We start from the raw sequence: 288,358 nt of genomic DNA on the forward strand, positions 1-288,358 counted from the left end.
AAATGTGCCTAGATCACACAGTTAGTCAGTGCTGCAGCTGGGATTTGAGCACAAACAGACTGCTATCTGGTCCTGAGCTCGTAGCCACAAATGGAGCCTAAGTCTTATCTCCTGCACGTTGGGTGGGGGATCTTCCAGGTCAGGAATTATTATCTATTAATCTCTGAATCTGTAGTGGCTAATCCATGGCCAGTGTGTAGTAGCTGCTCAGTACATAGGAGTAGGCAACTTAGTTCTAAGAACAAATCTAAGACAACAAAGTGAAATGAACTAGTCTGGTGGGGCAGACAGGGAAGCAAACAGATAACATGTGATATAATAGGTAGGTGCCTACAAAGGACCCTCTGGGTTTTGTGCTGGGTTGGTATATACCAATCAGAGTCTCAACAGCCCACTGATAGCTCTTGTGATAAATTTAGAGGAGGGCTTATTTGCAAAGGGGGAGATGTGGAATAATTATAGGAGACAGTATAAGAACTTAAAAGATGAACTATTCCTACAAGGGTAGGGAGAATCCTACACAGCTGACAGCTTAGGAGAAGCAGTGAGGGACATAGATCTGTGACCTTACAAGGAGAGAGTCAAAGGAACACTTTCCCCTCTCTACCTCTGGTCCCTTTCTGAGACCCCCAATTAGCCAGGAACCTACTTGTGGCATCCATACAGATCAGCCTCCTGGGAATACAGCAGATGAAGAATGATGAAACATGAATCTAGAGAAACAAACAAAAGGTATTCTGTAGGTATTCTCTCCAACTTTCCATAGGAAGGATATGCAGGTGTTTTCTGGAAAGCAGAGCTGGGAAGGGCACCCCATCGAGGGAAAGGATGTGCAGTCATATTGCATATTGTGCAGAGTGGTTGGAATATTCTAAGTACCTTGGTGTGGCAAAGACTCTAGAAATGAGAGATGAGTAGTAGGAAATGAGGTTAGAAAAAGAGGCAGGGCCTAAGTTGTAGAGAGCTGAGTCAGGGACTCTATTCTGCAGGCACTGAGGAACCACTGAAGGCAGTAACCAGTGGGTTTGTGTTTTGGAGCACTTCTGTTGACTGCAGAGTGGTGAATGACTCAAACAAGCAAGAAGAGGTCTACAGGCAAAAGAACCCATTATTGAACTTACTGCGCCAGTTCTGTAGAGAGGAAACTGAGGGTCTGATCAGACAGGAGCACATCCTTCCTTGATTAAGATGAAGACAGACCAGAACCTTAGACATCATGAAGCCTGGACTTACCTCCACATGGCACCCTTGTCTGCCCTCAAGGGCATACATGGGACAGAGGTGGCCCAGTGCTGAAGACCAGAGTGAGGTCATGGTATCTTGGGGACAGTTCTGGATTTGGTTTCCTTTTGGGTGGAGAGAGACTGAGGAGAAGACTTTGGGAGAGATTGCAGATCTGTAGGGGGCTTGCATGGCAGCCTTTACCATGCAAGAGAGAAAGGGAAAAAGAGATGAGGTCCAGAGATTAAAAGGAACTGCCTTTGTTCTTAGAATGTGTGACAGGCCATGTCCAGGGGAAGAAATGGATCTTGAAGGGAGAATAGTGTGTGCCTCAGACACTAGGCAACAAATGGGAGGGAAACTGGTAGATCTCTGTGATGATGATGACGACAATGATGGTGATGACGATGATGACGGTGATGATGGTGATAATGGTGATGATGGTGATGATGGTGATGACGGTGATGACGGTGATGATGGTGATGATGGTGATGATGGTGATGGTTTGCCAGCATTGAATACTATGGGAAATAGGGAGAGGCAGAGGTTGATTGGGAGAGTTCGGGAGGATCAGAAGCAAACATTGCTGATGAAATTAACAACCTGAAATGTCAGGAGTCTGGGAGAACAAGTAAGAACCTCACCTGAGATTAGAAGAAGATGCCCATGTTTAGGGCACATCACGAAAGGGCTGATGTCTGGGAAGGGGCCATTTCTTAGCTTCCGGGGATAATTTTGGTGGGTGATAATTTTCTTCACCACTGAAGTCTAATTGTATCTGCATTTCATGCAATAAAGTAAGTGACAGAATAATTAGATGGGAGAAAACACTCCCTTATGTTAGTACAGCACCAGAATGACACCTGCCATTAGCACAGGTTAAAGCCAAAAGGAGAGACACTCATGTCTAAATTCTCCTTTTAAATAGCAAAACTGAGGTCCTGTGAAGGAGAAATGACTTCCCCAGTTACATACAGACACACCCACCTCCTTTCTTTCCTTTGATCTTTGTAATGATTTTTTAGGCCAACATGGAGAGGTATAACATGGCCATATCAGCAAACTTTTTCTATGAAGGGCTAGATAAGAAATATTTTATGCTTTGAGGGTCCATATATGATCTCTGCCACATGACTTCTTCTTTTTAAAAAAATGTTTAGGGACACCTGGGTAGTTCAGTTTGTTGAGTATCAGACTCTTGATTTCAGCTCAAGTCATGATCTCAGGATTGTGAGATTGAGCCCCACGTCAGGCTCTGCACTCAGCAGAGATTCTCTCACTCAGGAGATTCTCTCCTTCTGCCTCTTCCCCTGCTCACCCATTCTTTCTTTCTCCCTCTCTCTCTCTCTAAGCTAAATAAATAAATATGTATTTTTTTAAAAATGGGGCTCCTGGGTGGCTCAGTTGGTTAAGCCTTTGGCTCTTGCTTTCCGTTCAGGTCATGATCTCAGGGTCATGGGACTGAACCCTGCATTGGGCTCACGTGCTGGGTATGGAGTCTGCTTGAGATTCTCTCTCTCCCTCTCCCTCCAACCCCTAAATAAATAAATTAATAAATAAATAATAAAATGTTTAAACAGCCCTTTATAAAGGTAACAACTCATTATTAGGTTGCCAGCTATATAAAACCAGGCCACACAAAAATAGACCTTTCTAGTTTTTTTTTCCTTTTCTTTGCTTTCTAGTATATTTTAAAAAGCATGACCTGGATTTGAATTTTGGTCCTGCCACTAACAGACTGTGTGACTTTTGGCAAATTACTTAAACTTCTTTCCCTTCTTTGTCAAATGACCACACTGGCCTCACCAGGCTGTTGAGAGGATAGAAAGAGATACTGCCTGGGTTTGACTCCTAGCTCTGTTATCCACTTGCAGTGTGACTTTTGCTGACAAAACTCTCTGTGCCTCAGTTTTTATCTAAGAAATTAAGACAATAGTATTTCCCCCTTTATATGACCTTTGTATGGATGAAACAATATAAATATAAAACTCAGTGGATAGTGCTAACAGGTATACATTTTATGTATTATGATTAATATTATATAAACACTTAAGGTACCTGGTACAAGATAGATGCTTGGCAAATGCTAACTATAGCATCCATTCCCCAGTGAGAAAGTTGACTTAAAGAAATTAAGGTAGATTGGGCCATACTGGAAGAGCCTGGTCTTGCCAGAGTTCAGTGGCAGTTTACTCTTGATTTCTGTCCTATAGGATGAAGCAAGCATGACTGGCTGCACGAAAGTGAGCTCTGTCTCTCCAGCCCATATGTGGGGCTTCCTCCACCATCAGATGAGTCCGTGTATAACCTAAATCCATTTTGATCTCAGCAGATCTTTGTATCCATGCATGCACTTGGCAGTTCTGGACTGTAGACTTGTGCTCTTGCTTGTGATCTGAGCTGTGTTATCAATACTTGTACATGTAAACTTGGGAGATCAAAGCAATCCAGGTCAGAAAGACTAATATTTAAATTCCTGACTTGCAAGCACCGCTTTGAAATTCCATGGCTCAGAATCAAGTTCACGTACAAAATCAAGTCAAACGTTGGTTTGACAGAGTCGTAGGGCTCTGGATTGTGGGTGAGGCTTGCATTTAGGGGAAACTGTGGGCCTGCCCAGAATGGAATTCTTTAAGATTCTGGCTGAGAACAGTTTTTAGGTTCAAAGCTCCGTGTGCTCTTGGTTGGAGCAAACACATTTTCTTGGTCCAGCTTTGATATTACAAAGGAGATATTTGTAATCTCTAGAAAGAATACATTCTGCTGCTTTGAAAAGGTAAGACCCAGGGATACCATCACTTACCTTGCAAGGTATTATAACGACTAAAGACAATGGACATAAACTTCCTGAAACATAACAGGCTCTCCACATGTGGTAACTATGTTTTTATAATTATCCACATTCCCATTGTTCCATCTCCTACACTACTGAAAATATGTAAAGCGAAGACTATATCCTTTGGAGATATCAAATCATTTTTTGTCTGCCCACCTTGCTCAGTTCAATAAACTCTGGAGAATGACTTTTACATGCAAGGCAGAGTGTAAGGCTTATTTTAAGCGAAAAGGTGAACAAGATGGATCATTAAGGAAATTTGTATGGCCATGGATACCAGATACACTCACTACTAGTTATAATATAATGCAAATGGCTTATAAGCAGAGTGGACCCAGGACTATAGCATCATAGGTAACAGAGTTATTCTTCTTAGTACCGGTGGATTAGCTTTCATGGAGAAGTCATACTCCCAGCCTCTTCTCTAATGTAGGGTTACAAATGGCCTTAGATCCCAGAAACCTAGATTCAAATCCACATTTTGAACTGTATCATCTGTAGCCTATAACTTAGCTTCACTGAACCTCAGCTTTCTCGTCTGTAGAATGGGTCCAATTATTGTGTCCACCTCTTGGAAGTACTGGGAGAAATAATGAGATAATCCATGTAAGCAATTAGCATTGTTCATTGCAAAGCTACCACATAGTGAACTATTTTAGGTATCATCATTTTAAAAAGAAATTAACTTTTCACCTTAAAAACATGGTGTTCTTTCTTATTTTGTTGACCTATAATCAAATAATCATCTTACATTCATGTAATGTTTTTAATACTTCTATAATAAGTTGAAACATAAAATTGCCAATATTTGACCTATGAAAATGGCAACCTCATAATAGCATTGTAAGCACCCTTTCTTGCAATGTGTCATTTGAGCTCCACAATAGCTCTGTAAGTGCGTTGGTACCTATGGGATTTACTTCCACAGTTCTTTTTGAAAAGCTTCTCCCTGAATTCACATGGATGCGGAGACATCAGCATGTTCAGTGGCTACTATTATTTGCTAAGGGGTAGGTAAGCACATGGCCTAGGTGGACCAAAGAATCTTTTCTGTGAGATTTTGTGGGTTGGGTGGGTGGTATGTAGATCCTAGGGAACTTTGCTAGCTTTTCAATAACTGAAGTGCTTTGGTATTAAATTCTGGAGCAGTTGGTGACCGTGTTTTCTACCATTCACTTATCCAGTTGGTATTTATTGAGCACCTACTATGCTCTAGGTACTGTCTTGGAGGTTAGGGATATAGAAATTAACAAATGGACAAGATCTTCTCCCTCGATGAATGTTATTGTACTGGAAAAGACTGGAAACTAGCAGGCAAATAAGTCAGTGTGATCAATGCTGTACTGGGGCTATGTGGAAGGAGCTAGACTACACTGAGAGAGGAGGGTGTAGCCAGCACAATGATAGAAGCAGAGATGCAGCTGGAGGGAGTACTAGTGGGATTCAAACATCCAGTTCCAGCAACATCTGAAGCCCTGTTCTCTTGCTATCCTCTCAGCACCTTGCTTATTCAGATCTCCTTGGATCTCATGAATTGCCAAAACCTATCTCTCATGTTTATCCTTGAGTTGGGTTGGGATTCTGTCATTTGCAATCACAAGGGTCCATTCTAGTCGAACAAATCTAATAGGAGTATTTGCCCTTCTCCCTGTATAAATAAAGCAAATAAGGACATGGGTGGGAAAGTGGGTCTGAAACCTGAGCCACACAAACCCTTCTGGGATATGTAGCTTAAGCATAAATCAGAAATAACTAAGGTGGCCTAGGATATTGCATGAAATTAAGAAAATGATTCATCAACTTTAGTTGGGTCATTGCTGTCAACACCAACTTTGACAGCTTTATGCAACAATATGGAAAGATTGATAGGATCAGAATATCTGGAAGCTGGAAAGGACTTTATGGATCATGAAATCAGACTTCAGTTTACAAATGTGGAGACAGAGGTCCAGAGCAGATACATGACATATTCAAAGTCACATAGCTTGAGAGCAACCAGGATAGAGTTGAACACAAGACTCCTGACTCTCAGCCCACAGTTAGGCTATAATGGACTAATTCATTCACTTATTCAAGAAACATTTTGAATGTCTGTTATGTGTCAAGCCCTATTCTAGGTTTTGGGGTCACAGTGGCCCCTGCGCTTATGGAGTTTCATTCTAATAGGGGGAAGACAGAGAATAAACACTAGACAGTGTGGTGGTGCATGCTAGGAAGAACCTTAAACATATACTAGAGGGTATAACTGTGGTAGGGATGAGTCATGTTATTCTAAATTGAGTTGTCAGGGAAAGCTTCTCTGAAGAGGTGTCACTTAAGTCAGGATCTGAATAGCCGGAGGAATTGACCATGTGAAGATTTGAGGGAGGAGCATTCGAAGGAGGGGAGACAATTTGTACAAAAGCCCTGAAGTTGGAATGAACTGACCTGTTGAAAGAACAGAAAGAAGAATAATGTGGCTGAAACATACTGAAAATAGTGGGGAATTGAGGGGGTTGATGTGAACTGAAGTTGGAGAAGTCATCAGGATCTAGATTGTGGACTTGGGGGCTAAGGTAAAGAACTGTTTTTTTTGTTGTTGTTGTTATTATTGTTGTTGTTTTTGTTTTTTGTTTTAATTCTAGTGTAACAGGAAGCCATTTCAGCAGTTTTAAATAAAGAACATGATTTGGTTTCTGTTTTTTTAATTTAGTTTAATTTTTTCAGTGTTCCAAGATTCATTGTTTATGCACCACACCCAGTGCTCCATGAAATACGTGCCCTCCTTAGTACCCACCACCAGGCTCACCCAACCCCCCCATCACTCTCCTCTCCCAAACCCTCAGTTTGTTTCTGAGTCCACAGTCTCTCATGGTTCGTCTTCCCCTCTGATTTCCCCAACTCACTTCTCCTCTCCTCCCAATGTCCTCCATGTTATTGCTTATGCTCCACAAGTAAGTGAAACCATATGATACTTGACTCTCTCTGCTTGACTTATTTCACACAGTATAATTTCCTCCAGCCCCACCCATATTGATACAAAAGTTAGATATTCATCCTTTCTTTCTCTTTCTATGATAGAGGCATAATATGTCATTGTACAAATGAACCATATCTTCTTTATCCATTTATCTATTGAAGGGCATCTTGGTTCTTTCCACAGTTTGGCAACTATGGCCATTGCTGGTATGAACATTGGAGTACAGATTGCCCTTCTTTTCACTACATTTGTATCTTTGTGTTAATACCCAATAGTGCAATTATGGGGTCATAGGGTAGCTCCATTTTTAATTTTTTATGAAATCTCCACACTGTTTTCCAAAGTGGCTGTACTAACTTGCATTCCCACCAATAGCATAAGAGTGTTCCCCTTTCTCCACATCCTCTCCAACACTTGTTGTTTACTGTTTTATTAATTTTGGCCATTCTAACTGGTGTAAGGTAGTATCTCAATGTGGTTTTGATTTTACTCTCTCTGATGGCTAATGGTGATGAACAATTTTTTCATGTGTCTGTTAGCCATTTATGTGTCTTCTTTGAAGAAGTGTCTGTTCATGTCTTATGCCCACTTTTTGACCTGATTATGTTTTTTGAGTGTTGAGTTTGAGGAGTTCTTTATACATCTTGGATATCAGCTCTTTGTCTGTAGTGTCATCTGCAAGTATCTTCTCCCATTCTGTGGGTTGCCTCTTTGTTTTGTTGACTGGTATTTTTGCTGTGAAGAAGCTTTTGATCTTGGTGAAATCCTGAAAGTTCATTTTCACTTTTGTTTCCTTTGCCTTTGGAGACATATCTTGAAAGAAGTTGCTGTGGCCAATGTCAAAGAGGTTACTGCCTATGCTCTCCTCTAGGATTTTGATAGATTCCTTCCTCATGTCTATACTGCCTAGAGCAATCTATACTTTCAAGGCCATCCTGATCAAAATTCCACTGGCATTTTTCAAAGTTCTGGAACAAACAATCCTAAAATTTGTATAGAACCAGAAAAGACCCCGAATTGCTAAGAAAATGTTGAAAAAGAAAAACAAAACTGGGGGCATTATGTTGCCTGATTTCAAGCTTTACTACAAAGCTGTGATCACCAAGACAGCATGGTACTGGCACAAAAACATGATCTAATTTTTGTTTTAAAAACCTGATTCTAGGGGCAGTGGGTGGCTCAGTCAGTTAAGCATCCAACTCCTAATTTTAGCTCAAGTCATGATCTCAGGGTTGCAAGACTGAGATGCACTGTGGAGTCTGCTTAGATTCATTCTCTCTCTCTTTGTCTCTTTGACCCTCTGCTCCCCCACCTGTACTCTCTCTCTCTGGTCCTCTCTCCATCCCTCCAAACAAACAAACCTGATTCTGAGCACTTGTTGGAGAATAGAGAGTGAAAATAAAAAGAGCCAGATGTGCAGGCAAGAATGCTGGTGTCTGGAATAGGGTAGAACAATGGAGGGGGAAAGTAGAAGATGCATCTTAAGTGTGTTATGGAGTAGACTTTATAGGACTCGCCTATGGCTTAGGGATGGTGGATGGTCGACCCAGTCTCAATCAATGGCTAAGTCCCAGGTTCTTGCCTCAAGAAACTTAAGAAATAGATGGTGTTTCCATTCACTTTTGGTAACTGGGGAAGACAATGAATCGAGGAGAAAAAAATAAATCCTTGTATAAGAGGTTCATTCCCTAAGGTCAGCAAGTGACAAAGTTACCTAAAAAAAGAATCAATAAAAACCTGAGGACAGAGACCACTGGCTGCAGTTCAGTTGCTACCCAGTTGGTCATCTGGTCGCTTATCTCTCATTAATTAATCAATGTGGAGCAGCTTGACAAGTAATCACCATTATGAAAACCACAGGGAGGTATGCAGAGCTATCAAGAGGTCCATCCTGGCATCAAAAGTTACCAGGTGAAATCCCACCAGGATATGCAGAGTTGGACTGGGAGGGTCATTCCAGGCCAAGGAACGCCATGTGATCCAACAGTTCAGAGATGATAGGATCATGGTGAGCTAGAACAGAGACACAAGGGTATTCGTGATAGACAATAGGACAGCATTTTATTTTATAGGTGAGATGTCAAAATAAGAAAACACCCCCAGTTGAGCTGAACATGCTGGGAGGAAAAACAGACTTCATTTACTCATTCATTCATTCAGCAAATCCTTATTGAGTACAATTTTCAAGTAAAACTGTTCTAGGTTCAAAGACATAATAACAAATGGAAAAAACACCCTGACCTCAAGGAATTTACATTCTGACAAGAAAAGACAAACTATAAATAAGTAATATAACCATGTGTCAGGGACAAATGAGTGCTATGGAGAAAAATAAGCAGTTTGTATGTTTTGTGCAGTTGAAACATTTTGTTCTCTGTCCAGTGGGGCCAGATAATGGAGGAAGTGAGTGGGGAAACCCATCTTTGCTCTGCTCATTGATCTATGCCCAGGTGCTGGTTGCTTCTGCACCAAGGAAGCCTTCTTCTTCTTTCTTGACATAAATTACTGGGGCTGAATATACAAGAGGAGAGGCAAGAATGAGGTCACAGAGGTCAAAGAGCTTGGTCTTGTAGAGCCTTATAAGCCATTGTCAGAACCTTGGGTTTTACTCTGAGTGTGATGAATTTGTCAAAACAATAGGGATTGGGGAAGCAAGAAAGGTGCCTTGTGTTTTGTCCCCATCCCTACTTCATTCTCCAATCCCTGACCCTGCCCTGCTTTGACCAGTATGTTCTCTGTAGGGTGAGGAATTTGGAAACATTCATTCTTTCTCTATAAAATGACATCTACCAAACCTCTGATTCTCTATGGGTCCTTTATAGAAATCCCACCAGAATTTTTGGAGTATGATGGGGAGAGCAATAAACCTACTAAATCGTTCAAATCTAAGAACGTCCAGTTTAACCCACTCTATCCCCAAGGTGGTTTTCATGGGAAGTCTCCCCAGTAAAGGAGAGAGATGCCAAGGAACCTGGTCTTGGGTCTGAGCCTGTTTCCTTGTGTCCCCTTGGGAAAGGGAACCCCTCTCTGTGGGTCAGGGGAGAACAGTGCTGGGTTGAGGGCTCATACTTCATTCTCTCTAAACTTCTGGCCCTTTGTTCTACTATTGCTTGACCCTCATCAGTCTTTTTCCTTTTCAAAGTTTCCCCACCTTCAAGCTTTGAAATGTGTACACTGTTGACAAAAAGAAGTAAGAGGTTCAGGGCGGAGAGGAGGATCAGGGCTGGGCAAGTGGAAGTCATCCCGGCTGGCGTGGTCCAACCAAGGAGGCCTGCACAGCCAGAGCCTGGGGGTCCATCCTGGTGACTGCTGGGGAAAGTCCTGGCTCTCTTTGCAGAGGGGGCTCTGACAGGCTAAATCCAAACCAGATGTGCACCAGAGAGAACAGGGCCTATTACAAAGTGTTGTGAAACGGCCCAGGGGAGGTAAATAAGCAAAAACAGGCCAGTTGCCTAGCAGCGTGTACAACAAAACAAGGAGCAGCCCAATTGGCATTGGCCAGGGCAAAATTGCTCGCTGCAGTAGGGAAAGAAAGGACAGGGAGGGTTCGAGCCTGATGAAGACCCAAGGGGCCCTCTTCCAGCAGCCCTGCCCTACTCCCTGCTCTCTGGGGTGGCAAGGCCTACCACTGGCCCTGCCCAGCCTGGCTCCACAGCCTCAGGGATTTTATGCCCAGCCAGCCTCATGAGGTCTGGTTGGGGACTCTCCCCAGTGCTGGGGAATTGGGGGTATGGGAGGGACAACACCCCTCCTGAGAATGGCACTCGGACAGCATCCACCAGGAGAGGAAGAGAGGGGACACAGCTACAGAGACCTGTCAAAAGTCTACTACATGTTCAATATATGTGCTTTACCCACAGCCTTCATCATACCTTCCTACACCATGGATTTTTTTTTCAAGATTTTATTTATTTATTTGTCACAGAGAGAGCAAGAGTGAGAGAGTGAGTGAGCACAAGCAGGGGGAGCAACAGGCAGAGGGAGAAGCAGGCTCCCTGCTAAGGAGGGAGTCCAATGTGGGCCTTGATCCCAGGACCCTGGGATCATGACCTGAGCTGAAGGCAGATGCTTTAGTGACTGAGCCACCCAGGTCTCCCTCACCATGGATTTCCTTTTCTTTTTTTTTAAATTAAAAAATAAAGATTTTATTTATTCATTTGACAGAGATCACAAGTAGGCAGAGAGAGAGGGGGAAGAAGGCTCACTACTGAGCAGAGAGCAGGACTCGGGGCTTGATCCCAGGACCCTGAGATCATGACCTGAGCCGAAAGCAGAGGTTCAACCCACTGAGCCACGCAGGTGCCCCCACCATGGATTTCTTGAGCACCTGTTATGTCCCAGGTACTGTGACTGACCAGAGGGATAATCAGAAAGGAAAAGGAGAAACACTCTTTGGTCTCCACTTATGGAGGGGAGAGACATTAAATAAGGAATTATATAATCAGATGCATGATTATAAATCATGCTAAGAGCTACAAAGGAAGAGAACTAGCGACATGAAACAATGAAAGGGGGAGGGTTGGGTCTAAACAAAACATGCATGGAAGGCCTCTCTTAGGAACGTAAGCTGAGATTTCAAGCGTGAGTAGGCATTTGCCAGGCAAGAAGAGGGGGCAGGGGATACCCTGCCACTAGAAGGGCAGGCAGGAAGCCCTTGGGTCAGGAAAGAGCCCCTGCTTAGGAGCAAATGACAAAAGAGAGCAGGGTTGTGGAAGAGGCTGAGGAGCGGTGGAGGGCTGGACAGGCTGTATCACAGAGGCCCTTCCATGATGAGGATGTGGGGTTTTATCCCAAGTGCAGTGAGGAATCTTCCAGGTTTGTTTGTTGATGATAATATTGGGGGGAGTGGCAGGAACCCTGAGATGATCAGATTCACGTTTTTAAAAGATTATTCCTCAATATAACTTGGCAATTTTGAAAGGGAACAAGAGAGAGGACAAGTAGGACAGTCAGCAGGCTCTGAACAATAATCTCCGCAAGAATGTCAGTGGCTCGGACTGGGGGCGGGATAAGAGGAGGTAAACAGAGGAACTCAAGGTACATTCTCTATTGACTCCAACATTATAGCCAGGTATTATCAGCCCATTGAAAAAGTTTGAGCAACTTTTCTGGGTCACACAACTTCCTTGGAGGGGCAGTTCATAGAGGACAGACGGAGCATCAGAACCCAGACCTTTCTGACCCTTAGCAATACAATGCCTAAGATTGGTTTTTGCCAATGATCTGCTAAGCGTACGGAACTGGCCAGAGTTGAAGACGGCTGGGTCTGAGAAAGTGCGGCGGAGGAGTCATACCAGGAAGGAAGGGTAGTGTGTGTGATTGTGTGTGTGTGTGTGTGTGTGTGTGTGTGTGTGTGTGTATGAGCATGAGAGAGAGGAGTGAGCAAGTGAGCAGGAGGCCAGCGTGTTTCCACAGCTTCTCTGTGTGTTCCTCACCTCTTTGCAAGGCACTCCTGGCTGTACTATCATACAGTGCTTTGCCAGGCCAGTGCTTGCTTAGCCCCCAGCAAAGATGACACAACTCCCTCTTGGGGGAGGGCTGAGGTGACTCCCACAGCCCAGGAACAAGTCAAGAGCTTGGAAACAGCAGCTTGGTGGTTACCCCGAAGGTCCAGGCTTGGATCCCAGTACTACTTGTGATCTTGGGCTAGCTTATGAACTTCGTTTTCAGTTTGCTATTCTGCAAATGGGCATCGTAATACCTGCCTCATAGGGTTGTTTAAGGAGATATTGGGGCTTAACCTAGTGCCTGACACAGAAGTAGCCCTCAATAAAGAGTATCCATTTTTATCATGGCAGTTGAAGACCCTTATCAAAATGAAGCAAGGGGATCTGTACTCCACATCTGCAATGGACTTCTCCCACTTCTACCGTGTTCTACTATTTGGAAGAGCATTGGCCTTAGAGCTGGGAGACCAGACTCTTCTGGCTCTGCTGCTCACTTGCTGTAGGGTTTTAGGGAGGTCTCTCCCTCTCTGAGCTTCAGGTACTCTCACCTATAAAATGGAGTCACAACAGATGGAATTCTAATCCAGGGCATGGAAAGAAGTGTCAGCTATTTACTTGGGGCTACTCTGGCAACAGGAGGGAATAGAAGAACAGGACACAGAGGAATATAGAAACATCAGTGTTTTCCATTAAATGTGGATTTTTCCCCCCAAATACTTTTTAACCCCCCCCCCCCCAAATATTCTGCAGTTTGGGCAAATCTGTCCTACACAATAGCGTTGCCTATAGTCCCACAGATGGGTTCTGTGGTCTCTTGTTGTACTTCCTGTTTCTTCTACTCAGAGACAGTTCCACATCCGTATGGTTGTAGAATCTTTGCACAGCTTGCAAGATCATCCCTCTGAGGTTTCTCATGGTTGTAGGAAGAAATAACAAATGAGCAACAGTGATGTGCTAGGATGCAGTCCATGGTGCTGGGTTGGAGTTGGTGTTATCAGTAGAAATGCCATTCCAATCAATGAGATGCACGTGAGTAGAGACGTGGGTCTGTATAGGCTAATGGACATGCATTCTTTTCCTGGCTGTGTCCACTGAGAGGGCCCAAAAGCAGTGACACTCTGATAGCAATAAGTACATCTTATATGCCCAGGTTTCTAAAAACCATTCTCCAATAAAAGAGATCTTGAAGAAATACAAAATGAACCTGTAATATCTTAGAGTGGCATGAATGAATGAATGAATGAATGAATGAAGCAAGTGTTCAAAATGACAATAGAAAAGATGGGAACATGTTAAAAGGACATAGAAGCCAACCTGAGAAGACCTCCCAATGGCCAAGGGTATTACAATTTAAGCAACAAAATATTAACTGTAACAATTGTAATAATCAACAATAATCACCTTAGGTAAAATCTGCTGATGAATGCTTAAGTTAACGGATGAAACCTTCAGGAGGAACAAAATACTTGTGTAGTCTTAAATTATATCACCTCTCAAGTATGTATTAATTACTGTGGTGGTTTTAGCATATCTCCTAATTCCTTCTTATTCCTTTTTCCAGAGGTTAAACTTATTTCCTGCCCTTGATTATGAGTTAGACGACTGCCTCACTCTTAATAAATAAAGCCTAGGAAAGGAAAAAGAATAGCTTTACAGTAGCGAAACCTGGCAGACAATACCTAAGCCAAGTCCTCAAGGTTAACAATACCAGTGATAAGTTATGTTGATATGGTTCATTCACTGATGTGAAGCAATGAGACAGCAATATCTCCGTGTATTCTTCCCCAAAATCCAAAACAGCAGTCTAACCATAAGAGAAACATCAGACAAACAAAAATTGAAGGACATTCCACAAAATACCTGAGCAGTATCAAGGTCAAGGTCACGAAACACAAATAAATATAGAGAAACTGTCATAGATCAGAGGAGCTTCAGGAGCCATAAGTGACTGCATTGTGGTAATATAAATTAGATTCTGCAGTAGAAACAAGGACACAGGTGGAAAGATGGGAAATCCAAATCATGTCTGTGGGCTAGTTAATAGTAATGTACCATGTTAACTTCTTAGGATTGAGATACCTACCACAGTTACACAAGATGTTAACAGCAGGGGAAGCTTGGTGAAGGGTGTATGGGAATCTCTATACCGTCTTTGCAACTTCTCCGTAAATCTAAAATTGCCCCCCCCCAACTTCTGCCCAGCCCCCCAAAAACTTTAGGAGTATAAACTCTTCCAAGAAAAAGGCCATAATATATACATTTTCTCTATCTTCTTAGAATTCCCAGCAGGGCCAAATATTCTTGTAGGGAAAAGTTCTTCAGAAGCACAGAATGTATCCCAATGACATATCTACCCTCAGATTGACTAGTGGTGGCACCTGATAGGTGAGCATGGCTCTGGGAAGCAGGAGAATGGGGTTCCAGTTCAGGCTTCACCATGAATGACTATGTGCACTGTAGGAAGCTCACTTAATCTCTGAGTCATATATTTCTTCATCTGGAAAATGGGGACAAAATACTCCTCACTTTGTAGGGTTATCAGGATTAAATGAGACAATGAACTGTGGGAAAAGGCTTTATAAATTTCAAAGCCCTGTATAAATATTCATTGTTATGTTGACAGACAGATATTGATCAATCACGAGTTCTACCTGAATGGATCGGTGTTTCCCCAGCTCTCTGCCCATGACACACCTGTGCACAGAGTCAAGGGTGTAGTCTTCCCTCCCAGGATCACCTAAGTTAACCACCTGCTCAAACACACCCTGGATATGCATATTCTTTTTTCCTAACACAGACATCATCAGCTTTATCCTCTGCCTGCTTCTATTCATGTCCTGGCAAAGAGAAATGAGGAAGTCCTGGTTGTCCCATATCATCTAAGTCTTCTTTCCATAATGCCACAAGACTATATCATATTATAATATGGTGAGATATTATAATAATAATGTCTAAGGAATATGTGTGGATTAGCTCCATGTTTCTAAGATTTCAGTACTTTTTGATCCACCTTATTAATTTTGCCAAGTATGAGTGTCTTCATATTATATCTCCAATTTGCTTTAATATGATTCAGTGTAGATTCAGTGAGTTGTAAGTCTATGTTAGTGTACTTTGTTCTACACCCAGGGATGTCCAGTTGCCCTACATAGGAAAGCACACTCCACGGGAATTTAACCAGCATTCCATCAATGGCATTTAGTCAAGAGGCCAGACTCCAGAGACAACATTTCAGTTACTTTTATCTCCAATAGTTTTGTTAATTACCAAATAGATTTTAGAGACTGTTCTAATTGATAAAAACTAATGTTTTAAAAAATATGTAGGTTGGTAAAATATTGTGGAGACAGGGCTCACCTTTGCATGAATAATACACAAGAATCTAGTGGGCTTTTCACCATTCACTCTTTGGAACGTTGGATGAGGCTTGATTCTAAAACTCCTTGAGTCCAGATATGATTTAGAGCACTCTAGTTGTCTGCAGCTATAGTGCACATGGAAAATGAGCTACTCAGACCATTGACTGCATGGAGCATAGAGGCCCTCACTTCTGTAGCACCTGAGTCATGCTCCCAAGGGCACTCCTGGCCAAAAACTGAACACACCAGGAATAGGACAGGCTGGTTGCTAGGAGATAGGGATTCCTCTGATGAGCACCATGGGTTCACAACTGTCAATAATTTTGCCAAGCCTCCCGTGGGACTTCACTGTAGTCCAAGACACTTCCACATGACTTTCCTTCCTTAATGCCCTCTTTCTCAGGGCAGACCAGTAATGGAGTTTAACAGTCCCTCAGGCTTCCCTGGCTTCCTTTCTCCCATTTTCTCTTACAGTCTCTTTCATAATAATTTTCTCACACATTTACACACACCTGTGTCTGCTTCTCAGAGGATCCAGAATAACATAAATGGTGCTGAGAGTGATTTAAAAAACAATCAGTAAGATAGGGATTTGAGACTGGCTCATCCACCACACAGTAGATGAAGGGGGCATAGTCACAATAGCAAGGTGAGACAGATGGTCCCCAGAACATGGTGGTGGCTCAATTAAAAAGATTTCATCAGTGTGAGAGGGTTCCCTTTACTCCATATCCTCTCCAACATTTGTTGTTTCCTGTCTTGTTAATCTTTGCCATTCTAACTGGTGTAAGGTGATATCTCAATGTGGTTTTGATTTGAGTCTCCCTGATGGCTAATGATGATGAACATTTTTTCATGTGTCTGTTAGCCATTTGTATGCCTTCATTGGAGAAGTGTCTGTTCATGTCCTATGCCCATTTTCTGACATGATTATCTGTTTTTTGGGTGTTAAGTTTGAGGAGTTCTTTATAGATCTTGGGTATAAGCCCTTTGTCTGTAGTGTCATTAGCAAATAGCTTCTCCCATTCCATGGGTTGCCTCTTTGTTTTGTTGACTATTTTGTTTTGTTTTGTTTTTTGCTGTGCAGAAGTTTTGATCTTGATGAAGTCCCAAAAATTCATTTTTGCTTTTGTTTCCCCTGCCTTTGGAGATGTGTCTTGAAAGAAGTTGCCGTGGCCAATGTCAAAGAGGTTACTACCTATGTTCTCCTCTAGGATTTTGATGGATTCCTATCTCACATTAGGTCTTTCATCCATTTTGAGTTTATCTTTGTGTATTTTATAAGAGAATATTCCAGTTTCATTCTTCTTTACATGGCTGTCCAACTTTTCCAGCATCATTTATTGAAGAGACTGTCTTTTTTCCACCGTATATATTTTCCTGTGTTGTTGAAGATTATTTGACCATAGAGTTGAGGGTCCATATCTGGCCTCTCTACTCTGTTCCATTGGTCTATGTGTTTGTTTTTGTGTCAGTACCATGCTGTCTCAGTGATCACAGCTTTGTAATAAAGCTTGAAATCAGGCAACATGATCCTCCCCAGCTTTGGCTTTCTTTTTCAGCATTTCCTTAGTGATTCGGGGGCTTTTCTGGTTCCATACAAATTTTAGGATTGTTTGATCCAGTACTTTGAAAAATGCAAGTGATGTTTGGAACCCTCCTACACTAATGGTGGGAATCCAAGTTGGTGCAGCCACTTTGGAAAACAGTATGGAGATTCCTCAAAAATTAAAAATAGAGCTACCCTATGACCTGCAATTGCACTACTGAGTATTTACCCAAAGATACAGATGTAGTGCAAATAAGGGCCATATGTACCCTAATGTTCATAGCAGCAATGCCCACAATTGCCAAATTGTGGAAAGAACTAAGATGCCCTTCAACAGGTGGATAAAGAAGATGTGGTTCGAATATACAATGGAATATTATGCCTCCATCAGAAAGGATGGATACCCAACTTTTGCATCAATATGGATGGGACTGGAGGAGATTATGCTGAAAGAAATAAGTGAAGCAGAGAAATCAATTATTATATGTTTCATCTACTTGTGGACCATAAGGAATAACATGGAGGACATTAGGAGAAGGAAAGGAAAAGTAAATTGAAGGAAATTGGAGGGGGAGATGAACCATGAGAGACTGTGACTTTGAGAAACAAACTGAGTGTTTTAGAGGGGAGGTGAGCCTGGTGGTGGATATTAAGGAGGGCATGTATTGCATGGAGCACTGGGTGTGGCACATAAACACTGAGTCTTAGAACACTGAAAAAATTAAAAAATAAAATAAAGATTTTATCAGTGGTGACCTTGGAAAATATCCTGGTAGAAGGGGATACTGTAGCAAATTCAATGATATAAACATTTTAAAAATATATGGGAGAACAATGCCTAAAAGAGGGAGTTGGCTGGTTGCTACTAAATTGTATTAACACTCTGCAGAAGAATAGTGAGACAGTGAAGGCATTTAACAATCAGTTAATGGCTAAGTGTGAGCGTCATCAGGCCTGTGTGGCAGCTTCCATAGAGGCCCTCCCATCACCTGTGGCTGAAAGGCAACGACTGAAGAATATGCTGAATCCCTGAGAATTAAGAAGCTCCAGTCAAGGGGGGTCTGTTATTATGAAGGACAGGGTCCTGGTATGAAAATGTGGGACTGTGAACTGTGGGTGTCCCTGAGGGTACGGACTCTGCTGAATCCCAAGCTCATATACAGAGGTAAACCCACCCAGAGACTTGCTGATCTTAGTATGGGAGGAAAATGACTACACACTTGAAGACTTACAAGAATTAGCTGTTATATATCAACAGGAGCCGGGGACTACCCCAAGACTGGGTTTTGAAGATAGTGAATCAAGGAAACCATACTGACTGACTGAGCAAGAATTCATTGACTTGGAATACAGGATTTAACATTCCATAAGGGACCCCTAGGATGGGACAAACTCACTACTGAAAAAAACAATGACCAACTCTCAGGGGAGTGCCTGAATTGCCCTGGTAAATGGACTGGAAGGTGGGGGACTGCGGGCTGTCATTCACTGGCATTAATATAAGAAGACTGAGCAGAAGACACACCATTCTCCAAGGCCACCAAGGATGCATTGGTGAGAGAAACACAGCATCACTAAGAAGTTCAGTGGTGGCCTCTTCAGTAGGCCAGAGGTCATCATAGAGAAGGGCTCTTTAATAACTATGAGGGATGACGGTTCTCCCCACCACTCATCCACCCAAGTAATGGAGGTCAGGTGGTAGTACTAACAACCCAAAGCCAGGAAACCACAATTACTGGATAACCAGCAAGGTCAGAGAGGTGAACAAGGGAGTCTGACCCACAGGGAGGAGGATATGATTAATTGCTCATGATATTCCTAGCGGCAAAAATAGATTGTTGGTCAACAAAGGTGATGCTTAATATCTATTACCAAGAAAAACAAAAATGGAGGGCAGGAGTCTGAGGGCAGTTACCTTAATAAAAGTCATGGTTCCTTCTCAGTTTCCACACCTGAGCCAGTTTTCAGTTTTAGAACCCACTATTTGAAGAGATGGCTGGGTTCTTAGGAGGAAAAATCCTGCAACACTATGACAGGTATATATTGTGATGCTTTATCTAGTGCCTTCCTAAATAGACTTGTGACCACCGACTTGGATGACTGTCCTCTGAGAAAAGGGGGAATATACAGACATTTGGAGCACTATCAGACACAGGGAGATCTAAAGTCTTATCACAGTGTCTTACTAGAGTGGGAGCCTATAGGCAAGTTCAATTTCTTGGACTGGCCTTGTGACCAGGGCTGCCATACAAAGCCCCATACTTGGAAGGGCCTGCACAAGGGGTTTAATGTTCTGTGATTGCTCTCTTGAAACTTTGAATATATTTTCCTCTTTGATATTGTTTTATAAGTAAAGCCCCATTGGACAATGGACCTCAGCATGACCCCATTCTCACTGCTTCCAAAAGATGGGTTCTCTGTCACCTGTTTCCCTGCTTGTTGGTCCTCCAGGACCTACCCAGTTATCCTTCAGTCACTGCTGTTTTCAGGCCTGGGAGGGACCTGGGTGTGGGCAGAAGGTGGGCCAGGCTCAAACATCCCACAGCATCTTGGGGCAGGTCATAGAAGCTGCTGTCCCTGCCTTTGACTAACAGTGCTACAGTATACCTGGTGGGTGAAAGGCCAGAGGCTATGTCTTGATGAAGGCAAGATTCTTGTTCACCTTGATCCTGGTACCAACTATGTTCTGAGGCAGAGGTTTAAAGATCTTTGGAGGCTACCTATCTACCATGAGCTGGGATAGTGGGCCTTGGGAAGTTAAGATGCCTAGCTTAATGCCCTTATACCCTGCCTGTGGTCAGGACTGTTCAGTAGCCAGTGAGAGGGAACCTTGCAGCCACAGAACTAGAGTGAGAGAATGTGTACCCTCCTTTGGAAGGCTGAGTTTGCACTCACCCTACAAGTATCTCCACATTCAGGAGTGTTCCATCAGTTGGCTGTATCTAGGGGATCATTTTCTCTCTTTCCAACATTCCTGAATCTGTCTTAACTTTGCATCTTTTGGCCATCTTGAGACACCCTTAGGGACAAGCCATGAAATACAAATGTGTAATTGTGGTGATTGTGCATACAAGTTGGATATTCTGATTTTTGCATTTAAAGCTGGCATGATGAATAGTAAAATTCATGCTAATAATTTACAATTATCATTTTTACTTACATTAAATAGCAAATAAAAATACTATAACAAATTAAGAGAGAGCCCACAGAAGAAAGAAAAATCTTTATATGTACTTTTAATGGCACTTTTTTCCTACTCTGAATAAGAGACCCTGCATTTCCATTTTACTCTGGGCTCTGCAAATTGTTTAGTTAGTCCTGCCACAGGAGACAGGCAATAAATAAAATTCTGGCTTAAGTCTGGCTCAGAGTAAGCCCACTGGGCTCCTGGACCCACCCAATAGTGATTTTTTCAGTTCATAAGTATATAATTGGAATATATATTTGGCAATTGGAGTAATTCCACATTAGATCCTTAGATTGTGAGGTAAGGGTCATCGTGGCAGGGAGGCAAAGAGAAAAACTCTGAAACTGCCCTCCAGCCCAGCCAAGAAAGTAAATAAAAAATAATCAAATCCTGGGGGAGTGGGGGATTAGTCTCCCCATTAAACACTTAAAAATTGCAGGAGCAGTGGTCCCATGTAATTTATCAAAAAGCTGATAGATCCTTCAGATTGAAGACTATTGCATACTTAACAAAGTCAAAGGAGCCCTTCCTCCTGTGGCCGGGCCAGACATGGTATCCCTTCAAGAACTGATTAGTAAGACTTTAGGGATATGGTAGCTACCCCTGGTTTGGGGAAAGCATTCTTTTTCATTTCAATTTAAAAACAGGATCAGAAACAATTTGCATTCACATTGGATGGATAATACTCATTTTTTTTTAAGACTATGTCACCTTTGCTGGCCTCTGTTGTAATACAACCTTGTGAGAATTGGAGACCGGGACACAGGTACATTCTATCAATCACATCATGTTGATTGGATAAAATGGACAAACAGTGGCTGGTGTGCAGGAGGTCCTATTTAGACACTTGCACTCCAGAGGAAGGGAGATCTGCCATACAGAGAAGTTCAGGGACCTGTTACTTCAGTGAAGTTTTCAGGCATCCAGTGGCTCAGGACATGTGGGGATAGTCTTAACAAAGTAAAAGACAAATTGTTGCATTTTGCATCTACCACAAATACTTAGTAGTGGTGATGATCTCCAGTTGACCCTGTACCTAGTCATCATTCCCTCAAGATTTCATGTCTAGGGCTGAAGCATCTGAATGGGCCAGGGTAGGTCAGTTTATCATGGTCTAGTGCACAGCTTCCCAACCAGGAAGGTACCATCTTGGAGACAGTGGGCAGGGCCCAAGAGCTTCATTCATAAGCAGTGTCATCTGGGCTCTACCCTTCATGCTATTTAACCAAGGATTCTGTCCTTACATGTACTATGGTGTGGAAAATATGCTGGTAACCCCTGTTCTAGCTGTCTTGGATGACAGAAGGAAATGTCTTTCTTCCTGGGGACAAAGTCATGCTCCTATTCCAGTTTAAGAAGAATTTTCTGATACTTGCTAACTCAAAAAATGTCCACTCCACTAAGGCAGTTATTAACTCAATGTTATTTGAACACCTACTATGTGCTCAATGTTCTGTCTCTTAAGTAAACCAAATGCCTCGGGTTAATATGTACCAGGAGTAGTTAAACCATTTCCTGGATAATTTGGACTGTGGTAGGCATGCTGTTTCTTGTTTTTGTCATTTCTGGTAATTTCACTTTGTGGCTCCCATTTTTTTTTTTAATATTATTTATTTATTTGAAAGAGAGAGAGAGAATGAGAGCAGGCACAAGCAGGTAGAAGAGCAGAGGGAGAGGGAGAAACAGACTCCCTGCTGAGCAGAGAGCCCAACGTGGGGCTCGATCCCAGGACTCTGGGATCATGACCTGAGCTGATGGCAGATGCTTAACCGACTGAGCCACCCAGGCGTCCACCCCCCACACACACTTTTTTTAAACCAAATTTAGATTGATGACCTAGTTGTTCAATTCTCTGCTGCAGACGTGTGATACTGGAAGGAACAGAATCTCTGCATTGTGATTCTTGCACTGGAATATGCCATAAGATTCATAGTGAAGTTTTTCCTACCCTGTTTCCTCCAACATCCTATCATCTGACAGATAGGTGCTCTAAGGGCAGTGCTTGAGCACACCACACCCTGAATCTCCTGAGAAAGTCTGTCTGCCTTGAGCCCCATTTAAAACTGACAGCCTTCTATGTCATGCAGTATATGAGCTGGAGCAGTTGCTGTGTGTGTGAAATGTTTTGCTTCGAGAACCTAAGGAAGCCTACCGATGCAGTGATTTGGAAAGTCTCCAGGGAAATAGTGAGTTTCCAGGTGGGACTGTCAGCATGGCTGTGAATGTCCACTGATGACCGAGTCAGTAGCAATATCCTAATTAGACCGTTTTTTAAAATCAGCATTGGGTTCTCTTCTTATTTCCAAGTCTCATCCTTTTTGCCTTCCCATCAATTCTCTGAGCTAGGCACAGCGTCACTAGCCTTTGCATGAATTTGAAAGGCATACTTCTCTCAGTAGAGTATTAGAAAGAAGAAAACCTTCTGCTACACTGAACACATCCTTCCCTCTCCCTCATCCAGTTGCCTTTCTGCAGGACACAACTAGTAAACTCTACTTGGTAGCATTAACTGTGCAAATACCATTCCAGTCTATTTCTTTTCTACTGAATTCAACGAGAGTTGGTCTCATTAATAGCAGGCATTTCTTCCTTTTCCTCCTGGGCACATAGCTGACTACATTTCCCAGCATTCCTTGCAGTTCCATGGTTCCATATGACTAACTTCTAGTTTAACAGAGTATGGGAAAAAATGAGGTGCTTCCAGGGCTAGACATAAAAACTTCTCACATCATCACATCTCTTTCCCAGCTGATCACTGCAGTCACCTAGAAGAGGGCAGACCCAGAAGACAGGAGGAGCCTGAGCTCTAGTTCTTGAATGAGTATGTAGAGTGAGTCCCTCCCTGCTCCACATGCCCAGAAATGAGCTTTTATAATGTTAAAGCACTGATTGTCCCTGCCTGTCTGTTAAGCAAGTTAATTTACTCTGACAAGTACACCATTTGCACATAAGAATCCTACTTAGTCCTGGGTTACTAAACTTTATCCAGGTTTTATCAACTCAACTCATAAGTGTCTTAATAAAAATGAGATCTAGAATTTGAAACCTATTTTCTATTCCTCTAATCCCTAGTCTAGGGTATCCCTGCCGGAAATTAGAGCTAGAAAGTATTTTTTAGAAAATGTAGTTCAGTTCTTTTTGTCCCGGTTCCCTCTCTGCCAGCACACTTTTCACAAAGGGAAGGAAACTAAGATTTAGAAGAAACAAAGTAATAGGAACTAAATGAATATTCAATTGAATGCAATGTATAACTGCTGATTCTTAGTCCAGTTTTCCATATTCACTGATTCAGGAAATAAAGTTGGAAAAATGTTTCCTTTTGTCCTTCTATAGCTTCTCAATCAAAGGAACTTTATTAGTCATTGATTGCAGTATAACAAGTTACCTCAAAACTTAGTAGCACCAAACTACACATTTATGATTGCAATTCTATATTCAGAAATCTGGGTATGGGTTAGCTAGATTCCTCTGGCTAAAGGACTCTCATGTTCCAAAGGAAGAGGTTAGAATATTAAAATGTAGAAACTTGGGGGCCCCAGGACGGAACCCCAGGTGGAGTTGCTCAGCTGGTGCTGAGGTCTCTGAGCTTGGAGGAGGAGCTCTGTAGGGCTGCAACCCAGGCCTCTGACATCAGCAGCTAGTGCTGATGTCTCTGAGGGGAGGTAATGAGGTTCTCCAAGTACTGGAAACTGCCCCCTGGATCCAACTGGAGGGAACTGCTGCTGCCTGGGTGCAGAAACAAGGCAAGGTTGACATGGACAGGAACAGGAAGCAAACAGGATGGAGGAAGTCTCTTGCTCTACCAGTCTACAGTCTCTCTAGCATCCCCTATCTGCAGAGCCTAAAAAGAACCTGCTGGCAAAGGAGGCATTTGGTTTGTAGAGTCCCAGCCCAAGGTCTCAAAGCAGGGTACTGAAGTTGGGGGGAGGGGGTGGGAGTAGAATCCAAGAGACAAAATCTTTATAGCTTGTACATGGAGCCATGCTCAACACTGGTGGCAGTCACTTGGTATGTTTAATTTCCTTAAATGCTCCTATAAGAAGTGCTGACATTGGATCTCTCACTACAGTTTTTTTTTTCAAGCCTGTTATCTCATTTAATCTTAAGAAAATGATAGGAATCGTTATTTGCCTATTCAAGATAATGGCACCCAGAAAAGTCAAGCACTTTCCAAATGACATATAATATGTAAATGGTAGACCTGGGTCTCTCAACCTCAAGTCCAGTGTCTTTCACTATATCACACTGTCCTCTCAAAATTTATATACAAAATAAATGAATCAAAGACCCTATCATTATTATTAAATCCTTAATTAATCAGAAATTAACTAATGCAAGAATATTTAGTAATTATCACTTTAATTCTCCTTGAGTGACTTAAGTTTCCTCCACTCATTCAACAAATATTTAGCGAGTACACTTTATGCTGCGGAAGGAGAGAAAACTGTAAATAGGGTATCTATCCTCAAATACCTCTGGTCTAATGTCAGAAACAAAAAATTTCATTATACTATGTAAGAAATATTATTATAGAAGTGGTATAAGATGCCAGTAGCTCTTTCCCCTACTCTACTTGGGGAAGGAAAAGAGGGAAGGAAGTTCAGTGAGGACTGTGAGGAGGAGATGAAAGGACCAGGGATATGTTCCAGGAAGGAGGAACAGCCTATAAAAGGTAGTGGGGAAAATGCTCCTGAAAGTGCATTAAGACTCCCTCCTGAAGAATGTGGAGAGGAGGAGACTGTATAAGAAAGAGAGAGATACCAAGCCAAGAACACCCATCTTGTATAGGTTGAATGGAGCCCTGAGGGCAGTCAGCAAATCTTGTCTCTTGAGTTGCTCTTGAAAGGGTAGTAAAGCCAGAGTTTGCATCTGGCCTTCTCATTTGTGTGCTTAAGGGGGCAGAAGATAAACACTTTCCCTCTTCTGGGTCTCCTGGATCAAGAGGAACCTGCTCCAATTACCAGGACCTATTGGCCCTAAGTGCATTGCTGAAGAAATTCATACCTTTTGGGGTTCCAGTAGATCACTCTTGGATGTCACAGGGCATTTTCTAGGGAAAATATAGGCCAAACTTTCCCCCTAATATCTGGGTAGAGCCCCCACAGAAAATTAAGGAGGAAAAAGCCCCTATTTGGAAAGCCCCAGGTGATCAAATTTCTGACACTCTGTGTTTTCCTTCTCCCTCCCTTAGCTCTGTGATGATCCCTTTCCAAAGTCATCATAAACTCTAAATCCCCATCGGCAAATACAACAGAAAGAATCCCACTCCTCCACTTTGTAAGTACAAACTCACTACCTTGCCGCCCACTGCACTGAGGTGTTGCAATGACTTGAAGCTGGAGAAGAAACTCCTTTCACAAAAGGTCCTGGAAGCTCAGGGAGCAGGAGCAGCTGAGTGTCTCTTTTGGTGGGTGGTCATGTTGCTTAAATAAACCACTAACAGGGCGCCTGGGTGGCTCAGTGGGTTAAGCAGCCGCCTTCGGCTCAGGTCATGATCTCAGGGTCCTGGGATCGAGTCTCGCATTGGGCTCTCTGCTCAGCAGGGTGCCTGCTTCCTCCTCTCTCTCTCTGCCTGCCTCTCTGCCTACTTGTGATCTCTGTCTGTCAAATAAATAAAATCTTAAAAAAAAAAAAAAAACACCACTAACAGTGGTTCTCTCGCGGGAGCAGAATTACTAGGGCACTTCCCACATTCTGTGTTTTTACATTTCTGTATTGTTCTAAATTTTTAGCCACCTCTATTATGTGTGCAGTTTAACAAACATGTATAAAGACATACTTAAAACCATTGGAGACATTATTCCTGTCACTAAAAACTGTGAGGTATACAGGTTGCAGGAGGGAACTTTATGAACTCCACCTATGGTCCTTGACCCAGCATAATGAGCTTCACCTGAGAACTTGTTAGAAATGCAGACTCTCAGAGAAGCCCTGGCTGGCATAAATAAATATCTGCATTTTTTAAAATTTATTTTTTAAATTATTTTATAAACATATATTTTTATCCCCAGGGGTACAGGTCTGTGAATCGTCAGGTTTACACACTTCACAGCACTCACCATCTTCATTTTAAGAGATTCCCAGGTCATTTGTATACATATTAACATTTGAAAAGCCCTGCTCTAGTCCAGCTAACTTCTGGATTTTTACTGCTAAAGAAACAGAGGGGTAGGGCAGAACATTTGCCAAAAGTTCACATAGCTTGTCAGCAACAGAACTAGGACTTCGACTCCTGTCTTTAGACTCCCAGACCAGGACTCTTTTCCTGCCTTCTGCTTGCCTTTCCCTCTATGGTCTTCCTAGAACCTCTACTTGTTTTTCTAGATTTTACATGTGATACATTCTAGGTCTCAGGACAACATGGAAAGTGAAAATTAGGCTCTCAATACAGCTCATAGTGCTAAGTAAGAGTACTGCAGGCTGGGGATGGGGTCCACTAGCCTTGGATTGAGCCCCACATCACATTCTAATAGTGTGTGAGAAGAGACCCAAGGTTATTTGAGGAACAAGGGCAGGTGGGAAAACCAATAGGGCTGGTGATATTAGGGTATCTCTGGAAATTCAGGGACAGGGGCAATGTTCAGGAATTCCTTTAGTTATTGGCTCCCATTTGTAAGGGCCTTGAAATGAGTCAAATGCTGGCTACGGTGTTATGAAGAAGGGAATCACCTGTGATCACTCATACAAGTGTTAGTCAGCCCAGCTATGTAGAGTTCGAACCCAGCTCTCTCTGTTTACTTCTTCAGATCAGATCATCTCAGCCTGTTCTTACATCTGGGGGAAGAAAGGCTGAGTCCTCAGTGTTGGCTGCAACTATTGATCTAAAGACATCCTCAGACTGGGGTATATCTGACTCAAGAAAAATCTGAGTCCAGTTCTAACCAACAGAGGGGCCAGATATTTGGAGTCAAGGAATCTTTGCCTGAGACTTTGGGGGATACCTGGGGAAGCAAAAATTACAGGCTGGGCCAAAAATCCACAAGAAACTCACGTCCTATGCATCAGAAGTACTATCTGGAAATTAGCTGCAGTGTGGGGAATAAGCACCAGGGAGAACCCGGGAGGCAAGAAGAATGATATGGTTGGTAGCTAAGAGCTAAGCTATGAAGAGAGTGCCCATGCTGATTCTACCAGTTTCTAGTAGGGCGAGTGTCTTCTTTTCTCAAAGGCATCATACATCAAATTTATGGATATTACTTCAAGATAGTATCATATTTTTTTTTGTTGTTCAAAATAAAGCACTAATTTTAAAAGGAGTTGAATTTAAAGCTACCCCCTTCTATGATCTGAATGTGTCCCCTGAAAATGTGATTTTAAAATTCTAATGCCCAGTGTGATGGTACTAAGAGGTAGGCACTCTGGGAGACGCTTAGGTCATGAAGGTGGAATCCTTGTGGCTGAGATTAGTGCTGTTGTTGCAGGAGACTCCACAGAACTCCCCACCCACTTCTGTCATATGAGGACACAAAAAGAAGTTTGCCACCCAGAAGAGGGAAGAAGACTCTCACCCAACATGCTAGTGCTTTGATCTCAGACTTCCAGCCTCCAGAACTGTGAGAATAAGTGTCTGTTGTTTATAAACTACCTAATCTATGGTATTTTAGAAGGCTAAGCAGACCAAGACATTTCCTCTTTTCTGTGTGAGAGATTTTTGGTGGGGGTTGGGGGGGGAGGAGGGAACAAAAAATGCCTTATATTCAAGCCTGCAGGAGATCTTACTCAAGGTTTTAGCTAATGTGTGGCAGAGGGGGATTCAACGTGGTCTCAGCCCAGAGCCCAAGTTCTCTGTTATAAAGTTGTAAAACATGTTTCCTTAAGGACTATCTTTAGGCATCACCTGCCAAAGTCCTTCCTCAGCAGTGCTCCCCTTTCCCCCATATGCACAGGAGACCTGCTTAAGCAGCCTTGCTCTGCCTTCCCTTGGGACCATAGACTTCCCTCCTAGAACTTAGCATGCTGAGTTGTAAACTGTACTGGAGAACTCTTTGAGGGTGAAGACTGTGTCTTACTCAGCTGTGACCACAGTATTCAATGCAGTACCTGACATGTAATAAATGCTCAGTAGAAAATACCTATTGAATGACTATATACTCTCAGGATGGGATAAATCTATTTGCCAGATAGAGTGAATTAGCATTCAAAATCCATTTCCTTCTGGTGTATATGCCTATGATGTGGGGACTAGGAGAGTAAAAGGAACATGTCCTAGACTCCCATGTGGATCCCACTCAGAAGTGGGATTTAAGCTTGACCAATCAGATGCAAGGATGTGAGTTTTGGAAGACGGAAGTGCAGGGACAAGCTTCTGTAGCCTCTGCTGCTTCTGTGACCAGCTTAGTTGTGAGGGTATTTGGTTTTTCTGCAGCCCCATTGGTGGAGAGCCCAATGCTGGCCACTTGTTTTATGAGGATCAAGAGGCATGGCACTGGGCATTCATTCTGTAGACACAGACTATAGCTGGCACCACATGTCCCTCCATGGTCATAGCAGTTTGGAACCAAAGCTTCTATTTCATAGAAGGTCCGAGAAGAAACAGAAGATCTCTGGATTGCCCAGGACTTCAGGGCCATTTCTTTTTTTCTTTTTTAATTTTTTTAAATAAACATATAATGTATTTTTATCCCCAGGGGTACAGGTCTGTGAATCTCCAGGTTTACACACTTCACAGCACTCACCATAGCACATACCCTCCCAATGCCCATATCCCCACCACCCTCTCCCAACCCCCCTCCCCCCAACAACCCTCAATTGGTTTTGTGAGATTAAGAGTCTCTTATGGTTTGTCTCCCCACTGATCCCATCTTGTTTCATTTATTCTTTTCTTACCCCCCAGACCCCCAACATTGCTTCTCGACTTCCTCATATCAGGGAGATCATATGATAGTTGTCTTTCTCCAATTGACTTATTTCACTAAGCATAATTACCCTCTAGTTCCATCCATATCATTACAAATGTCAAGATTTCATTTCTTTTGATGGCAGCATAGTATTCCATTGCATATACATACCACATCTTCTTTATCCATCCATCTGTTGATGGACATCTAGTTTCTTTCCATAGTTTGGCTATTGTGGACATTGCTGCTATAAACATCCAGGTGCTCATGCCCCTTCGGATCACTTTGTTTGTATTTTTAGGGTAAATACCCAGTAGTGCAATTGCTGAGTCATAGGGTAGCTCTATTTTCAACTTTTTGAGGAGCCTCCATGTTGTTTTCCAGAGTGGCTGCACCAGCTTGCATTCCCACCAACAGTGTAGGAGGGTTCCCCTTTCTCCGCATCCTCGCCAGCATCTGTCATTTCCTGACTTGTTAATTTTAGCCATTCTGACTGGTGTGAGGTGGTATCTCATTGTGGTTTTGATTTGTATTTCTTCAGGTTCATTTCTAAAAACTCTGTCTACATTGCTTCTTCCATCCTCTCAATAACTCCACTAGCCATTTAATACTAAATGTTTCTGGTTAGGATATTGTTTCAGTTGCTTTACCAGGACAAATATAGTCACTTAAGGTAAAACGTTTGTTTCTCTCTTGTGTAAAACTATGAGCTGGTTGGCAGTCCAGGGGAGAATGGTGACTGTCTTTCCTGGTCATTCAAGGACTCGGTCTTTTTTTTTTTTTTTAGTGTTCAGTCTACTGCTAGACTGCCCTCATCCCTTGGTTGAAGTTGCTCACTACTTCCATGCCCACATTCTAGTATGTGGGAGATGGGTAAGAAAAAAATGGAAGGGAAAAAGTTTCCTTTTAAGGAAATGACTTAAAACTTCATGTATTACTTCCAAATACATGTCATTGACCATAACTTAACCACAGGACCACACCTCACAGCAAGGGGAATAGAAAATATAGTTGTTATGTAGGCAGCCAAATAAATGCCCAGCTAAAACTTGGAAGGGGATGGAGTTCTAGCATTAAAGGAAAGGAAAAATGATAGTAGTGAATTATAGTCTATTCTTTAATCAAACAAGCAAACAAACAAGTGAGAAAAACTTAACCTGTCTGTCCTTCTTAAACTTGCTAGAAGAACTACATGCTCTACAACTGAAAGCTAACTGTCATAGCTACTTACACTGACATTAAGTGGGGGCTTCTACTTTGTGCTGGGAAAACAGCAACAGCTATTAAGCCTGGTTTGTCCCAAGGTCTCATCAGCAAAACAAAACATACAAACAAACAAAATTGCAGAGGACAGAGATGTAGCTTTTGAGAAATATCCAATGCAGTTGAAAAATCCAAATTAACATGTAAGAATTGTCATGCAAAAGAACTGAGTGTTGTACTTGGGAGTGAAGTGAATAAAGAGGGCAGGTTAGGCTGCATTATGGTAGTGTTGATAGACTATAAAGATTTCGTATCAGGGTGAGCTTTATAATAAATTCTGTTCTGGAAGAGATTGACAGCGGATATGGGTGGTGCCTCATTACGGGTAAAATTTATGAAAGGTAAGTGCTAATATTTGTTGTATGGTTATATTTATAAGCAGAGCACTTGACATCTGTCTTGGGGTTTTTCCATTAGCGTCAGTGTTTACAATAGCACTTTATATGAATACCTCAATATACATTCTTTAAGGAAGGCATTATTATTATCATTTAGAGTTGAAGGAACTGAAATACAGTGAAAACTTTCTCAAGGGCATGTGTGTAGTGTAAGTGGTAGGACCAGGTTTCAAACCCAAGTAATCAATAGCCTGTGCTCTGCAGCACTTCTCTAAATGGTTGGCATGCCTAGGTATGGTTAGAGCTTCCCTATTTTGTCCTTCAAGATGACCACCAGTAGCTGCAGATCAAAAACTTGAAAATGCAACCCAAAGATCCAAGCAGCTAGAAATGAGCTGTACATGACTAATGTCTATGAATGAAAAAGCAGCAAGATTTCATAAGGGCTTATACTTGGCCCACTATTGTCCTAGGCATACATGATGTTGTCTTTGCCCTCAGGGAAACTTAAATGTGTCTAAGTATAATACAAGGTACATAGCCATCAATGTAGAGCTGGTTTATAAATGGATAAAAGAATTAAATAGACACTTCTTTAAAAAAGAGATTCAAATGGCCAATTGGCATATGAAAGGTGTTCGACCCCATGAATCGTCAGGGAAATACAAATTAAAACTTCAATGAGGTATCACTTCACATTTACTAGGATGGCTATTATCAAAAAGACAAGAGATAATAAGTATTGGAAAGGATGGGAAAGGGGAACCCTTGTGCACTGTGGGTAAAAATTTAAGTTGGTACAGCCATTATATAAAATATTACTGGAGATTCCTCAAAAAATTTAAAAGAGGTTAAAAATTTTAAAATATCCAGCAATCTTACTTCTGGGTATATATCCAAAGGAATGGAAAATGAGCTAACAAAGAGATATTTGTATATCCATGTTCACTGAAGCATTATTGATACTTGTCAAGATATAGAAACAACCTAAATGCTCTTCAGTGGATGAATGGATCAAGAAAATGTGGTGTAAATGTATATACAATGGAATATTATTCAGCCTTAAAAAAGGAAAATTCTACTGTTTGTGACAACATGGATAAGAGCTGAAGGACATTATGCTACAAGAAATATGCAAGATATGGGAAGAAAAATACTGCATGATCTTATATACAGAGTCTAAAATGGTCAAATTTATAGAAAGAGAGAGTAGGATGGTGGTTGCCAGGAGCTAAGGGGAAGAGCAAATAGGGTGATGTTGGTCAAAGGGTACAAAGTACCAGTTATCCAAGATAATTAAGTTCTGGAAATACCATATGCACCATGGAGGTGATAGTTAACAATACTGTAGCATATACTTAAAATAAGAGCTTAAACATAAATTAAATCTCTCTCTCTCTCACACACACACACACACAGACACACACAAAAATGATAACTATGTAGAGGTGATAAATATGATAATGAACTGTACTGTGATCATTTCACAATGTATACATATAGCAGAACATCAGTTACACACCTTTAATATATACAACTTTTTACATGCCAATTATATCTGAATAAAGTTGTCTTTAAAAAGCATAAGTTTCACAATCAGGAAAATAGCAGAGCTGCTTGCTAGTAGTGTGACCATGGGTATGACCTTTCGCCTCTGTGAATCTTTGTTTTTACATCTGTAAATAGGTATAGTAAACCTCTACTTACAGTGGTCATTGTGGGAGACTGGTACCTGGAAGGTGTTATTATCACAATATCTTACATAGACAGTGTTTGATTTTAGATAATTTGTTTGGCAGGTATTTTAAGACTTTGCTCTGTAAATGTTAGTTTCCTTCCTGTTCCCTCTTGCCAGGCTGCAGATGCTTCTGATTCATGATTCTCGACTTATCTCTTGCTTGTTCCTTAGAGTCACATGAAAAAAAAATATATATATATATATATACAACATATATATTTTATATAAATTTTTATATAAACATATATAATTTATTTTATATAAATCTATTTTATATATAATATATTTTATATGAAATTTATTTATTTATATAAAACTTATTTTATATAAATATATTTATATAAAATTTATATAAATTCATATATACACATATTTTATATAAATATATACATTTATATAAAATTATATAAATATATATAAATTTATATGCATATTTTATATAAATAAATAAATATATGTGCGCATATATATATAAATAAATATTCACTTTCCCATGCTTCCAGTTTCTTCCTCCAAAACCACAGCCTTCACAGGGTCAGGAAGAATGCACTCAACACAGTACTTGGCATTCAAGAATCATTTCTAACTGTCTATAATCTCCTGCTTACTAACTGCTTACTTACTCTTGGGTTTACCTGGCTCCTTACAACCTTCAGATATCTTTGCTCCCTTTACAATACCTCATGACTGGGCCAAATCATCGGGATACAAAGGCAGAACAGGAAAATGGAAAGAGCACGCTTTCCACCCCAGCCCATGACCTCCTTCTATTTTCAAGGCCAGTGACACTTTGACAACCAGCTTCCCTTTAACCTTGGCCAGCTGGAGCCCTATCAGCCACCCAGGGCTGGCAGCTAATGACCAGGAGCAGTTGATTAAGGGTAATTAGCAAGCCCAGTCAGGGTCATTAGCATTTCTAAGTTCCCATTTGTAAATCATAACCAACTTGAAGGAGGTGCAGAAACAGCTGGCCTGGGGAGTCAGTCTAGAAATTCCCTATAGCTCCCACCGAAGTACCAATTGGGAATCCTTGGGAACCCCAGTAGGCAACATAGTTCCTGTCTCCCTGACTGCCTGCCCCTTATCTGTCTACACACACTTTCCGTAGGGGAAAACAGTCACCAAGCACCAAGCCCTCTGGACCTCTCCAATAGCAAGTCCAACAGAAGTGCAACAGAAGTGCAAGCCCCAGTAGAAAGGACTTGGTCATATTAAAATGAACAAAAATTTTGGAATTACACTAGGTTGAAAACCTAGCTCCTATATTTATTAGCTTGGTGACCCTAGGCAAGTGATTTAACCTCTGTATCAGTTTGATGATTGGAAAAATATTCTCAACTATATGGAAGATTTTTTATTTTCTAGCAAATCAAAAGTGTATTTGAAAATAAAAGGATCAGTGTTTGCCAGGGATTTGGGGGGCGGCAGGGAGAGATGAACAGGCAAAGCAAAGGGGATTTTAGGGCAGTTAAACTATTCTGTATGATGTGTAATGGCAAAAAAAAAAAATGACATTATGCTATGTCAAGACCCACAGAGAGTGAACCCTTGCATGAACTATGGGCTTGAGTTTATAATAATGTACTCTCGGTTCCTCAGTTTTAACAAATGGACCATACCAATGTAAAATGCGAGTGTTAAAAAGTAAACTGAGGCACAGGAAAATGTTTACATTTTCTTGAGCAAACATCAGTTCCAATAGGACAGCACCAAACCAGAAATGGTTAGCTCCAACAACAAGAGCTCGGGGCAGAAACAAAGCAAGGGAGTTAATTTCATTGGTGATAGTTATAGAGGTTGCTCTATTTGGAAAAGGTTATGTGGCTCTTTGTGACTGGTTGTCTTTAGGTTCTGATTTCTTAGCCTGAGACATCTGCAAGCTTAGGTTTTGGCTTGCTTTTGTAGGCTGCTAAAGCATTAGAACCACCTCAGTCTAATGACCTCTTGGCTTAATCAGTTTAACAGTAATAACAGAGGAAACTGTAGAGGGAAGAGGAGATATATAGGAACTCTACTTCTTATTATTTTTTCTGAAAAACCTAAAACTGTTCTGAAAACATAAAATTCATACATTTTTTAAAGACTTTTTGACTAGTTATTCCTTACCCAGAGTTGTCTAACCCAGTACTTTTTTGTTGTTGTTATTTAACATAAGTGTACATATGAATCACCTACAGGTGACTGTAGGTTCAGAGGGGGCCTGAGAATCTGCATTTTTAACAAGACATGCTGCTGGTCCATGACCATACTTGGAGTTGCAAAGCTCAAGATGGGAAGCAATAATTGTCTAAGTAAAGGGATTAGGAAATGGTAAGTGCTCAACCAAGTGGGACAATGGTTAATGTGGTTCCTTTCTCTGTCACACTTGAGGTCTGGATGAGAACACGACAGCTACTTCCACTATTAGCTAAATGAATACCTATAACTTCAGGGACTTAGCATTTAAATCACTGGATCCATTTAGGAGTGGATTGCCAAATAAAATATAGAACATCCAGTTAAACTTAAATTTCAGGCAAGCAACAAATAGTTTTTGTGTAACTATATTCCATGTAAGTATATTCTCCAGGAAACAGCTTATTAAATTGGGGAAGTGCCTCTCCTCCATTACTTTGTTGTCCACACTTTCCTCCTGAGCAAGTGGCCAGCAAGGGCTGCAAGAATAGAAATACTGTGTGTGTACGAACACACCTGATACTCATCTCTGATGATCACTGCTAGCACAGCACACCGATTTACAGTTTACCAAACACTCTCACATCCTTTAGCTCAACGTTTCTCACATCCTTTAGCTCAAGGTTTCTCAACCTGCCGTGTACATACGAATCACCAGGGGTCTTGTCAAATATGCAGGTTCTGATTCAGTGGATCTGAAATTCAGCCTTTCTTTCTTTTTTTTTTTTTTAGTATTTTATTTATTTATTTGAGAGGTAGAGAGAGACAATGAAAGAGAGCATGAGATGAGAGAGGTCAGTGGGAGAGGCAGACTTCCTGCTGAGCAGGGAGCCGATGCGGGACTCGATCCTAGGACTCCAGGATCATGACCAGAGCCGAAGGCAATCGCTTAACAAACTGAGCCACCCAGGCGCCCCTGAAACTCAGCCTTTCTAACAAGCTCCAGGTGATGCCAAGTCTGCTGGTCCATGGACCACACTCTGAGTAGCAAGGTTGTAGGCTACCTATTCTGGGAATTTGGTGATATGGGAATGAGGGAAGAGAATAACCCCAGGGGACAGTAGGTTGTATCATCCCCATTTTATGGCTGAGGAAATAAAAGGTTAGATGAAGCAGACTTTCTCAGGGCTGGGAGAAGATGGAGAGACAGAAAGAAACTCACCAGGGTGTTAAGCCTTCCTCTACCATGCTCTGCTTTGTTGCCTTTGCAAGACGAAGAAGTCCTGGGTCTATACCCATTTTCAGTCTTTCACAGGGCATATGATCTTGGAAAAAAATCACTGGCCTCCCCAATTCTCTATCTCAACCCTAAGAAAAGAGGGTGCCATGACAGACAAAGGACAGGATCTCTGAAAGGGTCTTACACTCTGTAATAGGATATAAGTGCTAGTTATATTTTTATTAAGTTCTGAAAATAGTCCTTTCAAAGGTTGTCCTAAGTGCTTTACATATATTAATTATTCAATCCTCACAATAGCTCTAGTAGGTAGTAATATAATTTTTCAACTCTTTTACAGTAAAGGAAACTGAGGCACAATGAAATCAATTTAAGTATGCCAGCCAAGGTCTCAAAGCTGGTAGAAGAAAGATTTGGACTCTGGCAGTCAGGGTCCATGCTCTTAATCTCTAAGTATATTTCTTTTCTGCAGGTATTATTCTTCTCTCTTCCCTTGTTGCTTTTATAGATAAGGAAATTGAGGTTCATAGATATTAAGTGATTTCCCAAGGGTCACATAGCAAGACTGTAAAAACATGACCCACACAGTATCTTCTTATTCATCCCGAAACAATTGCCTGGCTCCAAGTGGACCCCACCTTTGCCTTATGGGAATCCATAAAAGCTTCTCAAAGGAAGAGAGATGGTGCCAGGGAAGGGAGGGGAAGAAAAGGAGGTTTTCAACTCTCTTCCAGCAAGACCAGGCAGGTGAGACCCCATCAGCAGCCTAGCTTACTCCTTCCAACCTCTAGGCCATCCTCCTCCAGTGCAGACCCTAGAATTCACAAATACTAGACAGACACACATTATGAGAGATGACTTCTTAATCTGGAGGTGAACAACATCTGTCTGTGTAGCAAATTCAGCCCAGAATCAGCTCAGAGCAACTACTCAAAAACAGTGTAGCGGGAAGGGCAGCATGGGTCTTAGAATTTGGAAACCAATTTCTAGCTCTATCATTTTCTGAGTCACAATATGCAAATTTCTTCAGATGGAGTGTCTCAGTGTGCTCCTTTGCAAGACAATGGCAAAGACAAGTATTGCTGAGATCAAATATAATCTTGGATGTGGAAACACATTGCCAACTCAAGGCGCTATACCCTTATTAATTATGGCTGTTATGATTGAGTTCAACCACTCCTGTCTCAGTAGAGAAAGACCAAGACATCACCAGTCCCCATGACAAATGACCACACCACTCTTTCCCCTAATACACTAGAGAACTTGCTGCTCACTCTCTGTATGGGGTTCCCTTCCCTGCTTCCTCACTGGGGGAAATTCTCCTCATCCCCCAAGTCTCTGCTCAAATGCTGCTTCCTTTGTGAAGCCTCCTCTTCTTAATCAGAATTCACCACTCCTTCTTCTGGACTTACACAGTACATTCTTTAATTATATCCTGAGTGAGTGATATATTTGGGATGGATATCTCAGTTTAAGTGCTATTTTTTTCTACAAATTTGGAGACCTTGGAAATCTGATTTGGTGTCTGAGCTTCAGTCTTATTTTCTATCAAACGGAAATAAAAACAAACTGTTGAAAAACACTGGCAAGCTGAGGGTTAAACACGTGCATGTTTACCTGCCATGTGACTCTGGACCCAGCAGGGACTTGGTGCAATTTCCTCAGACCTCATGGAGAATTGTGCCCAGGATTTGTGACCCACACCATTGAAACGACAAGGTATAGGAGTGTATAACCCAATAATCCAGTTCATGAACCATCCAGAGACTTGCACTCAGCGTCCTGCCTCGTGGGTGAATTTACTTCTTTTTGCCATATCACACAGCCCTTTCCATTTTTGCTCTGGGAGACCAGTTAAACTCACGTTTTGAGTACATAACTTTCCTCTACCTGGCAAGCAGTAAACTCAGCTTTGTTTTTTGTTTGTTTTTGGTTTTTGTATTTTCAGTTCTGGTGGGGTTCTTATTTATATTTGAGAATATTTATCTCATGGGGTATGGTAAAGCTTAAATGAGTTTGGACAGTATTCGGTAGGTATATGGTAACTTAACAGTAAATAGTGGCCATCAGAGTTTGTAGTATAGCCATTGTATTAATACAGTTGCACACTTCTGTTTCCCCTAGAGTTTTGGAATGTTTTGAGAATAAGGCCATGTCTATTCAACCTCAACAGCCCTGGCACCTGGTTCCTGGCATTAGAATGAAAACGAACATGAAGATTATTTTTAAATGGTGAAGCACCAAACAAATGTCGCTTATGATTATTTAATAGATATTGGTAGAATTGAATTGATATACATCCTTCCCTGGTCAGGAGGATACAGGGCAAAGGAAGCTCGTTGATGCCTATTCATGGAAGCTGGTCTGAAACTCAAAGAGAACCAAGACCTGCAGAGAAAAGAATTTAATCAACTGATCGCTCCCTGTGGGGGATGGAGCCATATGAGGGGAGATGAGGGGCAAGAAGCTGTCTGCTGGAATTTGGAGCTACCTTGGTTTGGGTTGGGACTCACGGCTGCAGTGGTAGAGCAGGAATGTGCAGATGAATCTTGGTATACCTTCCAGGTGAAATGGGCCCCCATTCTGTGCAACCTCTAGAACAACTCCAGTAGAGAACGGTGGCTGTGTTTGCTCATGTATAAACACGCTGCCAACCTTGGATTTCTCTCCCCTTCCTATGGCTGGAGAAAGAACTTATCAGAAGCCTGATGGCGCCTCAGCAGATCTCAACAAGTTGGTCAGGCTACTAAAGTAGTGGTGGGATCTTGGCAGTGTATGTAGTTCATCTTTGCGCTTCAGGGCAAAAGAGACGTGTCTGTCTTTAAAAAGAAGATAACAATGCCTGCCCTAGTCACCTGGAAGATCATTGAGATTATTTTTGAAAACCATAATGTATTCAAGATCAATTTACTGGCATCTCTCATCTGTGGTAGATACAGGATACACAAGGATGAAGCAGACACAGATTATTCTACCCTCAAGGAACTCACGATTTGATGAGGGTAGAAAGAAAGAGAAAGAATTACCTTACTATGTGATAGAAAACAGAATTATCAGATGTGGAGTAACAGTCATTAACAATAATTGCATGCCAGTCATATTTCAAGCCTGTTACATTAATATCATTGTATAATAATGATATAATATTATTTTAATATTATTATTTTCACAAAACTCTAAGAGCTAGTTATTATCCATTTATACAGATAAGGAATCAAAGGTTTAGATTAACAGCTGGTCATGGGGCACAAAGCTGCTGTGAGGCAGAGTGAGAGGTCAGGTGCAGGTGGGCTGACCAGAGTTCTAGAACTTAGCTACTGCCCCTCAGTTAGGGAGGCATCCCTGTTACAGAAGAGGCTCCTAGGAACCACGCCTCTCTTCTTACTCATCATACAATCTATTAATGTTTATTGATTCTGTTCTGTGTCAGGTAGTGTTAAGTTTTGGAAAATCGACAGCAAAAAGGGCAAAAACATGGTCCTTTTCCTGTGTCATAAATATTCTAGAGATAACAAGTTAAAAACACATAGCCACCTTGAATGCATTCCCTGTGGCAGACACTGTGCTAAGCATGTTACAAATATTACTTAATCTTGAAGATATTCCTACCAGGTCCTGTGTAATTAGGCTCACTTAATAGATGAGGAAACAGAGGCTTAGAGAAATGAGGCAATGTGTCCAAGGTCCCATAGCTATCAAATGACTAAGCAAAGACCCGATCTTCAGCATTTGACAGAAGAGCCAGATTCTAACCCTAGGGTCTATCTGAAAGTTGACGATCTTCCTAGGTACTGTGATGATGGAGCATGAGGTGTGTGTGGAGCCCTCATTAAGATGTGAAGATTGGAGATAGCATCTCCAAGAGATGGTGTGACATTTAATCCAAAGCTAGAATCATAAGTGCTAGTGTTTGGGCACTGTGCTAGGTATTAATTGAGTTCCCCCATCATTTCTAAGGGCTCACAGTCTCATGGAAAATAGACAATGCGGTATGGTAAGTGCCAGGACTGAACTCCTCTCCACATTTAGGGGAGAGTGCTTAATTAGCCAGTAGGGATGGGTGTTGGACAGATGAGAATTTAAAAAGTCTTCACTGAAATGGCATTTGAGTTTTAAGGAGTGAGATTCTAGATGGAGAAGCCTGGGGAGAATCTTCCAGACAGAGGGCACCACGTAAGCAAAGGCAGGGAAAGCTCTATAGCAGAGTTATCTGAGAATACTTGAATTCACAAAGAGCCTCAACTGCTATACTGAGGAGTTTGACCCTGACCCTGACCTGGCAAGAGCCCAGACCGTAGACCCTGGAGGCCCAGAGCAAGGACCTACTGTGTCCCAGTAGTGTCCCTACTGTGGGGGAAGAAATGGTCAACAAGGTAAGATAGCAGAAACAGGCTGAGTGAAGGAAGATGAGCTATCACTCAGCATGGCAAGGTCAGTGCAGTCTTGCTCATCAGGGAACCCTACCAAGCCTTTGAGAAAGGTAACCAGTGATTTCTGAATGAAGCTCTGAACCTGCTTCTGAAAGGTGAGCATGGTAGGACATCACACTTCACAAAGGAGTGACTGAACTCCTGAACAGACCAGCTGCTCTGCCTGGTCAGCTGGATGCTTGTAGAATATTCTAAGGAAGGGTTCTGGCCCCCAGTCATGCTAAAAGCACATTGGAATCAGACCGACCTGTGTGAGAGATCTAATTCTCCCTCCTATTACTGATATTCTCCACGACCCTAGGCTTACTTCTTCACTTCTCTGCACTTTGTTTTCCACACTGTAAACTGGGGATGTCCACTGAAGTTACTCCACTGGGTTGGTGGGGAGACAATGAAGTAACTCGTTTACTATTGTGAAATGAGATAAGTCTGAAAGGCACTTAGCACAGTATAGATGCTCAATAAACGGAGACTATGGTGAGAAAAAAAGGAGAAATTTCTGTAGTAGTGGGGCAGGGAGAAGAAGGAAAGGACCAACCGGATGAAACCATTTAAACCCACACCATCAGTAAGAGCCATCTGCTTACTCCAGTCCACAAGTTTTAGAGTAGGGAAACTCACTTCCCTAAACAGGAGATGCAATTAAGTTTCTCTGTCTGCATTTCTCTTTCCTTCCCATTCTCATTCTCCTTCCCCGAAAGGAACTGCTTTAGGGGAAGAAACCTCAACTTTGCTGATAGCTACTGTGTGCAGGGCTTTTTCTCAAGATCTTTTTTTTTTTCTTTTTTATATCCACCCAACACCTCTCATGGAATATAAATTCTATTAGCTCTATTTTACCGAGAAGGAACCAAGACTCAAAGAGGTTGAAAGCTGCACCCAATATCTCACGTTTATTAGTGATGGATCTTGGACTCCAACCCATGTCTGTTGAGCCAACGTCAAGGCTCTGATGGGCTCTTCCAGTGCCCTTGAGGCTCTCCCCGAGCCCAGCCAGTACTCACCCATCTTAGTTTCTGCGATGACACCACTCTAACCCAGATGGTCTTGAAAGCACTCCATCGATAAGCACCGAATCCTTTCCCCACAGCTAGGTAGTTAAGTTTTATTAGCCCCACTTCACCCCTGAGAGGAGGCAATTGAGTTAATTATTTGAGTGAGAGCCCCTTGGTGGTAGCGGCTGAGGTAATGATCACAGCTAGCTACTGCCGGCCCCAAGCAGAGCTTTTGTGTTCACTCTCTTCCCTCAGAGAAACTCCAGCACTCAATTGCTCATTAACAAGATTTGGATAATTTTCTCAACAGCCCTCCAGCGGAGCAGCTGAAGAAGAAAACCTTAAAAGCCCTTCAGTTCTGACGCACCCTCCTCCCCTTTACTTTACTCTTTCTTTCCCCACTCCTGGAGAAAGATGGACCTGCTTTGGAATTCTGTCTGGGAGTGTGACTTGCTGGGTGATTCTAGTTTACTACATCCTTTCTTTCTTTCTTTCTTTCTTTCTTTTTGTTTTTTTTTTAAGATTTATTTATTTATTTATTTGACAGACAGAGATCACAAGTAGGCCTAGAGGCAGGCAGACAGAGAGAGAGAGAGAGCACGGAGGAAGCAGGCTCCCCGCTGAGCAGAGAGCCGATAGGATATGGGGCCTCCATCCCAGGACCCTGGGATCATGACCGGAGCTGAAGGCAGAGGCTTTAACCCACTAAGCCACGCAGGCGCCCCAACTACATCCTTTCTTTAGGCTTCATTATAAAATAAGAATATAATACCACATAATTCATGAGTTGTTTCCAGGGTTCAACAGATAAAGTTTATAGTGATGCCCTGGACTGTACTTGGGGTTTAGGTGGTGCCTGAAGACAGAGGGAGGGAAGAAAGAAGGAAGTACGTAGGTTTATTGAGTGTATTTTAGGTGGCAGGAAATACATGGACAATACTTATTTGATCTTCACCCAAATCCAAGGAGATAAGTAGCATCACCCTCATTTTACAGATGAGGAAACTGAGTCAGAGAGCTTTACTCAGAATTGTACTGCTGGTTAAAGTAATGGTTCCAACCTACTCCAGGGGACTTCAAAGCCTGATCTCTTCCTCTTTTCCTTTCTTTTTCTCTCTCATTCATTCTTTTACTTATTTGTTTGTTTGTTTATTTATTCGAGAGAGAGCAGGTCCCTGTGAGAGGGGTGGGGTGGGGGGTGGCAGAGGCAGAGGGAGAGGGAAAATCCCAACACAGGGCTTGATCTCACGACCCTGAGTTCATGACCTGAGCCAAAATCGAGAGTCAGATGCTGCACAGATTGAGCCACTGAAATTTGTCCCTTCTTTTACTCATTCTTATTTGCTCTTCTCTCTTCCACTCCTGTTCTGTCCCAGATCATGCTACTTCTCTAAATAGGAAAAAGGAAAGGGGGAAGATTGAACAAAGATATGGCAGCCAGAGCAGTAGATGAAAGGTCTAAGCCCTGGCATCTGATGTGGACTCTGAGCCTCAGAGAGCAAAAAAATCAGAGAGCAAGTGGGGAGGGTTAGGAAGGCAGAGTCTTTCCTCCATCAATTTACATACTGAGGGTCAAGGTCAGACCCAAGGCAAAATCCAAACTCTAAAATGTCTCCAGTAAATGAGAAGAAAATGCTCGAGGTTTGTTTTATGTTTTTGTTTTTTTGTTTTCATTCCCCATTTTATGGGTGAGGCTCAAACCGAACCCAGAGACTCGGTGCAAATCTCCCGGCCTGCCACTGTATCATTGACACTTCCAATCCTCTGGCCCCCATTTCCTCATCTGTAAGATGGGCACCATAGAAACACCTGAGCTCCCAGAATTCGGTGAGGATTAAACTGGATGGGGCAGGTGCCATGATCCCCATTGTGCCTAGGACCTAGCAAGCCCCCAGCCAGGGCACTGCTGCTCTCAACCCAGTCATCAAGCTCTGTCCCTGGTTGCCTCAAAACTCTTTGCTCTGACATTCAGGTCTTTTGTAAATGTGAACTTTTCCCTTTCTGTAGACTTCCCATGGTGATCTGGCCCCTTTGACTATAGCGGTGTCAAGGAATCTTTGTGAATCAGCCATCAAGAGTAGGCTGCTTGACATGACGGTGGGGTTAACTTACAAGTGACTCATTTTTGGAGGCGCGATTTTGTACCTTCCCACTGGTGGCACCATGGCTGGGTGTAATTATTGCTGATGAGTTTACTGAGGGGTTCATTAAAGTGTCGGTATTAATATCCATATGAATACTTTCAACAAAACCTTTTGTTCTTGGAGGAGGGGGTGTGGGAGGTAGTTACAGGAACTGTCTTGCTCTTCCAAATTTAATTGTCTAAATACACTGCTGTCTCAGCAGCTCGGGACTTTTTTTTCACTCTCTCTCTCCCTCTTTCTTCACAGGGCTCTGCCAAAAGCCTACTTTGGCAACAGGAATGATTAGTTTGTATTTCAATAAACTTGCTTCTTCAGAGTCATTTTATCCCAGCAGGCGCAAGGGGAGTTGAAATGCATTCTCTTTAACCAGTTTGAGCTAGTATTATTAGAGGTTAGTCTGGGGCAAGCATTGTGGGAGTTTGGGATGAAGGGGAGCTTAATAGGTCATAAGCAAGTCATTTTCTTTTAGCTGATACTTTGGGCGACAAGTGAATGTCAGGGTCACAGTGTCTCTAAAGATAGACCTACCCACCCCTCTTTTCAGAGTTTGCTGAATTAATAATCACTTACATTGCTTTGAGGGTTCAGCACTGTGCAAAGCTTTGCTAAGTTCGTCCTCATAATGATACACAGAGGGAAGAACTGTTAACAGCAGTCTCATTTTGCAGATGGGGAAACTGAGTCCCAGAGAAATTAATTTGCCCTAGCGTACACAGAAATCAAGCAGCGGCATCAGTATTAGAAACCAGGCTTTTCTGATTTACAAAGTCTAATCTCCTAATCACTACAGTGTGTAGTAGTTTTGAGGTTCCTAGCACCCACCTTTCTTAGGCTTGCCCAAGTTAATAGAATTTTAAAATGGGAAGGGACCTAGAGGTGGTGGTTGGCATGAGAATGAGGGAGTTCTCATGATACAGGACATTCAGTATTAAAACTGGGACAGTCCCAGTCTACCTGGAATGAGTCGGTTACCCTATAGGCTGTAAGGTTGGCAAAACTAACGGAGATAAAAAGTGCAAGAGCTTCCAGACTAATATGAGCTAATCTCATTACTTCTTCCTCAATAAATCTGAGGATGATGAAACTGAGGGAGAGGGGATGTGACTTAGCCAAGGATCCATGGCTACTGAGTAGACAGAGTGGGAACTGGAAAATAGATCTTGGGACTCTCATATGCCATTTCTCTTTTCCAATAAGTGAAACTACAGGATTCAAGTCAAGGAGCATTAACTGAACAGCTGGGCTGTTCAGTTAATGCCCAGGAGAAACAGGAAGAATCTAAGCCCCATTATCCAACAGAACTTTTCATGATGGTGAAAATGTTCTAAATTTATGCTGTCCAATATGGTAACCATTAATCATAGGTGTCTAGTATGACTGAGAAACGGAATTTTAAATTTTGTTTATTTTTAAGTCATTTTAATAGAGCCACACATGGTGCGTGGCTACCATATTGGAAAGCACAGGTCTAATGGATATGATTAATATTTCAGAGGTGTTTTCTTTCTCTTAGAGCACAGATTCCATAGTATGCTCATTCTTTTCTTTTCTTTCCTTTTCTTTTCTTTTTTTTTTTTTTAGGTAGTCTCCACACCCAGTGTGGAGCCCAGTGTAGGCCTTGAACTCAGTCCCCTGAGACTGAGACCTGAGCTGAGATCGAGAGTCAGACACTTGGGTGGCTCAGTCAGTTAAGCTTCTGACTTCAGCTCAGATTGTGATCTCAGGGTCCTGGAGTCCCAGTCTGGCTCCCTGCTGAGCAGGGAGTCTCCTTCTCCCTCTCTCTCTCGGCTCCTTCCCCTGGCATGCTCAATCTCTCTCTCTCTCTCTAACTCAAATAAATAAATAAAATATTTTAAAAAATACACTTAGCCAACCGAACCACCCAGGTGCCCCTATAGTGTACTCACTCTTGAAGAAAATTTTTTTTTAAAGGGAAGGAACATGGGACTAGAAAGGAAGTACCATTTATGGATAGCTTATTGGATACCAGGACTGAAGTAAACATTGGTTCTTTTTTTCTAGAGGACTATGGCTGAAGTCTCTGCATTTCTAACAAACATCCAACAGGCCAAACGATGCAGAGGCTGCTGGTTCAGGGACCACACTTTGGGTAGCAAAGCCCAGTCACTCTTAAAAAACAAAACTTCCTCCTTTCCAATGTCAAGGAACACTTACTAGATACCTATGGAGAGAAGGAGAAATTACAAGTGGTAAAATAATTAAAGTTCTGAAAGAAAAAAGGCATTTTCTTGTTGGCTTGAAAGAGGCCACTTTTACTGTTGGAGATTTGAGAGGTTTCTCCTCAGGTTCATCCAACATCCAAGATCCAGTTATGTCTCTGTTACATCAGATGGTACACAACCAACCAGGAAAGGATTTTGTGTCAAAGAGCATGTATTTTGGAAGGAGAGTGATTTGCAGCAGAATCCCAGTTGGGCTCCTTACCAGCCATGTGCCCTTGAGTGAATTGCTGTCATCTATCCCTCTGAGCCGCCATTTTTGCCCTGGTGAAAATGAGTAGTTCACAGGGTTGGAATAAGAACTAAGAAATTGTGTGTGAAGTGTCTGACAGAATTCATACTCAACAAATGAGTGTTTTCCCCCTCCCTCTCTTCTTCTTTCTGACCCTGCCTTTTTTCTCACCTCTTCTGAGAAGTTTCATCCAAAGCCCATCCTGAGTGGCAGAGAGATGACAGTGCCCAGGGTCAATCTAGAATTGAGTCCATCTAGAATTGTTCCGGTCTGCTACTTTTAACTCTGACCTACAGCCAGACTGAGAGCCACACAGAGAAGGCCAGGAACCTTGTCACAGCCCCTTCTTTCCCAGGCCCCACCACAGAGGATTTCTTCAGGCTCTCTAACCCATCTTAAATATGCATTCTGATGCTCTTGCTTGCAAACACAGAAAAGAGAGCAAGCAAGAGTGCAAGCCCAATCACTAAAACATGTCTGTGCTAAAATCTGAATACTTTTAATTTTAAAAAAATAGATGATTTCTTTGACAGGAAGCAGAGTTCACATCAAGTGCCTATGTTCTAATCGACGATGTTGATTTTTTTTAGTTTGTTTGTTTTGCTCCTTGGAAGAGTCTTAGAGATAAGACTAGATTGTTAATCTAAAATGAATGGCACTTTCTTTAGCAACCATCCCTCTTGAGGAAGGCAACTGTAAACCCACTTTCAGCTGTTCACCTTCCCCATGTGCTTCTCCGGGGCTAGGGGGTCTCTTCAAAAGGGGCTTTCAGACCCCCAGCCAGCTGACTCTCACTGTGTAAGTAATTCTAACATTTCTGCTTGTCTATTACCATTTGAGTCACCTAAATCACCACTTAACTGTAAGCTTCTGGGTTAGCGATGTACAACTCATCCCTAGCAATGTTTGGTATATGTTCAGGGTTCAATAAACATTTGCTAAAATGTATTGATTTTGATAATACTTACTATGGTAGATTGCAGTATTGATTACAATTCTTCAACCCAAACCACCTACCTCCGTTCATCTCTGCCATGGCTAAGCCTCTGCCATGCCCCTACCCAACACCACCCCCTCCCCCATATACACACAGAGTTTCTGATGTTGTAAGTCTGGGGTGAGCCCAGAAAAATCTGCAAAAAGAGCTTAAAAAAAAAAAAAAAAAAGAGCTTCATAGCATACATTCCTCTTTTTAACACCAAAGGAAAAAAGGAAAGAAGGCCTCATTCTGAACTGACCCTTTTTATTCTCCTCTTCTAAATGTGCGAAGACTAGATTAAGATAAAAATTGGAGAGAGGCCACCCAGAAATTACAGCTCAGCCTTTAATGGCTGCTTAGGTTACATCTGATTCAAGGTTGCCCTGCAGCTGAAAACTGATTCTCCCCAGTTGGGCTGGGATGCTCCTAGGCTAGGCTGGTCCTAGGCCTCACAGTTCTGGGTCTTTTGGGGGGCCGGGAGATTCTGAGCCCCTGTCATTCCCCCCTCCCTCCTCGCCTTCCTTCTTTCCTGGCAGAGACTGTATCCTGTTGCTCTGAGCAAGGCCCAAGAGAAAGGCCAGCAGCAAGTTATTGTGCTGGGAATGAAGACAAACGAGTCCCTTTTCTGTGGGGCTCCTGGCATCCTGTTGGAGGAAGGAAAGGACAATGCTTTGAGGGAGCAAGCTCTGCTGACCCCTCCTGAAGGGCCCTCCCCTCCCCTTTCCGGTGTAGCGTTTGTCAGCCCCAAAGCCTCCACTTCCTGAGTAATCATTAGATGCACCCGTGAGGTATGCGGTTTCCCCATGCCCAGGGCAGATTCCTGGCCCAGCCTCAGGAAGTACAGCTCAAAGAGCCCTGGGCTGGGCCCTGAAACAGAGGAGAGTCTTGGCGGCTTCTCTCTCCTCGCCACGGTGACCACTGCCAGATCACTTCACATCCCTGGGCCTCCGTTTGGCATTTTTATAAATGCCTCCTCTTATGTGCCTGAAAGTGCCATCAGCATCAGTGTCTCCCAGACCTCACTGTGACCCCAGATCACCTGGGTGGGGGTGGGGGGGATTCAGAGCCCTCCATGCTAAATATGCTAAGCCTGAGGGCTAGGCACACAGAGCTGACATTTCATCCCTGGAAATGGTCTGAGATGATTCCAGGTGTCGTGGAATAGAGAACTATTTCTCCCTGTCCTCTTACCTAGCACTTTTCAATCATCCTTTTAAAATTTGTGGATGAAGGCACCTGGGTGGCTCAGTGGGTTAGGCCACTGCCTTCGGCTCAGGTCATGATCCCAGGGTCCTGGGATCGAGCCCCGAGTCGGGCTCTCTGCTCAGTGGGGAGCCTGCTTCCTCCTCTCTCTCTCTGCCTGCCTCTCTGCCTACTTGTGATCTCTGTCAAGTAAATAAAAGATTAAAAATAAAATAAAATTTGTGGATGAGACATTGATACATACAGGGATATAAGAAACATTATAGAGCAGTAGTTAGGAGCAGATCTACAGGCACATCCACCACTGGACATGTGATCTTGGGCAGAACTTACAGCCGTTAGTTGCTTCCCTTAATTCATCTATAAAATAGGATTAACAATACCAACATCAACCCCACAATTATAAGCTCCTAGGATTGTTCTGAGAGCAATTGAGTTGAACCTTTGGAGCCCTTAAAATAGTGTTTGGCAAATTTTAAACATTATGTAAGCTCTGGAACCAGGATGACCCTTTAAAGATGTCCGAAGTTAGGCCAAGATGGCCAAGACTTCATAGCCCCGTGTGCATCAGTCGCTGGCTGTGGGTTGCCCTGGAAGGGGTGTGACCTTGGGTGAGGTGACTCTGCAGTGGCAGCATCAGGGAAGGCACCTGCCTGGGAACAGCACTCCCAGGGGCTGGAATGGTAACAAGCACTTCATCGAAATGGGATCTGGATGGTGCAAACTGGTCCACCCTGAGTAAGTAAAAGCTAATCTGATGCAGATTAAAAGAGGACAGATGGGTGCCTATAGGATGAGTCATTAGTAATGCATTTTAACTCCCAGATAGTTCCATGACATTTTCCATTCTTCAAAGCATTCTCCCATACAAATCTGATTCATGACTTTATTCTAGGTTCTTTAGACAGGTTGGGAAGCCATACATTGTGAAAGGAAAAGCACTGGATTTGGAGCAGGAGGACACTGTGAATCACCACTCCGCCACTGCTTAGCTGAAAGTCCTTGAGCACATTTCTCATGTTGTCTGAGTCTACTCTGCAAAAGGAAATGATCACACGTAATTTCCAGATTTGCCATAAGGACTTAATGATAGATGCCAAATAGAGTGGCACACAGTCAGAACTCAGAAAATACTAACAATGACAAAAACAACTACAAAGAAAGGAAAAACAATAAACATGGTCTTCCCCATTTTACAAGCAAACATAACAAGACTCCTCAAGATAAGCTTTCATTCCTGAGACCTCCCAGTAGACTATGGGTAGACCCAAGACTGTCACTGTCCTGCTGAGTTCAGTCCTAGGCATCCCCATCGCGGTAGAACCCATAGGAGTTGAACAATATTTGAGGGGTCAATTCAGGTATTCTGTTTGTGACTGACATTAGAAGGAATCTTAGAGATCACATGTTGTAAATTTTATAAATCCAGGGCTCCATGTGGCATAGAACTACATCAAGTAGGCTATGAATAAGCATAGCCCAGCAGTAATTATGAACAAATTCCCATTTTTTTTCTTATGTCCTTGGGAACTTTAAGGAAGAACAATTCTCAGCAACAGTTATCAAGAAACCATTCCTCCCTTACTAACTCATTGAATTACACTGTTGTTCCAGAACTGTACATTCAGCAAATATAGTCACCATCTTTCAGACTTCAGCCTTTAAGATTCTATTTCCTTTCTTATTGCTCCTCATCAACTCTTTATTACATAGATCAACTTTGTTTCTCTTTCTGTTTTTCTAGGTCTGTTTCTCCCCGCCCATTTTCCAGATTTAGCGTCATGTATCTCAAGGACCCCTATTAACAAAGGAAAGACTCTCGTAGACAAACTGGGTCTGTGAAGGAGGTAAAGTAGGAGGATAGGGTAGAGACAATACCCAAAATTATTAACAACTGATACATATCATGAATCAGAACAGATGGGCCAAAGAATTAGATTAAGGTTACTAGGGGTACCCTAATGTGTACTGACTTAAATATTTGGTTACTGACTTAAGGAGAGGTCAGAGAAATCTTGGAAGAGGGTCTGGAATGGCTGAAGTAAGCAGAGAGGACCATTGAGGGTCTCAAAGCAGCAGCAGTTTATGAGTTGATATGAAAATATCTCAGTTTTTCTACTTTAACAGCTAGTACAGTCTTAAAAGTAAGTGACAAACTGTGTATCTCTCAAGCCTGAGCTCTTATTACCCCCACATGTATCTCAAAAGGCATGCAAGGCATTTGGCCATGGAAAATGGCAGCAAGTGTCTCCTGTCTCTCTCTCCCCAGCATTGTAGTAGACTGCAGAGAACCTAAAACTTGGAATCAGAAGGGGCTCCTGAGTGGTGCAGTCAGTTAAGCATCTGACTCTTGGTTTCGATTCAAGTCTGATCTCAAGGTTGCACTCAGCAGGGAATCTACTTTGGTTTCTCTCTCCCTCCCCCTCCGGGCACTCCCCCCGCCCCCCCACCCCGCCAAATCTCTCAAATAAATAAATAAATATTTTTTTTAAAAAAACTTGGAGTCAGAAGACCAAGAATTATTTCTGCCCTTCATTAGCTTTGAGAATTTGGGTTAGACCTCTTACCCTCCATGAACTTCAGTTTCTTCCTTTCTTTAATGGAAATAATAATATCGATCTCTTGGAATGTAGTGAAGATTAAACATCACTATATAGTTGAAAGCAATTGGCCGCATATCTGGAATATACCAGGGGCTCTAAAAATGTTTTTTTTTCCATAGTTTCCATCACTTGCAGTCTTTTCTCCCTAGTTTCCTTTTCCTTATGCTTAATCCCTTGGGTCCATGCCCCCAAACTGGGGACACCTCAGGTCAAAAAGAATTAGAAGATCCTTTGAAAACATGGCAGATTACCAAGACCTGCAAATTCCTGCATGGAGCAGGTCATTCTAACAAAGAAAGTCAAGTCCCATGTCAATCCTCTTCTGTTTAAGAACAGCAGACATCTCTTCTCTAGCTGTAGTGGAAAGCAGGATTTCTCAGCTTTGGGTCAAGATTAACTGCTTCAGGAGGGTGAGTAGGATAACCAGAAACAGCTTAGGACCCATTCTATATGTTCCATGCCTGCACATGCACCACACATTCACACATCCTTGTTGCTCTGTAAGAGATGCAGGGATCTTTTTTTGGGGGGTGGGGTGGGCAGGCAGAGGGCAAGAGAGAATCTTAAGCAGGCTCAAGACTCAGCACAGAGCCAGACGTGGGTCTTGATCTCATGAGTCAGACGCTCAACTAACTGAACCACATAAGCACCCCCAGTCCAATCTTTGAAACCAGAATTAATAACATTTGGAATTTTTGCCTAATTGCTGATTTTTCTTGGTGGTCATCAATACTTTACATCAAGCTGTTTTGTTTCTCCTTTTCCCCAAAATGATTGCTACTTTATCAAGAGCAGATATCACTTTGTCTTGTTATTAACACATCTTTCCACATATTTCCACACATGTGTGGAAACAAGCATGTTTCCACACCAATACAACTTTTTCTATTGGTTTATTTAATTGATAATATTCAAGTGAATCCTAGTTTTAAAAAATGCTATTATACATAAAACTATGGGGAAAGTTTTGATCATTTGAGCAAATCTTGGAGAAGGCCACTCTAAAGTGTATCTTGTTTTTAAAAAGTTATAAATTTGTGACACCCAAATGTGCAGAATTAACAGTAGGTGTCCTAGTGGAGGTCAGAAAGAAACCTGCTTTACTAAGAACAAAGAAAAATGGCTGGTGATTAATAATAGACAATTGCTGTTTACTGAGTACTTATTACGCACCAAGCGGCCTATATTAGTAGTGAGGAGAGTGGAAATGGAATGAGATCAAGAAAATTTTGCCAGAACACCTTTCAGAGAGGACTCCATGTTTGGAAGGAGCCTTGGTAGGCTGCTTAGCGGGTAGGGGGTAAGGCCAAGACCCCTGAAGAGTTCATCTACATTTAAGGAGGATCAACTGAATGGCGGTAGCCCTTTGGGTTTATTGAGTAAGGTGTGGAAGTTTAGATGCAAAGTTTGGTCAAGAACTAAGAAGACAGAGAGGCTCCTGGGAGGATTTAAAGTGGGAGACCAGAGCTTCAGGTGGTAAGCCCACAAGTGAGTTTAGGGGCAACACAGAAAATGGAAGCAGAAGAAAGATGTCAAAGGAAGATCTCAGGTACTGGCTGGGATGTGTAAGGTAAACCCCTTCTTCCATCTCCCTGATAAAATCTCTCTGAAAATCCACGTTTGGTGTGAATGATTATCTTCTGGAGAGTAAAGAGGTACTGACCCCGCGTTAAGGTTGGTCTGAGGCAAGGGTGGGGCTGCAGACGTGGACGGCTTACATTTGAGAAATAATAATAAAATGATAAGCATCTCCCTTCCTGAGCACTCCTTAGTTAGGCTCATTATAGATCTTATCTTAGTTAATCCTCATCACTACTTCTTAGCTAAGTAGATATAACTAAGGAAACTATAGCTCAGAGAAGTTAGGCAATTTGCCCAAGGGTATTCAGCAGTTGGTGGAAAAGTTGGGCTGAGAACAGGTAGTGTCTGACTCTAAGGTGGTCTGCCTCAGGTTGGAATTTGATCAGGCAGTAGATTTACCAAGATATATCTTCTGTATGGGAAAGTCAGTGTGTTTGACCACTTCTATCCCTGGCTCCCTAGTCTCTAATGTCCCAGAAGAGTCTAGTGATTTCTAGGTACCTTCTTCATAGGGTTCTTGGAAGGATTAAATATGTTAATACATGTTTTTAAAGATGTTTAAAGCAGGGGCACCTGGGTGGCTCAGTTGGCTAAGCCGACTCTTGATTTTGTCTCAGGTCATGATCTCTGGGTCCTGGGATCAAGCCCAGTGTCAGGTTCATGACCAACGGGGAGTCTGCTAGAGGATTCTCTTACTCTCCCTCTGCTTTCCCCCACCGCTCACTCTCTCTCTCTCACATACACACTCTCTCTCAAATAAATAAGTAAGTCTTTAAAAAATTGCTTAAAGCATGATGGGCAATGGAAGAGCCCAACAAATGTATATATTATTAGTAAGATCATTACAGGCATTTTTTATTTAATTCTCACAAACTTATAAGGTGGGAACTATTATCCCAATTTTACAGATAATAAAACTGAGGCTCACAGAGGTTGACCAGTTTGTCCAGGTTCACACTGAGAATAAGTCATAGAGTATGAATTCAAACCCCAAACTGAAGGGCTGTACATTTATTGTCACTACATCTACTGTCTGCAGCTCCTTCTCTCTGACTTTACCTCCCCAAATTTCTGGATTGAGGAAACAACAGTCCTTAGACTGGCTCTATCTCTGAAGCCCACTTAAGCCTTAAGCCTTCATGCTGAATCAATGCACACACTGTGGACTTCTTAGACTCTGCTTTACGCCATATTCGAAGGGGCCAGAGACCGAAGCTGGCAAGCCTCATTCCTATAACATCCCATCTTCTGGCATGGATGTGAGCATGCAATGTTTAGTCTATTGTTTTGTTTCCAGCAAGTCTGGATTTTAAGCCCTTTTACTAGAGGATTATGACTTAGGAATCCAGAACGAATGGCTTTTCCAAAGCACTCCTGATCACGTCTCCTGCTTTTGTCCATGTGAAGAGGTTTTATCACGTTACCTATTCCAGCTGATGTGACCAAAACAGTCAAATGTCATGGTGGTTGGGATTAAGTGGCAGGCAACCAGAGGCGCTGTTGTGCATAGGCACATGAGGCACATTCTCACCCCTCCAAAAATGTGTTTTGAAGCTGGGACTGTTGGCAATGACTGCACTAAATAATCACGGCTATTCATTATAGTTACAGTTATTGTAAATATTGACAAGAACATTTGGAGGTATGTTTTAGTGGAGTCTGGAGTCTAGCCATTGACTCCAGGAAGGTGAATCCCAACACTCCATCACTAGATGTGTGACCTGAGGCGAAATAACTTTATTTGTGGAGGCCTCAGTATCATCATCTATAAAAAGAAATAATAATAGTATTATGGTGTTTTATAAGGCTGTTGTGAGGCTTCATGAGCGAGTACTATAAAATGCTCACACATATGGTAATAACTCCTTACCAGTTGGCTTTTATTCTTTGGAGCCAATGTCCCTCAATTCTTCTGGGGATTAAAGAATTTGGTTAAAAGCAATTAGTATAATGCTTGGCAAGAATAAGTGCTCGATAAGTATTTATCATCACTAGCTTTGCTATTGTTGATGTTACCGTTAATAAACCTAGAATGTTTTATCGTTCATTCAGTCAGTCAGTCACTCACAAACCTGAAGTCAGACCTTGTTCTCAAAACCAGAATGAGTCAAACACCATTCCTGCTATCTGGAGGGTCACAAGATCATGGCAAAAGCAGACCAATCATGAGAGATGGGCTTTGAGAGCCTTAATAGAATGAGAGGATGTACTGGGGTCGGTGATTTGGGGAGACTGATGGGAGCAGTAACTTCTGGGTCAGGAAGGCTGGCAGCCTTGCGACGTGAAGCAGCAAGTATGGATGCTGGGACACTGCAGAGGGTTTAGAAGGGCTTGTGCCTGGGGACAAAAACTTGGAAAAGAGCTGAGTGAAAGAAGAGCTGGATGGAGCACAAGGGTACAGGGCCCTCTCTGCATGGGAAGGACTTGAGTTCCAACCATTGTGTCTGGAGAGACATTGACTAGATTGAAGCACGAAAGTGAGGTGATGGCCTCTATGTTTTAGGGCCCTGGAAGCTGCATGGAGGAGAAGCGGGAGGTATCCATGTGGGGAGATTAATCCAGAGATGGTGATCCATGGTGGGGATGATGAGTACTGGGATGAGGGGGGGTGAGAGCAAGCATGGAGAGAAGGTAGCTGCTTGGATGGAGAGGGTGAGACTCAGGAAGTGGAGTGGATCTCCACATGCCTCAACATTGCAGGGAGCACAGGACGGCAACAGAGCACATCTCAGGAGATAGTGATGAGTTCAGATTAAGGCATGTTGGAATGGCAATACCTGGGGGACAAGAGATGTCACTTTGATCAGTTTGGGCTGCTATAACAAATACTACAGACTGAGCGGCTTAAAAACAAACATTTATTTCTCAAAGTTCTAGAAGCTGAGAAGTCCACAATCAAGACACCAGCAGATTCTGTGTCTGCTGAGAGCCCACTTTCTGGCTCCTAGATGGTCATATTTTTACTTTGTCCTCACAAGGCAGAAAGAGCCAGAGATGTCTTTGGGTCTCTTTTATCAGGGCACTAATCCAGTTCACAAGGGTTCCACCCTCATGACCTAATCATGTCCTAAAGGTTCTACCTTCCTAATTTCACAACCTTGTACAGGAGGGTTTCAACATATGAATTTGGGGTCAGGGAGGATACAAACATTCATAACAGATGCCCAATAACATCCTGGAGCTGTTCTGTATCCTTAGACATAAGGATTTGAGAGTCATCAGCATGTAGGTAGTTAGAACTTGATGGTAGCTGAGATTTTGCAAGAGAGGTACTGGGAGCAAAGAGGCCTGAGGATATTATTGAGCTGGTGAGCTCTCCCTGTTGCTGGGAAGTGGTAGAGACTGATCAGGAAGGATCGGAGGGTGAAGGGTAGAGGGGAAAGATGGTAAGGAGTCCAGCTATGGCCACAGACTTGGGCACTGTACACATGTGGATCTGAGCCCAGGTTCTGTCGTTGATGAGCTCTGTGAGCTTGGACAACATAACCCCTTAGCCTCTGTTTCCTCTTCAGCAAAATGGGGAGACAAATATCATCGAACTCAGAGGACTGTAGTGAAGATCAAGTGAACACAGAAGGAAGAACCCTGAACTTATTTAGAACTTAGCAAATGTTGAAGCATCAGGAGAATGTGTTACAAAAACCCAAAGGAGATGGAGTTTCATGAAAAAGGAACTGTCAATCCTGCAGATGTCACAGGGAAACCAAGAGAGATGAGGCCTTAAAAGTGACCAGTGGGTCAGGCAGGTAGGCCAGCCAGCAGTATTGGAGAGCAGACTTACAGCAGGCTGTAGGCACAGGTTCCTGATACATTTCCAAGGGTAAGAAGGGACTTTCAGTGAGACCCAGTCTCTCATTGTAGCTTTATTAACAGGCAAGAAGTAAGCAGAATAGAAACCCTACCTTGGTGGGAATCACTCCATCCCTGGAAGACTGCAAACCACCCACCAGCTTCTGGACTATGTGCCTTCCCTGAACCCCATTGCTCATCTCCAGGTCATAAAAACCATCATATTCCTGACCGTTTATCCAGTGCCTCTGTCCCCTGCCTGAGCATAAGCTCCACTGGAGCCCAGCCCACTCTAAGACCAGCAGTCAGGCACCAGTGTACATGTTGGAACACAGACGTGTACCCAACAGACAAGTCTCAGTCTTGTAGAGCTCACCTATCAGTGTGGGAGCGTCCAGGCAGTGACAGAGGCTGCAAAGGAAGCTTGGGTGAGTCTAGAGCAGGCACGGGTGGCAGGAAAAAGTAGACCGAGTGGTCAGGAAGGGTCTCAGTGAGGAGGTGGCAGTACAGCTGAGAGGTACACAGGTGACAGCAAGAATAAATGACAAGACAGAGGTACCCATGCAAGGCTCAGGAGGAAAAGCATTTCAGACCCTGAGACCAATAAGCACAGATGTCCTGAGGGGGCAACAGAGAGCCTGTGTAAGGAGGTTGAGGAAGGTCTGTGGAATTAGGGAGTCGGTGGGGGGGGAGTGGGGAGGTGTGTGAAGGGAATGGCCTGAGACGGAAGATTGGAGAGAGCAGCAGGGCCTCCTTACTGATGAGATGCACCCCGACTTCCCCACTCCCATTCCCTCTTGTAATGCTTCTCTGCCCACCTTGGCAGCATCTAAAGGTCACTGTCACACACACCAAACCCACTCAAGGGACCTCAAGTGTCCCTCGCAGGAGAAAGCATCCACGGCTCACAGCTGACAGGGCAGGATTCACCCCACTGCGACCCCCAGCTTCTCCAGCATGCGGGGCTCAGGGCACGCGACAAGAGGCAGGCATCCCTTTCAAGGTCTTATACTTCACTCTAAGGATGAGAAAAGGGAACAAGAAGGCCACACATAGCTTATTATTTGGAAAATGTCAAAGGTACAGAAAAGTTGAAGAATAATATAATGAATATATGCCCTTCAAGCAGCCCCACGAGTGTTTCCTGTCACCCTTGTTCTTCCTCTCCCTCTCCTGCTCTCCTCCTCCTCCTTCTCTCTCTCTCTCACCTGCATGTTTACCCATTTCAATTTTTTTTTGCTAAAGCATTTGAATATTGCTTGTAAGCATCATGAGAGTTTGCTCCAAAATACTTCATATGGATCTCTTAAGAACAAGGAAACAGTAATATTCTCCTATATGACCAGAGTCCTCACACATGGGATACTTACACTGATAGAATACTATCATATGATATATCGTCACTATAAATATTATAATATATAATCTAACCTAATATAACCCAATATACTATACTATACTATAATATAATATAACAGTCATATACAGGATCCAATCCAGGATCATACATTTTAATTGTCACATTTTAAAAATTCTTTTTTATTTTCAGGGCGCCTGGGTGGCTCAGTGGATTAAAGCCTCTGCCTTCCGCTCAGGTCATGATCTCAGGATCCTGGAATCAAGCCCCGCATCGGGCTCTCTGCTCAGCAGGGAGCCTGCCTCCTTTCCTCTCTCTCTGCCCGCCTCTCTGCCTACTTGTGATCTCTGTCAAATGAGTAAATAAAATCTTTAAAAAAAAAAAAAAAAACGATAGGCTGTGCCACTTTAAATTTTTTTTTTTTAAAGACTTTGCTTATTTATTTGACAGCCAGAGATACAAATAGGCAGAGAAGCAGTCAGAGAGAGAGAGGGAAGCAGGCTCCCTGCTGAACAGAGAGCCCAATGTGGGGCTCGATCCCAGGACCCCGAGATCATGACCTAAGATAAAGGCAGAGGCTTAACCCACTGAGCCACCCAGGTGTCCCTTGTTACCTTTTTTTAGTGTGTCTTTTCTTCTAGATAATTTGTTTTTGTTTTTTGGTTTTTGGTTTTATAGTCTTTGTCACCAATGAAATATTTAAAGGTTGTAGGCCAGTTGTTGTACAGAATATTCCTCACATTAGATTTTTCTGACTATTTCTACTTAATGAGATCCAGGTTAGTCTGTTTCGTTCTGAATACTCCATAGGTGATGTTGAATGCCCCTCAGGGCTTCATGTCAGGGGCCACAACATGCGCTGCTCTTGGTGATGCTCTCTTTGATCATCTAGCTCGGGTGTTCTCCAGATTCCTCCATTGTGAAACCTGTGTAGTTGATAAGCAACCATTGATGCTTCTGGCTTGAACCCAGTTTTATGGTGACTTTTTCTATTTAGCTTTTCTACTATACTTCTTAACTGATATTCTTCAGTAAAGAAGAGCTTTCCTTGCCACCCACCTCTAGGACATATCTACTTCTTTTACTCTTGGGTTACACTGTCCAAGAAAATTCCATTCAAATTCCAAGTCCAGCTGGCCCGGCTCAGGGAAAGATGATGCAGCTTAATTCACAGTTCCACTAAGGCTACGGGATGGGGATCAGATCATTCCTAAGAAAACTTGATGTAATCACAAACGTAGCAAAAGTAGAAGCCAGGAAGAAAAAAGCAATGGCTACCAATTAGAGTAAAGAGCTCCTATTGTGGGACACCTGGATGGCTCAGTCAGTTAAGCATCTGACTTTGCCTCAGGTCCGGATCTTGGAGTCCTGAGATTGAGCTCCGCATAGGGTCCCTGCTCAGTGGAGAGTCTGCATTTCCCCTCTCCCTCTGCCCCTCCCCCTGCTCATGCTTATTCGTGCTTTCTCTCTCTCTTTAAATAAATAAATAAATAAATAAATAAATAAATAAATAAATAAAACAGCGTTCATATTGGATTTTCCATCATGCCTCTCCATCACTACATGAGCTATCTTAGTCCCTAGGCTAGCAGTGATTTAAAAACAGCAGAAAAAAATCCTACATCAGAACATCGGCAAGCTACCTAGGAAAGGTGAAGTCTGTAGTGGCCCAGACTCCTTCTCTCTGTGCTTCATTGAACATGGCCTTCATTCCCAAGGCTGCCTTTTGGTGCCTCGTACTTCCTCCAGCTCAAGTTTCTACCACTAAATTCCTACCAAGGGCAGGTAAAAAGTGGAAGTCATATTTCTGGCCTTTAAGGATGTTTCCTGGAGGTTGGATTTAACATTTCTCCTGGCATCCCACTAGGGAGAGTTTAGTCATATGACCACACCCAGCTACAATGAAAACCGAGGAAAAATAGTCTGCCTTTCACACAGTCATTGGTTCAGCTAAGAACTGGGGCTTCTATCACCATAGAGGAAGGGGAAAACCAAACTGAGAAATGAGTAGTCTCTTCCACAGAGCTCAACAGCCAGGTAAAGGTCACACAGGCAGTAAGTTATTGTATCTGTTTGATTTCAAACAGTGCTATGGTATTAGCTAGAGTGATTCTAATTTTGTTTCATTTGAGCCACATTCCCATTCTATGTATTGGTATAGTTTTGTTTACTTTCCTTCTTTGTGGGTTGAGCTGCTACCTCCTGATGTAGTGACTCCAGTGTTATCAGGTCTTTCCTAGAAATGTGCTGTTCATTTCTGGCCAATGTTCCCTGGACGACCCACATGGGTAGCTGAAACCCTGATAACGTATGTGGCAGTGACAAGAGATGTAGATGGCAAGTAGAATGACTGTGGGTGCATGTTGGAAAGTATCCCAGCCTGGGAGCCTGGATACCCGTTTCCAGTCCCGGCTCAGTCACTCATTAATTGTGTGAACCTGGTCAGATCATGACCCACTGTCCCTCTTCCCTCCTCCACGCACTCCTTTTAGCTCTGATACTCCCTTGTTTTAGATAATCCCTGCTTGCACAATGATCCAAACTGGGATGTGGATTCTAGAAGTATTTAAAGACTCCACGTCCCTATGCTATGCAATTTTAGAATCTATTGATTGGTAGGGCCTGGCTTGCTAATTGGGCTTACAGTTTTATAAAATCTCGTAGGATTAATGGGAAATGTTCGTGAACCAGAAGCTCTATGAGAGCAGGAATCATGTTTGATGTTCTTACCACTATATCTCCAGCAACTTTTGCTGTCCCTTGTACATGGTGAGCTCCACAATATTGATTGACTTATTGACCGAGATAGATGATGCCCTTACTAGAGATATGTGACAGATTATGTCCCTCAGGCCCCTCCTCAAGAACAACCATAAGCTTCAGTGAAGGAGTAAGGAACTGGGATCAACACAGCACTTACTTTACAATTCACCTCATTTACTTTTCACACTCTTCAAGAAAGATCATATAATCCCACTTTTCTCTGGACGAGAAACAGGAGATTCAGAAGAAGGAAGTAACTGGTTTAAGATTACTCAATTTCTTGAACAAGAAATGTTCAGAAATTATGTGAAGAAAACTCTAAGACACACTTGAAAGACATACAAGTAGACTTGAACAAATGGAAAAACAGCTCTTCTTCTTGGTTTAGATATCTTATCATCACCAGAGAGTCAGTCCACTCTTGGTTAATCTATTAACCTATGGTAATTCCAATAAAAAAATATCAACAAATTGTTTTGGGGGGCAGCTAAATAAGCAGATACTAAAATTCTTCTTGAACAAGAAGCATGCAAAAATAGCTAGGAAAGGGGTACCTGAGTGGCCCAGTGGGTTAAGCCTCTGACTTTGGCTTGGGTGATGATCTCAGGGTCCCAGGATCGAGCCCCGCTCTCTGCTGAGCAGAGAGCCTGCCTGCTTCCGCTCATCTCTGCCTGCCTCTCTGCCTGCTTATGATCTCTTTCTATGTCAAGAAAACAAATAAAATCTTTTAAAAAATAGCTAGGAAAACAGTGAAAGGTAAGAGCTAAGAGTCCTACCAAATATAAAACATCTGCCAAGCCACTGTAACTAAAATAGTCTAGTACTATGATATGAATAGACAAACCAATAGAATAGATTAGGAAGTCTAGAAATAGGCCAAATCATCTACGGAGTTCAGAATTAACTTGAATTCTGAGGACAAAAATGGACTTTTTAATAGATGATGTTGGAACAACTAGTAAGACAGATGGAAAAAAAATAAAATTAGATCTATTCCTCACATTATATACAACAGCAAATTCCAAATGTATCAAAGATCTAAATGCAAAATAATGAAACTATACAAGAACAAGGAGAAAATATGGATAAATTCCCTATAGGTTAGGTATACAGGAAGATTTTCTATGACTTAAAATCAAGATGTGATAAAAGGATAAACTGTTAAGTTTGACTACTTGAATTTTTTAAGTATCTTTTTTTCAGCTTTACTGAGGTACATTTGACATAGTAACAATGTGCCACCCAGTTACCCTCTTCCCGTGCCCCACAGCAACCCTCAGTGTGTTTCCTATGATTAAGAGTCTCCTATGGGGGGGGGTGCCTGGGTGGCTCAGTGGGTTAAAGCCTCTGCCTTTGGCTTGGGTCATGGTCCAAGTGTGCCTTTGGCTTGGGTCATGGTCCAAGTGTCCTGGGATTGAGCCCCACGTTGGGCTCTCTGCTCAGCAGGGATCCTGCTCCACCACCACCACCACCACCACCCCACCCTTTCTGCCTGCTTGTGATCTCTCTCTCTGTGTCAAATAAATAAATAAAATCTTTAAAAAAAAAAAATTCTCCTATGGTTTGTCTCCTAAGGTCACGGAGATTGCTGCCTGTGTTCTTCTCTGGGATTTTGATGGATTCCTATCTCACATTTAGGTCTTTCATCAATTTTGAGTCTATTTTTGTGTGTGGCATAAGAAAATGGTCCAGCTTCATTCTTCTGCATATGGCTGTCCAATTTTCCTGACACCATCTGTTGAAGAGATTATCTTTTTTCCATTGGACATTCTTTCCTGCTTTGTCAGAGATTAGTTGACCATAGAGTTGAGGGTCCATTTCTGAGTTCTCTATTCTGTTCCATTGATCTATGTGTCTATTTTTGTGCCAGTACCATGCTGTCTTGATGATTATAACTTTGTAATACAGATTGAAGTCTAGAATTGTGTTGCTTCCAGCTTTAGTTTTTGTTTTCAACATTCCTTTGGCTATTCAGGGTCTTTTCTGATTCTATACAAATTTTAGGATTATTTGTTCCAGCTCTGAAAAAAGCTGTTGTTATCTTGATAGGAATTGCTTTGAATGTGTAGATTGCTCTCAGTAGCACAGACATTTTAACAATATCTGTTCTTCCAGTCCATGAGCATGGAATGCTTTTCCATTTCTTTGTGTCTTCCTCAATTTTTTCCGTGAGTGTTCCATAGTTTTCTGAGCACAGATCCCTTACCTCTTTGGTTAGGTTTCTTCCTAGATATCTAATAGTTTTGGCACAGTTGTAGATGGGATCGCCTCCTTAATCTCCTTTGTTCTGTCTTATTGTTACCCTATAGAAATGCAACTGACTTCTGTGCATTGATTTTATATCCTGCCACTTTGCTGAATTCTTGTATGAGTTCAAGCATTTTTGGGGTAGAGTCTTTTTGGTGTTCCACACAGGCTATCATGCCATCTGCAAAGAGTGAGAGTTTCACTTCTTTGCTGATTTGGATACCTTTTATTTATTTTTGTTTTCTGATTGCTGAGGCTAGGACTTCTAATACTATGTTGAACAACAATGGTGATGTGATAGTGGACATCCCTGCTGCATTCCTGGACATAAGGGAAAAGCTGTCAGGTTTTTCCCATCAAGAATGATATTCACTGTGGGCTTTTTTATATGACTTTTCTGATATTGAGATATACTCCATCCATCCCTATGCTGTGAAGAGTTTTTATCAAGAAAGGATGCTGTAAACTTCTTTCAAGATATGTCTCCAAAGGCAAAGAAAACAAAAGTGAAAATGAACTTTTGGGACTTCATCAAACTCAAAAGCTTCTGCATAGCAAAGGAAACAGTCAACTAAACAAAGAGGCAACCCACAGAATGTGAGAAGATATTCACAAATGACAGTACAGACAAAAGGTTGATATCCAGGATCTACAAAGAACTTCTTAAACTCAACACACACAGAAAAGATAATCATGTCAAAAAATGGGCAGAAGACATGAGCAGACATTTCTCCAATGAAAACATACAAATGGCTATCAGACACATGAAAAAAATGTTTGTCATCACTAGCCATCAGGGAAATTCAAATTAAAACCACATTGAGATACCACCTTACACCAGTTAGAATGGCCAAAATTAGCAAGACAGGAAACAACATGTGTTGGAGAGGATGTGGAGAAAGGGGAATCCTCTTACACTGTTGGTGGGAATGCAAGTTAGTGCAACCACTTTGGAAAACAGTGTGGAGATTCCTTAAGAAATTAAAAATAGAGCTTCTCTATGACCCTGCAATTGCACTACTGGGTATTTACCCCAAAGATACTGATGTAGTGAAAAGAAGGGCCATCTGTACCCCAATGTTTATAGCAGCAATGGCCACGGTTGCCAAACTGTGGAAAGAACCAAGATGCCCTTCAACGGATGAATGGATAAGGAAGATGTGGTCCATATACACAATGGAGTATTATGCCTCCATCAGAAAGGATGAATACCCAACTTTTGTTATCAACATGGACGGGACTTGAAGAGATTATGCTGAGTGAAATAAGTCAAGCAGAGAGAGTCAATTATCGTATGGTTTCACTTACTTGTGGAACATAGGGAATAACATGGAGGACATAGGGAGATGGAGAGGAGAAGGGAGTTGAAGGAAATTGGAAGGGGAGATGAACCATGAGAGACTATGGATTCTGAAAAACAACCTGAGGGTTTTGAAGGGGTTGGGGGTGGGAGGTTTGGGGAGCAGGTTGGTGGGTATTACAGAGGGCATGTATTGCATGGAGCACTGGGTGGGGTGCATAAACAATGAATTCTGTTACACTGAAAAGAAATAAATAAAATTAATTAATTAATTAATTAAAAAAAAGAAAGGATGCTGTATTTTGTCAAATGCTTTGTCTGCATCTATTGAGAGGATCATACATTTTATTAATGTAGTATATCATATGGATTGATTTGTGGATATTGAACCACCCTTGCAGCCCAGGAATAAATTCCAGTTGGTCATGGTGAATAATCCTTATAATGTACCACTGGACCTTATTGGCTAGTATCTTGATGAGAAGTTTTGCATCCTTGTTCATCAGGGATATTGGTCTGTAATTTTCCTTTTCGGTGGAGTCTTTGTCCGGTTTTTGGATCAAGATAATGCTGCCTAGTAAGAGTTTAGAAGTTTTCCTTCCATTTTTATTTTTTGAAACAGCTTCAGAAGAGTAGGTATTAATTCTTCTTTAACTGTTTGGTAGAATTCCCCTGGGAAGTCATCCGGCCCTGGACTCTTGTTTGTTGGGAGATTTTTGATTATTGGTTCAATTTCCTTGCTTGTTTTGGGTATGTTCAGGTTGCCAATTTCTTCATGTTTCAGTTATGGTAGTTTATATATCTCTAGGAATGCATCCAATTTCTTCTAGATTGCCTAATTTGTTGGCATATAGTTGTTCATAATATGTTCTTATAATTGTATTTCTTTGGTGTTGGTTGTGATCACTCTTCTTTGATTCATGATTTTATTTATTTGGGTCCTTTCTCTTTGCTTTCTGATAAGTCTGGCTAGGGGTTTACAAATCTTAGTAATTATTTCAAGGAACCAGCTCCTAGTTTTGTTGATCTGTTCTACTCTTGTTTTGGTTTCTATTTCATTGACTTCTGCTCTAATCTTTATTAATTCTCTTTTTCTGCTGGGTTTAGGCTTTATTTGCTATTCTTTCTCCAGCTCCCTTAGGTGTAAGGTTAGGTTGTGTATTGGAGACATTTCTTGTTTCTTGAGGAACCTTATGACCATCTTTACTGCATTCCAAAGGTTTTGAACAGTATTGTTTTCATTTTCCTTTGTTTCAATAATTTTTTTTTAAATCATTCTTTAATTTCCTGGTTGACCCATTCATTCATAGTAGGATGATCTTTAGCCTCCATGCATTTAAGTTCTTTCCCCCAAATTTCCTCCTGGGGTTGAATTCAAATTTCAAAGCATTGTGGTCTGAAAATATGCAGGGAATTTTCCCAATCTATTGGTACCAGTTGAGAACTGTTTGTGACCCAGTATATGGAAATGGATCATGCCTTAGTTGAGCCCTGAGGTATTGACAACGGTTAACAGCCTGGTCACAGATTTGTGAGAGACCCTGAGCTAAAGGCACCAGCCAAACCACAGCTCAAACTCTGACTCACCAATAACTGTGAGATAATATTTTTTTATTGTTTTAAGTCTCTAAATTTTGGGATAAATTGTTATTGACAATAGATAACATACATAATAATATAAATGCACATTTATAACACTACACAAAACACTACACAAAGACATCATTTCTCACACATCAGATGGACAAAAATTCAAAAGCTCAGGAAATAATCACAAGCATACATTGCAGGTAAAGTGCAGAATGATATACTCCTTAGAGAAATTTGTGATCTCTAACAAAATAATGATATTTTTCTGTAATCCAGCAATCCCAATTCCAGAATTTTACCCTAAAGACAGGCCTCCAATAATACAAAATACATATGCATGAGGTTATTTACTGATGAATTATTTGTAGTTGCAAAGACTACCTAAATGCCCCAACACAGAAGACTGGGCACACCCATGATAGAGTACTATTGTTTTTTTTTTTTAAGATTTTATTTATTTATTTGACAGAGAAAGATCACAAGTAGGCAGAGAGGCAGGCAGAGAGAGAGAGAGGGAAGCAGACTCCCCACCCAGCAGAGAGCCCGACGCGGGACTCGATTCCAGGACACCGAGATTATGACCCAAGCCGAAGACAGCGGCTTAACCCACTGAGCCACCCAGGTGCCCCCTAGAATACTATTGTTTCAATAACCAACCAACTCAAAACCTAGCAACTTAAAAATACAATTTATTATTTCTGATTCTGCGAGTAAGACTGGGCTCAGTTGGGTGGTTTTTCCTGTCCCTGTGCTATAGTGTGAGTCCACTCAACTGACCATATTCGGCTGGGAGCTCAGCTAGTGCTGAAACAGCAAGATAGTCTCCTGTTCTCCAGACCCACTCGCCACCTTAATGAATTACCATCCCTTTGCTGTCCATCCTAAGCTTCTTTACTTCTAAGTGTGAGAAAACAGAAGCCCATAGTTCTTTGAAAGTCTGTATTTAGAGGTTCTAGGACATCAATTATGCCACATGGTATTGCTCAAAACAATTCACAAAGCCATCCCAAATTCAAGCGGAAAGGAAATAGACTCTAGCTTTTGCAGGAGGAGCAGCAAATAATTTGTGGCCATGATAATCTACCACAAATACTCACTTGTAAAAAAAAGTTAGGCACATCTCCATGAATGCCCATGCAGTGACTTCTAGGAAAAAAAGGGAAGTGCAAAAATGAATAGATAGGGTGATGACCCTTGGTGCAAAAAAGGAGAAATAAGAAAACATACATGTATCTGCCTGCTTATTTTTGAAAAAAAAAAAAATAAAGAATGATAAACCAGAAAGCAATAAAACTAGTTATGCATAAGAGGTTGAGGAAATAATGCAGGAAGGATGAGGGAGGAAGATCACTTCTCTGAGTACAACTTTTTGTGTAGTTTTGACTTTAGAAACATGTTCATATTCTATACAGTGAAAAAATTAATAAACAGTAAAATATAAAATATAAATATAAAATTTATAAATATAAATATATAATATAAATATAATATATTTATATTATTAATATAATTATAACATATTTATATTATTAATATAATTATATTAATATATGATATTTAAATATTATATATGACATATTATAATATTATAATTGTATTAATTTATATTAACATAATTATATTATTAACATATAAACATATGATAAATATAAATAATATATAAAATATAAATATAAAATTTATTTCTCTTTGTATAAAATACAAAAATTTTGTATAAAATGCAAAGAGAAATAAATACACCCAGTAATTACATACTGGAAGGGAAGAAAAAGCCATTATTGGTATAATTGAAGAAATTGGAATACAGACTGTATATATAAATATTCTACTAATGTTCAAGTTTCTGAAATCATACCTGAGATTATATTAGAAAATGTCCTTGTTCTTAGTTAATCCACCCTAAAGTTACTAAGAGATGTGATATATGTGATATGATATATAATCTACTCCACAATGGCTCTAAAACATAACTTATACATTATTATATAACATTACAGAGTATCCCAAATATCTGAGTGCAGTTTTAAACTTGAATAACTCTAGAAAGTATAAATGCTACAAACTCACAAACAACTCTATTTTAAAGTTGACTTATATTTCTTTTATATGTATTTAATTTTGTTACTTTTGAATAACTTTTTACTTTAATTTTTTGTTTCAGAACATTTTTGCTTCAGAATGTAATTTTTTTTGTTTTTGATTAACATTTGTTATTCAATCAGAGGCACTGAAACAAAAAATTAGAAGGGAGAGGATGAAATAGCAAATGTAGAAGAATATTAAAAATTGGTAAATACAGGCAAAGGATATACAGGAGTTTCCTGTGCTTTTTTGCCACTTTTCTGTAAGTTTAAAATTACTTCAAATAAAAATATTTTGAAGGGGGTGCCTGGGTGGCTTAGTGGGTTAAAGCCTCTGCCTTTGGCTCAGGTCATGATCCCAGGGTCCTGGGATCGAGCCCCACATGGGGCTCTCTGCCCGGCAGGAGCCTGCTTCCTCTTCTCTCTCTCCTTGCCTCTCTGCCTACTTGTGATTTCTGTCTGTCAAAAAAATAAATAAAATCTTTAAAAAAAATTTTTTTTGAAGATTATATAGTTAGTGAGTGAATAAAGAATCCTTGTTTCATTCCTAGGACTGTCTAATATCAAAACTCAAGTTCATTCTTCTGCATGGCACCACCTACCATTTTGAGTGAATGGATGGATTCACACTGACCACTCTTAATCACTGGGACCAAGCAGGACCACAGTGCCTCTGGCCAGGACTGGGCAGTCAGCCTGTGGCCTTGAGCAGAGAAAGGGAAAAGGCTCCCAGTGCCCTTGGCTTTCAGAGACTTACTCTCTAATCCACTGAGCTAACCAGCTCCAGACCTTTCTCTGTAGAGAACCATGTAATAGGCATGTAAAAGCGATGAAGGGGATTGCTTTGGAAACTTGTGTAAACAACTCTTTGGGCAGAATAAAGATTGCCAACACCTGCTTTTTGTTTTCTGGTACTTATTAGAGCTACCCTGTGAGGCACCTCTGAGCTTTCTGGATCTTATTCATTTATCTGAGTTCATTCTTGGTTCAGGGTCAACATTCTGGGGGCAAAAAGTTGGCAAGGATCAGAGGAGGGTCAGTGACTCTGGACTTTCAGTAAATGGTCTAGTTAGAAAATAATAATCTTGAGTCCAAATCTGATTGTTCACCATGCTTTTCCTATTTCCCTCTCCTCACAGCCATTTATTAATCCATCCATCCATCCATCCATCCATTCACTTACCTACCCACTTACCCATTCACTTACCCAATCATAATAATTAGACCCAAACCATGATTGGCACTGTTGTGCTAGATGCTGGGAATATAGTGATGAATAATTCTGGTCCATGCCCTCAGGAAGGGGTGGACAGTTTAGTGCAGCATGATCAATGCTGCAATAGTCCTAGATACAAGGAGCACTTAGCTTGACCTATGAACTCAGTCCAGGGATGTGTTTGGAGCTTGGTCTGAAAAATAGTAGGAATGGTGGTTTAGACAGAGGAATAGCGTGAACAAAGGCAGGATAACCTCAGCTAAATTCTTGTTACTTCAGAATTTGGTCCATGGATCAGCAGAGTCTGCATCACCTGGACCTTATTAGAGATACAGACTTGGGGCACCTGGGTGTCACAGTCAGTTAAGCATCTGACTCTTGATTTTAGCTCAGGTCATGATCTCAGGTTCATGAGATAGAGCCCCAAGTTGGCTCTGAACTCAGTGTGGAGTCTGCTTGGGATTCTCTCTCCCTCTACTCCTCCCCCTCTCATGTATTCAATCAATCAATTGATCGATCCATCCATCAATAATAAAGATCTTAAGATCTTAAGAAAAGAAATGCAGACTCTTGGGCCCCAACAAACCCTACTGGATCAGATTCCACATATGAACAAGATCCTCAGGGAATTCCTATGCACATTAATATCTGTGAAGCAGTAGTCTCAACACCATTTGGGGAGGAAATTATCAGTGATTGCCAGGTGTCCCCTTCCTAGTTTCAATCTCCCTTCTCTCAGCCATGGCTGTCTCCCACCGCTGATTTGAAGGTTCAGCTCTGGGCCCTCCTTGACCTCCCTAGTTTGCTTCAGATAGTAAAATCCCCAGCCATTTTATGCTTTCTGGGAAATGAGAAGCTCTTTCCCCTAGAAGAGTTGCTATGTCTAGCTTTCTTCTAGCTATAACACTGTCTGTACTTTTTAATGCAACAATTCCCCTCTGAGGACATTAGTCCAGGGAAAAAAAAGCCCAAAGAAAATAGTCATTTATACTCAGATGTTAGATGTTTACAACTGTGTCTTCTTCAATCCTAAACAGTTACAGGAGAAACAACCCACGTGCCCAGCAACAGTGCAGACGTAGGGCGGGGAGCTGGTTGTTCCCTAAGCACGCTTGGGGATAGCCAGGCTGCCTCTGGGGATGCATCAGGGTGCTATGGAAAGTGTTCTGGCTGAGAAGTCAGGAAACCTGGGTCTACTTCCAGTTTTGCCCCTCTTGACTGAAATCTCTTGGGTAAGCCCCATTCAGCCTGAAGGCTTCAGGCTCTTCTTTGATCTCTAATCTTTGACATTCAATCTGTGCTCCTTGGTGCCCCAAACCCTCCCAGCATAAGCCCTCCCAACTAGGCAAGGCTCAGAATGCAAAGACCCTGGGAGGGGCAGAGTGGAGACAGAGATTCCAGCAAAGCCAACAATAACCACAGAGAGAGAGAAAAAAAGAACTTGTACTGAACTCATAGTCTCTGCAGACTCTGAGACACTAGTAAACGTTAATGTTTACTCAGGCTTGCAGTTTGCCAGACCCTGTGTTAAGTGCTTTATATGAATTAACTCACTTAATCCTCAGATCAACACTATACAATAGGAATGGTTAATCTCCCATTTACCAGATAAGGTTTAGAAACGTGCCCACAATCACTCTGCTAGAGATGACAGGACCAGGGGTTGAATCTAGTGATCTAACCCCAGAATTCACACACTTTCACCCTTAACCCAGGGGTGATTTCTGGCCCTGCAGCATCAGCATCACCTGGCAACTTGTTAGGAAGAAAATAAGTACCATCCAGACCCACTGAATCAGCAACCTGGGGGCAGGACTCAGCCATCTCAGTTTTCACAAGATTCCCCCGACCCAGGTGATTCAGATGCATGATGAAGCTCTTGAATCATTGCTTTGGTCCCATGCTGCCTTTAGTATTTATAACAGTCCTTAGCCGTAGGTACAATGGACCCCATTCTGCTGCTGGAACAACTGAGGCTCAGGAGGATCACATGCTCCTGTTCAAACAGCTAGAAAATAGCAGAGCCAGGATTTGAACCGAAGTCCACTGATGCCTGAACCCCAGCCCTTTCCAGGACACTGTGGTGATATTCAGCACCTCTGCAAAAGTCAGTGTTTCTAGAAACAGAGGCGTGGGCGGAAAGGGAGAGTAAGGCTCTGGCCCTGGTGTGGGTGGGTGCGGGAGCAAGGTGGGGAAAGAGGATGCTCGTGTGAAAATTAGCCAATCCTTCTCTCTTTGGCCGTTGTGCCCCTAAGACCGTGGTGGCCACTTGGTTCTGCCTGGTTAGCCAACCCTGTGTGTGCGAGGTCGCTAATTTTCCTGGGCCCCAACAGCACAGGAGCTATTTTTAGTTCAGCCCTGATGGGACACGTTTGCTAGGTGTTGCCAAATCACAAGAACAATCACACCCTGGTAACAGGCGGACTCTGCCTGGCTCACAGACCAAGCCGGGCTGCCTGGGCATGTACCCAGCCTCCGCCCAGATGATGGTCCCACCTGGACTAGCCCTAGGTGGGGAGAGAGACTCCAGGGGTACACAAGCCATGGTAATGCTTTCTCTGGTCACAGGATGTTGCCGCTGAACAGGCTGTCAAAATTCAGAGGCGTGGAGGGGCCCTTTGACTTATCCTCAGTCACCCAGCTAGCTAGTGTCAAGGTAGAAATCAGGACCCAGGCTTCCAGACTCCTTTTCTCTCTACAAGGCAGACAGACTTCGAGTACTTCACCATGTTTGTGTACTTGTGTTCTGACTGTTTCTGCTAACAACACCAACAAATTAGCCCAAGGAGTGCCCATGCCCGCTATAACAGATGGAGCTTCCCAGGAGGCAGTTTCCAAACAGAGAGAGCAAACCATAGACCCCAGGAGGCGATTTTCTATGGACAGCAGCAGTGACACAGTGAAATGTGTAAAGAGAGCAAAAAAAAATTGTCACAATCCTGCGTGGTACTTTCATGCTAATTTACCCCCAAAGTGATCAAGGTTTCTTCTCCTCTGTTATCTAATACCTCAAGAGGGAAGAGGAGCCAGAGATGTTTTATTATTATTAATTATGAAGATGCTAGTAATGACTATAGACTGCTGTATTTGGTGTTGAGCTCTGTGCTTTGCATTCATTAGCTCATTTAGTCCTCACAGTAATAACCTCATGAGCTGGCTAACATCAGCCTCCTTTTACACATGGAGAAATAAAGGCTCAGAAAAGGTAAGTCATTTGCTCAAGATCAAGTAAGCTGGTAGAAGAGTCAGCCCTGATGACTCCAAAGCATGTCAGCTTAGCCATATGGCACACCCCCTCTAGAAAGGGGGGGACTGGTTGGGAAAGCAGAGGACAAACAGATGGACAGACAGACGTGAGAGCTGCCTTCACATAGCAAATGAGTTATTTTTTTAGAGTGAGGAATAAGCAAGACCTGTTCCCTAGCCTAACCAGGGCTGTTGGGTAGAAGATGCTGGGAGGCAGGTATTATTCAGGGTAAGAAGTCCGCATTGTGACTTATGTAGGAAGCTGCTTCAGATGGGACCCCCAACTCTGGACACGGGCAAGCCGAAGCTGCAGATGATTTCTCTAGACAGACTGAACTGGAATGGACTGATGGATGGCACCTACTGTCCCTTCCAGTTCCGAGATTTTATGGTATGTGCGTGGAAGCATCTGTGGACTATATACCCGTCTTGGTATTTCTCCACAGCCTTAAAGCACCTCACTCTGCCAGGTGAGACAATGTTTGCTGGGGGATGGCTTCACCTGAGATGCCATTGACTCCTTATGCAGGGTGCCCCAGGACCAGCCCACAGGGTGTATCTCTCTCTCTGCCACACAACTGGTCTCAACTCTAGCAAATAGGAGCCCAGAATGGAGTTCTCCTTTTCCGGTCTCTCTGACCCTGCAGTGTAGTAATGGGATGAGGTCTGCTAATTCAAAGTATGCAGAACTGGAGCATGCAAATTCCAGATAGTGTCCTCTTCTGCTATTCTCCTGCCTGAGAGACAGAGCTAATGGGGAAAGCTTGAGCGCCATCTGGACTTGAGGTGGGAGCCATGGGCTGGGCATGGCAGTGCAGGAGGAGAGCACGAGAGTGGGAACTCTGCATGAGGACTGTACTGCCTATCTACAGGGGAGAGAAAGAACCTTCACTGTTATTTTGGAGTTTTTGTTACTCTGGAAGAATCCAGTCCTGATTCTTACAGAGTTGAAAAAAAAAAGTCAAAATTCAAAAACATCCCAGCGAGGAAATGGCTGTGAAAATAAATCTGAAAGGACTATTGAGAGGTAGGTAATTATAGAAGAAGGAATAAAGGAGAAAAGAGGGAAGAAGAGAGAAGGAGAAGGTGAAAAGGCAAGAGGAAGGTGGAGGAGAACAGCAAATAAGTGATGATGTTACGGACAAGAATGTGTCTCATTGGCAGCCGGGCTGAGGTCCTTCTGATGTCCAAGGTAGAGGGAACTCTGTGTCCCCATGGCCTCTGTTCTGGTTCACATGCTCATCACATCTCACAGGAAGGGAAGGGTTGGGCCAACTTTCTCCCTGGCATCTGTCTAAAGTCCCTCCTTCCCTGACCTCCATCCATCCTACACACTGTTGTCCAAGACATCAATATCACTCCCTTGCTCAAAATATTCCAAGGCTTCCTTTTTTAATTAGATAAAGGCTCCTTAGCTTGACATTACCTACACTACTATTCCTGCCTTTATACCCAGGTCACACCTCACCCTCTCACACAGCTTCCATTTCAGAAGAGTTGGTCCCTGTTCCCCAAGTGTACTGTACCTTTGCCCATTCTCTCTCTCTCTCAAATGAATTTTAAAAAAAAGAAGAAGAAGAAGAAGAAGATCTCAAGAGAGTAAACTGTCTCCCAGTACTCTGTGCTGGTCAGCTCAGGGAGCTCAGTTCTCAGAGTCCCATTCTATGAGAGAGATTTGAAGAAATGAAGGGTTTCAGAAGAGTGAGCCATCCTGTGGGAAAAAATAAAAAAGAAATCACCCCTCTGGAAAAATTCACTGAGCTAAGTATCAAGTCTGAGGAAAGGAGGTTCGAGAGCATGGGTTCTGGTATCCCACACTGGGCTGTCATGAAGACACAATTGAGTGACATGGGCAAGATGCAAGAGGTAAAAGGGAGTGGTGAGAATATACTCGGGCAGCTGAGTGTAGTCACTATTTCATTTAGGGATATGGGCCCAGACCCTCCAGCTTTTTCAGAGAAAATACAAATCTAGGTTTTCTTGTTAAGTCTAATTTTTAGTTTTGGTAACTTTTTCAAAAATTTTCACAGCTCTGCACCAACCAACACTAGGCAGCCAAACACAACATATCTGTAGAAAATGACAAGTCCCTGGTATGCCTGGGTGCCTCAGTTCATTAAGCATCTGACTCTTGATTTTGGCTCAGGTTGTGATTTCAGGGTTATGAGATCAAGCCCCACATCAGGCTCTACACTGAGCATGGCACCTGCTTAAGATTCTCTCTCTCCTTCTCCCACTGTTCCTCCTTGCTTGTGCTCTCTCTCTCTCTTTTTAAGATTTTATTTATTCATTTAAGGGAGAGAGAGACAGAGCACAAGCAGCAAGAGAGGCAGAGGGAAAATCAGACTCCCCAGTGAGGTGGGAGCCCAATGCTGGGCTTGATCGCAGGACTTGGAGATCATGACCTGAGCTGAAGGTAGATGCTTAACTATCTGAGACACCCAGGAACCCTCTCTCTCTTTTGAAAGAGAGAGAGAGAGGGTTCCTGGGTGTCTCAGATAGTTAAAAGAGAGAGAGAGAGAGAGAGGTCTCTAACCTGACAGTTTGCAATCTTTGGATGAGATGATTTCCTCTAGGGTTTCCCTAGGGTGGCTTTGAGATTATATTCTATACTTATAGAATCATCCATAAAGCTGAGGTGGTTTGACTCAAATGGTCGACATCCTGTGCCTCAGAAAATGTACTGTTTAGTGCCCACCATTACTGCTCCCACCCACCAAAATATAAAGTTTGAGAGCACATGGGGGCTGGAATCGGACAGATCTAGATTCAAATCCCAGTTCTGCCATGTCATAGTTCTGTGACCTTAGCGAGTAACTTAACTTCTGACCTCAGATTCTTCAGCAGCTGAATTGAGTTTGCAAAGGTCTTGTTTGTTAACGAGGTTAGTTTCCCTAAACAACCCTTTAAGGGAGGCAACATTACCATTACCTCCCTTTCATAGATGAGAAGCCTGAGGCAGAAAAAAAAAAAAAAATGTAGGTTTCACAGCTAGCAAATAGGAAGCTGAGATGTAAACTCAACACTCTCTCGTTACGTTCTTGGTTTTCAGCCTTTTCACTGTACTGGCTGGAATCTGAGGAATGGGGATGGTAGTAGGACTGACCCCCAGGATTTTCATGAGACTAATCCAGGATTTTCATGATCAGCCCAACGCCTGCATATACTAACAGTGCAATAAAAGGTGCTTAGGATTGTGGTTATTACCCATTCCGTGTTCATCCTCACAGACTCTGCCTCCTATTCTCTTTGTCCCTGTCTCTCTTTTTCTCTCCTCTTTATTCTGATTATTATGTTAGGATTATTTTGACACCCAGCTCCAAACACACACCTTTTTTTTTTTAAAGATTTTATTTATTTACTTGACAGAGACAGAGAGAGATCACAGCAGTTAGGAGCAGCAGAGAGAGAGGGCGAAGCAGCCCCCTGAGGATCAGGGAGCCTGACGCCAGGCCCAATCCCAGGACTCCCGGACCATGACCTAAGCTGAAGGCAGAGGCCCAACGAACTGAGCCACCCAGGCACCCCTAAACCCCTTTTAATGTATTTCCAAACCATAGCTTATCCTTACTCATCTTTCGTTCCCTGCAACCCTCCCGAGTCTCTCCCCAACCAATATTGTTTAATCCTCAGGAATATTTATCAGGGAAATCTATCATTAGGTAATGTTTTAATAACAAGTTCCCCATCAGACAGTGGATATTACATAGTCCCTATAACCAGCCATGCTCTATGGTAAATATTACCCTAAAAAGGAAATTCATGACTCAGGAGTAACTGAACAGCCAATCGGGAAGCCAGGGAGTTCGCACTTATGAAAATTATTATTGTCTGATTGATTTTTAACCCACCCACTGCCTGAGGGTCCTTTGAGTCATGCTGTATATATGTAGCATGCAACTGGCAGGGGCTGATTGGCTGGGAATGAAGTCAGGGTTGCTTAATATGCTATATTTATAATATCTACTTACAAGGGAAAAATCGCCTCTGTTTGATGCAATTGCCTATACTCAGGAATTTGCTGGCACTATGCATGCACACACACACACACACACACACACACACACACACACTGACAGTGAGTTCTGCGCCTCACCTGCCCCAGCAGGCCAAGCTCCCCAATTCCTTTTGTTCATCTCAGGAGGGAGCTATAGGGAACATGCTCAGGCTTGGCAATCCCTCACGCCTAGTCTGAAGCCCGGCACTTGCTATGAGACTTCAGACAGGGCACAAACTCTGAGCCTCAGTTTCCTACCTCTTGGAGAGATCCTGAGGATTAAATCAAATAAAGTGTCCGGCGCATAGTCAAGAGCTCAAAATAGGGTGCTGCTGTGGAGGGCATGAGAAAACATGAAACTTGGGGAAATTCAAATCCGGGACAATAGTGGCTATGTTTTTGAGGTTGCATCTGGGGAAGTTCCAAGGCTCCATGCACATTTTAAAATCATTGGTTGTCTGTTTGCTTTCATACGTATAGGTCTGGAAATAACGTCTCCTCTACACAATGAGGCTGGCATTCAGGTTACTGTCCTTGAGCACTTACTGCACACTGGGGGCTAGAGCCAATAGACACAGGGCCATGTAAAGATGACGGTCCTATTATCCTTGCCACCACAGAGCTCACATGTCACCAGGATTCTCAAAGTTACGTGCCATCTCCAGGCCACCTGTCTCAGAGTCACCGGGATTCCCAGACCTCCACCCCAGACTTCCTGAACAGCACTCTCTGAAGGAGGCAACTTGGGTCCGGCATTTTCACAGGTGCTTCTGATGAAGGTTGCTTATACCTTGCACCAGTTAGCGTCCAAGATTTACTGCGCATTGACTATTCGTTCCTTCATTCCACAAGTATTCGTAGGGGGTAATTCTGTGGCAGGCACACACCAAGATACCATGTGCGTTGTTTCATTGAATTCTCGCAGTGGATCTATGCAACAGGTGTGGATCACTTCATCTTTCTAGTCAGACAGCTAAAGTACACACGGAGCATGACTGGATATGTTAAGTAGCATAGCAAAGTTTATCCAATGTGCTCTGGAAATCCCAAAAAGGGAGAAGCCACGTCTAATGAAGAGATGTAGTTCTAGGAAGGCTCTACAAAGGGCCAGATCGAATGTCGTTCAGTGCAGTTTCGTATCCCTTTGGGGATGGGGATGTCACGAAGTCACAAAGGAGCCAACTGCTCATAGACCCCCTAGCACCAAGGTGTGGGGACATACATGAGCTGCTCCACAGAGAGGCTCACAGGTCAATAAGCACTTTTTGCGTTACTCCAAAACAGTGGCTGAGCTTGACAGAGACACCTACATGCACCAAGAGGGAGGTAGGGAATTTTTCCACTTGATTATGAGGGCATGGGAGGTGTTTTTGAAACGAATTGTTATTCTTCAACTATTTTGAGCCTGTGACATCCATTTTTCTCTAAATAAAATGAAGTCAGTGTGGTATTTATTGTTGCAGAGCTATGAACAGGATGCCTGTCAAATAGGCCTGAAAAGGAAGAAGAAGAAGAATATTCGATGTTGGCAAGGTTGTAGTGAAATGGACATTCTCAGAAACTGCCACACGCGGAGGGGCTGTAACTTCCTACACCCTTTCTGAGAGCTATTGGCAATATGTGTGAAGAGCTTGAAAGAGTATTCATACCCTTGAGCTTCATAATTCCTACTCTGGGAAACTCTCCTAATGAAATTACAGACACTTGGATACAGATTTGTAAATCAGGGTGTTGTCCCTCATGGTGTGATTTTTTTTTTTTTTTTTAAGAGCATTGAATCAAAAACAGTTTAGGGCTACCTGGGTGGTTTAGTCGGTTAAGCCTCCAACTCTTGCTTTTGGCTCAGGTCATGCTCTCAGGGTCCTAGGATTGAGCCCTGCCCTGGGCTCCATGCTCAGGAGGGAGTTTGCTTGGGATTCTCTCTCTTCCTCCCTCTCTGCACCGCCGCTCCCCCACCCCCCGAAACACTGTCTCTCTCTCTCTCTCTCTCTCAAATAAATAAATCTTTTTTTAAAAAAGTTTAAACATTCCACAATAGAGATCAGTTAGGTAAATTGTCACAAATTCACATAATAGATGTGAAATAAAATGGGAGATCCATCAGGTAGGAATCCCCATCTCTTTTTTGTTCACTGTGGTAACCTCAGGGCCTATCATGGTGCCCAGCACGTAGTAGACACTCAGCAAATATTTGTTGAATGAGTGTAACTTCATAGTTAGGCATGAGTGCTCTGAAGTTGTACCTCCCAACCCTCACCCTAAAGCTGTGAGAACTTTGCCTCACTACCCTCGTTTGCAAAATGAGGGTGAACATAGAACATTTTTCATAAGATTATATGGAGGATTGAAGGCCGTAACAGACACATAAGGTGACATTAACAGAGAAGCACTAAATAAATGTTAGCTTGCTGTTATGATCCGTGGAGTTGTAAGGGAACATCCTTATGGTTAGTAAAAACTAGCACCTTAAATATATTCAGTGAGATCGAAAACTTGCAATAGGAAAGGACAGATATAGCATTTATATTTTAAAAATGAGAAGTTTGCAAATGCAGTGATCTCTGGACCATGAGAAACACCATAATTTTCATGAGCAAAAGACCAACATGCCCCTGAGAGACCTGTGGCTGCAGACAAGTTTAATGCATCTGTACATCATCAGTCCCTACATTCAGAACCCTGGAAGGACTCAAAGCAATTCGGCAGGGTCTGGGAGTGGGAGAATCGTGCTTTAATCAATGGTCAGAATGACAGAGGGACTTTGAGAACTTTATTTACATCAAACCACATGTTTAGTGTTGATTCTTGAGCATCATGTGCTTGCTGATAGGAAGCCCCCCAAACGAAATTCAGTTCTTGGCATTCTTCTAGAATTTGTAGAGAACATCTGTGAACTTCAGGGAAAGTTCTGTCATTTGCTATTTCAAGGTTTTCCCTTAAGCACTTCTTTGGCTCTAGACAAACCCATGCTCAGACCATTTTTCAAATCCTGATCTAACAACTTCAATCAGATCCTGCTAGTCTAAAGATCCTAAAAGCCGGGGCATCTGGGTGGCTCGGTGGGTTGAGGCCTCTGCCTTCAGCTCAGGTCATGATCTCAGGGTCCTGGGATCAAGCCCCACATCAGGCTCTCTGCTCAGCAGGGAGTCTGATTTCTCCTCTCTCTCTCTCTCTGCCTGCTTCTCTGCCTACTTTTGATCTCCGTCTGTCAAATAAATAAATAAAAATCTTTGAAAAGAAAAGGAAAAAAAAAGATCCTAAAAAGCTAACTTGTATTTTCAGAGTTTGCCATAAAACATCCTGGGGGCTCAAGCAGCCCACAAAAATCTGGGGGTAAGAACAGTGATAACTGGGGTGACATTGTGCTTTCAGAAATGACAGACTTCATGCTATGGACTTTTGAGATGTTTCCCAGGCTACCAGCATTAAATATAATTTGGAGCTCAAAGGAAGGCCTAGAACACAACAACATTTTTTTGATTCCACCCCTACTGCATTACTGGTAGGCTGGTGGTCCAAAGGAGGGCTATGGAGAGGGAGAATAGGAAGAAACCAATCCTGTACATAAAATTTAAACATCAACTACTGAAATCAAGGGTAAGAGTCCCGTGACTGAAAGGGCAATTTATAGAGTATATCGGGAGGGTTTATTAATCACAAAATAATGAATTTTTTTTCTATTTTAAACTGCCTAAAAAAAAAAAAATCAAGGCAGGGCAATTTGTTGAGGTGGGATCGTAGTTGAAATGCAAATTCTTGGGCTCCAGGCCAAGGCATTCTTGTTCAGTGGTGCTGGTGTGAACACAGTTTTTTGCATTTTTTATAATCATCCCAGGTGAAAATACTAATCCAGAAACACTCTTTTTTCTTCTTCTTCTTCTTCTTCTTTTTTTTTTTTTCTTAAAGAAATTCTCTTTTGCTTGAGAAATTACTTTAATTGGCTTTTGGGGCTCTGCACATACAGATTCCAGGGCTCAACTCGATGAGCAAGGTCAAAAAAAGGATGAGATTTACATGTTTCTATTTCATAACTTAATGGGACTTGAGGGTTTTCCCATTGTCAGTCCTTGTCAGAGTCTTGGTGTTTGAATTATAGAGAGATAGGAACGTGGCCGGCCGCATGGAAGCAGACTATAGCCAAGAGTGACAAGACAGTGAGTCACTGCCTTCAAGGAGTGGATGATGTATACCACCGACATGCTGTTTGACATTTAGCTTTAATTGTTTGCACTCTTGGAACGTGACTTCCCTACTTCATCACTTAAAACACTCTATACAAGTTCTTTGCTGATGGTGCACTGAGAGATGAAGGAGAGAGAAACATGGTGGGATTTTCCTGTGGTACATACCAGAGAGAACTGGAAAAGCCCATGAGGAGCAAAAATGAGAGAGCAAGAAGGGAGTGGGAATTTCAGTGGAGGAGGAATTCACAGAACAAAGAAGCAGGGGTTCATAGGGCCATCTCCAGAAATTTGAATTATCCTCTCTTTGGAACCCTTGGGAAGATTGCTGGAAGTTCAGGGTTTATGGAATATTACTAACATACAATAAAATACTTTCATTGCACACATGCATCACTTATTTTTAAAAATTTGTTATAATGTGCCCTGGTGGAGTTTTCTTTGTTATCCTCATTGAGGTTCATTGAGCTTATATTTTTCAAGTCTGGAAATGTTTAGCCATTATATTTTTGAGTATGTTTCTATTTCTCCTTGCCCCAGCCTCTCCTTCTGGAATTCTATGTCAGACCATTTCAAATTGTCCCACAGGCCATTGTTTTTCAATCACTGTCTTCTATATGATTCACTTTGGAGAACTTCTATTGCTATGACTTCAAGATCACTAATATTTCCTTCTGTAATATGTATTAAATGCTTCATCTTTCCAGAGGAGTTTTATTAGCATATATTATATTTTTTAAATATCTAGAAGTTTCATTTTGCCTTTATTTAAATATCTTTCCATTTCTCTCCTCACTACATTCATGTTTACCTTTGAACATAACTTAATATAGTTATAACTATAGTTTTATGTTATATAAGTTATATAACTGTAGTTATATAACTTAATAGCTGCTTAAAGTCCTAATTTGCTATTCTAACATCTCTATTATTTCTGGGACTGATTTTCCCCCCAAGGATTGGTCCCACTTATTTGCCTACTTCTTGGCATGCCTAGCATTTTTTTTTTTTTTTTTTTTTTATACTGAGGATTGTGTTTTACGTTGAGTGTCTGGATTTTGTTGTTATCCTGTAAAGAGTGCTGAGCTTTGTTCCGACAGGCAGATAAATTACTTGCTGATTAGCTTAATTTTTTCCAGACTTCTTTTAAAGACTTTGTAGGGCAAGTATAGAGAAGATTTTACTCCAGGGATAGTTAAACCCACTACTAATATATGACACTTCTGTGGCTATTGAATGTCCCAGGGGATCTGCTAGGACCTTCCACTCATGGAGGATGGAGTCTCTTAATTCTGTAATCTCTGTGTATTTCTCAGTCTACAGTCCCCCAGTCATCCATTGCCTGGTCTCTTGGAGTTTTGCCCTAAGCATACATGACCTAATATTCAGCAAAAGCTCTGAAGTATTTTCTTATGTTGCTCTTCTCTGAAGCTCTGCTCCACAATTTGGAGTAACCTCAACCTCCCAGATCTCTGATTTCTGTCTCCTCAATGTAGTGAGATTGTTGTACTCTGCTTAGGATTCACTTCCTGCAATAAGATTCAGAATGTGATTCTATGCAAAGGCCAAGTGTTTATCTCATTACTTCCCTTTTCTTGAGAACCACAATAACATACCATCTGTTGTCCAATGGCAAACAGTTTTATATATTTTTTCCCAGTTTCCTTATTGTTTATGATGGGAGAATATGTCTGAACCCTGTCACTCCATCATGGCTTGAAATGGAAGTTCAGCTATTGTGATTTATTTGTACATGAGAGAAAAGAATAAACCTCAAGACTAGAAGCAGGAATATTCATACCACAACAAAACAAAACAGCATGTATTAAGAGTAATATCTAAAATGTGAAAGGGATCCTAGTCTGCATTGATTGAAGTGTGGTATCTAAGACAAGGAAGGTGGTAGTGCCCTTAATCCCACTCTGCATACTATTAATCCTGTTCATTCTTTTATTTTATAAACATCTTGTCTTCTCTGTGCTAGACACTGAGGTACCATGTTAAATGAGATATAACTCTTGCCTTTAAGAATCTCAGAGATCAGAGAGAGAGAGGTAACTAACATGGAAATAACAATATACTATGATAAGTGATACAGTAGAGATAAGCTTATGAGAACACAGAGAAGTACCTATTTCAACCTGAGTGAAGGTGGGGGTGTCAAGATGGACTGTCTGTAGGAGATAATAGCTTATGAGTAGAGTCCTGATGGATGAGTAAGAATGCATCAGAGGAAGGAAGTGGGAGGGTTTGGGAGTAAAGCATACACATGCAAAAGCCTATTTAATTTCTTTGGGAAATTATAAGTATTTCAGAGTGGCTGAAGTGTCAAGTGGGAAGAAGAGGAGTGGGGTAAGATGAGGCTAAAAAGAGATATGGAGCTGAGTAATACAAGGCCTTGTTAAACATTTTAATTTTATTCTAGGAGAACTAGGGAACTACTGAATTGTTTATCCAGGTGACTAACATAATCTGTTTGTATTTTAGAAAGATGTCATGGGGCAGTTTGGGAAATGGGGTTGAATGGGTGAAATAATGATCCACTAGGAAGATAATAAACTAATGCAAGCCAAAGATAATTTATGCCTGAACTTTTATTGGAAATGGGAACTGAGATGAGTACATGAACAAGAGATATTTAGAAGGCATTATCAACTAAGTCTGAAGACCAGTTAGATATGGGGATAAAGAAGAAGGAGCCATAGATAGCACCTGGGGGGTTGACTTGGTGACTCAAGTTTTCTCTTAAGGGGTAGCAGATTTTTTTGGTTTCTGTCTAGGTTTCCAGGTTGACTATTATCTTGCCATATATGTGATTCCAGCCTTCTGGTTGCCTGGACCTATGTACTTCCTCTAGGTGTTTGAGATTACTTTCTGTCTGCTAAGCTTGCCTTCTGTCTCTTGTCTCTTTCAGCAGTCAGAATCTGCATGAAGCCAATACTCCTGTCTGCTCTCCTGATTGTGCCTGGATTACCAAGTCAGGTATATTCTTGGATCTGTCTCTCTCCTATGTGTTCCTTGGACCTTGTGCCTCCAACTTGACAGTTCTGCCACATTTCTTTCTATAACTCATGGGAAACTGTGATACACAGCCAACAAAATAATACATAGAGATCAGTACTGGAAAAGACTTAGGACATCCTACGGCCCAACACACCAATATTGCAGTTGAAAAACTGAAAACATAGTTTCATAATTTCATCTATACATTCACTAAACATGTGTTGATTTTACTACCCTTCCTTGAAAGTTATTAATAGTTATAACTCTCCCATATATATATAGATATATAGATATCTGTAGTTTTTACAGCCTTATTTAACTTTGTATAAGATAAAAAGGATGGCGATCACCTTGCTTTATGGATATTAGGAGTAGGGGATAGAAGGTTCAACTCCTAAAAATTGTATATAAGAACTGATCAAGAACTCATAAAAATTGTATATAAGAACTGATCGAGAAAGACTGATGGGTCCATGGTAAAGATTGCCAGTTGTCCCATAGTATGGGTTCTCCTCTCCTCTTTTGGTAATACAGTCAATTTTCAGGTAACTGGCCTATAATAAAAACCTTGTAGTTATGTAGGTATGTCAAAGTCCCAAAAGAAAATAGATGACACACTCAATGGGGTAAGCCAAGGAGGATTTATTTACAAAGGGGCTATTTACTAAGATAGGCTGTGGAGCAATTTTAAGTTGTTGTGCAGTAATCCAGAGTTCATAGCATCTAGGCTATTGCCTCCCTTAGGACATAATGGAATGAAGGAAGGAAATAGCTACCAAAACCTAGAAAAAGAGAGGGTCAAGTAGATTCAATCATTTTGTAAGGGGCAGTCACCCTCATCTGAAGGACAGGGCCAGCCCAATGCAAACTGGAAGGAAGGGACCAAGAGAAATAAATACTCTGACCTCACTCTTCTCTTTTTCTAATGTCCTGCCAGAGCCTCTGTTGTTTGAGCTAGAACCATAAAAGCCAGAGTTTATACTCTCCCATTGATATGGTCTACACAGGCCAGCCTCTTCAGGCAGAGAGAAAATGAAGAGGAGTAGGCAGTGGGTCTAGACAGGCAAATGGAAGAGAGCTGGCATATGAGAGTGATGTAACTACATTTTGGTCAATGGAATCAGAGCAGAGATAGTGTGTTGAGCTTTGGGGAATACTTTAAAAGGGAGAGACATGTCTTCCTCCTTCCTATAGGCTGGATTGGTAACATAATGATTAGAATTTGAGCAGCCATCTTGATCCTTGAGACAGAAGGAGCATCCTGAGATTAATAATAGAGGGAATCTGGATTCCTGTAGATCAAGCAGCTAGTTCTGGTTGCCCACATTCACTTGAGAGAGAAATAATCTTGTGTCCTTTTAAAGCCACTATTATGGGTTTTCTGTCATTTGCAGCTGATGCAAATCTTAACCAATTCAGAGACCAAACAGGAAATTCTTTTGGCATTCAGACTATATTGGTTATTTTTTTTATTTTTAAACCCGTAAGCATCTGAAATGCACTTTGTCTAGCTAAAGCAAAGGGGAAATTTATTGGAAGGATGCTGGGGGTGTCTCAGAGAATCAAAGGAAATGCTGAACTACCAAGATAGGAGAACCCAAGGCAGTTCTGGTATCTCAGAATTTTGTACGGCCTTTCACCCTGGAGGACTGCCACACATGTGACTCACCCCCAACAACTCCAATCTCTTCAGCAATCCATTCCAAATTTCATATTTCTTTTGGAGAGAATCTGATTGGGCCACCTTGCATCAGGCTCCCAGGTCTCTGTTGAAAGCGGGCAGGAAGAGTTACCATACACTCAGGCCTCAATTATCTCCAAGCTTCTTAGATTGGAGAAGATTCTTAGAACTATGGGTGCCTTATGCGTCAAACCCAGGAGGTGTCATTGAAAGTGACAGAGGGACTGTTAACAAAATGTATACCAATCCTTAAAGCATTTATGAGTATAGTACATCTCCATAATAAAGTTACAAGCTCGTGAGGGTGGGTTTCATACTTACTCTGAAAACAATACAGACAATAAGAATGCCTGGTCCACAATAGATACTAAATCAAGTCTCATTTCCTTTCATTCCTCACCTCAACACCTGATGTTATGAGCTTCATTACAGAGCCAGGGATAGGCAACAACTCAAAACCACAATTTTGTGTAAATTCAAAAATTTTTGTAACTAAGTTCACGGAAATTCTCAATATTTACCATGTGCCAGGAACTATGTTGCATGTAAGTGACAGAAAAATACGAGTAAATGCTCTTAAGTGTTCATAGTCTGGCAAGGAAGAGAAGCAAGTGGACAAATCATGGTAATAATGAGCAGCAAGTTACGTGCGATGGCAGAAGTAGCATCAGATGCCTTAAGAGAGAACAGAGGGCAACTGAGAGAGCTGGCAGAGGTGATGTTTGAGGTGTCTGTGTGAGGGTGAGTAGGAATCCTACAGACATAAAATGGAGGAAGAAAAATCTAAGCAACAAGAAGAGCATGTGCAAAGCTTCTGAAGCATGGAAATGCGCAGCTGTGTTCAGGAAAAAGCCAAGACCTCCACATGACTCGACTTCCAGGCACTGACTAGAGACGTATTTCCTTCTTCAGTAGTAATTTATCAAGTGCTGGGCTGTGCAAGGTTACCAGGGAGTCAGAGATAAATGAGATTCAAGCTTCACCTTTAGTGGGAGAGGTAGACACAGTGACTATGATCACGTGAGTATTATAGCAGAAGGAAAGCAAAACCTTATGGTCCTATTGTGACAAGGGAAGGGACATTATCAAGGGACTCTGAAAGAGAAACCCAGAGCTGCATGCAGAAGTTAGGGCCTTTAATGCCATGCTAAAGCTGCTTGAGTTTCTTTACCTTATAGATCAGGAGACCCTCTAAACTGCTCTATACGTATCTGTTAAAGTAAAAAGATTCCAGTTTGCTGAGGTTGCTTTATAACTTCCTGACTCAAGAAAAATAAATCCCACTTGTTTTACACTTGTGTGTCAGGAACTGTGCTAGGGATATTATATCTCTTATCTCATTTGAACTGAGACTGGTCTTCAGGTGGAGAGGGCTAACTTTGGCGATAAGCAAGGAAGAGAAGAGAGAAATGAACACCTGAATGTGAAGTGGGGTTGGTTGGGCAGGTTAATGCTCTTTTATGGGTAGGAGACAGGGGCTTGAATTCTTCCTCCACCTCAAAAAAAGGTCCGTGCTCTAATCAAAATGCCTATGATTCCTTGGGTATGTATGATAAGTCAAAGCCTACATGAGTCCAAAAGGAATATGGACAGCTTCAAGCTGCTTAAACTATCAAGGGTCTATGTCTATGTCTCAAGCAATGACAGGTCCAAGAAAAAGCAGTCCAATATTACCATCAGGGATACGAGTTCCTCCATCATTCCAAGATGACTGTTGAATCTGCATTTCTTCTATTCCTTGGAATGAATTTCCATTCCAAGAAGAGAGAAGCAGAGAAGAAAGGTTTTTCCTAAAAAGGTTTAACTTTCTAATTTAGGATGAGATACACTTTCTAGAGACTTCTGCTATATTTCATTGACCAGAACTCTGTCACATGGCCAATCTCAAATGCAAGGGAAGCTGGGAAATGGAACATTTTAACAGAATGTATTTGTTTTCCCCCTGAATTCCAAATTAGGGTTGAGTGACTAAGAAAGGGGCAAATAGGTAACAAGTAGACAGCATATATAGTCTCACTCCATTTTTCTAACAGTTCTATAAGGTAGATAATGTTATCCATAGTCTACATATGGGAAAATAGAGTCAGAGAGGAAAGTAAGTTGGCCAAAATCACCCCAAATAATGAGTTATGGAATAAAATTTTTAAATCAAGTTTGTATCATTCCAAAAGTAGATTTTTTGTTTTTCTGATGCCATCCAGTCTCCCTTAGCTATGTGACCTTGAGCAAGTCATTAAATCTCCCTGAGTCCCAATTCTGAGGTATATGAAATGTGGGTAATCACCCCTGGCTCAAAGTTTCTTCAAGTTAGATTGTGAGAGCAAAAGGGTTGGAAAGGATGGTATCAATGGGACCCTGATTATTATCTATACCCCTTTTGCCAAAGTGTCTCTTTTGCAGTTAACAAGCAGGATCTTTGAGGAGCCCAGCCCCAACATCAGTGTTTGAGCTTAGCACCAGTAAAATCTCTTGACTGGCATTTCCTATTTGGGCCCCACCACAGTTTCCCAGGAATTTCCACTGGCTGGGTTTCCTTTGTCCACTCCAAGAGCTGCCTATGCAGATGAGTTATGAGCCACATTCCACAGCAGGTCAGATGAAAACAACGAGCAAACCTTTCATCCTGGCTTCCTCGGCTTCTTCCCCGGTGGCTGCTCCCCAGCTAGAGTTCAATGTGGGCTATTCCTCAGACTGTGCTTCTTCTGGTGCCCCATCCCAAGAAGGAAAAACTGTCTGAGCACCGAGGGAGTCATTCCAGCTATGGACTCACAATACTCCACCTGTTCCATGCCTCTAGGTTTGGGCCCTTGTGCACTTCCGCTGGGGAAGCTTTGCCTTCATTGAGACCTCCTCAGAGACTTCCTATTTCCAGGTCAAGGCTCAGGCTGAATCTTAGACCCTCCTCTGTAACATCTCCCCCTGTGCTTCTAGGCCTATGTCATTTGTTTCGCATTTTTGTCTCTAGTAACACGAGGCTTTGTCCATACTTTTATTATACTGTAACACACAGTATGCCCACACTGAACTAAAGCTCATCAGGAGTCTGACTTTGCCATCACTGGATCCCAGAACTTTTAAAAAAGAACAGATAGAGTAATATCGATAACAAAAAAATGCATGTTCATTATACCGAAAGAGTAAAGGAAGGAAGAAAGGGAGTAAGCCACAGATACAAATGGGAAAAAAAAGTCCCATCCAACCCTTTCTTTCCCGTTCCTATCCCTTATAATCACCTAGTTACATGTCTGGTACGGTACAGACATGGACCAATCAGAACAAAGAGCTGGAGCAGACTACTAAAGGCCTCCTGTGGAGACAAGGGTTCATGTTTTGGTTGCTAGAATCTGGCCATCTTTCCATTTCAACACATATGGACCCACTGAATTTGTTGTCATCACTCCCTAACCATTGTATGAATATAATTTTGAAACCACATCCCTACTTTAGAAACATCTAATTATTTTACTATTAAAAATGGGGCTAGAATGAACACACTTGAAAATATATTTGCAAACACATGTGCACGTATTTCTGTGATCGAGTCCTACAAATGGAATTTTGGTGAGGACTCCAAGGTTTTACTCCCACCACTAACTAGGTATAATCACACCCATTTCCTCAGGGCCTCACAAACCTTTATATTGTTGATCTTTGTAACTTTTTCAAACTTTGAATAATAGGCAGTTGAGCACCTTTCTATATGTTTATAGGTTTTTCTTTTGTGCCATGACTATCAGAATCTTGCCTGCAATGAGTTCCCCTCAGTCCTAAAATCCATCTCTACAAATACCCCCAGGAAGTTTCAATTCAAGACTGTGATACTGACAAGAATTTGTTGAGAACGACTGCTTTCTTTTGGAGTTTACTTGGCATCGCTGTGTTTGACAACCATACACACCATGCACTGAAGTTTTGAGGGTAACTTCCAGCAACATCAAGCATCTATTAAGGGTCTTTCATTTGTGTGACTAATGGGAGAGTTTTGTGTGGGTTTTGGGGCTTTTTGGTTTTTTTTTTTTTTTTTTTTTTTTGGTTTTGTTTTTGGTTGTCTCATCTGTACTGCTCTTGTCTTTGCTTTGTCCCAGTCTGTCTGAGTCCCTTCCGTGTGAGATGATGTCTAGCTCTGCAACATTCTGACCTAGGAAGTCACCTTCTCAATTCAGAGCCCTTGGTATTAAATACTGGGAGCCTATTATCTTTGCATGATGAGTCAATTTCCTTTCATTTCAAATTCAGTAACACCTACTCTGTGCTAATCTTTGGGAATACAAAATTGGATAACACTCAGTCACTATTTCAGGGGAACCTGAAGTCCAGTAGAAATGAAAGTCACATAAGGAGAATTATCAGTGTCATACAGTCACAGGCATTTCATTCCCATTGTCAGAAGAGAAGGTGGGATGCGAGTTAGACCTTGATGAGTCTGTCACATCAACAAAGAGTGAAGCCCAGGATGTCCTGGGAGATAGGGCAGTTCTGCTTACCACTGACGAGAGCTTGGGTAGCTGATGTAAACTCTGCTACGTAAGTTTCTGTAAAATGTAGAACACAGCAACACTTCGGGTTGGTCTGAGAACTGAATGAGTAAATTCAAGTAAATCAGAGCCTGTCGTATAGTAAATGATCAATAAGTGTTAATTTTTAGTGTTGTCATTATCAATTTTTTCTTAATTACTATTAATAATATTGTAATGATAGAGCAAAAGGGATGTAAACCAATCTGGGAGCTACTGGAGAAGGTGATGGCAGAACTGAGTTTTGAAAAGCAGAGAAAGTGGGTAGAGCTTTGATCTGGAGATGAAACACCCCATTCTCATCATGAGATGAGCTGTGACAATGGGATGGACATTTAACCTCCATGACCTCATTTACAACCGAAGATGCTCGGGCACAGAGACCTTACACAACTTGCACAAGCTTGTGACACACTGTATTTGTAGTTCCTCTAGTTCATAGATAAGAAAAACAAAGCTCAGGGTGGTGGTAGATCCAAGATTTAAATCCACATCTCTCAAACTCTTAAGCCCATCTTCTTCCCACTGCACAGTGTTGCCATCCGAGGGAATAAATGAGTCTTGTTTCTTTGGGACTTTGGGACAAGACTTTGGCCATCTTTACACTTTAGTTTTCTTATTTCTAACTCAGGCATCTCTATACATCTCCCCTCGGCACCCTGGCTCTTCCAGCCTCCACAAGAGGCTATAACAGTGAGTACGCTTCCTAGGAATTATGCCTTGATTCCCTTGAAGAAATGCAGCAAGGAAATGTGAAGTATGGTGATGGTGGCCTTTTCAAGGGTGGGTGATGAATGGAGACTTCCTGACATTTCAAGCGACAACATCTGAAAGGAAGTGGAATTTTCCTGAAGCAGAGGCAGGAGTTCTCTGTCACAAGCTATTGATTTGGGGTGCATGTCTTGCATTTAATCCAGTGATTAATTTGGAAGGAGGCAGCATGCATGCTGGGCTTTCATTTAGTGACTTTAAAAGCATACGGCTTCTGATTTATTTTGTCTTCATTTGTGCAAAGCTGTTTTATTGCTAAGGGTTGAATGACAGGCTTCCCGGCAGGCTGTAAAGACAGGTAAAATTTAAATAAGGACATAAAATCTTTCAAGGCACTCTGTTTATCTTTTGTAATTTATTAATCACACCTACTGAAATCTAGTTGACCCTCTGGGAATGGTTCAGTAAAGAAAAACTATTTAGTGTGCTCAACTTGCCAATCCCCTCGCTTTTCTGTTTTTTTCTTTTTCTCTTTCTTTTCATTCATTCTTTCTTTCTCTTTTTTTTTTTCTTTTGAATATTTATTTATTTATTTCAGAGAGAGAGAGAGAGAGCATGAGCAGGAAGGGCAGAGGGAGAGATAATCTCAAGCTGACTCTGTATCAAGTGCAGAGCCCAGTGTGGGGCTCCATCTCATGACTCAAGATCATGACCCAAGTTCAAGACCTGAGCTAAAATCAGCTAAAATGAGTTGGGTGCTCAACCAACTGTGCCACCCAGGCATCCCTTTTCTTTTTCTTTTATAAGTGAGAAAACTAAGGACCCCAAGTAAGAAGCAATTTCCCCAAGTCATGCTTTGAGTTAGAAATGAAATTAATTCTTGGCTCTGGCCTACAACTCAGGACCACCAAAACATGAAGAGTATGAGGAGCTCCAAAAATATTCCTGAAATGTTCAAGTATTTTCATAATAAATTGATGAAATAACATAAGTATTCCCTTCCTTGCATCTCTTCAATACCACCAACCCCAACCCTGCTATTGCCTTAAAGACAGACTTTAGGGCAAGGCTTATAAAGTCCTTTAAGAGTTAGCCTCTGCTTACCCAGCAAACTCCATCTCTTGTTGCCCTGACCCACCCCCATCCTTGAACTCATTCATATGGAACATCTTTTTTCTTTTTCAAAGATTTTATTTTTGTATTTGATAGACAGAGATCACAAGTAGGCAGAGAGGCAGGCAGAGAGAGAAAGGGGAGAGCAGCCTCCCTGCTGAGCAGAGAGCCTGATGTGGGGCTTGATCCCAGGACCCTGAGATCATGACCTGAGTTGAAGGCAGAGGCTTTAACCCACTGAGCCATCCAGGCGCCCCCATATGGAACCTCTTTATCTTCTCCCAAATATGCTATACATTTTCTTACTGCTGGGTTAAAACATGCTATTCATCTGCCTGGAATGATTCTTTCTTTCTGGATGGATGGATGGATGGACAGATGGACGAACTGACAACCTAGATCCTGGGTTTATAGTTCATTTCATTAGAAGCCATTGCCTGTGGAGTTAGTGCTCATTCCATCAATTCAACTACCTTGACCCACAACAGTTTTAATTTCTCCAGTATGACTTTATCATTTGGCTGAGATTCTCCAATTGTAACAATTGGCCCTGAAATACCTCCACTTATTTCAGGAAATTGCCAGACTTCTCTTGGCACAAGCCTCTCTCCTTAAAAACCCAAGAAACTCTCCTTATTTCATGTGTTAATAGGCATCTCATCTCATCTATATGCATATGAATTCCAAGAAATCAAATAAAAATTTAATTGTGAGATCCAAAATAAAAAAAAATTATATAAATAAGCCTTATTACGTTGAAGGTATGGCATAAGCTCTAAATCAGGCATTTTGAGAATGGTTTTGGGCCATGCAGGAGGTAATATAAAGACTTTATTTATTTATTTGACAGGCAGAGATCACAAGTAGGCAGAGAGGCAGGCAGAGAGAGAGGAGGAAGCAGGCTCCCCGCTGAGCAGAGAGCCCACGATGCAGGTGGGGGGGGGGGGGGGTTCTATCCCAGGAAGTTGGGATCACAGCCTGAGGCCAAAGGCAGAGGCTTTAACCCACTGAGCCACCCAGGCGCCCCACAGGAGGTAATATACATGTAATGGGCTACTCAGGAGCAACTAGAGATCACAGGGTCAGAGGCAGGTGTGATCATGGAAAATGTGCCTTAGACTGTTATTGGCATCATGGAAAAGACAGAACCCTAGAATTCATGGGAACTACAGAAAGAAATTCTCAGTATAATTTCTAATTCCTATTCAAACAATTTGCCATATTGAACCTTTGAGGAGCACAAAGATCTTTCTCGTACTTGGCTGGACTGGACTCTGAATGTTGTGGTCATATCAGAGCCACAGTGACAGGAGAACTTGGGGAAGAACCTGGGCCCCCAGTGAGTGACAGCTGGGGTGACAGATTCCTAGGAGCCCTGTGGAGTAAAGGGCCACACATCAGTGTTCAGCCACAAGCTTCATCCTTGGGGTCTTACACCGTATAGACGATGTCTCCCATAGGAGTTCGGCTTAAAGCAGGGACTTCAAAGGAGAGAAGATGGAGAAAGCATTTCAGGTGGGGAAACAGTGGGGCAAAGGTACAGAAGTGGTGGGCTCCTGTTCCATTTGTAGGGTTCATAGTCTATGGGAGTGGAAAGGCATTCATCTAAGGGGTCACATCAGTCAGTAGCTAGGTGGTTTTCCTGAGCTTCCATTTCCTCATTCATGGACTGGATTTCTGTTCCCTCATGGGAAGACAACAGGGTTCCAGTCAAAAAGAGAACTTTGTAACAGGAAGGAATGATTGCTAGAAGAGGTGTGTAAGCAGATGTAGCTGCTTGATATCGACAGGCTTGCTGTGAAGATCTCTCCCATGACCAGGATTCCGGGATCCCACGAGCCATAGATGCAGGCCCTGGTTCTGATGTCATTACTCACACACTGGCCTCATTCAAACACTCGGTCTTATGGTCAGCGGCCTGCTCTGCTCCGGACACGGTGGTCCATGCGGTCAGAACTGAGAGGCTATTAGACTGAATGACACCCAAATCACTATAGTTTCAACAGCCTCTGAACTCTTTCCCTAGGAACTGAGAGGGTGCCCCCCTCCCCCGCCCACACACACTTAAAACTACATCACTAGAAAGACAGGACAGGTGAAACCACGTATGACGATTTGGGACGTCGCCAAGTGCGTGGGAGGCGAGGCCTGGGGAAAGAGCAGGGACCTCACTGCTGAGGCAAACACACAGGTGGCCTCATTGTACATTTTGGTCTATAGTAAACCAAGTCCCCTAAACTCTACATGAGATACTAAGTTTCAAAAAGAGCTGACACACCTTTCACCTTCCACGCCTTTGAACCGCAATCATTTCCTCTTCCCAGAATCCCTTTGCAACCCCTTCCAGGTGCCTAATGCACAGTGAAGCACCCCGAGAGGGAGCAGTTGAAAGCAGAACATTTCTTCTACTCACAAAGCTGAAGTGTAGGCTGGCTCAGAGGGAACAACTCCTCCCTGTTCTACTCATTGTCAGCTGCGGAGGCTCAAAGGCTGGGGCCTAGAGTTCTCCAAAGGTGGGCTCCTTTGGCCTCTCCCTCTATAGCTTTTCTCTGCGGCTTCTCCACGTGGTATCCACAGCATGGCGGCTTTTGGAAAGCCAGACTTCTCACAGGTCAGCTCAGGGCTTCTGAGGCCTGCGTCCCAAGAGAGAAAGAGCCCAGAAGAAGCCGTATGGCCTGGTGGTCTCCTAGCCTCAGAAGTCCCAGGCATCACTTCTGCCACACCCTCTGGGTGGAAGTGGTCACAGGCCCCCACCATGAGTCAAGAGCAGGGAACACAGAGCCCCACTCCTGTGAGGCATTTCATTCCCATGGTCAGAAGAGAAGGTGGGATAGGAGTGAGACCTTGATGAGTCTGTCTTTGGAAACTACTTCCTGCACCCACTCTTTCTATATGAAGAACTCATGTTCAAGAACCAGCTCAAATATCACCTCCATTATGAAGCCTCCCCAGCTCTCCCGGAGCTAGTTACCTCCTCCATGGGGCCTAACAGAGCCCTTAGCACCTGAAATGATATTTCTCTGTCTCTCTTGGATACTATGGACTGTGAGCTCTTCAAGGTCTGGGGCTATAACATGTATTTCTATATCCCTAGCTTTCCACACTGGGGAGCCTCTTAGGAAACAAAGGTTACTACAAGCTAGATGGGGGTGTCTCATACACTTTGAACTACCTGCATCAGAACAGGTGTGCATCAAACCTCCTGTATTGACTCTTCGGGCTGAGCTTGGGCAGCTGTGTTTTAATTGACTCCCCAAATGATTCCAGTGGATAGTAACCTTTTCAAGATTCCACATCCCCAGTGCCTAGTACAGCACCTGGCACGTAGTTGCTACTCAAAAAAAAAAAAAAAAAAAAAAAAAAATACCTGTTGAATGAATAAATGAGTGAGTGAATGAATAAACATTTTTAGAACTGGGCTAGGCACCCAAGAGTCCATTTGCTCTGTTGGCTAATGGGACATCCAGTTCTGGCTTCAGAGTCAGATAGGCAGACATCCCTCCAGATTAGGCCCAGGTGGGACTCAATGCCCCACTTCCCTTTAAATGGGCCAGCCCTTGGAGAAAGTGGCTAGGAGAGAAGAAGGGAGGGAATCTTGGCAGTCATAAAGTCAGTGCATTATCTCACCCTCTACCAGAAGGCTTGTTACCGTCCCCACCTCCTCCTCGTCTCCCCACCCCCAAGCATCCTGTCACATCCCAGATCAGAACCATTCTGGAAGCAGTTATTTGCTAGTTTGACATTTCAAAATAGCATCAAGGAGGCTAAAGATAGCTAGGTTACAAGGGAGGTTAACCAGCTTGCCAACTGACGCTGAGCGTATTCGGTCTTCTCCATGTTGGTCCAAAGAGTCCTGTGATGTCTTTTCTCTTTCCAGAGGGTTAGAAGTATTGGAGGAACAGGGAGAGGATGTTGAGCCAAGAGCAAAGGGCATAGCCTCAGTCCGAATTCAGTGAGTCGTAGGGAAGTGTGTGTGCTTCGGGGGTCTTAGAGCTCTGTTCTTCCTAGCTCTCTAAGGCAAAAACTTGCCTCCATAAAACCCTGCTTTCTGGGCTCCTGTGGTCCCCATGCCCACCTGTGCATCTGGTTCCCCTCAGACAAACTCGCCCAGGAATCATTCAAGTTGAGGAAATAGTTTGTTAGTCTGAAATAGTGAAATTTTTCAAATGTCACCAGCCCTTCAGTTCCTTTTGCTTCTTCCCACCTCAGCCTACTTTCACTCCATGTTCCAAAGTCGGGACTGCATGATTGCAGATGTGGGCAGCCGGGGCCAGAACCTGGCGACTGGGGGAGGGGAGTGGAGGGGGGAAGCGAGCATCTCCTGAGAGCCCAGGATATTCACTGATAACCCTCACGGCACGGCCCATTTACTGCCGGCCAAGCACTCTGCTCAACTGCTTACACACTCGGCCTCATGAAGTCTCACAACAGTGCATTAGGTAATGTTACCTCCACCTGGTAGAGGAGGAGCTGAGGGTCAGAGAGGCTAAGCAGTTTGTGGTGGGTGCCACAGCTAGCGAGCTGCGGAGCTGGGATCCTAACTCAGGAGTGTCTGACCTACAGCAGGCTTTCCTCCCGACCATATTTTATCACTATCACCTCCCTCTACAGAGGTAGACAAGGTACATCCTTGCCTGCTTGCCCTGACTTGAACCCATGCCATGCATCACACCGGCCTCAGCGAGAGGACCTGGGGCTGATTGAGTTGGGCCAGTAACCACGTGGAGCCGGAGGGGGTGGGCACTTGCACTCAGTGACTCAGCAGTCCAGCCCGCCTGTCTGACCTTTTCCCATGTCACACATAGCTAATGAAAGGGTTATCCCTGCTTGCATCCTGCAGCCGCAGCGGTAAGTGGCAACCTGAGTCACAAGGGACAGATTGAATGTCAGAGTTGAAGTGAGTCTCTCTGCCTCATCCTCCCTGAATGTGACCGCAGCTGCCCATTCAGCGGCAACATTCAGAACATGCTGGCAGGGAGGCAGTCAGGGATCCTGAGGGGAGGGGAGGGGATGGTGGTCATCCGGCTAAAAACGGGTGGCGGGGGAGGCCACCCAATTATGTCTGGCTGTGGGGGCCAAGCTCTGTAATAGGATTCAGGCGCCGTCAAAGGCCCCCTGCCTGTTTTGAGCAAATTCAGTTAAGAGCGGTGGGGGGTGGGCAGTGCGCTAATGGCTTCCACATTGGGGGGCCTTCTGCAACTGAGCCTTTCAGGCTCTGAAGAAGGCAACTCTGGCCTCAGAATAGAGTCCTGCTCTGTGGAACGAAAACGGATCCAGGAAGGGCCTCTTATGTGAGTGAGGGTCTTACTGGGCTGGACGCTGAAAGATGACAATAGGCAGGCAAATGGGCGCATCCTGCCTGGAGCTTACAGCTGGTGAGAAAGACAGAAAGTGTACCAGAAAATTACAACACAGGGTGAAGAAGCGCCATCGGGGCCCCAAGGAGGCCACCTGCCCGAGATGCAGGTTTTCCAGGAAAGGACTGGTTCCCTGTCTTAGTGCCAGAGACCTGCAGGCTGTGGAGAAGAGTAGTGGGGAAGCGGAGGGTGCCAGGAGCAGGGAGACAAGCGCAGGGGAGGCACCTGTGGTGGGGGAACGGTGAGGAGGCCAGAGAGTAGGGAACAAAGACACAAGGGATAAAGGGATAAGTTAGGAGACTTGAGCAGTTGGAAAAACGTCAGATCTCAAAATCCATCAAGGAGAGCAGTTGAAGAATTATAAAAAAGCCAGAGATGGAATTCAGTCCATCTTGAAGCACCGGTCTGGCTTCTGAGTCCAGCTGGGACAGGACAAGATGCACGGGGAGATACTTTTTAGGAAGTTGTAGCAGTGATTCAGGGCAATGACTGTGCTCTTGACTCGGCTGAGGGCCAAGGGCATGGAGAGGAAGCTAGTTATAAGGCCAAGTCAAGGAATGATACAGTCTTTGCCTTCAAGGAGAAAACAATTTTAGTTGAAAAATTATTTTCTCCCTTAATCCACCCCAGGCTTATGTGACTGGAAGGGAGGTGAGAGGTCACTTGGTTCACTGTACCCTTGCAAGAGGTCCAGTGGTTTTTGGCCATGGGTTCCTTAGTGCAATGGGGGGAGCGTGGGGGAACGTAAGGCTGCAGGGGAAGAAATCTGGGTGGGCGGTCAGCCTGAACTCAAGCTTACTTAGAGTTTGAGACACCCCCAGGCCTGGGAGTGTGTGTCCTGCCGGCAGGGCCCATGGTGGCAGGCAACAAGGCAGTTCAAGGCTACCCCTTTCCTGCTGGCTCTACTAAGACAGGTTGCCGACCTCACCAGGTGGAGTCCCCCAGGAGAGGGGACCCTGCAGGCTGGCAGGGGGCTGGGAGCCCCTCTCCGCCAACAGACCCACCCACAAGGGTTGGCTGAGTGACTGCCCCATGCCCAGCCTTGTTCCTGGAAACTGCCCTGATAACACTCTGGGAGAGAGCCAACACTCGCTGACCTTTTACATGGGCAGAATCCACAGGAAAAGGTCGTTCTTTTTGGAGGCTGTTGAAAATTTAATGACCGCAATTCCTTAGGCTTGTAGAAGTCCTTTAACATTCTCTAAGCCCAGACAACAACATCTTCACTTACATGAGCAAGCCGTGTTTTACAGCTCTAAAGTGCTTACTCAGTGATATGCTTGATCCACTGGCGAGCCTGGGAGGGAGGCAGAGATTCCCAGATCCCAGAGTCTCGGTGACCTGGGTTCAAATCCTCGCCTTGTGACTGTGTGGCTGTGGTCCTTGCTGTTCCTCTTTGAGCGTCCTCCTCTGTAAAATAGGGATAATACACTTATTTCGAAAGCTTGGTGCTGCCTCGCCCAGTGCTCAGTGAAGACTGGTGTCCTCCCTCTTCTTTCTCTCCCACTCCTATGTTCTCAGCAAGGAGGTAGCTAATGTTGAAGAACTAGAGGAATGGGAACCTGGTATACAGCATCTTAGCCAGCTCCAGCTACTGTAACAAAGTATCCTAGACTAGATGGTTTTAAAGAAGAGACATGTTTTTCCTTCATGGTTCTGGAGGTAAGAAGTCTCAGATCAGGGTGCCTGCATGGTCAGGTCTGCTGAGGACCCTTTTCAAGGCTCACCAAGGGCCACCTTTTTGCTGGGTCCTTGAAAGCCAGAGGGAGGAAGCTCTGATGTATCTTCTTTTTAAAAGATCACTAATTCTATCATGGGGGCTCCAACCTCATGACCTCATCTTGACTTAATTAGCCCCCTAATTAGCCTCCTAATGCTGTTAAATTGAGGGTTAAGGCTTCAACAGATAAATCTTGGGGGGACTCAAACATCTGTCCAGGCAGGTGAGTGCTTTGGGTAGATGGCTGGTTAAGATGGTGAGGGGGTTTCCATGCTAGAGAAGGGCACAGTCAAGCAGCAAGAAAGGGACAAGTGCATCCATGATTGTGGGGGACCCAAATGCTAGAGGACCTTAAAACCCCTGGGTGAAGTCCTCTGAATTAATTCAGTAGAAAACAGGAGATCTGGAGGAATCAGAAGCAGAGGAGGAGTGAGCAGGTTGGGTCTGAAGCAGAGCTATGGGGGGATGGGGAATGGGATAGGAAGAACTGAAGCCTGGCAAGAGGTGGGGGAGTCTCTGACCAAGAAAGCAGCACTGGCACCAAATGGAAAGCAGAAGCTGCAAAACCCATTTTCTAAGGAATACTGGAGAGTGGGCAAACCCAGTGGGGAGGGGAGAGGGCTGCATAGAGACAAAACAATTCAGGGCATGTGGGATTCTCTGAGTCATTCATTCTACTATTGTTTGTTAAAGCCGTCCCATATATGTCTGGGCACTGAGGAGAAGACCCAGTCCTTGCTGTCAAGCAAGAAAGACAGAAATATTAATAAGAGTTGAAACTTACAGAGCACCTACTCTGCACCAGCCATGACTCTGTTTAATGTGGCTTTCCCCAACAAGGACCAGAGAGGGAGGTGTCATTATCATGACTACTTAACCAGTGAGGAAACCAAAGCACAGAGAGGGTAATGGCCAAAGCCATGCCGCTCCTCTTTCTTCATCTCGCTCTTCTTTATGGTAGCCTTGCCTTCAGCCTGGCCTTGCAGGATAGTGAGAACCAGCTGGGAGTCAACCCCACTGGGGTCTGATTTTCGGCCGTACCACTCCACGCTCCAGGTACTTGGAAACTGGCATGGCCTCTCCGGCTCAGTTTTCATCTATATAAAATGGTTACATAGTATCATTCAACTTGAAGGGGGATTGTAAGGCTTAGATTACATTTATGTAATTGTTTTAATTTCTTCAAAGCACTATGGAGAACACTGTTGTTTATATGATCATTTCTAATGGACAGTGTTCAGCTCCTCTTGAACAAATCTGCACAGCTAGCTACTTAATAATCGTGTACTAAAGGCATACATCTTCTTGAATAAATGAGCATCTAGCACGGAGGTGAAAGTAGGTGAGTTTCACTCAGCTAGCTAACACCCATAGGACACGGCTGTCTGCATTAGGTTAATAAACTAATTTTGGTGTTTAACAGGTGTTAATTGTTTGAAGAGTGGACAGGAGGAGAAACAGAACAAGGGGGTGCACTCAGCTCCCTGCCAGAGGCAGCCTCCGGACAGCCCGGAGTCCAGGAAGCACATCCAGGTACGCGGTGGGCGCTTAGTAACTTGGTTAAAAACACTGAACGGGAATGAAAAAGCCAAGTCAGGCGGAGAGAACAAATCCGACAGGGGAGATACAGAAAGAGGGCTCCACGCCTGAGGGGCAGGGCAGAAGGGCTGGGGCAGGGAGACCAGGCGCCGCACCCCAGGACGGGGTGGGGAGGGCAGAGCGCAGAGCACAGCGGCTTCCGCCCTGAGGCCCTGAGCCGCCAACCCAAGGCAGCCGGCAGTGGGACGTGGCCGCGGAAGGTCCTGGCTTCCTCGCTGCGGGGACTTTCCTTGGGTGTGGCTGGGAGGACCTGGGAGCGCTGGCGTTTAAGCTTCCTAGGTCGCACGGGGGCTGGGACCACCAGGCAGGTCTCTGATGTAGGCAAGCCACCCACTGCTAGCCCGCCCACGGGAACTGGTCCTCTCACCCGACCTTTTAAGCCTCAAGGCTCTAACAAAGTCCCCTATTTTCCCCAGCTCAGGGATTCTCACTCTTGAGTGCATCAGAATTACGCGGAACCTTTATTAATTTTTTTAATTTAATAAATAAAGTCAATGATTTCATCATTAACAACCGTTGCTACCCTCCCTCCACTGTTTCTGATTCAGTGCAGTTAGGGTCTGGCCTGAGACTGTATTTCTAATAAACTCCCAGGTGATGCAGATGCTTCTGGTCCAGGGACCATCCCTTCAGAATCACTGCCCTGTCTCCCTTTCACTTAATCCACTAAGTATCTTGTTCAGCCTCCCAGGGAGCCTGGAATCCTTGACAGCTGGAGAAACAGGGGGAGGGGGCTCCTGCATTTGAGCAAAGTGGAAAGGGCACCTGGGAGTCCCAACTTCCAGAGGATGGGGACGGGGTGGGGAGGGATGCTTTCTGCAGCATCAGCTGCTGCCTATAGTCTCTTGGGAGGCCCCTGTGAGGGATCCAGAACAGGGCAGAACCCCCAGAAGTGAACGCTGAATGGGAAGCACGGTTAACCAAGTGTGGCTGCAGGGAAGGGGAAAAAAGGCAAAGACTGCATGGAGGGTGCCTGTGCATCAGCCCATGATGCCCTAATCAGTGCCACTGACACTTTCATTTATTTTAAAAAATATTAATTGAGCAGCTACTGTATGTTGGGCACTGGGCACTGTCTCAGTCTGGGATAATGTGGGAAATAAAATGAAGTCACTACCTTTCGGGCAAATACTTTCTAGTAGGGATATTAACAATAAACATAGCAAAAGGCTAAATTATTGAGGATGTTAAAAGGTAAAGATGCTGTGGGAAAAAACAAGAGGAGGGTAAGGGAGTGCTGATGGGTTTTCATCTGAAATAAGATGGTCATGGTAGGCCTTACTGGGAAGGTGATATTTAAACCAGGAGTTAAGGTAGTTGGCTACATACTAGCTGGGGGAAGAATGTTTCAGCCAGGTTAGGCAGCCAGTGCAAAGGTCCTGAGGCAGGAACATGCCTGGTATGTTTGAGGCCCAGCAAAGATACCAGCATCACTGGAGGAGTAGAGGTAGGGTGGAAGGAGGAGCTGAGTAGATGAGGTCTGAGGGGAAACGGGGCTGGCAGGAAGATGTTTTAGGGTTGGAAGGATCATTGTTAGGGGTTTGACTTTTATACTATGATATTTCTGCGTTTTTCTTGACTTTTTGCCCTGGTTGTTCTCACCTCTTCCATCTATAACATGAGGCTCAAGAATAACATTAACCATTCCCTGGCTCATAACTGAAGCTGGATTGAGGAAGAGGTGGCTTTCAGTACGTCAGTCAACCCCCGTACCTCAGATATGGGCTCACAAGGGTTGCAGTTAGTCACCGATTCAGACCTTCAGATGGAAGGTTGGCAGGTCACGTTTGCTTTCAGCATCCTCTCCTCCTTCCCCATCCTTCCCCACACCTCTTCCAGGCTCTAGTTCCCCTGATGTGCTTGCTCTCGAGCCTTCCCAGCCTTCTAGAGCAGCACTGGCCAACATATAATAGGAGTCACATAGGTCATTTAAAATTTTCTGAATGACCGCATTTTAAAAAATTTTTCTAAATAGCAAAAAAAGAAAAAAAAGTTTAAAAAGTCAAAATTAATATTAATAATATATTTTATTTAACCCAATATATCTAAGACATTATCATGTAATCAGTACACAAAACTAAGGGCATACTTTACATTCTTTTTTTCTGTACTAAGTCTTTGAATCCCAGTATTTGTTTTACACTTATAGCACACCTCAATTCAGACTAGCTGCATTTCAAGTAGCCACTAGCAATGTGAGGCTAGTGGCTACGGGGACAACACAGTCCCAATTGTACCCCTATTCCTGTCTACCCCACTCCTCCTGTTCCCGGCTGAGCTGACACTTCCTTCAGGAAGCCTTCATTGATTTCTCTTCTTCCCCTCATTGCCCTGTGAGAATGAAGTGCATTTGTTCACGTAGTGCACTTAGTTCCTGGCATGCAGAAAATTCAATAGAAGGGTTAGCTATCATTTTTATAGCACTTACGGCAGCTGTAATAAACTGCTTGGTTGTGTAACTCCTACTTCACATTTCCTTATCCCTGCCACACTACAAGCTTCATGAGAAGAAGGAACTATGCCTACCTTTCTCCTTGCTCTAGTCTCAGGATCTTGTTTCTGACACAAAGGGGATGAATATTCAATATAAACTGAGTGAATGAAGGAATGCATGATAAAAAAGTATGCTTGGGGCCATGATGAAGCATTTTCATTCTAACATTACCATCGATAAAATCATAATCCTGGATGATATCAGGTTTTATTTTTAGAGGTTCAGACAGTAGATCCTAAAGAGAGATAAAAGCTGGTCTCAAAACAGGGTGTTGTGGTAGAAAGGCACAGACTTTGAATTTAGACAGACCTGAGTCTCAAGTACTGTTAAATCACTTTCTATTTGCATGACCTTGGAGAGTTTCAGCAGTTCCAGCCCTCAGTTTCCCCATCCATAAAATGGGGATATGAGCATCTCTTTATGTTAGGTACTTCCTACTCCGTAAGTTTACTAGTGTCAAGAACACAGACCCTAGTCTCAGCTCAGACCCACTCGAGCTGTTTATCTAACCCCTCTGTGCCTCAACACCTAACCGGGAATGTATGCATGTGACTGTATATTCTTTTCATATTTAATGAGGTAGGATATCATACATATAAAGGTTTGATACCCAGTCGATGTCTGTATTAGTGTCTTCACTTTTCTTTAATTTTCATCCAGAAAATTTTCATGCATGGGATCTTTATTTTCTCCTCCATCTCCAAGGCGGGAGAAAACTTCAAGCTATTTACTTTGGGGAAATTGAGCCATCCTGCGTGGTAGATACAATGTGCAGCTGGTTCAAGTTAAGAAAAGGCCCTTGGGCAAAACTGGAAAATTTGCCACTTTGGTGTTCCTGCCCTTTTGCCTCTTTCTTCATTCTTGCCTGATTCTTCCAGAAAGTCCTTCTCTTGTATCACGTTGGTTCCTGGCATTTTCTTCTCTCTGTCTTCTAAAGACGGAAGTAATTCTCACCACACTCTGAATTTTTCCTCATGTTGAAAAGAAATCCTAAGTACCTAGATAGGGGTGTCTGTTGCTTCTTGGCATTCTCGAAGCTCTTTAGTCACGTAAGCTACAGTGCTTTTTCCATTCCTTCCTGAATGACCGCTCATGTATTTTCCCCCACCAGCTCCCTGAAGGGCACCCTTAACAGTCAGTCAGGCGCATAGTAGGTGCTGGATAAAATGTGTGAAAGGCATACGTGAATGCGTATGGGTAACTTTCCGATTATGTCCCTTCCAGAATGCCCAGAAGACTGACAGAAGTGTGCAGTGCCAGCTGTAAAGGGAGGAGGCTGGCTGCTTATTTAGAAATGAAACCAAACGCGCTGAGCAGCTCACCCTCCCTGTCTGCTTCCCTTTGGTGTCCTCTGGGGACGAAGGGGAGGGGGTGGGGAGCTCAGAGACCAGGAGGGCTGACAAGGTGCCCTCTTTAGCACTGAGTCAGCAACACCCAGCCCTGTGGACACAGGAAGATCCCGCTCTCAGGGGCTGAGTCACATGCGTAACTGGAATAGTTGTTTAGATCCGAATGAATTCCCAGAACCTCTCCAAGCCAACCAGCAGGCACATGCTCTCTCCCTACCCTAAGAGCTTTCCAGCTTTGTGACTTAGCAGAAAGGAGGAGCTGGGCCTTTCTGGAAGGGAGGGGATGCAGGGGAGGAGGGTTCAGGGATCCTTCCGCGGGAGGGGGGGGGGGGGGGGGGGGGGGGGGGGGGGGGGCCTTGGCGGGGGGGGGGGGGGGGGGCAGGGTGGAGGTTATGGGGCTCCTTATCTAGCGCTGCAGGTGGTTTCTGTGACTTTTCAAGTCTCCAAGAAGATGTAGAAAGACTGGCCAGCATGAATCCTGCAGAGATGGCACAGCTGTCCTGTCAACTGGGCAAGGTGTGGACCAGAGGCCTCGGCACCTCCCTGTGAGCAGTGAAGGTGTCAGTGGGTACTAACACTGGGTGCCAAGCAGGTTATCCTCTGCTGAAATGCCATTAGAGGTCTGTGTACCTTGGATGGAAACAAGATCCCTGAACTGCAGCCCTAGAAGCAGCAGCGTGTGTGGGGGGGGGGGGGGGGGGGGCTGGCAACTGAGGCACCTCGGGCCTGGTACCCAGTCTCCGGGTTCGATCTTCTCAGCTGCTGGTGCAGAGCACAGCAGCTCCCAGAAATGCATGTTCTGAGCATTGCAGAAGCCCTCAAGGAGTGCCTTGTGCAAAATATTGGCACGCTTCAGAGCTTATGTTGCAGTATTTCTTTCCTGAGCATGTCTGAAAAAGATCTCAGACTTCTAAGATTTTGCTCTGCCCTCCTTGATACCACACCCACTGTGAATGGCCCACAGAGGCTGGGGTGCGGCCTCTGTTGCCGTATCACTCAGGCTCATGCTTCCTCTGGGGCAGGGGTTCCCAAACTTAAGCATCCATCAGAAGCAGCTGGAAGGTGGATTGACACGAATTCCTGGGCCCTGCCCTGGGAGCTTCTGGTCCGGTAGGTCTTGGGTGGGGCCTGGAAATAGGCATTCCTAACAATTTCCCAGGAGAGGCTGATGCTTTGGTTCAGGGATCACCCTTTGGGAACCCTGCTCTCAGGTGAATGTTTTCTTGAGTGTATTTTAAATGTATCTTTGAATGTATTTTTAGGTCAAAGATCCATTTGAGAATCCTTGACAACCCATCTGATAGGCCTTGCCACCGCTTCCCAGAAAAAGCAATTACACAAATGCTGGGGGAAAAAAATGTAAAAACTTGATTATAATTTCAGGATTCGTCAGACTTGCACAAATTTGTCCATGAACATCTAGGTTAAAAAGAACTCCTAATTCAGAGTCAAAACCGGAATTTGTAAGTGAAATGCAGAATCATTAAGTACAGGAAAGTGAATTTTATCAGTAAATGCAGGAAAGCGAAGTTTTATCAGTTCCATAGCAAACTGGTTGAATATTTGTTTTCTAAAACTAGACTACCTGGTTCAAACCCTGGCTCTACTGTTTGCCAGCCACACTTCAGTCTCTTCACTGTAGATGTGGGTTGATACTGGAGCCCAATTCACAGAGTTTTGTAAGGATTGGGTGAATTCATAAATGCAGAGTGTGTAGAGTAGAACCTGGCACGTAGTATACCTACACTAATTGTTCCTAATTACTTTAGCTGAGTTGAGGCCTATTGATTCAGCTTCCTGATATATTGCAAGCTCTCTCTTCCCATTCCAACATCCATGGTCCTAGGTTAGGTCCTGGCCATGTCTAGTTTGCCATTTTGCAATATCCTTCCAACGGCTCTCTTTATCCTGATTCTTACCCCTTCCATTGTATCTTCCACACAGCATCCAGAGGGAGCTTTCTAAAACCCATCTCATCCTGTCATTCCTCTGTGTAAAAACCTTCCAAAGGCCCCTATCACTTCCAGGAGAAAGTCTGAGCTCTTGAGCACAGCACGTGGGGTCTGCCTTGATTTGGGCCTAGCCAGCTATGGGCTTCATTGTTCAGTGCTTTCCTCTTTCTCCCTTCTGCTTCAGACAAAGGAAGCATAGCCTGATCCTAAGTATGCTACACTTTTCATACTCTCTGCCATAGGTCATAATACTTACTCTGCCTCAAATGCCCTCAGCCCTCTTTGAGGCAAACTACTCAGGAATATTCTTCAAGACCCAGCTAGAGGAGCCTTTTTTCTGCCCCTTTCCCCCAATCCCAGGTAGAACTGTTCTCTCCCGTCTTTATGACCCGTGTCATCATTCCTTGTAGAGCATGCTTCCTCTATAGTTCAATGCACACATCTGTTCATGAGTCTATGGAAGACACTGCAAGTTATGCTCCCAATATCTGTGCTCATCTTCTGTAGTATAAGTCCATTTTCCAGACTTCTTTGTAGAGAGATAGGGTTCTAAATGCCAATTAAATTCCACGAACAGATGCACACATGTAAGATTTGGAAAAGTGGAAAAGAAACAAAGAAAATCTTACTGTTTTAGATATTTTCTGCTGGTGAGCAGAGTTGTACAGATAGGACACTTTTATGCATTGTATTCCAGGAACTAGTCAACAGTGTCATGATTATCCAGAGTCAGTCTGAACAGCAGCACAACTTCCCAGTGCTGCCTTTCTGAATCCCTAGATTAAAAGTTAGTGATCTGTTACAGATTCTAGAATCTAGAACTCACTATTCAATTTGGATCCTCCTAATTTCCACCTTCCTGATGGGGCAGCGGTAACAGGTCCTTGCTGGAGCCTACAACCTACTCCTTCAGAAACTTGCTATGATTTTATTAGCATCTAATCCATATTAAAATCGTTTCTGCTTGAAATATCTAGAATGGCTCCCATTTCTTGAATTGAGCACTGAATGATAGTGTCTATCTCCCTCACCCTGCTGAGAGCTGCTATTAGTAGGCTAAGACCATGTCCTATTCCTCCTTGCTAAGAGAGGCTTCTGGAAAATGAACCCCTTAAAAAAGTAGGTGGAGCCCCTAACCTGAGGTGGAGAGAGGCTTGATTGCGGGGCGGGGGGGGGGGGGGGGGGCTGAGGCAGGTCATTTATTTGTGTTCACCAAGTGAGCTTTGAGGGAAAAGTGCTCTCAGACTAGCCAACCAACAAACATGTCGCCACCACTCCAGTAACAAAGAATGGGCAGTGCCAGCTTTGAAACAGGAGACTCAGGCCCTACTTCTCACTGTGGGATGGTACTCTTCTCCACAGAGACCCCTGGTCCCTGAGGAGAACCACAGAGAGGCCACGAGAGATTGAAGGGGAAGAGACTGAGTAGTTCCAACCAGTTGGCTTGTCAGAATGCTTCAGGAAAAGTGTAAAGAATGGATAAAACAAGTACTGGTTGGCACTCCCTCAGGGTCTCAGGCACAGTGTGGCTGGAGACTAGAGGGGTTGGCTGTGTGAGGTACAGACATGTGGAATGAGGGGCCTCGTCAGTGCAAAAATCTAAAAAGCAGACAGTGGGAAACCTGTGAGCTTTGGAAATCAGACCAACTCATGATCAAACCCATGTCTGTTGCTAATTTCTGGGGCCTGAGACAAATTCTTTAAACTCCATGAGCCTCTGTCCCCTTGCTCATAAATTGGAGATTAAAACCTATCTCAAAGCATCAGCCACCCTGCACAGGGAGGAACTGCCACGTGGTCAGCTCTCCACAAGCTCCTTCAGATCCTCTGTTTCCTGCCACCCCTTAAACCTGGCCTTGTTTTCTTTCTATTGTTAACACTTTGCTCTACAAAATCATTAATTTAGTGTTTTGTTTTCTAATTATGGGGCCCAAAGGTAAGGCACTGAGGTTTATGAGAAGGGTGATTTCTCAATCCATTCATTTTGTTTGAAGAGGCAGAGGGGCAGGAAATCAGATTCCCGGAAGTTTTTTGATTGCAGAGAGGATGGGAGGTAGGAGGGAGCCTTTCCAGGAAGACTGCTCCTGCCAGCTGGGGAGAGAGTGCAGAACTTGGCCTTGCCTTCCCTGTGTAATCATGTTGTCCATGCTCATCAGTGGGGCTATTAGCATTTGAGTCTAAGCCAGTCTTCCTGTGGTATCCCGGAGGACTCTGGATTTAATGCAATGTCTCCTTCCACATGCCCTTTGTAATCTACCTCAGGTTTATTGCTATGCATTTCTTCACCAAAAGGACCAGCAGTTTTCCACTTAGTGAGAGAGATGGCTATCTCAGATATGTCACCAGTCTTTCATCAAGATACACCACCTTTCCTTGGGGTAGAGAATACCATAAGTTCTTTAGGAAAGGCCTAGGCCCTGAAACACTGGGAAGGCTGTGGATCCTTTTGATGAGTCTTTGACATTCCATGTGCCCCTCAGCATCTCCTACCAAGCCAGCAGTTAGGTTCCTCGAGGGCAGGTAAGACTAAGGGAAGAGACCTCACAAGAATTCATCTATTCCCTGGGACAATGGTAGTGATGATCCTCCTTACGTAGACAGCAACCACAGGGGAATCTAGACAGAAGCCTGTTTGGGAGTAGCAGTCAGAATTCAGGAGGAAATTGCCATGAGTGGGTACCTATTAGATGTCCAACATCCTGGCAGGGGATTTTGTAGCTCCTGCAGACTGGACATGAAGCAGTTAAACTGGCCTATTCTGAGCTCTTCTGTAGCCAGTGGGAATATTTGATGTTCCTACACAGGAAGCATGTCCTAGAGTGAATAATTCCCACACAGCAGGGGAGCCTTTTTGCAGGTTGAGCCCCACCTGGAAGATGCTCTTTTCTTGTCACAGAGCCAGGGGCAATAGCTGTGGACCTCTCGCCTGCCCTGCACCCCACCCCCACCCCCACCACAGGAGCACAGCACAAGCAGCTCAACTCTGGTGGAGACTGATGCTCAGAGTGCAGGGTAGAGATCCACAGGGCTCCTTCTGTGCTTTGTGGACAATGGAGGAAAACAAATCCCCTCATTAGATGTTGATGACTGTGTCTATAAGCCCCTGCACAGAGAGACTGGGAATTCTCTGCCATTGCTTTACAAAATAACCCACATGGAAGAGACCATGGTTTTGTCTACCTGAGCAGGATGTAGACAGGGAGGGACCCAGAAAGGCCTGAGGACGGTGTAAAAACAGGATGACCAAGAAGAGGAGCCTGGGTTCCCTGCTCCTTGGTGAGTGACTAGTACCACAGCGGGTATTGGGGTATAACATCAGATGTGTGTGAATGATCTACCTCTTTTGCAAACTGTGTATATTATGCACACAGAAGGGAAGGAGAAAGAAAGAAAAAAGGGAAATAAGACGCCACTCTGATATCCTTCTACAGGGATATCTGGCCTTGAGGGTATTCTAATAATTCTTACAATCAAAATTCTCATAAGTAGTCTCCTTTTTAGTACATGGCCATAACAAGGGTTCTTCCCATTGTTTCATGCCACTCATTTAAGAAGAGTGTTTTTTCATTGTCTGTAGAAACAGTAGGAGATAGGGTCACCAGGTTCATTTTACAGACAAATGAACTGGCGTGCAGGGGCATGAGTTGCACTGCCCAAGGCAACTTGACTTACCAAAGAGCAGAGCTAAAATGCAAGTACAGATAGACCTGATTATTTCTAAACCTGTGCCCTATCTACTAAACCATGTTCATCTCCTTCATCTGTGTTCTAATCTGTCGAATGTCTTCTTAGAGAAAAAAGAAGCTGACTCCAGAGGGAAGAAATAAGACCAAACAAAACAAAACAAAGTTTAAATAAATATAAAGAATTCAATAAAAAATAAAAGGAATAAATGTTTGTCAATGGAGGCATTTTGACAGAGAGGAGATATAGATGGCAAATAAGCACATGAAAAGATTTTCAACATCATTAATTATTAGAAAATACCAGTTAAATCCACCATGAAAAACTTCTGCATGACAACTAGAATGGCTACAGTTAAAAAGATCGATCATATCAAAAGTTGATGAGGATATAGAGCAACTGGAACTCTCAAATGTTGCTGGGGAGAATGTAAAATAATACTACTGCTTTGAAAAACTTCTGGACAGTAATTAAAAAGTTGAATTTCCATCTACATTCCATCCAGCCTTTGCTCCCCAAGATATTTATTGAAATCAAAGTGTATGTTCACACAAAGACTTGACCATGACTATTCACAATAGCTATACTAACCCTGTTTTGTGTACTATGACACATAGTATCCATTCAATGAAATAATAGTTAGAAACTAAAAAGGACAAATGATTGACATACTCTAAATCATGAATCTCACAATTTTGCTGAATGAAAGAAGGCAGGCAGAAAAAATACATACTGTAAATGCTGACTGCAGGCAAGTCCAAAAAATGCAAACCATTCCATAATGACAGAAAGCATAAGAGTGGTTGCCTGGGGGTGGGGAAGAGAGGGAGAAGAGACCAATTACAAAGAGATAGGAGGAAAACGGAAGGAGGAAGTGATGACTCTGTTCCTTATTGAATTGTAGTGATGTTCTCATGAGTGTAAACATATCTCAAAACTTGTTGATTTGTACTGGTTATTGTATGTCAAGCGAACCTCAAAAAAATCAGTGTCAAGAAGATGCAGAGGTAGGAGGTGGGGGGAGGAGGACGAAGCAAAATCCAGGAAGGTAAGTAACCTAAAAACAAATGTAATGGTGAGGAACCCAAGCCATATATCCAAATCTCAGCTCAACTTTAAACAAGGCACTTAACTACCCCTGTAAAATGCAGATAATAATCGTACCTACTTCATAGGTTAGTTGGGACACTTAAATAAGTCATGCACATAAACCCTGAGACCACTGCCTGGCATTTAGTGAGGATTTAATAAGCATTAGCTATTATTATTGCAGAAATCATCTCATTTCATCCAAAGGCAACCTTTCCAGCTGATAAATTCAGAGGTGAAATGCCAGGCCAGTGATTTCCAAGCTCAGCTTTTTTGGTGAATGCCAATTCCTCCCCTTGAACATAGCTCCCTATGGTTCCTTGAGATTTTGCAAACTAAAAGTTAAATAATGTACTTAATTGCCTCATATACTCATTACTCAAAGGTCAGGCAAATAAAGGATAGCAAGACTCACCTAGTGCGGGTGGGAGAAGCAATAGACACTCAATGGGCTGGAGCACCATTTGAATTCAGTTGGGCCACTCACTCTCACGGATTATCTATTTGTTCCTTGAACCAGCCATTCTAGATTCGCTGGGTTCTACCGACTAGGCCAGTGTTAATCCACGTTGAAATTGAAAGTAGAATTGAGGGGTTCCAGGATAGGGGGCTGTACCACCTTGGTAGTTCATTTCTGTTTGAGTCGTGAACATGAACTCAGAGTTGCTTTCAGGGCTGAACACCGGCCTCTGTGTATTAGGCTTGAGCATTTCTTACGGGACAATGAACACCAGAGATCTTTCTAAAATTGCACTTTGAATTTGGACCTCACTTTGGTAGCATGGATTTTCTCCAATTTGGGGGACTTTGCACATAGGTCTAAATCTTTATTTATTGGCCTCTGCCTTTGAGTTTGAAGAATAATCTTCTGGAGCTGTGAGGCAAACCTCCTTTTTCCTAACACTAACACTATGGTTCCTCTCTCAACATCACTGCTCCCCCAGATGTGCATTTCCTACTTTCCCAGACAGAGAGGCACAGGTGAGCTACTTAGAAGCATCTTGAACCATCAGGCCTCCTGGGTTCTTCTAAATCCTCCCAATACCCAGTAGGCTGATCGGTGCACAATTTAAGGCTATATTCTTAAGGCACCTGATTATCTGATTCCACAGGTTCAAATTGCTAACTATAGATAGAAAGAAATTAATTCTCCAAACAAAGCTATAAACCTGCCCGGTTCTTCTCTATGTGCTATCAGATGGGCCCAAATCACTAACGTACTAGAAGAAGGTAGCCACATGTAGCAATACTTGGACATTTTTGTACCAGTCCTCCTAAAGTTCCTAATTGGTGAGCAATGGTCTGAGTTCTCACAGACAACTGATAATTTTTTAACCAACTGTTTTCCTACCACCAAGTGAGGATTGCTGATATCCCAGCCCTTTATAACAGAGTCCCTACAACTCCATGCTCTTTCCCAACTCAGCTTCACATTCAGGGATGTGCTTGTTTCAACATCCCCCTTCCTGTGCCCATTCCTATAGCTGTTGGCACTCTTTTGGTTAGCAGTGACAAAGAGCCATCTCAGACAAGCTTAGGCAAAGAGATGCTACTTGGAAGGATATGGGAGATCCCACATGATTGTAGGGGGAAAGTGTAAGACTTCTGAGTTGCAGTGACCTGACCGGCTCTGTCCACTGCTCAAGGCCCCATACCTGTTGGATGTTGAATGAGTAAGAGACCAAACAGCACCAAGGACAGAGTTGCCACCTGGCCATGACAGTAGCTGAAACCAGACCTTGACAGGGGAGCTTGGGGGTAGCTCCCCAGTCCATTTATTCGGAACATCCCTGCCCCATCATCTCCATGGTGTACAGGGACTGTCCCCAGGAAGCCAGGTTCTCACTCAGCCCTCCTTCCTTGGGGGAAGGGTTGAGTGTTCCAGCAGTGGGTGCTGAGTGTGGTCAGTCACAACTGCCCTCTGACAAGTGCTAAACGGGGCCCTGGGATTCAGTCCCTCTTCCAGTGGTTGAACTGGCTTTGCATCAATGCAGGTGCTGGTGGAGGACAGTGAGAGAGACAGTGGAGAGAGGGAAAGGGGAGACAGAAAGAAGGAGGAGGAGGAGGAGAAGGTGGGAAGAGAGAGGAGGGTAGGGGGAGAGGAAAACAGATATTATGAAAAAGAAACAGAGAGCCAAATGCTTTTGAGGTCCTTGTCCCAGACCACTGCCAGGCTCAGTGGAATGCCTATACTTCGGTTCCATGAGATACTCCTTATTCCTGTAACAGTTTGCCTTCATTCATATAAGCTCGTTCAATTTCCTTTCTGACACTTTTGTTTTTAGGTTTTGGGTTTTTTTTTTTTTTTTAAGATTTTATTTATTGATTTGCCAGAGAGAGAGCAAGAGGAAGAGAGAGAGCACGAGTACACAGGCAGGGGGAGATCCTGATGAGGGACTTTATCCCAAGACCGCGGGATCATGACCTGAGGCGAAGGCAGACACCTGACTGAGCCATCCAGGTGTCCCCTTTTCTGACACTTTCAACCAACAGATCTCTCCCACCGATAAAAAAACGAACACTGCGAGTTCCAGAAGTAGACAGATGAGCCTGTCTGTGAGCAAATAGACAGTAAGCCCCACGGATTTTATTACTCCCTCACTCCTGAAAAGTACAGCAAATCTGACAAAAATACTTTTGACTGCAGATAACAGAATAAAACTAATAAAACTAATAAAAGACAGGCAGCTCCCAGGTCTGTTGCAATCCCTGAGAGTGTCACCAAGCATTCAGCCATCCCCAGCTTCCTGGTTTTCTATCTTGGTGCTTTTGATCATAAAAGGCCACCATAGCTCTTGGCATCCTGACCATTCAGTGGCAAATCGCAAGGGATATGCTTGTCCCCCATTGTATGACAGGCCTGGTTACTTCCTGTCCCACCACTGGCCTCCTTCAAGGCCCATTCGGTAAGCAACTGTGATTTTAGGAGAGAAGCCCAGGATGGAGATGAAAATCTGGGATTGAATCTGAGTCCTCGTTTCTCCTTATACCTCGTTTTACCTCGGAAGAGTCACTGAGGCTTTCTGCTTCTCAATTTCCAACAAAGAGGAAAATAGTTATCCTTAATGGTTACAAAAAGCAAATGAGATAACATATATAAACGCATCTCGTTTAATACCTTAGAACTTACAAGTTTCTCAAAGAATCTTCCTTTGTTCCTTCCTGCATATCCTACTTCCCCTAGGGGAGAAAGTACAAGAAAGTCAGCTCAGAAAAAACCATGGACATTGCAGTCACAGATGTTATTTTAAGTCCTGACTCTGCCATTATTAATTATCTGACTTCGGCAAATTAATTCTCCTTACTCACTGGCGAATACTTATTGGGCACTTATTACATGCCAGTCACTATCCTGCCTGCTGGGAATACTTGAATGAATAAGAAAGACATAGTTCCTGCTCTTTAAAGCTTATATTCTAATTTGCTCATATGTTAGGTAGAAGTAATAATACTTTACCTTCTATTATTGCTGTAAGGGAAACAATTCATGAAGAATATCCAATGAACAGTAGATGCTCAATAAGTGCTGATTCTCTTCCCTCCTTCCCTTTCTTAGGCATGATAGGACACGGAAAAGGTATTGGGTTGGATGTCAGAACCTTGGCATTCTCTCCAAGCCCTGCTGTTCACTAGCTGTGTGATCTCAGGTGAATGCCTTAAGCTCTCTGGGTCTCAATTCTGTCCTCCATAAAATAAGAGCACTGTATGAAACAATTCGTAAGGTAATTTTCAGTTTGCATGATATTCTCTATTTCTTTTTTTTTTTTTCATTTCATTTTATTTCTTTTCAGTGTTCCAGAATTCATTGTTTATGCACCACACCCAGCGTTCCATGCAATACGTGCCCTCCTTAACACCCACAACCAGGCCCTCCCAACCCCCCCCTCCACTCCAAAACCCTCAGCTTGTTTCTCAGAGTCCACAGATATTCTGTATTTCATAAAAGCAATGGCTCATCATCATGCATCATGGCAGAGTGAGTATATCAGGATGTGTAATAATTTAAAAACAAATTTATAACTGACATTCATCAAGGACTTACCAGGTCCAAGCCCTATGGTACAACTCTGTGCATTTTGCTTTAACGCCACAATGACTTTAAGAGACAGGTATCATTATCTTCATCTTTTATGAGTAATCTGAGCCTCAGAGGAGTAACTTGACCAGGGTTACCCATCTTGCCAGAGGCAAAAGTGGTATTGGTATCCACAGCTGTCTGAGTCTAGACACAGCTGCCATGAGGCTGTGAGGAGCTTGTTGTAAGACCGTTGAAACATTGTTAGTGATTCCATAAATGAACCAGCCTGTCATGTCAGGAAGGAGTGCCTCCTGCATGGTTGGTCCAGGGCAAGGCACAGACCATAAGTCTGGCCCCCTTCTGCATCCCAGTTCCTATTCCTGCCTCTTGCAGAGCTGCCTCTCCCTGATCCATTTCTGGGGATGGGTCCATGTGATGGATGGGAAACCAAACATTATTGTTCAGGAATGATGTTTTTCAAATTGGACATCTGCTGCTTGTTTATATGGGAGTTTGGCAAGGGTTTCAGTTTGTCATGGTGGTCAGGCCTAGAGAAAATAATTAGGTGGTCATGGCAACCAACATCCCCAGGCACACCACAATGATGCTAAGGAGGGAGCTCTGAATGGTGTCCAGACGTCCGCTCTGCCATGAACGCTCTGGCCTTGGTTCCTAAGCAGGGCCTCTGCAACTTCAGTTCTAAAATTCTCTCAATAAGAGAGTGAAGTATTTAATTCCATACTGAAAAATCTAGGTCCTGAGATCCAACGAGTACTTGGAGAAGTGGCACAGAGACCAAAATTTATATGAATCTGAGGAAGACCAAGGAGGGGTGCAGGTATTCACAAGTAAAATGTCCACTAAGTCCCAGGGATGATGACGTGCTTTATACCATTCCCTCTGTTAAATCCTCACAATGCCCTTTAGTGGCTAGAGCAAGAGCCTAGGCTTAGGGACGTGGACTGACTTGCCTAAGATCCCATAGCTATTTAGTAAATGAACGAGAACTTGAACTTGGCCTGGCTGGCCCTAAAGCTTTGTTACAGCACCCATACTCAGCTGTCATCAAAACCCTTCCTAAGGTTGTTCTCTGCTAAAGGTGGTGTTAGGGCAGCGTGAGAGGTAAGATGAACCAGTCCTGGCGGTCGTGTTATTGGCTCCTGTCCTCTCCCCTCCATTGCCTAACTTGGTGGGATTCAGCCCTTTGATGTATACATAACCAATCCTAGCCTGGGCTCTACAGTTTTCCTCACCCCAGGTATTTTAGATCCATCTTCTCTCTACCGTGCTTCTGGGGAGCCTGAGGTAGTACATTGCAGGTGAGTCTGAGTTCAACTCTGTAACTGTTTGCCTTATTGAAAAAAAAAAATGACAGAATGTGTAAGATGCGCTCTAATTCCTGGATCATGTATCTTTCCTCTGACTCAGAAGTTGGATTGCTTCTTGCATTGTAGATCTTTGAAAATTTCTGCTCCCCATGGGCCGGTTCAGAAAAATCTCAGCTTTCAGAGTGCCTGGGTGGCTCGGTCAGTTAAGCATCTGACTCCTGATTTGGCAAAGGTCATGATCTCAGGGTTACAAGAGTGAGCCCCTGTCAGGCTCTAGGCTCAGCAAGGAGTCTGCTTGAGAATTCTGTCCTTCTCCCTCTGCCCCTCCCCACCTTGCGCCCACTGTCTCTCTCTCAAATAAATAAATGAAATATTTAAAAAAGAAAAAAATCCCATTCTTCAGTGATTTTTCTCCCCTTCCACTATTCCTGTAATTCTTATAGAGTCTCATGAGATTATTATATACCTTTGTTTGGTGAGGCAAGTTATCTAGCACTCAATGCCCAATATGCTTTAGGAATAGGAAAGTCCAATATTCCCTAATGCAAGAATCAGATGACCTGCCTTTCAGTCCCCTTTCTGCCACTAATCAGCCCTGTGACCTTGGGAAGTCACTAGAATTTTGACATGAGTGAAAAAAGAGGTCAAACTACTGCTGGAATTTTACTTGAAGTCTTTCAATGTTAAGATTTGGTAATTCAAGCTTTCCTTCACATAAACAAAATCTCAGTTTCCAATGGAAAGTTAAAATTGTTCAACCTGCTCCTCACTTCACAATAAACAGTGTCACCTCTCAAGCTGATACAAATTCATAGACTTCCTACCTTGGGCTTTTGGGTTTTCCACCTCACATTTCCTGGGTTCTCAGGAGATCATCTCTGGGTTTTCTGAGAGTTGTCTTTTTTTCACTTCTGATGGGTAAATGCTGGGTAAAGGACAAGTAGAGATGATGGTGCCAATGAAGAAAGTAAACAAGTTAAATGATACTTGTAAGAGAGTGAAAGCAAGCATTGGCTGGGTCAGCCTGCCCTCATTATTACTACATTCCACCGTGTTTCGGCTACACTCAATGAGGGCAGAATAGGAAGAACACAGCCTGCAGATCTGGTTCTATCAATGTCAGTAGCTGCTTGATCTTGGGCAAGTCATGTAACCCCGCCAAGCATCAGTGTCTTTTTCCATTAAATGCAGATAATGACATCTTGAGAGTTGTTGTGAGGATCAGTGATGAGATAGACAAAACATGGGGCATTGCAATTTAGAGGTGCATATTGATATATTTATAGATGCATTGACCTGATATCTGGCATCTTCTTCAAAGTAATTGGGGCGATGGTCAACTGATTTTTGACAAGGGAGCCAAGACAATGCAAGAGTCTTTTGATTATTCTCTTCAACAAATAGTGTGGAGGCAACTGGATATCCACATGAAAAGAATGAAGTAGGACCCCTATCACACCATCTATAAAAAGTAACTCAAAATGGATCAAACTCCTAAATATAAGGTCTAAAACTATAAAACTCTTAGAAGAACACATGGGTGTGAACCTTTGTGATCTTGAATGAGGCAACTGTTACTTAACTAGAACACCACAAATATAGCAACAAGAGAAAACAATAGGTTAACTTGGACTTTTTTAGAGTTAAGAACATTTGTGCTTCAAAGGACATGATCCAGAAAGAGAAAAAATGACCTGCAGAGTGGAAGAAAATACTGAGAAATTGTATATCTGATAAGGGCCTTCTATATTGACTATATAAAGAACTTTTGCATCTCAATAATAAAAAGATAAACAACCTAATTAAAAAAGGGTAAATGATCTGAATAGGTATTTTTCTAAAAAAAGAGAAACAAATGACTGATAAGCACATGAAGAAAAAGCTCAACATCCCTTAGCCATTAGGGAAATGTGAATTAAAACAACAAGGATACAGAATTATTATTAGGGCAGTATAAATACTCTGTATGATACTCTAATGATGAATATATGTCATTAGACATTTGTCCAAATGCATAGAATGTACAATATAAGAATGAACTAATGCAAACTTTGGGGGATTGTTATATGTCAATACAGATGCATCAGTTGTAACAAATGCACTGCTCTGGAGGAGAATGTTAATAATTGAGATGCATTGCATGTATGAGGACAGAAGGTATATGGGGAATTATACCTTCCTCTTAATTTTGAGAAACTAAAACCACACTAAAAAATGAAAGCCTTAAGAAAATTTTTAAAAATTAAAAATTGAAAAATAAATAAAACTAATAAAAAGAGTTGGGGAAGGGGCATCTAGGTGGCTCAGTCGGTTAAGCATCTGCCTTCAGATCAGGTCATGATCCTGGGGTCTTGGGATCCAGCCCCACATTGGGCTCCCTGTTCAACGAGGAGCCTGCTTCTCCCTCTCCCCACTCATGCTTTCTTTGTCTCTCTCAAATAAATAAATACAATCTTTTAAAAAAGTGTTGGGGAAGATGTGGAGAAATTGGCATCCTTATACACTGCTGGTGGGAATGTAAAATCATGCAGCTGCTATGAAAACCCATCTGGCAATTTTTCAAAAAGTCGACTATAGGGTTATTGTGCAACCCAGAAATGCCTCTCCTAGGTATATACCAAAGAGAAATGAAAGCATATATCCACTGGTACAAGAATGCTCTTGTACACCAATGTTCTTAGTAGCATTATTTAAAATAGTTAAAAAGATGGAACTCAAACATCCATCAACTGATGAATAGAAAATGTACTAGATGTATACAGTGGAGTATAATTGGGCAATAAGATGAAATGAAGTATTGATATATGCTACAAGATGCATGAACCCCAAAAGCATTATGCTAAGTAAAAGAAGCTAGTCACAGAAAATTACATATTGTATAATTTCATGTATATGAAATATCTGTAACAGGCAATTTCCTAACAGGCAAAGCAGATGAGTGGTTGCTCTGGGGTAGGGGGGAGGGGGATGCAGGGCCAGAAGGTGATAGATGAGGTTTCTTTTTGGGGTGACAAAATGTCCTAAAATCAATTGTGATGATGGTTGCACAATTCTATGAATATACTAAAAACCATTGTGTTGCATGCTTTAAATAGGTGAATTGTACAGTATGTGAGTTATGTCTCAGTAACATTGTTATTTGAAACAATGATAACATGGGCTGGAGGGTTTGGGAAAGAGTGAGAGAGAAAACAGTGGAAACAAGATCAGGATTTGATTGTGGTGAAGCTGGTTGACAGGTGCACAGGAGTTCATTACACGATTTTTCCTACTTTTGTAGGGACAAATTTTCTATAATAAAATTCATTTTATTTTGAAATTTTCTATAATAAAAATAAATTTAAATAAATGAAACAGTAAGACATATCTGACTGGCAATAAGTGGCACTATTATTATTCACAGAACCAAGTGGTGAATTTGAGAATTTAAGCATATTCCCCTAAATAACCCACTGTCCCTCTGACAGTGTTTCTTTAACTTGCCTAAATTCCTTTTGCAGGAATTTAGGCAAGTTGTGCAACTCAGAGAATGTCTTTTGCAGGAGTCAGCACTCTTCTCCCCATCATGGCTCCATGGGCACAGACACACAGTTGGGCACAGACATGAAACTGGCCTCTAACCCCTGACTCATTCCCTTCATCTCCTCGTGGCCAATCAGTCACCCACTCTGGCCAATTTTCCTTCTGAATGATGGGATCTTATCTTTGCCCACCTTTCATAGCCATCACCACCTACCTAAACTAGGGCCTTGAAAGATTCTACCAAGGCTACAGCAACAGCTGGTCCTCCCACAGCCTCTCCTTGTTGCCACTCCGGAGTCTTACACCCTTCTATCCTACACAGCAGATTCTTTGTGTGTATATCCTTACATGTTTGTCTCCCCTGCTAAAAAATTTACAGGCTGTCTATTTCTTATGGCATGAACTCTTCATTTTTCTATCTGGATTCCTATCATCCAACGTTACCCTGTGAATCCAAACTTCTTTCTCACCATTTCATAATTTGTACTCAGTGCCCTGCTGTAACTTCCATCCTCTGTGTTCATATAGGCATACATGTGCTTCAAGGGATGTGAAGCTTTTTTTTTTTTTTTAAGATTTATTTATTTATTTTAGAGAGAGAAAGCATGAGTGGGAGGGGGCCGAGGGACAGGGAGAGAGAATCTCAAGTGGGCACCATGCTGAGCCCAGAGCCTGATGCAGGGCTTGAACTCAAGACCCTGAGTTCATGACCTGAGCAGAAACCAAGTTAGAAGCTTAACCAACTGCACCACCCATGTGCTCCAAGTAAGATGAATCTTAATTAGTCTTAGACAATTATGTTATTCCCTTTTTCTTCCCAGGGATTGATTTAAGAATGAGCATGTGATGAAATGCTGAGCAGTAATGCATGATAGGAGGTCTACTGGGGAAAGTACTTCTTGGGAAAAAAAAAATATTGCTCACAAAAAGACATGGAAGAACAGACAGGTCCTTTCCTCCTGCCTCCACTCCAGACATCTGGGCACTGAGGGACAAAATGTAATGCCCAGAATTGCTGCAGCCCTCTTATCACCATGAAGAGAAATCTATGAGAATGAGAGCAATGCCTCTGAGCTGGACCCAAACAGGCACTGAAGTGCTCAATTAAATCAATCCCAGAACTGAGCTACTTCTGCACATCTATTATATGACATCTAGATGTCTATATTGTATGAGGAAATTTTACTTGAAGTCCTAAAACTTTGTGGGCCATCTCATTCTAGAGCCCCTCTGACTTGGTTAGGAGTCAGACTCTGATTTCTAAGTTTCTCTCTGCCACTTATTAGGTCTGTGAATTTGGCAAGTTACACACCTTTTGTAGTCCAGTGCTTTTCAAATTTTGGTCTGCAGCAGAATCAGCAGGGGAGTTTGTTAAAACATAAATCATTGAACACCACCCCCCAGAGATTCTTATTCACTGGTTTTGTGGCAGAGCTGGAGAATTTCCATTGTTAACCAAGTTTCCCAAATAAAACTGTTGCTTGGAGGACAGTGTGTTGAATACCAGTGGCCCAGGGTGTAAGTGCCTCCATCCATGAAGTGGACATGAGAGCATTCTTCAGTAGGTTTTATGAGAATTAAACATGATAATAAAGATACAGTTGTTGGCACAGTGCCTGGCCACAATTACGGCTCGGAGATGGTAGCTCTTTGTATTAACTAGTGAAAATGTTACTCCTGCAGTTGTTCTTAGTTTGTACAAATCCCAGATACAGATTCATTCCTCTGGAGTCCTGGGGCCTTGTGTAGCCAGCTTTCCCAGACAAAAGAGCCAAAAGAAACCTGTTGACTGGAGATATTAACTAGGTGACTGTGGGGGGGATGACATGAGTGATTTGCTGGGATTATGGAAAATCATCCGATATACTGCTGGGTAGAGAAGCAGACGGGAGGAAACATGGCCTTCACTTATCAGCCCTCCATTAAGATGGTTTGTAGTGTGTCTCAGCATTATCCAAATGATTAAAGAGGTGAGACCTTGTAGGGCGGAGTTGGGAATGAGACTGGCCGGTGGGCTTTAAAGGACGGAAGGCAATAAAAGATTAGTTATTAAATAAATGAAGTTCAGGAAATGATCCAATGTCTTGGGGGTATTCAATCACAGGAGACAAGAAGCTTCTAACCTTGCAGAGTCTAAAAAAAAAAAAAAATTTTCACAGAGACACACACCACCTCCAGCATGCCATTCTCCTGCTGTCACTTGGGGTAAGGAGAAATTAAGAACACCAAGCTGGATTCTTTTAAAATTGCCATGAATTCTTTTCCTAGAATTCCCCATACATCTTACTTTTTTTTTCCCCCTTCCCAGCAGTAAAGAAATGTGTCTTTGGCTGTTGTTGCTGATATCTACTGTGAACATAGCCATTTATTTAGTCCTTAATATGTACCAGACGCCATGCTATGCATTTACCTCCACCGTTTCTTTTAATCTCTTTAACAAATCTATGGTGTAGAATCTGTTTTTAAGTCTTTTACAGGTGAGTAAACAGGTTCAAAAACAGTGAAGTGGTATATGGGGTCATCTGGTTAGGAAAACTGATTTTTAACCTGGACCCAAATAGCATTTTAACTTTTCAAGTAATATGTACCTCTCTTTCACACTTCGTTCTTCCCAGGAGGTCAGGTAGGTATTAATATTCCTGTTTTAGAAAGAGGGACCTGGAAATTTGGAGCACTTCCATGACATGTCCAAATGTCACCAAGGGTAGGAAGTTGTGAAACCAGAGCTGGAGTTAGAATACTCTGTATGCTATGTCACACCGTCTTTGGAAATCACTCAGAATTGTTTTTTTAAAGATAATTTACATGATATACATATTTCTAATTCCTTTCTCATTGATCAATGAGATAAAAGAGATTCCAAAATCTTTTCTCATTCCACTTTTTTTTTTTAAACAGAGTTCACCTTCATTTTACTTTTCCTTCCCTCTCTTATTTCTATTTCCATCTCCTCCCATTTCCAGAGTTAGGAATCACCTCCCCACACAGCTCTTCTTCAGACTCAGCTGTGAATTTCTATGGCTCTCGAGAGCCTGAAGGGCTAAGTCATAGGGCTTTCTTCTTCTTTGTCCCCGCCTCCTTTTAATTAGTCCTCACCTCCTGTAACTTTCAAAAGGTCAGATATTATTATCTTCCTGTTAATGATGAGGACATTGGGTCAACAGAAAGGTTTAAAAGCATCCAATATTATGACTTTAGTCAGTGTTCTTTCTGGTTTTAAAGTCTGTGTTCTTTATAAGGTTTTACGTTGTGTTGGCTAGAGGTCTAACCTTAAGAGTCATGATCTATTCAGGATCCACTAAAGACCTAGTTGATCTTGGGTGCCTGGGTGTCTCAGTGGGTTAAGCCTCTGCCTTTGGCTCAGGTCATGATCTCAGGGTCTTGGAATTGAGTCCCACATCAGGCTCTCTGCTGAGCAGAGAGCCTGCTTCCCCCTTTCTCTTTGCCTACTTGTGATTTCCCTCTCTGTGTGTCAAATAAATAAATTAAATAAATTCTTAAAAAAAAAAAAAGACCTAGTTGATCTTAAGCAAATTTCTTCTTTTCTCTAGTCTCAGTTTCCTCTTTTGTATAACAAAAGAGGAAATTACATTGTGAAGATACCAATAAAAGTAAATTATATATACATACACACACACACACACACACACACACACACACATACTTCTAAAATTTTATAGTTTTAGCTGTTACCTTCAGATCTTAGATCCATTTTGAGTTAATTTTTGTGTATGTATATACCTGTAGATCTTAGATCCATTTTGAGTTAATTTTTGTGTATGGTATATAGATCCAACTTTTGGGGGGGGTTGGATATCCAATTTTCTAAACATTATTTGTTGAAAAATCTGTCCTTTCCCCCATTGAATGGTCTTGGCACTGTCGTTGAAAATCATTTTCCATATAGGTGAGGATTTATTGTCATATCAATGCCCCATTGATCATGCCAGTACCTCGCTGTTTTGATTACCATAGCTTTGTAATAAGCTTTAAAATCAGAAAGTGTGAAATCTCTAATTTTGTTCTTTTTTTCCCCCAAGATTGTTTTGACTATTGCAGGTCCCTTGAGATTTTATACGGATTTTAGAAAGGGTGTGTCCATTTCTAACAATGGGATTTTAACAGGAATTGCATTAAATCTATAGATGGCTTTGGGTAGTACTGACATCTTAACAATACTAAGTTTTCCCTTCCATTAACACAAGATGTCTTTCCATTACTTGTGTCTTCTTTAATTCTTTCATGAGTATTTTGCAGTTTTCAGTGTGCAATTCTTTGGCAGGCTTGATTAAATTTATTCCTAAGTATTTCATCCGTTTTGATGGTGTTACCTTAATTTTCTGTTCAGATTGTTCATTGTTAATGTATAGAAATGCAACTGATTTTTTGCATGTCGATTTTGTATTCTGTAACGTAGCTGAGTCATTTACTAGCTATAATAGGGGATTGTTGTAGAATCCTTAGGATTTTCTCCCTATAAAATTATGTCATCTGGGAACAGAGACAATTTTACATCTGCCTTTCCAATTTGGATGCCTTTTATTTCTTTTTCTTGCCCAATTACTCTGGTTAGGACTTTCACTATTATGCTGAATAGAAAGCAGGCTAAAACAGGCATGTTTGTCCTGATCACAGAGGGAAAGCTTTCATTTCAGTTTTGCACCACTGAATACCATGTTAGTTGTAGGTTTTTCATATATGGTCCTTATTATGTTAAAGCAGCTTCCTTACAAGAGTAGACTTTTGAGTGAAGATTTATAATTTTTAAAGATACTTCAGCTGTTAAGTAGGAATGGGTGGGGTAGGGGTCAGATGATAATAAGGAGACCCTCTTAGAAGCTGTTCTAGTAGTTTAAGGGAAAGATGATATAGTCCTGAATTAGAGAATTATCAGAAAGCATGGGAGGAAGAACAATTAAAAGAAACTTTTAGGAAGTAATGTTAGTAAATCTTACATTATTGATTTAATATATTAGGAAGGGAAGGGTCAAGGATGTTTTCCATTTTTCTGATTTGGGAAGTAGGACAAAGAAAACCCTGAAGGATAGTTTTGTGAGAAAAGATGATGAATTAGTTGAAGATCAGGTGCATAGGGACAGGCAGTTAGAAGATTCAAAAGCATGAAGAAAAAGGTATGAACTGGAGGTGAAAGTTGTAAAGTATTTCTACCCAGGTGATGGTCAAAACCATATGTGTGGATGAGTTGAGCAGAGGTTACCAAAACCAGTGCTTAAAGGGGCCAGGCAGGTAACAACCACTGAATGAGACTTGATGCAGTACTCTAGGGAAAACCTAGGTCCTGGGGCAACTGACCATACTTGCTCTGCTTTAAGATTTTCCAATGTAATCAACCAAGCAAAGACTGCTGGTTTGTACGCAGACCCTGTCATGTCCCATTGTTCTCGCTCATAAACCTAAAGAAATAGGTCCATAATCTTTTTTATTTTTTAAGATTTTATTTATTTATTTATTTATTTATTTGACACAGAGAGAGAGATCACAAGTAGGCAGAGAGGCAGGCGGGGGCGGTTGGCGGGGGGAACAGGCTTCTTGCTGAGCAGAGAGCCTGATGGGGGGGCTTGATCCCAGGACCCTGAGATCATGACCTGGCTGAAGGCAGAGGCTTAACCCACTGAGCCACCCAGGTGACCTGTAATCTGTCCATAGTCTTCATGGACTTTCAGGGAACATGACTGACCAGTAGGGAAGCAATTAGAGTTAAGAGACACCCCTTGCCTTCCTCCTAACACACTTGACATCATTCCACAGAGGCAGATGTGGCTCCAGCTGCAATTGGCTCTGTTCTTTGCTCTGTTTCTTACCAGCATTACTCAGAGCAGTGGCTGCTGAGAGCTCAAATTTGGGAGCCTGGGGGTCCTTAATAGGAGACAGCCAAGACATCGTAAGACCAAGGCCAGCAGACCTGGCTCGTTTTCCAGGGCCTGGAAGCATAGTCTTTCAGAATATCATAGCGATGACCTACTGAAGGCTTGGCTTCGTATGCATGGAATATTTGGAAAGAAGAGGCTATTTTTGTTGTTGTTTTTATACATAAATAACAAAATATGACTTTTCAGCCCTGAGAGAGGTCTCTGCAGCCAGAATAGGAAGACTCCTCCTCCCACCCCCCACTGGGGTGAGTTTCTGAAGCCAGTTCTTACACGAGCCTGAAACTCCAAGGGGACTTGGGCTGAGCAGCTAAAGGTCAGCATCTTTGTTCCTGTTTTTTTCTATGAATGGCAGGCCAACTATGGCAGGAAATTGAGATAACTGGCCTCAGTTGTTGAGGCTGTTTGTCTGAAACGCTAAGTGAAGAAACTTAGCAAGTCTGTGATTTTGTCTCTTTGATGGCTCTGTGAACCAGGATGGAGATTTTAGGAAGCTCTTTCCAGTGACAGAAATGATCAGCTCCATTTAACAACCAGGAAGCAAACACATTCATCCTTCAAAACTTGGCTCAGATGTTACTTCCTGCATCCAGACCTTTGCCTATCTCATTCCTTTGGGTCCCCATAACATTTACTTCTGTTGTGAGCCTAACTAGACCACACTTCGAACTTTTCAAAAGCAGGAAAATTATATTTCACTTCATATATCAGCTCCAGGGACAAGTGAGGTGCCTCAGGCACACACAGCACTTGAATAGATTAATGAATGACTTTATTATCCCATTAATCCACTGTTCCTTCCTCACACCGCCTACTTCCCATGGCTTTATAGAACCTTCTTTCTTTTAGCAATTGTATTTCTTTCCTAGGACTGTTATAAAAAGTACCACATACTAGGTAGCTTAAACAATAGGAATGTCTGGGGGCCAGAAGTATATGATCAAGGTGTCCCAGGACTGGTTCTTTCTGAGGGCAGAAATGGAGACTGTTCCATGCCTCCCTCTTAGCTTCTAGTGGTTTGTTGGCAACCGTATTCCTTGTCTTGTAGACACACTGCTCTGCCTTCATGTTCACATGGCATACTCCCTGTGTACATGTCTAAATTTCCCCTTTTAATAAGGACACCAGTCATACTGGATTTGGGGCCCACTCTACTCCAATATGGCCTTCTTTTAATTTTATCTCAACCAAATTTCTTTCCAAATAAGACCATGTTCTTAGGTATTGGAAGTTAGGATCTCAAATGATGAATTTGGAGAAAACACAACTCAACTCTAACAGACATGTTTTATAACTAATGATTTTCGTAGCACCCTCCGTACTCATGGCCTTCTTCGTATCAAGGATTGTACTCTGTTCTTCTCAAAAGGCTGAGGTGTCTTAGAAGGAGCTCTGCTCTAGAAGAATAAGTCATTCCTACTCTCTGACCTCAGTTTTCTCTAATGTAAACTGCAAAATTAGAGGAAACATCCTCCAGGTCACTCCCCACTCTGAGATTCTTGGATTTTTTTTCTGGGAATCAATAGCCCTGGGCCTGCTGACTTTTCCCATCGTTTTTCTTCTGTCTTTAACTAGCAGCACACTTCACCATCAGTACATTTATTACCCTTGTTACTGATCAATGGCATTTCTCATTCCTATTCAGTAATTTGAATAATCTTATATAGTTTGTCAGTCTTTTTGTTATTGTTGCTGGGCATGAAGGTACAATCATAATTGAATTAATAATAACCTTGAGGAAGGTGTTATCCAAGAAGTCTGAAAGGAGTTCCCACTCAGGTGTACAGTGATGTTCTAGCCTTCCCTGGCTTCCTGTCACATTACAGAATAGCTAGGTCTGGTATCTGTCTCTATCTCTGTGTGGCCTGAGCTCATTTTGCTCAGCTCTATCAACCATCTCTTTCCTTCATGCCCATTTCTCTAGCCACATCATCTGTCTCTGTGTGCATGATCACTACTAATATCTATTCCTGCTTTCATGCCTTTGTTTTTAATATTCTTTACTCCTGGCATATGACATTTTTCTGTTATCTCCTACCCATGTATCAAGATCCAGCTGAAATGCTAATTCTTCCATAAAGCCTTCTCTTACCTCCCCAGGCCAAAGAACTCACTCTCTTCTCTAGAGCTGCCATTGCACTGCAGGCAGACTTTTTTTTTTTTTTTTTTTTTTTTGCATTTAATCTCTTTCTACTTTGTACCATTGTTATCTGCAGAGCACTCAGCTTTGCCACTTTTCACCTCCAACTCTGAGTAAAGAAATGAACTCTTAGGTCTCTTTATTCATTTGCCAAGTGGGAACCATGATGCCCAGTATCTGAAGTAGTTATGAGAATTATTAAAACAATAAATGTGAAGTACAGGAACACAGTAGGTGCATAATAAATATTAGTTCTCTCTCCTCCATTCCCTATGTCAGGTTTTGTATTTGATCATTTCTGCATCCCCTGTCCCCCTCTAGAATAGACCTGGCATTTGCCAGATGCTTAATAAGGGTGGATGACAAATTGAATAAACTGTAGAGAAAATTTGAGAATATTCAATTTGGGCTATTACTTTCAGGCAAACAATACCAGAGTTTAGTCTTCATGGTCCAAAAACATGCTCTAATTAGTAAACAAAGGAATATTTTTCTCTAGCCCCCTGCATATAATCTTCCAAACCCCTGCCCCAAGCACATGTTCCTTTATTCCTACTCAGATACTCAAAATGTTACAACAAACTGCCTCATGGTTACTATATCCAGGCCTGCCTTTCTCCCTGGACTTACTTATTCTGTGTATTTTCTCTTTCTTTCCTTGTCCATCAAAATTTACCTGCTCCCTGTGCTAATCACTTGGGGATCCAGTTATCATAGAAAAGTCTTTATCTGGCGGCAAGAAGGGCTTAATGGTGTGGTGTGGTGTGGTGGCAAGCCTCTAACATGGTCCCTAATTATCCTCACTTTCTGACACTCATACCCTTATGCAAAGCCTTCTCCTATTGAACAAGAATGACTTGGATGATCCATAAAATATTGAGAAAGTGACAGTGTAACATCCAAGGTGAGGTCATAAAACACACTGCTGCTTCTACCTTGGGCTCTTGGATTGCTCACACTGGAGGGGGCCAGCTACCCTGTTGTCAGGACGCTAGGGCAGCCTTGTGGATAGACTCATATGGGGAAACACTGGGGCTTTCTACCAACAGCCAACTCTAATTTGCCAATTCTAGGAGACCATCTGAGAGGGGATCCTCTAGCCCCAGTAAACCCTTAGACTCTAGCTCAGACCAACATCTGATTCAATCACATTGGAGACTTTAAGTTTGAACCACCAGCCAAGGTATGCCCCAATTCCTCACCTACAAAAACTGTGAGAGATAGTTAATAGGTACTTCTGTTTTAGGCCTCTGTGTTTGGAGAGGATGTGTTGCATAACAATAGATACCTAATACCTTGGGTTATCCAGAAGCTATTGATTCTTTCTTTCCAAAGAATGAGAGTATATCCCTGGATTCCAGGATATACAGGCCCAATAAGGGAGATTAAAAGCGCATAGAACTATCAAAGTCTCTCAGGGTTCCACAAATTAAATCAATCAGTTGAGTGTCCGACTCTTGGTTTTGGCTCCCGTCATGATCTCAGGGTCATGAAATCGAACCCCATGTCAAGTTCCATGCTCAGCTCAAATTCTGCTTGAGACTCTCTCTCCCTCTCCCTTTACCCCCAACACGTGTGCTCTCTCTCATAAATAAATAAATCTTAGTTAAAAAATAAGAAATACTTCCACTATCTTCTTCATGACAGATCTAGAAAAAGTGAACATGTACAAATCTGAACACCGAGAAATTCCAGTCACCCTTATGTACTCAACAGAAATGCATTCACCAAAGACACATGTGAGAATGTTTGTAGAAGCATTATTGAAAATAGCCAAAACCCAGAAACCACCCAAATGTCCATTGAGATCAATAGACTGTAGTATATTCACTGAAACGCAGTATGGCAGAGAGTGATTTGACCAAAGCCACAACTACATGTAACAATATGGAGGAATGTCTCAATCTTTCCATAGAGTAAAACAAAGCCAGATGTAAGACTATCTGTATGTGATCCTACTTCTATAAAGTATAAAAAGATAAAATTAATCTATAATGTAAGATAGTAGTTATTCTCAGACAGGGTAATGAAGGAGCATCTGGGGTGCTGGTAATGTTCTGGTTCTCCATTTGAGTGCCGATGACATGAGCACGATTCCTTTTGGAAAAATGAGTAAGCTATATGCTTATGATTCATGCACTTTTCTTTTTTCTTTTTTAAGATTTTATTTATTTATTTGAGAGAGCCTCTCTTACTCAAAATCTAGCATATGTACCCACCCTAATTTTGCTTACCAAACCACTCAGAGTTTTCTTGTATTCCTTCTGTACAAGTTACTTGGCTTCTAATTTTTGATATTAGATCTTATCTTAATGACTTCAGGTCTCTCAAACACACAGACAACATTCAAAACCTATTAGTGCTTCCTTAGGTCAAATCAAAAGGTGCAAGCATACTGAAAAGTCATCCAAATGCAGACTACAGGACTCCTCACAAATTACTGGCATCACGGTTAAAATATTTATTTATTTATTTATTTATCTCATTTATTTACATGAGAGGGGGGGAGGATCAGAGGGAGAAGCAGACTCTCCGCTGAGCAGGGAGCCGGATACAGGACTTGATTCCAGGACTCTAGGATCATAACCTGAGCTGCAGGCAGTTGCTTAACCAACGGAGCCACTCAGGCGCCCTCATGCACTTTTCTGTATCTACGTTACACTTCCATAAACAATTAATTTTGAAAAATTATCTTAACAACTTCTCTTTTTTGAAGTAAGTATAGCTGAGAGCAGTACAAGCTTAGGAAGGATTATTCTTCATATTAAGGCAGAGGATGGAAAATTCCTGTCCTGCCATTAACTAGTGCTGGCGCTTATTTGCCTCATAAAAAATAACAGTTAATATTGATTATGTACCAACTAAACCTGCAACATGAGTGTGACAAATAAGTATGGCATTTTATTTATGTTCAAAATAATTTTTTGAGACAGATCGTGTAATATTCATTTTATAAATGTGGACCAGAAGTCAAGAAAATAGAGTAACTCACGCAGAGTTTCAATGTGTATCGATGACGTAGGCTGCATTTAAACCTAGACCTCTGGCTTCTAAGTATTTACTTTTTTCAACAATGCTGTGATCCCACTGAAAAGAGGCAGGTAACTAGGTAACACTTATGTTCCTCTAGTACAAAACTAAGATCTGTGCAAGTATAAATCTATATTGCCTTTGTATATAGGTTTGTATAAACACACACAATGTCTATATGTGTTTGGGTGTATGTGAGTGTTCATGTAGTGGGTTGTGTGGCTAAGATTCTGTCTCCTTAGTGCCAAGATCTAGGAGGAAACTAAAAAATATGAAGATTCATTGGGATGGTTCCAAATATTTGATTTTTGGCTTTGGGTGATTCAAGCATCTGAATAAGTTTGCTCTTATTTTCGTCCAGAGATTTACTCAGTACAGATAGAGCCTCTCTTACTCAGAGACCCAAGGGGTGAATTGATCAGTACTCATCTTCCTGATGCTTTCCTTTGGATTGTTAGGAAAGAGAGAAACCTGTTTCACATAGCCCATTGTGGGGGCTCCCCACACCCTCCCTCATGCAGATAGTTTTACAGGAAGTGGTAATTCATGGAGACACATGAGCAAACACCTTGATCAATGGCTATTAGCTTGGCCCTTGGAAAGCAGACAGCTGGGTCCCCGTGCGAGAGACTACTCTATGGGATGCAGCCTCAGAGGGACTAATAGTGTCCCCTTTGTAGCTTATAACACAGTATAACATGGACACTTTTTATTGGATCCTCACCACAAATATGTAAGGTAGGTGTTGACTTTATTCCCATTTCGAGAATCCAAGTCTTCAATAAGTGTCTTGCTCATGTTAATAAGTGGCACAGAGCCAAATGCTTTTCATCATTCCTGGTCTCGCTGGACAAGGAACTACATGGAAACGAGGCCAAGGAAGGGATTCCTTCTAGAGGTCTTTTCACCATTCTTCTAGAACAACAAAATTAGGAGTTCAAGTGTAGTCCTCATCTATAAGAAGGTATAATAATACAGGGATTTCAGCAAACTTACTTTAAATCAACTTAACTTTCTGAGCATTTTTGCCAACTTTGGTTCAAATTGGAATTATAGGACTGCCTTATGCCTATCACCTAGGCTATGCCCATCCAAGTAACATTTTAATAAAATTAGTGGCCTACAGCACATTTTATGTTCTTGTTGGAACCTTACAGCAAACCGAGAAATAGTTTTGTTTTTTCCATTTTGTACAGATGGAGAAACTGAGGCTCAAAAAGGTTAAGGAACTTGCCCGTAGTGTCCTAATAAATAACTGAGACCCTCTACATCAAAAATGCATTCTGTGTCTGGTACTTTTGACGTGTGCAATGAAGAATTATTTACTATTTTCAATGGTAGGTTGGCACTTAAATTGAAGCCTCCCGGCTGTAAATCTACTATTCTACTTGGCCTCTGTCCTGTAGCTTTCCCTCTTAGATCTCCTTGTCCCTGAGGCTTCCTTGGCAATCTAACCAGTAATTATGATGGCATCACTGACATGGTGCTTTCTACATGCTTCCATTTATTAATTTGTGTCCATGCCCTCCAGCCAAAGACCACCAGGAACACATCTATAATGAAACACTGGGTTGCTTGACTCATTGCAAGGAGGGAGACCACACATCCCAAGGAACCATGGAGTGTTGCCGTAGAGGATGTTAAAAGGGACCTATAGGATGAAAGTCAGTGCCCGGTGATTTTGGGGAGGGTTTGAAGGAGGCAGGGCTTACTCTGTATAATTTTGATTGGATATCTCAATGAATCTTATCCAGAAAGAGGGAATAATAGAAAGCTAAAGAAGTAATTAGTAAAGTGGTAACATCACTCATACTAGCTGGGAGGGGGGACTTTTAGTATTTTTGTGGTTCGCACAGTGATTGTTTTTGTATGTGCTTGGAAAAAAAGGCTACCTTTGGGTGGGGGGTGTCTTACTTATGAGATTATTTATGTTTAGCAAGAGAAACACCACAGCCTACCTGCAAATGCTAGGCCAACAACTAACACCACCAAAGCCCTGCTTTCGTTCTGAGGTCAGTTCACAGATGTTGGGGTCTGCTTTTCTCCTTCTTTATCTAATCTTCACATCGAATCTGTGATTGAAAAAAGAAAAAATCTGTGCTTGAGCTCTATTAGGATCCTAGATGAGGAACTTGAGACACGGAGGGTTTAACTGGCCAATGAGAGCCCAGGCAGTATGGCCTCAAGAATTCCCTCCTGACTGCTAGGATACTCCACCTCTCTAGCTATTTCCCGGGGGCCTCATCCTATCTGTAAACCCTTGACATTTGATCCCAGTGGGACACTCCCACCTACTTTTAACTACGTGCTGTGGATTCTCTAGCTTGCCTGGACACTCAGGTGGCTGGATTCTATAGATCCATAGTGATGCGGACTTACCCTCTGGAAAGCAGCTGGAATTCCTCACCTGATAACCTCCCAGGACCATTCATTCACTGCCATCCCAAACGCTCTGGAAACCTGCTCTGCCTGTTTAATTGGACTCCCCACTCTTGCCCTCACATTCCTTTGGGTGTCCTCCCCACCCTGGTGAATGAGGCTTATTTCTGGAGGGGCTAGACAAAAGTCCTGCTCAACCCCTTGCACCTATTGTGACATCCTAAAAGAATCTGTTTAAGGCCCCCAGGGTGTTAGCTGCTGCCTGCAAGCTTGCAGGCAGAGAGGTATAGAGGAAGGAGCTAGCTGAGACCCCAGTTAATGGTTATATGACTACCAGGCAAGTTACTTAATCTTTTGGAGTTTCATCAGCTATACTATTAAGAGCACCAGTGACCAACTCAAAGTATTGGGAAGGTCAGATAAGACTTTTTTTTTTTTTTTTTTTTTTTGGTGGAAACTGAGGAAGTGATTAAGTTTCCCATCTGGGGTGATACAGAGCAGACAAGAGAGAACAAACAAGGAAGGATGAGAGAAGCTATAAACTGTCCTGAGCAGGCCAAACTCTCTAGAACTATTTATCTTCCTATTGTATACACAGCTCCTGCCAATGTGAGGTTCACTGGAGAATTTCCATCTCTGATGGGCTTACGAATGCAAAATGTTGATTGTAATGGAAAAAGTATTAGAGTTAGCATCAGGGTATCTGAGTTCTAGATCTGGTGCCACCATTTTCTGTCCTTGGGCAAATCACTTGACCTCCATCTTTTTCTCCTCTCTCTCCTCAGTGGCAGAAGGGAAGTTCTATAAACCAAAGGTTGAGCACTTTAATTTAGTCCTTACCACAACCCTCTCCAGTACGTAATATTATTATGCACATTTTACAGAAGAGGAAACCCAGGATAAGAGTGGTCAAGGGGTTTGTCCAAAAATACACAACCATGAGAGGCGAGGTTGTGAAGCCAGGCAGCCAGACTCTAGAACCTGTGGTCTCAACCTCTACTGTGAGCAATGCTTCCACTTGCCCCCCCTGCTTTCTTACAGACAGCTCTGAGGATCAAATGGGCCCATGGGTGTGCCGGGATATGCTTTAACTGTGGGATGCACTGCAGAGACGTGATAGTTTCTCACTTCCTGTAGTTTTGAAGGGCAGCATTAGCACAGAAGTCCTGAGCTTGGATGTTTTCAGAAAGGCAGATTTCAGCTCAAAGTGAAGACAGTTCTTCCACAGTGAGTGCTCCTAAGTGAGATGCGCTGTGTCTGAGGCAGGAAGCAAACCCCAGCAAAAGAAACACGTGCCCAGACAAGAAAGCAGTGGAGGGTTTCTTTCATCACCTGTGTTAACTGAAGATCGTGGTACAGGGCTCTGCTAGGGTAGAAGTGGGGTACCACTCTTCCTCTTTTCTTTTCATGTTAGATGCTCCCTAGCCACTGTTTCCCCTTCAGATTCTGTGAATTCTTGTGTTTCTGTGAGGTTGCTGGAGCCCCACTTGACCTGAAGGTCCTTTGCCAACTTCATCACAGCCTCTGGGGCAGGGGTGGATATGCGGGAAAACATTTTTCCTGAACTCTGGCTCAGAGTCCTTCAACATCTGTGGAAAACAAGGGAGTTTACCACACAACCCTCTCACAATCAAGTACTCAATTAATGCTTGGCTCCCCAGAATGACCTTTCTCAAGAAAAATACCACTTAAAACTTTTTTTTTTCGCCTCTCTCCATCTTTCTGAGAGAGGAGTTCTGAGGCCAACCACTGAGAAAGAGCTTTTGGTTCCCCCCCCTGAAAACTGTTGTTCTAATACCCTGGCCAAAGCATGCAGAATGGACCACTGAGCGTCCCCTGGCATGACCTCCACACTCCCTGGGTGGGGATAGAACAAGGACTGAGATGAAAAGCTAGCAAGAGAGCAATAGCTCCTTTATGGATTTCTCTGTCACAGCTTCACCCTAAGAGGACAGGAGAGCCATGTTTTCCCAGGAACAGCAGGAGATGGTATATGCATGAAAAGAAAGACAGGCAAATAGAGATGGAGAGAGAGACAGACAAGCACTATGACACTATTAGGAATTTTACACCCCTTTGAGATCTGGAACCCTCTGATTCAAAGTGTGGTCCACAGACCACCAGTATCACCAACAGCTATGAGCTTGAGCTTGTCTGAAATGCAGAATCCCAGGCCATACTGCAGACTGAATCAAATACTTTACCTCATCAAGTCCCTGAAGCAATTCTCAGGCAAATTAAAGCTTAAGAAGCACTGATCTAGGTAAGATTGCTTCACAACTCCTAGGTATGTTCCATGGAAGTCAAAATCTCTTCCCAAATTGTCCATTAATTACCAGCGAGCTCACTCTCTCAGGGGCACCCCTGGAACATCTGCTTCCCCTACATAGGACGGTATATGGCTGACTTTGCCCTCCTGTGCTCCTGTTTCAGTCTGCTTCACATCAGACCAGATGGAAGACTTAATTCCTTCTTCAGTTTATACCAAAAAACAACTCATACAGAGCATTTGTGTATATGTGTGTAGGAAATGTTCCCAAATTCACTACATAGTGGGAATGGGACAAAACAACCACTGAAACCACTTTCTACTGAGTGATAGACCACAGAGCAGTGGGAGTCCTTCCCTGGGCCCTCTCCCCAGGTGTTTTCCAGTTCACCCGTGACTCTGGGTCACTGGTGCCTTTCCTCTCTTCTATCCCCATTTCTACCAGGAGCAAAACTCCCCTCACTTTTTCATACAGAGCAGGAATGACATCCCTTCTGTTGTTTTCACACTATGTTCTCAGGATCTTCCTTCTGTCCTCTATGTCGAAAAAAGACAATTCCTCACACCCATGTTCATAGCAGCACCATTTACAATGCCAAAGAGGCAGAAGCAGTCCAAGTAGTCATGGACAGATGAATGGATAAATAACATGTGGTACATACAATACAATAGGATGTTGTCCAGCCCATCAAAAGGAAAGATCTTCTGATGTATGCTACTGCATAGATGAACCTTGAGGATACTGTGCTAATGAAATAAGCCCATCAACAAAAGATAAATATGGTATGATCCCATTGATATGAATTATCCCAAGTAGTCTAATTCAAGGAGACAGAGATTAGAACAGTGGTTGTCAGGGGCTGGGGGAAGGGGGAAAGGGGGAGGAGTTGTTTAATGAGGGCTAGGTTTCAGTTGCAAGATAAAACAGTTCTAGAGCTGGGTTGACCACAATTAGAGCAGTGCCCAAATCCTCCCCGACCTGAATCCCAGGAGGTGCTGGTCTCCTAAAGGGATGTAGCTGAAGCCTTATAGGACAAGTGTTCACCTCATAGGAAAGGAAGATCTGGAGGGGAGTCTTGCCTCAGTCATTCCAGTATATAAAATGGCAGGAAACTCACTTCATGTTCTGGGTTCCCTCTGGAGTGTTTTTCACTTCCTCATGACCTTCCTACAGGAATCTACAGGAGTGAGTGGCTAGCAGCAACTGGCCCCACTCTGTACACTGTAACCCCACCCCTTAGCTGCATTTGACCAGACTGGGGAAAGGCCCCTGAGTCAAAGCTGTTTCAATCAGGGTCCCCTCTGGAGTAAAGGGGAATCTGAACAGAGAGAAGGATAAGGTCAATCTCTTCTATGGTTGGCATGATAACTTGTGGGCTTGGACGCTGTGGGAGGCTGCCACACACAAACCATTTGCACTGAGCAGCTGAGAAAGCCAGACTCAGAGAGAAAAGACAGAGGCAGCCCAACAGCCAAGTGGAGAAAAGGGGAGAGAAGGAGAAGCACCATTTCTCAGGTTCAGGGTAGCCCTCTTCTCCCCAGTTCCTATCATTCTTGGAGATTTTCCCCAAGGCTTGCTCATGAGCTTGGTTCCCTAAATCACCCTGTATCTGAAAATGAAATTTCTTTCTTTAGCTGAAGCCAGATCCATTTGGTTTCTGTTGCTTGCCACCAAAGCAATGTTGAAAAATTCCCATTCACCATTTTGAACCTGAGTTTACTTTGGCTGAAAAATCAAGATAGTGATGCTAAGTCACTGAATTATTGCAAGAACAAAATGACTATTTTTTAAAATGCCATAAAAATGGAAAGGACTATTATATCAGAAGGGAGATAACACGGATGGAGCAAAATGGATTAGACAGAAGTTTTGTTCTGACTTTTTGAAATATTGGTTTAAAAATAAGAAAAATAATGATAGGAGCTATTTGGGAATATATCCTAAAATATCCAACCGTTTTCTAAGTATGTTATACATACTAATTCCTTTAATATTCATATCAACCTGGTTTTGCATGAGTTCTATTCTATTACCCCATTTTGCAGATGAGGAAACTTAGATACAAGAGAAGTTGAATAACTGGTCAAGATCACATAATACTTGATGGCAAAGTAATACTTCTGGCTTTTATACCTGTTTCTTCATCTGTAAAATGGCACAAATGATGGATACCCCAGAGTTGTGCTTAGAGAATTAACTAAAAATATCCTCACAATGTATATGACACACAGTAGTTGATTTGGTGAATCTCTTTCATTAGAAAACTCATCATAAATCTATTTCCTTACTGAAATGCAAATGAAGAAAATAAAACATGCAACTACGAAGAGGTAACTTTTAAATAAATAAATAAAAGGCAATTCTGTTTACACAGCAAGAAATGGTCTCATAAAACTTCTAAGCCCAAGTGGGGAGTAGGCTTGAAAAGATGTAGACTGGATGAATGGAACAGGGCATAAGGCAGCCTCAGACAAACATTTTTCAAGCCTTCTCTTTCTAAGGGGAATCAAGATACCCACATTCTACAGCCTTTTTTTAATCTCAACTTTGAGAATGGCATGTCTCAATTGGATATGAAGTGGGGGAAGGCAAGGAAACTGAGAATGGCCACACAGTACTATTTCCTGGGGGTTCTTTGGGTATCATCTCTCATTACCAATGAAAAAATGGGAGCTCCAGGAGATAAAGAACACACCTCTAGTCCAAAAACCAGGAAGCTGAAGAGTCAGATTTCAAATCCAAGTCTCTCCGACCCCAAAGTTCTTGCTTTCCTCCTCCTCTTCTGAGGTATCTCACTGAACCAGATGTCTATTGCTGCTTACCAAATCACCCAAAGTCAATCATTTGAAGCAACAATAAGCATTTATTGTCTTATAGTTTCTGTGAGTCAAGAATTCAAGAACAGCTTAGCTGGATGGTTCTGGCCCAGGATTTGTTGGGAGCTACAGTCAAGATACCAGCTGAGGCTAGAGTTATCCACAGGTTCAACCGGGGCTGGAAGAGCCACTTCCAATTGCCAAGTAGGCAATCTGGTGCTGGTTGTAGAAAGCAAGGCCTTGGTTCCTCTCCTTGTGGGCCTCTCCGTTAGCTGGCTGAGTATCCTCACAGCATGGCGCCTGACTTCCTCCAAAAGAAGCCACCTAAGGGAAGGAGTGCCAGGGAAGCTATCCTAGCCTCTAAGGTCCCATAGAATCACTTCTACCACATTTTTTCAATTAGACTTAGACAGACCTACATTCAAGGGAGAGAACTAGGCTCTGACATTTGAAGGGAGGAGAATTATGGACATGTTTTAAGACCACCACACTTAACACCTTGAGAACAAATTTGCGGCTCTGGTGTGAGTTGCCTAGCCTCTGTATAAAAGGAGTCAGAGGTTTCCAATATGTCTCAGGATAAAGATAAAAATCCTCAACGTGGCAGCAAGGTCATGCATGCCCTATATGCTGCATGCCCCCAGACTCAAACCAGGTCTTTCCCTTTGATGTTATGCACCTGGGCTTCCATTCCCACTAAAATGCTATGTTTCCTCCTGCCTGAAGGCCTCTGCAGAGATATCCCTTCAGCCCTCCATGCCCTCCCTTACCTTCTGTTGCCTTGCCAATATTCACTCATCCTTCAGAGCGTGGTCAAAGATCACCTCTTCACCAAACCTGCCTCCACATCTTTGACCAGAGCAGGTCCAGTCAGAAGCTTTGATAAATCCTTGAATTTTTTAATAGTATCTTTGTATTTGTTATTATGTTAATGTGATCATTTGACCCATGTCTGCCTCTCCCACTGATGTTCAATCTACACTGAGACTGTGTCTGATTTTTTATTCACAAATATAACCCCAGAGCTTTGCACTACCAAGGACATAATATATACTCAATCGCAAATGTGTTAATGGAATGAATGAACGAATGCCCAGTGATCTTCTTATAGCTGGAGATGTGCAAGCAGAAGTGGAACCACCTTTTTGTAAGCATGCTTTAAGGGAGGTTCTAGCATCAGACTGGGGTTGACTGCATGACTTTTAAGGTTCTCTTCCTTTAGGAGACTCTTTGAGATTTTGTGTGTTTATGATTCCACTCATGGGCAAGCAAACTCTGCCTCCATGGGTAACTTACCTGTTGCCCAAGTATTGGGTCTTCTAGTTCCCAGGACACACCCTCTCAAGGAGAAGCCTATCTGAGGCTCAGCTGGTGGCCTGACACACATCAAGCACAAGGAAGGCCTATACTGGAAATCTCAGAGAGTACCTTCCTAGGGCTTGAAGGAGGTTCTGGTGATTGGGCTCTCCGTAGCTCCTTTAAGAAGTTTTACAAGGTTAAGGTTTGCTCTAAAAATAAGCCCACAAGGCTTTTTAAAAAGCTTCTAAAACCATATGTCCACAACAGCCATTTTTTTTTTTTTGAAGGGCCAGTGAGCCTTTAAAAGCTTCAAAAACCACCACTTGGCCTGCCTCCCACAGTGGAGAAAGTTCAATAGGCACTGTGTTGAAAACTAGACCTGCTTTTAAGTCTTCCAGAATCTGCCCCTGAAACATTCGGCACCTATCAAAGGGGTTCAAGATGGAGATCAGTATGTGCAAGGCTTGTTACCCTAGAGGCCAGCTTCTTCCACAGTAAACAACTGCCTCCAATAACCACAAAATGGCAATTAGCTGCCTATGGAGGGATTGTTTCAAGTCTTTCTTTCCTGTTTCCTCTCTGCTCCCATAGGTCTCTTCATACCATGGCCTGTTATGGATTGTTCTATTAAATGCACACACACATACCATGGTGTGCCCAAGAAAAAAGTCCACCAAGGTGGAGTGCCTACCAGGTGACGGGCAGCAAATGAGGAAGAGCATTTATTTGTTACATTTTTCTCTGCCTTTCTTTCTTCTTTTCCTCTCCCTCTCTGTCTCTTGCTTTCTCTTTTGTTTCTTTCCCTTTCATTTTTTCAATAAATATATACATGCCTATTATGTACCACATATTGATATCTATATTTCAGATGGAAAGGTGAGGGTTACAGAGTCATGGGGAGCAGTAGAATGGGTCTCTCAATGAATCAGAAGTGCATTCTCCCTAAAGACATGTTACCATCTATGGGGGACAGGAGAGGAGCACAGGGTATGAGGCACCACACTCCTGGCCCCTTGAATTCTTCTAGCTTCAGGAAGGAATCCCTACTGACCCCTTTATATCACAAGGAAACTGAGAGCCCCAAGAGGCTGAGACAATTGCTCATGATCCCATGGACCTATCAGCCTTCATGAACATGTGTCTTGCTTCTTCCCTAACAGAAAGAACATAACCACCCATAAATAGCTACAGTGCAGTAAGACAGGGCTCGGGGAGAGTGCAGAGGAAAGAAAGACACCTTCCCACTAGAGGATCAGAGAGGATCTGGCTCCTTGGAGCTACGGGAAAGTGGATTCTCTCTTCTCCAGATCAAGTTCACTTCAGTCTCCTTCCTGTATAAGTGAAATGTGTCTCGTTTCTTCATAAACATGAAAGCACATATACAGATGTTCACCCAGCTTATGCTCAGACATCATCAGGGACAGGGAGCTCACTACTTTTTAAGGCAAGACAGTTCTGGCCAATTCAGACTATTGCTGAAAGCCATTCTTTCTGTTGAGCCACGCTCATGGTTCCATATTCAGCGGTGTGGAACCACAACAAACTGGTCGACCCCATGACTGTAATGGCCCTTCACAGCCATGAAGAAACTTTGCACGTGTTCTCCAGATGCTTCCCTTCACTAAGCTAGACATCCCTGTTTCTTCATATTGGTATAAAGAAGCAGTGTGGTGAGTTAGGAAGTGCGTGGGTTCTAGCAGTAGACTACTAGGGTTTGAATCCCAGCCTCACCATTCACGGATTGCAAATCTTTGGGCAATTCTTCTCACAGAGCTTTGGTTTCTTTATCAGCAAAACAATAATATCTACCATAGAGGATTATTGAAGAGATACATTGCAATAATCCATGTGAAACTATTATCTGAATGCCTAGAACATAGAAAGCATGTAGAAAATGCTACCTAGTGCTGAGGGGCCCTTTCAAAATCTTGAGTAATGAGGTATTTCTTTCCTGTTTGGGGACAGAAAGGAATGAGTAGAGAGCTAATTTTGAAGGGTTGTGGCATTGAGACACTCAGAGGCCTGAGACAGTTGCTGACAAACTGAAATGTCTCAGGTGCATTCTGAATGATGACCTGGAGCAGAGATTCTCAAACTTTGGCATGTGCTAGAATCTTCTGGAGGGCTTATTAAAACAGAGTTCTGGGCCCACCCTCCAAAGTTTCTGATTCAGTGGATCTATCATTTGCATTTCTAAGAAGTCCCCAGGAGAGGCTAATGCTGCTGGTCCTGGTCCGGGGACCATTCTTTGAGAACGCCTGCCCTAGAGCTTAACCAGTGATCGGTTACCAAGTTAACCATGACTTTCGGGAACACTATGCACACACATGCTTGTCTTCTCTCAGTCAGTCCTCCCAAACAGTCCTCCAAGGCAACTAGTTAACCACCTCCTCTTCCAAAATAAGGAAACTAACACTGTGGGTTTGTAACTTGCCTTTTATCACACTGTCAGTGGCAGAGGTGGGTTTGAAATCCAAGTCTCATTGCCCCAAAGTCTGTGCTCTTAATCTCCATTTAGCAAACGAGTAGACTGAGGCACAGAGAAGCGAAGTCTCGCTTAGGCCACACGTGCAATAGGGAGTGAAATTAGTTTTCAAATCCAGATCCGTCTGACCCCACAGTCCATGGCCTTAACTCAAACTTCTGTGAGAAGCAGGGTATGCTGAAGGCTGTAGGCATTTCATAGTAGAGCCTGAGACCTCTTTCCTGTGCAGGAATTTTATTCTGTCCTTTCCTTTTTGCTTGGCTTCTCTAGATAATTGCCTCCTTTCTCCAGGCTCTTGATGGGGTAGATATGGTCTTCCTGGGGATTGAATGACCACAGAAGGAAAATAACTTAGAACAGGCTGTTCTTCATTCTTCCTCACTGGTATTTTTCCTTCAGAGCCTGGAAAGAAATGTGGCCTCTGCACACTTTAAATTGGGCCATCAATTATTTGAGTCCTGAATATGCAGAGCTCATTAGGGCTGTGTTGGCCACAGCAGAGCACCTGGGCTGACAGAAGTAAACTTACCTCCACTGTTTCAGGCAGGACTGCCCCCCCCAGAGTGCAGCCTGGCGGGGCCTTGCCAGGCATTAATGTGACCAATTATTTCTGTCCTCAGTTACTAGGTCGTAAATCCTGCCTGGCACCGAGTCCCTGGTTTCCGGTAGAAGAAGGTTCGGCTTTAGGAATGACTCTACCTTCTGGCTGGAGAGTGGTGCGATGTTGTGGTTAGGACTCGTGGCCTTGAAACCTGTGTTGGAGGGACCTCATTATGGCCTATCAATAACCAGCGGTGTGTGACTGTCACGTGCCTGTTCTACTCAGCTGTAAAAGCCACCCAGTGCCTCCCAAGATTGTTCAAGGGAAACTGTGTTTAAGAAAAGAAGTCAGGCGTTTCTAAGAGACCTCTGAGGACATCTAGGTTTATCTAAAGTCCCTGGCAGGGTTGCCTAAACCAAAGGTGTGGAGTGAATCCCAGGCTTCTTCCCGCTCTGGGACCTTGGCACTTAATCTTACCTATCCAGAAAGGTCTTCCTTCAACCCTTTGCATACATGGCTGCTTCTCACTCTTCAGTTATCTCCCCAATGGTCACCTCTTCCAAGAAGCCTTCCCCAGCAGCTGTCTAGAGACCCCCTCTTTGCTCTCGGCACCCCAGTTACTGTCTGAAACATCAGTCTCGTCAGTAGGAAACACAATCTATACTTACCTTTTCCTTTCTGGTTGCAAGATCATTATCTAATGATTTCACATGCTGCCAAGTCAAATCACCTTTTGCCATGTGCTGAATGAGAACCTGCGTGCCCCCTCCCTGAACTCCACTCCCCTAAGGTTGCAAAGCTCATTCTTTAAGAACTGTATCTTGTGACTGCTCATCTGGGCAAGTCAGGATTTTCCAAAATGAACAACCAAAAACAAGATGCAGAAGTCACTCGGGGCTGAGTGTGATACCTGATGTAAGATGTTTGTATTTGCAAACCCAGCTTTGCTGCTTTTATTCAAGGTCATTCCATGGTATAAATTTGATCTATTGTTTTCCAAAAGGCAGGGAAGACAAAATGGCAAAAGACAATCCCTGCTTTGAAGGAACTCAAAGGGACAGATACACAATGTTGCAGACAATCGCAGGGCCATTTGCCATAGAGGTAGTGAAAGAGCATAGAGGCTTGCCAGGTGCAGAAGGGCAGAAAAGCAGCATGAGGGAAGTCAGGACTGAGAAATAGGACAGCATGTTCAGGGACTTAAAAGTAGCCCAGGTCAGCCTGAACAGGAGTGGAAGAGAGTGAGAGGACCCACAAAGAGCCCCAGTGCTTCCCCATCCCCATGCTGATTTGGGGATTCTGGCTACGTGCGCCTATTGTCTGTCTTCCTGTCTATAGTCCAGATCCCAGCTTCCATGTCCCCAGTACCAAGCACAGTGCCTTCCCAGAATCAACATTCTTATCAACAACCCAGTTATCATTTGTTGAATAACCTTTAAATAAAGGGTCAAGTTCTCAGGGTTCCCCAGCTTCCCCAGCTATCACCTTCTCCCCATGATGAAGAAAATTCACTTGAGATTCTTCCTTTTCCCCTCTCCTTCCCTTTACAGAAGAAGATCAGAATTTTTTAAATACATTCTTATTTCAAAATGATTAAAAAAGTAGATGGGGGCTCAGTGAGGAGCTCTCTGGCCTGGGAAACGTGGGTACTGCCACCAAGCATTCAGGGAACACAAGTTAGAGGACGAGCCCTATCTCTTTTTCCAGCTGCTTGCTATGGATAAATGACTTACAGTCTCTGAGCTTCATTTTACTCACCTGTGTAATAAGGATTCTCCCTTGAAGAGTGGGTAAACTCTGAGAGGACTCCAAGAGACAGGTGTCGTAAAAATGCACTCCATGCAGACTTATCATAAGGAACTTGACATGCACAACCCCCCTTCAACTTCCAGGCTTCCTCTCTCCTCTCACTGCCAGCTTCCACCCAGATATGCCCATGGAAGAAATGCACTGGCTCCAAAGACAATAACAAAATGGGATTCAGTGGGATGAAGCAAGGAGAGAAGAAGCCTTTCAAACTGCAAGTGAGAAATCCCTGACTGCTTTTTCTTCCTCTTTACATTCCAGCTTCTATCAGCGTCACCTATTGGAAAGAACAAGGTTCTGGAATCCTGGGAAATGAGCTCTGCTGAGAAGTCACTGTGTGACTTTGGGCAGATCACCGTACTCTCTGAACTCTGCTCTGCTCTCACTAAGGGGCTGGACCAGGAAGTCCCTAAAGAAGTGTGTTATGGGGACGCCTGGGTGGCTCAGTTGGTTAAGCAGCTGCCTTCGACTCAGGTCGTGATCCCAGCGTCCTGGGATTGAATCCCGCATCGGGCTCCTTGCTTGGCGGGGAGCCTGCTTCTCCCTCTGCCTCTGCCTGCCATTCTGTCTGCCTGTGCTCGCTCTCTCCCCCTCTCTCTCTCTGATAAATAAATAAAATCTTTAAAAAAAAAAAAAAGTGTGTTATGTAAGAGAGCACACTCTAGACAGGCAGACATGGCTTTGGATCTCAGATCCTGTGGCCTGCTAGCTGTATGAACCAGATGCCTCAGTTTCCCCATCTATAAAGCAAGGTTATGAGATACAACCTAGCTAAGGTGGTTATCCTGAGGCTTAAATGAAATGAATTACATAAGAGATTTAACAGTGTGCCTGGTTTATAGTATTTAAGAGAAGGACATTGTTATCTTATTAAAATTATCATCATCATTAGTATTGTTACTCTCAAACTCTTGGGATCTTAACTTGAAGGCAATCTCAGTGGGGGGTGTGTTTTGAATGGTCACCTTCTCCCAGGGGACCCACAGCATTACCCAGAAGAAAGGGTGTCCATCCCATCTGGCACACAACCTGAGCCTCAGAAGGGGAACCATGCCCTCCTACGTCCTTCCCCTGGAGTCTCGTGTTTTTCTCTGTGCCCTGCCCTGTCTGGCCCAGTTCTGAGAGCTGGAGCATCTGCACTTTGGGTCCACACTGGTCAGGCAGCCAGGAGGGAGAGGAAACCAGAATAAACATGTTTTGCAAGAGCAGGGCTAGTTTAAGTGAAAGCAATTCTAAATAAGGACAATACAAAGCCTTGGCTGCCTGTTGGCAGCTTCCTCAGCACAGGGGTTTGCCATGGAAAACCAAAGGTCAGACTGATAAGCTGGGGGTGTCTGCAGGCAGGCTGGCAGGAAGCTTATGACAGGACCCCCTCACCCAGTATTTGAACCCATCATAGACAAGGAGATGTGGCCACAAGGGCAGGGACTTCAAAGGCCCAACATGAACTCCAAACTCAGCTCTTCTGTTATGTCTTTTGAGCTTGCAAAACCTCAGATTCCTTATCTGTATTTAAAACAAGAAAGAAAGAAACAAGAAAGAAAGAAAGAAGAAAAAGAAAAAAAAAAGAATGAAGTCTGCTCTGGGTTCCATGAAAAACTTTAAAAGACTATTAAGTCAAGGTGGTTATAAATTATAAAATGATTTGCAAAACTTGGAGTTAGAACCACGTTTTAATCTCACATCCACTGTGGGCTAGCCATTTGATCCTGGGCAAGTCAACTTATGTTTCTGAAACTCACTTTCATATTTTGTGTGTTTCATACCTGTCCGGGGTCCTAATGATCCCAGGAGCCATCAGAGCAGCAAAGTATCCTATCTTGGTGTGTTAGTTTCCCGTGGCTGCTGTAACAAATTAGCACAAGCTGGATAGCTTAAAACAACAGAAATTTATTTTCTAACAGTTCTGGAGAACAGAAGTATGAAATCTGTTTCACTGGTGGTTCTAGAGGAAAATGGGTTCCTTACCTCTTCCAGCATCTGAGGGGGCTCCAGCTTTCCTTGGTACATCACCACAGTCTCTACCTCCATGGTCACATTGCGTCCTCCTCTTCTAGTGGGTTTCCAGGTCTTCCTCTATAAGGACATGTATGATTACATTGAAGGTGCACTGGGAAATCTAAGATAATATCCTTATCTTAAAATGCTTACCTTAATCACATCTATAATATTTTTTTTATATAAGGTAACATGTACAGGTTCTAGGTGTTAGGACCTGGTATCTCTGAATTTCATTATTCAGCTACACTTAGGGATGTTTAAGTAGTAGTGTCCCTCTTACACTGACTCACTTCTCCCTGGTTATTAAGGAGATATAGAATCCCAGAAGGACCCCACCACTGGAAAAATCTTGTGATTGAAACTGAGAATTAAGGACTATGGAAGTGTGCCAGAAATAATAATGTTGAAATTGTTCATCTTACCTTGTATAGAACCCCATGTGAGTTAGCTCTTTATCCCAACCAAGTGACACAGCAGAGACCCTAATACAAGCTTGATTAAGGAAAGATTATAAGGAAATAGTTGCACAAATTTGAATTACATTTTGGGAATAGCAGAATACATTTTATTGTGGATACAATAAAATCAGATAACCTTACTGAAACCATGTCCCCTCCCTTATTAGCTATGAGACTTTGGGCAAGTTACTTAGCCTGAGACATTTCAGTGTTCTTGCATATAAAATAAAAACTATAATAAAACCTACCACATAGGGTTTTGCAAAGAATAAATGAGATGATCCATGTGAAGAAATGTCATTGTGCCTGTCATGTGATAAATACTTGTATAAGATATTAGATGTCATTAACTTTAAAAAGTTTTCACATTTAATGTAACCTTTGTATTTATCAAGAACTGACTGATTAGGGGAGACATCTCTAACTAAGAGATGGTTAGTTTAAAGAGAAATAAGGGAATTAACAACACATCTTCAGACTTATATTAAAGAATTCCAATTAATTGTTTTCCTCCCTATCTCCAATCTAGATTCCCAAAGGGACCAGAATTGGTCTTTGCCTCTAGTTTTATTCCCTGATAAAAACACTTTGATCAGTTGAATTCTTTCTTTCTTTAGGCATTCCTTCAATAAATACTTTCTGAGCACCTTTTAGAACCTTTCTGAACTCCTTTCCCCTGGAGACGGGGAGTCGGGCAAGGACTGAACCAGCCATTGAGAGTTCCATGGGCCCAGGGCTTTCAATGACATGGTTCTAAGCCATAGCTTAGGACAAGGTTGCCAAGTAAAAGGATAATATTTTCATCCAGGAGAACTAGAAGAGATACTGAAACATAGGTATCAAGGCCCAAGGAACCAGAGGGCTTTAGGAAGGTGAAGGAGTTGGGTAAAAGGAAATACCTAGAATATATGTTGTTGCTATAGTTGGCTCCTACATGTTTGTTCTGTGAAGAAGAGCAGGCTGCATTTATAGGACTTCTTTTGAAAGATTGCATGTTCTACCAGGAGAACAGGTATGTACACAACAAATTTAAGATAGACTGTGAAAGATGAAGTTTTATAGGTGTTCCCAGGCAGGGAGATGAGGGCAGTAAGTCCAACTCGAGGGCAAGGCAAGGGGATGAATTTGGAACAACATTCCAAAGAAAGTGATATGACATTTCAATGGCTTGCATACTGTTTCCTGTAACCTCTAGCCCTTTCAAAACACACTTTGAAGACTCAAATACAAGAGCCCTCAAGAGATTATCTGGTTTAGACCTCTCCTTTCAAGCACTGTTTATCCCCATTTTATAGATAAAGCTGCTAAGGCCTAAAGAAACACAGGAAATGGTGGTAGGGAGAAAAATCACATAGATCTTTCTGCTTCTTAACTGTCTCTACTTCAAGACAGGATGGATAAGGAGGAAGTGGATTTTTTTTTTTCATGGTAATTGCTAGACCCTCTGTATCAGCTGAAAGTATGATCATTTGAAAGTGACAAAAGTCCAAATAATAATGGGTTAAATAGACAGAAGTGTATTCCCATCTCTTGTAAAATAAATCTAGAGAGACCTGTACCCAAATGTTTGTGGCAACACTCTTCACAGTTGTCAAAAAGTAAAACCAACCCAAATGTCCTTCAATAGATGAACACATAGATAAAATATGGTTTATACATACAATGAACTATTATAATAATAAAAAGGAAGAGAATATGGATACATTATGCAGTGTGGATGAATCCCCAAAATGTTATACTAAGTGAAAGAAACCAGATGCAAACTGTCACATATATTATGATTCCATTTAAATGAAGTGTCCATAATAGACAAATCCATACAGAATGAAAGCAGACTAGTGGTTTCTAAAGACTTAAGGAAAGGTTAATGGAGATGGCTAGTGGGAGTTTCTTTTTGGGATGATTAATATATCTTGGAACTAAATGGAGGTGATTGTTTCACAACCTAGTGACTATACTGAATGTCACTAAATTGGATACTTTGGTAAGCAGCTAATTTTATGTTACATGAATTTTATATCAGTTTAAAAAATAAAAGAAATCCAGAGTTGGGAAATTCAGCATTGATAGACAGCTTTATGACAAGTTCAGGGATCCAGGCTCCTTCTTTTTGTAGTTCTACCATCTATAATTTTTCCTTCTGCCTCCTGGCTTAAAATGACTGCTCAAGCTCCAGTGATCACAACTGCATTCCATCTGTCTGGAAGGAGAAAATAACAAAGACGTAGAATGAGAAAAGGCTCCTATAAATTGAGATTTGAAAAATGTACAAGAATTATCCAAGGGAAGAGGAAGAAGGAAGAGTTTTCCAGAAGAAAGATTGAAAGAGGGTAGGTCTAAGGAAACTTGGACAAGGGAGTGCTTGGAGAAGTCCAGTGACTCTGACCCCAGGGGAATGAGGAGGAAAGTACTGGAGAGGGCGCATCAGCCCTCTCTGGCTCTGGAACTCTGGGATCTCCCCTATCCCCATCCCTTACCGTACCATACTTCTGAGCTGTAAGGCAATTGATTTAATAAAAATAATCAAATGAAAGAAGAATCTCCAGATGGCCTTGGGTACACATAAAAGCACACATTTTATCTTCCCTTCAAGGACTTCTTGAAATTATTTACCTCTCAAAGACAGCAGCCAAGGACCCCATGACTCAAGGGTCCTCTCCTGCCTCCTGACAGTGTGTTTTACTGCTGCCCTTCCAGAGGTCTTCTCCATTGTCTCCTTCCTCCCATGACCTCATCCTTAGTGCCAATGAAAGCCAAGCTAAATCGTGCAGACTTACAGCTGGGGCCAGCTGCTGAGATGTGAGCTGGTTATCTATCTCCCCAGTCCACAGGGGACATTAAGTAGAACAGGGAGGAGTAGCTGTTGCTTTGGGTCACCAGAGTCCCAAGATCTCTCTCTTTTGGCTTTGATAGGAGGTGAGATTTTACATGCCAAAGAGCATAGCTGGGGCTAGCCCACCCTGGCAAAACCTCTCACACCTAAAGTGAGAAAGAGAAAAACTGTTGGGCTCAGCTGGGGCTCCAGATGCTTTGGCATACCCTGAAGAGACCATGGTCTGTTGTGAAGATGCAGAATGGCAGAGCTGAAGGAACTGAGTTCCGGAGAGATGAGACCACTTTCTCAAGGGCAGACATTGAACTTCACAATAACCTGGCTGGCTCAAGGATTGCGGAGCAGCTCGTTAACTGGCTTGTGGCACTAATGCAAGAAAACTCCCTCCAAATTGGATTTTGACCAGAAGATCTGAGGACAGAGGGGACACAAGAATGCAAAGAATTAGTAGAGAATGAGGACTATAATACTGCTGTGTCTATGAGCACTTTCCAGTGGGGTCTCATCTGGGAGTAACTACTGCCAAGTGATTCCTAACCACGTGCTTGATTCTGAGTGCATGACATGTTCAAACTGATTTTGTCACTACCCCAGTGCTATAAGACAATACGGTTGTCTCATTTCATAAGTGAGAAACTGAGGCTCTAAGAAGTAACACAATTTTTCCCAAAGTCACCTGCCATTAAGAGATAGAGCCAATATGGAAACACAGTGATGGATGCCTCAAGGTTCACGTCCTTAGTCAATCTCCTTTACTGTTTCTTTTTCAATCTGACTAACACTTCCTTGTTCAGGCAGATGCAGAATCATTTGTCTTAACATAGGGAAAGATTTGAAGAAATCAACAGATTCCAACTGTATTAAAAAGAGAAACAAGGTAGCTGAAGTTATGAGATGTGCTGCTGAAGGTTGGCAGTAGACAGAGCATGGGAGGAGAAGCAGGGCTTTGCACCTGCTGCCATCTTACAGATCTGGTTTACAGATCTGATATAGACTTCGTAGTTTTTATTCACCTCTGCAAAGTCTTTCTCAGCCCAGGGGCCTGGCCTCTGTTGACCCCATCAACCCTCTGGCTCCCAGCTGAGTTTGGCAAGTGGGAGGCACTTGCAGAAGATCCAGGGGTGAGAAAGAGAGAGAGAAAGGTCAAGGTATTTATTCCCTACTCCCTCCCTCGGGATCATTGGTTGATGTGCTGTGGCTGTCTTCGTCTACCAAAGGCCTCAACTTCTATCAGGTAGCTCTCTGCTTAAACCACAGAGCTCTGGCTCTCTCTCAGGGCACTGTTACCGGTGGCTGGTACTTCATCATCCCTTGTTTGGATCCCTTAGCTTCACGCATAGCTTTGTTAATAATTCCTGCATTAAACTCTTCTCAAGGAGCCCCATTCGGCTGAGCTATTTCCTTTGGGACCCAGGATAATTCAGTGCTAGAGTTTTAAATATGGAAGGTGTGTCAAAAGTCTTCTATTCTTATGGTTCTCAAATCTTTATTCTTACCTGCAGAGATATAGTAAGAATGATTCTAAAACCGATAAAGTTCTAGAAGGCCACGGAACCCTGACTGCTCAGCCTCCCACCAAAAAGCACTCTGCTTCTCTGCCTCCCCACACCTGCTCCTTGAAATCCGAGGGCTGTAGGGAGCACACTCCATAACCAGGTGACCTCATCCAAACCCCTCACTCACAACAAGAGAGGCAGTTGGCAAGGTTTCCAAAGTGTCCTTTGTTGGCCTGAGTGGGTCTGATTTATGCCCTGGGCCTTCATCAACAGTTTGCCTCAATATCTTCCAAAGTGTAAAGTCCCGTAAATCTTCCCTGGGAGCGACAACTCGGCTGCTAGCCCGCGTTATACAAACACACAGAAATGTCATTAAGGCAACAAACAGCCCCACTGGCCTCCGTAGCGGCCTTTTCTGCCAGGCTCAAGTTACCTAAAATCAATATTTGAACAAGGACAAAACCACATGTTTTCAAAACCAAATTAGAGGGGTCTAATACCAGGCCTGGAGATGTGGTTACATCACACGCCTTCCAGCTGGTCCCCTGGGGCTCTGCCTTTGGACTTGACCAGGCTGCACAGGCATCCATCCACCCCCTCACAGTCGCTGGACTTACTTGTCCTGAAAGTCTGACTTCACTTGACAGGTGATGCCGAGGCCCAGAATAGTCCAGACATAGGAACTTTGCAGAGCCAGGGACGGGACAGGAGTTTACAAAACGAAGGAAGCTGAGTACGATCTTCATTGTATCTCTCAAACATTAATTCGGGATCTGAACCAGGTTCTATGCTGAGCTCTGAGAAGCCAAGAGTGAGTCAAATCATGGGTCTCTCTCTGCTCTCAGGGTGCTCATACCTCAGCGTGAGGGGAAGAGGGGACAATAAGTCATTTTCATGCCAAAAACCAAGTACTAGTGATGCAGGTGAGTTAAGGGAGCTTTGGAGACACGTGACAGGTAACCCAGGGGCTCCTGGGGAGAAGGCTTCCAACAGCAGTTACCCTTAACCTACTGTTCTGGCTTTGTGAGCGCCAGGCTCAGGAAGGAAAGTGGGCAGCTGAGAGGAGAGAAAGTCCCTGGCTTCTGCCAGAAGGAAAAGTTCTCTCCTCTCCCTGGATGAGTGCTTCTCGGAGTTGAGGAGCTGGTGTGAGACATGCCCACCTCAGCATGTCTGAGGGGACCAGCCTATCCACGGACAGCTTGCCACTACTACCGCCCAGCCATCCTCTGCTGGAGCAGAGGATAGGGGTGGGCAGGGCTTCTGGAGCCAGGCCAGCCTGTTGACAACTGCGGCAGTGTGGGGAAGCCTCACACAGAAGGCAGCACGAAGGCCTGTCGCCTGCACATCTGAAGCCCTAGAGCCAGCACCCTTCTTTCTATCTGCCTCCTGCGCCCTGTGTCTCTAGTAAAGAGAAGATTCTTCGTAACTGGTTCCTTCCCAAACAAATAACACGTGAGAGGGTTTGTGGTGTGTTATTAGAGGAGACTGTAGGATACAAAATTGTGGGGTTTGTTTTTTTTTTTTTCAGATTATGTTCAGAAAATAGATAAAAACATGTCAATATCTAAACAAAGATCTTATTTATTTACACAGGGTAATGCAAGGTTTTCTTTTCTTAAAAAGATACTTTCCAGTTTTGTTTCCTTTTTTAATGAGTATGTGCTACTTTTCATCCGGGTGGCGGGGGGAGGGGGGGTAGGTAAATGTAATAAAATGGTCTTCTACATTTGATAAAAATGTGAGTGAAAGTTGTAAATCCTGACAGACATGGTGGTGGAGGGAGGGAATCAAGCAGTTAGAGGTGGCCGTGAGAGTAGGCACAGCGCATGCTCATTCTCTTCTAACTTGTTAAGTAACTTTGTGTCCGGGCTACAGTGCCGGAGTAACAGTAGTTACTACCTCCTTAGGATAGTATTCCAGGCCCTCCATATTTCACAGGAGCCAGTAATCTGGGCTCATCACTTAGGTGGTGTGACACATCTTTCCTTGGTGGCAAGCCAGCTCTAGCGTGTCTCTCTGCCTATGGACACACTCCACCGGAAGTGCCTTCCTCAGTCCTCACCAACGTTACCTAGACCGTGTGTAGATGGGCACAGCAGACACCCTTCCTTTTCCTCTCCCGCTCTGTCCATCAGCCACCAAGACCTGCGATTTCCGTTTAACTTCATCTCCGGTCAGCCCTTTCTCAGCATCAGGCTGGAACTCCCAGACGGTAGCACTGTGAGAGGCAGCTTCTGACGTGGTTCTCAATGATCCTTGTACTAGGTGGCTCTGGCTGCCATAACAAAGCTCCACACCAGTGGAATGGTTTCAGCAACAGAAAGTTAGTGTCCAACAGTTCTGGAAACGGGAAGTCTGAGATCAAGTTGTTGGCAAAGTTGGTTCCTTCTGAGGGCAGTGAAGGATAATCTGTCTGCTCCAGGCCTCTCCCCTGGTAGGTGGCTGTCTTAGTGTTCACACGGTGTTCTCCCTGTGTGCATACTAGTCTCCAAATTTCCCTTTCCTACAAGGGCACCAGTCATCCTGGACTAGGGCTCACCTTAGCGACCTCATTTTAATTTGAATTCCTCTGTAAAGCCCCTATCTCCAAAGTCATATTTTGTCACATTTTGAAGTATGAAGTGTTAAGACTTCAACATATGAATTTTGGGATGACACAATTCAACCCATAACACCCCACTGGTATTTATGCCCTGATGCAATCTCCTCCCCTTGAGTGTTGGCCGAACCTACTGACTTGTTTCTAAAGAACAGAAGACAGGAAAAAGACAGGGCAATACTTCCAACATAAAGTTAGAAAGGAGTGTGACTTTGGGGGGCTCCCAGGGGGCTCACTAGGTTAAGCATCTGACTTTTAATTTCAGCTTAGGGCATGATCTCAGGATTGTGAGAGGAAGCCCCACATCAGGCTCCACACTGAATGTGGAGTCTACTTAAGATTTTCTCTCTCTCCCTCTGCCCCTCCCCTCACTCTCATGAACTCTCTCCCTCTTAAAAGAAAAAAAAAAAAAGCATATACACACAACAACAACAACAACAAAAACACAAAGGAGTATGACTTTTGTCATTCTCTCTCTGGTCCTTGTCACTTGTTTAGGTAAAGGAAAATCACCCTGTTGTCAACTTCTCAACAGAGAGGTCATTGGTAACAAACTGAAGGCAGCCTCCAGCCAACAGTTAGCAAGGAGCTGAACTCTGCCAAGAACCGTGGGAGTTAGATTGGATACCACTCCTCTCTGAGTTGAGCCCCAAGCTGACTGACTCCAGCCAACACGTGACTGCAGGTATGTGAGAGATCCTGGAATGGAGGACTAGCTAAGCCATCCTTGGATAAGTCATGGCTAGAGAAGTACTGTTGTTTCAAACCACTAATTGGGGGGGGGGGGGTGTTATGCAGTAATAGCCAATTGATACATTTCCCTCCCCTCAGACTGGGCCTCTCTCTGTCTCCCTCCACCCTGCACCCTTTCTGACTTCCCTAAATGCAAATATGACTTTGAAATTTCCCCATTTAAAAATCTGGTATGGTTCTCCATTGCTTTTAGAATAACATTCAAATTCTTTAGCATTTATAAAGACTCTGTCTTTACATGCAGGCTCTGAAAGTCTACATTAGAATATTGTTTGCTCTGAAGAAGTCAGAGTCAGGTTCCAATTCTGGCTCTGTGACTTATTATTGATGTGACCTCTGTGCTCAGTCCTCTAATCTACAAAATTAGGACACAAATTTCTTATTGAACAAGGGCTTACTGAGAGCTCACTCCATGCAGGATCTGTACTAGGTACAAAGGACACAATAAGAAATAAGAAATGGCCCCTGCCTTCAAGGAATAGAGACAATCGATTTTTTAACAACTGTAAGTGTGATAAGTACCATGATGAAAGAAGCACAAGGGACTAAAATTTAATATGCGCTAACACTGTGCACATGGCACTTTGGATGTACTTATTATGTAATTGCCATAGCAGTCCAATGAGATACAGACTACGACCTCTACCTTACAGATGAGCAAAGTGAGGCTCAGAGAAGTCAACTAACTTGCCTAACATCATCACATACCTAGGTAAGTGGAAAGACTAGATTCAAACAGTGGTTTCTATCCCTCTAAAGCTCTCAGTTTCCTGCTATTCTCTGTTCTTTGGAGATGGATTTCCCGGGGCGGGGAAGTCTCAAGAGTAATACACTGAGATGGATTTGGGAGTACAAGGTGTTTATTGGTTGTGGACATTTGTGCAAGGCAGGAGCAGGACTGGGCAGAGGGAGAAGGTGAACCTCAATACAGAACAACCTGCCAAAGTGCTCTAGAGCTAACTGTCCAACAGCAAGGTCTTCCATGAGGCTACAGTGAAGATCCTTTATGTCACTGCCTTGCTCAGTACTAATGAATAGAAGGCTATGATTCCAGGCAAAGTGGTTTTCTATAGCTTGGGCTGACCCTGGAGGAGCTGACAGCTGGAGATGACCTGCTGACCATACTCCTTTCTTGCAGGGGATCTGGGCTGTGGGTTCCTGCATCTGTCACAATGAGCGGGCACATAACTCTTATAGAAGAGCATGGAAAGGACATCAAAAGGGAGGTGACACCAAATCCTAAAGGATTTTGCCTAAAGGAGGAGGGCAAGGGGCATTTAGAGCTAAGAGTTAAAATCAGGAAAGAAAAAAAAAGGGTTAGGAATTCCAACGGTGGGCGAAAGACAGGAAGCAAACTCAAGGAATGGCTACACTGGCATCTCATCTCCATGGACTTTCTGTAACCATCATAGTTCCTGGCAAGATAAAGGCTTGTCTTTCCCATCATACCCCTCCTCACTGAGGGGGTCTCCATCAGGGTCTCCTAAGTGCTCCCTAGAAATTTTCTGTAATACACAACTTAGGCTAAAAACTGGACCTAAAAATGCAGTAAGTTGGGCAAACAGAGGAGCAAATCTGTTCTGTAACTCTCTTGGCAAAGAGGGTGCACTAGGAACATGGGACCCTGAGTTAGGAGACATTAAGAAGTCTGCGATCGGCATCAAGTAGGACTCTGCAAATAATTGAATCTCCATCAATATTCAAGCTCAGGGCTCTGGTATGTGAGAGAGTGAGGAAAAATGGGGAGCAAGGGGGAGCATGACCAGCCCTGCTGCGCCAGGGGCCGTGGCGAAACTAGGGGCATTTCATTTATTCATGCATCTGCACGTCCTGCCCCCCCATTTGTGCATCCATCCAACCATCCATCTATTCCCTTGTACATTAAATATTCACATGAAAGAAAGTGTTTGACTTCCCTCTCACTTCCTTCTTTTTCCTGTCACAAACCCTTTGCAGAGAAGAGATCATTAGTAAGACACAGTAAAAACATAAAGTTTGTGTCAGCACAAAAATGCATCAAAGGGTTATTAAGAAAGCTGGTCGGTGTCAGGAAGAGAAGTGCTGATTTAGCTTGTTGATGTTACACTCTGAAGACTTGAAAAGGCCTTAGAGCTTGACAGACTTAATGCCGCCCCTTTGGGTTGAAGCTAAGATTCCAGGCAGGGGAGGGGGAAGTACAGGTGGGAAATGGGTATCGGGGGAAAAAAAAAAAAACAAGGGGAAGGCAAGGGAGGAAGAGAGGCCCTAAATGCCAAATGTCTGTGTGAACTAGACTCTGGCGTGGGAGATGGTGACATGGGAAAATAAATATTCCCATCATGTTTATGTACACCCAGCCATGGAAGGGATTTTCACTGTGATGATGAGAAATATCCACCAGCTCGTCCAGACGTGTTGTTCAAACTATAACCAAGCTTGCCTAGGCACTGGAGACACCAGCATGGATTGAGACCCAGTACCTGCAATGGATCACTCATATCCTGAGAGAGGTGACAGATAAACCCAGAAGCATAATGAAGGACAGCTTGGTACTTCTCCCAGGTGTGGACTTTCAAGAAGACTTCCCAGAGGAGGTGAGCTAAGAAGCTGAGTTTTGAAAGACGTGCTGGAGTCATCCAGGCAAAGAAGTAACAACCATTCTAGACAGTAGGATCAGCTTGAGAAAAGAGTTAGGAGCAAGAAATATTGATGGTAGTTGGTATGTTAGAGAAAAGGTATCAGTGGGAAGGAGACAAATGCAAGGCCTAGAGCTAGGTCATGAACGACCATGTATGCCAGGATGAGAGTTTAAGCATCATTCTGAATGCTTCTGGGAGCCATTTGAAGAACATCCCACAAAACTATGATCTTAAGTCACTGAGATGGAACTGTTGGAATTTCTTGGATGCTTCCAACAGCTTACCTCTGGGTCCTAGCCTCTGATGTCCAGCCTGAAATCCATGCAGGCTTTGGCTTTATTCTCTGCCTTGGAAGCAGAGACTGACACCCCTAGCCCAGACCATGGGCTCACTTCCATAGTATTGGGCCATTGGGTGGAGCCTCTCTGGGTGGGGCCTTTTAGAAATGAGCTACAGGCCCATGATGTCAGAGGGGTGAGACATGGGGAATGGAAGGGGTGTAACAGCTGCTATCACTGTCCCCCCCTTCCCTCCTGAGAAATTACAGATCACCCCCTGGGACCACTGATCAAGAAGTCCTTGCACTTTTGGAGAAATCCAACCTTTCACATATAAAACCCAATTACTCCTAGAGACATAGATGTTCAAGCTTTATAGTAAGGTTGATCTGGATTTGAGTCCTGGCCTTGTTTGTTTGTTTAGGATTTTATTTATTAATTTGACACAGAGAGCACAAGCAGGGGGAGCTGCAGAGGACAGAGGAAAGCAGACTCCCCACTGAGCAAGGAGTTTGATACGGGACTCGATCCCAAGATCCTAGGAACAGGACTTGATCATGATCCTAGGAACATGACCTGAGTCAAGGGCAAATGCTCAACCAACTGAGTCACCCAGGTGTCCCAGAGTCCTGGCCTTGTTACAAGCTATGAGACCTTACACAAGTTAGTTACTTTCTCTGAGCCTCATTTCTTTATCTATAAGAGGGAGATAATGTTTCACAGAGTTATTAGGACCATCAAAGAACAAAATGTTTATAAATTGTTGGCAGGATAGATTTAGTTCTTCTTGTGGTGTTTTACTTATTGTTCATTCTGGGCCCACTCAGTTCAGGTTTCTGCCCTAGTAAGAGAATTAGGAAAGTATTGTGTGAAAATATGAGTTCCACTGACCAAACTAAAACATTTAGCTCATTTGAACTTATGTTAGTAAAACACACCAAGTCAGACACCCTGGATTTATGAAGTTGGAATGTAAAGAACCCAGAACTCGACATAGTAAGACCTCAGCTCCTAACTCTGTCCATACTCTTGGTCAAGTCCCCTCTCTGAAAAATAAGGTCCTTTCCAATCTTGATGGTCTCCAGAACAAGCTAATAAATCATTAGATTCCAGTAAGTCACACTTTGAGGGTAATAAGAGTTGAAGCACCAAAGGGTATCTTTCCTTTTTTCTTTTCTTTCTTCCTTTCTTTTTTTTTAAATGTAAGTTCTGCGAGTTTCCATGCAGACCTGCTGCTAAGGAAGAAGACATTCTTCCTCAGGAAAAGAGTTAAAAAGTTCACACTCCAAGAATGATTCATAAAATATTCCAAGAATGTCAGAGAGAAATATGGCATACCCCAGGGACCCCACCCACCCCACTGAGGTGAGAGAGGAGAGCAGCTGGAGTTGCCACAGGCTAAGCCCCGTGAAGTTTCCAGTGGAATCCAAGCATATTAATATGGTGTAGTGCCAAGATGGGACTTCTCTTCCTTTGTTTCTCTCCTGTCTTCTGTATACAGGAGTCCTTTCCAGGGCACACCCATTGACAGTCTCCAACTTCTGCCTACTAGATAAGGGGACTACCTTTAGGATCAAACATCTGGATTCCAGACCCAGCTCTGCTAATTAATATGTGATTTTTGGCAAGTGACCTCCTCTCTCTGAACTTCAATGTCTTCATCTGCCAAGCAGGAATACAAACATCTATTCTCCAACATTTTTTAAAGTACTCAATGAAATAATGTAATAATGCCTTCATCCCGCATCCTTGGAGGGGCTCCATCAACGGCAGCTAATGTTTTGGAAGAGGCAACTGGGTGGAGTGGCTGTGTGCCGCATGCACAGTTTAGGCCCTCTCTGAATCATCCTGCCTCCCGACGGAATTATACAAATTATGAGACTAGCTTTGGTTTCCAACCACAGAGCAGAGGTCTCTAAAGTGCAGGGAGGGGAAACAGAGACTTTTCACAGCAATATAAAGGGCAAAAGAGAGCTTCCAAGAGGCCAAGTGGCCAGGGGAGCAGGTCTGGCTACTGAGCCTGAATGGATGTGCACCTGAGCCATACAGGGAGGGTGAGGTCTAAGGGGTGTGGTAAGCTCTGTGGGGTTCAGCCAGTAATCACTCAATAACTCTCCACTGAGGACCCACTGCATGGCGGCCACTGGTTCTGGAAACTAGGGTTATAGTGGAGAACAAGTCATTGTCCTTGACTTCCTGGAGCTGACATTCTATTGGAGGAACAAAAATAAATACCCACTATTTTTCAGGTGGCCACTTAATATAGTACTTCCCTCACTCAGACAAGTCAACCCTCAATTTCTGAAGGGAGACAGAAGGCCAGGTAGGGCATAGAATCAGCAGCCTCTGTCCCTGAGTGGGCAGCAGGAGCAATTCGCAGTTACTCAAGTTGGAAGCACAACTTCTGATGGCAGACAGCCCAAGGAGGAAACCTCACTCCACAAGTTACAAACTGTAGGCCTTGGGCATATTACTTAACCTCCTGGAACTTTAGTCTCCAGCTCTACAAAAGAGATTAAAACACATAGAATGCCACTCTGGGGGCGCTATGAGGATTAAATGAGATGATAGATACAAGCACTAGCAAAGCACCTAGCTCAGAGTAAATGCTTAGTGAAGGTGAGTCGTTAATTAGATTGCTACTATCCTATGAATATCCAGGGCCAGAATGTGCAGGCTCATATAGATGGGATCCCAAGAAAAAGACTGACTGGGTAGATGACAAGGACTCTATGACCAGGGCAGAAGCATAGTCCTAGATCCAGAGATGAGTGGGCAAAGACAAAGAGACCTTAGGGTGGGTGTGAAGGTGGAAAAACAGGATCTAGTGGTCAATGCCAAGTATGGAACCTGGGCCCATTTGGCCACAGAGCAAACATAAAGAACTCACAGACAACCTGGGGTACAAAGAGAGAACAGAGATTCAAGCCAAGGAGTAGCTTGTAATAGCTCATCTTGACTGAACCCTTCTGTGTGCAAGCCTTCTGGAAGTGTTCAATATGCATGATGCCATTTAATAATTCAGCATCTCTCTGGTGGGCATGACTGTACTTCATTTTACAAGTGAGGAAACTAACAGTCAAAGAGATTGTGACTTCCCTGAAGTCAGCCAGCCAGGAAATGGTCTTGAACTTGGATCCGAACCCAGATGTATCTAATAACAAAGCTGATATTCTCAGACATAGGCCATTCCGTTTGTCCCCACAACCTCCTTGAGTCAGGTTAGTTACCTTCATCTAAGTGACAAACATTTATTAGTTACCTTCATCTAAGTGACAAACATTTATGAAGCTTCACCTGTGGAAGCCTTTGGCCGCAGGGTGACCAGCGTTGGAGTCCTCAGTCACTCTTATTAATATAGAAAGGAGGATAGCACAAAAGAGCCATCCCTCAGGAGTCAGACAGATCTGGGTGACTAGTGAGATGACACTGGGAATCTTTGACAGCCCAATTCTTCAAAACCTACATTCAAGGACATACAGCTAACATGTTTCAGCACATTGAATTGTACTGAAAACGGTATTGCAGAATGGATCTGGGTCTCTGAGTCAGAAATGTTGGTCACAAGTCTTGGTACGAGTCATTTGGTCTGCCACATCCTCAGTTTCCTTCATTGTAAAACCAGTACTTAAGATCTGAAGCCTGAAAATACCTTTCTGAGATGACTGAAGGACATTTGGTCTTGAATTCAAATCCTTGAGCTCAAATATCACACTTGCTGCAAACCTACCCTGTAACTTCTGGTGATTCAGCCTCCTAACCACACCTTACCTTAACCCTTGATTTCTTTGTTAAACAGAAAAAATTGATTCATTCAATATTCAGCAAGTCCCTCAAGTGGTGGCTGTTTTCTCTCCCACATCTTTGAACCACTGGTACTAGGACTTGAGATTAATTGGATATCCTCTTTCTTGCATCCAGTCAATTGCCCCCTCCCCCTCCAACAGTTCCCCAGCATGGAAGTTCATCAAACACCTGACAGCTGGGAAAGTGAGTGCCCAAATCCTAAACAGGATACTGGTGGGCATAGTACTACAGTACTTTATATAACAAATTCAACTCAGTGCTTTATATAACAAATTCAACTCAACTGCACAGCTTCTTTCAGATCCTGCCTTTTTTCTTCCCAGGAGAAACTTACAAGAAGAAGATTAGAGGATGAACTAGTCACTGCCACTTTAGTTGTCTCCTAGGAAGAACATATTTGCATCATTTCTCTCTCCTACCCCATTTTATATCCTCCTCACCTTCTAACACCTCTTCTGATCTATGTGGGAGAACAGGGGTAATCCAGATTCTCATCCATGAGAAATCTGAGTCTTTGGTCATCATGTCCTTCTTATTCATTTACTCTCAAAATTGGGCATTGGGGTACCAAAAGATAACCCCAGTGAATCCCTTGGGTATTAGACCTATCCCTCCCTGTCCCTATTATATAATAGCAATCCCACCTCCTGTTGGTGATCAGAATCAATGAACCCTGACAAAATGGTGACTTCTTTCCTTACATGCTGGTCTTTTGACATAAAAAGCCCAGGGTGACCATAGTCACTCGACTAGGGGATTCTTGGAGTCTAACCTGATGGAAGTTTTCTTCTTTTGAGAGCCAGGACCTCAAATTTCACAAAGTCCAGAGTAGTGGGGATAAAAAGCACAAATTCTCCAAGTGGACCATTTAAAAGTCATGGTAAACAAAACACTTCTACTTCTATTTCTTGAATCCTAGGCCCATGAACTCTACCTATTGGGGGCATCACCATATAATAGTCACTGATTTAGCATGCATAGTGCATTCTGGAAGATGGTAACCATCTTTGCAAAGTATCATTTCAAGGCTGGTATTCTAGATGATTCTTCAAAAGGCCGTTCTATCACTCTATCAAGGAGCAGCTTCAGGCCGTACAATACATGATAGGACAAATGGCCCTGCCTTACCTCCTTTGCTATAAAGTAGGTTTGTTTGTGTAATGTGATATTAAGCAGACTGTCTTACTGATGGATCAAACATTCTATAAATCTTTGGATGACTGTTTTGGCCAACAACCTGCAAACAGAAAAGGCAAACCTATATCAGATTATGTGCCACCAAGTGACCCCTATTATTTGAAGGTTCTATCATCTCCAATACTGCCAGGGAGCCCAATTCTGTGATACCATCTTCTGTTGTTAGCTCACACCCCTATAGGACAGGAAGTTAGGTTTCTCAACAATGTTTGTCCTCCTCTGTCCAGATAGTTCCTATTGTTGGGAAACAGGGAATCACCTCACAAAAAATAATTGGTAGGTTTTCTGGCCTTTCTTGTATGTTCATTCTAATGTACTCACTTCTTTTCAATCCCCTCTTCCACCATCTGCCATGGCCATTCAGTCAGTTCTACTTTACTCCATGTTGGCTAATTCTTTTATCAAAGTGTCTTGGATCTACTGTATTATCTTCTGAGGAACTTTCCAGAGTGTTAAATACTGTATCACAAGATAGTATTCTTATACCAATACACTGTCATTTATCTCACCTTATGTCCTGCTTTCCTTGATCCACACTTTGGATTCATGTCCTAATGTACCCTTCCAGTCTTGCTGCTTTGTACCATCTAGGTTGTCTAGGTCCTTCAGCTTTATTAAGGTATAGCTGCTCTCCTCCCTTAGTGGGCCCAGCACTTCCTCTGCTTGGTGATGATAAGTCTTGACAAAATTACTGGTCTGGTGGTCATGAGGATAAGTGGAGTTGAATACTTGGCAGGGGCATTTTGTCTTGCAAGGCATAGGCTCCTCCAACATCATCAAAGGCAGCACTATATTTTAGCAAGGAGGAGTACACCAATTCTACAGGCCAAGAGGGTTCAGAGATATGTGGAGTCTTAAGGTTTTCACATGCAATCAGTGTAGCTCTTCCCACCCCAAGTCTCAGGATCCTGTTCTTCCCCAGTCAAGTCCTTGGCCTTGGTTGAGTTGGCTCACTGTGGTTGAGGATCCAGTCTTCTCCAGATCTCTGGTACTTTTATAACTAAGTTTTGGGCCTCAGCCTCACTTTTTTTCCTGTCCTCTGGCTATCGTAAATGAACTTCTCCCTGTGTGTTGCCAAGAAACTCTTTTATATTTTACTATGAATTGATGATTATACACTCCAGTCCTTCATATATTTTCTCATATGTTTTTCTAATGCATTAACTGTACTCAACCATCCAATTCCATTATCTTTCTAATTATTTTTTTCCCTAAACCTCTTAAATGGCTGAGATATTGCAATGCTTAGTGCATTCCTCTCTCTCGGTCTCCCATTCTCCCTAACGGAAGCACCACTAACAGAAGTGTTAACAGTTGTATGGCTGAAGCATTCCCAGGGCTATCCAGGCTTCACATACCACAAATGATAGCTTCTTATTGCAAACCAGGATGCTTATTCCAGGTCATCCCCCCCAGAAACAAGGCATCAAATTTTCACACTTCTGCCTCAACCTGTCACTAGATATGGACAGCTCCTAGAGAGAGGAGCAAAATCTGGTCAAGTTAGCTCCTCCAGTTAAGGGCAGTTTCAGGGGAGGGGAGCAGAAGCTGGGAGAATGAGTACCTTGATTCTGATCTGGGTCACACAACTCAACATTCTCTACGATATTGTGAAATAGAGGAATGCTCTTACCACCACCATCCACACTGCAAGTGTCAGCTCAAGTGTCATCTTACCAGTGAAGCCTCTCCTTGGCTCTCTTTATTCCTCTTACCCAGTTTCATTTTTTTCCCAGCACTTATCTGCACCTGAAATTCTTATATATTATCCATCTCCTACTATCAGATTGTATACTCCAGACCTAGGATACTCCATTCCCCAGAAGAGGTCTTGGTACAAAGTAGGTCCCAAACAAATATAAATAAAATACCAATATTGATACGTACCTATTACATGTACCTCACTGAAATCACTTTAAGGATGAAAATAAATCTTCTATGAGAAGGAATCAAGCTCAACAGCAGACATGCAATACTAATAAATAACATAAAAATATAAACGTACATAAAGGAAAGTTTGTAAATGTATGTCTGTAAGTGGTGTTGGGATAAGGAAAAGGACTTTTCTTCTTTGCAGAAAGACACTCCCAGTTGAGCAAAGCAGCCAAGGACAGAGCCTGAACTCCATACTCAGGGCTTAAAGGCAGCCTTTCGACCTCTGTAAGGTAGGGAGATTTAGGACTCACTTTTATTTTATTTTATTTTATTTTATTTTTTTTTTTTTTACCATATTGCATATTTTTTTATTTTTTTTTTAATTTTTTATTTTTATAAACATATATTTTTATCCCCAGGGGTACAGGTCTGTGAATCACCAGGTTTACACACTTCACAGCACTCACCAAATCACATACCCTCCCCAATGTCCATAATCCCACCCCCTTCTCCCAAACCCCCTCCCCCCGGCAACCCTCAGTTTGTTTTGTGAGATTAAGAGTCACTTATGGTTTGTCTCCCTCCCAATCCCATCTTGTTTCATTTATTCTTCTACCCACTTAAGCCTCCATGTTGCATCACCACTTCCTCATATCAGGGAGATCATATGATAGTTGTCTTTCTCTGCTTGACTTATTTCGCTAAGCATGATACGCTCTAGTTCCATCCATGTTGTTGCAAATGGCAAGATTTCATTTCTTTTGATGGCTGCATAGTATTCCATTGTGTATATATACCACATCTTCTTGATCCATTCATCTGTTGATGGACATCTAGGTTCTTTCCATAGTTTGGCTATTGTGGACATTGCTGCTATAAACATTCGGGTGCATGTGCCCCTTTGGATCACTACATTTGTATCTTTAGGGTAAATACCCAATAGTGCAATTGCTGGGTCATAGGGCAGTTCTATTTTCAACATTTTGAGGAACCTCCATGCTGTTTTCCAGAGTGGTTGCACCAGCTTGCATTCCCACCAACAGTGTAGGAGGGTTCCCCTTTCTCCGCATCCTCGCCAGCATCTGTCATTTCCTGACTTGTTGATTTTAGCCATTCTGACTGGTGTGAGGTGATATCTCATTGTGGTTTTGATTTGTATTTCCCTGATGCCGAGTGATATGGAGCACTTTTTCATGTGTCTGTTGGCCATCTGGATGTCTTCTTTGCAGAAATGTCTGTTCATGTCTTCTGCCCATTTCTTGATTGGATTATTTGTTCTTTGGGTGTTGAGTTTGCTAAGTTCTTTATAGATTCTGGACACTAGTCCTTTATCTGATATGTCGTTTGCAAATATCTTCTCCCATTCTGTCAGTTGTCTTTTGATTTTGTTAACTGTTTCCTTTGCTGTGCAAAAGCTTTTGATCTTGATGAAATCCCAGTAGTTCATTTTTTCCCTTGCTTCCCTTGCCTTTTGCGTTGTTCCTAGGAAGATGTTGCTGCGGCAGAGGTCGAAGAGGTTGCTGCCCGTGTTCTCCTCAAGGATTTTGATGGATTCCTTTCGCACATTGAGGTCCTTCATCCATTTTGAGTCTATTTTTGTGTGTGGTGTAAGGAAATGGTCCAATTTCATTTTTCTGCATGTGGCTGTCCAATTTTCCCAGCACCATTTATTGAAAAGGCTGTCTTTTTTCCATTGGACATTCTTTCCTGCTTTGTCGAAGATTAGTTGACCATAGATTTGAGGGTCTATTTCTGGGCTCTCTATTCTGTTCCATTGATCTATGTGTCTGTTTTTGTGCCAGTACCATGCTGTCTTGATGATGACAGCTTTGTAATAGAGCTTGAAGTCCGGAATTGTGATGCCACCAACGTTGGCTTTCTTTTTCAATATCCCTTTGGCTATTCGAGGTCTTTTCTGGTTCCATATAAATTTTAGAATTATTTGTTCCATTTCTTTGAAAAAGATGGATGGTACTTTGATAGGAATTGCATTAAATGTGTAGATTGCTTTAGGTAGCATAGACATTTTCACAATAATTATTCTTCCAATCCAGGAGCATGGAACATTTTTCCATTTCTTTGTGTCTTCCTCAATTTCTTTCATGAGTACTTTATAGTTTTCTGAGTATAGATTCTGTGTCTCTTTGGTTAGGTTTATTCCTAGGTATCTTATGGTTTTGGATGCAATTGTAAATGGGATTGACTCCTTAATATCTCTTTCTTCTGTCTTGCTGTTGGTGTAGAGAAATGCAACTGATTTCTGTGCATTGATTTTATATCCTGACACTTTACTGAATTCCTGTATAAGTTCTAGCAGTTTTGGAGTGGAGTCTTTTGGGTTTTCCACATATAGTATCATATCATCTGCGAAGAGTGATAATTTGACTTCTTCTTTGCCGATTTATTTCTTCTAGCACCAGCATTTAATTGCAGACTTAACAGAGGCTCAGGCCTATAAAAGATTCACCTTGTTTCTCTGAATGTATACATTATTTACTATACAGTCTATAAAATATTTACCCATTTCTCAGCCGACTGCACCCTGCTCAGTCTTAACTACCTCATGGCTGTTCGAAGCTGATCAAATAGGCGGCTGGCCCCTCTCCAGAAATGGACTGAGCAAGCAGCTGGAAGGGGACCATATTTTATGCATTTGTCAGAGCACATAGCAATCAAGGGTGTTGAAAGCCTTTCTGAAAGTACTAAGGAGGGGTGTGGGGCCTTAATCCTTTCCCACCTCCACCCGCCCACTCTAAAACACCACGGCCTTTTCCAGGCCTGGTACATTCATCCATTCAGGATACATTTACAGAGCGCCAATTGTATCCTATACGTCTTGAGGAGATGGATGGGAATAATGCACATTCCTATGCCCTTGTTGGAGAAAACAAACCCAATGGCGAAGAGTCATAAGGAGAAGGTCTCCCCAGTATTGAGCTATCTCTCCATGCAACTGGAATGTAAAAAACAGGGCCCTGGAAGCCAGTTTGGGCTTGAAATTCCATCTTAGTCCATTGCTTACAAGTATACAACCCTGGACAATTTCCCTAGACATTTGTTGCCTTTGTTTCCCTGGGGCATTACAGTAGTCCCAATTTCACGGGCCCCTGGTGCCCAGCTCTTAGAAAGCACTCAGTAAAGGTGGAGAAGAGGAAGAACATTCTCAGGACAGTTCTATGTGGTAAATATGTTATGACCTTCTTTTTACAGATAAGACACTGAAACTTAGAAAGTTAAGTACTATGCCAAAATCCACTTATAAATGGAAATCCAAGATTCAAGCTCATGTCCGCCCAATTTTAAAGCCTCTACTTATAATCACTTTTTACACACACACACACACACACACATCACACACATACATCCCCCTACACTCGTATACATGAAAGTGTGGCATGATCATCATGTATACGACAGTTTCAGTGATACTCCCAACCAACCCTCAGTAAGATTAGATATCCCTGTTATTTGCCCTTAAAGCATCTCTTTCATAGCAGCAGTTGTGCTTGTAAAAATGTATCAATCTGATCATTGTTTGCAGCAGTCTGAGTCCTTCCTTAAGCAATATGCAGACAGGGGCTGTGTTCATCATGTGTTCTCAGTGTCTGGGTGAATGAATGTTTCACATGCACTGTCATTTCTTCTTTGCAACAATGCAAGAAAGGAAGTAATATTTTTTCTTTCCATCCTATTGTCAGTGGAACTGAAGGTCAAAGAAATGAAATAACTCATTCAAGAACACATAGCTACAAAATGGGAGAACTAAGATTTTACCTAGCTCAGTCTAATTCTGAAGCCCATGCCCCTTCTGTTGAGCTATGCTCCCTCCTTGAGAAGGGAAGAAGCCAGAGCACAAGGATATAGGAACAAACTTCTACATTTGAAGGACCACTATGGTAGGCATTATGTGGAGACTTTTTGTCAACAGGCTCTTTTTTCCTCTTCATGACAAATTTGGGTTCAAAACAACATTTTTGGGATGCCTGGGTGGCTCAGTCGTTAAGTATCTGCCTTCAGCTCAGGTCATGATCCCAGGGTCTTGGGATCGAGTCCTGCATCGGGCTCCCTGCTCAGCAGGAAGCCTGCTTCTCCCTCTCCCCCTCCCCCTGCTTGTGTTCCCTCTCTTGCTGTGTCTCTCTGTGTCAAATAAATAAATAAAATCTTAAAAAATTTTTTTTCATCAAAATAATTTTTTTTTATTCAAACTCAGTTGCAAGCTTTGCCTGGAATAAGTTGACAAAGGAAAGGAGGCTAGCACTGAGCAAGAAGTGAATAGGGAAACAGACAAGGCTACAAAGCCCTTTAATGCAGCTCTCTCCTCCAATACTTCATGTCCAAAGAATAATAAGGCCAGCTCAGGTGGGGCTCAAGCAAATGCCAGTGTGGGGAGCTCCATCCAGGGTGAGGAAGAGAAGTCAAGTGTTTGACTCCACTGCTTTGACTCTGACTTATGCCATACCACCTCCTTGTAATACTAATGGTCCTTCTCCTTTTCTTTAAAAAAGAAAACACAACTCTTTTAATCTAAATTATGTTAACATAAATGGGTCAAAAATTTGTTTTCTGGAGCAACTTTTATTGAGTCAGTTTATATTTTTGATTGAATTTTTATATAGTATGTTTCACTATTTATGATTTTCCCATTTAAATTTTGTTAGAATCAAATATTTCTTTGTAAATTCTAAAATGGATATTTTGGGTTTTTTTTTTAATAAAGATTATATTTATTTATTTGACAGAGAGAGATCACAAGTAGGCAGGCAGGCTGCCCACTAAGCAGAGGCCAATGCAGGCCTCAGTTCTAGGACCCTGAGATCATGACCTGAGCTGAAAACAGAGGCTCACCCCACTGAGCCACCCAGATGCCCCCCAAAACTGATATTTTATTGATCAGTCAGTTTTTCTTGTCAAACTGAGCTGATTATAGCTTTCTGCCACTGCCAGTTTTCTTTTGTAAACATTGCTTCCATAAAATTCAGTTTTAAAATCTGTTCTTGTTTAAGAAGAATTGACATTTCTGTTAATTTGTAGCCAATATCACATTATACTATGTGTGGCTATATCCATCATCAACTTTGTTTTGTGCCAAATATTTCTACCAATAGTGTTCATTAAGAATCAGATTCAGGATATTTTGCAAGGGATGGGCTAACTTCTATCTTCTCTGCCTCTCCAGAAATGCAGATAGGGCTGTCCCTTTTTCGAGGTAAAAATGTTGAGACCAGAAGACAAAGGAAGTAGCCTAGGGTTTCAAATTATATAAAGGACCAGACCTTTCCAAATCCCCTGTCCACCGTTGCCTTTGTTCCATGAAATAACCCATAGAATAATGTCATTTTTACAAAATAACTAGAGGCAGGGAGTTCTCTGATCCAAGAAGAGTGAAATTACACAGAATGTAAAGTGATTTGTTCATGGTTGATAGCATTCAGGGAATTTCGTCTCCCCACCATCCATCCCCCCATCTGCATTCTAAGTAAAATAATCCTTCAAAGATGCCTGAGTGATATATCCTTCAAAGAAGATCCCACGGTCCTTGTTCTTGGTATTTCAGAGTGTGAAGGGAAGGGGTCTACCTTGGTCATTTCCAACGTTCTATCAGTGTTTTCTCTTACCCCTAGTTTCTCATCATGGGACTCTCTCTCATCTATTCAATAGCTATCTAAATTGGGGTCCCTAGGTAAGAATTTAAATGTTTCTAGTGTGATTTCTATTTGCTTAAATCCAAATCAATAAAATCATACTGAATTTCATTTCATGAACCTGGCATGACACTAAGTGTTCTGTGATAGAAGAGTAATTCTATAAGACATCTTAGATGACCACCTGCTCTGGTTTATCCAGGACTGGAGGGTTTCCCACGATGTAGGTCTTTCTGTTTAAAGTCACACACAGGGTTAGGAAAATCTGAATGGTTGCTTACTCTACTCATTCACCACTGAATTCCTCAGACCCAGGCCAGCCCTTGGAATGTGATGAGCCTCGGCTATGCCCCTGGATTTCTCAATGCCTCGACTTCCTTCCTTATAGAATGGAAACAAAGGAGGCTAATGTTTGTCCTATTGTTCACAGGATTATTATTCTGTATAGTAATGTTGAGAGAGGATTGTTATTGTTAATTTTTGATTACGTCTAACCAAGTCAAAGGAAATTTTAAAAATCTCTGAAAAATGTGATCTAGAGTATTATCTTCTTAATCCTGGAACCATGTCGTACTGTAGTGAAACACATCACAGTGCGTGGCAGAAAGACCATGCTGAAAACCCTGGCTAGATAAATAAAACAATGAATAAGTGAATAGTTAGAGGAATAACTATGTAAATGAGTATATAGTGATTAAATTAACCAATTTTGTAGGATTCTTTATAGAGCTAGGATTTTCTTTAGTCCAACCCCAGCACTTTTCAGACCCCACATTCAAACAACAAATTCTTGGCAGGGTCAGGTTTAAAAGTGGGTCATTTCATACTAAAATGTGGTAAAAATCCTGACTAATTTTACCCATGTTCTCCAAAGACCTTTTCCTAGCACACAAAACTTGGGTTCGGCTTATAGTTTATAGCTCTTCTTCCAACAAAGTTGAAAGCTTCTCTGAAAGCAGAACAGTTTGGTTAGAGTGTCAGCACAAGACTGGTCTCTGCTCCAACTCAGTTATTGGTGAGCTTCCGAGACAGTCCTGAGAAGCTGGAGGGGGCTGTCCAGCAGCCTAAATCACTAAAAGTCATTACCATCAGCACCAAGAAATTATAAATTTCTTGGAGTGCCTGGGTGGCTCAGTGGGTTAAGCCTCTGCCTTCAACTCAGGCCATGATCTCAGGGTCCTGGGATCGAGTCCCGCATCGGGCTCTCTGCTCAGCGGGGAGCCTGCTTCCCCCCCCCCCCCCCCTACGTGATCTCTGTCTATCAAATAAATAAAGAATAATCTTTATTTAAAAAAATTATTAAAAAAAAGGAATTATAAGTTTCTTGTTCTAGAAGCCAGAGCAAATCAGGCTGGATCTCTCAACCTTCTTTCATCCCTATTTCTATTCTCCCTTCCCAGATCCTAGCTCCTTCTCAGCCCCAATCAAACTTCTCCTCTGATGTCTTTGGCTCCTCTCAGAGTTGAGATTCCATTAGGACAAAGACTTGTTTTATTCATCTCTTGGTTCTAGCACTTCGTAAAGTGCCTTGCATAGAGTAGGAGCTCAACTGATACAATAAAGAATGAATGATTTTTTTCTTAAAGTTCCAGAAGTACCCAAAATTATAAAATCTGTGCCTACTTAAAAGTATGGTTTCAGCAGGTGTGGTATAACTATGTGAAATAATGAATGAATGATTGATATGAGTAACTTCCACGAATGGACTATCAATTATGTGCAAGACACTGGCTAACAACATTTTATGTTACCTTATTTCAACAACCCTGCTTTATCTTTTTCCCCTCAATGCTTAGCACTATTTAACATACCATATATTCTCCTTATTTACCTTGTCTACTATTTTTTTCCACCACAAGAATTTAGCCTCCACAAGGGCTGAAATCTTTGTCTTGTTCACTGCTTCTTCCTTTGCCTAGAAAACAACATAGTATCAAATATAGGTTCAGTAAGCATTCATGGCATGAATATTGAATAAATATTATTATCTCTACTTTGCAAAGAAAAAGCTAAATTTAGAGATACAAAAAAAAAATAAAATAAAAATCCCTGATCTCATGGCAGGCATTCCAAGTTCAGCAGGCTTTTGCTGAAAACCGGTAACTACATTGTAAGGTCTTACCATTCTAGCAAGGAGGACACTGAGAGTCACACAGATGGAGTAACCACGTTGAGTCAGAGAGCAGTTCATCTAATAAAGGACTGGGTCACTATTTAAACCCTAGGTCATGTGGTCTCAAAATTGTAGCTCTTCCCATAAACTCAACCCACCTTTCCATCAGAAAATGCCCATCTCTGAATCCAAATATTCATGGGGAAGGTGTCATTGCACACCTAGAAAAAAAGAGACAACCCATTACAACTCAAATCAACTTAGAAATACCCCATTAAACAAAAAGCATCCGTTTAATATGAACAATGCAATAAATGCCAAAAGCAGGAGATTAGAAAAATGTTATTAGGAGAAGAAAGACATGCCAATGACTTGAGCCCTTAATGAGATGCCCATCATAGCTAGGAGTAAGCAATTTCCCAGAGGGCTGTTTGATGTGAAAGGAATAATAAGGAGCTCTTCAGTGCCACCCAGACACACCCTCTCACATACACACCTGCTCAGGGCTCAGCAAAAGACAGTGCGTAAATGTCTGGAATATTACATAAAAGCTGTCTGCCTAACCAGTCAAAGCTATTAAAATCCATCTTGCTGAAATGAACCCTGAGAGCAGGTCAAACAAATCTAATTTTTATTGTTCCTTAAGGAGATGGCTGTGTCGGAGACAGAGGAGAGAGGCAGGAGGCCAGTTAGAAAGAAAAAAAAAAAAAAACCCTAAGAGGCCTTAAAAAATTAAATGTTCAAAAGAGCCGTGGCAGGCAAGATAAATGATATATTACAGTGCTGGTTTAAACCTAATTGATGACTAATGTTGTAATGCATCTGAACCTACACTGATCTATTATCCGTCTGGTCCAGGCTGAAGGGACACTGCAAGGAGAAAAATTGCTAACTGTTTTAACCTGATGGAACTTTAAAAAAATAACCAGCCCAGTTACTTTAAAAGATAAATGGCTGGGTGGTGACCTCCTAATGTATATCTGGGTCTTGCAATGCAAAATCAGATGTTAATTAAATAGAATCCAGTGCAGGAACGATGCAGAAAGAGCACGGTTAGGAGCTCAAGAGGCCAGAGAGAATTATGTTGTTGGGTTTCCTACAAAATGTTTCAAAAAAACTACCAATGGAAAGGCAGTAATGGCAGACCACATAGGAGTCACTGAAAGATCAAATGTACACACAAACACCATCTGGATAGCACCTACATGTAGGTTATATGGAGTAGCAGTGGGCACAGCTAAGTCACAGTCATTGGGAAGACAGGTTCACCACCAGAGCTGTTTAAATTCATTGGGCGGTGGATCAGAGAGCCTTTATGTTCTTCATCTGCATCAACAGAATCCCAATACAACCCTTAGAAGGAAAAACAATGTAATATGTAAGAATATGTCAAAAGGATTCAAGAGCCAACTTGAAAGCACTGCCCTCTTGATAGCCAGTCTAGGATAATGTTAGCTGTAATATGTTGCAACCAAAGACTGAAATAAGAATCAATGAGTCCATATTGAAACAAATGAATGTATATATGAATGACAAAATGAATGAATGAAGAGAAATCCTTTATTAGCATGGAATTCTAAATTATGAATGTATGAGAAATGAGAAAAATAGAAAATCATCATTTGGCAACCAGAAAAAATAGTAATTGTTTCAGGCCAGAATCCTCAACAGATGATAAAATTAGTGAGGGGAAAAAAAAAAAGGTGAGAAACAAAACTTTTGCATACTTCCACAGTATCTCGTTTTTGAGGACAGTTTGACTAAGAGGTCATAGTAAACATCACCAAGACAGAGAAGAATGGTCATTACGGGCCTCCTGATGAAATGTATTGAGAAGGACACAACATCATTTCTGTGGTACTCTTAATAAAAATGCATAACCAAAATGTAATCATGAAAAAATACTAGACAAATTATGGAATAATTCTACTAAATAACTGGTCAGTTCTCCTCAAATATCAAGCTTATGTATCAAGTATCAAGTCAAGGAATGACTCAGAACATGTTCCAGATTCAAGGAAACTGAGGAGATAATGGCAATAAAACACAACCTGTGATGCGCTCGTTGGGATGCTGGACCAGAGAAAGGACATCTGTGGGTCAGCTGGGGAAATTTGCATTGGGGCAAATTTGCATTAGAGAAATTTACACTATCTACTAATATTATATCAATGTTCCTTTTATAAGTTTGATTAACAGTATGATGGTTATGTGAAAAAAAAATGTTAACATTTGAGGAATTTGGATAAAAAGCAGAAAGGCATTCTTTGTTCTATTTCTGAAACTTTTCTGCAATTCTGAAATTATTTCAAAATGTAGTTAAAAAAATAAAACATTTAATACACAGAATGCCATTGCTGTACTTTCTCTGTACATACACTTAGCTTCATTTTTTCAAGCACAGTTCTCCACAGAGTTAGGAAGAGGTAGGTCCTTACTTAGCTGGGAAAGGAAGAAGCCAGCAGAAAAAGGTGATCATTTTGACAAAGTTCATGAGAAGAGGTCGCATACCATCACAGGCATGGGCAACCACAAAACAGTTGGGCCTGAATTACTCGTGCCTGTGATAGTGTCTGACCCTTTAGATACAAAGGCTACCCCACTGAGTACAGCTCTTTTCTGAAGGTGCTGCAGGAGAGGGAACCATTATGAACAATTGTAATAATAATTATACCATTTATTTTCTACTTTCTGAGTTAGCCTTTGTGCTAATGTTCTTAATATATTATCTAATTTAATGCATATAAAAGCCTGTGGGGGGGTAATTGTCAACATCTTAAGAAATAGAGAGAAAACATACTTGTTTTGCTATAAGGGAGATTCAGCGATTGACAATGAATGGAAGTATTAACTGCAGAGTCTATGTTTATTACTTTTAACCCCAGTATACTACATAGTCTCAAAAAGTACATCTACTAGTGACCTTTTAAAACTCCAATGAGATTTGATCCATAGCTTAGGGTGAAAGCTGAAATGTGAAAAGGAAAATAAATAAGTAAGTAAGTAATTTCTTAGCCAAGTGTACAAGTATATAGGCAAAACTTTTGCAGGGTCGTTTAATTTACTTAGGAGACCAGTGATTCCTGTGACTCAGGTAGAAGTTCATTTATTTCAAACTAATCATTAATGGGCTGACGCTACTAATATTCATCTGTTCTTTCGAATCAACAAGGATTTAGTGAACATCTTGTACAAAAAAAAAAAAAAAAAAATGTGCTGGGTTTCAGAGGGATAGAAGGATAAAATCACTCATTTGGACCTATTGAGCCAAGCCATGTTAAGATCCATCACAGAGGGGCATCTGGGTGTCTCAGTAGATTAGAGCCTCTGTCTTTGGCTCAGGTCATGATCCCAGGGTCCTGGGATGGAGCCCCACATCGGGCTCTCTGCTCAGCAGGGAGCCTGCTTCCCCCACCCTCTGCCTGACTCTCTGCCTTCTTGTGATCTCTGCCTATCAAAAAAATAAATAAAATCTTAAAGAAAAAAAAAAAAGATCCATCACAGAAAATTTCCTTCTCCTTTTCTTTCTCCTTCTCCCCCTCCCCATCCATCTTCTCTACCCTCCTCTCTCCTCTCTCCCTCCCTTTCTCTCCCCCTCCTCCTCCCTCTCTTCTCCCTCTCTTTTTCCTTATTCCTTTTCTTTCAAACAATGGAGACACAGAAAAGTGAGAAAGTCATTTTAACTGGAAGATATAGGAAAACGTTTGGAGTGAAGAGCCCTGAGTCAGTCCTTGAACAAGGGGAAGGACTTTGATATCCAGAGATGAGAAAAAAAGCTTTTTATCAAGGGACCCAGTGAAATAAAACTATACTAGTGGGGAAGTCCAAGGAAATAAAAATTCCTGAGACTGGTCGGGGCATGGGTCCAGGAGTTGATGAGTGTAAGAGGCAAAGAATAAGGAGCAAGGGGAAGGGGTAGTAGGGCAACCATGGTAGGTTGAGGCTGATCCTGGAGAGACCATTAGTTCCCTCAGCAGGAATGAGCATTTGGCCTCCTGGATGAAAGAATCTCACCCGTGAGAGAGTAACTGTTGAGTAGGAAAACTCCTTGTCATCATCCTAGTCCTGAATCCAACTCCTGAAGGTCAGGCTCAGGAATCTGCATTTAAACTCTCCGGGAGAGTCTTACAAACATGAAAATGACTTCAGGAGACCTCTGCTGGTGTGCAGTTTGTTATGGCTGCATTCCTTTTAAAGAACAAATTATATGTGCTGTCCTTTAAAATCCCCCTAATCCAAACCTTTTACAATATAAACAGCTGTCTCTCTGCTTTATAAGAATCAGTAGGGATTGCTCATATGGGGTCATTTTCCATGATATATTTTGATAGAAGCAGATGATATGAGTGGCCAAAGGTAGCAGAATAAGAACAAACACTCTTGGAAAGAATTACTAGCTTCCCTATTAGTGTGGGAGCTGACAAACGAGCTGCCCTGCACAGAGGCACTGGCCACCCTCCAGGCTGGCCATGACCACTCAAGCTCCCAGACCACTGGCTGGAAAGGTCAAAGTCATATTTTATGAAGCTCAGCTAGTTCAATGAAAACATCTTGTTGAAAAACCTCAAGTACTCTGTAAATAGATTTCTAGGGTTTTCTTGAAAGGTTTATGAGAACACCATGGCTTAGCACTGAATTTTGTGAGTAAAAGGACCAAAATGCACCCTTTGAAGGGGTGTGTGTCTCCTTGTAAATCTGTGCTTAGCCGCCCAGATAAGAACACAAGCTTTAGGGTCAGGGAGACCTGGATCCAAATCACAGGCCGCATGCAAAGGCAAGTTATTTAGTGCCTCCCAACCTTGGTTTTCTTGTGGCCGTAATGCCTACTTCCCAAGGATTTTTTTTGAGGACAGTTTCCACCCCACTCCCACCCCAGATATGTGTAGGACTCTGGGCCTTCATTCAGTTGTCCTTCTCAGTAAAGCCTTCTTAAACCTCCATATTTAATACCACAGTCATCCCTCCCTCCCCCCAACACTTCAGATCCTCTTCCCAGGCTTTGTTTTTTCTCCTCAGTACTTATCGCTATCTAACACACTTAGTATTTTGCCATTTTTATCTTCTTTATCTCCTGTCTCCACCACTAACATCTTAGCAACCCCAGGGCAGAGATTTTTGCCTGTTTTGATCACTGTTATATCCCTTGTGTTTAAGAAAGTGCTTAGAACATAATAAGTGTCTGAATATTTGTTGAATGAATGAATGAATGATTATGTGGTTAGTCAACAGGAAGATTCCTGGCCCAGAACTTCTGGTCAGTATGCCTTAATGAGTTCATCCTTCCACTGTTTTTGAGTGCCAATAACCAAGAACTAAGAGATAAGCTACAAAAAGAAAAATATTAAAAACCCAATTGTGTTGTGTAACATGCTAATATTAGAGAGAACATTGGATGGAAGGTATATGGCAACTGTCGGTTCTATCTCTGAAACTCTTCTATGAGTCCATAGTTATTTTAAAATAAAAGTTGAAAGAAAGATAAGCATCTCTGTGGCCCACCCAGAATAGAACCAAAACGTAGCATTAATCAGGGTCTAAAGGTGTGGCCGACTAGGCTCATCTCCTGGCCAGCCAAGATTTCAGGCAGCTGAATTTCTGGAACAAGGAGAACCAAGTGTGGCAGAGAATCAGAGTGAATCCCATGAACTAAAACTGAGAGTCTGGGCAGGACTCTCCAATCCATAAAGGGAGGCTTAAAGTCTTACCATCTGTTGCCCAGAGCTGTGGTTTGTATAAAGCTCCAGGAGGGAGCAGAACAGCTGTGCAACTAGGATTTGGGCCAGGCTATCTGCTGTTGATTCTCTTCTAGACAAGAGTGGAAAGGCAGTACTTGAAAAGATAATGGATGAGAATTTTTCAGCATGGAAGACACACCAGATCATTGGACTGAGACTGAAAGCACCATGAGGGCCAAAAGATAAATAAAATAGAACAAACTGTATTTAAATAAAAAGTGCAGAACATCGTGGATACCAAGCAAATCTTCAAATGTACTACAGATAAAGGGCAGATTACCTACCATTGAATAACTGTGAGGTGGACAGCAGATAACTCATAGTGGCAATCTTAGCCAGAGCTCCATAGGTGTCTACAAGGTGCTGATGGGGAAAAGATTGAACCTTGACTCCTACATCTTATATTGCTATCATTCAGAAATATATTTGCTTACTAGGGATGCCATAATAAAATACTGCAGACTGGGTAGCTGAAACAATAGATATTTGTTTTGTACTTGTTTTGTGTGTCCAAATTTCTTCTTATAGAGACACCAGTCAGATTGGATGAGAGGCCACCCTAATGGCCTCATCTTAACTTATCACCCCTTTAAAGGTCATACCTTCAAATACAGTCAAATTCTGATGTAGGCAGTGGCAGTTAGGGATTCAACACATGAATTCTGGGGTGGAGTGGAGACACAATTAAGTCCATAACAAACAGTAAGAGAGATAAAGACATACTCAGAGTTACAAAAGATAGAGCATTTATTACCTATAGATACTTGCTTAAAGAACTGTCAAATGCTATTTATGATAAGAAGAAAAGAAAATATTTTAAAAGATAGAAATATATCCAAAAAGTAGCAATCAAGTTAATTGTAAATGAATTAAACTCATCTATTAAAAGCTAGAGATTATCACATTGGATTTTTAAGACATCCTGCCACATGCTTCATGAAAAAAACATATCCAAAACACAATGGCTTGAAGATTGAAACTAAGTGGATGAAATAAGATATAACAGTCACATATAAATCCAATAAAGCTGGTATAGCATTATTAGTATTAAGTCAAAAGCAGGTTAAGGAAAAAAGCATTAGTGGAATAAAAAATATTAGATAATTAAAAGAACCTCTGCCAAGAAGATATGGGAGTCATAAACTCATGTTTACCTGAAATTGACTGAAAACATAGAGAACATGGGCAAATCAGAGTACTTGTAATCAGGACTGCAAATTTAAAATCATCTGTCTCAAAGATGGTTTAGAGGTCTTGAGTCTACATACATTTACACACATGTAAGTATCTGACACAGAGAATATATACACCCCTGGAAAGTTCTCTCTGTCTTGTTAATCTGGCATATGCCTTTTGAACTTCAAGGCTGAATTCTGAATCTCTTAGGTCCAAATTAGTCATTTCAACTCTGGGTTCTCTTAATCTCTTCCATCTACTTTGTAGAGTACTTATCTGAGTCATTACAGAGAAGTACTTATTTGTTTCCACTAGACACTGAGCTCCTTCTTCAGCACCTGTGTGCTAACCATCTCATTGCAACTCCCATGCCTGGCACAAAGTACATGGTTGGTAATAGCTTGTTAAATGAATGGATCCATAGTCCCTGCCTTTAAGAAGCTCACAAAGTAGAATAGTAAGCAACTAACATGCACAGGAAAAGTCTAGGTGCTACTCTTCTAAGTGGCTTACAGGGAGTATCCCATTTTTCATCACAGCATCCTTACAAAATATAGTGTTAAGAACATCTCCCATTACACATGAGAAAATTGAGACCAGTGAGCTTTTGTAACTCATCCAAAGACACATGGTTAATAAGTGGCAGAACAAAGATTACACTCTAAGTCCTTTGATCTCAGGGCCTGAGTCCTTCACCGTTATTCTGTGAGCCCTTCATCATCATATGAGTAGTAATTCACATTTTGTATATGAAGACATAATCACTAATAGAAAGCAGGGGTTTTTTTTGCCAAGCAACTCTTGAAGTAAATAGACAATAAATCTAATGCTGTTTTGCTAAAATGATGATGCACACAAATTCATATTTTGACCAACTGCAAGATGACTCCCACAATTTTCCCTTTCCCTGTTTTCTGGAAAGCACATCTCTCTCCCACTTCTCTGGGATATGGTAGGTGGGAGATGAGAGAAGAACACAAATGGCCACTTTCCTCCTGGTTCAGCTCCTTTCTGAGTTTCTAGGTCATTCTAGAACCCTACTTGCCAACCTATAATTCTATAGTCTCGGCAGGAATTCCAGAGTGGTGCTCCATGATTCTCAGATCTGTCTGGCTTGCTGCTTCTCAGTGTCCTTAATAGAGACAGAAGAGATGAATGGGCTCATATAGATTATTGGTGGCTGCATTTTCCTCTCTTTTATTACCCAGAAAGCTCAGTTGTAGGTCAATAGATGAATTGTGAGAAAAATATGGAACAGAAGATAGTAAAAAGCCCATCTTCTTCTCAGTCCTCATTATGATGAAAATATTATGAAATACTGTATGTTTTTTGGTGCCTGGATCGTATTGGTCATACACTAACATATATACATATAGAAATATGCAGACAGACAATTGATATCTTAGCGTATTCCCACTGAAATAACAGTCAAGAAGAATATACTGCTTTATTTGAGCAGATATGTATCAACTTCTCCAAGTTCCGGGAGCCCTCATGCTCCATCCTGGTAACACTGAGAAATTATTATACAGCTTACATTGTTCATTGTGCTTGCTTTATGGTACATTTGACCACAGTTTATGAGACAATTTACCACTGAATAATTTCCATCCATGTAGAAGCTGGAGACAGTTTAATTCATGTCTAACTTCAAAGCTAAAGTAGTTGAGGGCTGCAGTTGAGCAATCAAGCAGATGGTAGGGTGAGCACTGTAAAGCTTTTGACTACCATATTCAGAGTGTGAATTCCTGGACAGTAATTTAAGGTCAATGATCCCTTTTAAGAAATCGTCTCAAAAAGCTCCTTTGAGTTTCATGGTGGATCTCTTAAGGCCCAAAATTGACAAAAGAGATGATAATGAAAATAACAATATTTTGTTTTTTGTAGAAAGAGTTAAAGTTTTAAAATGTATTACCAACTTAATCCTGACACAGATTTTAAGACTTTATTCTCCCACACACTATGAGAAAAATAAAGTTTCCAGAAAAGAAACGATTCCTCTGTGCAAAATCACATAGATCATAGGAAGTAGTAGAGATAAGACTTGAATTTAGGTTTTCTTACCCATTCCAACTCCCCTCCCACTATTCCAAAGCCTGTCCACCTCAGGCTTCACTTTGTGATTAGTTTTTAACTGCCTTCAGAGGTGGGTCCCTTAGCCAAAGAGCTAGAATCTTCTGCTATGTTTCACAAGGGAAAGACCATCAGAAGAGCTGAGCGGGATCTTGGAGACCATTTAGGTCCATGTTCTTGCTTTAAGATGAGAAACCAAGGCCCAGAGAGATGGAGGTCACTTGAGATAAAATTGGCTTCAGAATCCACCTCTGGATTTTCTATTTTTCTGCTCGTCCCTGACACTTTACTAGAAATGTTTCACCTCCAAACTTGAAATTGTATTTATTTACTCACTACATTTGCTTGTCACTAGCTGTGGGACAATTCATGGTTTACTCACTGAGAACACAAAGGTTTATACCGCAGGAACTCCTACTCCTTCCGGGAAGATAGATGCACACACAGTTATAGTCAGGACGTTGGAGGTTTACACAGATGAAATGGATTAACAAAGAGTGAACAGTTAGCTAAGCCTGTGGAACAAGGGAGCATTTCACCAAGACGTAAGAGTTGAATTTTCAAGTAAGAGGGGAGGCTTGCTATCCAGATCATGGGGAGAGGGGCTTTGTTTGAAGAGAGAAGTATTTTCATGAAAGAATTGGGGCAGAGAGAAACATGCACGTCCTTCAGGGTGAGTCTCTCACAGAGGACAGAGAGGAGAGTGAGATGAACAGAGAGTGGAAAATTAGGTGATAGATGAAAGCTGTGTCATATCAAGGAATAGGGACTCTCTTCACAAGGAGCAGGGACTCTCTTCACAGAGTTCATTCACAGATGGACTTTGTCCTGTGAGTATGATTATCCCCAACAGTAGAGATGGGGCAACTGTGAGGCTCACAGGATAACTGCTCATGTCAGCCAGTGTGCGTGTGTGTGCGTGTGTGTGTATGTGTGTGTATGTGTGTGAGAGAGAGAGAGAATGAGCAGGAGCCTAGACCAAGACTATGGTGTTCTGAATCCAAACCCTAAGTTCGTTAGACATCACTATACTGTCTCTGAGAGCAATGCCTTGTGAAAGGGAGAAGCCAAGTCCTGATCATTGGTCATTTCAGAGACGTGTAACATGGAGAGTGCAGAGGCCCCATGTGCTTCTGTCTCTGAGGAAACACTTACCTGGCCTCTGCCTACCTCCCAGAGCTTTTTTTCTGTTGGTCTACAGAGGTTAGTTTTTCTTTCCCAACTTCTGAAAAACAAAACCACCACACTTTTCTCTGCCTATGCCCCTTAAGGGATTTATGTTGACAGGAAGGGAAGTAAATTGCAGTGAGGAGAAGGGGCTGCTCTCTCCAGCTCTGCCCTCAAAAGAAGAGCTCAACCAGTAACAGGAAAACCCTCCAGATTCATATTCTCTCTCTCCCTCTCTCTCTCTCTCCCTGTTTCTCGCTCTGGGTCTCTCATTATCTTGTCTCTGGACTCCTTTCTGAGAGCCAACACTTCAAGCCTGCCCTTTCTCCATGATTTTAGGATGCAAACAAATTTTGTCTATCATTTCTGCTAAAAATACATTAATTCTCTATTCTATTTCCTCTGTGATATACTTTCTGCTCACTGTGATTATAGAAATTAGACACAAAGAATCCCAGATCAGAAAAGCTTTAAATAATATAACACTGTATGTTGACTATACTGGGATTAAAACAAAAGCTTAATAAATAAATTTCCTGGGGCGGGGGCGGGGGGAAGAGCGTTTATAACAACTCAGTCCAGGGGCTCCTGGGTGTCTCAGTCTGTTACACGTCTGACTCTTAATTTCGTCTCAGGTCATGATCTCAAGATCATGAGATTGACCTTCATGTTGAACTCCACGTCGGGCTCTGCACTGGGCAGGGAGCCTGCTTAAGATTCTCTCCCTCTCCCTCTGCACCCCTGTGTGTGCTCTCTCTGTAATAAAAATAAGTAAATCAGTAAATAAGTAAATAAATAAAATAAAATAGCCTCTCAGTCCAGCTGTAACATCTTTTGTAGCTCTGTTATCTAAACCTTCTAGGACAAACATTGTGGCCAATTCACTGATAACTTTGTGCCTGGTGCACAGTAGACACTAATTTTTAGTTAATTTCCCAAATGCTTGATCTCCACATTAGCATCTCGGGTAAAAACTGGGGAAAAAAATTAGAACAGCCCTCCACGTACAGTTGAACAAAGGTCAAAAAATGTAGAAAATACAATTACGCCAATAATAATTACCAAGTCAGTCACGGTCTAGTGAGAAAAACAGAACCCAGACCAAGTAATTTAAGGGAGGAAACTGAATATGAGAAACTCATTTCGCGTGTCTTGAGAGAGCTAAAGGTGCAAACAGGGGATGGAGAAGTAACCCAGAAATTAGCAGAAACCCACTGTCACCCTGAAGGATGGCAGGACAAAGGAAAGAAGTAGTGCTAACAGACCTAAGACACAGAGCTGCCTAGAAGGAAGGGTTGACAAGGGAAGGGGGAACCACCGAGAACCCATAGGAACCCTGTCTAGGCTTTCTGAACAAGCAGCGAGGAGTAGAGAAATCCCTTGTCTTCTCTCTACCTCCCACCCCTAACCTCTGTCTGTTGCCTTGCACTGGCCAGTCCAAGCAGAGTGACCAAAAGCCAAAATGTGTGAGAAATGGAAAATGTAGTTTGCAGGTTTACCTTGTTACAATACAAAAAAGATCATAGGAAATGGTGAATGGGTTTGAGATCAAACAAACAAACAAAAAAATGACAGAAACCTAACAATAATTTCACTTTAAAGAGAGAGCCACGGTTGACATTCCAGCATACTTCCTTTTTCTCGTCTTCTTATATTTTTATTTGCATAATTGAGATCATACAGGTTTTGCAAGTCCATGTCCTTCTGTTTGCACTCCATATTATTTCTTATGTATTTTGCCCCATCATTCAAAATTTTATAAACTTGATTTTTATGGATGCATAATACTGCATTTTTATGGCTTTAATATGATTTATGCCATTTCTTTATTGTTTTGGTATTGAAAATTAAAAATGTATCCATTGAAGCAATGTTTAAAAGAAGAACAAGGGGGCGCCTGGGTGGCTCAGTGGGTTAAGCCGCTGCCTTCGGCTCAGGTCATGATCTCAGGGTCCTGGGATCGAGTCCCGCATCAGGCTCTCTGCTCAGCAGGGAGCCTGCTTTCCTCTCTCTCTCTGCCTGCCTCTCCATCTACTTGTGATTTCTCTCTGTCAAATAAATAAATAAAATCTTTAAAAAAAATAACAAATAAAAGAAGAACAAAGCTGATGGATTTCAGCAAATTTCAATACTCATTACAAAGTTATGATAATTAAGGCAGCACAATATTGGTGCTGAAAATTAAGTTATAAAAATAGACCAAGTGAAACAGAATATAGAGTCCAGAAATAGATCCCCACATATAGGGTCTTTTGATTTGTAACCCTGAAATTCAGTAGGAAAAAGATAATTTTTTCCATAAATGGTGCAGGGAAAATTAAATATCCATGTGGAAAAAATGAACCTTGTTCTATACCTCACAGCATGCACAAAAACTAATTCAAAGTGCTTTAAAAACCTAATGTGAGGACTAAAACAAACAAGCTTCTAGCAAAATTTATTGAAGAATATCTTCCTGACTTTGATATATGAAAGAACACAACAAGAACTTAGCTTAGAAAAAAAAATAATAAAATGGATTATATTAATGTTAAGAATTTCTGTTCATTAAAAAGTAATCAGGCAAGCTTCAGACTAGAAGGCATTTTGTGTAATACATACATCCGACAGATAATTCAGACCTGTAATATGTAAAGAATTGCTTCTAAAAATCAATAAGAAAAATACAAACAACCTGATTTTTTCAAAAGCAAAAATACTTAAATGAGTACTACACAAAAGAGGCTGTTCAAATGGCTAAACTCATGAAAAAATGTTTGATTTCATTAGCTATAGGAGAAATTCAAGATAAGCCACAATATCACTATAGACTCACCAGAACAGTTAAAATTAATCAGACTGGCTATATCAAGTGCTATCAAGGATGTAGGGCAACTAGAACTTTCATACATTAGTGGTGACATTGTAAACTAATTAAAGCACTTCGGAAAACTGTTTTTCAGCATAAATTAAGACAGTGAAGCAGGAATTTACTGGCATTTACTTAAGAGAAATGAAGGTACGTATCCATTAAAGACACGTAAAAAGGGGCGCCTGGGTGGCTCAGTGGGTTAAGCCGCTGCCTTCGGCTCAGGTCATGATCTCAGGGTCCTGGGATCGAGTCCCGCATCAGGCTCTCTGCTCAGCAGGGAGCCTGCTTCCCTCTCTCTCTCTGCCTGCCTCTCCGACTACTTGTGGTTTCTCTCTGTCAAATAAATAAATAAAATCTTTAAAGACACGTAAAAAAACATTTATAACAACTTGTTCATAACAGTCCCAAACTGGAAATGACACAATTGTCCACCAAGAGGAGAACGGATTGGTAAATTGTGAAGAATGTCTTTGGTAGAACAGCACACAGTAATAAGAATGAACAAACTATTGAGTACACATACAAAAAAATGGATGAACTTTATGAACATTAAGCATAATGAAAAGCAGTCACCAGATACACTTACTGTATGGTTCTATTTATATGATATTCTTGAAGAGGCAAATGATGTTGATGGAAATTGGATTAGTGATTACCTCTGCATATGGGATATTGACAAGGAAGAGGCAAGCAGGAAATGGCTGGAGAATTGGAAATGTCTGTAGTTTGATCTGGGTGGTGGTTACATGGGTCTACATACATATGAAAAAATTTGTTGAACTAAACACTTAAGATGTGTACGTCTTTACTGTGAATGTTTTGTGCCTTTGAAAAGTATCAAAATATTCCCTAGGATAAGTAATATGACAGTGCATATCTTTGTGCAGAGATCTTAACCCACATAAACTGTCTACATAGATTGGAGAGGCCACGTGGTACTGTGTTAAGCACGCTGATTCTAAAGTCAGACTGCCTCCGTTTAAACTCCAACTCTGTATTTCTAGAGCTGGCATGCCAGGTGTGAGCATGGCATGTCAGTTCTATTTTCTTACTTTTATGCTCATCAATAATGGAAATAATAGTATCTACTTCAGGGGGTTTAATGAGTTGTAACTGTCCTATTACACTTAAAATATTACCTGTATCTGGTAAATATTTGCTGCTGTGTTAGGGTTGTCCAGAGAAACAAAACCATAGAAGCTGGATTGATTGATGGATGGATTGATTGATTTTAAGGAATTGGCTCATGCAGTTGTGGTGGCTGACAAGCCCTAAGACCTGCAGTGTACAAGTTTGAGCCCCAGAAGAGCCAATGGGATAGTTTCTGCCCAAACAATAGGATGCTCAAGACCCAGGAAAAACAGATGTTTCAGTTCAAGTCCAAAGGCAGGGGAAAAAAATGATGCCCCAACTCAAAGGCAGTTAGGCAGGAGCTTTCTGTAATTTAGGGGACGGTCAGGCTTTTGTAGTATTCACCCCTTCAACTGATTGGATGTGGCCCACCAACACGAGGGAGGAAAATCCACTTTCCTCTGCCTGTTAATTTAAATGTTAATCTCATCCAAAAACATCCTCACAGAAAAACCCAGAGTAGTATTTGATCAAATATCTGAGCACCTGATGGCCCAGTCAGGTTGACACATAAAATTAACTACCACAGTTGCATTAGCTATTATTATTGGTGAAATTCCTGGGGGCGCCTGTGTGGCTCAGTGGGTTAAAGCCTCTGCCTTTGGCTCAGGTCATGGTCCCAGGGTTCTGGGATCGAGCCCTGCTTCGGGCTCTCTGCTCGGCAGGGAGCCTTCTTCCTCCTCTCTCTCTCTCTCTCTCTCTCTCTGCCTGTTTCTCTGCCTGTTTGTGATCTCTGTCTGTTGAATAAATAAATAAAATATTTTTAAAAAAATATTAGTGAAATTCCTGGATTAAAGATATTGACATTTTGAAAATTCTTACATACAGGTCACAAAGTTTCTCTCAAATGATTTGTACCAGTCTACATTTGGAATCACAGGTCTGAGAGAGGACCCAGCAGGTGATAACAAAGTAGGCCGTGTTCGCATATTACTGAATATTAATGGGAATGAACAAATCATTTGGTTTGGCAACAAGCACCAAGACTTGCAGCTTTAAGGGAAGCACAGAATGACCCTGACTTAATGGCCCTATCATGACTTAAAACTCAGCTGCTTTGTAAGCTCCTCATTTTAAAGATTCTCTCTTGAAATTACTGTCATCACTCCTTCAGTGCTTGTCCTTTCTGAGCCCTTCTCCTTGTGCTTCCCCCATCTCGCTCCAACTTCAGCTACTGCTGGCGGTCCAATTCTTGCCCTGGCACTCTTAATATTTCCACAACTGCTGCCGAGGAACTTTCTTAGATGGTGGGAAAGGGGATTCCAGACAGAGGAATGAGCACAAGCAAAGACACAGATAACTTACGCCCACCCCTGGGCTCAGCCATTCCAATTCCAAGTATTTACCTAAGAGAAATGAAGGCATATGAGCATAGTGGTGGTAAGAGGGTTGGTGACCCAGAAATTCAGGGTGCATGAGATAGAACACCATCTCTCACCTGTTCTACCAATTCATGACTCGCCAAATTCCTGGGTCCTGCTCTGCTTTCTTTTGTTTCCCAACCCTTGAACGTGCTCTTCCTTTGACCAGTACCACCATCCTCAATGGTTATTAGTTGACTAGCTCCTACTGGCCGTAGGACTCATCTTGAGTGCTACCATGTCCATATGCCCTTAAATCAGGATGACTGAGAGAAAAAACACATCCTGAGTATGACTCTTCAAATCTGCAAATCCTAATCAAAGATTTTGCATGTTGCTACAAAAGTTGGGTATTCGTCCTTTCTGGAAGAGATTATGCTGAGTGAAATAAGTCAAGCAGAGAGAGTCAATTATCATATGGTTTCACTTATTTGCGGAGCATAACAAAAAGCATAGAGGACATGGGGAGTTAGAGAGAAGGGGGTTGGGGTAAATTGGAAGGGGAGGTGAATCATGAGAGACTATGGACTCTGAAAAACAATCTGAGGGGTTTGAAGTGGAGGGGGTGGTGGGAGGTTGGGGGAACCAGGTGGTGGGTATTATAGAGGGCACAGATTGCATGGAGCACTGGGTGTGGTGAAAAAATAATGATACTGTTATGCTGAAAATAAATAAATGAAAAAAAATTAAAAATAGACCTTACGACCTAAAAAAAAAAAGGTGGGTCAGGCCAAGTGGAGACATCCGATCAGTGGGGGGCAAGCATACTGTCTCCCTGGTTACCAAGGAGTATGGGCCCCGCCCTTTTGGAGCCCTTTTGGCACCAATCCCAATCAAGGTGTAATAGGCTGGTTCAAATGTCTACTAGGGTAAATTGTAACTCAACTGGTCACCTAGCATCACTATGGAGTTTCCTGTGTGTGTTACAATCTCATTGGCCACCTGTGCGTGGCCAGGCCGACCACATGGCCTTTGCCCTTAAAAGCTAGCCTGTGAAACCGAGAAGGGTCGCCCTCTCTAGTAAGAGGTGCGGCCCCGAACGTTGTTAGATTCTTGATTCTTGGCGCGAAATAAAGCTTTGCTTGACCTTCGCTTTCAAAAAAAAAAAAAAGAAGATTTTGCATGATTCCTCATTATCTTTAGTCTTCAAAATCTGGCCCCAAACAATCTGTCACACCATCTTCACCTCTCAGCACTTACTCTTCATGCTCCAAGTACACTGGATGTACACCCTTGAACTTGACACCCACTGTTACCTCTGGGCCTTTGTGCATGTGTTCATTCCACCAGAAACACTCCTCTCTGCTACTCACTCCTGTAGGTGAGTGAGTAGGGTTTCTGTCCCTCACCAAGTCTCTGAAATGTCACCTTCCCAGGGGATCATTCTATGGGCCCTGGACTGGATTAGCTCCTTCCCTGCCCAGTATACTCCCAAGGCCTCCTGACCTCTCCCTAATGCAATACTCATTATGCTTTATGGGTTATTTACTTTATTCATCTATCTCTCACTAGACTAGAAGCCCCATATATAGGTAAAAATGGTCTTCATTTTGTTGATCCTGCACTTCCAAAGCCAAGTACCCTGTCTCCAGCAGCTTTTACTTATACTATATACGTGATAGGTAATTGGTAAATGTCTGCTAAGTAAGTAAGTGGTGTGGTTGTGAGCGCCCATGCATGTGAGTGTACACTTGCACACCTAGGCTGCTTGAGAGATTTGTGAATGGCAGATGTGCTGGCTAGCCCACATTTATCCTCTCCCTCAGACCCAGTTTTCTCCCTTCTCTGCTCTGCTCTATGTAAGTAGTCCTTTCATCACTTCTTTTAAAGCATCTGCATGAGTCCTGGTCCCTGCAGGGACCTTGGCAATGCACTTGACCAATACAGATCCTTTCCCTTCCCTCTCCCAGGTGCCAGCTCTAGTTTGTAGGGGGTTCCCTTGGTTGTCTAGCATTTACCACTGAGCTTACAGATCTCTCTTCTCTACTGGATGGGTAGTGCTTTGAGGGCAGAGAAAACCTCTTATTTATCTCAGCATTCCCAGGGTCTAAGACAGCGCCTGATCTATACTAAGTACTTATTAATTAATTGTTGGTCGGTCCTGCTCATCTATAAAATGAAGGAATGGGCTGAAGTATTTCCAAAATTGCTTTAAAGTCTTCTGAAGCAAGTGAGGTAAAGAAAATGTTTTCAGATTTCCCCTCCTTCAGAAGTTGCCCAGGATGATGCAAAGAGCCTTGCCTTTTCTGGGAGATGTAAAGCCGTCTCCAGAGGGGAAGACGCCTTAAGAAGCCCATACTGAGCAATTTATGTTGGAGAAAAGATTTACCACAAAATATCACAGTTCAGATCAGATTTAATAGACCAATAAGTGGCTGCTTAACAAGGACATTTGGTTACTGTTACATTAAGTTTCCTAAGGGACTTTGTTCTGTTCTACTAAAAGGCTGTAAAGGGCTATAAAGCACAGGCCTTCCAAATTTGATTTTTTTTTTTTAATCAGTCCATTTTGGAAATTGTTCTTCTTAAGTGACAGTATGAAAACAAGTCTTGAACGTTTTCTTTTCCAGGCACTTCCTTCATGAATTTTGGAGAAAGTTTGGCCTGACTTACAAGGAAACCCCTTAATTGTCCCTTAAAAGTAGAATGGCGTCATTGTGGATAAGACATGGGGTTCAAATAGCTCCCTGGGGACTGGACTCTTGGAAACTCAGCAGGATTTTAATTGTAAGCAGACAATTTGTTTTGGATTGTATGCAGAGCATGAAAATATAACTGCTATAGGATCTAACAACATATAAGAGGATTAAAGTCTAGTATTTCTCTGTGGCTTTATTTCTTGATCCTGGACATCTTTGCAATGGTGATAAACTCACCATCTAAGGTTATCTGGGGTCCTTTTGAAAATCTGAAATGTATTAGTTATTAGCTCCTAGCACCTTGGGAAGCAAGCTCAGCCTCGTTCACTCCTGTATCACCAGGACCTGACATCATTGCCTACATCACCATGCTTGATACACGTGCAGCATTTCATTGATTCTCGGCCACAGGTCTTTTTGGTAGTTTAACAGCTCTGAAATCAGAATATCTCATAGAAGCGATTGCATGGCATAGATTAATCAGCTTTTCTTTTCTCAGTGGTACATAAAATCGTGATTTCTGCCATGATTGATGGTGTCTTAGATCCAGTCACATGTGGAATGCCGAGCACCTGTGCTGAGCCGGATTCTGTGTCAAGTCCTCCAATAGATCACTCAGGTTTCCAAGTGATAATAACTCTTTAAGGTAGGTATTAGCATCTCCACTTGACAGATAAGGCTCAAAGTAGTACAGTCAATTGCCTGGCCTCACAATTTCTGCTTGAGAAAAATAGAGTTGGCCTCAAACCCAAATCTCATTCCAAAACCCATAATCTTCCCATTGTACTGAAGTCTCCCAGTGGAGACTTCAGATAAACATATTTTAGAAATGAGAAATTAAACTCTGTGATACTTCATTGCAGTTTTAACTTTCTCCATCTTGGTTGTCCTTGATCCAAGCAATGAATACCACCCCAAAATGCTCTCAAGAGTGATCTACACAGAAGACTTTGTTTGTATTCTTAGTGACAGAGTGGCAAACACCCATTCAAATTAAGCCACATAGAAGTGACTGGAAGCATCCATGGAGAGGTCACAGTTCCAAGACTAAGTGAGGGTTGGGTGTAGTTGGGGTTCAGGAACAATTGGCCTCAGAGACACCAGTGCTAATGGGACACTGTCTTGTCCCTGCTTCTCTCTGAGCAGAGTTTCATTTTTCTCCTTCCAGAAAACTGGAGACCCAGTTCTCTACAAAGCAAAACCATGGCCCTTCACAGCTCCAGAGTGCAGCATCTTAGAATGTTGGTATATAAGACAGGTTGATGAAACCTTTTCTAACCCAGACCTTAAAATCCCGGAGAAAGGACTGATTGGTTCAGGTACCCATCCTGCTCTCTTCTGGGCTGGGGCATCAGGTGGAGTCACACAGAATGAAGCTGGCAACTCCCACAGTGACTAGGACCTGAGGGACCCAGGGGGCAAGTCCCAGAAAACAGCAGTGGTAGGCAAAACATCCCTAAATGTCTGTTCTACAAAGTTATTGGAGATGTGCAGAAATCATACTTATAGCATACCAGAAAAGAAGGGCAAAATTATTTGCAGCTGGAGAGATTGGTGGGAAATGGAACCAAGAATGATCTTGAAGGATGGCTATGAGAAGTGTTGGGGGGGGGGGGCTTTTTCTGAGTGGGGAAGCAGCATGACAAATATCTGGTCTCTCTGGGAGCAACCTATATAATAACATGAATGCATAACTGTAAATTAAAATTAGCGACATGGGAGAAAATACATATGAAGATATGAAGGAGACTTGATCTTGAGGAATGAGGGATAGTTTCCTTGAAAATGTGATATTCGAGCTGTGAGCAGAAGGATGAGGAGGAGGACAAAGTGGAGATCAGCGATGCTGAAGGGAACAACTCCAGGCAGAAGCAAAACATATGCCCAAGATCCTGCAGTGGGAGGACGCTGGCAAGTTTGTGGAACTAGATGGACCAGCTGCTCCTGATCTTTTTTTGGGTCTCAGCTGCGACCTACGAGAGCCCTTGATGCTACCCTGATCAGATCACTTAGATGCTTAAAACTCTTCAGGTACTCCCTAGCACCTGGAATAGCACTTCGCAGCCGCATCAGGGCACAAATGGCTTACGGGATGATTGAGATCCTGATCCCTACTCTTCTGGACCAAGCATCCTCTGTTTACTGCAGTGTGCCGTACAAAACCAAAATACGATCATTTCATGTGTGCTACAATGAGACAAAAGCTGGAAAGTACTGAAGAGAATAACATGAAAATATCTAGCTTACAACTCAGGTCTCTTCCCTAATTTTCCTGCTGGACACATCCATCACCATCTCCCAATTCACCCCCCAGATATAAGAGAAGCATATGAGGTTCAACGGCGAGCTAGGACAATGGAATTCACTTGCAGCCTCCTTACTTGCTTTCAGACTAGAATTTTTAGGGCCCTCTGTGAGTAGCCTCTTCTTTATGCACCCACTTTCTCTTCTTTATGCATATGAGCCCTAACACAATTCTTTAACACTGTCTCCCAGCACTCCTTCCACATTGCCCCATCCAGCAAAATTGTCCCACACTTTTGTGCCCTTGTACTGTCCCCCTCTTCCTGGATTGTCCTAATCTGAATCCCTGGGAGTCCTAGTGCTGAGCTATATGAATAAACATTGTGGAAAAGTAATTAAATGTGATTGCATTTGTAAACAAAGGAGATCAGGAAGCCCCAGGTTCAAGAGTTAAATGGTGCCTTGACCACAGGATTTCCCAGAGCCCTGGGCATGGTGAGTTGCCCTGTGAATTTCTAGGAAAGGTAGGTGTCTGGTGTCCTGGGTTTCCCAAAACTGCTTACACAATAGAGCCATACTTGGTGGTACATCTGTGGGATAAGGAAATGTTCCCAAGGTCATGTGGACGGGAGTATAGGAAATGTGGGGTTTGTGTTTAGAATGGAGAGAAGTCAAGGATGTGGAGGAGGAGGTATGAGAGGGAAGCCGAGGAGAAACATAAGAAAGAGGAGGACAGACATCCACAAGAAGGAAGTGTCCCCTTCCAAATCCGCAGGTTGACCAGATTGCCCCCATCTACAAGTAATTATTTTTCCCCTTGGCAAAGTCCCCAGAGTTGGGCTGTGTGTTCAGGGTAAAAAGAAGCAAACAAATCCACCTCCTGCCGCTAATCCTGGACCCGGTTAATAATGGTCCCTAGAGGGTGAGGACTACCTCCCTTCTCCCGTCAAGGTTCCAGCTGCAGGAAGAAGATCGTCACCACTTGCGGTGGGGTTGTGATGATGCCTTTGGCAGCAGCCTTTCCTTCCTTATCTCAAACAATAGCTCTTCTTGCACTGTTCTCAGTGAGCAATGAGATTCGAAAGGCAGGGGGCTGTTGGCATCGTCACTTGATTATTCTACCAGGACTGTTTTGACCACTAAGTCCAAGTTAGTGCTTTAACCATCAGAAGCAACAACATACTGAGACGAATAAGAATGTTATTGATCAGTTACCATAGGTTAAGCTCCTTTCCTATATCAGGAACATTACGAGACAATGGGCATAATGAGTATTCCAAGAATGGTAGCAAGATTGTTAAGATTATGCCTTTTTTTTTTTTTTCCTTTTAACTGCATGATCTGCTTCATCAACTTGGGCTATAATAAGGTTACATTTTCATGTTCAGTGGTTCTAGCTTCTGACACTGCTGCATGAGGTCATCATCATGGTCTGGTCCTAGCTGGTTACCTTCACCCTCACTTCCTGACTCAGTGACATTCTAGCTGTTTTAGACACTTTTGAAGCTGCAGAGCTTTAAGGAAGGTCCATACTCTCTTCCACTGTTATTCTCAGCCAAGGTTGCTGCACCTTTGTGCTCCTAACTGTGCTCAAAGTGTTCCCACCAGCGGAATCACAGGCCACACACTTGACGGAAATGACCCTTGCTCTTCCGCTGCCTAAATACTGATATTAAATCTGGATAATCAGTTCAGAGATTTCCTCATGGGGAATCCCTTTTCAGTAACCATTGGTGTCCTTTGGCCAGTACACTTCAGTTGGGGCCATCTCTGATCACTGGGAAGAGGTAACAAAGTCGAACTTTTTTTTTTTAAAGATAAATTTATCTATTTATTTTTAAAAATAAATATATAGTATTTTTATCCCCAGGGGTACAGGTCTGTGAATCGCCAGGTTTACACACTTCACAGCACTCACCATAGCACAAACCCTCCCCAATGTCCATACTCCCACCCCCCTCTCCCAAACTCCCTCCCCCCAGCAACCCTCAGTTTGTTTTGTGAGATTAAGAGTCACTTATGGTTTGTCTCCCTCCCAACCCCATCTTGTTTCATTTATTCTTCTCCTATCCCCTTAACACCCCCCTCCCCATGTTGCATCTCCACTTCCTCGTATCAGGGGGATTATATGATAGTTGTCTTTCTCCTATTGCAAAGTTGAACTTTTTAAAGGGAGTCCAGATCCCCAAGCCTTTGGGGTCTCTGCTAATTTTCCTACCTCCACCTAAGTGAGCTCTTTAGTAGCAAGGGAGGGCAACCTCCCAAAGGCAAAAATAAAGTGCTTTGCTCTAGAATTCCCTCTGGCAGTGGGTATCCATTTACTTCTGTCTGCATAAGGGTCATCAAGCGAAGAGGAACTTCCAGATCGAAGACAATAACTCCACCAGTTTCTAGGCTTTGTGCAATTTTTAAATGGCAGCTTCTTAAAAAAATATTTTCAGACCCACCTACTCAGGGGGTCCACTATTTAGAGGACTGTCCTTTCTCTGTCTGGTTAGCTGGCTCTTCCTCTTTCTCCCATGCTCTAAATGTGAGCTCATAACCCTTGGCTTCTCTCCTTCTCTTGGCATCTTACCTCCAGCATCCAGGATGTTGGTGACTCTGGTCCTTTACTAGAGCTCTGTTGGAGACCTATCTAGCGTCTGGCACTTAATTGGAGCCCAATATATTTTCTATTGAATACACTCCCATCTCTAAATGCCAAAGGATGTCTTAATTTGTATACTCTCTTTCATCAGAAATTAAACCTGCCTGAAACTGAGCAAAACTTCCCATAGAAGTGGAAGTTTCTCTTAATCAGTGGGGCCACCAACTTCATTACACTTCGAGTCTCGGGGAGGGAGCTATCTTGGTCAATCCTTCCCCTCCACTGGTTGCTCTCCTCAGACCCATTTTCCCATCTGTAAAGTGGGGATAATAACAGTACCACTTCAGAGGTCTCTTGTGAGGGTTAAAGGAGTACAAATAGAAGCGTCAGCACGGTGCGTAGCGTATAGAAGGCAATAAATACTATTATTATTTTTCTATTCAGAAACCAAAATGCATACATAAGGTATGACTGGGAACTCATCATTGTCACTCTAAAGGTGCCCACACAGACTGTGGCTGGCCTGTAGAGAAGATGACGGCATTCATGTGCTAAGGGAGTAATTATAAAAGGTCTCTTATTCTCACAATGAGGCTTTCTGGGGAGAGCAGGGTGGCTTCCAAGCCCATCCAAAAATGGCATGAGAGAGCAGGGACAGGAGAGTTGGCTGGGGTTTTTATGGTGGTCAGATGGGGCTGGGGGGAGAGTTTCCGTACTTGGTTTAAACTTCCCACGGTGCCAAAGGAGGGAGTACTGGGCTTTCTTATCAGCTTCCCCGGTTGTGGGGAAGAAGGAGCAGAGGCAGGGTGAGGCTTAAAAGCTGTCAGCAGCCAAATACTTTTTAAAAATAATAATGAAAATGGGGTCAGACTCTTTATTACAGAGCTAATAGGGCAAGCCTTAGCTAATCAGCTACTAAATCTTTTCAATTTTTAATTTGATTTACTTCTAATATGTGCCTCTTCCCTCCCCCTCCCATGATACTGAACGAACCAAGGCTCCAATCACTTCTTAACCTCTAGTGGTACAAACTCTACTTTCTGACTCCCTTACCCCGAGCTCCTACCTCCTCTTGCCCTCTCTATCTGTCCCCAACTATCTTTTTGATACTGTAATAACTCAGATGTGTGTATTCCTCCCCACTGTAAGGTTCAAAGTGGTTCTCTCATGTGACTTTTTTAAACATAGTCCAAAAATTCTTTGATACTCTTCCCCAAAAGAGGTGGGGTGTGTGTTCTTTCTCCATGGCTCTATTTGAACCAGTCAGGTGTCACAGGAGTGCTACTGTGCACTTCCCAGGCTAGGTCAGTAACAGCTATGCAGCTCTACCTGATTTTCTTGGGATGCTTGTCCTGAGATAAGCCAGCCACTGTGTAAGAAGGCTGACTCCCTGAGACTAACATGCTCTAGAAGTTATTGATAGGCCGACTGAGCTGCTAGGAAGCAACCAGCATCAACTGCACCCATGAGAATGAGCCATCTTGGACATCCAGCCCAGTGGAGGCTATGGATGCCCACAACTGCAGCAGATAGCTGACTGTGACCATACAAGAGACCCCAGATAGAAACTTCCCAGTAAACCCTTCCCAAAGTCCCAACCCACATGGTGAGTAAATGAAATGGATGCTATTTTACATCACTAATTTTAGGATGATTTGTTATGCGGTAGCAATGACTGGAAACTCTCATTTTGGCATTAAACATTAGGCTTGTCTAAGTATAATTTCTTAAAAATATAAGCAATTATAAAGTGAACACATATATAAGATTAATCGAAATCCTTAATGAGAAAACCAACAGATTAGTAAAAATCATTAAAAAAAAAACCATGTCAGGTGGAAAGTATTTATGTGTGCCAAAGAAACAAATGTCCAAATAAGACAAAACTGGTTAATGTCCGGCAGGGCACTAAAACCGTAATCTTTGGGGTTATTTTTCTTCCAAACAAATATCATTTTCATCTGGCTTGAAAAACGAGTCTATATGTTGGTGTTTCTTCACCAACATATAGACATCATAGTACATGATGTACTAAACAGTAGAAAATTAAATAATCCTAGGGTAAGCCTGTTGGACAATGTCCTGGTATGATATTGAAAGAACACACAGCTAATGTTAGGTCTAAGTTGTCAGTAACTTTTCTTAATGCGACCTACGCTAGAGCTCACACTTTTGAGGTGGAAATAACAACCCACCAGTGCAGGAGTACTGAGCCTTCGGTATCTGTGACAGACCATGGAAAGAGACAGAAAGGGAGGGTTCTGTCCTGGCAGCTTCAAACCACATCATGTTGTCACCTGCCTCTTTCTGTATTGTGGCTGTCATTTAGCAAAATCTGTGGTTTGCAGACAGTATGTGGTTAGAGAGCTGACTGGGTATTTTTCCTCTGGAAAGAAAGGGACTCTTAGTAGTGAAGATTATATTGGGGAATGTCCTGAATATCAGGTTTTCAGATTCTCCTCAAATCTCTATCACTGTGTGATAAATTTCATTTAAGGAGGGGATGTGCATATAGAGAAACAGAACCTATGCTCTGCACCCGAGTCCGTTTTTCCAAGCCACCTCTTACCAGCTGAATCACTATCTCCCTGACACCTGGCTTCCTGATCTGCAAGATGGGGCTAATAACACTTATTTTTCTTACTCAGAGAGAGAGCTTTGGAAATGGTACAGCTCTGTTCCCAAGTAAAGGGTTATTATTGTTATTATTACCTATTTGAGGACACACATGGTGGAAAGGAGGAAACCCATTCCAGTAGATCGCTGGGTCAAAGCAGCCCCACCCAATTGGCTGGTCCCAAAGTTTTCAGTGTAGCTGACTATTAGCCATGGAATTGCTCGGGTGAGCAGGTTGTTTTGACATCCCCTGGCAGGGGCAGCTCAGGAAATCCCCTCTTCACCCCAGCAGTGACTCATAAAATAGACTCAGAAAATCCAAAAGTGATCTGGAGGAGAGTGTCTTGAGCCTTGAACACATGGGATGGAGAGGAAAAACTGGGCCTCCAAGGAAGGGAGGAAGTGATCCTGCAGGCTTTGAATTCACAGAGAATCGGGTTAAAGTTAAACTCTGGCCCTGCTCCTGAATGGCCATGTGATGGCCAGGAAGTTTCTTACCCTCTCTGAGTCTCCATGTTCTCACCTATATAGTAAAGCTAATAATACCCAGTTCACAGAGTTGGAGGGAGATTTGAAATTGAAGATGGGTAAAAATTAGAGAGTTCTTTGTTGAGTAGGTAACCGGGGAAAAACCCAGGTCCCACCCCCCACCAACCCCGGCCCCTCAACAGCAGAATAGATAAGTCCATGGTGGTATATGAGCACAAAATACTGCACAGGGAAAGGAATTAACCAAAATTATATGCACCTGAGTGGCTGAGTCTTCATAATATAATAAATATAAATGTGTGCATATGCAAACTGTCCCTCTTTTTCATACCGTCCATCAAATGAAGGGAACTCACTCTGCAAGTTGGAGAGCTTGGAAAGTGGTTAATTGGGATGAGGCTAGAGGAGGAAGGGAAGAGGAACACACAGGTAAGCACCAATACCCTAGTTCTCAGGTTCCATGGAAGGTGCAACAATAGATTATTTTACTGTTAATGATGATGAGGAGGATTACTCATTATTAAAATGATAAGAGTATATTATAAACTAAGAATTAAAATGAATTCAATGTTGTGCAATAATAACACAGAACAGACTCTCAGTAACTATACCTTCCCATCTCAGGTTGCTTCTCTGAAGTTCTTCTATTTCTGGAAATGTTAAAAAAAAAAAAAAGAAGAAAGAAAAGAAAAGAAAAATTAAGGAAGAAAAGAGCAAAGCATTTTCTTTGATGTAATTTGTTTTCTTCGCATTGTATACACAGTCCCTTATCCCACATGTCTTTAATTAAAGCTGAAAATTATTGGTATAGCTCTGTTTAATAGTTTCCATCTTTGGACCCTGTGTTACTGAAATAATCCTTTGCTTCTCCTCTCTGTCCTGAGTCCTTTTAAACTTCCATTTCCCCCTCACGTTTCTAATATAATAAGGGGGAAATGCAGTAAGATAGTAAGTAATTGAGAAGAGAGTGGTGTCATACAAATAAGAGAACATCAAGACCTTGAACCTGCACAGAAGGTTTTCACAGTCTCACACCAGACTCAGACTCAGGCGTCTTGGACCTCTCCATTGCAGTCAAACTGAAAGTCATGGTGTCTGCCCACAGACAACACATTGTAATTGCTCTACCTCTGTGCCGGACCCTTCTGGAATACATTTATCCCCCCCTTCTTTTTTCCTCTCAGAAAATTTCTATGCTTCTTTCAGAACCACACTGAAATGTGACTTCCTCTGTGAAGATTTTCTGAATACCCCCAGGAGGACTTGTTGCTACCTCTTCTATGCTTTCATATTCCTTGAAAAATACCACTATTTTAGCTCTTCATACACAGTTACTGTAACTATGAAGTCACAAATGCCCCCTCCAACACTCCTGAGGAGGAACTATACCTACTCCATCTCAGAAGTGTCTGGAACGTCACAGAGAGGCCAATAAAAGCTTGCATGCATGAGTGGGGGAGAGATTGTTACATTAAATGTTTCATACCTCCCTTGTCACTGGCTGTTCTGACTGTGATGGGGTGCTGCCTGCGAGTGTTAATGACATCCAGTGTCCAGGCTGGGAGGTTTCTCAGAGAAGGGGGTTTTGTGTGGAGCCTTGGAGGATCAGAAATATGGGAAAGAGGATATCTTCTTTGTGATAGCATCAGTCCCTAGTTGTTATCTTTTTGATCTGCACCCAGAGGAGCCATCCCCCTCCTAGTGACAGAGCTCCTTTGGGTTCCAGTAAGGCAGAAGATGATTCTCTTGTGAGAGAGTCTCACAGGAAACACACAAGCACTTGTAGATACAACTTTGGGTGGCGTGGGAACAATTTCCAGAGGTGGAAAGTTATAGGAGGTTTTTATGTTGCTCCCATTTGGTGACACATATTTCCTCTTCTGAAAGTGTGCATCCATGGAAGGGAAGCCGACAGGACTGCTTAATAGGTGAGGTCAGTCAGAAATCGAACACCCGTGGAACCCCTGCTAGTTGGTTATGTTCTAACGCTCAGGGTCAAGGGTTCACATGAGCAAGTACTACGGGCTATCAAGAAAGAACAGTGGGGTGTAGTGACCAATGAACTGGATTGGAAATTAAGCCTGGGCTCAAACCCATGTGTCGTATACCAACTTAAATATCCCCGGACAAGTTAAAACTTCCTAGATGATTTACTTTATCATTGTACAAATGGGCAAAGAATAACATTTACTTCATAGGACTATTGTAAGATTAAATGAATGTAAAAACCATGAGCATCTCAGAGGTACTCAGTAGATGGTGACAATGATTTTTATTCAAATGCTCAGTCTGTTTTCTATAAGAAAGAAAAAGATGAGAAGCAGGCAATGTTCCCTATCTCTAAGGAGGGTTAAATGAGGAAGCATTTAGTAAAAATAGCTAGAATAGTGTTTAGCATGTGGCTCCATATTTGTTGAATACCTGAATCAAGAAAAGAGGATACGTTAAAAGTGAGATTGTCCATCTGGAATTCTTAATATTTTTTTCTAGAAGTGTAATCAGAGATTCTTTTTTAATAATCTTAAACAACATCACCTTAGCAATTCAGGGTCTCTTCTGATTCATACAAATTTTAGGATTATTTGCTCCAGCTCTTTGAAAAATACCGGTGGAATTTTGATCGGAATGGCATTAAAAGTATAGATTGCTCTAGGCAGCATAGACATTTTAACAATGTTTATTCTTCCGATCCAGGAGCATGGAATGGTCTTCCATCTTTTTGTGTCTTCTTCAATTTCTTTCATGAGTGTTCTGTAGTTCCTCGAGTACAGATCCTTTACCTCTTTGGTTAGGTTTATTCCCAGGTATCTTATGGTTCTTGGTGTTATAGTAAATGGAATCGATTCTCTAATTTCCCTTTCTGTATTTTCATTGTTAGTGTATAAGAAAGCAACTGATTTCTGTACATTGACTTTGTATCCTGCCACATTACTGAACTACTGTATGAGTTCTAGTAGTTTGGGGGTGGAGTCTTTTAGGTTTTCCATATAAAGTATCATGTCATCTGGGAAGAGAGAGAGTTTGACCTCTTCATTGCCTATTTGGATACCTCTTATTTCTCTTTGTTGTCTCACTGCTGTTGCTAGGACTTCTAATACTATGTTGAACAAGAGTGGTATACAACTTTGAATCACTTGACCTGGGAGAGAGAAAATATATATATATGTGTGTGTGTGTGTGTGTGTGTGTGTGTGTGTGTATAATCTAAAATTCTAATAAAGTTGTAGCGATCTTCTGGATTGTATTTTTAAAAATGGAGTGTTTGGATCTCCTGGCTTAAAATCCCTGATCTAAATAAATATAAAATAAGAGTTAGAGGAGATGGGAACTGTACTGGCAGATTATTTTTTCCTTGGTTTTAAATAAGTAAGGCTATCATTCATTTTAAAAACTCTTGCTAAGTGAGGCAGGCAGAGTGTTAAGTGTAAATTAATAAACTCTTTTGGTGGAAGAAACAGGAAACAATGGCAAATATTTAATCCTTCCTCTTCAAAGTTGGAGTGGTTTAGTCTCTGCCCTTTTTGAACATGCTATAGATTTTAATCCCCTTTTGGCCTTTTCTTTTGATTACAGCTAATGGAATTGTCCCCCCACTTATGTCCTCATTTTCCATTCCTCAACCTGTCTGGACTTTTGCCTCCAAAGGTTAACATCACTATGAAGTAATGTAATTCATCATTACTATTTAGACAGATTTATTCAGAGTTCTCTCCCCACAGATGTCTGTAAGTGCTGTGAATCTGACATCCAGCATTGCCCAGTAGGGTTGGATATTATAGAGACAGTATCTAAGCCCCAAACTGAAACAAAACAAAACAAAAAACAAAGAACCCTCAAAACCCCCACAACTACAGATTTAATCAGAATTAAATGAGGATGTGTTTCAAACAACTGTCCCAATTAGGGTAGAAAATTCTCCTGAAAGCAGGAGAGTTGCAGGTTGGTCTGGCTAAACATGGAGATGAACTCTGGTGAACTTAGTCTCCATTCTTGGCCTAACATTGATGGGAGCATTGAAGTTAGCTTTACCCAAGTGTTCTGGGTTGAATAAAATATACAAGGTCATGGATTCACAAACATTAAGGTTTAGAGAGATGTCTCAAGAACAACAGTATTTCTCTCTGACCTTCCACGTGAGCAATTTTCCCACAGAAGTGGAGGTAGCTACCACCATCAATCAGTTGGAAATACCTTAGGAGAAGAAACCTCTTTGCTATTTCTGGTATTCTAGGAAATGCATTTGGGGAATACCCTGGTCACATCTCCACACTTGAGTCCCTCTTTTGAAGGGGACCTGGGAGCCTGTTCCATCCTGGGGATGCAGAGCTTTCCTCTATCTGAGAGTCAATACCTGTCTATTCCATTGGAACTGATGCTCCTCCTTGGGGAAAAAAAACACATCTAATCCCTCTTCCACTTGACAGACGTTCAGCAAACTGTTTAATTAATTGCTTCATTTACTATTTATTTAGGGCCTAGGAACTATGCCAGACACTTGGGGTAAGCAGGAGAGAGCTCACTTCTCACAGAGCTTCTGTCTTGGAAGGGAAGAGAGTTGATGGCAACTGTGATTCTTCTGGTCTACAGGCTAGCCACTTAAAATCTCATAAACCCTGTGCGCAGTTCCTTCACCATCCTGCTTACGCTCTTCCACATTTTTTCTAATTGGCCTAGAACCCTCTCAAAGGGTGGGGCCTTAGTTGAAAAACCAGAGGCAGGCAGAGGACAATAAGGCTTGTCACAATCTGTCCTAGATTAATGACTTTTCCCTAGACATCTCTGAGGTCCTCATCATTATCTGGTTTCCATTTGAGTCTCTCAGCTCCTCTATGGGGTAGAGGCTGAGGGCAATGCCTAGCCAATCTGAACGATCTGGAATGGGTGTCAGAATCATTCTGATCTGGGGCACTCCCAGTGTACAGTTACTTATAAATTGAGACTGTGAACTTCTGGATCAAAAAGTGCTCTTTAAGTCTCAGCTTTGCCACTTACTAGCTTAAGCAAGCTGGACCAACCTTATGGGCATATGACCTGGGCAGTTATGGGATTGAGGGTAGGGGGAGAACCATGCCCAGAAGGATTCTGAACTTTTTTTAATGTTCTGCTGTTGCTATTTTGAAATTCTTTTTTAAAAGATTTTATTTATTTATTTATTTGAGAGTGAGCGAGGGCATGCCAGAGAGAGCATGAGCTCAGTAGAGGGGCAGAGGGAGAGGGAGAAGTAGGCTCCCTGCTGACCAGGGAGCCCAACGAGGGGCTTGATCTGAGGACCCCAGAATCATGACCTGCGAGCCAAAGGAAGACACTTAGCCAGCTGAGCAACCCAGGTGCTCTGCCATTTTGAAATTTATAATAATTTCTCAGATGGGGCCCTGCATTTTTACTTTACCCTAGGCACTGAAAATTGTGTAGCTGGTCCTATAAATAAGTTATTTTAACCTCTCTGAGCTTTCTTGTCCTCCTCTAGGACTCATCTAGAGTTGAGATTAAGACCTGGTTCTGCCTGACTCCAAAGCTTGTCTCTGTGCTGCTGTGTGCTGCTGACCTCCCTTGAGGATAAGTGAGAGCCTGTTCTAAGCCTGAGAACCTTCTGTGGTGTTGCCCCAAGTCACAGGGGCTCCACGCATTGCTGTTTATTTACAGATTCTAGAAAGCTTATCTAAGCTGAGAAAAGTTAAGTTTGTGATTTTCCACTAATTTCAGAAAGGAAGTGATGCAAACTATGTGCCCTTGGACAAGGTATCTCAGTCTCTTCAACATTAAAGGCTATGATAATGGTATCTCCTATAAGGTTATTGTATGATAGGTGAGGGGATGTTTGCAAAGCTTTGCGGACAGTTCCTAGTACAGAAAGCCCTCCGACTTGATACTTTATCTAGAGCCTTAAAAGAGTATAGAGAAGCAGGAAGTGAGGGCTGGGGCAGGCATTAGGTTTCACTATCATAATTTATCACACTTAAGACTACCAACTAAACTATTAATTTACATATCTCTTAGAAAGTAAAAGCATCACCAGTTAAGCTGTAAGATGCTTTCTAATCACTTCAAGTTTAGTTTAGTTTGTTAATATGGAAAAATCTTTTAGACATGAGTAGACATGATTTAGATATATTTTGAATGAGAGTCTTTTAGACTTATTTAGACATTCATTTTTAAAATCACGTATCACCCTTGGGTATATGTAAAAAGGAAAATAAAAGCAAAATACATTGGTGAAAATATTACCGAGAATTCTTCACACACAGAATGGTTCACCTCTTCCACAGTACTCTTTTGGCTGAGCTGTTGATGCGTTTCACACACAATATTGTCAGCTGAGTCCTTGAGAGGGTCTCGGCATGCAGCACTTCCTCAACGAATGCTGTTGTTTTGGGAAGATTCTGTCAGCCCGCTGGTACCAGTTTGCAAATTCTGATGTTGGTGCCATTTTCTTATTCCACTAGAAGGTATGAGTAGAAGTTTTCCAGAAAACAACTGCAATTCACATTTTTTCCTCCAAAGGTCCACAGGTGGTTTGTTGACTAAAACGTCAAAGGTTGCAGTTGTCAGTCATTTTACCCCAAAATAATAACCAAGGGCCTCCAGGCAGGAAATGTGACTATGGCATCGCTGAAACCTGGCCATCTGATGTCATTGGTTATAAGGCATGCCTTGATTTCTGGGATGTTAAATGTTAAATAAGAGTGTTGCACCTTGGAATACATGAAATGCGGCCGTAGGAAAAGTCTGGGAATTAGAGGTTCTCAGACCTTTGTTTCATTCCTCCTTTGCCACAACTAGCTTGCTGCTGCAGAAAACCTTCTAGCATTGGGAGAGACCTTAGGAACAATCTTGTTGAATCCTCTTACTTCACAGGTAAGGAAAATGAAGTGCAGAGAAGGGTTGTGACTTAGACCATCCAAGGACACTTGGGGAGTAGGAGATGCTGACTGTACTTCCTCTACCTTGCACGCTCAGCTGCCGTGGTTCCTGAGGGGGAAGGGGAGTTTCATAACTATAAGCATCATTGACAATTGGGTGCTTCCCTGTCATAGAAGCTCCTCAGTGCTCTCTAATGGCTCACTGGCTTTTCTGGGCATTTCCAACCACATTAGTCCTTCTTGGCCAGTAACTCCCAAATTCAATGTCCTCTCTACTTGAATGTCTTTTCCAAGAGCCACTTTTATCCCTTGATCCCACCGCTAACTCCGCAGGCAGGTAATTGCCCTAGGTTTAGTGGTTTTGGTTTGCATGTTTCTCATGGAAGTCATCATATTGTTAAATATGAATTGATTTGCTTTTTAAAAACTTGTTTTTATGGAAAATTTCAAATAAACACAGAATAAACTAAACAGTTTAGCAAAACTTTATGTACCCATCATCCAGCTTCCACAGTTATAAGCATTGTGTTATTCCTGATTTTTCTACTCCTTCAATCACTCTTTACCCTATTTTTTTAGTTATTTAATTTATAACTAGTTATTTAATTTAATGTGAAGTTTAAATGTAATGAAATGCACAATTACAAATGGGTATGTTTGTGTAACCCACACATCTATCAAGATTTTGAACATTTCCATTGTTTTAGAGTGATGTCTCGGGTCCTTTCATGTCAGTCTTCCTCCTAACTTCCATCTCTGCACCCTCCAGACAAACCCATGCCATTTATTTTCCTTTGTAAATTACTTCACATCTTGTTAGCTTAGAACATCATGAAAGTGCAATCATGCAGTGGATACTCTTTTATGGCCAGCTCCTTTCACTTGACGTACTTTCTATGAGATTCATTCATGTCATTACATGTATCAATACTTCATTCTTTTTTTATGACTAAGTATGGGTCCACCACACTTTGTTTTTCTATTCTCGTGTTAGTGGACATTTGGGTTGTTTCCAATTTGGAGCTATTAACAATATAGCTTCTATGAACTTTCACACATAAATGTTTTTTGTAAATTGTATTTCCATTTATCTTGGGTTAATACCTAGGCATGAATTGCTGGGTCATAGTGTAAATATATGATTTTACAAAATGATTGAGCTGTTTTATGTTCCCACCAAGAATATAGGAGAGGTCAGCTGTTCCATATTATCTCCAATATTTGTTGGCAATTTCTTCCACTTTAGCCCTTCTGGATGTTAGGTAGTGGTATCTCACTGTGGTTTGAATTTGTATTTCTCTGGTAACTAATAATGTTGGGCAACTTTTCATGGATTTATTGGCCACTCATGTGCCTTCTCTTATGAAATGTCCAGGTATTTTGCCTATTTTTAAAAATTGGAATGGTTGGGGTATTTGTCTGTTGAAAAATAAAAATGTTTTATGAATATTTCTTCCCACTCTATGCTTGCCTATTCATTTTCTCAGTGTTGTGTATTGAAGTTTACTTTTTCAGATTTTTATTTTGTGGTTATTGCTTTCCACATCCTATAGTATTTGCTTACATGCCATTTCTATTACTAGGCTGTGAATTCCTAGAGGAAAAGAATGTGAACATTTTTTATCTTGTGCCCCCCAGCCTCCAGCACAGATCTTGACCCATGAATATAGAAGTAGTGAGGAGGAAATAAATATTCCTTTTTCTGTCTATTATCTCTCTGGGGAATCATCCTCAACCCTCATTATTCAGTTTTTCTGGTTTACATGAAGATGATCTTTTTCTAATCCATCCCTAGGGATGGATACATGACCAAAACTGGGCCAATTAAAGCTTTGTCCAGGAGTCTTGCAAGAAATAGGAACATGGAGAGACACTCACCCAGCTCCCATCAAGATTCATAAGGACATTGTAATGCTAAAACAATTGCTGGCCATCTTTGTTACCACAGGAATTGATGTTACTTGAGTATGAAGTCAACATAGGAATTGAGACATAAAAAATGGAGAATAAAGATCCTTGAAGACATAATCCATATCCCTGGATCCAGCCTTTCCTGAAGTTTACCTACCTTTTGAACTACCAAAATATATGAGACAGTAAATTGCCTTTTGGTTTGTTTGTATATTTGTTATTTGTTTAATCAAGTCTGAGTTATTTCTTATTTCTTATGACCAAAACGTTCCTGTCTAGTATACTCCTGAATAATGTTACACCCTTACAGCCAAGTCCCTATAATGTTTTACACAGCTGCAGAAGTCCTTTGAGAGGGGAAGAATACAATACTTGTACAATACTTACAATACTTGTACAATACAATACTTACAATACTTGTAAGTTCTGAAAGTGTATAAACCATAAAGCAGGAATCCTCCTTTTTTTTTAAAGATTTTATTTTTAATTATTTGAAAGAGAGACAGAGAGAGAGAGATGAACAGCAGGAGCGGCAGAGGGAGAAGCAGACTCCCTGCTGAGCAAGGAACCTGACATGGGGCTCCATCCCAAGACCTGAGATCATGACTTGAGCCCGAAGGCAGCCACTCAAACGACTGAGCAACCCAGGCACTGCTGGGGTCCTGATTCTATATGTTATGAAACAGTATTGAAAATTACAAATTTTTCATCATGATATAAGCAGAAAACAAAATTAATTGCTAGACTCCTGTCATGAGAAGACCTGCTATTATCATAGCTGAGTGTACCTTTCTTCCCACTATCATTTAATTTCTACATATTGTCATCAGTAATATTTGATAAGTGGACTTAAAAAAATGAATCTTCTATAAGAGCAAGTTAATTCCCTTTCTTTCAGTAGTGGAACATTTGTCCAATGTATTTCATAAAGAATTTGTCATGTCAAATAGAAAAAACAAAGTTGTTCCTGGTACAGTCGTATGTATGTGTGTGTCTGTATATAACTATACTTCTGTGTGTATGTATCTGTGTGGTTTGTGTGTCTATATTTAAGTGTATTTATTTATAGGTGAGTGTACAAAGTGAGTCTGAGACTATATGTGTATGTGTCTTTGTGTTTGAGGGTACATGTGTTTGTGTGGTTTGTGTGTGTGTCTATATTTCCATGTGACTATATTTGGGTCTGTGGGTATTTGTGCCCCCTATTGTGGTCTGATTTGCATTTGTGTGTGTCTGTTTATGCATGTATGGTATGTGATGTGAATTTGTGTGTGCATGTTTGCATGTGTCTGTGTGCTCTGTGTATAGTGTGGATAGATGTCTACAGGTGTGTTTGTACAATTATGTGCACATGATTGTGCTTCTATGTGTGGGTCTGTGGGTCTGTGTTGTGTGGCTGTATGTGTACATGTGTTTGCATGCATGCATGGTGGGGGCTGGGAGGAGAACAAAGCTACCAACATTCTGTTTTATACATTGTGCAGATTGGGAAATGTTGACCTCTCTGGTGGGGCAGAGTAGCTTCGCAGGCACAGAGTTTGGCTAGCAGAGTGGAGACTGGATATCAGCCCCCACTAGTCCTGTGTCTTGGGGAAAAGAACAATTTGGCAGGAAAGGGGGACACTTTGGAAGGCACAAAAGTTCATTCAGTCTCTCCTTTGCTCTGTAGGAACTCTGAAAACTACCCAAACCAATGCTCTCTAATGCTTTCCAAATGACATGACCGTAGAGAAGTTCATGGCACACTTCCTCCAACCAAAGTCTGCATCCTGTGCAGGCTCCAGGGGCTTCCATCCTTGACTCGGTTCCTGAGACTACACGCGAGCTCATTCAACAGGCTGCCTCCCACCTCTCTTTTGACCTTGTCATCATCTCCTGGCCCTGGACACTCTGCTTCCACCTGTTGCTTTGTTGCTGAAAAACACTGGTGGGGGTTTAGGGTTGCATGCTGCTGCCATGGCTCATCACATAGTTTGCACTTTTATTAAAATGACTCATGGCCAGGAGGCTGTGGGACTGTGATCGGGTGGTGATAGGGGAGAAAGATACCGATGGTGTGGAATTGGTTTCGATGGTGAGTGAGGCCTTGGAACTGGGAAGTTCAAACCCATAGGGGGAAATTGAGGCTGTGGGTTGAAATCAGTGAGATTACTAGGACTTGCTTCATCAGAAACCTTTAAATCAAGCATGAGCTTCTCTGCCCACTTTAGCTCCTCAGCAGAAACTCCCTCTTTGGCAGCTTGACATGTGGTCTTGTGATCGATGACCTTGGGCAAATTGCTCCACCACTGTGAGCCCTCCCTTCTTCAACAGCAGTACCTACCCTGTCATGTAGGAGTTTGGGAGGAATCACTGAGACTGCACGAGGAGGTACAGAACATAGTACTCAGTGGAAAGTTAATGCAATCTTTCCTCTCCCCTATATTCCATACCCCCTCTTCTTCTCACTGGCCTTGGGGTGCCCATAGCACTTTGTCTGTGCTTTTATGATAGCAGCAGCTCTAGCAAGTGCTCAGTATTTAGTAGATGTTTGCTGAGTGAAGAGATGAAGGCAGGCAGCCAGAGGACAGGTAGTAAGTAGTCAGTAAATAATAAAGTTAGGTTGGAACGTTCTCCTGTCTTTGGAAATGAGCTACGGGCATCCCTCAGAGATGAGGGCTGGACAAAATCATGATTTTGTGTATAAAGTATGGCTCTAGGTGGTAGTCAGAGTGGAGAGCTCAGTGGGCCATTCTAGCAAGTGGTTTCCCCTTATTGACCATCTCTTTTGGTTCCAGTGAACTATTATAGTTATTTGCCTCCTGAGATGATGCACAGATTTGAGAAAAAGAGAGTGTATATGCAGTGGCACTTGTTCCTGCCAGAAGATCAAGTTTAAGGAAGGTTTAAAGGAGTCTAAGTTGATAAAGAAAGAAAGGAAGAAAGACAGGAGAAAACAAATTTCATAGCAGTGAGGGACCCAGCTGGCCGATAAAGCTATCACTGCCATAATCATACACTAATCACAAAACTGCTCTTATAAAACACTGTGCTAGTTGCTGAGGCTATAAAGTAGAAGGCATGGTTCTTACCTTCCAGAAGTTTCTAATCTATGGAATGGAAATTGATGGAAGACTGAGAACTGCAGTTCACTTAGTACCTGTTTAGCACTGGGACAAATGTTTTAGGGTATACCTCAAGAAGTTCAATATTATTATTCTCTAAGAAAAATAACATACAGAGAAGCTAAGAAACTTCTTGTAGGTCACCCCGCAAACACGCACAATGGGGAGAAGAGCCCAGGTCTGTCTGACTTTAGTGGCCTATGCTGTTCCTGGGATTGTGAGCAAGGACATCAGGGCAAGTCTATAAAAAAGAGAATTCCCTTTACAAGGTGTCCTATATTCAGCACCATGTGCGCAGTAGATAAGGATGCTTGTAGGAGTCCAAAAGAGATGTATAGAAGCCTCAAATAGAAGTGGCAAATTGGCAGAGGAATAGGTCTTTCACAAGATGCTGAAGGCAGAATATGAACCCAATAAGAGAATAAGGGAGGGGGTGGTTTTCAAGGAGGAAAGAGGCATAGCATGTCCAAAGGTGGGAGGTAGGAAAATTTTCACCTTCTGGATTTGTGGAGTATTGGAGAGGGCACAGCCTGCTCCAAACTTAGTAAGAGCCTTAGACCAGCCACCTGATTTCCTTGACCCTCAGTTTCCCTATCCTGTACAATGGTTGTGAGAATAGCCACATCATAGTATTGTTGAAGACCTGAGATTATGTATATTATATATACATAATTTATGTATAATATATATTGTATAATATATGTTATATATATATTATGTATATAAAGCCCCTATTTCCTCAAAAATCATCAATCTAAGTTAGACCTTAATATAAATTAGTTCCTTCTCTCACAGTATCCTATTTCCCTTTCTACTTGCAATCTAGTCAATTACATATCTGCACGCTTATTTATTGAATGTCTGTTTCATGACAGTAAGTTCGGTGAGGATAGGGACAACATCTGTTCTTCTCTGTTCTTCTCAACACCATCTCTTTAGTGCCTACAACAGTAGTCACTCAGTAAATCTTTGTTAATGAATGGATACAGGAATGTATGAATGAATAAATGAATTCATAAGTAAATGAATAACTAATCTATTTCTGTGCTGTGACTCTAAGAATCTCAGGGAAAATCCATTTTTTCTCTGGTGAGGGGGTGGGTTGCTAATGGAAGGAAAAGCCTTCAAAGAATGACACTGGAGAGTCACAAGGGCTTCACGGGTGATCAGAGGGAGCCCCAGGTCTCCTGTGTGTGTGTCCTGGTGCTCTACATAAGTGTTCCTGAGAAGGAAGGAAATTACACAAACTTCTAGTTCAGCTGGTTCCAGGGTTTCACAACTCATTTCCTTCTGTCTTGGTTAAATCCGTGGTGCTGCTTTTTCCATTGTGACTTGTGAATTGCCTAGTGCACAATGACTCTGCATGATCCTCACACTGCACGGCAATAACTCGGAGGGGTGTCTAGACTTTCCAATAATCAAGTCTTCTGACCTAATGCAACGCAATAACCCCTAATGTAGAGCTGGAGAGGAGGAAAGGGGATATAAATAGATGCACTAATAATTACTAGGCATTTGATACATTCTATGAATTCCATGATAAGAATAAGGACTGGGAACTGAAGAATACAGAAGAGGATGTATGGTTATGCCTGAGACGAGGAAATATACACACAGTTGGCTAATATTTACAGCTTTCAAAATATGATCATGTGTATCATCTCGTCTTAGCCTCACTGCAGCCATTGAAAAGGGGGATGGCTGGATAGCATTTGTATTGTTACTTCTTCCTCATACACAGGGAAACTGAGGCAACTAGTGGTGGTGCAGGATATAGATCTGGTTTCACTGGCAGATATAAACTCACTGCCTAGTCTCACAACTCTCAATTTAGGGATCTTCTGTCATGTACCACACTTTACTACATTGGTCAACAGTGTGGGGGGGTGTCTGTGATGTCACAATCCCCCACCTTCTGGAATGTAATTCTAATGCATTTTTGTGATGAAACATCAATATCAAAAAATCAGGGGCCACATTACCCCATGCCTGCTTTAGTAAATAGTTTTTCACAGTCACACATTTACTATTATCTATGGCTGTTTTTGCATGACAAAGGTAGAGTTGAGTCGTTGAAACAGAAAAGGTATGACTCATAACGTGTAAAATATTGAATATTTGGTCCCATACAGAAAAAGTTTACTACCTCCTAGAATAAATGAATGGAATGGAAGTAGATAGAAAAAAATGGACTCATTCATTCATAATAGGCAGTGGGTCATAACTGAAGCTGAGAGTGAGAATCGGTCTCAGAATCGCACCTCTGACACTTGGCTGGATGACCTTGAACAAGGTATTTATACTCTCTGTGCCTCTATCACCTTACAGACTTGCTGTAGGATTTGCACCAGGTAAGGTATATGTATCAGTCACGATTATGTTTGGCCCCATGTGACAGAAGACACAGGATGAAGGGGTCCTGCATAAGACAGCAGTGTCTTTCTTTCATGTGGAAGTGAGCAGTGGGTGTTGGTCTGGTGGGGCGGTGTCAGCAACCCCAGCCTTCCCACCCTGTTGCTTTGCTGAGCGTGGCTTTTATTCCCAAGTTTCTCTCATGGGCCAAAATAGCTACTGGAGCTCTAGCCACAGTGCTATTATTGCTATTACTACTAAAGATAGTTTGATGACAACAGGAAACAAACCAAAAGTCGAATACAAAAAGCCCAGAAACAGAGACATACATAGTCTAGACAGCAAATCCACATTAATTCAAGTCTAGCCAAAATAAGACCTCCTGCCATAGCTCATGAGGCAACAAGTGTGTTTTGCGTGTTCTATTCCTGGGGTGTGCTGGGGAAGATCTATAAACCACGTGTTCTGTGTATTCAGCATCTAACACTTTAAAAAGTATTTCCATAACTATTACTTTATTTGCTCTTCATAGTTCTCTCAATAGGTTAAGATAAACAGGTCTTAATATTATTATTCCTGTTGTATACTATAATTCTACCAGGTGGTAAGTAATCAGATCCCAGATCCCTCCTATCATCCCAGAGAGTCCATAGTTGGATCTTTGGATATTTGTTGGAAATGAAAGGGGAGCAGTACTGGTGTAGAAGAAAGAAAACGACCCCAAAACGAGACCCCGAGCAGATATAACTAATCATAGGACCTCACGCTCACTGAGTTAGTATCCTTACCTATATGATGAAGATAAGAGCATCTATTGATTTTAGGGGTTGTTATGAGAACAGCAGTCAAGGACTCTAATGCGCATGGTAAATAGGCTAGTTCAGTGAAATCACTGCTATTACCTGGGCTTACCTCTTATATCTGCTGTATCCTTGAAAACTCCCTTCCCTTTACCGGGCCTCAGTTTACTTTTCTAGAAAAGCAAAGGGTTTGGCTCCAGGGACTTGCTAAACTATCTTCCAAATCTCCGGTCCCATCAGCCTGGGAACCTGCCTTTTCAAGGGAAACAGCTTAGATTGGAGCCCAGGTTGGAATTCTTCCTGGTTCCCTAGTAACTCGCTGTGTGTTTCAGAACAAGCAAAAAACGTTTCCAACTCTTTGCATCTGTAGATAAGGACAGATACTACCTAATTTATAGGAAAGGCAAGCATCGTGAGGATTAAATGAGGTGGAGGTGCCCAGGGCCCACAGATTGTAACATGGACAAAGGCAGGACCTATCTGCTTTGTAGATTTGAAGACTGTGATCGCACTTCAGAGGGCTGGCCACAGGTTTGGATGGGTAAATTCATTTAAAGTATCAGAAACAAGACCTCGCATAAAATAAGCATTCAGAAAATATTATTTTTATTAATTATATCCGCCTAAAACAGTCCTGGAGTTCAGCAAATGGTCGGGAAGAGGTCATAGGATACACACTCGACACGCACACATACATACACACACACGCGCGCAACAGAGGCTGCAGAGTTTGCGCGGGTGAGCTCGGTGCCTTTAAAAGTACTAGAGGTGGGAGGAGCCACGGCAGGCTGCAGTCCACGCCCCCAGCCGGCGGAGCCTGGCCGGGGGCGGGCACGCAGGCCAATCGCCGGAACCGTTCAAAGGACCAATCAGGGCGCGTTTTACAAGGGTCGCGCCCGGCGGAGGCGGGGCCGGGGGCGGGGCCCAGCCTCAGTCGCCCTCGGGGACCGCCCAACCCCACGCGGTGCAGCTCGGTGCGGCCACCTGCAGAGCCCCGCTAGCTAAAATGTAATTTCAGATTGGACAAGTAAGTGACCCTCCTCCCAGTCCCACGTGTGCAGTAGGGGCTTTTGCAGGCGCGCAGGCTCATAGCGCCCACGTTCTCCAGCCCGAGAGCGCACCGGGCCCCAGCTTCCCTCCCCTTTCCCGCAGTCGCCGCCTCTTCCTGCTCGCCCTCCGCCTCCAGCCGCTAAAGTCTCGTGCCAGCCCAGCCTCGGCCCCCCGAGACGAAGTAGAGTTCCCTGTGTCCTTTCCTGGGTGAGGCTTCCGGCTACTCACGGCAAGGGTCGGCCTCTACTGCATCCCCCAGGGCTGCGTTTGAGATGTCGGGAACCCGGGGTTCTCTGCCATTCCTGTCCAGTTAACTGTGTTCGCTCCCCCTTTTCCTCACTCTTTCCTATCCCCCGGGCCCTTATTTTAGGATATTTTTTCCCAGGCAGTTTGGAACTTTTAATAAAAATCTGGCTACCTAAAGGATTGTAAAGGCCAGTGCTGCTTGTAACTTCAAAAGCTTTCAGCAGCTTGTAATGTTTGAGGTGCATTTTAGTTTAGATGGTGTAACGCTGTTTGGTTACAGCTATCCTGGGTAGGAAAGGCCTAAGCTTATCTTTCCCTTTTAATTCATTTCCCTTCTTTGAAGGATTGACGAGATGCAAAAATGGTGAATTTCCCTAATCGTTGGCTCTTCTCCATGAGAGCACTTCTCAAATCTTAACTAATTTTGTCCCTAAATGAAAGGGTCAGTCATTACCAAGATATGGAAGGGCATTAGGTTAATTTTTTTAAAATAGGAGATCTGGAGGGAGGAAGTGATTACACTTTTGAATTGCAAATTAGTAAGAAAGAAGGCACGTCTTCTCTACGTTTGTGACTCTTACACAGATGGTACAGTTATGCTTTGTTTTGCTTGCGTTTCTCCTTTTTTTAAATGATCCACCAAATGCATATCCTGATTTTTTTTTTTTTTTTAAACTTTTTATGTTGCCAGCTGGGTCTTGCAGCCTTCTGGTTGCCTCCTGGTCTTCTGGGAGTCTCCTGTTAATGAGGCTCTCTGCCTGGCTCTTGGCCTGATGATCACTGGCCTGGCTCTTGGTGGGATCAGCTGAGGAGGACCTGCTTGTGGGAGGCCCAGAGGACTGTTGATGAAGGATGATGGGGGAACAGACCAGAGAGGGTGAGAAGGGCCTGGAGATTGATTTTGAGGGGAAGGGAGCTTGGGAACCCCCCTTGTTGGATTTGGAAATCAAAACATGTGTATTAGGAGAAGGGAATAACCCTGAGGGTGGAGATCTGTGTCTTTCTGGATGAAATTAAGTTTACTGGGAGGAGACTGGGCCTTCTTCCAGGCTGTGTTAATTTTTGCTGTGGGCCTTGTCTTTTCCTGGAATCTGGTTCCGTTTCCCTAACCTTTCACTTAGTTCAAATCACAGTCAATTACCAGCTGGTTTTGAAAACAGTTTGAGGTAATGAATCTTGCCCAGCCAGAGTGGGGACCCCTGGCCTCCTGCCAGGGGATTTGAAATAATCATTTTACCAGCATATACTACAATCATTTACCTCCCCTGCCCATCTCTTTATTAGAAGAAATACAGGATCAATCCAGGTGGTGATGTAAGGGGTCATCCAAACCTGTTCATTCATTCATTTGTTCACTAATCTTGTGCTGTGTATTCTGAGCCTGGTACTGTGGCAGGTTCTGGGAAAGGAAAGATGAGCAAGACTTGGTCTCCACTTTTATTCTTTCACTCAGTCTGCTTCTGTCTAATCTGATGAGGGAGATTATACCATACCAAGATGAGTGCCATTGCAAGATATGTGGGAAATTCTCAGGAACTGGGAGAAGTGCAAATGGCCCGGTGTGGAGTTTTGTGGAAAACTTCCCTGGAGGAGATAATGCTGTGAGCAGAATTTTGAAGCCTCAGTTTGAGTGAGCTGGGAAATGACAAAAGGGAAGGGGGTTATTTGACTTGGGAACAGTGTGTGCAAAACTCTACAACCTGGCCCGTTGTTGACTAGTGTGGCTGAATAGGTTAGGATGAGATGGGAAATCACCAGAAAGAAAGCTGGGGAAAGTGAAAAGGCCAGATCAGGGAGGGTCAGGTGAGGCATAGTAAGGGAGTTTGAGCATCAGGAGCTGTCTGAAGTGACATGGATTTGTGTTTTAGAAAGTTAATTCTGGCTGCAGGGTGGAAAGAATTGGAGAGGTGCAGACTGGGAAGAGACTTTTATAGTACGGATGAGAGATGGGTTAGGGTAATAGTTCTGGGACTGGACAGAGAGAGAGATGAGAATACCGTTGATCCTAGAACATGGGCTTGAATACAGGTCAACTTCTACGTGGATTTTTTACATAGATATATTTACTCTTCCTTAGGATTTTTGTAACTTTTTTTCCTCAAACTAACTTTATGATAAGAATACAGTATCTTATACGTATAACATACAAACTATGTGTTAATCGACCTCATGTTTTGGATAAGGTTTCTCATCAAAAGTAGGCTATTAGAAAGTTAAGTTTTGGGGGAGTCAAAAGTTATATACAGATTTTTGACATTGCAGGAGGTCATTGCCTCTAGCCCCTGCATGGTTCAAAGGTTGGCTGTGGAATGATTAGGAATTAACTACTGATTGAAGATACCATGTGGAGAAAGAATGTAGCAGTTAGCCTACCATCCAGGAAAAGGCATTCCCAGCTGGGGCTTTTTTCAACAGCTTTACTGAGGTGTGCTTGACATACAGTAAACTGTATATATTTAAAGTGTCTAACACGAGATGTTTTGACATATGTAGGTATCTGTGAAACTATCATCACAATTAAGATAAAGAACACTTTTAATACCCATACAGATTTCTCATGCTCCTTTATAATCCCTCCCTCCCTGGTTATTTCACACCCGATACCCCTCAGGAACAGTGATCTGCTTTTTGCCACTAGAAATTATTTAATATTATTTTAGGCGTCATATCTGTGGTGTCATACAATATATATCTCTTTTTGCGTGCTGGCTTTTCATCTTAGGATCCCATGGTGAGTGTGCACACAGAGTTCATTTCATTTATTTTTAAATTTTATTTATTTGTTTATTTAAGATTTTATTTGACAGGCAGAGATCACAAGCAGGCAGAGAGGCCAGTGGACAGAGAGGAGGAAGCAGGCTCCCCGCCAAGCAGAGAGCCCGATGCGGAGCTCCATTCCAGGACCCTGGGATCATGACCTGAGCCGAAGGCAGAGGCTTTAACCCACTAAGCCACGCAGGGGCCCCATTCCTTTTATACATTGTATGGCTATATCGTAGTTTATTTACCTGTTGATGGGTTTTTGGATTATTTGCTGCTTTTTGGCTACTTTCAGTAAAGCTGCCATGACAATTCATATACATATATATCTTTCTGTGGGTGGGTGCTTTCATTTCTCTTGGTTAAATACCTAGAAGTGGAACGGCTAGTTCATATGGTAGGTATATGTTTAACTTTTTAAAAAACTGTATTTCTCTTTTTTTTTAAGATTTTATTTATTTATCTGACAGAGATCACAAGTAGGCAGAGAGGCAGGCATTGAGAGAGGGGGAAGCAGGCTCCCCACTGAGCAGGGAGCTTGATGCAGGGCTCAGTTTTAGGACCCCGAGATCATGACCCAAGCTGAAGGCAGAGGCTTAACCCACTGAGCTACCCAGGCATCCCTAAGAAACTGTATTTCTAAAGTGCTGTGCCATTTTTTTTTTTTTTTTTTAAAGATTTCATCCACCCATTTGACAGAGATCATAAGCAGGCAGAGGCAGGCAGAGAGGAAGGGAAGCAGGCCCCCTGCTGAGCAGAGAGCCTGATGCTGGGCTTGATCCCAGGACCCAGAGATCATGACCTAAACTGAAGGCAGCGGCTTAACCCACTGAGCCACCCAGGTGCCCTTGTACTGTGCCATTTTAATTCCCCTCAGTGGTGTATGAAACTTGTGATGACTCCAGTATCAGGTGTGGTCTCTTTTTTTAAATTTTAGCCATTCTAATAATGTGGAGTCCTTTTTTCAGGGGTTTTAATGTACATTCTCCTAATGACTAATATTTTCAAGCTTCCTGTCATGTGCTTACTTGCCCATATATATATCACATGATTTCCTGGGTGAGGTATTTTGAAATCTTTTGTCCATTTGTTTAAAAAAAAAAAAAAAGCTCTGTTTTTCTGAGTTTTGAGAGCTTTTGTATGTATTCATTACAAGTTCTTTACTTCACCTGTAATTTGCAGATATTTTCTCCGACGTTATGACTTGGCTTTTCATTTTCTTAACAGTATCTTTTCATAAGCAGGGTCCTCCATTTTGGTGAAGCTTAATTTGTCAGTTTGTAATTTTGATGATGTCTGTTTTATCAATTTATTCTTTCATGGATCACGGTTTTGGTCATTGTGTCTAAGATGTCATGACTAGCCTGAGCGCTCAAATATTTTCTTCTGTTTTTTTAAGAAGCTTCATTGTTTTTGTTTTACATTAAATCCACAATCCATTTTGAGTTATTTTAAGTTAATCCGTAACACTAGATATGGAACAGAGTTGATTTTTTCCCATGTGTCATTATTCCAGCACCATTTGCTGAAAAGCCTATCCTTTCTTTGTTGAATTGCCTTTGTGCCTTCGGCTAAAATCAATTGACTACGGATACATATGGGCCCATTTCTGAATGTTTTATTTGGTTGTTGTAATCTTTTCATCTGTTTTAATCCCAGTATCATAATCTTGATGACTATAGCTTTGTAAAAAGTAGTGAAGTCAGGTAGAATAGATCCTTCATCTTCAAATGTTGTTTGGTGATTCTAAGTCCATTACATTTCCATATTAATTTCACAAGTCATTTTGTCAATTTCAGAAAAATGGACCGTTTAGATTTTAATTGGAATTTCAGTGAATCTCTACCTTAATTTGGGGGCAAATTGACATCCTAGAGATTGAGTGTTCTGATGCATGGACAGTATATCTATTTAGTTACTTAGGTCTTAATTTTTCTCAGCAATGTTTTGCAGCTTTCATTAGCTAGGTCTTGCACATCTTTATCAGGTTATCTGTAGGTATTTCATATTTCCTGATGCCATTGTAAATGTAATTATCTTTTAAAATTTAACTTCTAGTTTGTGGCTATTTGTGTATTGATCACATATCCTACAGTCTTGCTCAACTATTTGTCAGCTCTAAGAGCTTTTTACAGATGCCATCAGATTTCCTATGTAGGTGATCATGTTATTTGTAAATAAATAACAGTTTATGTCTTCCTTTCAGTGTGGATGCCTCCTGTTTCATTTTCTTGATACAGTGCACTGGCTAGAACCACTACTCTTGCAAGGAAGTGATGAGGGCAGACACCTTGTCTTGTTTTTGATCTTAGGGAGAAACATTTTTTTCATCATTAACTATGGTGTATGATATTAGTTGAACATATTTTGCGGATGTCTTTTAGGAAGGTTTAGGAAGTTCCTGTCTATACCTTCTTTGCTGAGACATTGTTTTTTTTTTTTTTTAATTGAAGAATAAATTTTGTATATTGTTGGTTGCTTTTTTTTTTTTTTTTTTGAAGATTTTATTTATTTATTTGACACAGAAAGAGGTCCTAAGTAGGCAGAGAGGCAGGCAGAGAGAGAGGGGGAAGCAGGCACCCTGCTGAGCAGGGAACCCAAAGCAGGGCTCAATCCTAGGACCCTGGGATCATGATCCAACTGGAAGGCAGAGGCTTAACCCACTGAGCCACCCAGGCGCCCCAGTTGTTTTTTTTTTGTTGTTGTTTTGTTTTTGTTAAGATCTTTTTAACCTCAATATGCTGAGTTACGTTCATTGATTATTTATTTATTTATTTACTTATTTATTTATTTTTAAACGTAAAACGTCTTCCTGAGATAAATCCCACTTGGTCAGTACCTTTTATCCTTTTTATGTTTAGTTGGCTTCTGTTTGCTAAAATTTTAAGAATTTCTGCATCTGTATTAATGGTGAATATTGACATAGTTTTCTTACCTTGTCTTTTAAGTTTTGTTATCAAGATAATTCTGGCCTCATAAAATAAGTTGGTAAATGTTTCTTCCAACTCAATTTTTTGGAAGAGTTTATATAGAATTGGTGTATTTCTTGCTTAAATGTTTGATGGAATTCACCTATGAAGCCATCTAGGCGAGGAGTTAGTTTGTTTATTTTTTTGTGGAGAAGAGGGAGTATTCAATTGATTTAATAATATAAGACTATTGAGATCATCTTTTTCTCCTTGAGTGAGGTTTGATAGTTTCTGTATTTTAAGGAATTTGTACATATCTAAATTGCTCATGATAATCCTTCATTAGCATTTTAATATCTATAGAATCTGTTGTGATTTCATCTCCCTTATTCCTAATGTTGTTATCTTCTCTCTTTATTTTCCTGATCATTTTGTCCAGAAATTTATTAATTTTATTGTTCTCAAAAAATAGCTTTTGGTTTTATTTATCTTCTATATTCTTTTTTTTTTTAACTTAATGATTTCTCTTCTTAAATTTATTATTTCCTTTCTTCTGCCAACTTTGAGATCCTTTAACTCTGCTCTGATTTCTTAAGGTGGATAATTAAGATTATTTATTTGAGATGACTTTTCTAATAGGCATTTGATGCTATAAATTTATTGGTTCAGGTGCATCTTAAGACTTTTGCTACATGTTTATTTTCATTCAGTTAAAGTACTTTCTGTTTTTTAAATGTCTTCTTTGATCCATGTGTTAGATAGAAGTGTGTTACTCAGTTTCCAAATATTTGAGGACTTTATACTCATCTTTTTATTATGATTTGTAATTCTGTTGTGGCCACAGAAGGTACTTTGGTATGATTTGAATCCTTTTATCTTCTTGAGACTTGTTTTATGGACCAGAATGTGGTGTGTCTTGGTAAATGTTTGATGTATACTTGAAAAGAATGTGTGTTCTGCTCTTGTTGGGCAGAATGCGTTTTACATATCAATTATGACAGCCATATTGACCATGGTATATTACATCGTAACTTGCTGATTTTGTGTTATGTACTGTATCAGTTATTGAGATAATAGTATTATCTCTGAGGATAGTTGTGGATATATGCATTTCTCTTTCCAGTTCTATCAGATTTTGCTTTATGTATTCTATGCAGTGTTATTAGGTGTGTTAATATTTAGGATTGTTGGGTTATCTTGGTGAATCATCCCCTTTTTTATTTCTTAATTTCTGATAATATTCTTTGCTCTGAAATCTACTTAGTTATTATATACATATAATTATATATATATAATATTTTTGCTCTGAAATCTACTTAGTATGATAATGATTGAGCTTTCTTTTGAATGCTATTTAATGGCATATCTTTCTTCTTTTTACTTTTGACTTGTGTGTTTCTTATGTGTAAAATGGGTTTCTTGTAGGCAGCATATAGTTATACTGGGTAACTAAGTAGGGCTTGATAATCTCTGTGTTCTAATTGGAGGCATTTAGACTATATTTGATATAATTATTCATATGGTTTGTTTTAAATACACCATCTAGCTTTTTTTTTCTTTTCTATTTGTTCCATCTGTTCTTTGTTTTTTTTATTCCCTTTTTCTGCCTTCTTTTGGATTAGTTTTTTTATAGTTTCATTTTTTTCCTCCTATATTGCCTTATTAGACATAACTTATTCTTTTGGTATTATTTTAATGGTTGCTGTATGGTTTATAGTATACATCTTTAATTTATTAGAGTCAACTTTCAAGTGAGATTATACTACTTAACATATAATATAAGAACCCTATAACAGTATGTTTATAATTCTTGCCTCCTAGCCTTTGTGCTACTGTGTTTTATGTAGTACATTTTACTTACACATAAGTTTAAGCCCCACTATATGTGGTTATTATTTTAGTTTTAAGCAGTCAGTTATCTTTTTAAGACATTCAAGTAATTTTTAGAAAGTATATGTACCCACATATTTACCCTTGTGGCCTTCATTCCATTTTATAGATCCAGATTTTCATGTGCTGACATTTTCCTCTCTGCTTCTTGTGGGGATTTCTGCTGGCGATGCATTTTTTCATCTTTTCTATGTCTGAATTAGTCTTTATTAAAGCTTGAGTTTTGAAAGTTTTTTTCCGCAAGGTAGAGAATTTTAGATATGAAGTTTTTTCTTTCAGTATTTCAAAGATCTTACTCTACTGTCTCCTAGTTTAAATTATTATTTCTGATGAGAAATCTGTTGCCCTTCTCATATGTTTCTTTCTTTTGTGCATATTGTTGCCACCCCTTCCCCTAAGCTACTTTTAAGATTTTTCTTTATCATTGCTTTTGAACAGTTTGGATATGATTTTCTTGGGTTAGTTTTCTTCATATTTCTTGTGCTTAGGGTTCATTGATATTCTTGAATCTATGGGTTTATAGTTTTCATCAAATTTGGAAGATTTGTGGCCAATATATTTTCAAATATTGCTCCTGAAATCTTTGTTCTTTCCTTCTGGGATTCCCATTTCACATATAGTATGCCATTTGAAGTTTTTCCACAGCTCACTGATGGCTGTTTATTTTTGAAAAATCTTTTTTCTCTTTTTGTCAGTGGATAGTGTCTGTTACTGTATTTTGAAGGTCACTAATCCTTTCTTCTGTATTGTCCCATTCTATACAGTTTTCTATCACAGACATCTTAGTTGTCATTTTTAGCATTTCAGCCTGAGTCTTTTATATCTTCCATGTCTGAACTTTCAAGTTCAATCTCTTCTCTAGCTTTCTGAACATATGAAATACAGGTATCATAGCTGTTTTAATATCTATGTCTACTAATTCTATCAAATATGTAAATTCTAGGTCAGTGCCCATTGCTTTTTCTCATTTTGGTTAGTCTTTTCCTTCATCTTTGTGTGTCTGGTTAATTTTGATTGAATAGCAGACATTATCTACTTTACCTTGTTTGGTGCTAGATATTTTTGTAACTTTATAAATACCCTCAAACTTTATTCTGGGGCATGTGTGAGGTATTAGGAAACCATTGGATTCTTTTGAGTCTTGCTTTAAGCTTTGTTAGGTGGGACCAGGGCTAATCCTTCCTTACTGCTGAGGTAAAACTCTTCTATGTACTATACCCAGTGACAAGGTTTTCCACTGTGGCTGGTGTGAATAGGTACTATTCATGGTGCTATGTGAAGTTGTTCACTCTGGGAGCCTCTGGCTCAGATGGTTTCTTCACATGCATACAGTGGTTGGTACTCTATTGAATACTTGAGGAGCACCCTTTGCAGTTCTCTGGAGTTCTCCCTCTGTGCAACTCTCTCCTTTCTTGTACTTTGCCCCAAGAAATCTAACCTGTTTTCTGTAAACTCCTGGCTCTGTCTCCTCCATTCAGGGAGACTGTAGGGCTTGGCTGATTTCCGCCTCTGTGCCATAGTCCCACACATTAAGCTTGAGCCAATTCAGGACACTTCATTTTCCCCCACCTTCATTTTCCCCCACACTGTACTTCATTGCCTAATGTCCAGTGTCCTGAGAACCTTTGTTTCCTATATTTTGTTTCCTTTTGTGTGTTTGTGTTGGGGTGGGGGAGTGGTTTACATGACTGAAATGTATTTTCTCACAGTTCTGGAAGCTTGTTTCCTTTTTTTTTTTTTTTAAGTTGTTTTTAGTGGGAGGGTAAATACAGTTCCTGTAACTCCATCTTGGCTAGCAGTAGAGGTCTTCAACTTCAACTTCAATTTCTGAAGAAAATTTAAAGAAGGGACTATTTGAGGGTGTGAGGAAGGGATTTTGAAGTATCCAGGCATCAGCAATAATAGGACCACTTATTTCTTAAGGCCCAAAAGGGCACAATCCAGGAAGTAGATCAAAAGGAAACAAGACACCCTCCAATTAGGATAATTTTCAGTAATCAAACTATTTAAGGAGAATGTGGGCCTCCTGAATCATCCCTAGGGCTAATAACAATAGGATTGTTCTATCCTTCTATTTAAAGGGGCAAGGTGTTGGGGTGCCTGGGTGGCTCAGTGGGTTAAGCCTCTGCTTTTGGCTCAGGTCATGATCTCAGGGTCCTGGGATCAAGCCTCGAATTGGGCTCTCTGCTCAGCGGGGAGCCTGCTTCGCCCTCTCTCTCTGTGCCTGCCTCTCTGTCTACTTGTGATCTCTCTCTGTCCAATAAATAAATAAATAAAATCTTAAAAAAAAATAAAATAAGGGGGCAAGGTGAGGAATGGTTACCAGAATCCCAGAGGAGTAACTATGTGTGGAGAGCTGCCTTTAGAGGATTCAGCACCTTTGTTCAAGAGATAAGGTAGTTCAGTTCATCTCCCAGCAAAGGGAGTCCTGACCTTACTCTCCTTCCTCCTTGAAGCTGGTGCTCTCATTGGCCAACCCCAACTAGAGGACAGAGGATTGAAGTGCCTGGAAATCCCAACTATAGTCCCTGGGACACAGGGTAGGCAGGAAAGGGTTTGAGTAGGTAGTGTAGGGAGGAAGAGAAGCTGAGAATAACTGCATGGGAGTCGTGATAACCTCCAGATGCCCAGCTAAGTAGTCCGGTGGTTGGTGGTGCCGCTCACTGAGAGAGAGGAGAGAAGGGAATAGTATATTTTGGAGAAGTAGGTTTGACATGCGAGGGAGAAATGATGAAATTTCCTTCCCGAATGAGACATACTTCTCTCAGGAGACTTCTATAACAACCCTTCCCCCCCACTCCACCCTATCATCTTAAATTATTGACGAGGTCTGTATCAATATGGAGGAAGCACGAGTTCAAACAGCGGGTACATATACAGTGATGTATGTGTGAGGTAGGTTTAGGGAGACTAGAGAAATGAGGTAGAAATCATTCAGGCTCAATGTGTTACCAGCTCCTTGGCCATCCAGATTTGGGTCTCTGGTTACAGACCAGGCTGTTGGCTGAGTAGCTTGCATTCTGCTCAGCTGGCCACAGGATGGAGAGTTTTAAAAAGGACTCCGTTACTGGTGGGTTGTGGGGGATGAAGGCTGAGAGGAAGATGCTCTATAAAATTAAGTGTGATTTCAGCGGACTAATCTTGGTGTGGTTCACCAAATTCTGGGATTATAGAATTTCTCACCAACTTTGATGTTTGAATGAGGCTACTCTTAGAATGTATAGAAGTATTGTGTGGCGTGGAGGAAGGGGCATAGGATTGAAGTCCTTCTCTGGTTTTTATTGGCTCGGTGACCGCGGCTAAGTAACCCAAGTGCACAGAACCTTAGTTATCCTATTTCTAAGCATGGACCCCTCTAGGGTTTTGGGAGGAATAGCAAGCCCATGTCCTAAGTCACTGGTACCGTGCCTGGCACAGAGTAAGTGCTCCTAAGAAGTTTACTGATCCATGATGAGGCTTGACTCAAAACACATACAAGAAACATCTGGACTGGTGTGAAGATACATACTGATAAAGCATCGGTTGCACTAATTTTAGGGACTTAGTAGGAGAAGACTCGGGTACTAGATGAGGGCTCCCTCAGAACCCTCCATCATAGTTTGTGAAGATATTTGAGCTCCCTTTCCTTTTTCCCCCGAACAGATTATTCTGATATTAGTGTCAGAGATTGGATATTGGGCTGAATGGGCCCCTGATTTGTCCTGGTGTTTGTCGCATCCTGGGGGGTGTTCTCCAGACAGATGGGAGACCTATGTGCTTACTGTGTGCTCTCAGTCCACTTACCTTGGCTCTGCACAATGTCATATGGGAACACGAGAGTCTGAAGATCCTTCTTGTGAAATATATCAAGTGTGCCTCATCCCTTTTATTTTAGAAAAAGCCAGGGCATGGGTGAGCCGTTATAGGAACCAGAAATCTATAGCATGGAGGGAGATGACCAATAGGAGGTCACAAGAATCATCTCAAAGCATTTGAAGGGCTAGCTTACCTAAAAGGGATTAGGTAGTTTGGATGATCCTGTGGTTACAAGAATGAGGTGTGGAGGGTGGGAACCATGCACAACGAGTTCTACTCCATATTAGGAAGATCTTCCTTATTATTACCGTAATAGGTGCTTCTTGTGAAAATGGGGGCAGTGGAGAGAGGCATTTAGAGATAGCCCTCCAAGTTTCCATGACCTTTCTTTTCCCTGGGTGTCCCTGTGGGAAGTCGGAGTTTGTGTGTTCTTTCTGAATCTCGTCTGTTAGGTCTTTATAGGATGCTTTGGCTGTCCTGCTGCAGCGTGGGTCAGGATCGCTGGAGGGCCTCTGTGGCACTGGCCTTGGAGCTGCACTCCCAGAGTTTTGGCATCCCTAGATCTGGGCTGGAGCCTGAGAATTTGCATTTCTAGTGCCTTCCCTGGTGATGCTGGCGTTGTTCTGTTGGAGATCACAGTTTGAGAACCACTTACAGTCTTCTTAAAAAAAAAAAAAAAGTACAAATGGGGTCATACTGGCATCTTGAAGAACTTGCTCTTTTATTTAATAACATATCATTAGCGTTTTTCTTCAGCTCCTCCTCACTGGTTTTAATAGCTGCTTATGTGTAGGTTTTAGCAAGTCCCCTATTCATAAACAGTTAATTTGTTTCCAGAGTTTTTATGACTGTGCTCTTGCCTTGATAAAAACATGTTATAATGTATATTTTTGATATCTACCTTTTGGCAATCCATAAATTCTTAGAAGTTAAACTGTTGGGTAAAAGGGTTGATTTTTAAAAATGGACAGATAGTGCCAGATTGTTTAGAAAGGCTGAACCCATTACTCTATCACTAAAAGTATGTGAAACTGCCTATTTCCCCACACTCTTGCCCAAACTGGGTAGTATCAATATTTTTCATTTTTGCCAACTTGTTACATGTAAAATTATATTGTTTTATATTGCATTTCTTCATTATTTGTGGGGCTAAAGGTTCATACGTATTCATTATATTTCTGATTCTATGAGGTGCTCATTTGTATTCTTTACATTATAGGAAAAAGGAGCAGTCTGAACAAAGGTGCCTAACCTGTATTTGAGAGACTGCTAACAGCTCCTTGGGTTGAAGAATAGGGGGTTGAGATTGGAGGGGGAAGTGGTAGGGAGGTAGGAGGATGAGGTTAGGGAGGCAGGCAGGAGCCAGAGCTTTGAGGTCCTTGGGGTTATTTTGGGAAGAAGCAGCATTGTTGTAGTCAGCAATTTGAGCTTGTCCTGTAGCTCTTGGTAATTTCAACAGGTCCTGTTTGTGAAAGGCGCTGTCCAGTTCCCCAAGTGTAAAGTTTAATCTTCAAATAACTCGTTCTTTATGCCTTTCACCTTGGACCTTAAATCCACCTGGTCATGTTTCATAAATAGGTAAACACAAGAAGAGGCCAAAGACCTCAGCCAGCTTCTGGCTGACCCTGGTCTCTGAGGAAGGAGTTTTGGAAGATTGTGCAGGGAAGGGATTTTGTTGTTCTAGCTAATACTGCCCTCAGCCTTTCCTGAGTTTGCTGATATCTGACAGCAGTCACTGAGGTTGGTGGGTTCTTCTGTTGTTTTAATTTGAGTGATTTTTCTCAGAAAAGCCGTGGATTCCAGCCAATATGCTAATGATAATGGCCTTGCTTTGAAAGGCTGCTTAGTTCAGTAGAAAATCATTTCATAGTTAATTATGTCAGCAAATCAACAGCAGCCTCTTGGAGAAGAAAGTGACAGAGGGAGAGAAACTACACGTATATTGAAATTATGCAGAACTCAGAGGTCAGGAATTCATGTTCCAAAAAGAAGAGTCCACGTAATAATAAATCATTAAGTGTGTGTACAGTTTTCCCTGTTATGGGCTTAGCTTGGTAATTGGCATATTGGGGTTAAAATATTATAACTTAGCATTTAGAATCAGGACGCCAGTCTTCACTGTCTTTCTTTTTTTGCCATTTTTCTGCTTCCAGGACCCTGGGAGTGTGAGACTATCAGATTTATACTCTGGCTTTTAGTGAACTCATTGTAAAATGGATTTGTAGAAGATAGACGGACTCCGATGAGACCCCTGGTCTGAGGACCCTCTCTATCTTCCTTCTCCCCTCTATATACATGCCTGGCCAAGGAGGGAGGTTGTCCTGGGGGAGGAGCGGGGTGCCACACACAGAAGAGAGGCTTGCTGATAGTGCTTCTGGAACTCTCCAGAGACTGAGTCCTTAGAGGCTATTTATTTTACAAGGTATTTGACCATTTTATACATTAAGAATCTTCCCCTCTCCCACAACCCAGTACTTCCCCTGTTATTATATTAAGATATACTGTGCCTATCAGCAGGTACAAGGAAGTAGCAGGCAGAACATTCTCGGTTAATACCTAATGTTTCTTAGAGTGGCATGAATAGTGATATAAGTTGTCTTTATGAATCAGGGAGAAGCCATTTCTAATGATTGTGTGTCCAAGAAGTTTTCACAGGATGAACACAGTTGGAAGGGCCTTCTGAGTTAGCCCAGGATAAAGGCAACTTGGTTCACGTGGAAAACCAAGTCATTTCAGGGACAGCAGTAGCAAGAGCACTGCTCCAGCTTAGACAAACCTGGATTTGAATACAGCCTCCTTCCTCTCTTGGCTTTGTGACCCTCAACTGGAGATTGATACTTGCAGAATTTCAGCATTCCCATCTCTAACTGGGAGAAACAGCGCATGCATCACTGGGTCTTATAAATGTGGCATCCCTTCTCCCTTTTTCTGCAGAGTGAGTAGCTTGGTAAGGCATTATAAATTATAAGGATCTTGGGAGGCATTATTACAAATAAGGGATTGCTTTATCAGATCACAAGGATTGAAAAGAAGAGGGAGCCAGCAGTGTCGTACAGAAGAGGATGTGGGAAATGCAAAGTTTCATCTGCTCTTAAGGCACTCTTTGTTGTTGGAGTTTGGGGATGTCTTCTCATGAGTCAGATTTTCCATCCATGATTTCTTTAGGACCTATGCTGTGCATTTGTCCCCAACATGGTTGGATTTGGCATTCGTGTCAGCTCTTGTGTCTTGCCTGTGTGGCTGGCGGAGAGTGGTGGTTTCGGCCCACATGCAGAACTGGCTCTGTTTTCATTCTGTGGCTGCCACATGGTGAGGCAGGCAGCGTGGTTGGATGAGTTCTGACTTCCCCGCCTTTTGGAACCCAACTTTGAATTAAAAGAATAGCCAGCCTTTCTGCTGTTAATACTGTATACCTCCTTGAATCACCTGGGGCTTGTATTTGAAAAGGGACGTATAGTGAAGATCTTCAGCATCCTGAAAAATCCCATGTCTGATCTAGTGGTTGGAACAGTGGAGAAGACAGTCAATTGGTACTTCCTTTTCTAGCCATCATCTCTGCATTTTGTGGGGAAAGGTGGTCCTGGAATAGGATGCTTGGCCCTGGGAGTGTGGCTAGGATTCTGGTGGCAGCATGAAGCCACTTTACTGTCCTATGTAACTCACTAGGTGCATTCGGTTTAGCTTAAAGTACAAAAACTAGGAATAATTTGTCATCACCATTTGATTTTCAAAAATCAGATTCTTATGTTAAGTTGTTGACTCTAAAATCAGAAATGCTGTATTTTTTGCTTCCTAGTCCTACTGTCCCAGGACAGAGAAAGCACTTAACATTTGCTGTATTTACTGGAATTGGAGATGTTAGATATTGTGAGAACACCCAGGTCTAGACTTTGTATACTGCAGACGTCCAGAGGTGATTTATTGTTGTAAGGGACATAATAATGGCCCTAGTAATTCCTGCCGTTGACAGGGCATGTGCCGCACATCAGGTTAGTCATGCTAATAACTTCAGTTATATAATCTCAATTAATCAAAAACCACTATGACATTGGAACTGTAGGAGACAGCATTTCATGTTAAGAGAATAAGTAACTGTGAGTGACCTGTACTGTTTTCTCCCCTGTGTATTCTTGGTAAAACCAATGGACAACCAGTTATTATTGCCAGATTAGCTCTTTTCTTCCGATCCCAAGCTTTCTTACCATCTTACATACCATGTGTGCGATTTATTTAAAGTGCTACTTAGGTTTTTTAATTTAATTTTATTTTTTCAGTGTTCTAAATTCATTGTTTATGCACTACACCCAGTGCTCCTTGTAATACGTGCCCTCCATAATACCCACCACCAAGCTCACCCAACCCCCATCTCCCTCCCCTCCAAAACCTTCAGTTTGTTTCTCAGAGTCCACAGTGTCTCATGGTTTGTCTCCTCCTCCGATTTCCCTCAATTCACTTTTCCTTTCCTTCTTTTAACGTCCTCCGTGTTATTCCTTATGCTCCACAAGTAAGTGAAACCATATGATAATTGACTTTTTCTGTTTGACTTATTTCACTCAGCATAATCTCTTCCATTCCCGTCCATGTTGATACAAAAGTTGGGTATTCATCCTTTCTCTCTTTTCTGATAGAGGCATAATACTCCATTGTATATATGGACCATATCTTCTTTATCCATTCGTCTGTTGAAGGGCATCTTGGCTCTTTCCACAGTTTTGGTATGAACATTGGGGTACAGATGGGCCTTATTTTCACTACATCTGTATCTTTGTAAATACCCAGTGGTGCAGTTGCAGGGTCATAGGGTAGCTCTATTTTTTTTTTTTTTTTTTAAGGTCTTATTTATTTATTTGACAGGCAGAGATCACAAGTAAGCAGAGAAGCCGAAGAGAGAGGAGGAAGCAAGCTCTCTGCTGAGCAGACAGCCTGATGCGGGGCTTGATCCCAGGACCCTGGGACCATGACCTGAGCCAAAGGCAGAGGCTTTAACCTACTGAGCCACCCAGGCACCCCAGGGTAGCTCTATTTTTAATTTTTTGAAGAATCTCCACACTGTTTTCCAAAGTGCCTGCACCAACTTGCATTCCCACTGACAGTGTAAGAGGGTTCCCCTTTCTCCACATCCTCTCCAACACTTGTTGTTTCCTGTTTTAAAAAAATAATAAAGTGCTGTTTAGTTCTTTCTGTTAGAAGACTGAAGTGGACAGGCGTACTCATTGCTTATATTTTTCTTTCCAAACTTACCATTGTCTGCTTGCAGTATGACTAACTAAATAGTGTGGGACTCTGGTACCTGAGCTCCCAGCAAAGTCCAAAGATCAAAGTTGAAAGAGGATACTGCATTCCCTTTCAGATCCCTGGGACACTGTTTCTGCTCACACTGTCAACTAATTGGTCCTGGAGGAGTGACTTTTTAAGAAATAAGACTGAAGGTAAGCTCACCCACTCTGGAGGATTGTAGTCTTAGGAAATAATATTATTACTATTAAGTTATGGAGGGGAAAAGGAGGAAGGAAAGATAAAAGAACAACCCCCAGGTGGTGGGTTTTGGGGTTTTCAGCACAGTATTTGTAGCATTGACCCCCTTCTTAGAATTGCTGAAGTAGTTTTGCAGAGAACGGCCCCCCAAGCCCATGTCCCTCTTCCTTTGTCATGCTGCATTTGAGCAACTTGCACGTTTGTTGAAGAATCAGCCGTGAAGTCTGTGGTTTCCTGCAGCATATTACTAATAATATTTATACAAGCTATTATTTGATGAACTGTGTAAATATTTATCATAGGAACAGTATTTGGATCATGAGTAGGGACTAAAAATGAGTCCTGTCTGATGTGGGAAACAAAGGCAGAAGAAAAATGTTACATTTCCTCACTATCTACAGCCCATTGGCAAGTCCTTGAAACAGGCAGAGTGACATTCCTTTAGGAAGCAGCTGCCTCTATGCTAATACTTTGCTAAGGGCATAGCCCAACCCTCAGGATCCTGTGAGTCTACTTTAACATATAAAAATGCCTTTGGAAACTTCCTTTATCTCTCCCCCGCAGATACAGGTCAGCAATCATCCTCTAAGCTTGTGACCCCCTCCCCATATGCATCTGAAGGGTCTCATGACTGAGGGTTTACTAACGATAATAAATGACCTGTCCCATCAATAGCTAGCCCAGATCGGGATCCTGGAAACCTTGTTTCCAAAACACCTGGGAGGCTTGTGCTATCCTTAACCCCTCCCAGCTTGAAAGTATATAATGGGCCACTCCCCTTGACCCCAGGGCAGGGTCCTGTCCCACCATGCTTTGATTTAAAACCACCTTTTGCACCAAAGATGTCCCAAGAATTCTTTCTTGGCTGTTGGCTTCCAACCCTAATGTCTTTCCTACCTCACCTTCCGCTCTGGGGACTTGGATGGGAGGCTGCAGGCTGAGAAGTTAGGTGTCCCAGTACTTGTGTCCAGCACAGCTTGAATTTTTTCTCTGTTATATTCTTTCTTGGAGTCCCCACAGCCCACGTCCTCATTTCTGTCTGCCGGTCACCATCCCCGTAGTCCTAACAGTAATTTCTCTTTTTAGAGTTTTCATCTTCACCCAGAAAGAATGAGATAGAACCAGAGTTCTGACCCTCACTGTTCACAAATTGGGCTTTACAGCCTTTCCAACTTAGCTTCAAATCCCAGCTCCTCAGGTTTTGTACTGTGTGACCTTAACAGCTTTATTGCTGAGAACCTCAGTCTCTTTAACTGGAAATTGGGCTCATACTGCCTACCTCACAGGGAGTGATGGAATCGCAAAATCATGTAGGTGATTTGCAGAGTAGAGCTTTATAATTGCTAGTTGTTGCTACATTTGTAGCAACAAATTGCTATTTGTTGATAATTGTTATTGAAGAAGATAACAGTTCTGTTTTCAGTTTTATGTGGGTGTTGTGGAGGGAGCCCTACGCTTGCGGTACAGGCTGGGCTTCAAATCTTGGGGCTGCTGTTAGCAGTTTGTGGGGCTTGGGCGAATTTCCCTATCCCCCTGAATTACAAAGTGGTGATAGGTTTACCAACTTGGTTGAGTTTCATTTGGAAGAGATTAAGGCATATGTGCAAATGCCAGACACACAGACGGATCCTACGTTATTATTATTTTTTTCTTAGCAAATTAGAAAATGGAATGTTTTCTATTTTGCAGTTGTTTTATTGAGAAGGGGAACTGGATATAGTTTGGAGTCCAGGACACAGCCGAGTACTTGTGACCGAGGAACAAAGGGCACAGAAGGCAAGGCAAGGGATCTGAGGTGCAGAAAATTCTCTGGCAGGGTTTTTAAAACTCTCAGGGTCAAGTTTCAGGGAAGCCGCCCAAGGGCTTGAACTTGCTTGCTTCCCTGCTTTCAGGGTCCAGGTGTGGAAACAATCACAAAGAGATCACTTAAAACTATAGTAATGGGAAACATGGTGAACCTGAAATATTTAATTAGGATCTATTTCTTAGAAAAACATGAACTTGGAGGTGTGCGGGAACAGTGCTGGGAGGTTTGGTGCCCTGGTCCCTGTGGATTTGACTGCCTCTGACCGATGCCTTGGTAATGTGGTCTAGAAATGGGGGGCGGGGGGTTGTCAGCGAGAGGCAGCTTGGCATTGGGGAAGGGTCAGGCTCTAGAGGTAGGAGGCTTGAGTTTAGAGGTAGGCAGTCTTAGATAGAGGAGGGACAGTCCTTGGCAAATATGCGTTTAATAAATGGAGGAGAATCAGGTGGTATAGCACCCTAGGAATGGTTGGGGACTTTGGAACCAGAGGAAGTGGGATGGCTGTCAACTCTATTGCTTACTAGTTATATGACATACAGGAGCAAGCTGCTTTACCTGCCTGGGACTCAATTTTCCTTATCCATAAAATGGGATGGTATTTTCCGAATTGTCTTTAGGAGTTGAGGTCAGGATTAAAAGTGGTATGGCAATATAAGCAAGCTACAGAACAGAGCATTGGAGATACAGTAAACATAGTACCTTTTATTATTCCCTGAGGATAGGTTTTAAAGGTATCCACGGAGTCACAAAGAATTATCAAGTTCCTGCTGTGTGCCAGGCACCATTGGCACAGGGGCCAGCTGTGATCCCCAGCAGCAATGGAGTTAATTGCTTACCACTAAAACTCCAGCCTTCATAAAAGGCAGGGGCTCTCCTAAAAGGTAGGCTGTTTCCTGTTTAGTGAAGACATGGGTCCAAAACTCAGAACTGGGATAAGCCCTGGGTGAGCTGCAGAGTAGAAATCTGCCTTTGGATTTTGCTGGAAATAAATCGATGCCTGGGTGGTGGGTAATAAGATGTTGTGCTCCCAACTGAGGAAGATAGAGATAGAAGCAAGGAGCTCAGACTCGAGGAGCGGGGCCCGTCTCTTGGGGGAATCTGTCTTGTCACTGGGGCTGGCAGGAGTGGGAAGCAGCCTGGGCGATGGCTGGGCAGCCTGTATGCATTCTTCATTTCCTATTTGTTTCCTTGTTTCTCTTAGAATAGTCTTGGAGGGCTCCAGCCAAGGGCAGAGGGTTGTTGGTACGCTAGGATCAGTGTTAGGAAAGCATCCCTGGGCCTTCACACCTGAGACAGTGAGATGTGAAAAGAGGGAATTCCAAGTGAAGAAGATGTGAGTGTGGCAGCTGGCTTGGTCAGTCTTCCTCCTATTTGCAGGTAAAGAATGTTGAGGAAGCTCTGAGCCAGTGTACCATTCTATTTTGTCCTTTAAGGGATCCTTAGCTCTTAGCAGGGGTGCCTGGTCCCTGGCATCCTCTGCATTTCTTTGAAGATCCATCATGGAGTTGCAGGATGCATTATTATTTCATTTACCACTAAGAAAGAAAGACAATGTTACCAATTAATTGTAAGATGCCATTGATTGTGGGAGTCACTGATCTCAGAGAAGCAAAATGTGAAAAAAAAAAAAAAAGAGTATCCTAGAATTAATAAAATGTGGTTGTAGGCATTCAGAAAAGTTGTTAATTGAATGAATGAAGCATATAGAGATTAGAATCAAAGGCAAACACTAGTGCCCATAAGTACACAGTTAAGAATTCAAATGATTAAAGCAGGAACCTTTTCATCCTTGTTTTCTATTGATTTCACGGAGCTAGTTGTTCATTCAGGACACATTTATTGAGAATTGATTCTATCCCAGACACTGCTAGGAGCTAGGGATACAGAAATCACTAAATTCCTTTGTTTTTCAGGTTCAGGCCAGTAAGGGAGTCAGACTTGGAACCAAAAATAAATCACATTTCAGAATGGCTAGGATTTAAAAGAAAGTAGGAATGCGCTACTCTCCTGGCACCAAGGGTTGGAGAAAGACAAGGAAGTCTTTCCTGAAGGGGAGATTGGTCGAGTTGGAACTGAAAATGTAAGTCCGTGATCACCAGGCACACAAGAGAAGAAGGGGTTAGGAAGGGAAGGGCAAGTCCAAAGCAGTGGGCCAGACGCACCTGGGAACCTGCGAGGAACCCTAGGAGGTTTGGAGGAGCTCCAGGACATCTGACGTTTCTTGTGAGAATGGGCAGGATTGTGTTCAAGGACTGCCGCAGAGGGAAGCTCCTGGTGGGCCTGGGATGCCATGCCCCAGTCATCAGGCTGTTCTGCAGCCGTCCTGAGTCCTGAGCAAGGACCCTGCAGAGGGGCCAGAGGGATCGCTCTGGGGAGGCGGAGAGGAAGGGAGGCACGGAGCCTGTTTCACAGGGAACAGCTCAACTTTCTTTTTGAGTCATGGCTTGAAGAAAATGAAGGAACGCGTAGCTTGATAACAGGGGCCGTGGGTCCCATGTAGCTCCTGAAACCTTGTAAGGGAGGGAGGCAGGATGATGGGAAAGCGCAGAGGCTGGAGCTCAGGAGCTGTTCCCGAAGCCCAGCTGAAGGTAGCACTTAGGCTCACCATGGCCTCCCCGTTTCCCTCTCCACCTGCCTGGGAGCCTGCAAGCCGGAGGGGGCAGATACCTTTGGGGAATCATTGTGATTAAGCCAGAAGCAATCACTTTTAATGAAGCTGATTCTGACTGGGATAAATATCCAGGAAGCAGTAACTGAACATCTGCGGGCTGGCCTCGTTTTAGAAACCCCAAGTGTGACTTTGCCAGGGAAACATTACCTTTTTGAAATGGAAGGGCTCAGACAGCTTTCTGGGTGGAAATGAGACTCCGGGTGCTGCGGCTGCCCCGGGCTCACCTGGGGAGTTGTAGCCTGTTCACCCGAGTGCTTGTCTTGGGGGTTTGTTCTTACTCAGTGGAAGGCTGATCTGGGAAATGAAAGCCCCTGTGAGATTTCTGTGTCACGTGGGCTAATCTGACCAGAGGGACTTGGAGCAGCAATGAAGGCTAAGGAATTCCTGAGTGTTCTCTGGTCCGATTTCCTTGTAACTCACAAGGGGTCTGTAAAGAAAACAGATTGTCTAACAAATTCCTGATCCTGTCTCCCGTGAGGCTCCTTCCCCATTCCCAGTCACTTCAACACTGGGCTGCAGTGTATTTGCCTCTTCTCCAAAACGACCTCAGCAAGCGAGTGGGAAAGGCCTGGGACTTGGCAGTGCGCGGAGGGGAGACCGCGGGTCCTGGCTGCTTGTTAGTGATGCCGCCACCTCTCTTCGCTTCCCTGAGACCTGTTTCCCCATCAGTACAGTGTGCATCATGTACATTTATTCTTCTCACATGTGTGGACCTTGCTGTAAGAGAGTAGCATGTGCCTCTTGGAGTTTCCCCCGATAACCTGTGAATTAGAGATTTAAGTGTACTCCTTCCAGGGTCCTAGTGAGGGATAGAGGGGGTGCATGGACTTTTCACTGTGTTGGGCATGTAACAGGTACTTAGTAGACCATTTTTGGAGTGAGCTTTTGACAGGGTAGATGAGGTTCCTTTGTAGTCCTGTGGCCACTGTCCTCCTCCTGAGTCAAATTCAGTGAGAATAAATGCATGTCTGTTACCTCTGGATTGGCCGGATTCCACGGCCCCATGTTTTCCTGTATAGCCCTTTTCACCCAGTATCATGACTTCACTTAATTATGCAACTCACAACTGCTGAACATCTGACTTCCTTCCAAGCATGGAAACTCCATGTCTGAGGCCTTGCCTGTCTTGTTTACCCACCACCTACCTGTTGGCATACTGTGAGCAGTTGGGTAGAATAAGTAAATGACCACCAGTGGTCAGCTGCGCCCCTTTCATTTCCACTTGAAGGTGTTTTGTGCCTGATTGTGCAGACCCACTGGGTCTTCATGTGGTTTTTGTCCTTGGTCACTGCAGGTGGAGGGACCATAATGCTTGGCGGAGATCAGGAACCAGGGAACTACTACGTGGGTGTGGACGTTGGAACAGGAAGTGTGCGTGCGGCTCTGGTAGACCAGAGGGGCATCCTTTTGGCTTTTGCAGACCAGCCGATCAACCAGTGGGAGCCTCAGTTCAACCACCATGAGCAGTCCTCCGAGGACATCTGGGCTGCATGCTGTGTTGTCACAAAGGTATGGCCACAGCTGTGCTGTTCTATCCTTGCTTATGCTCCCCTGCTCCCACCTGCTGAGCATGTCTGTTGTGCACACCTGGTACCAGGGACAGTGTTGGGATGCTTTAGATGCAGGCCTTGACTTTCGGGTACTCACAGTCCAGTGGCAGAGAACAGCAGACGGTTAAACTGTGACTCAGTACTTGCAGGGTCCTCTGTGGCTATGGCTGGAGCTGAGGAAAGAGTAATCCAGAGGAGCTCAGGGAGACAGGACCCAGGGTGTGGAACATGCAGAGGTTCTGTTCACATGTAACCAAATGTGGAAGAGGTATGTGAATCCTTGCAACGACTGTAGGAAGGTAGCCCTATTACAACCCCTTTTGTATCGAGGAGGAAGCAGGTGCAGAAAGGTTAGGTCAGTTACCCAAGTTCATGCAGTTAGAAGGTAGGCGGGAGTGACTCCAACGCTGCACTGTGAGTTGCTGGACTGTCCTACCTTCCAGGTGGACAGGTCGGAGGAGCCTCATTTCATTCAGAGGCAACAGCATGTGCAAAGGCCCGAGTGGCAGGTACACGTGGTGTGTTTTGAGAAAGCAAGGACATCGAGTTGTGCCAGACACCCGCTGATGTGGAATGGCCTTGGATTGTAGTCTGCCCGCTGGCTTGGGAAAGGAAGTGACGCTCCCTTGTCACACTTGACTGGTTTTAGAACCTGGTGAACAGGAAGGACACAGATACTTTTGTCTTTTGTTTCTTTCAGAGGGAAAAATAAAGTCCTGGTTTTTCTTTTCTCCCTGTTCCTAATTTTGTTCCTTAAATATTCATGAAGAGCTTGGTAATTTGCAGATGGACAGTTCACCATTCTGTCTGTATTGATCAGTCTGTTTAAACTTTAATGAGCTCTGGGCTGCTGTTAGTGCCCCCAGAGAAGAAGGCAGAGAGGGGAGGTGGGGGTGGGCAGAGCCGGAGCCTTCTATAGGAATAAAAGTGGGGGCACATGCCTTCTGCCTGTTTAATCTTCCACCTCCCTCCTTGCTCTCCACCCCTGCCTTGGTGAGAATCTTCTACTCTTTGCCCTTGGGTCTCCTTTGTTCTTCTAACGTATAGCTTTTCTTGCCATTAAGGAAATTGTCAAGAAGAAAATATAATCCCCTGATGAAAAGCTACTTTAAAAAAGGTCTGCTCTAAGTACAGCTTGGTTTAATGGTAGATTTTTAATCACCTCCCGGCGGCGGCCAGCTCGTCATCTGTGTGAACCCCGTGAGCCCCAGGAGTGCCATGGGCTTTTGTCCTAAGTGAGGCTATTTTATCGAGGCTCCTAGGGTAAAGCTGCTGGGTCTTAGGCTGTCCCCTCACATGGAGTATGGCTGCTTGGCCATGTGCCAGAAGGCATAGCATGGGCGTGACCCAACTACTTGCAGCTCATTGCTGGTGGGAGACTTAGAGAAGGAAGCATTTTTATACCAAGGAGGTAGCTCACTGTAGGGGATAGATGCCCCAGTCCGACTGTTTGGATTGATAGCCCGTTGCCAACATTGATGAGCTCATCATCCTGGACAAATTACTTCAGGTTTCTTGCCCGAGTTTCCTTATCTGTAAAATGGGAATGATCATTGTAGCTTATCTCCAAAGGGTGATTGTGAGGACTAAGTGAGTAAACTCCTAGTACCCTAACAGTGCCTGGAAATGAAGAAGCATGGCCTCTTCCTGTGGCAATGAGGAAGGTTAACAGTCACAGAAATGGGTAGCTTGCGGAGGAGAAAACTTCGAAGATAAAACCCTGAAATGTCAGAGTCGATTAGGGACGTGCCTTTTGGAACCCTTTGCTCCCTCCCTGTCTGGTTAGGGTTCTCTGTGTGGGAGGCTTTGGCAAGTGCTGGCATAGGGCAGAGGGCAACGCAGTATACATCTTGTTCTGTGTCTTCTTTTTCGAAGACTTAAGGAAGAGCTTGAGAGTGGCGGTAGTACTTTGCTTTCCCTGAGTGGTTCCCACCGCTGGAGATGGTTTTCCTCGTAGTCCAGTTAATCAGAACATCAGCAACAAAAGTAATAAGATGGTGGCGATGGTGACATTCTTGGGCATTCACGTTCCAGATACCGTGCTGAATACTTGCTACCGTCGCTTCCTTTTGTCCATGTGACAGCCTCTTGAGAGAGTTTGTATTATTCTGCCTGTTCTGTAGCTGGAAGCAATGAGCTTTGAAGGGTTAAGGAACCAACCCGAGGTCACACGATTAATATGAGCAAGGGGTGGGCTGCTGCTGCCCCCCTCATGCTCTACCCTTTGCCCCTCTCTCCAGTACCATTTCACTCCCCATGCCCCCTGCTTGGAAGTCCTATTAAGTTCCCTGAAGTTTTCAGAATTTGCCACTGTGTAGGGGACCCTGAGCTCACCCTCATTGTTGTACTAACCGTACTGCGTTGCAGGTGCCTTTCCGACTATCTGTTCCTGTGGAAACTGTGTGCCCCATGAGCAGGGGTCAGGCCTTATCTATCTGTAGTTCCAGAGTTCCTTGTCTCTGGTATGCCTGCTTCATGTTTGTTGAGTACATGCATGGATGAGATGTCTGTTATTTTCATTATCTGGAATATTCTCTTACCTTCTTCACTCAGCTGCCCACCTTGTACACAGGTACTGGTAATCTTCAGCATTACTTGCTCCTGGGAGCCTTCTTTGATGACCTCTGACCCCTGCCTCTCTTGCCAACCTGAGAGGAAGGAGAGAGTGAGAAAGCCCTCTCTGCTGCCCCAGAGCGCACTTTCTTCACCCTGTCCTCACCGTAGAGCATTTGATCTGGTCCTTATTGGATTGCACTGTAATCGGTGACTTCTTTGGTTTCCTCAAAACCATGAGCTGAACTCTTGAAGAGAATCACCCCTTTGTTCCCAGCATCTAACACATTCCCTGACACAGTGTTGCTGCTCAGTCAGTGGTCACTGCATTAATGTTACTTGGAGCTAAAAACAAACAAGCAAAATGGTGGTATCCCTCATCTTGCTTAAGTATCATAGTAACTGTATGAGATAGACTGCCGTTCTTTCTGTTTGACACATAGAATATTGAGGCTCTGAAACTAACAGGTATTAGAGACAGGACAAGACTCCCAGCAAGATGGCTCCAAATCCTATATTCTGTTTGACTACTTCCACTGCCCCCCAAATTGGAGGGTCTTTATTGGGTTGATCGTTGCATATTTAAAAAGTGCAGTGGGAACACATAAGTCTTAGCGATATATACTGTCCCTAATTTCAAGGACCTCTATCTCTTTTTGGACCCACAATCTTAATCATCCCAAGAAGATGAAAATGTTCAACATTTCATTTTCAACATGAAAATGTTCTAGTCAGTACCAGCTTCCATTAGCAAAAAGGAAAAAGATAAGCAGGAGATGTCTTTCAGCCAAGAGGCATTTGTCAAGTATCCTCTAGTTCTCACTTTATTCTCTGAGCACTACTATGTGCTGTGGTTTTTGTTAAGTCCCAGAGTGTGTACAGAAGAGGTATATAACAAATTCTGTGCCCCTAAGGATGAAATAGTCCAGTTGGATGGAAAAACCCAGCACCTATGAGGCCAGTGAAGTACTGTTTTGTTCTAAGTTGTAACCCAGCACCTATGAGGCCAGTGAAGTACTGTTTTGTTCTAAGTTGTACTAGCTATGTGAGTAATGGTTGGAGGGAGGAGGAGCAGAGAGGGAGTAACCCATGTGGGATTGAGCAATAATGTTAACCCCTCACAGTCACAGAACCTGTGTAGTTTACAAAGTGTGTTCATAGCCATTTGATTGTCATGCAAGGTAGGTGGGGCAGGGTGGTAGTTCCCATTTTACAGCTGAAGAGAGAAATGGAGACCCAGAGAGTTAGGGGCCTTTCCCTAAGCCACTTAGGAAGTCAGTGATAAGCCTCAACTCAGGCCACATCTTTGCCTTCTTTCCGTGTCCAGTGCCACATACCTTTGTCACTTGTCTGGATTTATGCAAGAACCTAACTGATGTCACGTATGCACTTTGACTTTGCAATCTCTTCTCCTTCTTGGAGCCGGAATGCTTTTTTTTTTTTTCCCAGTGTAACCTGATCATGTCACTCTTTTGCTCACCATCCTTCCATAGCATCACACTGCTATTTGGATACAAGTCAGAATCCTTAATTTGAGGTTTTCACGCCCTGTCTGGCTTGGATTCCCCCTACTTTCCTGGCTCATCTCAGGATGCTTCTCTCCACTGCCTGTGTTGCCACCACACTGTCCTTCTGTCTTGTCCCCAAACATGCAGGCAATGCTCACTCTAGCCTCAGGACCTTTGTCACATTCTTTCTCCTTTCTACAGACTCTTCCCACCTTCTGCCAATGTATCTAACTCCTCCTCATCCATGGATTCACACCATCTAATACAGTAGTCACTAGGCACATGTGGCTATTTAAATATAAGTTAACTGAAACAAAAAAACAGTTTAAAGTCTGGTTCCTCGGATGCACTGGCCACACATTTCAGATTTTTTTTTTTAAGATTTTATTTATTATTTGACAGACAGAGATCACAAGTAGGCAGAGAGGCAGGCAGAGAGAGAGGAGGAAGCAGGCTCCCTGCCGAGCAGAGAGCCCGATTTGGGGCTCAATCCCAGGACTCTGGGATCATGACCTGAGCCGAAGGCAGAGGCTTTAACCCACTGAGTCACCCAAGCGCCCCTTCATTAAAGATGTTTGGGAGCCAGGCCCGGCTGGTGGCTACAGGTAAAAAACAGAAAATTTCCATCACTGTAGGAAGTTCCACTGGATGGCGCTGCACTGAATCTTAGCTCAGAAGTCCAGTTCTTCAAGGAAGAAGCCTTTTCTTGCCCAATATCACCTCCAAACTAAGTTCTATTTTACTTACTGAATGTTGTCACAGTATCTTATACTTTTCCTTTATAGAATGTCACATGATTTGTGAAGCATCCATTTTTTGATAAATAACAAAATAATAGTCATTTTATAATCAAATAATAAATCTGATTTTTTTTTTTTTAGTTGATCTCTATCTTATCTCCTAGATTTGATGTTTTGTGGGGTCAGAACTACAGTTTGCTCACCCAGGTCCTAAAATCTAGTAGACTCCAGTATCAAAAGAACGAATGAGTAAAAAAATGGGGACCTCTCTACTCCCAGTCAATGGTGAAGGCTTGAGAAAGGGTATATGGCTAACATGGACTCTGGAGAACTCTAAGAGATGACATTCAAAGCTGGAGGAATGTCATGGATAGAAGTGCTGACAAGGGGTTGTAAAGGAGCCAGCCCAGGTTGGGGCAGGAGGAGGAGGGGGGGAGACTGCATTGTTGGAGGAGGAGGGGAGACTGCATTGCATAAGGGGGCAAACCTGGGATAGCCAGTTTTGAGACCAGTAGGGTATCTTCTAGAATCATCCTGAGTTTTACATTGACCAGCAGCTGATTCAGGATGACTTACAAGGAACAGAAACTAAATTCAAGGATGCCAGTGAGGAGGCATTTTTCTTCTAATGAAGTTCTAGAGGCTGAGATTCCTTTGAACTATCAGCTCTGGGAGGCTAGAACTACATCTGTCTTATTCAGCATATGTACTCCATGATGGCACATACAGGTGCTTAATAATTTCTTTTTTCTTTTTATAGATTTATTTACTTATTTGAGAGAGAGAGAGGGTGTGTGTACAGCGGGGGGGCGGGGCAGAGGGAGAGGGAGAGAATCTTAAGCAGACTCTCTGCTTAGCAGGGAGCCTGGTGTGGGGCTTGATCTCATGACCCTGACATCATGATGTGAGCCAAACTCAAGAGTTGGACACAACCTACTGAGCTACCCAGGCAGTTCAGTAACTTTTCTTTAATGATGAATGGCTGGATGAGAATATTGGCAGAGGAATAAATAAAGATGGCAAGACTGACTTTGGAAGGAAGATCTAATAGGACTTGGTGAAAGTGGAGAGGAAGGAGATGAAGGTAGTTTCAGAATTTCCCTTCTTAGAAGAATGTTGGTGCCCCTGATGTAAATGGAAGTGTTGGGTGTCCATTTCCCTGTTTGTCTTTAAGGGACAGCACCACACCTAAGCTAAGATGCTGTGTAGGCCATGGTCCAAGATTGTATTTATGCGTTGGATTAGTCACTAGAGTTAATTTTGCTAAATAGAGTGTCTCTGGGGGCCTTGCAGATTACATACTCCCCATACAAGCTATATTAGCCCATTTGCTCTTCCCACATCAGGGTCTTTGCACTGGCTGTTCTCCTGCCTGCAACAATTTCCCATCAGATTTCCATAAGGTCAGCACCTCAGGTCCTTCATGTGTTAACTCCAATCTCACTTCTCAGCAACTACCTCCCTCTTTTCTGGCACTCCTCATCCCCTTATCATTTTCTAGTACACTCTGTGTTTTATTTATATTAGGTGTTGTCTATTCCTAATAAAATGTAGTCTCCAAAGGAGAAAAGATTTTTTTTTTTTAATATTCTCTTCTTTGTTTCCTAAATACCCAGAAGAGTGCTCAGCTTGACCCTAGAAGAGGTTTGATTATATTTGCTGACTGATTGAACGTGTGAGTAATTGAATCGTGCAGGCAACAGGGAGTGATGAGCCTGAGGGAACCAGGGATTTCATAACCCCACACACCCTCAAGGCTGACAAAGGCATTCAGATCAAGATCGAAAAGAATACAGTACCAGCCACAAAACTCAGTTGCAAGTTGGACTCGGCGAGGCACTAGGCTTTAACCCTTGGCTCCAAATAGAGTTAAAGAAAAAGCCAGGTATGCCTCTGACCCTCCAGTTCTCAGTTTGGAGGGTTTCAAAGGAATACTGTCTCCCCACCCAATATGGCAGAGCCCGCTGATTTAAAACACATGTAGGATTGAACTGGTTCCCACCATTAGAACAAAGCTATGCACAATCCCTTTCCCAAATATTTGTTTGCTGCCCCATAGCTACGAGTTGACAGATGTTAGACATGGACCAGGTTACCAAATGAAGTTGCAGAAATCTTCTCTGGAAATTCTTTAGAAGAGCAATGTGCTTTCTCTCTAGCTGTGGAAAATCCCTCGATGCCAAGAATTGGGGTGGTTTTACTAGACTGCTTTCTTCTTCCATTAATAAGAGCATTAAAGGAATCCTCAGGTCAGCAGGTCAAGTGCCAGGTACCTTCTGGGTAGTGTGACCTTGACAGCTGTCTTTCTGGGATGGTTTCGGTGGGGGTGGGGGTGGGGAGTAGGTTGGTCCTACTCCTGGGTCAGCATGATCATAATACATTTTTAGGTAAGGCTGGGGATGTGGCCATCTAACCAAATCAGATTTAAATGCATGTCACAACTAGTCTTCTAGTTCTTTGTGATGAATTTCTATTATAGAGATGGAGTGGTTGGGCCTTTGTGAGTGAAAGGCCATGAATAGAATATAGAACTCTAGATCTTCAGAAGGGTTCATAAAATAGATTGAAGAGAGTATTTTCTTTGCACCTACTGGGAGGTTAGTCACACCGTAATCCTTGAGAAGGTTTGAGTTTATTCAGTCTTCTTGATCACTGTTCCCTTTGCCTGTCACCTGTACATGTGCTTACGCAACACGGAGTGTGCTGTGCTTTTGCATATGAAAGATTTCATGAAGGTATACATGTAGATCAGTAGATGTCATAAAGGTATTTAGGGCATTTACCCTAAATAATACCCTAAAATCCCATTTACCCTGGGATTCTAAAACAAGGAAAAAGAAGAATTGTGTAGTTTAAATGGATGTGGACACTTTTGAGCTGACTTTTGTGGGATTAAGAGGTTATTACCATTTTTTGTTTCTCAGAGAGAGAGCGAGAGAGAGAGCGGGTGTGCGGTTTTGCATGCCCAAGCAGGGGTGAGGGGCAGAGTGGGAGAGAGAAGCTTAAGCAGGCTCCACTTTCAGCATGGGGCTCCATTTCACTATTGTGAAACAAAAATTTAAAAATAGAAATAATCTATTGTTTTACTACTTTAAAAATTATATGACAGCATAAAAAGTCTCCAGTTTCTTCCAACTGCAGTTTCTGCTCTCAGAGGCAATCACTGCTGTTAATGATTTGTTGTATACAAATTTGTCTGTAGCTTACGATTTTTCAACTTTATGATGGTACAAAAGTGATAGGCATTCCATGGAAACCGTACTTGGAATTTGGGGTTTCGACTTTTTTTCCTGGGCTAGTGAAATGCAATATGATGCTCTCTCCCAATGCTGGGCAGTGGTAAGGAGCCGCAGGTCCCAGTGAGCCCGGTAATCATGAGCGTAAAGAAGCAACATACTTACACCATTCTGTACCCACGTAAATGTTCAGTTTTTCACTTCTAATGCAGTATCCAACACACTACATGAGATATTCAACACTTTAGTGTAAAATAGGCTCTGTGATAGATGATTGTGCCCAACTGAAGCTAATGGAGGTGTTTTGAGCACATTTAAGGTAGGCTAGGCAAAGCTATGATGTTTGACTTAAAGCTATTTTCAGCTTATGATGGGTTTATCCGATGTAACCACATCCAAAGTGGAGGAAGATCTGTATTTTTTTTAACTTTACTAACATGTCATGGATGTCTTCGTTTCATCTTTAGCTGAACCTCTTAAAAATACATAACTTTGGAGGTATAATTTACATACCATAAAATCCCTCCATTTAAGTATATAATTATTGAGTTTACACATTCATACAATGATTACCATAATCACATTTTAGAATGCTTCTGCTACTTTAAAAAAATTCCTTTGTGGCTGTTTCTGGTCATTCCCCAGCCCCAGTCATAGGTAACTGTTTATCTGCTTTTTGTCTTTATAGTTAATCTTTTTCAGAAATTTCATATAAAGGGAATCCTACAACATGCATTCTTTTGTGTCTGACTTCTTTCATTAAGCATAATGTTTTTAAGGTTCATTCATGTTGTTGCACTTAATAGTTGGTGCCTTTTTCTTGCTGAGTACTATTCCATTGTAGGGGTGTACCACACTGATTAGCCCTTTGATTAAACTATGACGGGCATTTGATTTGTATTCAGTTTGGGGGTATTATAAATAATGTGCTATATCTGTTTACATACAAGTGTTTATGTTGGCATATGTTTTTATTTTTCTTGGGTAAATGCTCAAGTAAAATTGCTGGGTGGTATGATGAGTTATATTTAAATAGTGCCAAACTGTTTTCCCAAAGTGGCTGTATTTTCCATTTCCATCAGCAGTGTATGAGGCTTCCCCTTTCTTCTGAATTTTCTAACACTTAGTACTGTCAGTATTTTCCAAATGTGATTTAGTTTGCAATTTCTTAATAACTAGTGATGTAGAGTATATTTCTATGTACTTATTGGACATTTGTATGTTTTATTGGGTGATATGTATATTTAAATATTTGGTCAATTTTGTAATTGGGTTATTTTTCTCTTATTATTTTAGTTCTAAGAGTTCTTTATGGATTCTATATGTAGATCTATTATCAGATATATGAATTGCAAATATTTTCTCCAATCTGTAGCTTACCCATTTTCTTATGGTTGCATTTGAAGACCAAAATTTAAAAATTTTGATAAAGTCAAATAAATCCATTTTTTTTCTTTTATGAATCTTATTTTTAAAGAAATCTTTATCTAACTTATGTCAGAAAATTTTCACCTCCAAGTCTTTTAGTTTTATTTTTTACATTTGGAGATATGATACATTTTGAATTAATTTTTGTGTGCGTGTGAGATAAAAGTCTAGAAGTATAAGTTGGTTTTTTTCTTGCATGTGGACATTTAGTTGTTCCAGTGCTGCTATTGAAGAGACTGTCCTTTTGCCAGTCTCCCCACCGAGCAGGGAGCTTGATCCTGGGATTCCAGGATCATGATCTGAGGCCAAGGCAGTCAGTCGCTGAACCAACTGAGCCACTCAGGTGCCCAAATAAAATATTTTTAATAAATAAATAAATAAATAAATAATAAATAAAAATAAAAATAGTCAATTATTAAATTGAATTGTCTTGGTACCTTTATAAAAAATTCATTAACCATAAATGTTTGGGCTTATTTCTCATATTTCTCTTCTGTTCCATTTAATCTGTAAATTTATCCTATGCCAATGCCACACTGATTTAGTAGTAATAGTTTTATATAAAGTTGAAATCAGGTAGCTTAAGTTCTCCAGCTTTGTTCTTTCTTTTCAAAAATGCTTAGTCTCATCTTCATCCTTTACATTTCTGTATAAATGTTAAGAGCAGCTTGTCAATTTGTAACAATATTAAAAAAAAACCCCAAATATCCAAAAGCCTGCTGTAATTTTTGTAGGGATTATGTAGAACCTGTAGATTAATTTGAGGACATTGCCATTTTCACAAGGTTGAATTTTCCATTTCATGAATATAGCATATTTTTCTAATTTGTAGCTGCTTTTGTAGCAATGTTTTATACTTATCAGAGCACTGGTTATGAACTTCTTTTGATAAATTCATCCTCAGGGTTTTTTTTTTAATGCTATTCTGAATGGAATTATTTCCTTAATTGAGTTTTGACATGTTAGTTGCTTGTATACAGAAATATAATTAATTTTAATATGCAGATCTTGTATCCTGTGATCCTACTAAACTTACTGATTACTTCTAGTAGCTTTTTTTTTTTTTTTGGCAGATGCCTTAGGATTTTCTGCATATGAGATCATATTTTCTGCAAAAAAAGATGTTTGAACTTCTTTCTGTCCAATCTCTTTGCTTTAAATTTCTTTTCTGGCTTTATTGCATTGGCTGGAAACATTAACTACAGGTTGAATGGAAGTAAAAGAGACATTTTTGTTTATAATATAGGAGGGAATCATTCATTTTATCATGAAGTTTAATGTTAGCTGTAGGTTTTTGTAATTGTCTTTATCAGATTGTAGAAGTTCTCTTGTCTCTGAGTTTATTGATTCGTTTTGTTTTTCTCTTTCTGCATCTGTTGAGATGACCATTTGGTATTTGTGCTTTATTCTATTAATATGTATAATACAGTGATTGATTTATGGATGTAAAATCAACCATGCATTCCTGGGATAACCCCACATGGTCATATTATGTAATACATGTTTTGTAGTTGATATTTTGTTAAGGATTTTTACACCTGTTTTCGTGTCAGATATGGCCGATAGTGTTCTTTTCTTTTGATGTCTTTGTTTGGCTTTGGTATGTGAGTAATGCTTGCCATGTAGGATTTGTTGTAAAATGTTCCCTCCTTCATTGTATCCTAAACGAGTTTGTGAAGGAATGGAATTATTTTTTCCTTGAGTGCTTAACAGAATCCCCCCCGTGGAGCCATCTGGTGCTAGAGTTTTTTGTTTTGTTTTATTTTGTATTTGTGTGAATGTTTTAAATACAATTTTGCTTTTTCAAGAATGAATCCTTAAAAATTAAATGCTTTGATTTTTTTAAGAATAAATAAATAAATGTGGTTTTATTCATGTTCCCTAGCCCCCAGATGTTTGTTTTTGATGATTTTGTCCAGTTTAATATTTTTATTTTGCTAAAAAAATTTGCACCCCTTCAGAGTACCACACTCAGGAGTTACTTCTCGACCGCTTTTTAATGGCTGCACAATATTCCATTTTGCAGATGTACCATACTCTAATAAAAATAGTTTTTCCAAATTTTAAATATATTCTTAAGTAGTGCTATAGTTAAATTTAATCTACATAGTAACTTATGCTAATAAATCACTAACGTATGATCCTAGAAGTGAGTTGGCTGGGCAAAAGTTATGCATGTTTTTATTTTTACTAAATACTCTGAAGTTCTTCTCCAAAGTCTGTGCCAAGTTATTACACTGTTAGAATAATGTAAGAGAAGGTCCCCTTCTGTCTGCCACAACTGCATACTGTTAATTTTATACATATTAGCCAATGTGGAAGGCAGAGATTGGTGTGTTGTATTTGCATTAATTTACTTAACTGGAGTTGGGAATCTTTTTATATGCTCTTTGACTATTTTTTTTTATTTTATGAAGTGACTTGCCATGTCCTTTGCTTGATTTCCAATTAAATTGGTTGTCTTTGTCTTATTAATTTATAGGATCTTCTGTTATTTTATATTCAACTTTTATCTATTTTCTGTTGTAAATATTTATTCAATTTAGCCATTCGCCTTTTTTTCTAGTCATAACTGTTTTAAGTTTTGTAAAAGCCTGTTTGTAATTTATGTTTTTGTTTGTTTGTTTTTAAAACAGCAAGTTGTACAAGGGATTGATGTAAACCAAATCCGAGGGCTTGGGTTTGATGCCACGTGTTCTCTGGTGGTTTTGGATAAGCAGTTTCGTCCTTTGCCAGTAAACCACGAAGGTAGGACCATTCCACTCTCTTTCCCTGGTGGTGGGAAATTGGCTGGGCCCCAGGTGGAGCACAAGGTCAGGTGTCTCTTATTGCCAAGGATGAGATACAGTGATGGAGCACAGAGGCCAGAATCATGTCCTGGAGGTTATATGCTTGGAGAACAGTTGGTGGGAATGGTGACATCGGGTCTGGATTAGGGAGAGACTTGGCTCTCTAATGTGTAAAAGCCATAGTGGAGAATGAAGGAAGGACATGGGATCATTAGCTCAGAGTAAGCAGCCTTGAAATGGGCAAGTGGTCTGGGTGTTTCCTGGGAAGGTAGTGTCAGTGCCTTAGTTGCTTTGTGTATGATGGTCCTGTAGCATCATACAGCATTTGAACAGGTGAGCCAAGTCCATTTAAAGGAAATAGAATAAGGCAGACAGGACCATGCATCACACAGAAGCTGGAAACAGATTGTCCTCTCTCTTTCAGTAACCAAACCAAAGGACATTCCCATTTAATGATATTGTCCTTATAGAGACTTGTGAGTACAGTAATGAGCTGTTTCAAATGTATGTGCCACTTGGGTTTGCCATCAGAAATTTCTCATGGGTCAAGATCTTTCCCTCTTGGGAAATTTTAGCAAATAGCACTAGCATTGAGGTTGCAAACCCAAAAGCCCATAAAGGTCATATAGGTAACAAAAATGAGTAATGTATACCAGGTTTGGACAGACAAACAAACAAAAACAATAGCGCATGTGTGGAGATAAATTTCAACCAGTTTTTAACCTTTTCGTGAACAGAAGACATCTGGGAGTGGTGGAGACCACGGCACACTGGAAATTGCATCTTCCATCTGAGTGTGGCTCTAGGCATCCCCAGCAAAGTGTTGCCGAGGTGGCCATTGCAAATGTGTTTTAGGCCAAGCCTGTGTTTGAGAGTCCAGCTGTGGATACCATGGTACTCTGGGACACCTTGGAACTGGAGTCAGGAAGGTCCCAGATCTGAGCTCTATTGATGCTGTATATAACACCTTGAGTGAGTCACTTTCCCTCTACATTTTCTGAAAGAATTGGAATAATGAACTGTAGCTTTGCTCTGAGGATAGAGAACCTGACATTTGAATGCTCAGAAGCATTTCTTCCATCCGATCCTGAATTCCTAAAAAAAAATGTGTCCCACTGACTTTTATGGACCTAATTCATAGAATAGTGATTTATGTAAATTACATGTGCTGGTAAAAGTACACAGGTGGATGAATGGTTAGAACATAGTGGTCATGGTGCCCATCTTTCTACACACACACGTTTCCCCCTTTTGGCCACATTTATTAGTACCTCCTGTGTGCCATACCCTGTCTCATTAAGTGTTGGGGTGTCAAAGACAGACATGAATGTTTCCTGTTCTTAGTGGCTGATTGCTGGCTCCCCTGGCATTGTTCTGGCCTAGGAGGGCAGAATAGCTCTAGTCTGGGCCACTTCGGAAAGCACAGACCAAAGAAATGGGCCTGGACTAGTAGACCTCAGCTCGTAGCAGCAACACGCACTCTCCAGTTACGAGATAACGGCCAGCCACGGAGCTGGCCCCTTGGGAGGCTGTCAGCATTTCCTCGATTGAGTTCCTTTCGGTAGCGACCAGGCGATGGTCTCTTAGGGATGCTGCTGGTTGAATTCTCATTTGGGGTGATACTTTCGATGTTACCAGCCCTGCATTCCAAGGATGCTAATCTCTGATCTGCTAAAATGCATGGTTTTTATTTCTGGCTTTATATTAAAATTAACCCTAGATCTTTTAAAATCCCCAAATCATGAGGCTTACCCCCAAGATTTGTATTCACTTGGCTTGTGGAGAGAGCTCGGTATCATCAGCATTGTCAGAGTTTCTTCCATCGTTCTGGTATGTGGAGAATCACTGGCTGCTGCTAAATGGGTAGCTAAGATACCAGGAGCAAGAACACTTCCAAGTGGAAGAGAAGTCTTTCTTGTTAAGCCTGCTTACATATGCACCCTCTCTGGGTGCCATCTTTTTCTTGGTGTAGGTGGAATTGCCTCCTGTTAACAGGCTTTCTATTAACAGGGTAGTTAGGTTGCAACCCTAATTATAAGTGTTGAAATAATTTTATTCCACCCAAAAGGTTAAAGTGTACCCATTCATCAAATGCGTCCAGTGTCAGATGCCCCTTACCAGCTTCTTGCCTTTCAACAGGTTCTATTAGAACCTGTTAGATTTTATCTGAAATGGATTATCTTGTGCTAGAAAATGAGATTTGAATTTTAAAGGTGACTCAAAGGCTGTTTCAAGGCTTCTTACACCTGTGTGGTAGTGAACACCTCTTGGTTAACTGGAGTAATTGTGAGGAGTAGGCAGTGGGATCAGGAAATTAACCATTACCATTAAAGGAAAACTCCCAACACAGGCAAAAATGTAAAGATGGTAACAAAAACAAAAAAATAAAAGACAAAAACAAAAAAAGGAAAAAGAAAAGGGAAAAAACCCCAAATAAATTAAGTACAGTTGTTTAACAGTAATCATTACTCCATGATAAACTATTCTCATTTTAGCTTTTTCTTGTTTGATCTTCCTTCCTTTGAAGATCAGAGAGCCACCAGGTTGGACTGTGGTGTCAGGGCTGCCTGCTCCCCCTAACTCCCAGCACAGCTCTGTTTGGGTCATCCCAGCCGCAGGAGCTCTTGGGAACAAGAAGCAGCAAGGGTGGTAATTCAGGGCCGGGAAGGGAATTACCACTTAGGTTACTCTGCAGTGGAAACCTAATACTGAGATGTTTTTGCTAATTCATAGTGCTTTCCCACAAGCATGCTTGGCACACCTCCTGTGAGATATGCAGAATGTTAACAGAGTGACTACATGGATGAAAAGTCTTGCCCGTGGGTCCACGGATTGTATAACCCAAATTCCGCTCTAGCCCTTGCTTCTAATTCTCTGAAAACATGACACTTTCTAAGGCCGGTGCTTTGTTTCACATGCTTACTGTCTTGTGTCAGAGCCTGCTTCCTTGTCCTCTCTTCACCACTGGCTAACCAGTGGCCCGTCGTTTTCAGAACCAAATGGAAAGCTTCCGTGCCTTTTGAAAGCTCTCTGTGCAGCCTGGGGCTCAGCTGTGTACAGCCTCCTCTGTGCTCCATGTCCCACTTCTGTTCTGACTGTTGACATGCCTGACAGACTGGCTTTTCCCAGGCAGCCACAAGCTCTGTGCATGGAGGACTGTGACATATTCTTGGCGGCATCCTAGCACCCAGCACTGTGCCTGGCACATAACAAGTGCTCAGTGAGTACTTAAACAAGCTTTCAGTGGAATCCTTTCTTTGTGATTTTCTGTAAGAGCTGAAAAATGATTAACTTCCTGTTTTTGTCCACAGTGTGAATCATGAATCAATAATCTTCCAATATATGTAATAAGCTACTTGATTCTCACAACTGCATTGTGTGGTTTTGTGTTTGTTCTGGGAGCCTCTTCCTGTCGAGGCAGTAGGAGCTGCCAGTTGAAAGGCATTCCAGTTGAAAGTTCAGCAACAGGTGACAGACGTCTTGAAGCAGCTGCAGTTGCATTTATGATATTTAAGAAGCAATATTGACATTGGCCCCCCATTTTTTTAAAGAGTTATTTATTTGAGAGAGAGAGAGAGAGCGTGCGAGAGCATGCGGAGGGGAGAGGGAGAGGGAGAGAGAATCTTCAGCAGACCCTTTGCTGAATGTGGAGCTCGCAGTAGGACTTGATCCCATAACCCTGCGATCATGACCTGAACTGAACCCAAGAGTCAGACGCTTAACCAACTGCACCACCCAGGTGCCCCGACATTGTCCCCCTTAACACACACACGCACATGCATGTGTATGTGTGTGTGCATGTGTGTGTGTGTGCCCACATACCCACAGTCTGATTCCATGATGTTTCTGGAATGAGACTTGGACATCATTTTGTTTTTAAAACTATCCTGGGTGCTTCTAATGTACAAGAAGGGTTGAGAACCAAAACTTAAAGCAGTGATACTATACAGTGTAATCACTCAGCTATTTAAAAACAAATCTTAGGGGTGCCTGGGTGGCTCAGTCGGTTAAGCGTCTGCCTTTGGCTCAGGTCACTATCCCAGGTTCCTGGGATGAGTCCCACATCAGGCTCCTTGCTCAGCATAGAGCCTGCTTCTTCCTCTTCCATGGCTCCCCTCCCCCAACTTGTGCTCTCTCTCTCTTGCTCACTCTCAAATAAACAAAATCTTAAAAAAATTTTTTAACAAACAAAACAAAACAGATCTTAGATGTGTTTCTGGAAGGTTTCAGGTACTTCCTCTTATTTTCAAAGTATTACTGTAGTGAGGAGCTTCTGTGGGTCTGAACAGTCCATCCCCCCCACCCGCAGGCAAAGCAGAGACTGAGTCCTTCTCTTATCATGGTGCTGATCACCTGACTTCCATATTTTCTTAGGTTGGCTTTTTTTTCTTTCAGTTTTAAAGATTCTTTTTTTTTTCAGAGACATGGCAAAGTAAGGAAAATAAAATCCTCAGCCCCCTATGTACCCGCTACTGAGGATAACCGGTGAAAATTTGCCTTCTTTGCACAGACATTTTTTAAAGGAGAATTACTTGAAGCTTCAGCTCCTGCCCTCCCCCTCTGCCTGGCTGGTGACCATGCGGCTGTAGTGGGTGTTCGCAAACACATCGTTTCTGTGCTTTCCCAACACATGTGTATACCCGCAACAACAAACAGTATATATGGTGTTTAAAAATATCCCAGTTGGTATCATTATTCATGTTGATCTGTGTAGCTTGAGTTTAAGTTTGTTGTACCAATTTATTTATCTGTTCTCTGCACAGATCTGTTTCAAAGCATGCTGTATGCTTTTCCAAGCTGTGAGATAGGAGGCATATCTTAAATCTCAGAGTCCGTTTATCATGGAAAATGACCTAGATCAGAGAGTTGTTTTGAGGATTAAATGAGATGATCCATATAAAACATTTGGGGGACACACAGACACACAGACACACACACAGCTTTATAAATATTTGTTATTAGCAAAGACAGAATTGCTGCGGCTATTCTCCAATTGCAAAATAATGTGTGAAATGCCTGGTTCGATTACTGTTGGGGCCCTTTTATCTTTCCCCTTTATTATCTCCCAGTTTAGTCATTGCTGCTCTCTGCATTTTGCCATCTGAGGAAGCAGAGAACTGTAAAAAGAATATTGGCTTGCCCATTAGTATGTGAGGAATTAATCGCGGCCATGGAAGGGAGAAGGGGACAGTTCGTTCCCATATGGGCTGCAGGATTGTAGCAGAAGGATGTGAGGTGCCTGCCTATGCTGCTTTTCCACCTGGTTTTAAATTCTGTTTCTTCATCTTCTTTAGAACCTACTATGTGATAGGTACTTGTCTTTATGTGCATTGTCTTGTTTGGTGAACAGAAAAATCTCGATTAACCCTTATATGCTCTTAGGTGTTATCCCTGTCTTATAGGTAAGGACACTTAGGCTAAGAAAAACTTAAAGACTCTTTCACTCTATCTCCACCTGAAACTGAAATAGTGCACGTTCCCCATGAGGTCTGCCTGATCCCCAAACTGAAAAAAATTCCATTGCTTCCTACTCCACCAAACCGAGAGAGGAGATTAAAACACCTAAGTTAACTAATCTCAATCAAAATGACTAGAAGTAGTGGAACTATAAGCAGATAAAAGCCATTGTATGGAGGTAGTCGGTGTGTTATATTGGATATATTATTCTGTTGATGTGTCTGTCCAAGCACAATGTATTGGGAGCTCCTGGGTGGCTCAGTGGGTTAAGCCTCTGCCTTTGGCTTGGTTCATGATCCCAGGGTCCTGGAATCGAGCCCTGTATTGGGAGCCAATGTATTGGGAGCTCCTGGGTGGCTCAGTGGGTTAAGCCTCTGCCTTTGGCTTGGTTCATGATCCCAGGGTCCTGGAATCGAGCCCTGCATCGGGCTCTCTGCTTAGCGGCAGCCTGCTTCCTCCTCTCTCTCTCTCTGCTTGCCTTTCTGCCTACTTGTGATCTCTGTCAAATAAATAAATAAAATCTTAAAAAAAAAAAAGCCAACATATTGTTTTAGGCTTACTTCATAGGCTCTTTTCCTGAATATAGACCCAGAAAAGGTTTTCTGGAACAGAAGGGCTAGGAAAGGAGGGGAAGAAGTTGGGAGAGAATGAATGAGAATCTAATTAATTGGTAGATCTCAATGGGTTTTAGTGTCGACATTTAACCCCAGGTGACACTTCAAAGGACAGACACATGGCTGGAAGGGAAATCCAGGGTCTGGGTGGAGTGTACTGGCTTGTGTTAGTGGTGGCCCTCTCCCTTGCTGTGGTTGACGTGTGGAATTATGGTAGCTGTGCAGGTTGGTGCCCTTGGGATTCAGGAAGTGAATTAGAAGGCTAAGATTATGCGTGTGTCCCCCTCCTCTCATTTCTGCTAGGGGATGCCCACCGAAACATCATCATGTGGCTGGACCACCGGGCTGTCAGTCAGGTCCGCAGGATCAACGAGACCAAGCACAGCGTCCTGCAGTTTGTTGGCGGCGTCATGTCCGTGGAGATGCAGGCCCCGAAGCTTCTGTGGCTCAAAGAGGTGAGCGCCGAGGGTGGAGCGAGCGTGCTCATCGCAGCTGGGGATGCCATTTATTGCGAACCCCTCTGTACCAGGCGCCGTGCTAAAGTCTGTTACGCTTGATTTTTCCCAGCACCTCTCTGAGGAAGGTTGATCCCAATTTATTGATTAGGTTGCAGTTAAATCATTCCTGTTTTTAGATGCTAACCGTACACAGGCACGGTGATAAGTGTTTAACACAGATTATCTCTTTGAATCCTAGCAGCCGCCTTACGAAATTAAGGGTTGGTTGTTCTCTTCTTTTGAGGGTGTGAGGGTTGTCTGTAGACAAGAAAACTAAAACTCTTAGAGATGAACCAACTCACCCAAAATGACATAGTAAGTACGTGGCAGAGCCAGGGTTGGAATCTGAGACTGGCCGACTCCAAAATCTATTCTCTTACTATCTAGGACTCTCCTGGAGTTACGAGAGGCTGATGACCATTCCAGAGAGAAGGTGGCAGAGCTGGGCTTTAAGTTCACATCTTTTGACCAGAACCTTCTTTCTCTGTGTACTTGTATCCTCCGAGGATTAATCTGACCTTGGTGGCATGTTGGGGTTTCTCATGTCACGTGAACTTGAGTTTCCATGTCCTTGAAAGATACGGTGTTCGGTTCTGTTATGAAGTGTGGATAACGGCAATGTCAACTCCATGGTGCCTGGTAGGGATGGATGTGCGAGAAAGTTCATGTCCTCTAGGAACCTCAGGGACTTGAAAATCCCTCAGTGGTCTGGTGAGGTGAGGATCCATCTAATGAGTAAGATCAGGAATGGTTCATTTACTGGCTCTGGGGTTTCAGGTGGGCTGAGTCTTCGATTACTCAAAATGTGTTTGGGGGTGGGTGAGCGTAAGGGTGTTGAGAACATGTCCCTGGATTGCCACCGGGAGCAGAAGAGATGGAAGCAGAGAGGGCATCAGTAATCAAGGGAGCTATGGGTTCTTATTTAGCATATCGAGCTGTTGTGTAAGCTTTAATTTGCCAAAAAGATTCTATATTTATTAAGAGTTTGAAAACAGAGCATTTTAGGAGTCAGGGGTTTCGACTCTACTGGCACCACCTTGTGTGACTTTGAGCAAAGGAGTTCTCATCCCAGGCCTCATTTTTTCCATCTATGAAGTGAGAGAGCTGTTCTGGACTAGTTTGAAAACCTGATATCAGTATATTCTGAAATACCAATCAGAATACAGAACTACTCCACACTGGCCCCACCCTCTGCTTTGCATTCTGTAGGCGTTAATTGATGTAGCCTTAGCAAGCTCAGCTTAGCCTTAGCAAGCTCTGACATGGGAAAGCATGGGAAACTGAGGCTGCCAGAGAGAACAGTATGATTTTCCTAAACAGAGGATAGAGCCAGAATTTAAACCCATGTCTGCTGGCCTCCAAACCCCAGCTCACCCCATCATATCATTCTGCTCTGAAATCCCTCTTTAAAAGCCTATGTTGCTTAGGATAGGACCAGGAACAGGGGCAGTGGTGTTTTTAAACCAGCCTAAACATGGTGCAAGGAAATAGATGGTTGGATACATCACCCCCTTCTTGGCCTCAAGTAAGAAAGAGCTGTACTGAATTAAGGGATGAGGGTCAGGCAGGTGGCCACTGGTACATACATCATCAGGGCCTTACTGGGCGCCTGCTTCATGGCCCGCTTTGGACTGTATATCCCAGGAGGTCTGATGACACATCTGGTGCAAGCCTCTCTGGAGGCTCAGTACTGTGTGCTTGAGATCAAACTGCCCTAATGAAAGCACACAGAAAACAATTAGGTTCTAGAGTGCATGGTGTTCGTGACTATGGCCTCCTGAGACTGACCATCCATCCATCTAACTAATCAGTTCCATTTCAGAGCTTTCTGAGAAAGGCCTGAAACATTATCTCATTGTGTATTTAACTACCTGATGGTTGAGCCTCTAATCTGTTTTTAAATTTTCTTAAATTTATTATTTATTTATTTATTTATTTTTGGTAAGCTGGTACAGGAATCCATGCTGAGAATTTCTTTGATTTTATCATGATTGCAAATTCAAAATAAAAGATATTGCTAATACCAGTTTTAGCATTTTCTCCTTAAAACCCAGATGGCTTATGACCCTTTTCTAACTTTAAGGTGTAAATGAATCACCTGGGGAATCTTGTTAAATTGTAGATTTCTGATTTAGTAGTCCTGGAATAGGGACTGAGAATTGGCATTTCTGACAAGGTCTGAGGCGATGCTGATGTGGCTGGCCCACAGACTTATAGAACCACTTCTAGAAGCTCTGCCCTTTATATCTTTTTTTTTTTTTTTAATTTATTTTTAAAATTTCTTTTCAGTGTTCCAGAATTCATTGTTTATGTACCACACCCAGTGTTCCATGCAGTATGTGCCCTCCATAATACCCACCACCAGGCTTACCCAACCTCCCACCCTCTGCCCCTCCAAAAACCTTAGATTGTTTTTCAGAGTCCAGAGTCTCTCATGGTTCGTTTCCCCCTCCAATTTCCCCCAACTCTCTTCTCCTTTCCATCTTCCCATGTCCTCCGTGTTATTTCTTATGCTCCACAAATAAGTGAAACCATATGATAATTGACTCTCTCTGCTTGACTTATTTCACTCAGCATAATCTCTTCCAGTCCCGTCCATGTTGAGACAAAAGTTGGGTATTCATCGTTTCTGATGGAGGCATAATACTCCATAGTGTATATGGACCACATCTTCCTTATCCATTCGTCCGTTGAAGGGCATCTTGGTTCTTTCCACAGTTTGGCAACTGTGGCCGTTGCTGCTCTGAACATTGGGGTACAGATGGCCCTTCTTTTCACTACATCTGTATGTCTGGGGTAAATACCCAGTAGTGCAACTGCAGGGTCCTAGGGAAGCTCTATTTTTAATTTCTTAAGGAATCTCTACACTGTTTTCCAAAGTGGCTGCACCAACTTGCATTCCCACCAACAGTGTAAGAGGGTTTCCTCTTTCTTCACATCCTCTCCAACACATGTTGTTTACCGTCTTGCTAATTTTGGCCATTCTGACTGGTGTAAGGTGGTATCTCAATGTGGTTTTAATTTGAATCTCCCTGATGGCTAGTGATGATGAACATTGTTTCATGTGTTAACTCTAGGGTCAAATAATCTTTGACAAAGCAGAAAAAAATATACAGTGGAAAAAAGTCTCTTCAACAAATGGTGCTGGGAAAATTGGACAGCTATGTGTAGAAGAATGAAACTCAACCATTCTCTTACACCATACACAAATATAAACTCGAAATGGATAAAAGACCTCAACATGAGGCAGGAATCCATTAGAATCATAGAGGAGAACATAGGCAGTAACCTCTTCGACATTAGCCACAGCAACTTCTTTCAAGATATGTCTCCAAAGGCAAAGGAAAGAAAAGCAAAAATGAATTTTTGGGACTTCATCAAGATCAAAAGCTTCTGCACAGCAAAGGAAACAGTCAACAAAACAAAGAGCCAACCCACAGAATGGGGAGAAGATATTCACAAATGACACTACAGATAAAGGGCTGATATCCAGGATCTATAAAGAACTTCTCAAACTCAGCATACACAAAACAGATAATCATGTCAAAAAATGGGCAGAAGTCATGAACAGACACTTCTCCAATGAAGACATAAAAATGGCTAACAGACACATGAAAAAGTGTTCTGCCCTTTATATCTTGAAGAGCATACATTGGTGGAGAATCAGGATATAGTACCTTCTTTTGAATGGGGCAATGGGAGACTGGGAGCCAGAAAGGTAGCTTTCAAAGAGTTTAACAGCACATCAAAGTCAGAAGTGTGACTCTGCTAAGCTCATGGGCTGTCATTTGTTTACTCCCCTATTAACTCTTTAATTCACCAAATATTAATGGAGGCTCTGCTAGGACCCAGCAGTGTCACAGGTACTGGGGTCACAAGCACAAAGAGGACTCAGGCTTACCCTTAAGGGGCCCAGTGTCCTCTGGGGCAGTGGTGGGGAAGCAAAGGTGGGGGTGGGTGGGTGTTGGGTGGAGGAAAGAGACATGGAACCAGAACTGTTAGAAGATGTTCTAAGCACCTTGATAAAGGAATATGCAAAGTGCTTCCAGAGAGCATAATTTGCTTCCAGAGAACATAATTTGCTTCTGAGAGGTGTTCTTGAAGATGAGTCTCAAGTTAGGAGTGGAGGTTTTTCCTATTAGAGAAGACAGGGAGGAAATGCTAGAGAAGGACTATGGCTCATTTTTGGTAAGGTACATAGGTCCTGGGCTGAGAGCCCTGAATGCTTGCTTCTCTGAAGTTAGTAGGAGCTGAGGCCAGGTAAGTAGTCTGCCTTATTTGGTGATAGAAGGTTTTTAAGTAAGGGGAAGGAAATGTCTTCAGTACCTTTGACAGGGATGAAGAGACTGGATTAGGGGTGAGGAAATGTGTGTGTGTGTGAGTTAAGAACTGGTTTTCATAGTTTCCTGATTATAGCGCTTTGTTGGCTTGGCTTTGCTCATAGGATAAATTCCTAAATTTGTAACACGGCGCAGAAGATGGTTTGTGATGTCATTTTCACTTTCCCTTTCTGCTTACTGTGTGCCCCTCACCTTGCTCAGTCTCTCTACCGGGACTCAGTCAGGGTGTCTCAGACATGCTCTGCTCTGCCACCTCTGTCTTGACTAGGGGCTGGCTGCATCTGGCCTGCTGCTTGTTTTGAATGCTTTGGGAGCAAAGAATGAGTTTCACTTCCAATGGTGGAAAAAGGATTCAAAAAGAGAAAAATAGTTTGTGACTTGTGAAAATTATGTGAAATTCAGAGTTGCAGGGACACAAAGTTTTCCTGAAACACAGCCACACTCATTCATTTATGTGTTGTCTGTGGTTGCTTTTGCATCACAATGACAGAGCTCAGTAGTTGCGATATAGACTGTGTGCCTACAAGGCTGCAAATACTGACTCTGGATGGTTACAGAAAAGTTTGCTGATCCCTTGGTCTTGGTGATGTGATGCTGTGCCTTCTGACCCTGAATATTCTTCCCTCTACTCAGTGCGGATCCTAACTAATTATTCAAGTTTCAGCTTTATTGTTATGTCTTCAGAAAAGCCTTGCCTGACCCTCCAATAAATTAGAGAACTCTTTCTATTGCATTCTTATTACTTCACTGTATCTTTCATAAGTTGTAGTGATGTATCCTTTTGTAAGGATGATTCCCATGGTGCATGGATCTTCCAACACTTGTAATCCATGGGGGGCATGGAGAGCCTATCTGTTTTATTCATGGCTATCTCCCAACTCTAATAAAATGCCTGGTATATAGTAGGTAGTCTTTGAATAATTTGTAGTAGTTTTGAATAATTTGAGGGACTCAGTAAGGGGGCTTTTTGTATTCCCCTAGGTGAGAAGGCATGAGGCTTGAAGTAGGTACTGTGGGGTGGAGAAGAGATAGGTTCTAGAATTTTTAGGGAATACTATCAGCAGGACGTGGAGGTTGATTGGCTATTAGGAGCAAGCAAGATGGCAGAGTTAGAGCTGACCACTCACGTTAGTACTGCTGTCATTCGTGGACTCCTTGTCCTGGAATCTGATGACATGGAGAGTCAGGCAGAATCAGGAGTTCAGCCGTCCCAGAAGACCCAGGTGATAGACTAGGACCACCGCAGCTCTTGGGCAAAGTCACGCGGGTCCTGGTTTTGCAATGTGGAATTTTAATCATGTCCTTTACATTTAAAGTTTGTGTGTTTCAGGTTGATGTATGTCTCCTTAATAAGAATTGTCAGATAAAAGGAAAAATGCCATTTGAATTTTTCATAACCCCCAGCAGTCTGGCTTTTCCATTTGGTCTCAATGATTCTGACTCTCATCTTAATGAAGGCCAAATGTAAATTAAGTTCTGTCAGGCTGGAACAGCTGGAGTCTCCTATCTTTATAAACATGAAACATTGCAGGGTAACAAGGTGCAGACTGGGGAAGGTCAAGAGAGTTAAGGGCTGATGCAGATCCTGACAGCTCAGTGTTAATGGAAGATAATTAACTGGTGTGTAGGGGCTGTGTGGAGATCTTCCAATCCGACTTTTAACTCATTTCCTCTTTTTGCCATTGTCAGCAGAGCAGAAAGCTAATCATTTCATAGTTTGAGATTTTCATTGTTCATTTCTAACTAGAACCAATGGGCTGGAATGTCAGAGGATTTTGTTGATGGGTTTAGATGCTCTGTCGGCCCCTCCCATTTCTCCCCAGTTCATGCCTCTCTGCTCTGTTGCCCTGATAGTGTACTGGGGAAATGAAGAAATGATTCTCTGGTTCTAATGTGCCTTTTCCTGTATATATAGATTTTTTGAAGGGAGTCGGGATGCGTAGAGAGGTAGTTTGATAGCTTCCTGTTAGCTGTGGAAGGTGTGAGTAGAGTGCTCTTTGTGAGGAACTATGGAAAAAAACAAAACAACTCCATTAGAGGTCAGGAAAGCCTGGTTCTAGTCCTGTGAAGTAAGAGGCTTGTCCCAGCTCATTTTTATTCCTTGTTTGGCCTCATTCTTTCCTTCTTCTTGACTATATAATAATACCTATTATTTTATCTTTGATTTCTTTTTGTTTCAAACTTTGTGGAAGATAATGTTAATTTCCTTTCTTTGAAATATACCATTTCATTTTTAATGGCAGTTATGGTGGGGACTGCGGTCTTTCTCTTTAGTGATTCTGGCTTTAAACTGCATGTATAGGGCTATTATTGTCCACCCACATTCATCTGACCTTTGCAGCAGAGCTGATAAAAGATATTGGGGAAATTTGGGGGATAAATCACAGTTCTGTAACAGAAGTGAAGTGCAGGATTTGAAGCCAGATTCACTTGTATTTAAATCACTCTCTGCCATTTACCTATCCTGGGGCCTCAGACAAACTAAGTCAACCTCTCTGCATCTCAGCGTTTAGCTGTAAAATGAGAAGAGCAGTGTCAGCCTTGTGGAAATGTTATAATTGAGTCAGATATTTGTAAAGCCCTTTATGCAAAAGTAGATACTCAGATAGCAGTTACATCTTCACTTCCGTTGTGTTTAAAAAATATTTGTGGGCACCTGGGTGGCTCAGTGGGTTGAGCCTCTGCCTTCAGCACGGGTCATGATCTCGGAGTCCTGGAATTGAGCCCTGCATCGGGCTCTCTGCTCGGCAGGGAGCCTGCTCCCCCCCAACACCCCGCCCTGCCTCTGCCTGCCTCTCTGCCTGCTTGTGACCGCTCTCTCTCTGTCGAATAAATAAATAAAATCTTAAAAAAAAAAATGTGTTCTACTGATGGGCATGTCAGTAATTCCTATCACGAACTGAGAGAATTTTAAACATTAGAATATCTTATTTCACACAGTTGGCTGTAACGAGTGGTATTTTTCCTGTTTGACTAATAACTAAGGATAGTTTCTAAAAACCATCATGAGGTTGTCAGAGGCAATCATAGAAAATATCCAGTACAATAGTACAAAACGTATTTTCAGAGTCATTCCTGTATGTGAATCATCCACATCCTATGTGTAATTCCTATATCACAAGGCAGCCGGCTTTGAACTTGGAAGCAAATTCACATAATACCTCCTGCTGTTGCCTCTGAAATTCACCATTGCCTCCAGCCTCAGCATTATTTTATTTCACAAAGATTATTGTATTGAATCTTCACATCTGTCTTATGGGATCGACGTGATCTCTTTTTGTGGTAAGAAAACTGAAACTCAGAAACATTAAATGACATACAGCCTCGTACTGGGTGAGCCAGCCTACACAGGGAGCCCCACCGTAGCTCCACGCCCATCCCCGTCCTGTGAGGGCCTCTAATCCACTGCAGGGACCCAGAAGTGGTCTTTGTCTTCAGGAGATTATAGTCTGAGGGGAGAAGAAAGATACAGCTCACCTGAGCAATCGGATCAGAGTGAGGGAACAGATATAAACTGTGGCTAAAGCATGTATCATGCTAATTATCTAGTACTTTACCGAGCATTTTATCTGTTAAACTCCTCTAATCCTTACTTCTACCCTATGAAGTAAGTATTAGATGGTAAAACAGGCTCAGAGATGTTAAGAGGCTTGCCCAAGGTGACTCAGCTAATAAGTGACAAGGCTGGGATTGGAACCTTGGCATTTCAGATCTAAAATCTGGGCTTGTCACCATTTTTCCCTCCCGCCGTCTTCAAGTGCTTGCCTTACAGGGTTTGGATAAATTAGTTCGGGGAAGAAATTTGTAAGTGATAACTTTAGGAGGATCTGAGGCCAGGAACAATGGGTGGTGGGTTCATTTTTTTCCCCCCTTTAACTAATGTTGTTTATTTTCTCCTATGTGATAGGCACTGTCTTGGGCATTAGAGATTCCAAAGTAAGCAAGACAGATGAGGGTCCTGGGTACTTCTGAGAACTAAGATTCTAGTACAGAGAGGCAGAAAATAGACAAAGACATACACACACACACACACACACAGTGATTCTATTTTCTGGAAAATGCTTTGAAGGAAAAATACAGATGAACAGATTTGGCATGGCTGATGTGTTCTTTCTTGGGAGGTTTTATTTTGACCTGAATGATGATGATTTCAGGAAGAAAGGGCAGCACATTCATGAGGGGAGGAAAGTACCTGTGAGATCAGCAGAGGAGGTCAGCAGGGCTGAGGCTGTGAGCAAGGCAGAGTAGTGGGAAGTGGGTTGGAACAGTGGGTAGGGACCATCTCCTACATGGCCTTGAGGCCATGGGCAGGAATTTGGATTTTATTCTAATAGAAGGGAAAGGGTCAGTGGATTTTAATGGTAAGTGTGACGTGATCTCTGGTTTATGACTTAGAATCACTCTGGATAGTACTGGTTAGGTAATAAACATTTGGATGATGATAACAAAGTTTACATTATAATGTTAAAAGGAAAAATTATAAAAGTGAACATGCAGTTTTATGGATACTTTTGTTTTAAGAAATTATCAGTATAGAGGGATGTCTGGGTGGCTCAGTCTGTAAAGTGTCTGCCTTCAGCTCAGATCATGATGCAGGGGTCCTGGGAGGGAACCTGGAGTTGGACTCCCGGCTTAGGGGAAAGTCTGGTTCTTCCTCTGCTTCTGCCCCTCCCTCCTACTCGTGCATGTGTGCTCCCTCTCTCAAATAAATAAAATCTTTAAAAAGTTATCAGTATAGAAAAAAACTGGCTATGTGTACAAAAAACGTTACTAATGGGGTGCAGTATCTATGGTTGGAAGAGTTTGCTTCTCTTATAACATAGTGCTCATGTTTTTATTACTTCTTGGTAATTTTTCATGAAAAAAAAAAAGATCTTGTAGTCCTAGCTAACTTTTCGGGTTTATACTAGTTCATTATTTAGCATAGGATTTTTTTTTTTTTTTTTCTACTTGGGCTTGTTTTCCTTAAAAGCACCAACACGGTATTATTATCCCATTATACAGATGAGGGAAACAAGATCCAGAGGGCTTAAATAACTTCTGCAAAGCTACACAGCTAATGTGGGTGGCGCAAGGATTCTCACCAAATCCTGTCGGCCTCCACCGGCCCTACTGGCTGCACTCAAATAGTGCTCATTTCTTGCGACACATGAGGGCTGCCGCCTGGCAGTCCACAGGCTAAATCTGGACCCCAGATGCGTTTTGTTTGACCTTTCCTGTGCTTGGAAAAACACACACACACACACACACATCCACACACCCCAACAACTTTTTTTTTTTTTAAATTAGTTTTCAACAATTAAAAACTAAGAAACTTCACGTAAAAATCCACATTTTCTGCTTCTTTAGAAGAAATAACAAAAGGATTTGGCAGTCGGGGGCCCACATTCCCATGTGGAAGGAATTGGCTGGTGCTGAGCAGGGGCTGCCCCCTTTAGGAGGGGCGAGTGTCCCCCCACCCAGCTTACTCTGCTCATTTCCTTTCCCAGCACTACCCTCTAGGCGTTTGGATTGGAGACCCAGGCTTTGGGAATTTGTTCAAGGAATCCATCATTACTTTTCCTATAACAAAATGCTTAGAGAAGTGGAAAGCTTTTCCAGACGGGGAGCTTCTCGGTCAGTGACTTTAGCAATGCCGTACTCACATTCTCCCACACCTCTGAGTCTTCTCTTAGGTTTTTCCTTTGTGGCAAACTTACGATTTCGTTCTTCACTTGGGAAAACTTGTATTAATTCTTCAAGACTCCAGGAAGCCTTCCTTGACTTTCTCCATCGGGGGTTGATGAGGCTCTTGCCCTCTGTCCATCATGGCATTCCCCCCCTTACCTCTACCTTGGAATTTATTGCACTACATGTGCCTCATTTATCTCTGTGTCCCTCATGTCTAGGGCACTGCTTCGCATCTAACACTAACCACTCAGTGGATATTTTAACTGATGGATGGATGAACAGGTGGCTGAATTTTCTAAATCACTATTTATGCCATTTTTAATTGTTGTATACAACTGACCAATAGTTCCGTTCTAAAGTACATATCTCCTGCACACCATGTATAAGTTCCTTTTCTCTTCCCCATTGTGGAAAGAAGTTTGGAGTATTCCCACTCCTTTCTACCCAGAGCCACCCCTTGGCTGCAGTCCTGTTACCTTGAGTCCTGGCTTGTTTTGTGTGGGCAGTGAAGACCCCAGATGGAGGCAGTAACTCCTGGCCTCTCTTCCGTGGCTCTATGTATTGAGGAGCTCAACCCTCGAAGCTGCTCCCTCTACCCTGTGAGAGAGACTCTGAGGTGAACATATGGAATCCAACAGCCTCTCTTTGAATGTTAATACCAGGGGCCCTGTTACCTTCGGACCAGATTCCTCCTAGCCTTTGAGCAGTGTGGACCGTGTCGTCAGCTTTTGCCAGGGCATCTTTTGTGAATTTTCTCTCTTGCAGGGGGGAGGGGGAAGGGTCTGCCCAAGAACTGGGCTCGTAACTAAATATACGGAGTGTTAGGCTGGTGCCTTCATTTACCTGGACAGCGAGTCCTTTCCTCATCATCCTTGCATTTGCATATTTGATTTGTGCCAAGTATGTATGGTATTCTTTTAGTTTTATAGTCCCAACAAAGTAATTTTAAAAAGGAGACCCCTCCCCCTGTCATTAAAGGACTTGGTCAGATAACTAGTAACATCTAATAAATGGTAGCTATTACTGTACTATATTTTGTATTTTACTTTATGGCTTATGGCAGACTTTGATGTATATTTTCTTTATTTGATCTATGACGTAGTCTTGTGGGATAAATATTACTATTTGCCACATTTTACAGGTGAATACACAAGGCTCAAAGAAATGAAGTGACTGTCTACAGGGATTAAAATTGGGTCTTCAGTGAAGGTTCTCATGAACCTTCTCATGAACCTAAATCAGGTCTTGTTCTCTTCCCCCACCCCCCGTTAAACCAAGTTCCTTCTCCTTTGGGTCGATGGGTTTTTAGCTCAGTAAGAGCAGGGACTAAATCTCTCTATCCATACTTGGCAGTTGTCTCTCCAGAGCCAAACACAGTGATTGGCATTAAAATTATCCTCAGTAAATACCTGTTAAATGAATTCACATTACCTAGTCAGAGCCACATGTATGGCTGTACCAGGAAGTCCCATGTGCCCAGCACTTCTGCTGCTGCCTTCCTGACCACTGTGCAGGGATGTCAGCTACATCCAGACATTTTTTAGTGTAACTGGAGAGGCAAGAGCAAGGTTGCTAAGTTCAGCTGCTTTTATGCCTTATAGATGATGCCACAGGAAAATGAACAACATTCTTTTCATATAGTAGCTAAAATGCACCTATGGGAGGGAATATTAGCTTTAGAAAAGACAAGAAGAAAGACAGTGCATTTAATGTGTATCCTGATAGAGGAACTCAGATCAGTCAGCCCTGTGGAGGTGAACGGTCACTTTGGAAATCTGGAAATTCCAGGTAGATAGATGTTGATCAAGGCAAGAGAGGAGGCAGGCCAGAAGTCAGGAAAAGATGCTAGATGGATGGGAGTCTTCTGGAAAGATAAGTCAGTCTCATTTCTCTGAATATATGGCTTGGTTTTATTCTTTTTTTTTTTTTTGGTTCAAAATGAGAAAGCTGTTCTGCTCTTCTAGGGACATACTCTCAACAGTGAAACAGACTTTCCGCTGCTAACTTGTGCTTGGTGATGGGAGACAAAGTAGAAGCCAAGAGTGACCTTTATCTCAAGTTGTTTCCAAGTCTAAGACCAGTAAGAGGCTATAAAAGTGATTTCCCCCCAGCATTTTATGATCTAATCTTTAAACATACAGTAAGGTTGAGAGAATGTTATTGTACATACTCAGAACTATCACCTGGATTCTGCCAGTAACATTTTACTTGCTTTATCATGTGTATGTCCATCTGTCTGCCCTTCAATCCATCCATTCGTCAGTCCTCAAGTTTTTTCAATAAACTAAGACATTGTTAAACTTCTAAAAGCAGTTTGAAATGTTAAAGCCCTTTTACCTTATTGAGAAGCTTAGTAAATTCTATTTAAGATAGTGACCCTGTTTGATTGCTGTCTGCAAACATCATTAACACTTGTACTAGAACTTGTAAGATACCTACTATGTGCTTTTAAGTTTGCTGTCTGACCTCATGCTTACAAAATTCCTGTGAGGTACATGTTCTCACTTACTTTGCAGGTAGAGAAGGTGAGGATAGAGGAAGTGAAATAGATTACCATTTACTGACTGTTGCATTGGGCAGGGCTGGAATCTAAACCTAGGTTTTCTAACTCCGGGAAATAGATTTAAAAAAGAAGTTGCAGAGGTTAGTTGGTCCAACTCCAGCCTTTATCAGGCACGGTCCCCGGTCTTCTCTACAGATGAAACACCTGGGTAGAGAGAGCTAGTTCCCATAGTTCAGGCTGAAAATCCCAGATAACAAATTTACCTGACTGAAATTTTGAAGTTAGATATGAATTCTAGAATAAAAAGTTATCTTAGTTATCCCAAGTTAGACTCCCAGTTAAAGGACCATGCCTGAGACCCTCCATGACAGAAATTCCAACCCATTCCTCCTTGTCCATTTGTCCATTCTCCAGCACGTTAGTTACCTCTTGAAGAGCTGGCTTCTTCCTCCCCTTGGCATTCACCTCAAAGTGTTTATAGTTCAAAAAAAAAATTAGTAAATTATTTAACTAGTTCCTTACCTCTTCTGAACCCAGGGGTCCTCGAGGTACCTTTGCAGCTAAGACCTCACTCAAGGGTTATCTTTGTGCACCGAGCTGTGGCCACTCTCCTGGCCGAATGATAAAGTCATTCAGGGATCGCCTTCAAGCCCCATGTCTCCCGAATCCTTCCTGTATGGAGAGGCTACAGATTTGGTAAAACTTGGGAAGGACCTCAGTAATAAAAAGTCTGATCTCAGCTCTCCAGCCTCATCAATACCCATCCCACACCCTCTTCAAAAGCTGCCTTAGTTTGCCTTCCAAGCTTCGTAATCTCAACAGTCAGTGTCTTTTGGCTCAAAAAATGCAAGACTAGGGAGTATTCAGAGGGAATGAGCGAGCTGCCTGAGTCAGTGGCTCTGCCCTTCCTGGCCTCTGCCTCTCATTCGGGCTTTGCCAGAGGGTCTGAACTGTGGCGCAGGCATTTTCTCCCAGTTGCAAGGCATGTAAAGCCTATTGGAGCTTGCCCAAGTAAAGCCAAGTAAAGCAAAGCGAGCAATTAGGAAAGATGATCTTTTTACCAATTAATTATTCATATATTTTTAGTAATAAGGATTTTAGCTTCCCCAATATATTTATTATTTTCGCTTCATCGATTAGTGAAAATGATGGGTCATGGACTCGCACCCATCCGTGGTCTGGTATTTGCAAGCAGGGGGTCTCTGTGAGCCCTGAGATTCTCCCGCAAGCCTGGCACTCTGTGGATCTAAGATACATGAGAAGAGTATTGGGACCCGACTGAACCCTATTGCAGTTGTCTTGGTGTGAAGCCATGTGGTCTGGCTTTGGCTGGGGGTCAGAGACCAGCCCATGGACCTGAGAAAGACGGTGAATCACTGTGCAAGTGTTTTTGGAGAACCGCCCTTGTCCTGGGGAGCAGCAACTGGACAGTAGTGCAGTGGCCTTGGAATTCAAGTGGCTGGGGTTTCACCCAGGCTTTTCATTTACGCGCTTCATGATCTTGGGCAATTCTCTTCACTCCGGGCCTTAGGTTTCTGTCTATAAAATGGTGTTAGTGGCAATATTGTTTCTCTGTGTCTTGGCCGGTGGTGGGGGGGGGGGGCGTGTTTGGTAAGTTGTAGAATGCTAATATAATGACATATTTTCAAATGATGAATATGATGGAAGTAGTTGATTTGGGGAAAGAAAATTAGGTCTATTTTTCATATTCTTATCTCTAGATGCAGCTGAGAAAGCTGAGAGGGAAGGGAAAAATTCACATTATTGTGAGGGCAGGCAATTAACAAAGAAAGTGTGCTTAATCTTTAGGGACAACTTGGGGTGTGGGTATTACTGTCCTGTTTGAACAGGTGGCAACAGGCTGAGAGCATTCACCTCCTGCAGCTCATGTGTGGTCAGGCTGGGATCCAGCTCGAAGTTCCTCAAGCACGTGCTCATAACAGCTCACAGACCAAGGATCGGGGAGAGCGGAAGAGCTTGGGAGAGGGTCAGTCCATCCTCAGATGCCCCAGAGCAGTCTCACTTCCCCTATTACTGGTAACTTATGGGGTGTTGTCTTCAGCAACAAACATGCCCAGGATGACGGCTATGAGAATGAGGACACCTTTCAGAAGTGCTCTATGAACAGTGCATGCTCCTCAGTTCCCACCAGAATCAGTCAGGGACATTCATTCATTTGGCAGATGTTTATTGAAAATGTATTGTATTCCAGGAACTCAGAAAAGTGCTGGGACTATAGCAGTGAACATAAGAGGCCCTGTTCCCCAGGTCCTTCTGTTCTAGAAAAGGGACAGAAATGAAGAAAGGAAGTCACAGTGCACTGCAAGTTGGATGGAATTCAGGTCACTGTGGAAGTACACCCCAGTGAGGGGAGGAGTCAGGAGGAAGTGGTGTGTAGGCAGGGGCTGATGGTGGAGGGGAGCTAAGTAAGCCCTCAGGTGGGGTGGGTTGCAAAAGGCAGGCTGGGTACGTGGATTTGGCCCTGGTCAAGTTCTACCGATCTGCGGAGATGAGACCTCTGCGGGGCTGCAAGTCCTGTGCGTGGGAAGGCAGTGAAGCGAGTCATTCAGAAAGCACCTTTTGAGTCCCATCTGTGTGTTTAATGCTATTCCTGATGGGAGTTTCCTGTTTACACATGGATAGAGCCACCATACCCCAGTCACAGGCAGAGAGAGGCTAGGAACTATCTGTCTCCTCTTTTCTGATACTCCCATCTCAAGATCCTGAAGCTGAAACCCAGGGCTCACGTGGCTGCCGTGTCCTCCCTGAACAGAGGAGAAGTGTCCTCATTTCAGTGCCATCAGGACCAGACTAGACAGTACCCCAGAGAATGAGCGGTGATTGAACCCCTCTTGTCCAGGAGGGTGGAACTAAACTCCAGGCAGGGGCTCTTGCCACCTCTCCCTTGGTGGACATGTGACTCAGAGGCGGTGACATCAGCCATGACTTCATTCACCCAGAGGAGAGAGACTGACAGCAGACTCTGGCTCCTGCGCTGCATTCTCCATGGTGTGTCTCGTCGGGGACACTGCCATGGTCCTGCTGTTGTTTTCCACACGTCTTCATTTCTCTGTTTCTTTTCTGTCTTATTTTATTCATTTCTCTTGTTTAACCTGTTTGTTTAGTGTACTTTGCCCTATCTCCCCTTTCTTTTTGTCCATCTTTTGCTTTGTCTTTTTCTTCCTCCCTTCCTTTTCTTGTGCTTTCTCCTCCTTCTGTGTCAGAAATGCACATGCCTTCTGTCCTGCCTCCTTTGTCTTCCGTCCCCCAGACTGCCCACATGGCGTTCTGTCCAAACTTCCTAAAACCGCCTTCACAAACCACTCCCCACCAGGACTGACGGTGTCTCCCTTTCCCTTCCGACCTCAGTGTCTAATACAAATTCAGATTTCCGCTTACTGTACTTCAGTATCCTTCTCTCAGGCTGAACTTCTCAGGATTCCTTTTCCATGGCTGGGGATACAACTGATGCTTCTTCCTGAGCTTCTCTCAGGCAGTTTCTCAGCACGAGCTAGACCACCCTCCACCCCATCTCTCCTGATCTGTGCCTTCCCTCCACGCTGAGGTCAGACACTACCTCCCACATAACACCTTTCCTTGGCTGCTTGCCCACAGCCATCTCTTTCTTTCATGACCATGCAGTATCCTTAGTTTATAACAGGTATGATTAAACTTGGATTATTATTATTATTTTTAAAGATTTTATTGATTTATTTGAGAGAGAGCATGAACAGGGGGAGGGTCAGGGAGAGAGGGAGAGGCAGACTCCCTGCTGAGCAGGAAACCTGACTCAGGGCACGATCCCAGAAGACCAGGACCTAGAGATCATGACTCACGTCGAAGGCACATGCTTAACTGACTGGGCCACCCAGGCACCCCTAAACTTGGATCATTCTGTACTCTTTATACATGGCTGCCAAGTGTTTCATACGCAGACTCTGTTCCACTTACCCAATAAACAACATGAGACTTGGGGCCAGTATACACCTGCCTTTTCATGCATGGTCTTAGCACAAACTTGACCACAAACCAGGGCTTGTAGACAGATTGTAGCATAGTCAATAAATATTTCATTTGAGAAATAAGTATTTCATGCTAATTATAGTGGAACAGATGAGACAATTATGGTCCTTCCCTTAAAGGAGGAAATAGTCTAGTTGGAGACAGATAGGCCCCCATATAATCTGAGAAGAGTAAGGATTGCGGAGGAAACTAACCATTATTGGGGATGTACCAAGATGGGCACATTAATGTCTATAAACTCATCAAGTTGGATCCTACTAACAGAACGGTGAACTGGGCATTGCCGTGTACATACATGAGACCCGCAGAGAGTAGGCGACTCACTGGCCAGAAGAGACACAACTAAAAAGGAGAAGAACCAAGGTTTGAAGCTGAATGGGTCAGTCTCTAAGGCTCCTGCTCCTTCCTGAAGATGGAACCAAGTCACGCCTCTGACATTCTAATAATAAGAACAGTCATTTGAGAAGTGCTTACTCTGTGCCCCATGCTCTAAACGTTTCACAGACATTTGCTCATTTGTTCTCTCAACAACTCAATGGTGTAAGTAGCAGTATTGTTCTCTGTAGTTATTATAGGACAAGGAGATTGAAGTGAAGAGTGGTGAAATAGCTTTCCCAAAGTCCCACGGCTATGAAGTGTTAAGAGCCAGGATACACACCCTTGCCTTCTGTCTCTGGAGAAGAGGCAGCAGAATGTTCAAGGCGCCTCTGTGGAGAGCAGCATATTGCATTTTCAGAACTGCCACTGCCTCAATCCATTTGGAGAATCAGGGACTGGGGTGGTGGGGAGCTGACAGGTGAAGGTGTTGAGAGATGAGGCACGAGAGGAAGCTGGAGCTGGGTCACAGAAATCATAGTTTTCAGTACGCTCTACAAAGACCTTCACAAAAGACACTAGAAGTGTTCTATGAAAGGGATGTTTTCTGTGATGCTGAGCTAGTCCGCATCCATTATAAGAGGTTATGAAGTTACGATCTCTTTCTACTAGTTGAGTTGTGAAGGGATTTCTCCGTTGTGGACCTTGTCTGTGCCTTGCAGGAAATGACAGTGGAACTTTGAACAGTGGGATATGCCTGCCCAAATAAGGCCCAGAGAAACACCAAATGGAATAGTAGAGTGTATCTGTCCTTTACTGGAAGGGGATAAGTAAATTTCACGTTGAAGGAAATTTGGGGAAGAAAGAGGAGGGTGCATCCATGTCAGGGCCAGCCTGGACCTGACGCCAGGTTGTCCTCAGGTGTCCCGGAACACTGCCCATTTGATGGAATGCTGTTCCCGCCTCAGCCCCCTCTGCAGTGGTACTTGGCAGCCATTCAGCACGGGGTTGCACTGACCCAGGAATCCAAGCCAGGAAGTGAATGAATCCATTTTCCAATTAAAATGAAACTTCTCCAAAGACCTACTCACCCCCAAGAAGAGAAATTTATCTTCCTGGCAGTCTGGCTTGGCTAGAATGTCTCTGCTCCTAAGACAGACGGTGAAAAGCCATTAACTTGAATGAGGAAAGAGAGTCTGGGACCGTTCTTATTCACAGTCTCATTCATTTATTCATTCATTCCTTATTCCCATTTCCACAAACTCCTTTTTAGCTTGTACATCTCTGCTCACTAATTTATTCATCCATTCAGCTAACATTATTCGTCATCTATAAAGCAGATACAATCCTAGGTCCTAGGAATAGAGAGACTGGAAAAAAAAAACCAACAGTCTCCCCCCGACTCACTGCCCCCCCCCTTAGGGCTTTCAGTCTAATGAAGAAGACAGACCCATGAATGGGTATGATGGGAGGTGCCATATGGGGATATTCACAGAGTATTATGGGGGTGTAGCATGGGAGCACCTTACTCAGCTTAGGGGAATCGGGGAAGAATGTGTAGAGTGGGTAATACCTGAGTTGAGTACAGAATGATGAGTACATGTTGGCCAGGTTGAAGAGGGAAGAGTAGGATACACTAGGAATAAAGATGTTATGGTAAGAAAAAGCACGGTGTATGTGGGTGATTCTAGTATAGTATCTCAGAGTGATCGGAGATGAAGCTGGTAAGACATGGATTGTATATGCCATGTTAGTGAATTTTATTTTTAACTACAAAGGTAGAAAACTTTGAAGGGTACAAAGTATACTAGATTGAAAACTCTCTGTAGGTAGGAGCTGTGTGTTGTTTGTTCATTTCCCTAGCACTGAGCACAGTACCTGACATGTAGACAATACCATGTAAATACTTAATGAAGGAATGAGTGAATGATTTTTATAGTCAAATGTACATGTTATATAGGTGATTGTGTTCTAATTGGCTTTGTAGGTGGTGGGAATCAAAGGGGGTGAGATGTAAAGTTAGCTGCTGTTATCAGTTGGGATGGTAACAAACCACCTCAAAACTTAATGGAGTGAAAAACCAACTATTTATTTACTTTGTAATTATGCAGCTTGCTGATTTGGGATGAGCTAAGATAGACGGTCTTTCTGATCTCCACTCAGTCAAGAGTAGAGTAGGTTTCCCGGGTAAGGTTTTGGTGTTGGCTTTGCTTAGCAATCTTGCATGTCTGGAGCCTTGACTGGGTGTTTCAATTCTGTTCCACGGGTTCTCTTGTCGTCCAGTAGGCCAGCCTGAGCTGCCTCACTAGGCAGCACTCCACCCCAAAAAGATAAGAGCCTCTGTTCAGAAGTAACAAAGTGGCACCTCTGCTCCCTTCCACTGGTCAAAGTAAATTGTAAGGCAGACCAAGTAAAGTGGTAGAGAAACAGATTGACCTTTTGATGGAGAGCTACAGGGTTATATACTGCAGAAGGCATTAATACAGGGAAAGGAAGAGTTGTGGCCACTTGTAGAGTATGCTATAGGTATGGTAGCTGTAATCTAGGCAGTGGAATGGGATGGCCTGAAAATAGGATCATTATCTAAGATACAGTGGGATGGGTAATTTTATGTGTCAACTTGACTGGGCCTCAGAGTGCCCAGACATTTGTTCAAACATCATTTTGAGTGTATCTGAGAGAGTGTTTCTGGATATGATTAACATTTGACCTGGTAAACTAAGTAAAACAGATTGCCCTCCCCAAGGTGGCCTCATCCAGTCAGTTGAAGACCTGAGTAGAACAAAAAGGCTGAGCAAGGGGGAACTTCTCATACCTAACTTCCTTGAGCTGGACATTGGTCTTTTCCTGTCTTTGGACTTGGACTGGTTTTCTTTGGGTCTTGAGCTGTTGGCCTTCAGACTAGAAATTACACCATCAGTTCTCTTGGGTTTCAGGCCTTCGGACTCAGATTTGAACTTCTGGGTCTTCAGCTTGTCTGTTGCAGATTTTGGGACTTCTCAGCCTCCCTAATTGTGTGAGCCAGTCCTTATAATAATTTTCTTCATATATATGTATAAAATTTCATATATGTGAAGGATGCACACACACACACACACACACACACTTATGTGTGTGTGTGTTTGTTTGTTTATTTATTTATTCTCCTTTTGGTTCTGTTTCTTTGGAGAGCCCTGACTAATATTAATAGAGGATGAAGTGGTAGGGACATCTTCATCAATTAATTTGGAGCTTAAATTAGATGGATGATTGGATGTACAAAATGAAAGAGAAGGAGAAGTAGAAGTAGATGACCCTTTGGGTACCTGCATCAACTGATATAGAAATCAAGACAGAGGAAAACATTTTGGGAAAGACCACAGAGTCTGCCTTGCACATGTTGAGTTAGGGGTGTGGTGGAACATCCGGGAGGCACATTGCAGAGGGGAGTGTAGAGTTTGAGATTTGGCAGGTCATCTGACTTGTAGTTGGTTGGAACGGTGGTAGTAATGGAGAGTTCCCAGGCAGCACGTGAATGGTGAGGGAGGAACTTTGGGGTATATCCATAAAGGGCAGCTAAGGAAAAAGTTGCTTAAGAAGTAGAAAAGCAATGGGTGGGGAATGAGAAGGGCTTCAAGGGATCCAGGAGAATGAATTATTAGGGAAAACCTCTCACTGGTCCAGATCTTCTGCTTTCTTTCATGTCTGTTTCAAGACTTTCTAACCCCTTCCAAGGCCTTCTCTTCATATTAGGACCCTGTCCATCCCTCCTTCCCACTGACAGTACCACACACAAAGAATTATGTTGTCTAGATCACCATCACCTCCCCCCTTTCCTCCTGGTCCTTCTGCATCTTACTATGCTTTTGGGAGGTGGGCACCTGAACTAGTCCTGGGCTCATTAGCAAGCTGCATTTTAGTCTGCCTTGTACTGATCTGTGTGTAGCTTTAGGACAGTGTGCTCCCTTTCTGGGTTTTAGTTTCTCAACCTACAAGATAAGGTTGATCATTTCTTGCCTTCCCTGCCCTACAGAATTATACAGGGCAGATGAGATCATGCATGTCAAAGTGCTTTAAAACACATGGAGCTCTATAGTAGTAACGAGGGTAAAACTTGTTGACTGATCAGGCACTCTACATTATTTCATTTATTTCTCACAACATCCTTTGAGATAGATGCTAGTAATATGGCACTTGAGGAAACTGGGGCTTAGAGAATTAATTTGCCTAAAGCTACACAGCTGTGAAGGGGTGAGGCCAGTAATCAAACTCAGGTCTGCCTGACTCCAGTGTTCTTAGAGCCCACATTCCACAGCCTTGTTTTCCTAATGCATGTGGTGGTATCATATTCCTGGCAAAGTCAGTTTTGCTAAATATGATTGGTTTTTGTGAAAATGGTTAACTTTTTTTTTTTTTTTTATGGTTGGGAAATCAAGTCTATTGTGGGTTATAAGTTTGCCTTTCTGTACAACCGTAGGGCTCTAGGGAGAGGGTGGGGAAGGATGGGTACAAATCGAGTTCCTAAAGATTAATTTAAATTATGCAATGGAATTATTTCATTTCCCAAATAAGTTCTATGATGGTACAGTTAAATAAATCCTTCTCTAATGGGGGCAATCCTGTCAATTCAGATTTTTGTTTCTTGGGTTTCATTCTCAGTAGCGGCATAGATGCTTGTTCAACTTGACCTCTAGGCTTCTGCTCACATCTCCTCCCCATGGAACCTTTTCTGGCTAATCCAACCCCGAAGCCCTTTCCTTCCTCTGAACCTTGTCTGTGATTACTCATTAGAGGCAAATATATGACCTACACAAAATATTACGATAAAGTTATGAGGCTGACTCACCAAACCTTGGTATCAGGCTCATTACATTATTGCCATACATCATCTTATTAATTACCTTTTCCTTTTGTGCACATCTTTCTCCAGCCCTGCTGTCATTTTCTTTTGAAAAGGCCTGACTTTAAATTTCTTTATAACTCCCGAAATTTTTTCCCTTTTTATTTTTTTATTTTTGAGCTGGTTTTTGCCCTCTGGGAGTCTGTCATTTTCAGGTGGATTTAGGCACATGTATATATAATTGAGATACAGCGAGGGCCTGGACGGATGCACTGAGCCGATGACATTTGAATTGGAGTTGAATCAAAGGTAGAAGTTTGGTTATGGGAGAAGGTGGGGAAGGCAATCCAAGTAGAGGCACGAGCCTCCACACAAGGTGTGGAAATGTGGAAGGAGCTTAATGCATTTGGGCACATGGAGGAAATGAGGTGAGTGCCGGCTGAAGCGTGCTAGGAGATGAGCCCGGAAGGATTCATCATTATAATGGCCGTGCTCGAGCCAGGGTGTTGAGTGTCCTGAGAGCCATGCCAAGGAGTTCAGCGATTCTAGGCCATGAGGAACTGTTGGATCATTTTAAACAAAGGAACGCAATGGTAAGTTTTCAGTTTTTAGAAAGACGCCTCTAGTAGCACAAACCTCTCCGTGTATCTGCCTGTCTGACCTGAAATATGTCTGGTGTTTGGTCTTTTCTTTGTGGATGGGAGTCTGAAACACACAGTTGTTTCATTCATTTTGGGAGGTTTCTGGCTGAAGATTATGACCCGCTCTATGTTTTCAGCCTCATTTTTCTTTTCAGAATGACGTTGAGGATTACGTTTCCTACTGAAACATCTTTCTTCTCTGGCCTATCAGTCTGTGCCCTAATTTGGAGTCTTGGACGTAGAGTGAGGCTAAGGTGTTGCTTTTTCATTGGAAGTTAAATGCTGGAAAACGACACTGTGAGGACTTGGGCTGCTCAGGCAGGATCACTCAGTGGGTGGAGAATCAGGGAGCTCTGTTTCCTCCCTTTTCTTCACTGCATGCAGCAGATACCCAGACAGAATCTCTATGCAACTCATAATAAAATCCTTGGATGATCCCATTTTAGCTGTTCTTCCCTACCTTCTCATGCTGCTCCCAGACCCTGGTGTCTTCTGACATACCCTGCAGGACTTGTTTCATGTTCCCCATTAGTTCCTTCAGCCTCGAGAAGCTGGAAGATACCTCCCTGCCTCCCCGGACACACAAGGAAAGGGCAAGGGAGAAAGTTACATCGCTCTACCCCGAGGCGGGCAGGGCGGCTGCTGCCTGGCTCCAACTCTTGGATATATTGCTCTGTCCCCACCCTCTGCTGAGACCTGCAGCTGTGTGCACTTGGAGTTGTAGCCGCCTCCCAAGAAATGCTGTGGTTTTATGAAGTAATAGATGATTAAAAAAAAAAAAGTAAGAAGTTGTTCTCTTTAGCTGCTTTCAAGCCTGGGGGATTGCTTAGCTCAAAGGATTGTTATTGGAATGCAGAAGCCTTTCATGCCAAGTCATACATCCCAAATCACCACCGATTTCTTTTTTTCTTGAAAAGACTAGTTTTTGTTAGTTGCTTGGTAACCAGAAGATAGGCTTAACTCCTTCTGCACGGAGAGTGTCTAGTGTGCACTGGCTTCAGCTGTCACATGATGGGATACAGCTAAGCCTGACTAGTGTTGAGGGCCTGCTCTGGGCTTCTCCTCCCCCATTCACCCTCCGTGTATGGAAGGCATTTTTCAGTTGGTAGAAGTTAAATGAGCTGATCAGGATTGGAAGAAATCTCTGAAAGTTTTTAGTGTACAGAAATGTGTTTTATTTGTTTGTTTTCTTCAGTAAAGAATGGCAGTGGCTTCTATCATGATGTTCCCCAGAGGCCAAACCCCACATTTCTGATGGGTCCGGGAGCCTCAGGATGGTGACTGTGGTGCAGTGGGAGAAACGAACATTCACTTTAGAGCTAGAAGTCCTATGTGACTTTAGCCTAAGCCCTGTCTGAAACTGGACTGTATATTCACCTACACACCTCTGAACCGCCCTGAGAATCACATGAGATGAGGTGTGTGGGGGCTCTCTTGTGAGCTGCGGAGGAATATAGGAAAGATAGTGACAGGCCCGATGGTTCAAAAAATAGAATTAATTCAATAAGATTGAGCCCCTCAGCTGGGACTGTGTACTGGCTGGGGAGTGGAAGGGAAGGAGAGATTTTCCCCCACAGAATTGCATTAAAAATCCATGCATGGGGCTACATGCTCTTGGCCCACCCGGCATCTGATGACAATGCACTTGTGCATCATGTAGCCCAACATGAGAACAGCATGGGATCCTTACATACAGTCTGTCAGCATCTCAGAGTGAGAGATCAGGCATCAGGAGACATTCCTTCTCATCCCTGCAAACTCTGCCCCCTTCTCTTTGCTGGCTAATCTCCAGACTGCTTTTAGAGAAAGCAGGGACCAGACTGCTCTCTCTTCCTCCAAGACCACGTGTGTTCTTAAGGATACCTCATGCTTCTAATTAGATGCTTCTGGTTTCTCATCCGATAGACATTGGACTCGGGTCTGTGGCTTTGGTAGGTGAAGCTGGCCTGGTCTCAAGAAGAAATGACATTCCCTGGCTTCCTCAAGCTTCCTATTGCAGTGTATCTCTTGTCAAGAAGCTTGAAGTTCTCTTGGAATCATTTGCTCAGGTCCCATTGTCCACGGTGGCTGTCTGCTTGGCTCCAGGCTGTCCAGACTGAAAGCTCTCATTATGCGAAATCCTTAATGGCCGTATACAAGATCTAACAGAAGCAGTTGTTTTCAGAGTTTAGGAATCTTGTTCAGCTTTGGCTTGAAGCGCTGGTTGTTGCTGCTGTGGTTTAGCCATTCATTTCTAGTGACCAGCCCTGGATTCCTAGAGCCCGTGGAAGGAGGCTACCTTTTCTCCTTCTCCCTAGAAACTGATCACTGAGACCACAGAGCACAGGGAAAGAGATGTCAGGGACTGCCCTGAAGAAGGCAGACTGCTAGGTTGACTCACACAGTCTCAAAGGCTACCATTTTCCTGATTGTGACCCTGTTAGGGCCTGAGGATACCACTAGTTTATAGATGGGATAGGCGCATTTAGTCAGCTCTAAGTTTTGCCTTGTTTGTCATGAACACGTATGGGTATTCAAAGAGAAGCCTAGCTCTTTCTAGATGTAAGCTCTCACCTCAGTGCTTAGGAATTTAAAACAAATAACAGTAATGGAATATGGGCTTCACACTGTCATTTACTGCTGAACCCTTTTGATATTACTATTGTTTGAATGGGACCCCGGACCTGGGATTATATTTTTGCTGTCATGCACATTAATAGCTTATATAGTAGTGATAGGGAAGGGGGGGAAGTAGGAAGGACTCAGAGAATTTGAGGGCAAATGTAGATAAAGGCCAGTCATATGTCTATAAAGTAGATGTAATCATACTCAGAACTTTCCCTCATGCTGAGGAGATAACACAGGTGAAATCCATTTCTAGACTCTGAAGCGCGCCTCAAATGAAAGGTTGGAAGGTGAAAGTGAGAGGTTGTCTAGTTGTTCAGCAAATATTTATTGAGTGTCTGCTGTGTGTCACCCTCTCACAGATTCTAGAATATCTCTCTTGTGGATCTTCTTCACTGTGGCCCTAAGGTTCCCCAAGATACTCTTGTGCTTATGATACATTCCTTTTATTGTAGCCTCTTGGGAAGGGAATAATTGAAACCAGGACTTGGAGAGTTGCCTGGTTGGTAGGAAACCTTTCTTGCTACTGCTTCTGTCTGCTTTACTCTTCTCTTTGTGAAGTTCTACTTCTCTAGGTACTTGGCAGAAAATGTCCACTTTACAGTTTCCAGGTTTATCTCCCCTTATTCATAGGCAGAAGTTAAATGACTCCATTTGGATCCTGAGTAGAAGGATCCTGACTGGCTCAGTTAGGTCACATGTCCATCCCTGGTCCAGTTAAATGTGTAAGGGGGACTGGAGTCTGCCTCATGGCTAACCGTCCAGTCCTGTGGAGGGGAGGAGAGGAGAGAGTTGTGGGGTATATCATAGTCCATAAGCCTGACAAGGTCCTTGACATTGTAGAGCTTATGTTCTCGCAGTAAAGAAAGATGGTACAGAAATAATTGCGGGGTGATGTGGGTTATATGCGACTCAGACCTACCCCGAGTGGGAGATCCTGGAAGGCTTCTTCAAGGAAGGGTACATAGGGTTAACCAACAGGGGCAGGTCATATGGATCCCGGGAGGCAGCAGGGTGGTGGGTGAGGAATCAGTGTCCTAGGCAGAGGTGGCAGAGGGAAGAAAAAGCCCAATCGCAAGAAAAAAATCTGACCACACTGGCAATGTGGAAGACACCGGAAGAAACAAACATTTAGGTATTTTATAAGAATAATTTGGGTATGTGCCATTCTCTTTGGCTCAGACTGGACGTTCTTTGAAGGCAGGGACCAACTGTTCTCCTGCCTTTGGAACCCGTTGACGTGGGGAGAATTCTGCATGGCGGAACACATTCCATCTCATGGGGTAGTTTCTTAGTGCAGTTTTCTTCCCAGCTGGTGACCGTTCAGCTTTGAAATCTTGCTGTGTGTCTTGAAGTGTATTCTGTGACCCCTCCTTGGGAAGATGGATTGCACACCCTCACAGAGTGTGCTCCTTCCCCCTCCAGCCCGGCCAAGGGGATAAAAGGGAAATGATGGTCATTTTTAGAAGGATCAATAATTGCCAGTTTTTCTTTCCTGTATAGGTACTATACATTACCATCCCTGCCCTGCCCCCGGCCCCCAGCCCCTGAACAGATGTTTTATGGGACATTGTTGGCTGTGCTTTTGTTTTGAAAAATTTGAAACATTATTGAAAGAGGGGAGGGATAGGGGAAAAAGGCCCATAATTGATTCTAATATATATTTAATTTGGCAGAACTTGAGAGAGACGTGCTGGGATAAGGCGGGACATTTCTTTGATCTCCCAGACTTCTTATCGTGGAAGGCAACAGGTGTCACAGCACGGTATGTTAATTACAAGTTGGATTTTATTTGCGTTCATCCATTCTCGGGTGTCTGTATATATATTGCTTTCTTAACTCGCTTTGACTGGACGTACTGTTTGTACATCTGCATGCGATTTTGCATACTTGAAACATCTTGAATCCATCTTTCACCTCCACTGCACATGCCCAAACACCATTGTTCCTACGATGCCTGGAATGTTGGTGTCCAAGGTGAAGACCATTCATTAAAATTGGACACATTTGAAGGAGACGTGAACAGTCCATCATGAAATGTGACCATTTTCCCAAAGGCACTTTTTACATGATGAATAAAAGAGTTTGGGGGGGCCCTAAAATGAAGGGAAGAGATCTGTTTTCCGAGGAAGCTGATTTTAACTGGATGAGTGTGTTGCTTTTTATGTTAATGTACCTGAATCATTGCAGAGTGTAGAGGTCTATATGTTGAAGTCACAATATTTTTCCATAAATTGTGAATGTTATAAATGCGTATGTGCTACATGGCAGAGACAATTTAAGATATACTTGGTGTGAAGTAGCAGCTGCTATAATTAACAGAGTGGCTGTGTGTGTGTGTAGAGACAGGTTGAACATGAAATCTCAAAGTCTGCAAGTCTGTTGTCATCCTGACAACAGGTTTCAGGGGATACCCATGAGAGACAGCAGGACGGGGAGGGGTTTTCTCATCTTGAAAATGATTTAGATAATCTGTATTGAACAGATCTGTGAAGAAGAGGATCATTTCTCAGAGGACAGGTAAGCCTGTATAAATACATATTTGGACCTTTTCTTGATAAGAGTTGATAAGAGTTCAGCCTGAGAGGCTTCCAGAAAGGAGATAGTAGAGGACATGTTTCACAAGCACGCCATTCTTCATGTGATTATCCTCCCCTGCCGCCTGGGAAAATATCATTAGCCGCCCGTCTCAGGGTAGTGGGGACCCATGCATAAACATGACCTCTGCACACCCCAGCTACTTAGCCCGCCAGTGGGAGCAGGCTCTGGTGGGGGTGTGTGTGTCTGAGCTTTACCACAGATGGTACAGTTAGTCACTGTTGTACTGCTGTCACCAATGGGGATGTCAGGGTGTGGGTGAAGATCTCATCTAGGGCATTCTTCTTGTGGTGTGACATTGTCTAACGTTATTTCTAGAGGGACCTTTTTTTTCTACCTTTGTGCAATAGTGGAAGAAATATTTCCATCATTTTAGCCAAATGGACCTATCAATCAAGGCATTGCTAATAGTGTGGGTGTTGGCAGTACCCCATTGGCCCACAAAATTTGAGGGCAAAATAGAACTGTAGGGGCATCTGGGTGGCTCAGTCAGTTAAGTGTCTGCCTTCAACTCAGGTCATGATCCCAAGATCTTGGGACTGAGCCCTGTGTTGGGCTCCCTGCTCATTGGGGGTCTGCTTCTCTCTCTTCCTCTGTGCTCTCTCTCAAGTAAATAAATAAAATCTAAAAGAAAAAAAGAACTGCAGATGGAGTAGGACGACCCTCCTTTCCTTCCCTTTTTTCTTGAGTGTTACTCAACCCAGGGAGTTGATTTCTTCTTGCTGGTGCTGTGTAGTACTCTACTCGCATTTCCTGGTGTCAGATACCGTATTATGATAGCAAGGAGTGGGCTTTCGAAGCTAGCTCTGGCTCAGACTTCAGTGTGGTGGCATGCATGCGGACTGTGAAGTCACAGTGTGATTTGTAGTTCTCCATTCTGCCGGATGTGAGTTGGGTGACCCTGGGCATGCCCTCTCCTTCTTTGAACCTATCTTTAAAATGGGGATCATGATCTCTACCTTGAATGCTTGTTGGGAGAGTCCTGTTAAAGCAGTTTTTCCAAACTAGCCTGAAGATAGGAATCGGTTGACTAATTTATTCAAAGCACAGATCCCCAGGGCCTCCAATTTTGAGCCTACTGAACAGAATCTCCTTGGGGTACCCGGGAATGTGTAGGTTAAACAAGTACTCCAGAAGACTATATATGATCAGGTAGTTTTGGACAACATTGCTTAACAGAATATACAGGGAAGTGATGTACGACTCTAAGGTACTTCTCACCTGTGAGGGGTTGGAAGTATTTAAAAACTTTAAATTTAAAAACGAGCTTCTTTCTGGCCCATCAGAATGTGCTTGGGGGCTCCCATCCCCACCCACAACAATCCGAAACCCTCAGGAAACAGAAGGTTTACTTTTCAGAAATGATATATTGGCTGTCCAGTCTTCCTTGCCATTTTTTTTTTCTTACTGGCTATGACACTCATGACTCGTTCTGTTTTCATTAGTACGAATCTGCAGTCCCACGTTCATCTGCCCATTGCCCCGGAGTCATGAGCACCTTCAGAGGCCTTTTCTCCAGCGTCTCTCTCCTCGAGCAGAGACTGGTGGCCTTGGGGACCAGGTGCAGAGTTTCTCTTGCGAGGTGGCTGCCCTCCCCCTGGAACCCCTGGCTCTTACCCCTGTCTTTCTCTCCTATTGATTCCTTACTCTCTCCATTCCTTATCCCTTCTCTGTTTCAACCTGCACAGTGAGGATGAAACAAGTAAGCCCTCTGTGCTTTCTCACATGTAGAATTAGGACAATGACAGCACCCAGTCTGGGGTGTTACTGTGTGAGCTGATAAGGTAACAGAGGAACTTCCAACACACTGCTGAGAAATTTTTTGAAGGAATTAGCTATTTTATTTAGTTCCCCTTCTCTATGGGTTTTGGCAGGGGATATTTGCATTACGTTTCTTCCATAGTGGAAAGAGGGAAATCCTGGTAGTCAGACTCACCTGGGCTCAGTATTCTCCGACATGTACTGTCTATAAGAACCTGGAGTGAACTAGTTCCACCGCTAAGCCTCAGGTCCTCATCTGGATGTGTTCTCTTAGGATCACTGAGGGAGTTAGAGGTGCTGTGCACCCAGTGCGGCAACAGTGCATGGTTCTTTTAATGAAAAATCCCCATTGTCTGTCTCCTTTTCTAGAATAAGTGTGAGTTTGAATGTGCTAATACCAAAAAACTTGGGGCAGTGAAACATAAACTTGGCATCGTCTGGGCTAAGGAGAGGTTCAGATTTGGTGTTTATTTGGCTCTTACTGAGATTGTTGTGTTTGGGAGGCTTTGGGGAAATGAGTGCCAGTAAAACTAGAGGGTGTTTTTTTTTTCTTTCTTTCTTTTTTCGCTTTTTATTATTCTAGTGGAGTCAAGGCTAAAGAGTGATCAAATTTCACCTTGTCTTAAAGCTTTCAGACTTGTTTTTGGCAATGACATTGTGTAAGAAGTCTTCCTCCTCCTCCTCCTCTTCCCGTTTGGCTTTACCCTCCCCATATTGTCCACCCACCTTTAGTTATTGTTCTCATTCCCCTAAATTTGGTAGTTTCCCTTGTGTGTCTGGGTCACCGAGCAAGTCACCACCTGGCCTATGATTAATTTATAATTCAGCTCCATTCTTTACATTTTAAGAATGAAAATAATGATTTCTATTTTTGTTACTAATAATAATGTGATCGTTATCATTTTCAGGCTCCTTCTCTCTATCTGTGCTAGGCATATTAGCAGATGTGAACCCCATTAGCCCTCATGACCATTGGTTAAAGCAGGTGGTGTTGCCACCATTTTGCAGTTCAGAAGCTGAAGCTGGATGCTTCAGCAGCTGAAGCAGTTCTAACCCTTGAGTGGGTCACTACCCAGAATTTTAGTGACGTGACAAATGGGAAGTCAGCAATTTCAACAATGCAGTTTTATATCATCAGACAAAAACATAGTCTCATATATATATAAATCCTCCCTCTAAAGAGATTTAAGAAGACTGATAATAGGATAAGATTAAAAGTGACAAAATATGTATGAAAAATCACAAAGGAGTGAAAATATTACTAGAGCAACTGAGGTGAAGGAATGAACTTTGTAAAAGCTCTAAGATTCTTCATAGTTACTAATAGATTTGTATCCAAGCTTCCTAGTGGCCAAAGCAAAGATTAGAGCATTATCAAGATTAACTGAGTAAACAGATAAGAACCTCACTGCCTCTCAGAAGTAGAACTCAGTTTCTAACACTGGAGGCTAAGAGAAATTTCTCCTGGTTGGCAGTAGTCTTTAAATTATTTAAAAATGTGACCTATTAAATTTAATTATAATTCCCAGTATACTTTTTATTTTAAAACAGTTTTAGATTTGTAGAAAAGTTGTGAAGACAGTATAGGAGAATTTCTAAATATTTGACACCCAGTTTCCCGTATTATTAGTATCTTACATTAGTATGGTACCTCTGTTACAACTGATGGACCAATATTGAGACATTATCATTAATTAAATTCCATACTTTATTTATATTTTACCTAATGGCCAGGATCCTATCCAGGATACCATAAATGTATATGGTTTAGTGATATCTCCTTAGGCTTTTCTTGGCTGTGACAGTTCCTGATGACCTTGACAGTTTCAAAGAGGACTAGTCATGTGTATTGTAGTATGTCCCTCTAATGGAATTTGTCTGATGTTTTCCTCATGATGAGGCTTGGATAGTATGTTTTTGGTAGACCACAGTACTGTTCTCATCATATCATATCAAGGGTACATGCTGTCAGTATGACATCATGTTGATGTTGACTTTGATCACTTGGCTAAGGTATTGTTTGTTAGATTTTTCCATCCATAAGTTACTCCTCTCCTCCTTCTAGATGGTGCTTTTTGGAAGGAAGTCAGCATGCACAACCCACATTTCCAGGAGCAGGGAGTTATGCTTCACTTCCTTGAGAGTGGAATATCTACATATAGTATTTTGAATTATTCTATATGGGAGATTTGTCTGTTTCCAATTCACTTATTTTTATTTCTTTGGACTTAAAGAAGTTGATGGCCAGGCTCTTTAAGCATAAAGGACACATTGATAAGTTTTCTTTAGAACGTACATGTTAGACACTTGAAGTAATGAGCACTTGGTGTTATATGCAAGTGTTGAATCACTAAATTCTACCTCTGAAACTAATAATACATTGTATGTTAATTAAATTGAATTTAAATAAAAAAGAAGTTACATGTTAAAATTTCTGAGATTTTTCTATGGCACATGAGAAAAGAGGGCTGATTTAATATCGCAGGTTGATTTCCCCCTTAGATTTCTTTATATGTTTATTTATTTTCCTTCCCTTTCCTCTCCATTACGATGTATAGTTGTTTAAATTGTCAGTTTTCTGTCTTCTACTTTAAAGAGATAAATTTTATGGTTTTAAGAAACAAATCCCTTTTAAAATAGCAAGTATTTTCCTGATTTGCATTCTTTTCTTATGTTTTGAGTTTATAGTAGATATTTTTGTACTGTTATTTTTTTTATGGTTATTTGCCAGTCTATCAGGAGAAGATTCTGGTCAGGTTATTGATCCAGACCTGTAATTATTTTCCAGGCATAATCTCCAGGATCTCAAAAATAGTGTCATATTTAGACTTTTATTCTACTGTGTTTTTGTTCTTTAAAAAATTATAAATCTACTTTGTGTAATTTGTTTTTTTTACTTCATGTAGTATTCTATTTTCCATATCATTAAATATTATCTGAAAACATGTTTTTGATACCAGTATAATACTTAAAATAATTTTGATATCTGTGTAATATTCTACGCTATGTTAGCATAATGTCTTTGTCAATTTCGCCAAGTTTTTAGGATTAAAATGGTAGCTTATTTTATTTTATTTATTTTTTAAGATTTTATTTGAGAGAGAAAGCATGCACAAGTGAGAGAAAGTGAGGGAGAGAGAGAGAGAGAGAGAGAGAGCGCGTGCATGAGCAGTGGCCAGGGCAGAGGGAGAGAGAGCCAAGCAGACTCCCCGCTGAGCAAGGAGCCCAACACAGGACTTGATCCCAGAGCCATAGGATCATGACTCCAGCCAAAGGCAGAAGTTTATCTGACTCAGCC

General features: G+C 42.4%; 2 protein-coding genes and 1 long non-coding RNA gene across 12 annotated transcripts in view; all 3 read left to right on the forward strand.

Annotated features, from left to right (window-relative positions):
- Positions 1-24,539: 24,539 nt before the first annotated feature.
- Positions 24,540-144,625, forward strand: LOC132002057 (uncharacterized). The gene is made up of 6 exons (XM_059377087.1): positions 24,540-24,566; positions 25,841-25,965; positions 27,980-28,111; positions 83,175-83,242; positions 99,783-99,892; positions 144,310-144,625. Exons 1-6 carry the CDS (start codon positions 24,540-24,542, stop codon positions 144,547-144,549), a joined length of 702 nt encoding a protein of 233 aa, XP_059233070.1. The 3' UTR covers positions 144,550-144,625.
- Positions 144,626-189,786: 45,161 nt separating this feature from the next.
- On the forward strand, positions 189,787-192,453 carry LOC132001812 (uncharacterized). The gene is made up of 3 exons (XR_009399689.1): positions 189,787-189,939; positions 190,351-190,497; positions 191,020-192,453. It is a non-coding gene; the product is annotated as an uncharacterized LOC132001812 (long non-coding RNA).
- Positions 192,454-213,729: 21,276 nt separating this feature from the next.
- Positions 213,730-288,358, forward strand: part of FGGY (FGGY carbohydrate kinase domain containing) — a 400,085-nt gene continuing 325,456 nt past the window's right edge. For 4 of the 10 annotated variants that reach the window (XM_059374916.1, XM_059374915.1, XM_059374917.1 and 1 more), the window contains exons 1-4: positions 236,709-236,923; positions 249,066-249,177; positions 255,593-255,744; positions 282,378-282,466. In XM_059374916.1, the coding sequence (XP_059230899.1) occupies positions 236,723-236,923; positions 249,066-249,177; positions 255,593-255,744; positions 282,378-282,466 (554 nt within the window). In that variant the 5' untranslated portion in view covers positions 236,709-236,722. Of the gene's footprint in view, positions 213,842-213,883; positions 214,072-230,814; positions 230,894-236,708; positions 236,924-249,065; positions 249,178-255,592; positions 255,745-282,377; positions 282,467-288,358 lie in introns of those variants that run through there. The other 6 variants (XM_059374911.1, XM_059374912.1, XM_059374919.1 and 3 more) reach the window with 6 other exon arrangements.

This window comes from Mustela nigripes, chromosome 14, assembly GCF_022355385.1.
Source record: "Mustela nigripes isolate SB6536 chromosome 14, MUSNIG.SB6536, whole genome shotgun sequence".
NCBI classification, from domain to species: Eukaryota; Metazoa; Chordata; class Mammalia; order Carnivora; family Mustelidae; genus Mustela; species Mustela nigripes.

What these genes read in the sequence shown, in the direction of transcription:
- LOC132002057 (XM_059377087.1), top strand. Translation starts at nt 24,540, where the DNA reads ATGCTCAACACTGGTGGCAGTCACTTG. An exon ending in ACACTGGTGGCAGTCACTTG is followed by an intron (nt 24,567 to 25,840) that starts GTATGTTTAATT and finishes CCACTTTGTAAG; the next exon opens with TACAAACTCACTACCTTGCC. An exon ending in TGCCTGGATTACCAAGTCAG is followed by an intron (nt 83,243 to 99,782) that starts GTATATTCTTGG and finishes GGTGTTTAACAG; the next exon opens with GTGTTAATTGTTTGAAGAGT.